Source organism: Phyllostomus discolor, chromosome 4 (genome assembly GCF_004126475.2).
Source record: "Phyllostomus discolor isolate MPI-MPIP mPhyDis1 chromosome 4, mPhyDis1.pri.v3, whole genome shotgun sequence".
Lineage (NCBI taxonomy): Eukaryota > Metazoa > Chordata > Mammalia > Chiroptera > Phyllostomidae > Phyllostomus > Phyllostomus discolor.
Window position 1 is genome coordinate 36,325,224 of NC_040906.2, and position 288,358 is coordinate 36,613,581.

At 37.5% G+C, this 288,358-nt stretch overlaps 3 protein-coding genes, 1 long non-coding RNA gene and 1 pseudogene across 8 annotated transcripts; 3 read left to right on the forward strand and 2 right to left on the reverse strand.

Moving 5' to 3' along the window:
- The first annotated feature begins 743 nt into the window (after positions 1-743).
- STAT4 (signal transducer and activator of transcription 4) lies at positions 744-96,640 on the forward strand. Its single transcript, XM_028509522.2, has 24 exons — positions 744-820; positions 3,324-3,452; positions 4,786-4,930; positions 58,591-58,689; positions 60,975-61,067; positions 61,987-62,065; positions 65,079-65,164; positions 66,625-66,776; positions 68,380-68,538; positions 69,464-69,556; positions 72,515-72,574; positions 72,881-72,898; positions 72,986-73,079; positions 75,165-75,209; positions 85,584-85,667; positions 87,144-87,242; positions 88,778-88,913; positions 90,838-90,887; positions 91,519-91,613; positions 91,923-92,059; positions 92,337-92,528; positions 94,897-94,963; positions 95,333-95,441; positions 96,374-96,640. Exons 2-24 carry the CDS (start codon positions 3,325-3,327, stop codon positions 96,398-96,400), a joined length of 2,247 nt encoding a protein of 748 aa, XP_028365323.1. The 5' UTR covers positions 744-820; position 3,324; the 3' UTR covers positions 96,401-96,640.
- Positions 96,641-102,608: 5,968 nt separating this feature from the next.
- On the reverse strand, positions 102,609-108,202 carry LOC118500040. The gene is made up of 3 exons (XR_004902566.1): positions 108,016-108,202; positions 107,638-107,734; positions 102,609-104,536 (listed from the first exon to the last, which is right to left on the reverse strand). It is a non-coding gene; the product is annotated as an uncharacterized LOC118500040 (long non-coding RNA).
- A 156-nt stretch (positions 108,203-108,358) lies between these two features.
- On the forward strand, positions 108,359-148,055 carry STAT1 (signal transducer and activator of transcription 1). 2 transcript variants are annotated; one of them, XM_028508999.2, is made up of 24 exons: positions 108,359-108,538; positions 111,797-111,925; positions 113,098-113,242; positions 114,627-114,725; positions 121,304-121,393; positions 122,436-122,514; positions 123,668-123,759; positions 123,972-124,123; positions 126,429-126,587; positions 128,195-128,287; positions 129,728-129,787; positions 131,845-131,874; positions 131,967-132,060; positions 133,277-133,318; positions 134,518-134,601; positions 135,040-135,138; positions 136,288-136,423; positions 137,818-137,867; positions 138,562-138,656; positions 139,393-139,538; positions 141,061-141,246; positions 142,224-142,299; positions 143,193-143,295; positions 146,718-148,055. In XM_028508999.2, the coding sequence occupies exons 2-24, from the start codon at positions 111,798-111,800 to the stop codon at positions 146,730-146,732; spliced, it is 2,253 nt and encodes a 750-aa protein (XP_028364800.1). In that variant the 5' UTR covers positions 108,359-108,538; position 111,797; the 3' UTR covers positions 146,733-148,055. The 2 variants fall into 2 exon arrangements, with proteins under 2 accessions (XP_028364800.1, XP_028364801.1); XM_028509000.2 differs by having other exon boundaries at positions 108,365-108,538; positions 142,227-142,299.
- Positions 148,056-152,087: 4,032 nt separating this feature from the next.
- GLS (glutaminase) lies at positions 152,088-233,834 on the reverse strand. 4 transcript variants are annotated; one of them, XM_036023162.1, is made up of 18 exons: positions 232,573-232,990; positions 219,967-220,063; positions 219,490-219,611; positions 214,448-214,577; positions 213,444-213,523; positions 210,661-210,824; positions 202,187-202,245; positions 194,172-194,204; positions 194,030-194,088; positions 190,505-190,571; positions 189,897-189,947; positions 187,367-187,543; positions 185,204-185,335; positions 183,608-183,700; positions 158,927-158,988; positions 157,731-157,807; positions 157,580-157,643; positions 152,088-154,638 (listed from the first exon to the last, which is right to left on the reverse strand). In XM_036023162.1, the coding sequence occupies exons 1-18, from the start codon at positions 232,584-232,586 to the stop codon at positions 154,482-154,484; spliced, it is 1,638 nt and encodes a 545-aa protein (XP_035879055.1). In that variant the 5' UTR covers positions 232,587-232,990; the 3' UTR covers positions 152,088-154,481. The 4 variants fall into 4 exon arrangements, with proteins under 4 accessions (XP_035879055.1, XP_028365854.1, XP_028365856.1 ...); XM_028510053.2 differs by lacking the exon at positions 232,573-232,990 and adding an exon at positions 233,237-233,834 and having other exon boundaries at positions 152,287-154,638; XM_028510055.2 differs by lacking the exons at positions 152,088-154,638; positions 157,580-157,643; positions 157,731-157,807; positions 158,927-158,988; positions 232,573-232,990 and adding exons at positions 179,012-182,567; positions 233,237-233,649.
- Positions 233,835-279,574: 45,740 nt separating this feature from the next.
- Positions 279,575-280,249, forward strand: LOC114495551 (annotated as a pseudogene).
- Positions 280,250-288,358: the final 8,109 nt, after the last annotated feature.

Consider the following 288,358-nt stretch of genomic DNA (forward strand, 5'->3'; position numbering starts at 1 on the left):
GGACTCTTATCCAGGCTCAGCAGCCAACTCGTTGAGAAACTCTGGTCACCTCCCTGGGCCTCAGTCTCTTGAGATACAGAGGAGGAGTGAGAACCAGGTGACACCAGGCTCTCTTGCTCTGGGATTCCAGAACAGGCATGTATCACAGAGGGAAACGAGCATATACCAGAGTAACCAGGTTCAGGACTACTGGGGTGGGAAGGAGGATGTGGGGCCAGTGGGGCAGGTTTCAGTAGCCTGTACAGGAGCTGGCCCACGACTTTGGGTAAGGCTGTCCTCTTCCCAGGGAATGGACCCCGCTGAACTGGAACAAGGTGGAGTTGATGAATGAGTTTGGTATCTTGATCATGGCTACCCATCCCCTTCCATCCCAGGAGCTGGCTCCAGGGTGAGTTGAGCCTGAAAGGAAGAAACCAGGACACCAGGAATTTAGCTCTAAGTAAGTAATCCTGCAGGGTGTCTTAGATCATCTGGGGAAACCACTGAAGAAAATTAGAGTGTGTAGCCCCCACACACCCTCCCACCTCCTAACCAGACACCTGCAGTGGCAGGTGACTGATGGGGAGGAGAGGAGAGGGGTGTCCTGTAAAAGGGCTTCACCACGACTCTTTCTGCTTTTTAGCATTTCTAGAACAGAGAGTGGGTGGGAACTGACCCAAGTAAAGTCCCATAGACGCTAACACTGACGCACAGGAAAGCCTCAAGTGGGAGGAGAAATGCAAATCCCCTACTGAGGATAGTGTCAGCGTCTTTGCCCCAGTGACAGTGAAGGGTGATTCAGGCTTTGGACTTGAGCTGGGACCTGGGCTGAGAGAGCCAGGTAAGTGAGCAGACCACAACTTCATGTTTCTTCTTCAGAGAAGCACAGGCCAGGAAATGCTCACTCGGTGCTGCTGAGGCTTTGCTGTTTACTTGGTGTTTTGGCAGTTACTTCATTTAAACTTGTTTGAGGATGAGTGGTTTTAAAACGAGGTGTCCGACTCCATGATTTAAAGATGTGCCGCTGTGGAGGTCTCTCGGGCGGAGACTCAGGCAGGTCTCTGCAGAATCTGAACAGTGGGTGGGACAGTTGTGGCTGATACGGAGGTGTGTCCTCGCCAGGTGCTGAGAGTGAGACCCTCTTCACTTTCTTAGCCAGCTTCTGTGAGTTATAATGTCTGACATTAGATTGCATATCTGGGTTTCAGAAAGAAAAAAAAAGCCCACAGCTGAGATAACCAGTGATTGTGGCTTTGATGAGAGCAAGTGATATTTTAGGGCAGATCATCTGCTTTGCAAGCTCTGGGTCACAGAGTCAACAAAGCATAGTTAGCTCCCTGATAATGGAATAAAATGCCCCTTTATATAGATCTTCTAAGGTCAGGCATTCAAACAGAATAGACAGACACTCGGTTTTCAAAAGAAGTGTTCCATAGTTTTTTGGGGGGGATAGAGAACCAGCTCTTTGGAGAGTGAAAGCGAAGAAAGGTACTGAAGAATGTCTGAAGGTGTTCCTGGAGGTGGCAGCAGAGAAGGCTGCCCTGGGAATATGTGCCTTATCTTTTCTTCTTCCAGCGTTGAGTTCAGCCCTCTGGAAGGTGGACTGAGGTTCTAAGAGTGATCTAACTTTAGGATAAATTCAGTTCAGTTAATTCTTTGTTAGAAAACATATTTCCATCCAAATCATAGCAGATTTAACAATAGTACCAATTATGGTTGTAATGTTTTCAGCTCCTGTTCTCTCTTGTCATTAACTAGACTAAATTGATGGGGTGTAGCAGGGCGATGTCAATAGTAGCACGAGAACAAAAGTTCCAGCTTTGTGTGGGGTACATACACACCCGGTGTCTGGAAGGAGAGATGTGTCTGGTGTCAGGAGACCTCGGGTCAATTCATAAAGCTGTGCACCTTGGGCAGCAGTCATGTCTCACCCTCGGATTTTTTTCATTTTTAAAGTCGGTGTGAGACCTGCCCTACTCACATTAGGAGGGCCACTCATTCATTTAACAAGCACCATAGCTGGGTACTTACAGTATGCCTAGGCTTGTCATGTGTAAAAGTCTTCATAAATATAAAGTTATATGCAAATGAAATATTGTTTTTTTCCCCAGTTGCTTTTTTTTAGCAAAACATTGGCAATAATTTTCTTCTATACATTTAAATCAGGAAAAGGTGCCACAAAATGGTTTAATTTGAAACCTGAAAAATATATATATATGAAATACATTAAATTAATTATAAATTAATTATGAATAATACATTAAGTTAAGCAAAAGTAAACTTTAGCTTACCTACAAGATAGATTGAAATACTGTGGTGATTAATCCTATAAAACTTTTTCCTTTAATCTGGAATTGCTGACAAAACAATAAAAATTTGGCTTTTGAAACAGTAAAATACTGTAACTTGAAGGAGACATCATATTAATTTCCCTGGGTTAAGAAATACGTGTAAAGCTTCTAAACTGGCCAGAGTGGGGTTATGTGGGGGAAACACACACCTTTTGTTTTAGGACAGGTTGTCAAATATGTATCAAGTGTGGTTTCTTCTTCAAGTAACTTGAGGGTTTAACCAGTGTCAGAGCATACCAGACCAGAGACTGATTAAAAGTAAATGTTAAAAGCTTTACGCGCAGCCACAGTGGATCATCACAGAGATAAATGAAAATATCCATTGGTTCATAGATATTTTGAACTGAAAGAATTACAAAAATGCACGCATGAAACTCTTCATAAAGCCAAGATGGAATGAGACTAGGAGTCTAGAAACATAAGGCTGAATCTAGAAGTCAGACAAATCTGAAATGAAGACAAAAGGATTGGGCAATTTCATATAAAAGAAGATTTATTGGGTATTCTTCATATAAAAAGCCTTAAGAGGGTCTTAGAAGGTATAGTTGAATATGCTATTTGCCTTTAAGTTGCTTCAAGTCTACTAATGTAGAGGGGGCAAGGGATAGGGAAGGAACTTGTTGAGAAGACAAACTGGTGTAGGCAGGTGGGGGTGGGGCGGGGAGCTGGGTGTTGAGGGGGAGTGGAAGCTTCCTGGAGAAGGCTGAACAGGAGTTCCTGTGAGAGCAAAGAAGGAGGTGGTTTGGGGCCAGAAGGAGAATCCTGTTTCCTTCGTTAGGGATGACTTACAGAAAAGTTTATAATTGCTTTATCTTTGAATTGAAAGCATTTTCTCTTTTACTTGACTGACTATAAAAGATAAATACTTTGTCTTCAGTTAGTTAACTAATGAACAACACTGTTTTTAGTGAAATCTAAGAATAGAATAGTATGTACCATAGTCATTAGCATTATTTTTACACTCCAATTTCACCCCACCCCCTTTTTTTATAGCATGTCTCAGTGGAATCAAGTCCAACAGTTAGAAATCAAATTTTTGGAGCAAGTAGATCAATTCTATGATGACAACTTTCCTATGGAAATCCGACATCTGCTGGCCCAATGGATTGAAAATCAGGACTGGTAAGATCAAACATTACTGCATTTCTTCTAGAGGTTGATTCACAAATGCTTTATATTCCATCTGTGTGGATTTATTCTATGGTTCATGTAAACATGCATGAACATTGAGAATGCACTCAATAGGTGCATTCTTTTCAGATAAACAAACTTTTTCAAAGTTTTGGAATACTTTTTCAGAGGAGAAAAATCACTGTTCTTTCTGGTCTCATCCACTGTAGATGAAAACTTAGTGGTACTAGTGCTTTGTTTTTCTGAGTGAAAACTCCAATAATTTTCTAAATATTAAAAAGCCATGAAGTAAATCTATTGTTGACATCAATTCTCTATCACAAAATCAATGTAAATAAATATTTTTTCCTTAGCATATTTTACAAACATTTTTTAAAGCTCTATTTACTTTGTGCCACTTAATTTTTTATTTTTGCCTTAAACTGTTGTCTGATTTTTATTATGGTAACATATACATAATATAAAAGGTATCGTTTTCACTATTTCTGGTATACACTTTAATGGCATCAAGTATATTCATGTTGTGTACATGCATCGCCACCATCCATCTCCAGAACGTTTCCATCCTTTCAAACTGAACTTTGTACTCATTACACAATAAATCCTTGTTCTCCTCACCCCAGTCCCTGGCAACCACCATTTTGTTTAATGTCTCTGTAAATGTCACTACTTTAGGTACCTCATGTAAGCACACAATATGTGTCCTTTTGTGACCAACTGATTTCCTTTAGCATATTTTTCCATGATTTATTCATGTACCATGTATACAAATGACCTGCATCTTTAAGGTTGAATAATTTTCTATATCACATGTTGTTTATCCATCTGTCAATAGACATTTGAGTTATCTCCACCTTTGGGCTATTATGAATTAAGCTGCTATGAACATTGGTCTGCAAATATCTGTTTAAGTCACTGCTTTCAGTTCCTTTGGGTATCCACCCAGAAGAAGAATTGCTGTGTGTGATCCTATATTTATCTTTTGAGGACTTTTCATCTTGTTTTCCATAGTGGCTGCGCCGTTTTTACATTCCCCCCAGCCATGCACAAGGGACCCATTTTCTGCACGTACTCACCAATGCTTATTTTGTGTTTTCCATAATTGCATCCTGTTATACGTGAGGTAGTAGCTCCTTGTGTTTTGATTTGCATTTCCCTAATGATTGGTGATGTTGAGTGTTTTTTCATGTATATAATTTAATTTTTAAAAATCTTTAAGTACTTATCACTGTGGAATAAATTTATCACTTTAAAATTAGTGTGGTAGAAAAGTAGACATTGTACTTCGTTGTTTCCTGCTGTGTAATAACACTTTTGTTTTTAGGGAGGCGGCTTCTAACCATGAAACCATGGCAACAATCCTCCTTCAGAACTTGTTAGGACAACTGGATGACCAGTTAGGTCGAGTCTCCAAAGAGAAAAACTTGCTCTTGATTCACAATCTGAAAAGAATTAGGAAAGTCCTTCAGGTGAGAGTGCATCCTACTTTTTCCAAGTATTTGGGTTTTTAAGTCCTAAATTCATTTTTAAAAATCAAATATGTACTTTTATATTATTTTCAAACCAGATTTAATAGGATAAAATCTAAATTCTTTTACCATTTTAAATTGTATTCAATTTTATTTTAGTACCCAATGTTTGTTTTTAATGAAATTTTGAATCTAAAATGCACTGTCAGTGGGAAGGGCATGTGCAATTTACATGTGACTATCTGATCGTTATGACCAAATTAGATGATGCTGGAACAGGGATTTGAAAGATACGGCTATCCCCCGGTCCTCCCTTGTCTTTGTCTCTTATGTAATAATTTTGAGTTACTGTTATTTTCATGCATAACTGGCGGCGTCATGGTTGCATGTGATTTCCAGATTTGGTGCAAATCTCTAGCCCCCTATTTCCACGGTTCACACATGCAAAACCATTGCTGTGCTCCTGAGGCACCTGAACAGGTTACACCATGCATTTAATATATTGTACATTAGTGTTATTTTTGTGTTTGTCTTCTCCCTCAAACTGTGAGTTCCTTGAAGCAAAGCCTTTAATATTCAGCTTGGAATTCCCAGCACCCATCACAAAGCTGAACTGTGGAATAAATTTATCACTTTAAAATTAGTGTGGTAGAAAAGTAGACATTGTACTTCATTGTTTCCTGCTGTGTAGTAGATGTGTAGTGCTCATTGATTAAGGGATGAATGAATGAATGAATTGGATCAGGGATCTAAATAATTAAGGGGGCCAATAGTAAGCTAAACCCAGAGGTGCTAACACAACAAACTCTGAACATGGACAGCTATAATATTTACTGAGTGCCTATACAATGTATTGGATAACATGAAAAGTACATGTGCCATTTCTCAGTGAGGCATTCTTAGTATCCCAAACTACACTGAATATGTTTTTAGAAAAATTTGCCTAGACTATAAAAGAAATGTGTTTGAAGTTTCTAACATTTGTGAAAGGGACATATAGATTGTTTTTTCTTATTGTGCCTTGAATTGCACTGAGCCAACTTTGCCCTTGTAATTCCGTACGCATTTATGAGATACTTTAGCACGGGCTAGAAAAATAGCTTGTCGCCAACAAAACAGGATCTTTCACAGCATGGAGCAAACTATCTGCTATGGAGATGAGACATTTAACCTTGGCCTTGTTAGCTTAATGCTCTAATCAATAAACCTGAAGGGCTTCCTACGAGACAGAGGTGGCCCCTGCCTGCTTTTGTGTGGCCCGTGACTAAGAATGGCTTTCACATTTTTAAGTGATTGAAAAAATAAAAATAAATCAGTAAACAAAAACGATAAAACACATTTGTGACATGAGAAAAATGTGAAGTTGAACTGTCTGTGCTTTGGTGGAACACAGCCATTCTCCTGTCGTGACACACCGACCAGCGCTGCTGCTGCTGCGCTGCAGCCACGGAGCTGAGTAGTTGTCACAGAAACTGTATGGCCCCAAAGCCTAAAGTAAAAACGTGTGTGTGTGTGTGTGTGTGTGTGTGTGTGTGTGTGAGAGAGAGAGAAACCGATCTCACCCTTCATAGGGAACTCTGCTGACTTCTGGCCAGAGGCATACTTTGCTAGAGGGGCAAAGATGGGGAAAATGGGTGATGCATGGTCTTTGAAAACTCTGACTCTCAAAATGTGTCCTTGGGCAAATCACTTAAACTTTCTGAATTCCCATATCTTTTTATGTCAATGAGAATGATTGTTACTTATGTTCTGAAATTATAAGGAAGATGGGGTCTTTTATTATGGCAAGAAAAATTGGCTTTCAATAAGTGATTTGTGCTGTAAGGGAAAATAGCAGGACCTTCTTAGTATAGATCAGGGGTAAGTGTGTAGCCCATCCTTTTTTCTGGGTGAGTATCAGATGACAAGGGAGCTTGGGAACCTGCAGTAACTCCCAGTCATGTTTCAGCTCAGGGACAAACTCTTCTGCATATGTCACTGGCCTTTGGCACCTTGCCTTTGTAGACCCTTCCTAACAAACTACCTGAATCTGCTCAACATCCCTGCCCCAGAAAAATAGATATACAAATAGATCTGCTCCTTGTTCCCAAAGCTCACTCTTGAATGACTCTGACATTGTCCATGATGATCCCATGGCCAGGAATGCTCTGCCATCCCTCTTCCTCCATTCCAGTTCCCATGCATCCCTACTGTGGAGGTCCCTGTGCAATAAGGACACCTTCAGCTGCATGTAGGCCTTATTCTCAGCCTTCCCGGAGTGCTGGTTGCAAAATAAGCAGCACCTCATCTGTGCTGGCTGTATCTAAGCAGGTCACAGGCTTTTTGATGGTAAAAGCCTGACCTCCTTTTGCAACCTTCCTCCTCCCTCTCATACTCGGGACGGTTCTACTACAAACTGGGCACTCAAAACATAGTGTGGTTAGTTAAGATCTTCTGAGTGGACAGAAACACTTATTTCTTGTGCTTCTACATATTTCATTTTATTTATGTTAGTAAATATAAATAAAATTTAGTTATTTATCTTAATTCCAAACACAGTAGAAAATAGTAATAAAGAACATCATCACCTATGGTCTTACAACTAAACAAACCTGCATTTTATGTTTCCTTTTAATCTATCATATTCCTGTGGGTTTTGTTTTCTTTCTGATAAGATGAATCTTTTTAATAAAATACCATACCATGTCCCCCACCCCCCAAAAGGGGAGGAAAAAAATCTATCAAAAGATTATTGATACTGTGTTTATCTGGTCTAAGCATTTTCACCCTCTGGAATTTAAAATACAATTTATTTTCATTATTGTAGCAAAAAAAAAAAAAGAGTAAACAGCGCGGTACCAGGGGAACTAAGCAGGTATAAGGTATATTTATTTTAGTTCTTTATAGAGCAACTGAAGTCTCCAATTTCAATATTTAAATTTACTGTTTTATACCACATCTTCTTCTGGTAAGAATTGAGAATGGCTTTTATAGAAGACAAACAAAACCACTGAACCAAGAGTAGAAGCCACCTCCAAGATGGAAAGCTGTGAGCACTGATGTCCAGGTAGCCTCAGCCCCTTAAGGGGAGGCAGCCTGAGGTCAAGGCCATGGGCAACGACCACAGGTTGAACCCTGGCTCTGTGACTTACTTTCTGTGTGTCACAGGGCAAGATATTTATACTCTCTGGCCTAAAGGGTGTGGTTAAGGACTGTGTTAGGATTTTCTAAAAATAAATGATCTGCTCCAGATATTTCACAAATACTTTGACCTGTTCTTGAACATTTTAGAAATACCAATAGACATTATTTTTTTAAAGCAGTTTTAGTTTTGTAGAAAAAAATTGAGTAGGAAATACAGAAAGTTATCATATAATTCCTCTCCACACCCCTCTCCACAGTTTCCCCTATTATTACCGTGTTTCATTGGTGTAACACATGTGTTACAATTGACAAACTTATTGGGATACATGGCAGTAGTCCTCAGTTTCACTTTCTGTGGTTTCAGTTAGCTGAAGTCAACTGAAAATATCCCATAGAAAATTCCAGAAATTATTTATTCCAGAAAATAAAAAATTCATAAGTTTTAAATTGTGTGCCTGTTATACTGAGTAGATGGTGAAACCTCACACGTGCAACTCCAACCTGCTCTGGATGTGAATCGTCCTTTGTCCAGTGTCCCTATGCTGAGTGTACTGTCCACCCTTCAGCCAGCTTGGTTACAAGATCTGGCTCTACTGTCACCATATCACAGTGCTTGTGTTCTCGTAGGCATTCTTTTACTCAGCAATGGCCCCAACCCACAGGAGTAGTGATGGCGGCAATTCAATTATGACAAAGAGAAGCCATAAAGTGCTTCCTTCGAGTAAAAAGTTGAGTACAGCACTGTAAGGTATTTTGGGTGTGAAAGGGAAATCACCTAACTTATTACAGTATATTGTTATCATTGTTCTATGTTATTATTAGTTATTGCTGTTCATCTCTTCCTGTGCCTTATTTATTCATTAAGTGTTATCATAGGTTCATATGTAAAGAAAGAAAAACATAGTACAAACATTACCAAGTTATGGTGATTCGACTTAGGATTTTTTGACTGAGGATATGCACTCTCTAGAAACGATACTTCACATTTTGTAGTTTGATCTTTTCCTTGGAAAGTACAAGACTCTCTCATGAGTCTGGGCAGGGGCAGTGAGCCATAGCTCCCAGTCAGCTACGAGATCATGAAGGTAAACCACCGATGCTCTGCAGTGTGTTCACCGTGTTACGTGATTTTTGCCAAATGTAGGCCAATGTAAGTGTTCTGAGCACATTTAAGGTAAGCTAGACTAAGTTATGATGTTCAGTAAGTTAGGTATATAAATGCATTCTTGACTTATTTTCATCTGACAATTGTATATGTAAGATGCAGTCCTGTCTGCGAATTCAGGCATCCACCAGGGGTCTTGGAACATACCACTCACAGATAAATGGGGGCTACTGTATGACAATTTGTTTATGCCTTTTTGGCATTTATGGCTAAACATGCTATTAACACTTGTGTGCAGATCCTTCTGTGGGCATGAGTTTATAACCCATTTGTATAAGTGCCTAAGACCTTGATTGCTAGATCTTTGTTCTTGGACTTCCTATCGCAAACCTCTTTTTTTCGTGTTCACCTTCCTCCCTGTCTCTCCTTCTGTTTGAGCTGCTATAACAAAAATATAATTTATGAGTGGATTTTAAACAACAAACACTTATTTCTCACAGTTCTGGATGCTGGGAAATCCAAGATTTGATGTCTGAGTTAGTTTTCTGGTTCATAGATGGCAATCTTTTCACTGTAACCTCACGTGGTGGAAGGGTGGGGCCGAGAAGCTCCCTGGGGCACCATTATAAAGATATGGCCCCCATCCATGAGGCCTCTGCCCTCGTGGCCCTTATGACCCCATCACTTCCCAGAAGCTCTACCTTCTACTACCATTAACATTAGCATTTGGGAGCCCTGGCTGGCGTAGCTCAGTGGATTGAGCGCGGGCTGGGAACCAAAGTGTCCCAGGTTCGATTCCCAGCCAGGGTACATTCCTGGGTTGCAGGCCATAACCCCCAGCAACCGCACACTGATGTTTCTCTCTCTCTCTCTCTCTCTCTCTCTCTCTCTCCCCCCTTCCCTTCCCTCTCTAAAAATAAATAAATAAAATCTTTATAAAAAAAACATTAGCATTTGGGGAGACACAAATGTATAGTCTCTCTCTGCATTTCTCTGCATAACAACATTTCTCTCTGCCTTTCTCCCTCTGATAAAAAGACTTTTTAAAAAATGGGTGCATATTCACAACAAAAGTTGAAGCAATACAGAAAAATGCAAAGAAAATGTGAAATAATCCAAAACCTGTCGAGATAAAATCACCTATACGTGTATCATATGCAGCTAGGAGGTTGGAGTGGAGCTGCTGTTCACATCATACCCAGTAGCTACCAGTATCTCTGAAGCCTCTGCATTCCCCACTATCTCCACCCAGAGTCACCGCTAATCTAAAGTTTGCTTTTATCAGTCTCTCCCTTTTTGTTACAGTTTTACCACATATATTGGGATCCCTAGAAAATATAGGTTTGCAAGTTACCAAACCTCACATAAATGGAATCACACTATGTTTATTCTTCATAGCTTTCTTTCTTCATGCAACATAGTTCTTGAGATTCACCCATGTCGATATGTGTAGCAGCCGTTTATTTGTTTTCATTGCTACAGAGTACATTCTGTTGTGTGAATATATAAGTTTATCTATGTTACAGTTGATGGGCACTTGGATTGTGCCCAGTATTTCTTTGGTGTTTCAAACACTGTTGGTCTGAACAGTCTTGTGTGTGCTCCCTGGTGTACATGTGCACGAAATTCTCTAAGATCTATACCTAGGGCTGTAATTGCTGAATCATGGAGTCTGTGCATCTTGAATTGTGCTAGATGATGCCCAAACTGTTTCCCAAAACGGTTATGCTGATTTGCACTCTCCCAATACAGTTAGCATTCTGGTTCCACACCCTTTTCCCACAGGTACTGTGATCCTGTATCATGTACCTATCAGGGGTGCATCTTATTTCTTCAGTTTAATTCTTTAGGTTTTCCTAATTTCTTTAGTTAAGTGCTTACTTCATTTTCTTTCAGCTTTTTTCTTACAAGTGAATGTAACTGCATTTTTGAGAGGTGCTTTATATATTTTAATATGTAGTGCTCTCATTGTTCATATCTAAATAGTCCACATTTCAAGTTTTGACTTCTATTTCTAGCTAGGTGAACTTAAAAACAGTTCTACTAAAAATACAGATAAATTCTAGCCATGACCAGTGTGGCTCAGTTGGTTGGGTGTTGTCCCGCAAAGTGAAAGGTTGCTGGCTTGATCCCTGGTCAGGGCACATGCCTGAGTTGTGGGTTCCATCTTTCAGTTAGGGGTGCCTATGAGAAGCAACTGATTGATGTTTCTCTCACATCAATGTTTCTCTCCCTCTCTTTCTCCCCCCCTTCCCCTCTCTCTAAAAATAAATAAATAAAATCTTAAAAAATAAAAATACAGAGAAATTCTAAAGAAAATATAATAGATGTTTAAATGCACAAATAAGCTTAGCACAAATTAAGAGGAATTTTTACAGTCAAAATAATTTTTTAAAAGATTTTATTTATTTTTAGACAGAGGGGAAGAAGGGAAGGAGAAAGAGAGGGAGAGGAACATCAGTGTGTGGTTGCCTTTTGTGCACCCCACACCGGGGAACCTGGTCTGCAACCGAGGCATGTGCCCTGACTGGGAATCGAACCAGTGACCCTCTGCTTTGTAGTCCGGTGCTCAATCCACTGAGCCACACCAGCCAGGGCCAGTCAAAAAATTTTTAACTATAAAACAGAACTGTAAGTAAGAGCTGGCATGGAGACTATCATACATTCTTAGATTCTAGAAATATAGGTCCCAAGCATGATAAATAAAAAGAAACTACAAAGAGAAAGAAAATATCCTAAAAGAAGCACAAGAGAATAAATATATTTCCTACACAAAAATGAGAAATAAACTGAAAGCCAAATTTAAAACAGTAAAAGCTAGGGAAGACTAGAATAATTACTTCACAGAACTGGAATACAACACCCAACAACTTATAATTCTTTGCACGGCTAAACTGTTAGACAAAGGTGAAGGCTCCCCATAAAGACACCCTCATGGAAGGAATTACTACAGGAAATTAAACACATCTTAAATATGCATGGTGAACTTTCAGAAGAACTAATACATCAAGTGACAATTGAGTGCATAAAAAATTAAAAGCATTGAGGGAGGATGGGGGTGTGAGGGTATTGAGCAAAAAAGGAAAAATAAAAGAGAAAAAACTCATGAACATGGGCAATGGTGTGGTCATTGCCAGGGTGAGGGAGGTGGGGTGGAGGGATGTGGAGGAGGGTATGGGGGGGATATGTGGTGATGGGCAGAGACTTGCCTTGGGGTGGTGTGCACACAATACAGTGTACAGATGATGTGAGGTAGAACTGTGCACATGAAACCTGTACAGTTTTGTTAAAGTGTCATCCCAATAAATTCAATAAAAGGGAAAAAATTAGAAACTAAAAATAAAAACAAATCAAGACAGGCTAAAAAAATTGAAAGCACAAAATAAGATAGAAAAATTCAAATAATATCTATTACATGGACAAATCAGCAGTTATAAGACAAATTGTGGTTTTTACAAGGATGTACTTAAAACATGAAATAAAAAGGTGAGGAGATTAAAGAGGTGAGTGAGCTCGAGCTGTCTTGTAAAGAAGCTTGTGAGCCTTGCTAAGGAATCGGAGTGAGATGGGAAGCCATTGAGAAATATGAGCCAGGGTATGAACTGACTTGTTTTAAAAAGCTCACTTTGACTGACAAATGAACGTTTGTTGGCCAAGAAGGAATCAGGGAGATGTGTTAGAAAGTTTCATTGACTTTTGAGAGCAGCACATGGGAGTCTTTTTCTATTACTGTAGATTTATTACCTCTCCTAAACTTCCAGAAATTTTCGCTTTATGTAGTTGTTCCTATGTTGTGAGGAGCATAGATACAAGATAATACTGGTGACTTAAGCTTTTAAAAGATCAATATAAAACATCCTTCTTTAACCCGTTTACTATTTTTTCCCTCTTAAAATTTTATTGTATGGCTTTTTTGTTGTTACCATTTACTAACTGGCAAATGAATCCATCTCTATTTTCATGCTTTCTGTGTCACTTTGTATTATGTCTTTTATAAATAAATATAGCAAATCTTCTTATTTAGTGAACAAATAATTAACGAGTCCTTGCTATGTTATCAAATTTGAAACACTAGGAATAAAATTGTAGAAGTCATGAGCTTATGGTCTAAAGAATTCACATCTCCTATGTTTTTGTTTTTTTATTTACAGAAACTTCCATGGCTTTTATTAAAAAAATAGTGTTGGGGAAGTAAGGAGAAATAGGCATCAGCAAACTTGGCTGATAACAGAGAAAAAAATCTCCATTACTTAGAAGGCTGTGTTCAGGGTTTTGGTGTTAACCGACCAGGGTAATGACTCTTTTAGTGAGAGTTTTAAAATCGGTGAATGAGGGGGCGTGTGCAAGTGTAACTCGCCCACGCCTCGTATGTCCTGTCCTCTGCACCACGGTGGCCTGTTTCTCAGAGGTCTTTAGGGTTTGCCTGAACCAAAATACATGATGAAGCTGGAAGATTCTCAAAAGGTGAACAAGTGGTGGGTTCCTTCTTGCCTAGTCTGTAAAAAATCCTATTGTTGGTTCTGCTTATTGGGTGAAGTGAGATTTTTAACATAATTTGCAGGATTCAAAACCCATTTTTGCAATACCAAATGGGAGGGGGAGTTGCTTTAACCACGGAGCTGCTCTGAATCTGCCCTTGTCCTCTCACCGTGCTATGTTCTCAGTTCACTCTCCTTTCCCACCTCTGTGCACCACACACAATGAGCGAAGAAGGGACCTCAGCCTGGGACCCTGTGTTGGGTAACTCTGAAAGAGCTGAATGGAGGGTTCAATCCGTCAGGTCCTCTTGCTGTGCACAGGTGGCAGCCAGTTTGTCACTCACTCCAGTTATTTCCACAAGTCCCCCCACACACCCCCAGAACCTCTTTTCCTATGAGATAATTACCTGATGCCAGTATCACAATGCTCATATTTCATAGGCTCAGAGACCTGCAGACTGTCATTTAACATGAAATGGGAGTTAGTTGTCACAATTTTGTTTGCTGCACAATTTGGGATAGCCAACAGAAAGCAGGTGGGGTACGGTGCAGTTCCTTGTCCACGGCACGTGACACAAAACTGGAAGTCCAGCATGATCAGCTCAGGACCCCACCCACCTGAAACTGCTTTCATGAACCATTTTGTGCATATTCCTCTAAGCATTTATTGTATCCAACCCTGCCTCCCTCCATGTTAAGTCTTCTCTAACAGTTTATTACTTGAGCCTATGATGATTCATCCATTCCCTGAATTCTGATTCTAATTGAAGCATATGGCAGAGTCTAGTAGACTTCCAGAACTCTGTTACTAGAATCGTCTATTTTTTTTTTGGTAAAAGAAAAAATAGTGTTCTCTCTCCCAGCTGCTGAGTGGGCTTCGAGGTGCACATGCGATACTAAAGCGGTGCAAGAACTATGCTGGTGCCTAAAACGTGACAAGACTCGCTGAGTCTCTGCGGACTCAAGAGCTTGCCCATTTTCGATCACTTAATCTGTGATCTTCATCTCAGTACAAAAATACAGGAATAACAAAATAAACAAAGTATCATATTCAACTTTTTTAAAAAGCCAGGTGCTTTTCGTACTTTCCAGTTTTTCATAGCCTACCTCATCTGTGTCAGGATTTGTTTTGGAATAAGATGAATATCTCATTGGTTCTCTGTAGCTCGGTATTCTTCAATTCACGCCTCCTCCTTTAGATTCTACATTTCTTTCTCTGGACAACAAAATGCCTTACCAGAGAAAGAAGTAGCGATAGAGAGAGACAGAGATAGAGTCTTCGTGGCAGCGATGTGGAGGGTAGCGTGGCAGAGGTGAGAACAGAGGCATGGAGGCCTGTCTGAACATTATTGCAACAGTTTAAGGGAAAGAAAATAGGATACGGAACTAAGCAACGGCAGTAGGGATGAACAAAGGCCTGGGCTGAGAGATAATTTTGTCAAAGAATTGACATGTATATGAATGAGTAGATAATGAAATGTGTGAGAGAGCAAGAAATGAGAGATGATGGTTTTAGTTTGGATTATTGCATGGATATTAATGCATAATGAAGATTTGGCCTGTAGAGGAAAGTGAGATAACAAGATGAGTTTGATAAATTCTAAATAGAGTGCAGAAGAAAGTTAATGGGAAGTTACTGGAACTAATATACTAGCCTGTCTCCTCCACAAGGCTGTGAGTTCCTTGGGCACATTCATCTTTGCAACCCCAGCATGTACTGGGGGCTCAGCATCTTGTTTAGTAAGTGGAGAGTTGAGCTGACATTGAAATGCGGATACTGCCTTATTGCAATAAGTACCACTCACAAAACTGAGCAAATGTCAAGTCATTATTGCAAATGCAGTTTAGAATACAGAAATACAATTTAGATGATAAAATTTTCTTGCTGAAATCAGCAGTTTCTAAGGATGAAGGGAACTGGCTTTGGGAAGAAGTGTTTTTAGAACGTATGTCACTTGTGAGAGAAGGTCAGGCTGGATGGGACCCGAAGCAGAAAGAACTGGGAAAGTTGTTCAGAGGGAGGAAGGAGACACTAACCAGGAATCCTGGAGAAAAATGTGTTGACTTGGGAGAGGAGCAAGGACTGAAGCAAAAGGGAGCCAGACACAAATGTTCTAGAACTAGTCACCACCTGGGAAGGGGGAGGTGGTGTTTCTGAACCAATACCAGCTTCTCAGGAGCTAAGTCAAGGGCTCTGACTCTTTGAACTCCAGGAGGACAAACGATGTTGAAGTTCCTCACACAATGAAACGCAGCACCAGGACAAAGTGATTGTTACAGATTCACTGAAGCATTAAGAGGGTGTCTGCTGAGCCTATGCAAATACAGTCAAACTAAAAGAGATGTAGATGGGGGTCTGATATTGTGTCAGATATTTTACTACAATGCACTTAGAGCAAAGTGCATCACATTTTGAAAAGCTCTTATATACATAATATGCATATAGTACACAATCGTAATTGTACAGCCCAATAAATTATTTTTATGTAATCCCTATAACTACCACCAGATCAAGATGTAGAATGTTCACTGCACCCCAAAAAATGCTCCCATACTTCTCCCAGCCAACACCACTGGCAAAGATAGCTATTGTATGTCAGTAGATTTGTTTTGGCTGTTTTGAAGTTCACACAAATGAATTTTTACAGAATTGTATGTTGGGGTTAGACTTTTTTTTACTGTACATGATAACAACTATTCATTTTGTTGTTTGTTGCTATAGTTTTTATGTTTTAATTACAGCTTAATATTTTACTGTATGAATGCACCGTAGTTTATTTGTTCATTCTTCTGAGGATGGAAATACTAATTCCAGTTTTGCTCGTTAAGAATATTGCTGTTATTCTTCTTTGCATCTTTTAGTAGATATATGTACTCATTTGTTTTGAGCATATTTTCTGAGGTATAATTGGATAATAGATATTATGTATCTAATAGATACTGGATTTAGGAGATGCTGCTCACCGCTTTCCACAGTGGTTGTACTAGTGTGCACCGCCACGGCAGTGTGTGCGAGTTAAGTGGCCCCGTTTCCTCACCAACTCAGGCTGTTGTCAATCTTTTTTTATTCTGGTGTGTGTGTAGTGGTATCTCATTGCAATTTTAACTGCATTCTCCTAATGATGAACGGTGTTGAGAATTTGTGCTTGATGGCCATTTTGATATCCCCTTTTAAAATGACTGTTGTTTTGTTTATTTTAAAATTGTTCTGTCTTTGCTTTATTGGTTTGTAGATCTTTATATATTATGAATGTGTCTTTTGTCACACACATTATTAAAGTATCTCCTCCCACACTGTGGCTTGGCTTTTCAGTCTCTTCTAAATAATGTCTTTTGATAAACAAAGTTCTTAATCTTAATAAGGCCCAATTTTTCAATCATTTAAAAAACTGTTACTGCTCTTCATGTTCCGTTTAAGAAATCTTTGCCTGTCCGAGATCATACAGCTCATTCTTCTGGGTTTCTTCTAAGATCTTTATTGTTTTAACCTTTCGCACTTAGGAATATGATTCATGTGGAACTGACTTTTGTGTCTGGTGTGAGGTAGGGGCCAAGGTAGACTTCTTCCGTATGGACATCCAGCTGACTCAGGACCATCTATTTACATGGGTATCTCTTTTTCATTGCAATGTAGTGATGTTTTGACTTGGTTTATATGAGTCTCTAGTATTTGACTCTCCTCATGCCAGTACTACATTCAGGCACTTACCGTGCCATTTGCAGTAAGTCCTGGGATCTATGGTAGTCAGTGCCCACAAACTTTGTTTTTCAGAATTGTCTTGATTTTTTTTTTGATCCTTTGAATTTGCATGTAAATGTAAATACTAGCTTGTCAATTCACACAAATAAATCTTCTGGGATTTTCATTGGCATTGCATTGAAAAGATAGATCGTTTGGGGAAAAATTGAGTCTTCAAATCCATGAACATGAAACTTCCATTTAAAAAAATTAATAGCTTTGACTGTGCTTTCCTACCTGTGATATATTGTCATTTTCTCCCTCCTCTTTCCTCCCCCTTCCACTCCCCTTTCCTTTTGTTTATTGCCCACTAAGTTGATCTTATTATCTGTTAATGGTTGATAACCTGCACTTTTTAAAAGACTGCTCTAGGTTATGCCTAGAAGGGGAGTTCCTGGTGTAGCATTGTCTACTTTAGAAGATATGAACACATGGCTCACCAAAGCAGTTTAATCAGTTTATTTTCTTGCCAGCAGTGCATAAGTGTTCTAGTTTTAGTATCTCTTTATCAGTACTTGTCATTTTCAGACTTAATTTTTACCAAGTTATAGTTGAAATGGATATATTATTGTTGAATTTATCTGATTACTATTCAAATTGAGCAACTCTTCATGTTTATGGGGCTTATTAAGGTATTTTTGTGTAGATTAGAAATATGATTTTTAAAATTTTCTGTACAAATAGCCAATGATTCCAGCACTATATATTGAGTAACCCAGATAATCCCACTAATTTTTAATGTGTCAATTTTGCCTATATGCACAGGTCTGCTTTTAGGTCTTGCTAGTCAGTTTCATTGATCTACTTGTCTATGTATCTGCACCTATATCATACTCTTAAACCACTGTAGCTATATGATAAGTCATATGTGAGAGGGCCATACCACCTATTTTGTTCTTCAAAATTATCTGGGTGGCTTTTGTCCTTTTTTCTGCCATGTAAATTTTAGGATCAATGTTATATGTTCATAAAAATTTCTGTTGGGATTTTTATTGGAATTAAATTTTTAATTTAATTTAAGAAGACTTGATATCTTTATGATATTGAATTTTCCATGAGTGAGTATGGTACATCACTACATTTATTCAGGTCTTCTTCTATGTCCTTCAGTGCTATTATTAAGCTTCCCCCATAAAATTATAGCATATATTTTCTTTGATTCCTTCCTAGGTTTTGGTTACACATTATTGACATCTTTTTTTCCTATTATATTTTTGGTATAAATATTGCTAGTCCATCAAAATACTGATGATGTTGGAATGCAAATCTTCCTGAACACTCTTATAGATTCTAACTTTGTGAAGATTTTCTTTTATTTTCTCTAGACAATCATGTCATCTGCAAATAAGGAGAAGTTTGGTTTTTCATTTCCAAGTTTTAGGCTTCTTATTTCTTTTTTCTCTTATCAGTGAGGAACTTTATTATAATTTGAAGTGGAACAGTCATAGTAGGTGAAATGTGTTACTAAGATAATGCTTGCTATAGGTTTATGGTGTTCAGGAAATTCCCTTATAACTCGTTTACAGAGATTTTTAGAAATCTTGATGAATATAATATTTTGTTAAATGATTTTTTGCATGTGTTAAGATAATTTCATATTTACCTCCCTTAGTTCATACTTAAGATCTGTGACACAGGTTTTCTTATATTGAACAATTGTTATGCTCCTGAGATAAGCTGTTTGATTTTTACACACTGCCAAGTCATTTGCTCTCCTTTTTTTAAAAAAATATTTTATTTATATATTTTTTAGAGAGGGAAGGGAGGGAGATAGAGAGAGAGAGAGAGAAACATTAGTGTGTGGTTGCTGGGGGTTATGGCCTGCAACCCAGGCATGTACCCTGGCTGGGAATCGAACCTGGGACACTTTGGTTCCCAGCCCACGCTCAATCCACTGAGCTACGCCAGCCAGGGCTATTTGCTCTCCTTTTATAGTCCTTGTCTGGTTTAATATCAATGTTATACTCACCTTATAATTTATCTCTTTCACTCTCTAAAGCAGAGATTACCAAATAAGATACAAAGACACAATCTAGGTATTTTATTTTATATATTATATGTATTTAAATTGTATATATAGTTAAGGTGTACAACAGAATGATTTGCCATACATGTGCATAATGAAGTAATTACTACAGCCTCGCTTATTAACATATCATCCCCTCATTAGTTATCCTTTTCTGTGTGTGATAAGCCACGTGAAATCTACTTTCACCAGATCTCCAGTATTCAATGCAGCATTATTAACTATAGTTATCACGCTGTACATCTTACAAAGCTGCAACTTTGTACCCTTGACCGATATCTCCCCACTTTCCCTCCTCCCCCAGCTGCTGGCAACCACAAGAAACAGTCATTTATTTAGGTCTTTAATATGTCTCAGTGATGTTTGACAGTGTTTTTATGTCAATCTTTCACAATGATAGATGTGTCATCATTTAACCAGTTCTCTGGGTATGGACACTTTCCAATTTTTACTCCACCACATCTTTTATGCACAATGAAATTTAAAACCTTGGACCCAACTTTTGTTGTCATTTTTAAGTGCTGTGATGATCATTTTCAACTTCTATCATTGGTATCTCATACTCCTCATTCTCAGCTACAGGCGAGAAGTCAAAGGGCAAAGAAAGGTGCCCCACAATGTCCCCCTTTGGTTTTTAAAACCACAGCTGAACCACCTTGATCTGTTTCCTGTTATTTAAAATCTCTAGGGAAGGTACTGCAAGCACAGAGTGGGTAGCCTTTCCAAAGTCTTACCAGCATGGTCACCAGGAAATGCCTTTTTGTGTTACTCTGCTGTAAATTAAACCCATTTTCTCTTTGTTTGGTTAACAGTGAACAAATGAACTTTTCAGTGAATGGAAGAACCTCCATTTCTTACTTTTAAAAAATGGTCTCCATGCATTGCAAGACAGAAACAATTTTGAGGACTATTCATTTCCCATGTCTATAACCCCTTTCAGCTCTACCTATAGGTTCTAATCCCCAACCTTGCAAGTCAATTAAACGTGTCCTTGTTGGTAAACTGCTCTGTAGAAGGTCTTTTTACAAGATGTGAACCACTTTGGTTTCAGGGCTCCTCTCGGAGGTAGCCAACTTTCATAAATTAAGCCTCAAACCACACGAATCAAGAGCCATTGTGGGTGGTTTATCTCTGAGTTACTGTAGGGTATGTCTTCTTGCTAATGTAGTTTAATGTCACACCTAATGATTTTCTAAGAACTTTCTCTTTTTTTAAATGTCTTTTTTTAAAATCTTCACCCAAGGGTATGTTTATTGATTTTAGAGAGAGAGGAAGGTGGGGGGGGGGGAGGCGGGGTCGGAGATAGAGAAATACCGTCAAGGGCAGGACGTTCTTATCACAAAGGTGATGTGTATCTGATAAGAAAATTTAGATAACAGATAAATAAAGAGGAAAAAATCATCTGTAATTATGTCTTTAACTGATAACCATGGTTACCATTATAGTATATTTCTTGCCAATATTTCTACTCATATATATTTTTAACTTATTAAAAATTGTTATTGTCTTATAACTTCCTTCTAAGCTTAATACATTCACTTAAACAATCAACTAACCATAAAATACATTCCATGATATTAAGTATTTTTTAGCTATTAAATATTTAACAGGTAATCACCTGTTAATTGGACATTTATAAGTTTTTCTAACTTTTCACCAATATAAACAAATGAAGTAAACATACTGATTTTTAAAACTTTATTTATATTTGCAATTATTCTGTTAGGACACTGGGTCCGAACTTCATGCATCAATATTGCTTGCAGAGTTGTTGCTTTTAATGTAAATACCACTGTGACATGCATGTAAACTGACATATTAATGAGGTTTACACTAGTTACCATATTAAACTATTAGACAATAGGATTTTATTTATTATGAACATAACAATTCAATATTGGTTATTCTGTAGATCAGTGAGTGATTTTCCTTTTCATTATGACTCAGGAATCCAAGTTCCTTCCATAATGTGGCTAGACTTTTCCAAAGGGGCCTGGATGTCTTTGGACACTGATAGGAGATGGAGAAGGAGAAAGAGCATGAATTCATAGCTACATTTGAGATTTGTTGGCCTAGAAATGACATACTATATCTGCTTAGCAAGAACTAGTTACATGCCTTCTACAGCATGCAAGGGATGCTGGGAAGCATACTCTCTGGATGGGCTACCACCTCCACTTCCACTTCCACTTCCAAGGACATCCTATCAGAGAGGAAGCAGGAGTTCTGGTAGGCAGTAAGGTATGTCTTTCATATTTGGTAAAACCATTTTGGAAAGCAGTTCGTCAATATCAAAGTTTAATGTGACTTAGCAATGCCATATCTCAATCCTTATTGTATAGAAATTTTCATTCGGGTAAGAGAAGGCTATCCATTTAAGAATGGTCATTGTTTTTGTTAATAACAAAAATGTGAAAATAATCTTCAAATGTCCATCTTTACATGTCAACAATGGTTAAATAAATTGAATTATTTACTTGTATTCTATACAACTTTTAAAATATTAGATCTGAATGTACAGAAGTGGAAGGATGATTATAATATATGCTACTTAATGAAAAAATACAAAACAACACGTTCAGTGTGATTACCCACAAGGAGTGAGAGGAGAAAGTGGAGGTTGATGTTCTCACCAATTTTTAACTTTTCTATTACTTCAAATTAAAAAAAAATAAGCCTTCTCTTAGACCCACAAAGGAGTTCCCATAAGACTGTCAGCTGATTTCTCAAAAGAAACTTTGCAGGCAAGAAGTATTCAAAGCGATGAAAGGCAAAGACGTACATCCAAGATTGCTCTATCCAGCAAAGCTATCATTTAGATGGAAGGACAGATAAAGTGCTTCCCAGATAAGGTCAAGTTAAAGGAGATCATCCTCACCAAGGCCTTATTGTATGAAATGTTAAAGAGACTTTTTTAGGGAAAAGAATATCAAAACTATGAACATTAAAATGACAACAAACTCGTAACTTTCAACAACTGAATCTAAAAAACAAAAATAAACTAAGCAGACAATTAGAAAAGGAATGGAATCATAGATATGGAGACCACTGGGAAGGTTATCACCAGGGAGGGAGAAGGGGGACAATGGGGGAAAAGGTACAGGGAATAAGAAACATAAATGGTAGGTACATAATAGACGGGGAAAGTGAAGAATAGTATAGGAAATGGAGAAGCCAAAGAACTTATATGTATGACACATGGACATGAACTAGGGGGGGCATTGTTGGGGGGAAGGGGGGAACCGGTTGGAGGGGGAAAAGGGGGAAATTGGGACAACTGTAATAGCATAATTAATAAAATATACTTAAAAAATAAGCCCAAATTACATGAGCATTTTCAAAACTCAAATTGCCAGACCTCACCCCAAATCTATGGAATCTCCAGGGAGTGGGGCCCAGAAATCTCTAGTTCATAAAAGCTCCACAAATGACTCTGATAAATTGTCAAGGTTGCAACCACAGCCTTAGGATAAATTTCTAAAAGTGTAATTACTATGTCAAAGGGTACAAAAAATATTAAGACTTTCGATAAGAATTGCCAAATTGTCATTTAGTAATGTACCAATTCACATTCCCACCAGCAGTGTATAAAAGCTCATTTCATCATCAACCCTGAGTGGTACAAAGAGTTTTAATCTTTGGCAGTTTGATGAATGCAAAATGGTGTGTCTGATTTATGTTGACAGAAGTTCTAGTTTGTTGCGTTTGGTTCTCTTTCTGGGACATTTTTTCCCATGTATCTTCCCCTTGAACTGTGTTGATAGATTCATTCCCATCAATTAATGTTTCATTATTAAAATCACTCGGGGAACTTGTTTAAAATATAGATTTCTAGTCCCCCACTTGCGATCTTGATCAAGCAGGTTGAGGATGAAATTTGGGAATATCAATAGGAAGAGTAAGATTCAGAACTTACCAAGGAGAGATATATCCCAGATGGAAGCATGAGAAGAAAAATATGCAATGGAGAACTTATGATATGGGTATTTTGCATCTCTAGAATAGACCTTTTTCTCATGATTTGCCATGCCCTCCACCCAGGATGCAGTTCCCCTTTCCTCCCATCATCCATTAAGTTCCAGCCCAGTCCTTTCTATGTGCCATTAAAATCCGCATTGATTTCTCCCTCCTCTGCACTCCCACAGCTCTTAGTGTCCAAACAACTCATCCTGACACTTAATCACACACTGCAATTACTTTAGATAGGTGAGAATTGATTTACAGTAATAAAGATGTAGTCTAAGGAAAGTTGTAGAAGTATTATTTCAAGACAAGAAAAAATGCCCTAGGATAGCCTGGAAAATAACCTTTCAGTAAATTACCTTTGTGTTGACAGTAAATTAGAAGCAATGGCAACACTATAGAAGGTGAAATTTGGAGTAGGGCTGCCTTAAAGAATTAGAAATGAGTGCTTCTCTGTCAAAACAAACTAGCACTTTTAATCTTCCAAATCAGAAAAAAATTTTTAAAAATCCTCAGTACCACTCAGGGCTGTTGGTGGACTGGTGATTTTATGATCAAATTTGGGAAAGAGCACCCCTCTGTGTATTTAACATTGTTTACTTACTAGAGTCATCAGAGATATATTTAAAAATCAGCCAGGCTCAGTCGCACCCAAGACTCTGCTTCAACTGGGATTTTTATTTACTTTTTTTACAGCTCCTCAGGTGATTGGAACATATAGCCAAATTAAGACTCATTAACCAAAGTAATGAAAAAAAATCATGTGTAGATCTCACATATATATTTCATTGTTCTTTGCCACTTTGAAAGGAGGGGATAATTTGATTTGCTTTTCTAGTAGAAGTGATGGATGTCCAAAGAATCATATACTATCTCCCTCGCCTCCCTTGACGTTTGTGAGAAATCTGTCCAAGTAGATTTACTTTCTTTCATTCATTCATTCATTCATTCATTCAACAAATATGCATTGATGAGGTTCTCTGTTGGGAGTACTGCTGATGTTGAGGATAATGTCCTCATGATGTGCATAATCTACCAAAGTGGGTGGAAATTAAACAAGTAAATGTAACTAGTTGTACTGGAGCCAAGTCTTTGAGAAGGCATCAGTGGTGTCCTGCTTCAACCAAGAAGGTGAACTTTTTCTTTTAAAGATTTTATTTATTTTTAGAGAAGGGAAGGGAAGGAGAAAGAGAGGGAGAGAAACATCAATGTGTGGTTGCCTCTCAAGAGCCCCATATTGGGGACCTGGCCTGCAGCCCAGCAAACCGGTGACCCTTTTGTTCTCAGACTGGCACTTTTCCGCTGAGCCATACCAGCCAGGGCAGAAAGTGAACTTTTATGGGCCATTCCCAAAATGGGCCACCATGTCTAAATTAAATGCCATGTGCTTTTTAAAAGCTTTTCTATTTCCATGAGGTGATTCCTTCTAATTTATTGCAAATCTGCACTTATTTTATTAAAAGATACTTTTCTTGGCTACACATGGGTATTTCTTTCTAACCTGAAATAATATTTCTCAACTTTCATTAGGTCTAAGCTGATTCCTCTTTGTGTAAACTTTGGATTGCAAAGGAATTGTACAGAAACAAGACCAGCTGCCAGGGCACAGTCCAGGTCAGAACTGTAGTGGGTAGTATGATACTAGAGATCATAAGTCTAAAAGCTTTGCTGTATCAGACCATTCCCCCTTTTTTTAATAAGATTTTATTTATTTATTTTTAGAAAGGGAAAGGAGGGAGATAGAGAGAGAGACAGAGAAACTTCAATGTGCGGTTGCTGGGGGTTATGGCCTGCAACCCAGGCATGTACCCTGGCTGGGAATCGAACCTGGGACACTTTGGTTCCCAGCCCGCGCTCAATCCACTGAGCTACGCCAGCCAGGGCAGACCATTCCCCCTTGTCAGCACTAGTGGACGAAGGATATCTGTGGCCTTTGCTTCACGTTAGAAATGGAAACAGTGGAAAGGAGTCTTCAAGATTCCTACCCTGTCAGACACGGCCCTTTCCAAAGTATTTCACTCTATGAGCAGAGTGTATTTCAAGGAAATGCAGTTTTTCTAACAATCCAAAGTTTTTTCCACGACCATAAAGTTTACTTCAAAGTTCTCATTTGACTAATCCTTTGCTCCTGTAAGAGCTGAGCAATACTGTATAACAAACACAGTCTTATCTGACCTTTTCACATATCTCTACTTGAGTAGGCACCAAAGCAGCTAGTATTTAAAAACAGAATACAATTTTTGGACCCTTGAGAATTGACATACTATGTTGATTACTATATTCCTGGTGTAACATATATAAGGAGATACATAATTTATTAGGGACTTCTTCACTGTCTGTGCATTGGTAGGAAGTCAATATTTCTGAGGACTGAGGTCATATACCAGCCCAGACCCCCAAAATACTAAAAGCAGTCTAAGATCATCATTGTAAATATGGAGCTGTAAGCTATGGCACTGTCATGATAGTGGAAGCAGCATTCTGTTCAGCTGTGCTCAGGTAAACAAGGACTTAATGAGACACAACAGAAATGGCTCCTAGGCTTTTGGGGAGTCTGATGAAGTGTCATCGAGCACAAAACCAATGCAGATGGTTTTTTTAAGATTCTATTTACTTATTTTGGGGGGGAAGGAAGGGAGAAAGAGAGGGAGAGAAACATCGATATGAGAGAGAAACCAATCACCCCAACTGGGACCAAACCTGCAGGCTAGGCATGTGCCCTGCCCTTCGAAATGGAACCAGCGACATTTTGCTTTGCCTGACGATGCCCAGCCCATAGGCAGGGCCCAATGCAGATGTTTTTAAACTGGTAAAGGTTTCAAGGTCTTGAAGCATGGCACAAGTTAATACCCTACGCAAATGCACCACGTGGAGGGACAAGTGGGGACTCTTCTTATGAAGCTGTGTGTCCTGGTGCAGGACTTCCCAGATTGCTTTACTGTAAGTTATGTTAAGTCCTTATACAGACTAACCGCTGCCATGGTTTTCCTTACCTTCCTATCAGCCTGTGAGCCCTGGCTCTTCCTCAGCTGAGAAACATCCAGTTTCTTGACCACTTGAGTTGGTATTGTTATGAATTTGACTGACATCATGGGAGAAGGCATGACCATCAGCTAGGCAGGTGCTGCTTAAAAGAAGGAAGAGTCCAGTGTCCAAACAGCTATGCCACAAGCAGCTGAAGTGCATCACTAAGGTCTGAACTTGTGAGCCCATCCAATACAGGCCTTTCTATGCATACCTAGGGGATGGCTTTGCCAAAAGGTAATGTACTTCTATGCTTGCTGTAAAAAAATCTAAATGCAGAATATAAAGGGGATATTAACAAATTTACCCTTTTAAGCACACAAACTAATACATCAGTACATCAATTTTGAGAATAAAAAATAGCAATAGCATTGACAACAACAGAGAAACAAAGGCATATGAAATTTTGCCATTGGTGATGGGAACATTCCGTCCAACTGTCCCATCAACACACCCTGTGGCTGCTAAACTGAATTGGAAACAGAATTTCATCTGCTTCCATTTCCATCTTTGCTGTCTCAGCACTCCAGAAGAAACACTTAATCCCTGCAGCCCTATGGGGCACCTATGGCGGGTAAAACATTTCGGTAGGAGAGCCCCGTGCTTTGATTGAAGATGGAAGTGATGTCACGTGTGATAAAACATGTGTTCTCACCAGAAGTGGCTTCATATTTCTAATGAATTCTCAGCTGAAAAATATGCAGAGAATGGAAAACACGAATTATGCAACTGAGAGTTGTGACTTCCTGTTAAACTTTATGGAGGAGGTGAGAATAGAGCAGTGAGAGGGAAACTATTCTTAAATGCTTCTTTTTTATGTATTGCTTCTTCTGTTTTCCCCACTATTCTATGTTGTACACAGAGTATACTAAGTTATTGGTTTATTTCCTATATGTGTAAGCATTTTAGAAAAATAACATTCTAGATATAGAAAAGACCTTAAACATAATGAATATGTATGTAACCAATAACCAGCAAACATTTTTTAGGGAAAGCAGCAATCACTTGATATGTAGTTACATTACCATGACTTTGATAAACCTTCAAACTCTAAATTTTCTTAGGTTTTTTGTCTTGTTCTGCTTCTAAAAATATATCAGCAACTTACTATTAAATACAATAACACTTAAGATTGGACTTTTTCATTATTTTTATTGATAATTATTCCCCTGCCTTTATTGCAATTCAGTTGGATAAATTAAGTCTAAAAAGCTATCTAAGATGTAAAGCAGTTGTGGCCCAGACTCAATTATAACAGCAACTTCCTGTAGATCACACCTTTGCTCAGACCACAGCTTTCTTAAGAAACAATGTATTTTAAACATCAGATTTGATCAGCTAGAAACTCTAGGGGAACCTCCTGTCTGTGGTAGTTTTGAGAAAAAGGGAGAGGCGTGTCAAAAATAATATGTGTGGAAACATTTTCTCTATATAAATCACTTTATTACAAAAACCTATAACATTTTATAGCAGTCTCTTCTGCTCTTTGCAGAACTTACTCTGTGAAAAAGAGTAAGTTACTTTTAAAATAAAAAATTTCCACAGATTTGTATTATACTGCTTTCTGTAATTATTTTTCCTCTGTACTACTTCCTTGGCCCTTTTCCCGAAATTCCAACTTGAAGACTTTTTAAGTTTTATCTTTAACCTATATAATCCCTCCCCCTGATGACAATGAAAGGCAAAAGTTGGCACTGGTGGCACCTAGTTGTCTACTTACATCTCCCTATGAGGCGAAATTTTCCTAGAGTTTCTTACACCAAGGCAGCCTTACTCAAGTTTGGCTACCTTGTGTGAGTTTCTGAGCATTGTTTACATCAAATACTTTTCATTGTGCCAAATTCAACACTTTCCCTTCTCTTACATTAATACATTTTGAATAAGAGTTTTTCTCCCATGTCTAGCCCTGTACCATAGCTCTCAAGGGTAGAGGAACAATGACACCATCGATACTAAGAAAGAAGGTTAGATTCAAAGAGGGAAAGATGGAGGAGGTGATGCTTGTTTGGTGTGGTTTTCTCAGCAACTAGATCAGTGCCTGGTAACAACTGTTGTTAGAAACAACAATTTATGGGATGAATGAATGAATGAACGATGTCACTAATGTTTGCCAGCACTGGCAGGATCTTCACAGAATTGTGGGCAGGCGTTACAGGCAGACGAAACCATGCATGCAAGGGCACAGAGGCAGGAAAGCAATGGAGGAGAAATAGGAGCCCGTACCAGGGGTTGTGGGCATCTTTGCGCACACACTGGAGTCATGGGAAGACAAGCCAGAGCAACCGAGAACTATGGGAATGCCCTTATGGGAGGAGGCATGGTGAACTGGCAGTGGGGCGCAAGGCAGGAAGATTCTCTTCCCTAGTATTGCTCCACTTTATGACTAGAAATTCTGTATTTAATCTGAGTCACTGAATAACTATGAACTAGTTTTGAGAAAGGAGCTTGAATTTTCCTCCTATGGTTTGTCCTGAAGCTGGCGTGTCTGTTCTACTCCCAGCTCTACCACTCATAGCTGGTTGACTTCCCATCCCCTCTGCTTCATTTTTTTCTTTTTTTAGCTGTAGGATGAGAGTAATAATAAAACTTACATAATTGTTAAAAATTAGGTGATGTTTGGGAAGTAATAATAGTAACACAAGTTTCATTTTTCACTGATTGACTCATTGCTTTTTCTGGGTTCATCACTATCCTGTACTCTACATCGATTGAGCCACATTTTTGGCTTATGTAAAAAGTATATGTGCATATATATATGCATATGCATATATACATCTTAGAATAATGGTGAGTGCTTGGTGTATGTTGGGGACACTGTGCTCATTACTTTCATTAGTTCATTTAATCCTCACAACAATCCTGTCAGGAGGCTACTGTTATTTCCCCATTTTACACGTGAGGGAATTGAGGCTTAGAAAGGTCACATAGCTGAGAGGTGAGAGAGTTAAGACACAATCTCAGTTTTTCTGAATCTAGAGCCTGTGCCCCACATATTGTACACATGTAGGTAATTTCTTCAAATTTTGTCTTAATATTTCTCTAAAATATATATAGTTTATGATAATGTTAACAACTTTATTGAGGTGTAATGACATACAATAAACACATATTTGAAATACAACTGTTGACAGGTTTTGACAGAAGGTACCCACCCATGAAACCATTACCACAGCAAGATAATAAACACATCCACCACCCTAAAAGTGTCCTTGGGTCTCTCTTTAATCTTTCCTTTCCACCTCTCCCCCCCCCTGCATCCCATCCCCAAGCAACCACTGATCTGCCTTTTATTAACAATTGGTTTGCATTTTTAATGTAAAAAGAATCATACATTATACACCCCTTTTATAACTGGCTTCCTTCCCTCAGCATAATTATTTTGAGATTTCTTATTTTTGCATGTATCAACAGTTCACTCCTTTTTATTGCCAGTAGTATTGCATTGTATGATGTACTATAACATGTTTATGATTCTTTTTAATACTTTATATTCTGGAATATGCAAGAAGTAAAAAAGAAAAAAGTAGTATTCTATTCCTTAATTTATATTTATAAGACAACATCATGTTTCTCTAAAATATTAAGTAGATGTCAAAACTGAAAGAGAATGAGATAGGGAGTTACTATGGAAGAGAAGAGAGGATGGATGAGAATTCGTCTCCCAGATGTAATATCACTCTAGTCTTTCAAAACCATAAGTTAATTTTGAAATTTCATGCACACATACATATAAAGCCTATATTTTATTGTCTCCACATAAAGTTCTACATTTGAAATATTATGTTTAAAATTAAATTAACCCAGTGTGGTGCTATAAACTATAGAACCTTAATTATATAGTGCTTCAATTGTATCAGTTGAAATTTATACATCTTTTTTTTGGAGCTATAGTTCTAAGTTGCCAATAAAGTCTTCCACTTTAGATATATACATACCATGAGAGAACACTTTAAAGAAAGACAAATGACACCCGGCTTCAGATGGTGTGTCAGAGAGGCTAGGATCTGACTTCCCCAAGGCTCAGCATTTCCCCGTATGTAAAACAAAAACAATTACTGTCTTCAAGGGCTGCACTGGGCTTTACATAAAAAGGCGTCTGAGAGCACATTGCATGTAGAAGATCTTTATAACTGGCATTTTGCACTCCCTGACCTTCCCAAATCCTCCCTGAAGACTTCTTTAGGCTCCCAGGAAACACAAGGACTTCTTTTACCCATTCTTGTTTTAGCACTTTTCATATACTTTCTTTTCAACATTGACCACAGAGTGAGGCACATAGCTGGCCCTGGAACATTTGTTGAATAAAGACTAGGAGACATTCCTTCCCAGCATTGGCAGCAAACCAAATCCATGGCTGTGCAGACTAGGAGTGGGAGGGATTGTTTTGGCCTTGTTCTCATGACAGCCATGAAGAAGCATCTTTCTGGGGGGTGAGGTAGTTGTGTGGCTGGCATTTGCTACATACAGGACCTTGCTTGATGGTGTGGTGGTTGTGGTTGGACCTTGGGTGGGAGGTGATGACAGCTCATATTGGAAACCGGGGCTTTGCTTATTGTGGTCTTTCTTTGTGAATGGACCCCTCTGGGAAATGAAATAGCTTGTTAAAGGCTGTTTTGAATAGATGGTGTTGGCACACCCTGTGGTGATTAGCAAATCAGTAAAGTACCCTGCCAATTGTGAGAAACCTAAACGAGTTTCCAGGGAGTTCATCAAGAGACCCTTGTGAGACTTTAAATGCTTATAAACTTGACCGTGTTGAGTTACAAAGAGAAAATGGCAAAGTTGTTTTCAGCATCAATGGGTTTTGCTAGACAACATTTCCACCAATGGTTTTTTCTGTGAGAAGCTGAGATTCGCTGCATTCGCCAGGCCCTCACAGAGATGGGAGGCCAAGGAAGAAAGGCAGAATCCTGACTCTAAACAGCCACCTACAACCAAGGGTAAGGCCGTTTTTGAGAGATGGACTGGAACACAGGAAATAACAGATTTGAGAAATAAAATGTTTTCAGAAACATTTTAAGAAGCACTGAAATGAGAGGAATTCAATGCAACCTACAAATTAAAGGCTAGTTAATGTGTTTAAGCGTCTCCCTCCACTATTTTAGACAGACTTCTGGAGGGGCACTGAATCTTGGTTTGAGTTCCAGGTCAGCCTCTAGCAAGGTACATGAGTGAGGGAAGCCACTTCACTTGGAGAATGCTCAGTTCCCCTGTCTGTGAGCTGGTGGTTCATAGTATTGATCTTATCTAGCTATTTGGAAAAGGACTAAATGAGATCAGAGTGAGGATAAACAAACTGGACACAGGACTTAGCACATAGTAGGTGTACAGTAGGTTGAATGAATGCCTGAAGAGGCCTATTCTTCTTAGCTATACAAATGGAAAACATCATTTTGGCTTTTCTGCTTCTCTTCAAAAATATTTGATCATATTTTATAAGTTTCTACAAAAAGCTAAACAAATTTTCATCAAAACTAATAGAATTTCCTTTTAGCCTCTGTTCTTTATGTGTAAATATGGGATAATCCTACCTGCCTTCCCAAGATGCCACGAGAGCCACATGAAATCAGGGAAAGTGCTCAGGGCCCATCATTGTTCAGCAAACACCTAAAAACGCTCCTTTTCTCTGTACCAGAAACACACTGTTAGATTGCTAAAATTTGTCAGTGTGTGAACAACTCAGATAGGTGGAGAGTATCTTTGATAAACAGGAAAGTAAATAAAGCTAATATTTTGTGATTTTCCATTAGAAACCAAAAGGTTTCTGTTTTTGCCAAATGGAAAAACATTTGTCACACATGTAGTTTTATTTTTCAGGTAGTTTAGTAGATGTGGAAAATTTAATTAAGAAAAATGATTTTGTTAGTGAATCTTTATCAAATTTTTAAGGGCATGTACCCAATGTTTTAGAATTTTAGGGGAGTTTCCATTAGTGAATTGTGCTTATTTTGGCTGTGACCTTTGGCTGGTTTTAAAGCTGTGAGGCCTGACCACAAAATCGTGGTCCCAGGGGCCAGACTTGTTGAACCTCTTCATTTACTCCTGTTGTACTGATGCTGACCAAGGGGTTTCCTCTCTCCCTCCCTTCCTTCCTTCTCTCTTTCTCTTTTTCATTCCTTCTTCCTTCAGTTCTTTCTCTCAAGTTCTTATTTTTTTTCACCTTTTGATTTTTAGAGAGAGAGAGGTGGGAATGGAGAGAAAGAGAGAAAGACATGGATTTGTTGTTCCACTTATTTATGCATTCACTGGCTGGCTGACTCCGGTATGTGTCCTGACTTGGGATAGAACCCACAAATTTGACATATTGGGCTGATGCTCCAACCAACTGAACTATCCAGCCAGGACAAAAGGTTTTCTTTTTTAAGAAAAATGCACCTGCTTAGCTCTGTATAACTGGTGTGCATGAATGGAAATGAAATAAGCAACATTTCACATGCCCCTTCTCTTCTTTCCCACCACCTCCTCCTCTTCATTTCATATTTGACTTATTTGTTCTGATCTCTCCAAAGTCAGTTTCTGAATCTGTTCTGAAAGCATCACTATGTGTAAGTAAAAAAGAATCTGTTTCCAAAAGTATATGCATCTATAAAGAACAGTACTGTGACTATCATCACGTGTATAGTTGTGTTCTACTTTTTTCTAAATAAATTTTCTTATTTTGTTACCTCTCTGTAAGTTAGACAATGGATTTCCATCTTTCGTATGTTTTACAAATTATAATAATAGTTTTAAGACATCATGGAAATACCCTTTTTTTGTAAAAATATGGGCATTGATCAAGAAAGAAATATTCTATAAAACTTGGGGCCCTTCAACCTATAGAAAATTTCGGACTTCCCCACATTTACTTTCAGCAAGTAAATACTTGCTAAAAAACTAGAGCTGTCACGGAGATTCTCTTCCTGTGACCATACATTAGAAGCGCAGAAAGGGATGGAAATAATCCGAATTGGAAAAACAAAGAACTCATGCCTTGAATATTTCTACTTAGCCTGGGTAAACTGATGCTACACTCACTGACTTAAAAAAAAAAAAAATCAAACTCCAGAAGAAGAAACAGAATTTAAAAGTAACAGCATAATATTTAAGTGCATATGTGTTCCTGGATCAGACTCCCTGGGTAGAATCCTAGCTCTGATTTTCTACCTACGTAACTTCAGTAAGTTACCTAATCCCTCTGCACCTCCCTATCCATATCTTCCCTATCAAACGGGGACAGCAGTGGTGCTGTGCTCGTTACCACAGGGCTATCATGAGGACTAGATGATGTTAATTCATCTAGAATTACGAGAGCTTATTAGCACAATGTCTAACACTCAGAAAGCCCTAAATACACATTTTTTATAAATATTATCATATCTACAGCTGAATGTAAATGAAATGTTTCTTTAAGATTGGTAACCAGCAGAAAAATTATAAAGAATAAATGAAGATCATTTGGCAAACAAGAAGGCTATTCTCTAACACTTTTAAACATTTTTCCTCACTGGATACTGCATAAGAAACAAACACCTATTTTATTTTGTGCAATCACAAGTTTCTATTCACGGTGTTAAAGCTTTAGAAATACTTGTGTTTTCTTTTTTTTTTGCTTTTTAAAATAAAATGTTTTAAAATATTTTATTGATCATGCTATTACAGTTGTCCTATTTTTTTCTCCCTTTTATTCCCCTCCTACCTGCATGCCCCCCTCCCACCCACATTCCCCCAACTTAGTTCATGTCCATGGGTGGTACATATAAGTTCTCTGGCTTCTCCATTTCCTATATGATTCTTAACCCCCAACCCCGGCTAGTTGTGCCTATCAATTATGCTTCTTATTCCCTGTACCTTTTTCCCCATTCTTCCCTATTCCCCTCCCCACTGACAATCCTCCATATGATTGCCATTTCTGTGATTCTGTTCCTGTTCTAGTTGTTTGCTTAGCTTGTTTTTGTTTTTGTATATTTTTAGGTTCAGTTGTTGAAAGTTGTGAGTTTGTTGTCATTTTACTGTTCATATTTTTGATCACCCTTTTCTTAGATAAGTCCCTTTAATATTTCATAAGGGCTTAGTGATGATGAACTGCTTTAACTTGACCTTATCTGGGAAGCACTTTATCTGCCCTTCAATTCTAAATGATAGCTTTGCTGGATAGAGTAATCTTGGATGGAGGTCCTTGCCTTTCATGATTTGAATACTCCTTTTCAGCCCTTTCTTGCCAGCAAGGATTCTTTTGAGAAATCAGCTGATAGTCTAAAATGGGAACTTCTTTGTAGGTAACTCTCTCCTTTTCTTTTGCTGCTTTTAAGATTCTCTCCTTATCTTTAATCTTCAGTAATGTAATTATGATGTGCCTTGGTGTGTGCTTCCTTGGGTCCAGGTTCTTTGGGACTCTCTGAGCTACCTGGACTTTCCGGAAGTCTATTTCCTTTGCCAGATTGGGGAAGTTCTCCTTCATTATTTGTTTCAATAAACTTTCCATTTCTTGCTCTTCCTCTTCTCCTCCTGGCACCTCTATGATTTGGATGTTGGAAAGTTTAAAGTTGTCCCAGAGGTTCCTAAGCCTCTCCTCATTTTTTTCAATTCTTGTTTCTTCATTCTGTTCTGGTTGGATGTTTATTTCTTCCTTCTAGTCAAAATAGTTGATTGGGTCCTGGTTTCCTTCCTGTTACTGTTGGTTCCCTGTACATTTTCCTTTATTTCACTTTGCATAACCTTTACTTCTTCCTCTACTTTGCAGTCATACTCAACCACTTCTGTGAGCATCCGGATTACCAGTGTTTGAACCCTGCATCTGATAGGTTGGCTATCTCTTCATTGCTTAGTTCTGTTTTTGGAGCTTTAATCTGTTCTTTCATTTGGGCCATATTTTTTGTCTCCGCAAGCCTGTTACATAGTGAGGGGAGGTGCCTTAAGTATTTGCCAGGATGGGGAAACCCACAGTACTATGTTGTGTTGCTGTATATTGGGGAGGGGTCTGAGAGGGAACAATGCCACTTGCTCGATTCTCAGCTGGATTTCACTCATTTTCTCTGCTACTCACAAGCAAATTGGGCCCTTCTGGTGCTGATTCCTGGGTGGGTGGGCTTGTGTACATTCTAGAACCCCATGGGTCTCTCCAGTGAACTCTCCTGTGAGGCCAAGAGTTTCTCCACCATGCAACCCTCACATTTTTACATACAGAGGTTTTGAGCCTTGATTTCCCTGGGCTGGAACCCTGCATTATGTTGTCTGTCTTGTTCCCCTGTTGCTCCTCCTGGTATATCTGAATGCAAATATGGGACAGTCCAGTCTGCCATATACCATGTTGCCTAGTCCACCCGCCAGCTGCTGCCTTGTTGCAAGTCCTCTTCTCTCAGCTGCCCATCTCCACCCCTTCTGCTGGTCTGGATGAATGTTTCTTCTTTAACTCCTTGTTTAAACTCCTTGTTTGTTGGACTTCCATACAGTTCAATTTTGTGGTAGTTCTGGTTATTTTTGTATTTAAATTTGTTGTTCTTCTTTTGGTTGTGCGAGGAGGCAAAGTGCATCTACCTACACCTCCATCTTGGCCAGAAGTCCCAGGTACAGAAATACTTGAATTTAATAGATACACCTATCAATAGGAAGTACAATATCATTTGACTGATGTATTAGTTATACCACCAAGCACTGAATATGTCATCTCTTCAGATACCAACATTCTTGCATAGTTTGCTTTATAAATTATCTTTCTTGCCTAGGGGATTCCAGGAATGTTTGCTCATAAAAATTAGGTTTCTCAACAAACTGTGATATTCCTAATGGATCTGGCCTTATTCTAATGCTGGGCACAGGCACTCTGTAATAGGGATGCAGTCTTATTCTACACCTGAAAGATGTATGTCTGCTTTTCCTAAAATGATTTGTTGACTCACACATTTTTTTAGAACTATTGAGTCAGACACATTTTATTTTTTTTTCTAAGCAGCCACTACACTGTGAAATTTAAACAGAATTAGGCATGTGTTTTGATTCATCTCCTGGTCTGCCAAATTGGAAAAGTTCCCAGTACCAAATGATTTATTTGCCAACAAAGCCAAAAAAGCACAAATGAGACCCCAAGGGTTACAAGTTCTTTTGTAATATCTGTGTTCTGTTGGATGGATAATTATTTTTGGCTTGAGACAGATAGCAAAATAAAAATTAGGAGAGCTGGAATTCTAACAGTATTTAATCCAACTCTTAATGTTACTAATGATTCAACTGAGACCATAAAGCCACAATAACAGAGAAGCTGTTTCTTGTTCTTTCTCCTGCAGTCCTCATAGCAAATCCCAGCGATGTACTCACTGTCTCAGACCACTGCAAGCCCCCTATGCTGATGCCAACACTATCTCTATCCAGAAGTTAGGGGTTATTTATTTTCAGTTTATGTCTATTAGCAAGGATAATTAAACACTGTATTTAGAAATCAACAACAACCTAAATGCACACAACAGGGAACTATTCCCACAGATTGTGGCCTTGCCAAATAATTTGGTAACATATATTTATTCAATATTATGTTTTTAAAGACTATTTAATGACACAGAAAATAATCCTGATTTGTTATTTACTAAGTGAACACTATTGAATATACATGTGCAACTCAGTTTTATATCATACTACATATATGAGGAAAAATAATTTTTAAATATATGAAAATGCTATTTATCTTTAATTGGTAAAATTGGGGATAATTTTAATTTTTGTGTATGCTTTTCCTGTGTTATATATATTTTATACAGTGGATATAGACTATAATTATAACCTAAAAGACAAAAGATGTATTTCATACAATTCAATGTTATAATCAACTGGAAGAGAAAAGTTGGTAGCTATAAAGACCATCCCCTTTTTCCAAAGAACATGTCCGTCAGCATGAATATAACGCATAACGTGTGTGCCATCCATTCACAACTTTGGCTTGAGTAGGACAATGTAAAAACTTTGACTTTTATTTTGAAATGAGAAAACGCTTTTGGTAAAGGAGTGACATAAACCAACTTAGCTTTTAACAAGACTGCTCTAGCTCCCATGGTTGGCCAGGCTACACAAGGATGCTCATGGTAGAGGTGATGAGAAGGGATAGATTCCAACTAGAACTTGTGATAAAACTGAAAAACATTGGGTGAAGCAGGTCTTCTCCCTGAAAATAATACAAGTTCAATTTTACCAAGAGTTATTCTGTTTCTCTGGAGCCACATAAGATAGACCTTTGGGACTTCCCTCTACCCAATCACCAGGAGAACCAAGTCTTAGTGCAGGGGTTCCAAGCACCAGCCAGAGCCCATCAGTCAGCAGCAAAAGAAGAAAATTGGCAGAGTCAAATCACTCCTCTTAAAGAGTTTTATCTTCTATGACAATATATATCCTTTCCAATCATTTGGGATAGGAATGTTTTGTCTTTTACGAAATGATGATGATGTATAATACATGGTGGTGATTATGGAGCTTTCTTAAATATATACTATATTTAGCAAAATGAAAAGTTGACAACTTTTTCTTAATCTCCAAAACTTCTACTATTTTGTGGCCCATGAAACCCTCAAGTCTAGAAAATACAGTGTTGGTCCATAGGGCAAAATCTTCACATACACCTATGATTGTGAATCTTCTTTTTTGTAACTAAAGAAGAAATGACCTCTAATTCTAAAACTTTGTATCTACAATGCACTCTCATCCTTTCCCAGAAAACAAATGTTCATTTGAACTGAAAATGGTAAGGCATAATTCATTAGTTTAATTTCTTTGTCATTAAAGCATTGTTCAGTTAAAACAGAGGGGTTTTTTCTATGAATATACAAGTAATGCCTATTAATTATAGAAAATTTGGAATTCAAAAGAACAAAATAATTATTCATAATTCTACCATTCAGATTTCAGTCACTATTGATACCTTTACTATATTTCTTCCTATCTTTTGAATTGCATTATAGGTAGATGGATGCATTTTTTCACAAATTGGAGATTATATGATTATTTCTTTAGAATATTACATCAAAAAGTTATCATAAAGGCTCTGATACCTATAAAACTTAGCAACCCATTATTTATGGTCTCAAACCTTGGTTTCTCACCAGATGTGCAAATGAAACTACATATATTTTCAAGGCTGGGGTGATGAGAAATTTAGACAAACTAAGGAAAAACTAGACTTCATAATGTCTGATAAATTTCTTTCAAGTTAAAATACACATTACTAGACATTAGAGACACATTAGCATCTTAGTAAGACTAATATGGTAAAGATGTTGACAACCATTTGTTTAAAATCAAATTATGCTCTAACTTGAAAGAGGACTGACCCTATGAGTAAGAGAATTAGATCATTCTATTTCTCCCATCAGGGACTCTGATAAGAGATTTAAATTTTCACACTTCCTTAAATACATGCCTTTTCAGTCTTCCATAATGCCTGGAAATCATGCCTTTGACTTTGGTTACAAAATCTTCAGATTTACAATTATATATAAAAATCTCTCCAAACTTCTGGATAAAATGCATAAAGGAAAAAAAGATAAACATACAAGATTAAAATGTAAAATGATGATTGAACAGTTAAATGCCAGATCATGAGTAAAATCTATATCAGTATCAACAACTAAAATGATAAGAAAAATCAACTCCTCATTCATCTAATGAAATATTGCCTAAGGATACATGCCTGAGACTGAGGAAGAATATTCATAATAAGAGACTGGCAGCCTTGGTTGCTGTGGCTCAGCTGACTGGAACATCATCCCATAATACAATGGTTGTGGATTAGATTCCCAGTCAGGGCACATACCTAGGTTGCAGGTTCCATCCTGGGTTCAGGCACATGCAGGAGGAAGTCAGTCAAAGTTTTTCGCACTCACGTTTCTCTCTCACCCTCTCTCCCTTCCTTTCTCTCTCTCTAAAAGCCAAAAACAAGTCCTCTGATGAGAATTTTTTTAAAAAAAGAGCGAGAAAGAGCTTGGCAAGGTCACCTTGATGTATTAGAAGACAGTATACTTTTGAAAATTATCTATTCCACAGTACAAAGGATTTCTCAGGAAATCATGTGTATGAAATAGGAGCAAAAGTCTGAAAGAGGCAAATAGGTTAAAATGAAAAGTTCAATGGGATAATATAAAAAGAGGGAAATGATAACTAAGATAAGGAAGAATTTTAAAAAGAGAAAAAGAAACAAGAATATAATTAAATCTGTGTTGGACACAGAGAAGGATAGAATTGATACCATGGAGAATAAACAGATGACGTGGGAGGCAAACTTAAAGCACACAATGGTGTGAATGAGGGAACAGAGCACATGGAAATCAGAGACAGAAGGGCCAACACACATACAAGTGGTGAAGAGACCAAAGCCAATGGAACAAAAATGACAATCTAAAATACATTCTAGAAGCATAAAATACATTCATGGTTGACAAAGAAACCATGTGGATATATGAGAGGGGACACAAAATAACCCAAAATTTATTTATAAAAATTTTTCTATTTATTCTTACATGTTTAAAATTAAGTCACCTTCAAAGTACTCTCCACTTGATGCAATATACCTATTGAGACATTTTTTTCCACTGATCAAAATAGTTTTTGAATTCGTCAAGTTTGATGCCTTTCAGTGCTCCTGACATTTTTTTAAACTTTAAAATAGTCTTTGTTTTATTTACTTTTTTAACATTTTTTATTGTTGTTCATGTACAGTTTTCTGTCTTTTCCTACCACCCCTCCCTTCCACCTCAGCCCTCCTGACCTTCCTTCCCTGTTTCCACTCCCCCTTGTTATTATCCATGTGTCCTTTATAGTTGTTTCTGCAAATCCTTTGCCCTTTTCCCTCCATTATCCCCTCCCCTCTCCCCTCTGGTCACTGTCAGTCTGTTCTCAATTTCAATGTTTTTGGCTATATTTTCCTTGCTTGTTCATTTTGTTGATTAGATTCCTATTAATGATGAGATCATATAGTATTTGTCTTTCACTGCCTAGCTTATTTCACTTAGCATAATGCTCTCCAGTTCCATTCATGTGATTGCAAAGGGTAGGAGCTCCTTCTTTCTTTCTGCTGCGTAGAATGCCATTTGTAAATGTACCATAGTTTTTTGATCCACTCATTTACTGATGGGCACTTTGGTTACTTCCAGCATTTGGCTATTGTAAATTGTGCTGCTATGAACATTGGGGTGCATAGGTTCTTCTGGATCGTTGTTTCATTTTTTAATTGGGTTTAATTGTTTGTCTTCTTAGACTGGAGTCATGTGAGTTTTTTATATTTTGGAGATCAAACCTTGTCTGAGGTATCATTGGCAAATATGTTTTCCCATACAGTTAATTCTCTTTTCATTTTAATGCTATTTTCTTTAGCCGTGCAGAAGCTTTTTATTTTGATGAAATCCCATTTGTTTATTCTTTCCTTTATGTCCCTTGGTCTAGGGGACATATCAGTGAAAATATTGTTGCATGGAATAGCTGAGATTTCCCTGACTATGTTCTCCTCTAGGACTTTAATGGTATCAACTTATATTTAAATCTTTTATCCACCTTGAATTTATTTTTGTGTATGGTGTAAGTCGGTGCTTGAGTTTCATTTTTTTGCATGTAGCCATCCAACTCTCCCAAGACCATTTGTTGAAGAGGCTATTTTTTCTCCATGCTTCTGCCATTTTTTGTCTCACCTCTTCAACATTGGCAAAATGTTTCCCTTTGAGGACTGTTTTCATCCAGGGAAATAAAAAAAGTTGCTTGGGGCAAGACTGGGTGAACAGAGACTGTACGATATGGAGGTCATTCCATTTTTTCTTGTCAAAAATTGCTGAACACTCAGCATGGGGTACATAGGCATCCTCATAAATCACCCATCATGAAATGGGCAAGTGTGTTGAAAATGTCTTAAAAAAAATTCACTGAAGCCAAATGCAGCCTCTCACAACAACACCAGTTGATACACTGATACAGATGAGTTCCTAGAACACTCACCTAGCAGAAAAAGCCTATACTACAAGGGGCCTTCCCTCCAGAAGATAATTCCATTTTGGGGGGTTCCTCCCTCATAGACTTAACAGATTTAATGAAATTATGGTAAACTCCTTTTTTTAAAATATATTTTAAAAGATCTTATTTATTTATTTTTAGAGAGGGAAGGGAGAAAGAGAGAGAAACATCAATGTGTGGTTGCTGGGGGCCATGGCCTGCAACCTAGGCATGTGCCCTGACTGGGAATCGAACCTGCGATGCCTGGTTCACAGCCTGCATTCAATCCACTGAGCTACACCAGCCAGGATAAACTCTTCATTTTGACATGGACATTTTTAAAACTTAGCTTTTGCTATGGACACTAAAAAGGATGTTTCAATGTCATGGTCATGCAACCACGAATTCTTGTGATTGGTGCAAGTGAAAACGGTCAAACAAGAAACGGTGTAACTGGTAACTGGGCATGAATCACAGCCCATTCTGTCAGTGCTGCAGTATAGACCACGGTGAGAGGAGTTGATTGTGGTGAAAATAAATAGTTGTGAACCATTGGGCATGCAAAACTACTTTTGACAAATTGAGTGGTAATTGCTATATGCATGTACAACTAGGTATATCTTCTAAAACAGTGGAGAAGATAAAAGAAAAGAAGTATGAACTAAATAGCAAAAGACAGACAAAAGAAAGAGAAAACCAGGTGCCAAAAGTAAAACCAAATATATTAAATATAGTAATTAATGTAAGTGGGTTAAATTCTTCTGTTAAAAATGAGAAGATTCTCACTTGAAATCATAACAGAAAATTTAATAACATAATGTTTCAAACTACCCCTTAAATGAGGTATTAATAGAGTTAAAACTAAAAGGTTGGGCAAGGATAAAGGTCGGGCACACACAGACAAAAAAGAAGGTATGGTCGATACATATTATATTCTAATAACATAATAGTAAACTAGAAATGAAGTATAATAGCTAACATTTATTTAGCACTAAGGACATGTAACATCTCATTTAATCCTCATGATGGTTACGAGTTGGTTAGGTAATGTCAAATTCCAGTCCAAAAGCAATAATCAGGACAAATATTGTATTAAAAAAGAAACAATTTTAAGTGAACAAATAACATTCATGGATCAGTATGCATCAAATAATATTAAATAAAAATATAAGGGAAATTGTAAATACAAGGAGAAATGAGAGAAATCAAGTAGTGGTGGGTCACTTTAATACACTTAAAATACACTGAGAAGTTTCTGGCATATCAAGTAGGCAAAAACATAAATAAATAAGATCTAATTATTATAATTTAATGAGGTTGATTTAACCAAGAATATATCACAGCCTATTTTTAAAAATACTTTATTTATGTATTTTTAGAGAGGGGGAAAGGAGAGAGAAAGAAAAGGAGAGAAACATCAGTGTGTGGTTGCCTGTCATGCACCCCCTACTGGGGACCTGGTCTGCAACCCAGGCATGTGCCCTAAATGGGAATCAAACTGGTGACCCTTTGGTTCACAGGCCAGTACTCAATCCACTGAGCCACACTAATCAGGGCTATCTCACAGCCCATTAATAGTGAAAATTTGTAAATCTAAATATCAACAGTGGAGAATTTATTAAATAAATCAGATGGGCTAAAATAACCATTAAATAGCTATTAAAATATCATATGTAAATATATACATATTACATGTATATACATATATACATGAGAAAAAACTAAATGGGCACATCAAAATGTTAACATCAGTTAACTCCAGATCTTGTGATTATGGGTGATTTTTATTTTCTTAATGATGTTCACATTCAAAATTTTTTCAAAGGATATTTTTGCCTCTACAATCAGAGAAAAACATAATTGACCTTTGTTTAATGATTGTGATCTTATGAACATCCCACTTGATTCTCACAACCTAGGAGAAAAAGGCAGGGTACAGATTTTATTGGGGAGGAAATCAAAGCTCAGAGAGATATACTGGCTTTATTTTTTAATGTTATAGTTAATGACAGAGCTAGGTAAAACCCTGACTTCTGACCTCAAATCCTGAGGACTTTCCAGTGCATTTTTTTTGTAAACCATGCCTCCACATAGGTTTTGTTTAAGTGCAGCTTGTTCAGCATGTCAGGTGATCAAGGCCCTGAGGTAATAAAATATATAATACAGTTTAATAAAGTTTTTCATCTAAGGCAATAGAAGTGAGAGGTGACTACACCTGATTAATTAGCTCTAAATGAGCTAAGAACTGAGGGAATGAGGTAAATACATTCTGATGGAAGCTGAAATTAGAAATAGTCATAGAAGCCAGAACTGGTCAATTTTAAAGGCTCTGGCACCTGAGAGTCAAATTTTACCTAGTTAGCGTCTTTTCTAGAGTGACCCTGAGAGAAGAAATCACATTAAATACAAGCATGTTAGTGTGCCTTACAGTTTAGGCTGGTTTGGGGACCACTTGAAAGTGTCACTCTGGGTGTCTGTAAACTAATATCAGGATTCACAGTTTTAGAATTGTCTCAGGACCTGGCTTGATGTTCACAGTTGACTAAGAATGTCATTTGGGCACTCACCTTCCATTACTTATGAATTATTATATTAGCAGTCCTTCAGTTTCCATTTCCCTCAATACTATCTGATATTAATACTTCCGCTACAGTTCAAATAGATTTCAGATTTTTGTTCAATGGAAAGTGTACAGGGACACTTTGAGGGTTGCTTTGTAAATGTCAACAGTCTTCAGAGACTGGTTTTATGTCTTTACATTGGAATGATTTTTCCACTTCTTGCTTTAGGAGCTGTAATTTTCTAATTTCTGCACAATATGTAAAGTAATAAAAGAGTTTTTACCAATGGAATTTTTGTTATGATGAAAATAGCTTTTTGATTTTTTCCGATTCCTTAATAAGGCATATCTTTGTAAAAATTCAAACAATAACACTAAGTCTAAGAAGAAACTAAAAAATCCCCTGAAATTCCACCAAAATAAGCTAACCACCATTAACATTTTGGTCACCACTATCTTTTCACACTTTTACCCCGTAAACAGTCATATATAATCTACCATAAATTAGATATTCATACATACTGCTTTTTATTCCAAGCTCCTTTTTTTCCCCTTCTTTTTTTCCTACCTCCATCTATGTTATCACCTCCAAAGACATCAGTGTTAACAACCAATGTAGTCTCTTAATTAAATAAAATGGGAAAGTGGATGATTTATCTCCATGTGTATTGTGTTTTTGGAATTTTATAAATGGGGAAGTCAGGATTTTTTCATTTAAAAATGAAGTTTTATTACTCATTTCCCTGCTTTCCAAATTTTACATTGCAGAAATCTCTTGATTTTAACAGTAGCAAATGGTCCATGGAGTGGATGTGTCACAGGTTATTGAGCCATTCCCCTTGGGTGAGCAACAGAAAGACCTCCAGTTTCTCTTTACCTCTATTAAGAACATGATAACAGACCACTTTGTACATGCATTCCTAGGTTGGATTCCTAGAAATGGACTTACTAGTCAAAGATATAAATATTTTAAATTTTAATAGATATCCTCAGATCATTTTCCAAATAGGCTTTAAAATTCTCATTTCATCAACAGTGTGTACAAGGACCCTCTTCCCCATATCTCCATTAAGAGTAGGTATTTTCATTCTTTCCTACCTGATTGTTGGAAATTAATCTCTCTCTCTCCCCCCCCCCCCCCCCTCTCTTTCTCTCTCTGCCTCCTTCCCTCCCTCCCACTTTTCTCTGCATTCATTCTCTCATTTATCAGTTATTTGGATGTGGCTTTTTGACAATTTCCAATTCACTTTCTTCTATGGGCCTTCTCATCAATTTCAAATAGTTCTATATACAGGAGGTCTGTCTAGAAGGTATCCAGACATGTAACATGAAAAATAGAGACATTTATTGAAGAAGATACAAGACACAAGAAACACTGTACACAGGACAATGACACCTCAGTCCCCTTCAAAGTCATCGCCTTGGGACCTCCCAGAGTTCTCCCAATTGCCATCAGCTGCCAGATCATATTTTCCTGAATCTTATAGATGGTCTAAAATCTCTTCCTTTTCAAAAGTGACTTTAGTTTGGGGAAAGCAAGAAGTCACAGAGTGCCAAATATGGCTGTAGGTGGGCTGAGTCGCCTGGGTGATTTACTGTTTTGCAAAAAAACTCTGCATGAGATGTGATGTCATGAGCAGGCACATAATTGTGATGAAGCCGCCAATCACCAGTTGCCCATAGCTGCAGCGTTCTGAATCATCCCAACAGTTTTTTAGGAGGAATGTTCAAGCTTAATGGAAAATTTGATGCAGTTTCATTACTCTACTTGCTCATTTTGAATGCGATGGTCACACAGTACACATGCTCACTAAACAGCATCTACCTCCCCTGCAACTAGTACAGTAAAGTCATCGCTGTTCACACATGTGCATTCCAGTCCATTCTCCTTGGCTGCCAGGTTACATCGCTGTCATGCCAGCTTTTCTTGTTATATTAACAATGAATGGACTTTTTCTGGACAGATCTCAAATTAAAAATATTACTTTAAAAATGTCTTTCATGGTAAATAATTATTTCATATGCATTACTAATGTTTTCCTCAATCTAAGATTTCATTTGGCTTTATGACATCTTTTTCCATACAAAAGTACTTAAATATAGTAAAAATCCATCTTTTTGTATAGTTTCTGGGAATCCTGCCTTGGTTTAAAGTTTCCCATTAGACACATGTTCTCCAGAATTTATTCTAACCTTCAAAAAAATTTTAGTCTTTAATCCACATAAAATTCTTTGTATAGAAATCCAACTTTTTCTTCTGGATTGATAGACATTTATACCAGCAAGATTTTTTAAATAATCATTTTTCCCCACCAAACTGAAATACTATCTTTTTTTATGTTATTAAATAAAATAATTTTCTTATATGATAATTTCCCACCACTCTCTGTTATGCTCTACTATCTGGTTACATGTCAATACTATAGATTATAATGTGGACTTTGTATTATATTTATGCTTTATAAAAATACTACACTTTACCGTATATTTCAAGATCTTGTATGACAAGTCCTTCTTTCCCCACTTAGAGACAATAGCCCAGTGGTTAACTGGTTGAAAACACAGTCTGGAGTCAAACTGAATCCTGGCTTCAAGTTACTTAACATCTCTCTACATCAGTTTATCCGTAAAATCAGGGTGATAAGTATTTATCTCAAACAGTTGTTGTGAATTTAAGCAAAGCAAAACAGAACACTTTAGAAAATTTTATGACATCAAACACTAAAAAATTAATGGGCCTTTTTAATTTTCTTAACTATTGTGCAACACTTCTTCCATGGGAATGTTATCAACTCTTTCTTTTAACCCGAACCCTCCAAAGGCAACTCTTGAGAACCTAACTTCAATTTAATTAAATATATGTGTTTATTTTGGGAAAATTTATATTTTTATGATATTAAATCCCATACCCTAGAAGTCTATATTATGTTTATTCTATGTTATTTTTTTAAGTTTTCTCCCTCAAATTTTGTTTAAAGTCTTTATACAATCTTAGCTTAATTCTTGTAAGTCTTTTACCTCTTTTGTTAAATTTATTCCCAAGTTTAAAAATTCTTTTCCCTATTATTTTAAATGCAACATTTCCCCCATTTCCAGTTCTAGATGGCTTTTGCCAGTGTAGACAAAAAGCATGTTATCTTGTTTAATTATTCCAGAATTATTTTATTAGAATCTCTTCTTTTTTTCTAGATACACAATTATATCATCAAGAGATATGTGTATACCTTCTTTACCAATATTTACAATTTGCATTTCATTTTCTTGTCTTGTCTAAACACTCTTTAATTATGAGGGTGTGTCCTTATTCTCAGGAGAATAAGGGTACCCAAAGGACCTTACCAGACATAAGCAAAGGACACCAAATCACTCATCATTAGTAGAAAATGTGTCAAACTATACAGGAAGCAGGAGACTCAGAGTATCATCACCATTGGAGAGACAATCCTCACAGTTCAAGTCTCCCCAAGGTGGCCTCACTACCAATGATGCTGGTCAACCAGGGCCTTTGAGAAACAAGGTTGCCATCTCCAGGATTATTTCAAACCTTTCTGTCTTCTTTTAACTAATCTCAAGAGTCTAGTTTCTTATCCCCTGGTACTAGGGACAAGTGACTAATAAAACCTCTAGAAGGATTTAATGATAGAGGTCTTTGCCACCACAGAGATTGAGTAATATGTTTTTTCTATTTTTCTCTCAGTTACAAGAGGATTATTTCAGTTTATTCATCCTCTTATTTGATCATCCTTCAGAAATTAGTGATGTTCCTATCAGGTGACAGCTACTTCAAAATTAGGCTTGAAGAAGACCAATCTCTGCTTATGAAGGACAGAGAGTCTAGACAGGAAATCAGACATAGAAATAAATTATGGAAATGCTATGTGAAAAATTTTACAGCACAAGAGGGTATGAAGAAGTGTTCAGGTTCTGGGATTTTACTCTGCTTTCAAGTTAACAAGTGAACTTGTTATCGTTTTGTGCATGCTAGGAACTGACATGAGGCTCCTAGACCAGAGACAAAGACTTTATTATTCACAGCAAAAGCAGTAGTCAAAGCTTCATGCTCATTGGCATTTGTTCCTCATTTCTCTGAAGTCCTAAAGGGGTGACACAGTGGGTCCATCATGGTTGTCTGCACACTCAGTGGGTTGTGTGACAGAAGATGAACACTGAACTTGAGGAATTCACTACTTTTATAGCTGGGGGAAGCAAGCCTGCTCTTGGCTGAGGGGAGGCATTGTCTTGTCACTTAAGGTTGCTTGCTACAAATACAACCCTGAACAATGGTCAGGAACTTGCATTCTTGGCATGCCCAGCAAGATCATGAGGGACACCCAGGGTCCATGGGAAATCGCCTCTACCAACAGCAAATATAACTACCAGAGGTACTAAAACCTAAGTGGTCCTAAGAAAAGTGATTTAATAATTTTGTAATTAAACACAGTCATTTCTGTTTGGTTTAACTGCTGCAGCTATCTTGAGGTTCCACAAAGAATGGTTTGTCCTTGAACAGACTTATCATTTCCAGGTAAAATAAAGTTAAATGCAATTGTGGCTCAAGTGGTCTGGTTAGATAGAGAAAGAATGCATTAAAAAAAAAACAGTAACATTTGGAAAGGTCATAGCTTGTAGAATGAGACACCTGGACTTGAAGAGTTCCTTCGTAACTTCCCCATTCTATGATTTTTTCACCAATGACCCTACCACTGGGCTTCCTAATATGTACCTTTCGGGCTCTTGTCAGTGTTAAGAACAAAGCTTATAAAGCACCCTGCACATCATAGATGTTCCATAAATGGCAGGTTCTGTTATTGTTTTGTTCAAACACATAAATGATAAGTAGAGTTTGTTAGAATCTACTTTGTTCTCTTCCTGTCACTTTGAATTAAGCAATTCATTTATCTCTTAATTACAAGGCTGTGAATTCCCCAAAAGCATTGAATTTTCATCATCATAATTATCTAACGAGGCTCCAGCACTGTTTTTTTCTCTTTTCACCTGAACTACAACTGTTTAAAACCAACATCTTTTACAAAAACCCCTACTTGAATCAAGCAAAGAGAAAGTCCTAATATAGAGTATTTATGTTTAATTTATCACAGCTTGTTTAGTTTTAACCATAAAAGTAACACATCTTTAGTGATTTTTAAAATGCTAACAATACCGAAGAATGGAGGTAAAAGTGTAAATCCCCATCCCACCAATCCCATTTCCCCAAGGATGATCATTTATGAGATTTTGACACATCACCTCCCAGGTTTTTTCTCTATGCATACAAAGTACAGTGTTGATTATTTCCCCCCCAAAGGTTATATGAATTATGCTCAGGTGAAAGCACTGTATTATTATTTCTAATTACTAGCTTCTGTGTGTTAATTTTTTATTCAAAGCAGCTTTTAGTGTATGTGGGTGCACCTATGAGAGTTAGTCCTAAAGAAATGCCAGGAAAGTCCCTATTGTCTAATGTTTTGAAAACCCTAATGCACAGTCTTCTTTCTTCTGGAGTTTCTTTTCTATTCACATAAATATATTTCCTGGAACACAACTCAGTCTTCATTGGCTTTATAATTAGTTCTGGTCATTTCTGTGAAACTAATAGGAAGCTTCTTATCTCCTGTTATTATTGATTTACCATTTCTAAGATTTAAATTCTAACATCCCCATGAGGCAACATAGAAAACTCCTTATATTTATATACAGGGCTTTACAAGTTACAAAGCTCTTTCTCAATTGTGTGGCATGCCCCTCATAATAACTCTATGATGAATGACAAGTATTATTTTTCCAAGTAACTGACAGGGCAATAAAGTAATGAAGGTGAAGAAGTGACTTGCCTAAGATCATGCAGGGACAGCCTCAGGCCCAAGTCCCTTGACTTTACATAACAAGTGATTCGCAGAGCGATTGTCCAAGATGAGTTAAATGTTCACAGACAGAGAACATGCGTGGCTCAGGAAACGTTCTCAGAATTTGTAGAAGACATACTTGATGCTTTTAAGAACTACTTTCTTTTAATTTAAAAAATTACTTAAGAGAAGCTATATATACCTGTAGCTAATTTTTTAGCTAGTTTGTTTTAAGGAACTATTAGGAACTATATTAGGAACATAAATAGGGCATTAATCATTTTTATCAAGAAAACCTTTGTGGTGATGAGAGAATTTAATGCTAAGTGAACAAGAAAGGCATGTAATTCTATTCATTTGAGTTTGTTCGTTCCTGGCAAAAGGAATAGCATGAGGATGTGTCAGAACTGTGACTTCAGTAAGACAATTTTTATTTATTTATTTATTTATTAAATATTTTATTTATTTATTTTTAGAGAGGCAAGGGAGGGAGATAGAGAGAGAGAAATATCAATGTGTGGTTGCTGGGGGTCATGGCCTGAAACCCAGGCATGTGCCCTGACTGGGAATCAAACCTGCGACACTTTGGTTCGCAGCCTGCACTCAATCCACTGAGCTACACCAGCCAGGGCTAGTAAGACAATTTTTAAAAATAGGCTTGATTTTTCACTTCTGGCCAAGATGGAGGCATAGGTAGATATACTTTGCTTCCTCAGACAACGATAAGAAGGACAGCAACAAATTTAAAAACAAAACAACCATAACTGACAGAAAATCAAACTGTATGTAAGTCTGACAACCAAGGAGTTGAAGAAGAAACATTCATCCAGACTGATAAGAGGGGCAGAGAGGACACATGGCAAGGCGGTGGACCAGGCAGTCCCACATTTGTGTGCAACTAAGTGGGGAGGAACAACTGAGGAGCGAGACAGACCACCTTACAGGCAATAAGAGGCTGGAAAAGAAGTGTTCCAAGTCATGAAAGGCAAGGATCTACATCAAAGATTACTGTCCAGCAAAGCTATCATTTAGAAGGGAAGGGCAGATAAAATGCTTCTCAAACAAGGTAAAGTTGAAGGATTCATCATCACCACACCCTTATTATATGAAATGTTAAAGGGACTTATCTAAGAAAAAGAAGATCAAAACTATGAACAGTAAAATTACAACAAACTCACAGCTTTCAACAACTGAATCTAAAAAAATTAAAGCAAACTAAGCAAACAACTGGAAAGGAAAAGAATCACAGAAGTGGAGATCACATGGGGGTTATCAGTGGGGAGGAGGAAAGGCGATGACAGGGGAAAAGGTACAGGGAACAAGAAGCATAATTAGTAGGTACAAAATAGACAAGGGGAGGTTAAGAATGGTATGGGAAGTGGAGAAGCCAAAGACCTATATGTACAACCCACAGATGTGAACTAGAGGGGTGGGGGATGATGGTGAGAGGGGGCATGTAGTGCAGAGAAGGATAGGGGTGAAAAAAAAGTGGGACAGCTGAAATAGCATAATCAATAAAATATACTTAAAGAATAAAAATAAGCTTGATTTTTTTAGAGCATTCTCAGGTTTACAGAAAAATTGAGTGGAAAGTACAGAGAGTTCTTACATACTCCCTTAGCCTCTCCCCTCCCCTGCCAGAGTTTCCCCTACTATTAACATCTTACATTAGGGTGTAAGTGAACTGATGAGCCAAAAATACATTATTAAATAAAATTGGTAGTTTACATTAAAGTTCACTCTTTGTGTTAATGCAGTTCTGTGGGTTTTAGCCAATGTGTACTGTCATATACCCACCATTACAGTATCATACAGAGTATTTTCATTGCCCTAAAAATCCCCTGTGCTCCACTATTTATCTCTCCATCTCCCTGCAAACCCCTGGCAACTACTGTTTTTTTTACTGTCTCCATAGTCTTGTCTTACAATATGTAGCCTTTGCAAATTGGCTTCTTTCACTTAGCAATATCCTTTGTATTTTTCTCCATGTCTTCGTGTAGCTCGATAACTTATTTCTTTTTATCACTATTCCATCCTGTAGATAGTCCATCCTGTAAATATTCCATCTTGTTTATGTATTCACCTATTGAAGGACATCTTGGTGGCTTCCAAGTTTTAATAATTATGAATAAAGCTTCTATAAACTTTTGTGAGCTGGTTTTTGTGTGGACACAAGTTTTTAATTTATTTGGTTAAGTTCCTAGGAAAGTGGCTGCTGGATTGTATGATGAGAATAGTTTTAGCTTTCTAAGAAACTGCTAAACTATCTTCCACAGTGCGTGTACCATGAAAGTTCCTATTGCTTTGCATCCTTGTCAGCATTGGGAGCTGTCAATGTTTCAGATTTTAGCCTTTCTAATGAATATGTAGTGGTATCTCATTGTTGATTTAATTATTATGAAAGATAATTGCTCTTTACATCTATTAGGCTGACCATTCTATACCTAAATCTGCCTAAGACAACTAGATACACTTGCTGATGTAATGTGTTTTTTTTTTATTTCACTTATGATTCTAGTGAGGAAACATTGGGTAGAAAAAAGAACCATTAAGAAAAAATTGTGTGTTCAGAACAAAGAGAAGGAAATAATAAGAGGCTGAAACTGAGACTATGTTGTCATGTAGAAACTGGCCAGTACATCTGACACTGGTAAGGGGAAAGGATACAAATAATGTAAAGGATACATTATTTAATGGCAGTGTTTGGGGTAATAAAAGGGGAGAGAGCTAGTAGCTGGCAAACAGAACTGTGCAGGAGATTATAGATTACCAGTAAAAACATGAAACATTTTACTATGTAATTGGAGACAACTGCTTCATATTCCAGAGACACTGTAAAAGAAGAAATATCAACATTTGAGTGCAGTATGGCTGCAGGTTATTTTAAAATGAAAAATCCAAAATGTCTAAAACAGAGGTTAGGAAAGAGCTGGTATATAGCAGGGGCAGGGAGTGCACTGACCACATCCCCTTGGGCCTCATCGTTTTAATCAGGTGGACTTATAACTGCCAGCATCTGCATCTTTTTTGCTTCAGGGCTAATGATGACAAGAGCTGTAAAAATACTCCACTTCCCAAAGCCCTTGGATAGCTAAATCTAAATCACATGTCTACACTGGTTACCAGAGTGGCTTGGTAATACACCCTTTACTGCCTGCCTTCTCTTCCTTGACTCACTTACCCACTCCCGTAACTGTGTCTTTTTGGAGGTCAACTCCCAGTCATACTTCTTCACTAGAATCCTTGTCTCAGGGTTAGCTCCTGGAGGAACCCATGCTCAGAATAGTTGTTGGTTACATGTTTCTTCGGACTCCCACAGCCTCCTTTGTTACATTTGCTGCTCTCTTTCAAGGCCCTGCTGAAACCTCTTCATTTGTTTGTCCTGGGACCCATTACTCTCCTCTTACAGTTGCTAAGTCATTGCAGCCAGAGAACAACATCTGGTAAATCTTTCACAATGCAGAAGAAATTAATTAAATGTAGTGTTAAGTCTCCCTCATGTGTTTGCATTTTAGAGGATCCTTGGAAAAAGAACTCAAAAGAGTAACTGTCTAGTTGTGAAAATTCAGATTCTGTGCCACCTGAATGGAGATTATTTTAAGCAAGCTTTCTCATGTCCTTTACCTCTGACTGGTACTCCTACGATCACTTGGGAGGACAAAAGCATCACTCAGGAGAAAAAAAGCAGATGAACTAGTCACTCTTTAGTGACAAGTCAAATTTAGAATTTAGTTGAAAGGGGAATTTAAATTAGAAAAGGAATTTTAAGGAAAGCCAAGGAATTTAGCATAAAGCAGCAAAAAGATTAAAACAGTATATTCTTTGATTCTAAGACTTTTCCCCCCACATTTTAACGTCTCTGAAATCAAATTGCATCTTATACTCAATAGCATCTCTTTGCATCATATACTCAATAGCATTCCATTGTCAGATGGCAAACACAATGTTACTGTCATTGCCTGTGATGTGAAATTGGGTCATAGCTATTCATGTTGTTGTCACTTCACTTGAATTATGCACACTGTCGGTACTGCACTTGTCGAGTCTAATTGCTGTTTAAAGTGTCATCAATATAACACTATGATTGAAAGAAATAGTTATCATGTGTGCAGAATGGAATGGAAACAAATCAGCAGGGTATAAATTTGATATTAAGAAAATTATTTGTCACTAAATGGATAATCTTAAATTCCCTATTATCTTCTAAAGCAACAATAAAGTGCTTTACAGGATGTAAGAAGGAAGAAAGATGCCGACCAGAAGTTATATTACCTTTCATTACTGAGATTCATGCAAAAGGAATGCCTATCATACACAAAGCAACAGTGGCAAGAGAAATTGCCAAATTCCTCACAATAGATGAATGAAATCTCAGAACAATGGAAAGCTGGAGTAAACAAATTTTGTACTGTGCAGGATTATCATTAAGATGAACAATATCCATTTACCAGAAACTTCCTGCTGATTTTGAACAGACTGCACTTAACTTCCAACGTGATACCATTGAAAATTACTAAAATATGTATTTAATCAAACAAGCATTACAGGGGGCAGGGGGGTGAGGTTGGTTTTCTCTGACAAGATTTAAGATTATACTGTCAATGCAAAAGGATCTTTAAAGGGATCACAGGTATGCGTTTGGGTAATCTTATGCCTAACTGCCAATTTCTGGTTACCACCCCATTGAATTTAAAGTGTAAACAATGTCTAAGAATAAGAACTTCTTGGTTATTGGGAATGAACCAAAATATTATGAATGATGGTTAGGCTGACAGAGGACTGGTTAGAAGTGTCCTGGAATAGATATCTGAGAATCTATGATATAATCTAGTTCTCAGTGATTTTTATAGACATGTATCTGAATAGTTAAATAACAATTTCACCTGAAAGTGTAGTGGGGTGACTGTTAATCATTATGGCATGATTAGGTTACTACAACCCCTCAATGCTTTAGACAACAAACCATTAAGGACAATTTGCAGAAAGAATGTGAGTCTGGTTTTTGTCTAAAAACTTTCTATTGAGAACTTTTGGTAAGATCAAGAAAGTAGGCAGGGGAGAGCAATGGGGGGGAAATGGGGACAACTGTAATTGAACAATAATTAAAAAAAGAAAACAGGAAAAAAGGGAAGAAAATCCTATCATCAAAACTTACAAAACGGAGACAGTAGTTGTGTACACTTTAAATAAATGTTACCTCATCAACATTCTTGATAACTCAGAAGACGTTATTTTATTTAAAAAGTATAGATGCTAATAATTTAAATTTAGAGAAGTTGAATTCTAACATGTATGTGAAGAAGTTTTAGGGATACATTAACCAATTTATTTCATGTATATTCACCCTCTTATATGCACAATATTGATAAGTGATTTTAAATGTCTATATGTTTAGATAAACCAAAATAATTCTTCAACCTTTCAGTTATGGGATGATACTCGAACCAACTGAGCCACACTGGCCAGGGCAAAAATAATTCCTTCAATAAGCATAAAATAAAATTCTAAGTGATAAAAAATAATGTCATAGTTTACATTTTCTCCCCAAGGCAAAAAGAGATATAGGTCAGTTCATAGCAATGAAAGATTTGACTCATTAGTAATATATAACAAGTCTGAATGTTTTTGACAGAACTACAAAGAGAAAATTCACAAAATAAATTTTAACATAGCTCTTTCAATAATTGATACAATTAATATGGCAAAAATTATTAAGGATTGAGAACTTTAAACAACAGAATTAACAAACTTGAGTTAATGAACCTGTATAAGACATTTGACCTAACAACTGCCAAATTCACATTCTTTACAAGTTCATGTGAAACATCTATTTATAAAAGGCCCATATGCTGGGCCATAAAGCAAATCTCAATAAATTTTAAGTGACTGAAGTCATTTGGAATACCAATTCTGATTAGAATTTTTAAATCTATAAAAAAATCAGTTTAAGAAAAAGATTAATAGAAAATCCCTATGTTTGGGGATTAACCAATACATTTCTTTTTTATGCAATAATCCATTAAAAGTTTTTATTTTTTCTATTACTATTTATCCCCCCATACCCTCTTCTACTGCCACCCACTCCCTCCCCACCTGAATCACCATATTGTTGTCTGTATTCATGAGTTCTTTCTCTCTTTTTTCTTTTTTTGCTTGATCCCTCTGTCCCCACAGCCCAAACCACCAATACATTTTTAAATAAGTCTTTAGGACTAGGGTGGAATACTGATGGAAACTAGATGATTGAAAAGGAAGAAAAATTTATCAGTATTTATAAAATCATATATATATATAATGATTTCTAGATGCAAAAAATCCAAAAGAATCTACAAATAAATTTTAGAATTATAAAATATATTATAAATACATTATTGAATTAATAAGAGCTTAGAAAAGTTGCTAAATACAAAATCAGTATGTAAAAGTCAAATATATCTCTACACACCAGCAAAAACAAGAAAGATGCCATTTACTTCATTATTAAAACTACAAACTACACAGAAATAAACCTGTCAAAATGTGTAAGATCTCTGTTGAAAATTACAATGCTTCATAGAGAAACATTAAAGAAAACATAAAAATGAATTAGAACACAGTTATAAAGATGCCAACTCCCCTAAATGTATCTAAAAATTTATTACCATTCAAATTTTCAACATAATTGTGAGTGTGTATATATAGCTTGACAAGCTGATTCTAAAATTCATATGCAAATGCAAACAAAACTTATTCTACTTGACATCAAACCTATTATAAAGAACTAGTAAGTAAGACAGTTTGCTAATAGAGAAGAGATAGCCAGAACCATAAGATGAAATGGGTTTCAGTGCAAACCCATCCATATGTAGACACTTGATTTATAACAGAGTTGGTCTAGCAGAGTGGTGGTGAAAGAACAGAATGTTCAACAAGTATTGTTGGAACTGAGTATCCATCTAGAAAAAAGTGAAGGGGACCTCTCATTATTAACAATCTCCCAGGGAATTAAAATTAAAGGCAAATCTATAAAGGCTTAAAAAGATAATGTAGGGGAAAAAAACCTCCATGACTGCAGGTTAGAGGAAGATTCCTTAAATCATGAAAAGCACTATCCATAAAGGGATGAATTTGACTTCATTAAAATTAAAAAGTTCTATTCATTGACCCTGTGAGACAGTGAAAAGATAAGCTACAGAGTAGAAGATATGTGTAATACACTATCATAACAGAAAACGGTAATTTCTCTTCCTTCCCTCCTTCTACCAACACTTACTTAGGAATGTTTTTTGGTTTTGACTTTTGTTATGTTGTTGCTCTTTTCTTTGTGAGGTGTATATATTAACTAGTGAAAGGTGACCATAAGTACATCTTTGATTCTTATAAAAGTAAAAAAGTGCTAATTTGGTTTTGAATCCATAGTGATCAACTTTTTCTAAGATGTTTTTGTCTCAAATCATTTAAGTGAGGGACTAAGTTAGGAAAAATGCAAGTGAAAAGATAGCCTGGATGAAAACCATGGTGATTCTTTGTTTAACCTTACAAGACACGGGGAGCAACTGAATCTGAAAGGAAAGGTAGAAGTTTAAGTAGGGAAGAAAAATGACAAAGTGTACACAATAGAGCTGAGAAATGTTGAAAGATAGGATCTAAATGATTAACAAAAAAAACTGTTAACAGAAAAACAAAGACCAGATGGTGATTCTTGGAAGGTATATGGAAAAAAATTAGTGAATGTGAAAATTAACTACAGGAACCAATTCTAACTAGAATGAATCTGAAATTCTCAGCATACAGAAATAAGAAATTTGGTGTCCTTGCTTACAAGTAGGATTATTTTAATTTATTTACCTAATGAGCTTCTGTCAATTCATGTTTCCCCCTCTTTGGGAGTTTTCTGATTTAAGGGGGATGTGGAGAAGAGTTTTGAAGGTCATAGAATATGGAAGAGCAGAAACTCAGCTACTTGTTGTTTACTATAGTTTCACAAATGGAAGTGCTAATTAGCATGCATCCTCTAGTAAAATTGTGACAGCAGCCAAAGCCACAAAAATGTTCACAACCAATAACCTCTTTTCTTTTCTAGGAAAACTTTTTGGTTTACTAGTCTGTATAATCTACTTTTGATTAACTGCTAATTTTTTACTTTATAGATTGTTTTTTTCTTTTCTGCAATTGATTGACCTTTTTGCCATTTCATGGATAATGAGCATCCTCTTCATAGAGGAAAGCAGAGGGAAACTAAATAAATGCATTTGTCTACATTTACTCTGCTTCCTGTTAATCCTGCCTTGGAAAAGTTCTGACAACAAAGAAGGTTAATGCTATGACTAAAATGATGGTGTTGTTCAAATTAGTCTTGTAAACCCAGAAAACACAGACACCTATAGGGGCCTGGCAGGTAAGGTGAGTGAGCGCTCGAGACACTCAGTGGTGGCCACTCAGTGGTGACACTCAGTTACCTTAGGGTAACTGTGGGTAACACATCCTCCCCTTAAAGGGATTAGAATATTTCAATTTACACAACTCCCCTGAGCTAGTCAACATGAACACCACCAAACAGGGACTGAAAGAAATGCTTTAAGTACACCATGAAGCACATAGTTAACCAGGGAATAGGTGGGACCAACATGGTCCATAGTAAGTAGTTTTTTTTTACCTAAACCTGATCCTAAGCCTAAAATAAAATGAGTTTGAAGACAGAGCAATATGCCCCACAGGAGCCTACGTTCAAAAGATAAGTTTCTGTGGTTTTATAAAATGTTATTGGAACAAATCCCAAATAATTTCCCATATTTATTGGGAGATCATTTTTGATTTGCAAAGAGTAATGTTTCCTTATAGTGTATATATTTAGGCTTTTATGTTGTTTCTACTCACTTTCTTCAGGGAAAATTTCATGGAAATCCAATGCATGTAGCTGTGGTTATCTCAAACTGTTTAAGGGAAGAGAGGAGAATATTGGCTGCAGCCAACATGCCCATTCAGGTAATATGTTCTAAACTTGTAATCTTGTTATCACCTGGAGCTCAACTTTTTTTCAAATAGAAATTCTTTTCTTGCAAACCAGCTTCTTCTACCTGTGTTACTGGTGCCACCATCCTTCCATTCACTTGTAATCAAGGTCTATGCGTCTTTGAGTAAGATCCCTTTCTCTGCTCCTTTTTTTTCCTTAAAAAAAGATTTTACTTATTAATTTTTAGAGGGAAGGGAAGGGAGGGAGAAAGAGAGAGAGAGAGAGAAACATCACTTTCCTCCTGCCCACCCACAACAAGGATGTGGCCGACAACCCAGGGGTGTGCCCTACTGGGAATTGAACCAGCAACTCTTCAGTTTTCGGAAGAATGCCCAACCCACTGAGCCACACCAGTCAGGGTTTCTCTGCTTCTTTATTGAGATAATCATCAAGTTTTTCCAGAGTTTGTTTCTAGAATCTTATCTCTACATTTATTTTTCTGTTTCCACTGGTCACACTCTGGCCCATGGTCTTACAACATTGGTTCAATAATATAGCAACTACCTCCTAGATGAATTCCTACCATTTGGAACCCTGCTTCCCTCAGCATATTTACCCTCAGGTATTGATCTTGCTCAAAACCCTTCAGTAGATCCTGATTTCCTACCCCACCAGTCCAAACTTCTCCACGAGTAGTAATTTGGTATTACAAAAACTCCACAAATACTTGCTTGTTAATTGCTTGAATATAATTTGCTCTTCCATATTTTAGATATTTTACCCCACTATTCTGAATGAATTCAGAACTTCCATTAAAGACTCCTCTTCATTAGAGGAGTCAATGAAATCTTTAATGAATAATCCTTATTAAAAGAGTCTATCAATAATCAATTTTCCAAGTGATATCTTCCATAATGTAGTAAATCACACCACAATATTTATTTTTGAAGGTCCAAGAATAATTTTTAAGTATTTAAAAATTCTTAGGTTTAGTTGTTGTCAGGTTATGGTTATTTTGAGAAAAGTATGAAGTTTTAAAAATCTACTATTCTTATTTTTAGATGAAAAAAGAGGATGGTGTTATTTTTATTTAATTTAAAATCTAAAGTATAGTAAGTCTATAAAGTAAATATAGTTTGATCAGTGCTTCAGGATAAAATTAAGATGCATCACTAATATATTATATTCTCATATTTATATTCTGAACTATCTTTTTTGTATCCCTCTTATCTCTCATCATTTTAGTGTGTGTCTGTGTATGTGTGTTCCCTCCAAATGTTGGATATCAATTAAACTAGTGACATTAGCTTATTTAAATAGATGCTAGTCAAAGTCATTCTGCAAATAACCTACCAGAACCACATGCTGCCACAAAAGAACTGGTTCGTAAATTTCAAAGAAGTGGACAGTAACAGAGGCTACATGAGAGTGAGCAAATTTTATAAAGGCTTTACAATCTGAAGACAGTAGTGTAGTTGAAAGAACACTTGATCAATAGTCAAGAACATGGGTTCCACGTGAGGTGCCACCACTGATTCGCTGTGGATTTTAGCCATGTCATCAACCTTTCCAATCATGGTTCCCCACCCAACTGTAATGTGAAGAGGATGCTGATATCTCTAACTTGTATTCTGAATACGAGTATCAATTCTAGATGTAACTTCATATCAAAGGAACACATTCAATGCCAGGTTATTAGAGTGGCCACGAAATGGTGCTTGGAGAAGCTGGTTAGCCTTTCTATTTAATGAGGCTAACATTTTTACATATTCTTTAGTAAACTCCCTTTGTTCTAGTGTAGAAATAATTCTCATGCTGTCAGATTCATCTGAATTTAATTCCAATTCTACATTTAATTCTAACAATGTAGTTTCACTATACTAATTTTTAAATTACATATATTAGTTCTATAGAATTTATAAAGTAATATAGGTCTATTATAGCAAATTAAGAAAAATAACTATAAAATCATCTATACTCTCACTATTCATAGATAACATACTTATAACATTTTGGTGTGTATTCTCCCAATCACATATACTTGAATATATATGTCTATACATATATGCATATATTTATAAATATATGTATAAGCCATGGAGATCATAAATATATTGTATTTTTATAATTGTCTCTATTTTTTAAAATTTGACACTAAATGGCATTAAATGTTTTTCTACAGCATGATTTTTAATGGCTATAGAGTATTTCATATCACACTGATCCAAACCTCAGTTCAAAGTATACTACATATACTACATTCATCATAAATCTGTTTTTTCAACATGATTGAAATTTCAAGACATTCTTTTTCCAGGGACCTCTGGAGAAATCCTTACAAAGTTCTTCAGTTTCAGAAAGACAGAGGAATGTGGAGCACAAAGTGGCTGCCATTAAAAATAGTGTTCAGGTGAGTGATCTTACAGATGCCTAGAAAGCCTAGCTGTTGTGCCCATACAAGTACCTTCCTCCTATGTGCCCAAAGTTAGTGCCTACAGAGACAATGGAGCAATTAGTTAATAAGATAAATGCCTTTCATACACTATGCTCATATTAGAAAAGATTTCTTATGGGGAAGCATTTTAACTTCAACTACCGGAGACTGAGCCTACCCACCACCACACTCCACCACTGGGGAGCCATGCGGCCTCAGGCAAGTAAGTTACTTCACTCTCTAAACCTCTGTGTCTTCATCTGTACAAGTGAGGATAACCACCTTCATAGGGTTGTTGTGTGGACTGCAGGAGATAATACATGAAAAGCCTTTAGCCCAGATCTCAACACTAAATACCTGTTATGTATGAGCAAAAACCATCAGCAGGTTTGGAGAAGAGTAAAAATCTCAGAGATAAAAACAAGAGACAGAGGAAGCACAGATTTTTTTTTCCTAAGAAGTAGAGAAGGAACAAAAATTATACTGAATTGTCATAAACTGCAGCAGATTAAAAAGGAGACTTGAAGCAAAATGATAATTGGTACACTAACACAGAATTATATGGAACTGAAAGGAAAAAGTATTCATATTCTCAGGTAAAAAAAATGACATTAGTAGCATCATTTGGAACTAATTGACAAACAAGAGGTAAGATGCTAAAAGATTTCCAGTTAAGTAGAGAAAATGGAAAAGTAAATTCAGTCTGGTTCTCCAAGTTTTATTCAACTTTTATAGGAATTAGCTGTTTATAAATGTAGGTTCTACATGAGTATAGTTAGTTTAGGGTATTACTGGAAACTAGAAGTATAAAACAGTATATTTTGAAATATTGATGATGTTCCACTGACATGCTTAATTATAACAACTGAGAGAGTATGTTTTCTTTTGTAAAAAGATAACAGAACAAGACACCAAATATTTAGAAGACCTGCAAGATGAATTTGACTACAGGTATAAAACAATTCAGACGATGGGTAAGTTTTTGTTTCATCTGTAATTCTACATTGGGACACAAAAGCAACATGACTAGGGTTTCTTCTTTACTGACAGACTTGATGAATTGATCTACTTCTCTGAGGTTTTTTTTTTGAAGGAAGGGTTCAGGAGAAGAGCATTTATTTTGCTTCCTCTTTTTCTGTGTGTGTGTATAAATATATATATAAAATTTATATATATGTATATATATATATATGTATATATATAAACAAACCAATTCTAAGTAAATGATTAAGCTGTTGAGAAAGCACTTCTACTTTGGCATGCAGCTCCAAAAACTAAGTACATTCTCCTATAGAAGCAAAATATCATTATCACAATTCAAAAGAGTAATAATACTTGCTAATATGATCAAGAAATTAAAAATGTCATCCCTAGGTGAGTTTTTAAATATAACTTTTTAAAATTATAAAGTAGAAATGTGACCCACTGTAGGAAATTTGTAAAATAAATGAAAACAGTGAAATATTAAAAACCACACAAAATTTCACTGTCTACAGATAAACACCGTCAAAATGGTAGAATATTTCCTTCCAATTTTTTCTAAATGTTTAAATACATACCTATTTATCTGCAAAATATTGAGATCATTTGTATACAGTTTTGTAATTGCATTTTAAAGTTTAAGTATTCCCCTATATCATAAAAAATCTTCAAAAGATCATTTCAATAATTATATAAATGTCAACATGTAGAGACACTGATTTATTTGACTGTCTTTTATGGTTAAACTTTCAGTTGTTTACAGTTAGGTGTTTGTTTGTTTTTTAAGAAATGTAAGGAATTTAATTTTTGCATGTAGTGGAACCTAATCTACAAAACAAATAAGCATGCAAAATATAACCAGAAACACTGAAATAAAGAACAAACTGACAGTAACCAGAGGGGAGGGGGGAAGGGTTAACAGGGGAAAATAGGGGATGGTCCATCAAGGAACATGTATAAAGGACACATGAACAAAGCCAAAGAGGGTAGGTTCAAGGCAGAGAGGTGGGGATGGGTGAGGCAGGGGGTTGTGGTGAGGTGAAAATGGAGACAACTGTACTTGAGCAACAATAATAAAATTTTTTTTAAAAAAAGAAATGGAAGGAAAGAATGAGACTTTGATAGGTTCAAGATTGAAAAGTAATAATGGATCTTTTAAAGTGTGTTACAATTAGTGGGACAATTGGAGAAATTCTAATTAGGTCTAGATTAATTAATAGGGATTGTATCAGTGTTGATTTACTGGGGTTTTTTTGTTTGTTTGTTTGTTTGTTTGTTTGTTTTTAATCATTGTTCAAGTACAGTTTTCGATTTACTGGTTTTGATAATTGTACTATGCTTATGTAAGACAGAGGAAGCTGGATGAAGGATATATGGCAACTCCATTATTTTTGCAACTTTTTAAAATTCTAAAATTATTTTTAAATAATTTAAAAACAAGTTGGATATAAACCTTCAATTTAAAGAATCATCTTTAACTACCCAAAGATTAATTTAAAATATATCTGGAAGGCAGTATGGATGACTATGTTCAAGTGCTTACCTTTTTGTCTAAGATTTAAAAGACAGGATATTAGGAAACTTGTTTTTCCTGGCATAGGTGAGGAGTGACATGTTCTTCTGGCATCTTCAGATGTCTTGATTCCCATAAACATTTAAAACATTTTAAATGTTTATAATTGTTTGTGTATTATATAATTTTTTTCTTGGAAGAAATGACACAAATGTAGTTTCATCAGATTATCAAAGGGGTCTACAATGCTAAAACGATTTAGAACAACTGCAAATTTAATCAAGCATTACAGTTCATTGAAAACAGACTTGTGCCAAATTTCATATGCAAACTATCAATTTTGAGAATTAGAATATAACAAAATACATAAACAATAAAATTACTTTGAACTTAATATATTGCAGTTAGAGCTAATTTAATATCTTTCAGTGCTCCATGAACATTATGAAGCATAAAAATAATCATTTTATCACTTAAATCAAGTATTTATTTTGTTGGCTATAAGTGAAATAAAATGAAAGATACATAGAAAACAAGTTATATCCTTGCTAGTAACATTGAGAAGTATTTGCTAAGGAAGTTTTGAGTTGATAAAATGCTATATAAGCAAGGTTCTGCTCCATGTGGGGATTTAGGAGCTAGTGAATTTGTAAATTAAAGCAACCCAGAATTACTTCCTGAAGATCAGTGCCAATTTATAGAGAAATTTGGCACAATGTTATTCTGGTGCCTCTTTTTCAGTTACACAAGTCAAATCAGCATTCCCAGCATTTACTTTTCATAGACATGAGTGGTTATAGAAACCGTCACTTGCTATATACCAATAACGCTTAATGCTTAAATTAAATAATGCAATTTTTATTGTACATCTCCCATTAAAGAGGATAAATCATTTTGTTTTTCTTCAGCCAGAGATTCTTTCTTAAGATTTGCAACTCTTTCCCACTTTTAGTTTTACTTTGAGGGTAGTCTATTTTGCAAAGAAAAAGGAAAAGCAAAGGCTTTAGTCTTTGTTATTAGTTCACAAGAGCAAGTAGATAAAACCCTAACTCCACCTGGCATTTTCCTGTAATTACTGGGTATAAGGTAGAGCATCAGGAGGAGTTAAACATGATTCAATCAGGGGAACAAAGACAGTTCCCTTTCTTTCCTACTTCAGCCAGGCAATCTGGATTATTATCCAATGTAGAGGTATCTCATTGTAATAAGGAAGCCATTGTAAAAACTTTTTTTGTCGTCTCCCTCCCTACCCCAAAAAGAAACATGGTATGAGGAATAGTCTTCTCTCAGGGTCTTTAAAATAGAGAGATCCTCTCTGGAATGCTTGGATATAACCTTTCTGGCAAAATGAACAGACCTACTAACAAGCTCATCTCTCATGACACTATTTGGGCTCTTGCATTTTAGGAGAATGGATTGCAGCCAGCTTGGTTTTCAGGACAGAGGGCTTTGTCTTGGAGCAAACTCTAAATCTGATCTCTTTTCCTTGGTAGACCAGGGTGACAAGAACAATGCCCTAATGAGTCAGGAAGTTTTGACTCTACAAGAAATGCTCAACAGTCTTGACTTCAAGAGAAAGGTTAGTGAAGAACTTTAATTTGGCCTTCCGCCTATTTTCCTACAGCTAATCCTACTGAAAAGAATCAAGCTCTTGGGTTTTATTTGTTCCGCTTAGGTTGAATGAATAAATGGTCACGTTTCTAGGAAGAGTCCATATTGTTCGTCATGCTTCTGAATTTACAAAGCTAGTACTCTCTAGAGTCTATTTATCTTCCTTATGTGGTACATTTATTGTAGCTACCATTAATGTCAAGGTAAACATTTCACACAATTTTTATTTGCCAGTATTTCAGACATAACTCTTTTAGTTGCTGTACTTAATATGCTAAGATGGGTTCTACTACATATGTTTAATTAAAATATTACTTGAAGACTGCCAAAATTTTTTTGGAAAAATAAGTGTTCTAGTTTCTATGCTGAAAAAATGACATTTTGTTAAGTAATCTCCTAGATTTCAGGATAGTTTATTGATGACTGAATTTTTCAATCTAATCTCCTCCCGAGGAAAGGAAGAACTTTTTTCTGTCTCAGTGAAATATTTTAAAAGAGGGCAAATGTCTCTATTTTATTTTCTACCTCTCCTTGAAATTCAATGTGATTGAAATTTAACCAGTAACTGAAAAATCAATACTTTATTTCTAAATGTTCAGTTCCATTTTTATGCAGCGATTTGTGTGTGCACAAACAAATATGAAATTTATTTTACCCTGTTATAAACTTAAACAGTTATATATCAGATTTTAAACAAGCAGATCATTAATCCAAGAAAAAATTAATGTTTTATGCATAATAAATATATACTGTATGTTTTATGCATGCTATCTTATTCAACTTTAGGAATAAGATTTTAAGGAGAGAAGAACCTTGGAAATAATTTAGCCTATTCATCTGATTGCATGGATCATAAGCCCAAGTTCCAGCAAAGTTAAATGGTTTATCCAAATTCACATAGCTTGTGGCAAAACCAGGGTAGGAATTCACATATTCTAATTCCTGGACCTTTAACAATTATGTGTCTCCACTATGCCTCCCCAAACCCAGATAAAGTACTAATAAAAACTAATACAAAAAGACTCAAATTTTAGTCAGTACATTTTAAAATAAATGCATAAACATATTTATAAGAATATAAATTCAACTTATAAGTATCTTTTTAAAAGCAGATATATGACTTTATGACTACAAGATTCAATATTGTCACAGGTGTTACAAATTCAATGATAGTATGAGAATATTTTGGGATATTAAGAGGATATTAACTGTGACCATGCTTTTCTCTTCATCATTTTATTATAATAACTTAATTGTTTGAAAAGGCAGTAGTATGGCAAATGGAACATGGTATTTGGTAAAATATTTGGACAAAATTTTAAGCAAGCCTTTATCTCTTAGGTCAGACAAATTGTTTTATAGGTTCAGTTATAAGTGACTTAGATTGTGTCTCCTAAAAATCTTTTCAGTAGTCATCTCTGTTTTTAGGAAGCCCTCAGTAAGATGACACAAATAGTAAATGAAACAGACTTGTTAATGAATAGTATGCTAATAGAAGAGCTCCAAGACTGGAAGAGGCGGCAGCAAGTTGCCTGCATCGGTGGTCCACTCCATAATGGGCTCGACCAGCTCCAAAACTGGTAAAACCATTGACTTCAGTTTCTAGTGAAAACCACAGGAAGTACCAAACTTCAGTGTCATGAAGCCAGACAATGCAGAGTTAGACCAGAATGTTAATTCATTAAGCTCATTAACCGTTTATTAGCAGAAGGGAACTCTATAGTTGAAAACAAACAGATATAATTGTATACATGTTCTTAACTTTTATTCTTTTGGAGAGAAAAAGAAAACATCTATAGAAATCTATAAAATGCATAAGAATTGCTTAATTTTCTTATATACCAATCTTAAAAGACTCATGAATTTTTTGAAACCAGCAATAAATATGCTTACTTTAAAAAACATAAGAAACACTAGCTTTGAAATCTTGAAAAGATATCTCAGTTTTTAAAGGTGTATATTAAGATGTCAGAATTAAACATTGGTCTGTGTTTTCAACAAAGCAATTTATTTTTGTATTTAAATGAAAAATCTCAAAGGGCTAATGCAACATGGTATCTGCTATCTATGTATGCACATACACAATCATATTTAGATTCAATCCTTTGTACTAGAAGAAAAAAATTTTGATGGGTTTTCCCCTTCATTAGTGCAAAAATAAAACTATGTGATTGAAAGAAAAATTAGAGAATATAATTTAAACAAGGAACGTGTTCAACAGAAATGTAAAATTGTTTTCAAAGAGTACAGCTCAATACAGTTAAAATATGTAGTAACTGGGCCACTTGCACGAAAAGCTCATGCTTCTCAAAAGAAGTAAGGAATTGGGTTCTTTTTGGAACATACTGATTTTCCGTGGGGAGAAACATTGTTTCTCTAACCTTACTGTACTCTGTTGTTATGAAAACAAGATAAAGAATAAAGGGAGTGATAAAATGATGCCCATACCAAATTCAGTGTGGGGGGGGGTGGAGGGGGGCATTGACAGTTCTTTCCACAGTGTTATGTGGGGAATAAACTTTTTAGTTGGAAGAGCTGCTATCATGACCAAATGGACTTACCAAGTCTGTCGAGACATTCTGCCTCCTCTGTAGCTGGAGGCCCTTGCAGTGTCCAACATTTACAGCGTCCCTTCCTTAGACTTTTGGTCCAAACTCCCACTTCCATTTCTGAGGTGAGATCACCACATAGTGAGGAAAACTCCTAGCAGATACCTTTTTCCAGCGATCTCCATTGATAAGTCCTAGGCTAATATCTAGGGTTATAAAAAACATATGTTTGTTTTATATTGTTTTTCTTCTTTAGCATTGTTACACATAACATTCTTCATACTATGTATTTTCAAAGTTTTAATTTTTCTCTTTCTTTGTTCTTTAGCGAGTGCCAAATTCTCAACATCTATATGTTTGACAGACTTGTATATGTTAAACAAAGGATATTTAACAGGGATTTCTTTTCTGTAACTAAAGGTATAAATTAGAAAGCACTCAAAACATTTAACATTGTGTCATGCATCTTAGAGGAAAATGGGTTAAGGAAAAATATAGGGAACGGTCACTAATCTTTAATGGAATTCAGTGATTAACTTAGTTTAATATTTTAATATTGGCTAAATATAGTGAATAGTTAAAATGGTAGATTAAGTGAAAAAACTATATGTGATTTTCATTTGCTGTTTAATAGCTTCACACTATTGGCAGAAAGTCTGTTTCAACTCAAAAGACAATTGGAGAAATTAGAGGAGCAATCTACCAAAATGACGTATGAAGGTGATCCCATCCCCGTGCAAAGACCACACCTGCTAGAAAGAGTCACCTTCTTGATCTACAACCTTTTTAAGAAGTAAGTTTTATCACCCTGGCTGTTGTGGCTCAGTGAATTGAGTGCCAGCCTGCAAACCAAAGGGTCACTGGTTCGATTCCCAGCCAGGGCACATGCCTGGGTTACAGGCCAGGTCCCCAGTTGGGGGCATGAAAAAGGCACCCACACATTGATGTTTCTCTCCCTCTCTTTCTCCCTGCCTTCTCCTCTCTCTAAAAATAAATAAATAAAATCTTTTAAAAAAGAAGCGTTATCCATTTAAATGTCTCATGGCAGCTTCAGTCCTGTGGGGCTGTAAGGACACCCTGACTGGAGTTTGGGTGTTAAGGTGAAGGAGTGGTAGGGAACTAAACAACGAGCCTCAGGGTAAACGGAATTAAAGCTCCAGAGAGTTCCAGAAACATTTCGACTCCTTACTATTCATCCATATTTCCCCCATCAACTGACTCAGCTTTCCATGAGCCAAGCACACCACCCACCTAAAGTTCATTTTTCAACATTTAGAAAAGATTTCAAGGATTTTTTAAGTACATATACAAGAAATGGAACATAGAGAATATATTTATGTTTATATGCTCATCTAAAGAAAAAATGCTGGTATGTACCGGAAATCCTAAAATCTAGTTCAAAACTGTCATGAAATTAACTTTCTATTTTATGTTTAGTATGATAAAAATAGATAGGAGCTTTTATTCTTGACTCAATTATAACAATTAAATTAATTACTATTGTTACTCAAAGGCAATCTTTAAACATTTTCCCATCCCCTGGCAGTTATTAATAAGAAATCTTTGGAAATATCTGAGTTTTAATGGAGGTTTGAATGTCTTCTAAATGTAGGGAGTTTGGTCCTTGTAAGGGGACAGCATCCTGTTCCTCTGTGGTTTTCAGCCTGCCGATACTTTCAGTGTTTGCAAACGACATGCTTTATTTCCTTTTACTCTAGCTCATTTGTGGTTGAACGACAGCCATGCATGCCAACACACCCTCAGAGGCCGATGGTACTTAAGACTCTCATTCAGTTCACAGTAAAGCTAAGGTAGGCAGAATGTTTTCTACCATTTCATATGTTTGTGGAGCCAAAGCCACTATGTAATTTAGATTAATTTCTCTTATTGTGCCTTTCCTTCAGTTATTCTTTATTGAGTGCCTCCTGGTTGCCCAGCACTAAGCTGTGGAAAGTAACAGAAATCTTAAGATGAGGTTCTCTGTTGGTAAAGAGTATGACAATAAAGACGAGTGCATGAAGGATTTAGGATGAAAGCATGAATCACACAACATTGAGCATCATGGAATTAACTGCTGAAAAGATTAACTTGAGAGAAGGCTGCAGAGACTAGAGGATGCCTTGTGGTCGCTGTGAGGAAGGACCTTGAGGGAAGAGCAGAGGCAAAGGAGAGCAGGATGGCAAGAGAGGAAGACTAAGGAGATAATGACTTCCTGGGTCTGTTTCACAAGCTTGTGGAGCAAGGCAGTGGTAGAATTAAGAAGATATACTGGAGACAGATCGGGAAGGCTGCAAATATCCTAACCAGGAAATACAGTGGCATATTCTTCCCCTGTGATTACCCAGCAACTAGCTTATTAGATTTTCTGAGAAAACACTCAGCACTACATTTTTAGTACATATTTACTATATACCTGATCTAAAAACATAGGACTTTTGTGTTATTGTTGCTTTGTCTATGTATTTGATCCTTTCCATTAGCATCAGCAACCAAAATGTATAGTTTTCCATAATGACACTTAAAATAATGAGTTTGAGTTTGAACTTTCAAAGATTTTCATCATGCTTCAATTTCCAGGGCCCCAAAGTTTTAAATTACGAATCATTAGTTCACCTCAGGAAAGTTGATGGTGATTTAAGGGTTCCCTGATAGGGCCCCTGATCACATACCACTATTAGAATTCTGTTTTTATTTTATTTTTTCAGTTTTATTGAGTTTTAATCTTTATTTTTTAAAATATATTTTATTGAGTGTGCTATTAAAGTTGTCCTAATTTCACCCCCACTTTGCCTTTCACCTGGTACCCCCATTCCCTCTAGCAATCCTCCCTGCCTTAGTTCATGTTCATGGGCCATGAATATAAGTTCTTTGACTACTCCATTACCTATACTGTCCTTAACATCCCCCTGTCTATTTTGTACCTATAAATTTGTGTTTCTTAATCCCTGTACCTATCCCCCCATACTCCCTTTTCCTCCTCCCAACTGATAACCCTCCAAATGATCTCCATATCTATGATTCTGTTCCTGTTCTGCTTAGTTTGTTGTTTGGAGTCAATTATTGATAGTTGTGAATTTATTGCCACTTTAATGTTCATTGTTTTGATCTTCTTCTTTTTCTAGGAATGGTATAATTCCTTTTACCATTTTATGAAATAATGGCTTGGTGACAATGAACTCCTTTAGTTGTATCTTGTCTGGGAACACTTTATCCATCCTTCAATTCTAAATTATAGCTTTGCTGGGTAGAGTAATCCAGGTCCTTGAAGTGATTGAAGGTCCTTGCTTTTCATCACTTTGAATACTTCTTGCCAGTCCCTTCTTGCCTGCAGAGCGTCTTTTGAGAAATCAGCTCACAGTCTTATGGGAACTCCATTGTAGGTAACTATCAGCTTTTCTCTTGCAGCTTTGAAGATTCTCTCTTTATCTTTAACCTTTGGCATTTTAATTATGATGTGTCTTGCTATGACCCTCTTTGGATCCATCTTGTTTGGGACTCTCTGTGCTTCCTGCACTTGTATGTCTATTTCCTCCACCAAATTAGGGAAGTTTTCTTTCATTATTTTTTCAAATAAGTTTTCAACTTCTTGCTCTTTCTCTTCTCCTCTGGCACCCCTATGATTTGGATGTTGGTACCTTTAAAGATGTCCCAGAGGTTCCTAAGCCTAATCTTGTTTTTTTTTATTCCTTTTTCTTTCTGCTATTCTGATTGAATGATTTTTCCTTCCTTGTATTCCAAATTGTTGATTTGATTCTTGGCTTCATCCTCTCCACTGTTGGTTCCCTGTAGATTTTTATCTCACTTAATGTAACCTTCATTTCTACCTGCAACTTTTTTATGCTGCTGAAGTATCCAATGAGTTCCTGACACATCCTGATAAACAGTGTTTTGAACTGTGCAACTGATAGGTTGCTTATCTCCATTTCATTTCGTTCTTTTTCTGGAATTTTGTTCTGTTCTTTCCTTTGGACCACATTTCTTTGTCTCCTCATTTTGACAGCCTCCTTGTCTTTGTTTCTGTGTATTAGGTAGAGCTGCTTTGATTCCCTGTCTTAGTAGTGTGGCCTATTATAGAAAAGCTCACCTGTTAAGTTGTATGGAATAGAGCATTAAGTAACCACTAGGGTGGGGCAACCCATGTCACTGCTCTATTGCTCTGTGTGAGAGAGGGCTGGGCAAGGGGAAAATGCTGCTGCCTGGCCTTTGCAGTTCTTCCAGGAAAGAAGCTGCCTCCCAGTACTTGCACTTCACTTTCTCCCTGTATACCATGGTGCCCTTCCAGCTGTTGCCTTGGTGCTGAATCCCAGATCAGGTGGGTCTGTAGGAGTCCTAAGTCCATTGTGGGCCCTTCAAGAGTTGTCTCTTGAAAATCCCACAGTTTCTTCTGCTGTTCCAATCCCCACTGGTTTTTATAACCAGAAGTTATGGGGACTTATCTTCCTGGTGCTGGAACCCTGGGCTGGGAGGTCTGATCTGAGGCTGGGGTCCTTTTTGCCTAAGGTATCCTTCCCAATTTTTATCCTCCACATGTGGATGTGGGCCCTCTGGTTCCTATTTCTGCATCTCTGCCCCTCCTACCAGTTTGGATGAATGTGGCTTCTTTAAATCCTTGGTTGTCAGATTTTCACATAGCTCAATTTTCTGACAATTCTGCATGATATTTGTTTTGTAGTCCAGTTGTATTTTTTGCTATAGTTGTGCGAGAAGGTAAGGCATATTTACCTACACATCCATCTTAACCAGAAGTCTGATTCTTTATGTCTTTCCAGACTACTGATAAAATTGCCAGAATTAAACTATCAGGTAAAGGTGAAAGCATCAATTGACAAGTAAGTATCTAATTTCATTTTGAAACATGAAAATGTAAGACTTTTAAAAAAGAATTGTCCTTATTTTATTGAATCATTTCAAACTTTTAAATTTACTTCTCTAACATTACCTATCAATGTGCTTCAGATATTTGACTTTGAAGTTCAAACATTCAACCAAACTTCAAGGAAGCCTTATTTTTAATATTTTACTATAAAGTCTTGAAATGAAGGTTTATATACTATCCTCTGAGTCTAAAGTATCACAGAAAGTTTTTACTAGGTCTATTAAATAGCTTATTTTAAAGAATCTTCTTGGTTTTACAGGAATGTTTCAACTCTAAGGTAAGACATTTACTTTAGAACTTTTTTGCTGTTCTCATAAATATATTTTACCTGTGATCATGTAAATAGCTAAGATTTCCTCTCTAGTAATCGAAGATTTGTCCTTTGTGGAACTCATGTCAAAGCCATGTCCATCGAAGAATCTTCCAATGGGAGTCTCTCAGTAGAATTTCGACATTTGGTGAGTAAATTTACACAGTAAAATTATACAAGCTTTCTTTTTTCAGATCAGACAGATTTTTACCATCAGGCCTTGTAACTCAATATATGTTGTTTCCTAGTGTTCCTTGTGTGAGGGTAAGGGACATATTGGGAAATAAAACATGCCATTATTGAAGAATTTAATATGGTAGAAGGAACACTGAAGCTAAACTCAGAAGGTCTGAGGTCTTAACAAAGGTGAAGTAGCACCTAAATATATATAGAAATTGGTCCATAGATTTTGGTGGTAATGACAGAAGTAATTCATCTTATAATGGATGGACATTCCTGGGCTCACTTTTTTTAAGTCCTCTTAAGAAATGATATCCAGGAACAAGTCTAGACATTTTCATTTTAGGAGAATTAGCTTGGAGGGAAATAGGATGTTCCTTGTATGACAATTGCACAGTGTGGCTTGGCATGTCTAGAAAGCTTCTGACCCAGCCTCATCCTGTTGCTTCTTGTTTTTACCACTTCCTCTTAACCTAGAGTTCTCTTCTTGCTTTCGCTCTAATTCTTTGCATAGTTCTTAGATTCCCAAAGACCCTATTGCTTTTCTCACCAGAAACATGTCACTTATCTGGTTTGTTAACATTTAGGAAGTATCTCACCTGAATATTGGAACACCCCTGAATCAGCCTCAGAGGTCTGTTTTTAAAAGATAAAAAAAAATGTGTTAACAGAAAGGTATCTGCATACATGAATTTATGCTGGGTTTGTTTGTTTGGGTTTTTTTTTTTTTTGAGTTTTGTTTTTGTTTGGTTTTCAGTATTGAAAAGTAGATTTCTTTTTAACTGAACCCTACCATGTGAGATTGTCAAATAAAATGTAATAAGGAGTCATATGTTATACATCCTTATAACTAGTACTTTTTTTACTTAGGTTTAATTTCTATCCTCAAGGAATTTTTAATAATATGCAATGTTTGCTAATAAATTAGTAAAGCAGTAAGAGGCCCTTAACTTAGAGATGTCTGACTCCCTCAAAAAAGCCATGTGAAAAAGGAAGGACAAGGAACATACCAAAAAGTAGTTAGGTTATTATTCTACCACATATAATATATAAAATAAAAAAATCTTACTTTTTACACTGTTCTAGTTTCAAAACATTTTCATATGTATTATTTTTTGTATAACTTTAATCATTCTTAATACAAAAGTAAATGTAGAAAATCAGAGAAGCAAAATTCTTTTTAATTTTATTTTTTTATTTTTAGAAAGAGGGGAAGGGAGAGGGAAAAAGAGGGGGAGAAACATCTATGTGAGAGAGAAACATCGATCTATTGCCTCTTGTACATGTCCTAACTGGGGACTGAACCTCTACCCAGGCATGTACCCTGACCAGGAATTGACCCAGTGACCTTTCACTTTATGTGCCAAGGCCCAGCAAACTGAGTGGCCCCTGTCAGGGCAGAGAAGCAAATTTTTTTTAAATTAAAAATCACTTGTAATCCCACCACCTTGAGGTAACACTATTAACATCCTTATTTTCATTCTATTCTTTTTTCATATCAGATGAGATTTTTTTAAGTCAGATGAGATTGTGCACACTATATAATTTGTCTTTTTTTAATTAAGTTCCTGTCATGAACATTTTTGTGTCAGCAAATCTCCTTCTCCTCTGATGTTATTCACTGTACCAGGTGGCACCCTGCCCCATCTTTTATTTCCCAGTCCTCTGTGTTAAACTGGCTGTCACAGGAACTGGGAATCTTCACAGCTTAGCTCAGATGGTACTTTCCAGGTTCAAAGGAGTGTTGAAGAAATTTAAAAACATTCCAACCTGATTTCCTCTTTCTAAAATATCGGCTGAAAAAACACAGTCTTAATGTTATTCCGCCTTCTCACTTATCTCAGTGGAAGTGTCTGAACTGGCATCCTATGAGGTGAAACAAGAAGCTTCTATCTGTTGGCTGTGGGCACCTCTGTCAGGTTTCCATGAGGTAGAAGACATCTGGGCTACTGTCGAAAGTGTGACCAAGAAAATTGCTGCAATAGGTACAACCAACTTGGTATTTAGCTGATAATGCTTCTCCATGTAAACACTGTTGTTTTCTTTTACAAAGCAACCAAAAGAAATAAAGTCCAGTGCTGGAAGCAAAGGAAATGAGGTAGGAAATGTTTTCTCCTTAAGAGTTTTTCTAGAAAATAATTATATAACATCTTATTTTTACAAAGCTCTTAAACTGCCCTTTATACTTTTATGTAAAGTCAAATTCATGTTTCTCTGATTACAAATGTAAAGCTTGGTAATTGCAGGCAGTATAAGAAATTTTGTTTTAAAAAGGAGGAAATAGCATATAATAGCACCCTTCTAAGGAAATGACTATGAACAATTTGGTTCACATCAGTCTAAACTTCATGCATATATTACTTTAAAATAAATATGTGTACACTGTTTCATAACCTGCTTTTTTTTCACATAGTAATTTAAGGTGAACAGCTTTCCATGACCTTTAATACTCTTGGAGAACATGATTTAAAGTAGTTGTATTATGTTACATTTTACAGGTATGCCATACTTTCTTTAGTCACTCCTCTATTGTTGTAAAATATCTTAAAATCACCCATTTTCTGCAAATAAGAGGTAAGTCTCAAACATCATAACATATCATGTGAAAACTACCGGTGAAAAAGTCCTATTATTCCATGGTATCAATTGCCTTGCTTTTATGTTTAAGGTTTGCTTTCTACTGAATTAATTGACCAAAAGAACAAATGGGTGCAGTCCAAGCATTCACATTTGAGTCAGTAAATGATAGAGGGGTCCAGTCTTGGCTTGGGGGTGGTCTTGGAGATCATCCGTTTGGTTTGCCTAGAAACTAGGGCATATGTCTGTGTCCTACATATTTAGAATTAGAAAACCTGGGTTCGACTCTATTCTGACAGTGACTGAAAATGTGACTCTCAGCAAATGATCTGTTGGAGAAATAATGCATTTTTTTCCCCTCTAAGAGATCAGGCTAGTACTGCCCAGTACTCTCTGCTCAGAGACGCTGCATGGGTAAGAGCATCTACACAATGCAGTTAGAAAGCAGCGAGGTTTATTTCTGGTGTGGTTGGTGTGTGGACCCTATCTGCCGGCTTTATACTTCCCAGCTCCTATGAGAAATCTCTTTGAATTATTTGGAAGAAAAAAGCACTTTATAAATCCAACATTCCACTATAATCAATCTAACCCACCCCACGAAATCACAAAGATCCATCACAACAAGTCCAATGCTCCACATTTTTCCTTCCAAGAATTCTTCAGTCTCTAAAGATCATTTGGCAAATAACACAGCCCCACCCAAGATGAGCTAAGCCTTCCTCCCAGCCAGGGCAGCACCTTGGCCAGGGGCAGAGCTGCAAACAGGTCTCCACTGCCCAGGTATCACCTGAGCACAGCTTTTGAGTTTAAGAATATTCCAGTAACCCAAGGAAGTGGGAGTTATTCTCCCTACCTTATAGAAATCCATAAAGGTTTTCCAAACTTCCTGATTGAAACACTAGCACATTATAAATAAAAGCCCATTTCACCCCCTCACTGGAATTTTGGCCAGAGTTATAAATGGCATTTCATGCTGCGTGACATACCTGAAGAGTATCGACTGAGTCTGAATAGATTAAACACAATGCTTCTGAATTCTTCTTAAGTAAAAAAGAAATCAAATGGTCATAATCTGAATAGCTCTTTAGTATATTTTCATCATTATGAATATAAAATCAGAATCTTGGATTTCCCCAGAGACAGAAGTCTACGTAGATCATTTTCTACTATAGAAAAACCAACCAGTCTTATTAACACTGTCTGCTCATATTAATTTGAACTTATTTCCTCTTAGTTTCTAATTAATAGCAAAATTGTACAGTAGATATCAGAGTGCTTTTATTTCTTCCCTTTTTTATCCTGTTTGTCAAATCAGGATAATTTAATCTTAAGGTATTCTTTGAGCTCCCCCTGCTGACAGAATTTTAATATGACTCCTAAGTACACTTAAAAGCCACGCAAACTTGAACATCATTTTACATGCTACGCAAACAATTGAAAAGTCACAGTGTATCAAAGTGGGCTCAGAAAAATGAACTAATGAATCAGGGGCTTAGCCAGGCAGTGGAGGCAACCAAAGGAAAGCCAGGAAAGAGATGGGGAAGATCTGATGGTGTAATGGGGTTCATGAAGTCGTGATACCAGGAAATGAAGTAACCAAAATTTCAGGAAAACAGGAAACTAAGAGATTATAACCTCATTATTTTAAACTCCAGATAGTATCTGTTTCTCTGTAAGTGTTGTTTACCTGTATCAAGAATTCACATCCTGATAAAAATTTATTTTTAAAAATCCTCCTGTGACTTTTACTATACACTGGGCACTAACTGCAAGCTTCGCCACCGTTGATTTGTGTAACTCTTGGAACACTGCCATGAAGCAATGCTATTTGCATGGTACTTATTTCAGTTAGGCAAACTGGGACAGAGTGGTCGGGTGAAGAATCAAATCTTGGCTCCCATGTCTGTGCTCTTGGCCATGAAACCGTGCAACCTCTGGGATCGTGAAACCGTGCAACCTCTGGGATCGTAAAACCTTCCCTGGAGGAAGCTGTGCTGGTTGGCACTCCCCTTTGATCACCCCCCACCCCTTCACTTCATCATGCCCCCTCCGTTTGCTGGGATTCCTATGAGGGAGATCTTTGCCTGTTTGCAGGTAGCATCTCTCATCCTTTCCTCTCTGCTTCAACTGCAGCTGCTGTGGCATCCACCCACTCAGAAATCACGCAGCTACCTTGCACCAGAATCCTTACAAGGTTTTAGAAGGAAGTTAATATAATGTTTCCTCAGAAAATGTTGTTTACCTCTCCCTTACCTCCTGCAGACATCAGTGGGCTCGTAGAAGTAGATCCTGTTGGCCTCTGCCTCGGAAAGGCAGTTGACCTTGCACACGCCTGTAACCTCACTAACTCCCAGGTTCCTTATCTGTAAAAATGGGGGTTGAGTTAACCTGCTCTTCATGGCTTTGTTGGGAGAATGAAAAGAGATGGTGTATGTGAGAGTCAACTGTGATAAGCTGTGCAGACATCTGATCTAGATGCTCCTCATCAGCCCTCCAGGCTGGCCCCTCTGTAAACAGTAGGTAGTGTATTTACTTTGGTGGGGAAATGCTCAAAAGGAGATATATCTGACCCAGGACAAATTGCTGATCCCCAGCCTTCTTTGCCCATGTGCCAAAGGGCTTGGCTGGAGACATTCCCTTTCAAGGGCCCCTGAGCACAATCCCTCTTATGGTTCCAGGTCCCTGAAACCTCGGAGCACCATGATCATCTGGTCTTCATCAACCTCTACATTATCAGCCTCTGGATTAGTGTTTGGTGAAAGGTGGAGCTCTGTTTTACGTGTTCTACAGATTGGAACCCAGGAAGGAAATTTCCTTTTAAGAATATGTTCCAACGTTAAAAGAACACTTGAAAACTATTGGACTGGACAATCCCTGAAGCTCCTTTCTCTAAGAGTCCATAACCCACAAAACTGCAACACAGAGTGGGGTCTTTAGATTTTCTTTTAAATAAATTTAAGTCTAAGAATTTGCTTTGGAATTTTATAACACCCCTTGAGGAATCTGTAGACATGTCGTCACAAAAGCAAAGTTAGGAATACTGCCTCTGTCTCCCACCTTTGTTCTTTTCTTGTAAGGGTCACCATAAAGAAACAATTGCATTGCCTAGCAGTGGTCAGACTTTGAGGGCATTAGTCTGTCCCTATAAAGTAAACATTCCCAGAGCAACATTTCCTGAAGGTCCTCAGAAAGGCAGCTAAAGAGTGACTGTTGGGATGTCAAAACTGTTTGAACAGGGAAGCTGGAATTGCAGTCGCTCAGTTTGTTCTTTGTCAGCAGGCTTTAACTAATAAATGACAGTTTTAGCCACAGACCGAGGTGTTAGGTAATGTTGTTTATGTGGTGGAAAGGCACAAGGCACAAGAGGCTATTAGTAAAGCCTGGATGAGTTTCACTTAACAAAATAGCCAAAACAGGTGTTCCTGCAAGGCTCAGTGTTCTCAAACACAAGCACACGACTCACGCTCCAACTAGCCCAGGCATTTTCACTGGCAGTGGATTTCCTCCTGAACTAATTTAAGTAGTTGCAATGCTTTTTTAAAATAGAGATGTCAGTACAAGAAAAATACTAACAACGTAGATTCTTTCATACAATACCCTCCATACAGTCCCCTTATTTTATGGGCTGAGAGTTCATTGTCAATTTACATTCATTTGTTACGATCCTGTGACAAAGGTACAATTCATTTGATTGTACCATTATTTCCCCTCTTATAATTGTTTCCAGCTTCTAACTCAGTGACTAGCCCATGATAGGTACTTAATGAATATTCATAAATTTAGTGGAGTACTGTAATTTTGGTCTATTGCACATAGTTCTCCTTGTGCAACATTATCATAGATTATGGCTTGTTAAGACATGAGCAAGAAACAGATGAAAATCATCCTTATCACAGTCATATTTACTTAGAGGTTTCCTTTCCAATCAAAAGCCACAACCATTTGTTAACACTCTAAGATTTCAGGGCATAGTGTCAGGCACAGAGCAGGAGAAACAAAAAAGGATGTGTTGGCATCCATCACTGCTTTTCATGAGGCTGTGTATTTTTCCAGGTGGAGTCCTGCTCAAGTTGTTCAGCCAGTTTTCCAGTTTCTTAGCAGATTAAGTACAATTCTTTTCTTTAGAAGTACAATACAGTCGATTCAGTTATAATATTCAATGTCATGTAAGTATCATAAGTATGGATATTTTAAATCCATAATCATCTCAGATGACTAGAACGCCTTTAATACAGACATCAGTGGTGCATCTTACCTATGATACTTTCTTAATCTGAATGGCATGAATCCTGGGAATGCAAAATGGAATAGTGTCCCTGGCTCAGGCTGCACTTACAGAGTAATGGAGCCCGTGAGTGGTAGCCGTGCAAGCTTTGAAAATCAGTGATGCTCCCTTTTGTCACAGCTGCTTTTCTCCACTCATGTGTGTTGTAAGTCAGCTTCCTTGATGGATTTTGTTCTAAATGTGCCTGCCTCACAATTGCATTAGGGATTTTAAGTAAACCTTAGAAATTAGTTTGAATCACTAAGGAAACCTCTCACCATCCACATTCCACATTCTTGTTCAGTAAAGTAATACCTAAAACACAAAGTTAACAGACAACTTTGCTCCATCCATTGCTCTGTTTGTGGAGTCTCAATCTTTCACACTTTGGAAGGGTGCCATAACTCAAAAATCTGAGGAAATTATCCATAATTAATGATCATATCATATATACAGTTAACCATATAAATTAAAGTATAGAAGCTAGAATCAGGGAGGGGTGCGACCTCCTATTCAAAAAGGCTCCCTTTGGCTATCTTCCAGCCCACACCTCTCTATAGAGGAAGATGTCTCTGGGTTCAAGGCAACGTGCTCACCCGAAATCCAAGACCAGAATTCCCAGCCTGAAAGTCCCCAAGCCTACTTCCAGGGCCTGCAAGGGCCTCTTCTCCAGGCGCACTTGCCCAAGCACAGGTGTCACCATCAATGCAAACACTCCTAGGCACAAGCACCTAGGCCTTGAGGCCACAGTAGTCACACGAGGCCCCTCACAGGGGTGGATGACCACACTCTCCCAAGCCACCATGTTCCAGTGAGACTTGGAGAAGTTAAAACCTGGCCAGTTCAGTCATGTGAAAGCTTAGATGTCAAAGCAGGAGGCTAGGCTATATTTTAGCAGTTTGTTAACTTGTGATGGTTAAATATTTAGACATATGCTCTGTGGGTCTCCATCTGTGCGCTTGCCTCAGGCCTCTCCACTGCTCTGCACAGGCTTGTATCATCCTGCCATTGAATTCAGTGAGAATGTGAAAGCCACCAGTTAGTGAACGTGGAATTGTGGATTTCACAGGGCGATGAGATTTTCTACTGTTTAAAAAACATGGTTTTTTTTTCAATTTTATGCCTAAACACAAGCCAACTACTTCCTCTCATGCTCAACCAAAGAAACAGCTAGGGATTTAAATGAGGGGGTGGAAGGGATGGCAGTGAGGGTCTGTCTGTTTGGTGTGTTGAATATACTGGGATTTTTGTGCAAATTTTTCATTTAACATAACTTTCTACTAACCCAGTAAGAAACAAACCCATTCTATTGAAGGCAACTACCTACAGGCAATGTAAGGTACCACATCCATCTACCAGGGGTGTCCAACCTGCGACCCGTGGGCTTCATGCAGCCCAGGATGGCTGTGAACGTGGCCCAACACAAAACTGTAAATTTACTTAAAACATTATGAGATTTTTTTGTGATTAGGTGTTGCAATGTATTTAATGTGTGGCACAGAGATGCCAAAAGGTTGGACACTCCCGAAAGAGAGGAAGTTTTTCTCTACTTCCTTCTCAGTAACAAATCCTAAATTTAACATTCCCTGTCAACAAAGTCTTCTTCATGTAATTATTATTCATGTCTTCGTATCAGAGCTATTTTTAATATTTGAAATTTAATCAAACTGATTCTGCCTTTTCATGACCACATATTCAGTATTAGATCTCCCTTCCTCCCAGGGCTGACTCTACCATCGCCAACCCCACCCTGACTTTTCTAGCCAAATAATTCCACTTCTGCTTACATTTTCACGCAGGGCTGATTTATAAAAATTGTTTAAGTTTTCTACACCACCTCCACATTTCTCACATCTCTTTTGAGACTAAACACCGTGTGGATATACCACATTGAGAATAATTTTCTCATGAATTCTGCCTGGGGTTCTTGTTGAACATCTGACTCAGTAGGACTGGGATGAGGCCAGAGATCCTGTTTCTCTACCAAGCTCTCAATGATGCCAGTGCTGATGGTCCTGGGCACACAGCAAGGAGCTGTGACATTTCATCGGGGAAGAACAGCAGTTTCTGTCCCACTCCTTCCCACGCCTAGTGCACTCTCCAGAGGTGACCATTTTGGGGGCTGTAAATATCATGCTAATATCATACTGCCATTTCTTAATTCTTTTGTTTTGTACATTTAATTCCTGCACTCTTTCTATAAAAGAGTTAGCTGTGGTTCTCATACTAGCACTCCATACTTATAAATTTCTCCCAATCTTCATAGTATCATTATATGACATATTCTAGTTTAGTCAAAACATTCAATGTTTACATATCTATGATCATAAAAAATTATTAACAGCTGAGCCATGTAGTGTAGTATTATTGTATCCCTGTTCTTGTATTGCTTTTAGTTTTCTCTGTATTCATTATTGCCTCAATTTTTTTGATCAATTTATTTTATTTATTTGTCACTCATATAGCCTCAAGCTTTGCTTCAGAATTTGAAAATTTGGTCAAACAGGTCAATCTGAATTTCTATCTTTTTCTTTTTTCTTGACATCATCCCACCAAGAACCCTCCATTTGTTGCTCCAGTCTGGACAGATGGTATCCTGATCCTTTTGCGCAATTGTTTTTTGTTTTATTTCCTTTCACCATCATCTTTGGGAGTGCATCTTCTCCTTTACTAGATATTGAGAAAGTATTTTCCAAAGTGATTGTACAAACTCCCGCCAGCAGGGTGTGAGAAGTTACCACTGGGTTCTGTCTTTGATATGTCCTCTATTCCATTTTCTCTGTTCTCTTTCTAGAACTTCTGTTGATTTGTTGTTGGAGTTTTTATACTAATTCTCTGTTATCTTTTCTATCCTGCCTTTTATTTCTTCATTTTTTGTTTTATTTTCTGGAACATTTCTTTCACCCTACTTCCATTCCTTCTACTAACTTGTCTATTTCTCTTATTATATATTTTTAAAAGATTTTATTTATTTTTAGAGAGAGGGGAAGAGAGGAAGAAAGAAAGGGAGAGAAACAACCATGTTGCATTGATTTCATTGACATACGTTGATTGGTTGGCTCTCACACACCTCCCAAGTGGGGACCTGGCCCAAAACCCAGGCATATGCCCTGATTGGGAATTGAACAGGCAACCTTTTAGTTCATAGGCCAGCACTCAATCTACTGAGCTACACCAGCCAGAGCATATTTATCTTATTGTATTTTTCATTGTTTATTATTACTTTCTAAATATTTATTTCAAAAGCATCCTATTCTTGTTTCACTACTGTAATATATTGTTACATCTATAAGGATACTAATAAAGGTTTAAAAAACATCTTTCAGAATTATTTAATAAATTGTATAAGGAAGGACCCAAAAAACCCAGAATTTATAAAAAATTGTGTATTTATTCTTACATGTTTAAACAACAGTCACCTTCAAAGTACTCTCCATTCAATGCAATACACCTACTGAGACTTTTTTCTACTGCTCAAAACAATTTTTGAATGCAATGATTTTGATTCCTTTTAGTGTTTCTGCCATTTGTGGGTTTTTTTTGTTTGTTTGTTTCTTTCACTTCTTCCACATCAGCAAAACATTTCCCTTTAAGGGCCTTTTTCATCCAAGGAAACAAACAAACAAAAGCCTCATGGGGAAAGATGGGGTGAACAGGGAGGGTGGGGTATGAAGGTCATGCCATTTTTGATCAAAAACTGCTGAACACTCAGTGCGGTGTTGGCAGGTGGGCTAGTAATTCACCCATCATGAAATGGACAAACATGTTGAAAGAGTCTTCAAAAAAATTCACTGAAGCCAAACACAGCCTCTCACAACAATGCCAGCTGGTACACTGATAGAGATGGGTTCCTAGAACACTCACCTAACAGGGAGAGCCTGTACTACAAGGGGCCTGCCCTCCAGAAGATAATTCTGGTTTTTTGGGTGTCCATCTTCTATGTATCTACATTACTTCCAGTACATCCAACACAAATATATACAAAAGTATAGAAAGAAATATAATGAACCTTCATTTATATATCACCCAAATTCAACAGTGATTAACATTTTGCTTATTTTATTTCATCCATTTCCCCCTATACACACACATTTTTTTCTGGAGAACTTAAAATTCTAGATAGTATAGGATCTTAATAATTGATACTTTGGTAGGTATCTGTTATCTAGAAGATACGAAGTTCTAAAAACCTAATTTCAATAGCTTGTCACAAAACCAAAAATAATAAATTTGTTAAAATCTTTTTTAAATAAAATGTCATTACTTGCTTAAATTTCTCCACTGTCTCAAAAAGATCTCTTCATGGTTGGTATCCAAGCAGTTCCCACTCGTCACAGTTGGTTGATTTGCCCCTTTCCCATACCATTTATTTGTTAAACTGATGTATGAAACTGAGCTTGATTTTGATTTTTATTATATTTTTTCTTAAACTCTTTGCTTTTTTGTATTTTTCTCTTCTGAGTTCTTTGTTGTTGATTTTTGTATTTCTATTTCATGTGGGAGGCTTTGTCAAATGTTTGATGATCGTTGGCTTGCTGTTTATGTTTAAGAGAAGCACACTAAGAACTGCAAGCTCTGTGTGCATGGTGGGAACTGCAGATGTAAGGGTGGTTATTAGGACCTGGCTTTCTCACTCAGGGACCCCCAAAGGCAGTGTCTGTAGTTGTCTCCCTAGGTCTAGTCTGCTTCCCGAATCTTTCCTGGAGATGTCAAACAGAGGAAGGGGCATGAGTTCTCCACACACTTTTATAGGCTCTTCCTCTCTTCAGTAAAACATCTCGCCTCTGCCTTTGGCTTGATCTTATATCCAAAATGCAGAGACCCTCTTTAGTTCCTTTGCTTCATGAGCTCCAGAGAGTAAACCTCCTGCTCCCAACCAGGGTTGGAGAGGTATGGGACCTCATTGCATGGACTGGGGCTCATAACCAATCCTCCTGTTCAGCCCTCTTCATTCTCCAGCCTCAGGAGCTCAATGCTTCAGCCCCCTGGTTCTAGGGCACATGGAGCTTTATTGCCACCCTCACTCCACACTCCCCTGCCTCTCACTATGGGATCTGGATTAGAGTTTTATTTTATTTTAAAGTAAACAAAACTCCAGCTATTATGCTATTGATGTTTCTAGAGGGAGCAGAGAAAATGTTTTCTGCCTACCATGTTTAACCAGAAGAAAATTTTGCTTTCTAAACAAATTCATTATGACACTGATTTATTTCTGTTATATCTATATATCTATATCTATATCCATATGTGTACACAGATATAGATATAGACATAGATATAGATATGGCTTTCTTTATTAATAGTTGGTAAGTCAAAGGGACTAATTTCCAAAAATTAAAAAAAGAACTATTTGTCTGAATTTCAACAGATGAAAATATGCTAGAATTTTAAAAGTCAGAAATTATATTGTCTTGGGGACTTAAAATTATTGTGTTTTTGGAAATGAAGATTACTCAAACTCTATATTAATATGTTCTAAATAACTTGTAAAATAATAAGAGAAAATGTTCCCTCCCGGGGAATGTTTGGGGGCATCTACTCTAAGACTTTGTTGATTCTTCTAGAAACAGACTTAATAATAGGTAGCAAGTTCATATTTGTAAGATAAAAACTTATTTCTTTCTCCTTTAGGGCTGCCACATGGTGACCGAAGAGCTTCATTCCATAACGTTCGAAACACAGATCTGCCTCTATGGCCTGACTATAGATTTGGAGGTACGTATTTCAAGAAACATCTACTGTTTACTAATAACATGTTCGGGAATTGGTCAGCATTTGTAGATAAAACCTCAGTCTTTCTAGGTTTCAGTACATCCCTGTTCATTATTTTTGTCTTAATTTAGAAAATCAATATGTCAAATATTTACTGATTAGTCAACATAATACTATTCTGGTTAAATATGAATGTTAAAATCTCATGGGCATTATCAAGTCAATATACATATATTGAATAATTTGTTGGCCACATTGCATGTTTGTTTTGCTCTCTGGGATTTTCTGAGTCATGGATGCTCAGTGGAAAGCCTAAAGAGAAGTAAGTATTCTTAAGCCATGTCACATAGTAATATATTTTCAAAAATTTAAATTGTACATAAAAATCCCTCAGAAAAGTTTTTCTAATGTAATCAGTAAGGATAAATGATAGGAACATAAAAGTACATTGTTTAGATCCTTTTATAACATTCACTACTGAACTCAAAGAAGGAATACAGAAACTTTGGGAAACTGAACATGACCAACTATGAGCTCCTTGAAGGCAGGACATCATTCTGCATTTGTCATTCTGTCACCAGTGCCTAGCACCATGCCTGCCACATAGCAGTTGCTCAACATTTGTTGAATAAATTCATGAATAAGAACAATTTCACACACCCTGAATATGACCCTGTTTGCATGAGATGTATTATTTTAGAGTTCTACCTTTGCTTTTTATCTTAACAAATGTGAACATATTCATAAAATCTCCCATGGATTCCTTGCTCATCTCTTTTCCCTAAACATGTTTCCATGAGCTATAGTTCCTCATCTGGTTATTTCACTGTCTACAGCTGTCTACCCTCTGTTGCTGGGGAGGGACTAGTGAAAGTTGCTTGGTTTTCCAGACTAGTCTGAGAAAGTCTGTTTATTCCAGAGGTTAAAAGGTACAGTACCAAAACTATTCAGCTGAGTTCTACACCAACAGATCAGGCAGCACTGTCTCCCATAATGCTTTGTATCCCAATATTGCTTACCTCACCATCTTCTACAATTAAAACTCCCATGTCTAGTAATTAGATGTCAGATCATAATTTGAACATATTGATCCATTCCAGAGATAAATTTAAAGCTGGACTCTTTAATGTAACTTATTAAAAGAATAGCTGCAAATTAATACAAGCTCTAATTACTTGCATTTTAGGCAGTATGTCATATAAGAAAGTATAAATATTTACATGGTAACAGGGAAGATATTAGAGAAGCCGACTGGCCAAGCACTTTCAAAGGGATTCCTGTTTGTATAGTTTCTTCTTCTCTGTACCTCAACTCATACATGCTCAGAAAGTTCCAGTGTCTTCACAAGTCATTTTAGTGATCAGGGCGGTGTAGACACCAGGACTGGAGGAATGGGATTGGCTTGAGATGGCCCTTTAGGGGAAAGGGTCAAGTTTAAAATCAATGTAAGATAACTGTGCCCTTTTTGTTTTTAACCAGACCAGCTCATTACCTGTGGTGATGATTTCCAATGTCAGTCAGCTACCCAATGCTTGGGCATCCATCATTTGGTATAATGTGTCCACCAATGATTCCCAGGTAGAGTCTCTATTCTTATTCTCCTCCTTTAATTCTATTTGATTTGTTTTGTCAACAAAATCCATCTGCATCAAAAGATTTTAATATATAATATTTTATATATAATCTTTTATAAAATATATGTGTAAATAAAATTTTGGCATGTCTTTTTCAGTTGTTTTATTTCAGAGCTTCAATATATCTAGTTGTACAGTTCCTCTCTCATGTCATATTCAAAGTTTTATGTTCACATGTACTTGGACCCTGAGAGAGTTCTGGTTAGCATAGTGACAGAGGGTCTGGTCAGCTCCCAAATATGTCCATCAGAGAGGGTTCTATGGTCATCCTGTGGCTCTGCTAACTGGGCTGCAGGGAGACACCTTGCTCCAGAATTTGATATCTGATTGGTACATTTGCCTCCTCAACTACTTTTGGCCATGCCTCTACACAGGCTCTTTACAGAGGAAGTAAGTGGTTCCCAAACAACTATACATCAATTTTGCCCAACTACACTCTGATTGTACAAATTTTTGAGTTGATTGTAAATTTGATCCCTTGAAGTTAGTTACAGATTTAATCCATTGTAGGCTCTAGGTGGGCTTTAATGCCATCCTGTGGTTATATGAGACATTGACCAAAAATTGGCCTCAAGTAACAAAGCAAGCAGAGAATACATGCCTTTCTTAAAAGCCAACCAGGGAAGGGTGTGGCAAAAAAAGATGAGTAAGCGCTTCCCCCTGGTCCCTCTTACAAAACCTCATTGTGTTGTCCTGGAAACCACCAGGGCTGGAGAAAATAGGTCAGATGTAAATAACAAATTTCTTTTTAACTCAAAGCAAATATTGCTTCCAAAGGGAAGACTTCTTTTACTTGGTCCCAGCAATAAGAACAGAGATAATGAGTCAGCTCTAAGTGTTCTTTCCCTTTAATTGAATGTGCCTAATAAGGAAACAATGGGGAAGGCATATGACTCAGCCATATGCCTTCTCACCTTCCTGTGCCTTGACATCCGACATATTTAACTGCAGAGGAAGGCTGTGCTGAAATGTCTCGCTCCCTCTCAGCCTGCATGAGAAGAACAGAGCTCACTAGAGAAGTCACCTGGTCTTTAAAGCCAAAAACAGCCCTCACCCCTCAAATTAAATGTCATTCCCTATTAGGAGGTACATGCATTCAGAGCTTTCCATTCAACTCCAGGATGTAGGAAGGAGATAGGATACATCTCTGTTCTCCAGCCTAAAAGTGGTTTTGCTGCGCTTAGCTTTCTTCATCATCCTTCTTCTATCAGAAAGCCACCAAATCTGTTACACTAACCATCCCAGATTCTGCTCTATTCCCAGATGAGGAATTTGGGAATGCAAATTACATATGGTTCCTAAAACGTCAGTGCACAGCCTTCCTCCAGAATCCGGCATCAACACTAACCCTAGTTTCTCTTCTTTATTCTGTATTGTTAGCTTAGGTTGGCCTAAAGAGTTTAAATCAGGAATCCTATATATTGAATTACAGTGTGTTTGATGTGATTAATAAATATAATCATTACAACTCTATTTCAGAACTTGGTTTTCTTTAATAATCCTCCATCTGTCACTTTAAGTCAACTCCTGGAAGTGATGAGCTGGCAGTTTTCATCATATGTTGGTCGTGGCCTTAACACAGATCAACTCAATATGCTGGCAGAGAAGCTTACAGGTGAGAGCTGGTAGATACGGGGACTTACCCCTGTTTTTGGTACTCAAGCCTTTAAGGAACCAGGGTGATATTACTACTATCAATAGTAACAATGATCATCACAATTTATTGAGTGCCAAGCACAGGGCTAAATACTACATACTTTTTGAAAAAAAGTTTTTTTTAAGACAGAGTAATGATTATTAAGGCAGAATAATCTATTTTATAAATGAGGATAGTCAAGTAACTTGCCACAGCTGCATGGCTAGTTTGTAGCAGTTGGGGCACAGGCTAGGGCTATCCAGTTCTACAGCTCTTTCCATTTCATCCCACACTTGAGTCTCTGGGGTATTCTTATGCCATTTCCACTGAGTATAATGTAAAGTCTTAATGGTGCCTTGATCTTTCATACTAATATCATTATAGTCATTAACCAATGAGAAAATAGGTAATTCTAGGACCACAGAATTTAATAGAAATTAAAAACCACCAGGTAGCACTTTATATTACTGATATAATTCTTTATATCAAGAAAATTTCAGCTTTGCCCTGACTGGTGTGGCTCAGTGGATTGAGTGCTGGCTTCTGAACCAAAGAGTCACTGGTTTGATTCCCAGTCAGGGCACATGCCTGGGTTGTGGGCCAAGTACCCATTTGGGGGCATGTAAGAGCCAACCAATCAATGTATCTCTCATACATGGATGTTTCTCTCCCTCTCATTCTCCTTCCCTTCACCTCTCTCTAAAAACAAGTAAAATCTTTTTCAAAAAAAAAAAAAGAAAGAGAAAATTCCAGTGTTGACATTTCTGAAATTTACAAAACAGATTTATTATTACTCAGTGTAGTAACTATGGTGTTAAGCTTTCTCTAAAAGAATTTGAAAAGATATCTATATATTGACGAGTTTGGTATAAACACATTTAGCACCAAAAACAAGTTAGACTTGGATTTATATATATTTCTAATTAAAGTAGGGTCAAGGATGCATTCAAATGGAGAAGCCAAAGAACTTATTTGCACAACCCATGGACATGAGCTAAGGCAGGGAGAATTGGAGGGAATGGGATACTGGCCAGAGGTGGACAATGAGGGAAAAATTAGGACAACTGTAATACCATAATCAACAAAATATACTTTAAAAAACAGAAAATGTGTGTGATTTGGTTACATTTGACTTACTGGTGATGCTAGATTGCCACTTGTGACTATGATCAATAGGTATTTAAATAAATTAGGGGTTTAAGAGTATTACAAAATTTACTAATGTAAATATCCTTTTTGATCCTTATTTAATTCATAAATCACAGTAGTGGGAAATCAATAAATATTTTAGAATGGGTGAATAAATCTTTTAAATATGTAGCATAGATAGCCACCATATACTTTCAGATCATTATCAATGTAGTCCTATTAGTATACTTTTCTTAGAAATTTAGATAGAAACTCTTGTATCCTTCCACCTCCCTGGATCAAAACAGTCAATGGCTCCTTATTGCTTAATACACCTCTGGTCCATTCTTTGCATGGTACGTCAAGACTCTTGGTAATCTAGTTTAGTCTTATACAAATTGATTTTATGTTTATTCACCAACATTGGGCTGCTCCTACTGCCTTCTATATAAGCCATACTCATGTCCACTATGTTTCATCCTGTATTATTCTTGTTCCTCCTTCTCCACTGACAATTTATTTCCTACCCATTCATGGAGACTTGGTCCTAGACACCTACCCCCTTCCTAAAGTTATCTTTAGCTCCTCCATGGAAAAGAATTCTCTCCTAGATAATAAATTTCATAAACTATTTTTCACTGTTCCTAGTATTAAATACATTGTAAACACATAGCAGGTGTGTAAGAGATGCTTGAAAGAAGGGGGGTCTACATTGAGCACCAAATTGAAGAATCTAATTGTTTAATAAAATTTTCATTCTTTTCTTTCATTTTAGTCCAATCTAGCTACAGTGATGGTCATCTCACCTGGTCTAAGTTCTGTAAGGTACAAACAAGGGAAGGGGGGATATCATTTATATGTTTTTAAAAAAATAGTGCTTCCTTTTTTCCCTACCTGACAATTATAGATAGTGTTTTATATTAATTGCAGCATGCATTTAATTTGGAAAGATATGGGGAATACATTATAAACAACCAGTTGGATATCAACATTTACAATTTGGGTCACTTTTTTAATGTTACAATTAGGATCTGGTATATACCTTTTGCTACTTGTCTAAATATTTCTTTCAGATAAAAATCCTAAAAGATTGTTGAGTAAAGAGTTAAAAGGCTACTTAAAGCTTTCAATATATGTTGCCTGATAGCCTCATAGAAAAATTTGTCTGAATTTACAGTCCTGACCAGAGATCAGAGTTCATATTCCCTTGTGTCCTTGCCAAAATTGGTTTTATCATTTTTTATAGTGTAGAGCTGATGGGGAAAAATATAACAATGGCCCTCTTTAAGTTGCCATATCCCAATCTGGATTTTGAGGATTTTCTGAATAAGAGTATTTTAAAAAGAAACTCTAAAGTGTCTCAAAGAAAATCTTTCACTTTAAAAAAGGAACTTGAATTATTATATCAACATCACTATTGAAATAATTATTATGCTGTATTTGTTTGCTCTAACAGGAACACTTACCTGGTAAATCATTTACCTTTTGGACATGGCTTGAAGCAATATTAGATTTAATTAAGAAACACATTCTCCCCCTTTGGATTGATGGGTGAGTCCCAGGCTACATTTTCCATACAAGTTCATTAGGTTTTTATTTTTATGCTGTTGTTTTTTTCCCCCTTTTTTTTTAAACATGTTCAGTGTCATGGGCAGGGTCGGGGGAGGAATAGTTGCAATTTCTTACATTCTTCATAGAATGTTGATATCTGCTTTAATCTGTATAAGAGTATTTCAGACATCATTAACTTTTGGCTATACCAAAAATAAATTTAGGCCTGTTCTCTGAAAATGAAACAAATGCAAATGCAGTAAACTAAAGCGTTTGATAAGATAAAACTATCCATCGTTCCCTTTTCAGGTATGTCATGGGCTTTGTTAGCAAAGAGAAGGAAAGACTCTTGCTAAAGGATAAAATGCCTGGAACCTTTTTGTTAAGATTCAGTGAAAGCCACCTTGGAGGAATAACTTTCACCTGGGTGGACCACTCTGAAAACGGTACATGTTCATTATTGTTTATTCCTGTGAAATTAGTATTGAGCTCGGTTACCAGTATTTCAGTTTTCAAAAGTGTATAGAGTGCACCATGAATTTCTCACAGCCTGTGTGGGTGTCCTCTATCATGTGGCAATTGCTCCTGTCCAGTCAGCTGAGGAGGGCTGGCATCATTTTTATAACCAGAGATGTGAAGATCACGTGGGCAGGAAGAAAGGCCACGAAGAATGCCATCTAAAGTACAGAAACCCAATAATTCTCTCGCTTTCTGTTTTTCCAGGAGAAGTCAGGTTCCACTCTGTAGAACCCTATAATAAAGGCCGGTTGTCAGCTCTGCCATTCGCTGACATCCTTCGAGACTACAAGGTTATTATGGCTGAAAACATTCCTGAAAACCCTCTGAAGTACCTATATCCTGACATTCCCAAAGACAAAGCCTTCGGTAAACACTACAGCTCCCAGCCATACGAAGGTTAGGCTCTCTCCGCTTACTTTTCTTCTTAATATTTTGGAAACTAACCTTGTATTGGATAAAAGTAAATGAAGTTCCTTTTTTTAAGTTTACTTTGATCATTACCAGATATAAGGGTTATGTGGAGGTCAAAACCATAACAAAAAAGAGGTATGTCAGCAGTTACTGAAAAGGGACTGTTAGAGCTCATCAGCAGCTGTAACTGTTACCTAACCAAAATGAGGGTTCATCACATAGGCAAATTCTGGTGAGGAAGGAAGGAGGTTTTTATTCAAATGCAGCACAATCTGGGAGAAAGGCAGACTCTTGCGTCAAAGCCCATCCCCTCTGGGACCTGGAGGAAAACCTAGCCAACCTCAGCCAGACCAAAGCCAAAGGCAGTGTCCAGAGTTCCTTCTCCCATCTAAAGTGCAGTCCTTTGGGAACTGCTGAGTAGTCATCCAAGGAGCTCAGCTTTTCTCCTGGCCAGTGTCAGCCCTCAGACTCCTTCCTGGAACCTGCACACGGGGCTGGTGCTGCCATCAGCCATGTGGCTTCCAGAGTCAGAAGGTCCCACAAAGGCACTGGCTAGTATGGGTCCAATCCTATCCCTTTCCTGCCTTGGGATTATATTACCTTTCAGTGTGGAAGGGACCAGGTGCTTTCTCAGAAATCCTCAATTAAGTTCCCAATCTTCTGAGTACTTTGGGAGGGCCCATCCTCCCTCCACCCACCCACCCCCACCCCACCCCACCAACTCCTTCTTTCCCTGGCTAGACTGACAGGTTTCTCTAGTCCTGCACCTCCCCCTGCTGCCATTCTGACTTCTATGATGTGTGTGCCTGCTTTCCCCTGGTCCCACCCCCAATCAGGAATCATGTACCAGAGCGAGTAAGAGGGGCTTTCCCCTTACCCAGTTATCTTGCTAGCCTTGCCTGGGCTTACTGCAATACGGCCTCCTGCTGCCATCTTGCCCTGGGGTGAGAGATCTGTTACCAAGAGGAGGATGCTCTGACCAAAGGTGGAGCTTCTCAAGGAACCAGCTTGGTTGAAGGGACACCGCAGACCCACCTGCTGCCTCAGGCAGTTCTGCAATTTCCTCCAGAGGCCCCATCTGTTTCCCAGCCTCCACGTGTTCCCCACAGTCTGGCCAGGTTATTAGTCTCACAACCAGACTTCCCCGTGGCCATGGGAGCCTCTCACAGCCACTTGTAGAGTTTAGGTTTTCTCCTTCCTTGTATGGAACCACAGACCTCACTTCTGTGACTGGGGAGAGGAAAAAAAAGAGAAGGTAATGATTAGAAAGCTGTTAAAAGTTAAGCAAGTCTGTGTTTTGCAAACGAAGCCAAGAGTTTATAAGCTTTACATATACACATTTGTTACCTCACAGTAGTCTCACAACTCAGTATTGTTCATCTGCCCGGGAGGCAACAACGGTGCTGTGGAGCATCTCTCGCCCTCTGGCCCAGCACCAACAAGTGCTGACCTGCCTGCCTTTCCTGGTTGTATGCTCACGGCCTAAAGTAACACTTGGCAAAAAAAAACAACAATGGCATTTGATAAATATTGGCCGACTACATGAAAGAACATTCATGAAATTATCTACATCGTTGTAATATAAGTTCACCATTCAGTTTCTTTAACGGAAGTATAAACAAGCCATTGGAATGTTCATCTATTGCAACCAAATCTATGAGCACTGTCTTGTGGAGTACACCACAGCTGTCACTCACAGAGGGTGACTGTCGCCGTGCTGGGACTTCATCCCCTTTGAAACAAACAGAAAACAACATAAAGCAACAATGATAAAGTCTAAGTGTCTTTACATCCGATCATATGAAACAACAAATGTCAATGAAACAAATGACAGTTGGAAAACTTTGGTCCACATTACAGTTGGATCAAGCCCAAGTTCAATATAGTACAGAGAAATATGGGAGTATTTCCAAGGTGAAACTTGCACATTACTGTGATTTTGGAAGCACTGATGTCTGTGCTTCAAAACTTGTCTACTTATATGATTATGATTGGTATCAGTTTTAATGAAAAGTTCTGAATCACTATAAACCCCTTCATACATAAATTAATCAGTCTTCACAATCAGACTTAAATATAACATAGAAGCCAGATATATAGCTGATTCCCAATTTTTCTCATGCATTTCAGAGACATTAATATGTAAAGTCAGACTGGGCCCACTAACAGATGTGTTTTTCTCTTCTTGCACATTTTATGCTCATCCAAAATACTGAACTAAAATATTTTGTGAATCACTAAGCTATTGTATTATCTCCCTTCTTTTTAACATGGCATATCTTTCTAGCCTTTTTTCTAATTTTATCGATAACATTGATATCACTGTTCCCAACATTGTGCTTTTCCTTTCCAGTTTCAAGACCAACAGAAAGGGGAGACAAAGGTTATGTTCCTTCTGTTTTTATCCCCATCTCGACAATGTAAGTAATCTCAGTCACATGTAAAACATATATGATTGAATTCATCCAAAAAGAAATACTTTTCTATAGGAAACATAAGGGTACAGCAGAATATATACCACTGAGAATAAAGTATTTTAATTCTCAATATCCCATCTTCTTTAATACATAGAGCTAGTTTTCAAGACACACCACAGTCTGTCATGACTGGAATTACAAAGCTGCCCTCATATATGCCATATATTTCATAGTAGGCTGAATGCTGTGATACCAAATGATGAGTTAGGCATCTCAGTGTGACAAATAGATAAAGTTCCAGAACTGAGTTCCTGACAGCATGAGCTATGGTTTTCTAACCCTGTTCAATATTTACCCTGTTATTTCTTTAAGCCGAAATGATTCAGCTGAGCCACAGTCTCCATCAGACCTTCTTCCCATGTCTCCAAGTGTATATGCGGTGCTGAGAGAAAACCTGAGCCCCACAACAATTGAAACTGCAGTATGTTCCCTTTCCTTTCCATGGCTAGTACAGGGCATCGCTAAATGAGCAAGGGTGGTATGCGAACCAAAGGGACTGAAGTTCCATAAGCTCCTGTGTGTTGCTGACACTACCCACATTGAAAGCAGACACCTTCACTTACTTGAACTGCTTTACATTCTTTCCATCACAAGCTCCCACAGGGCAAAATATTCCTGTACCCCACTCAAATACACTTCATCCCTTGCCCACCACTCTCTTCACATATTAGCAGACGACATGTATTAGTCAATATTTATAAGCTTAGTTTAATATTTATTTTAGCAGTTTAAGCACAACACATTTCAATTGTTTTTTTATTAATTGTTGCTTGCATTGTTCCTCCCAGGAGTCTCTTCAAGTAGTGTATGAGTAACAATCAAGAGCAGTATAATAATACTCTTCTGAGCACAGAGTCATAATTGTAAATGCAATAATGAGATTTAGGATGCATCTATCCACTCATACCCAATACTGTCAAGCAGTTCAAACCACCAATTTACACAAGGGTGAACATACATTAGAATTCAGAATAACAGAATCTTGGAGCTACTCTGTGCCCCAAGAGATTTCTGACTATAAATCAAGTGGGTTTCAGTCCTTTTCTTCTAGGGGTGGAGACTTCTAGGGGTGCAAAATTCATACTCTCCATGGGCAGCTTATTCCAAATCATTTAGTGATGAGAGAACCTGTGCTACATTTTGCACCTGTTCCCTCTCACATTTTTGGTGGGATGAGTAGGCCTTCTTAAAACAGTTTTCATCTACTGAAAAAGTACCTTTTGAACACTTAGTAGTTAATTGGTAGAATGATTATGGAATATTTAGTAGACACAAGGATGGTTACATAAGAAATGGTAATTTATTTGCAAAACAGTAGTTTCCTCAAAGGTCATTTTTGTTTTTCACTTTTAGATGAAGTCTCCATATTCTGCTGAATAACAGGATAAAATCTTGACACTCAAAAGAAGGAAGCCAACGAAAAAGCACCAAGACGGATCTTTGCCAACAAACACATCCTATTCCTTTGTAAATACTGAAGCGACTGACGTCTGAAGCTCTCCTGGCTCTGGCACAATGCCCCCAGTGGGGAGCGTTGTGCCTGAAATGCTGACAACCAAGGTTTCAGTTAAACTTGCCAGATAAGACACTTTTAAAAACCAAGTATTAATATAGTATGAACTAAAGACTCATTTGTATTTGTTTCATTTCTGACTTTGTTTACGACTTTGGCTGTAAAAGGTTTAAGTGTTAAGATTTCAGAATAGATCAAGAATAACAAAGTCACACTACATTACTCAAAAACCAATAGGAAGGCCTGAGGGAAAAGCCAAATAAGCCAGTGGCCCGAGTTCCAGCAGGTAAGCCATCACACTAGACACACATGGAGTTAATAATGGGGCATTGACAGCAAAAGTGCCTGGGGCATCCAGGGGTGAATTATGAAGCTTCTTGATTGCTGTGCCAACATTATTCCAACGTTGGGGTTCACAGCTGCTGATATTGCTGCCAGGGATACCTCCTACGAGAGGAAGGGACCCAAAGTCCTTCCTGGTGGTTATCTAGGGAACCGATACTATGGGCCAGACTGGATGCTTAGTGGTAACATTGCCCAATTAGCGCCCTGAGGAATAGTGTGGGATCCCCAAGTGCCAGGATTTGGGGTGCTCCTGATGTCTGCCAGGCCCCTGGGAAAAGGCTGAGCCAGACAACACTAAGGCATCTGCAGTGACTTACTGCAGGAAAGTGCTGAGGCTGGTACCCAAGGGGAGCCCTGACCGCAGTCAGAGGCGACAGTCCCCTCTGGAGGGCTCCTCTCTAACTTCTTCCACCCACTTCTGGTCCCCCAGGCAAGACAAACAGGAAGAGGCTAATGTTTGATTAAAAAAGAGTTCCAAAAGAAAAGATTTAACATAATCTACCTTCCTAATAGGAGATTCTGTCACACCAATCTTTTCCTCTATACCCCAGAATATTTTTTTTCTGCCTACAAGGAGCAAATAAGCAGCATTTGATAAAACATAAGGTATATTTTCAATCATATTATTAATCATATTAATCATACTTTCACTTTTCCTGTCACCCATCCTATACTAATCACAGATGTCCATTTTGCTAATCCCTTTTCAAATTCTTTTTAATGTAAAGAATTGCTTTGGCCAATTTTACTGGATATTGGTGCCTCCATCTGGAATAAATGCTGAAGAAAGACAGCTGCCAGTAGATTTCTTCAAAGTCTTAAGGTAGCAAGGAACCCCCTGCTCCCAGCCAAAACCCATAAAGAAGAATTTAAGTCCATGACCCCAAGGGACTTTTCTTTACCTCACATGGTTCGGGAGGCCCCTGCACTCCCTGTGGTGGGAGGAGTGGATTTAGGAGTCAGACCATCCTACCGCTGTGCTCTACCAGCAGGTAACAGTGGTCCAGACTAAGTACACTGGTCTCTGTGCACACACTCCAATTTCCAACACAGTGTGCTTTCAAACTGACCCTGAGCATTGATTGATTTGACTGACTGCATTTTATAACGTCTGGCTTACTGAAGTATAGCTTAGAGAGCAAAATGCACCCTTTTCTGACAAACCCATAGTTGTTTATCCACCACTGTGAGCCCTAGAACCTGTCAACCAGGGTCCTCACAAAGAGGACACTATAAAAACTCGACGAGAAGGATGTTCTCTGCAACACTCTTCCAGTAAATACAATAAACAATTCCCTGTGGCTTCTTATGTAGACAGAGAGTTCTTAATAAGTGAATTGGGTCATTTCACCCCCTACTAAAATCTTCAAATGGCTCACGATGCTCTGGTTTAGCAGTTATTACTTGGAGAGTATGGACAGAATCGTGGAGGTTCATGAATTTAGATGGCAATAGTTAGAATTTTACTTCTACAAACTTTTTCTGAAACAGAATTTTCTTTAATTAGGTATACAGGCAACAAGCCATAACCTACACCGTATTTTTTATCATACTACACATTTAGGTCAAAATATTGCTTTTGCTAAGCACAACTTGAAAATCGCATTCATCAGACACATTGCTAGATTTTATTTAATGCCATTAATAAAGAAGCACTTATATTGCTATATTATATAGTTGCTTTTTAATATTTTGGAATCTCCATTTCAGTGTATTTGGTTTCCTTTTCAATCTTATGTATTTTATTTGACCAAAACATTATTCTTTGAAGGAATTCATAGGTTTCATTGGACCGCCAAAGGGGTCCATGGCACAAAAAAGAGTTAAGAATCCCAGTTCCAATCGAAGACCATACTTTTTTTTTAAAGATTTTATTTATTTATTTTTAGAAAGGGAAGGGAGGGAGGGAGGGAGAGAGAGAGAGAAAGAGAGAGAGAGAGAGACACACACACATCAATGTGTGGTTGCTGGGGGTTATGGCCTGCAACCCAGGAATGTACCCTGACTGGGAATCGAACCTGGGACACTTTGGTTTCCAGTCCACGCTCAATCCACTGAGCTATGCCAGCCAGGGCTGAAGACCATACTTCTTAATAAATCTTTCCAAAGTCATTTTTTAGTCTCTTTTTATGCTGCAACTCAATTCTCATCTCATCTCTCATCACTTCTGCCCCCAAAAAGCTTCTCTTCCTCCAAAACATACACACACAAGACTGACTGAACTACTTTCGTTTTCTTTGATGGTCATGCTCGCACTCACCCCCCTCTACTGTAGCCTTTTAACTCACCAGCGCCATCTCACCTACTCCAGAGAAGGGTCATTCATCCTTCAGGCTCTGAAAAGCCTTCCTCTGAAACACACACACATAGATGGCTCAGGTCACATAACACCTGCTTCCTATCCTTTAGATCCCCCAGCGAGTTTCTTATCACCTTTCTTGTAAATGCATATCATCTGTCTTCTTCATGAGACATTACGCAAGCTCTGTATGTCCAGAGACTAAGAAGGCTGTGTCCTAGTTCTATCCCTCGAGTCTAGCACAGCCAGCCCTGTAATAAATATCTGTTAATGATTTCGGTTTGCACACACAGATGACAATAATTGGTACCTTTCTTTCGCTTGTTTTTTGGTCAGCCTGTGAGACTAAGCTAGAATTCCCTTTACAATTCCTCCAAATTCTAAAATCATGGAATGACCCCCAGTATTATACTTCAAACCGAATAACCAAAACCTGATTGCTACTGCCCAAACAACATAGGACTTCCCCTCTACTTTACCTCACTCCTAACTTCCAAACTCTGTAGAAGTGCTCTGGGATGATAATGTTTGATTATTATCTGACTTTAGCTTTCCTTTAATTTAGGTATCTCATGAGTGCCAGACATCCAGACATCTGCCCAGTCAAGTGTTCCTGAAATTTTCCCTTAACTCCTTCTCATTAAATGACAATCTTTACTACTCCTGCCCCTGATAAAAATGCTACACAACACTCTCTTACATTAGGTTTGTCAGTCAGCCACTTAGACGTCTCACCAACTGCCTCTGATGGGAAGACTCTTAAAGGACATCCAGGCAGGACAGAGAGAGGGAGAGGTTAAAGGGGGTGGAAGAATGGTGCTCTCATTAAAATCCTTTAGGGGAGTTTTTCAGAATACAAATGCTCTTTATTCTCCTCCCCCTCCATTCTAGCTCCATAGGCCTAGTGCCAGTGCTAAGGTCCGAATGGTTGAATTAACCTGTGATTCCTGATTCCAGTGGGTCAATGATGTTATCCACTCATCGAAAAACTGTTGAGAACTGCTCTGTATCAGGCATTGCCTTTCTCAACGAGGGTCTCCCATCTGAACCACAGACACAGATTAGCAATTTGCTTAACTGTTTTCTCAGTTTCCCGAGGAAGGTACATAATGTCATTCTAGATGTACAGGAAAGAAGATAATTCACACAGAGATACCTCAGGGCATTGGGCTTAATATCCTCTGCAAACCAAGGTGAGACAGGCTGTAACAGCACAAAGTCCCTCTTTCTGTAGGGGAAGAGAAAAACAGACAAGCACATAATAAAGGACAGATTTAATAAGTGCTAAAAAGAACAGAAATGTGATATCAAGTAACTGGGAAAAGGGGTAAACGAAGGTCTCTCTGAGGAGATAATCTTTGAGCTGAGTATCTAAAGAATGAGGAGCCAATCCATGAACACAGCCAGGAAAACAACATCCCCAAAGCATGATACACACAGGACCTAGGCAGGTAAAAGCCTGGGTTACCTGAGGAGCAGGAAGAGGCCCTGGAGAGGACAGCACAGTGAAGCATGAAGAGAGCGGAACAAGATGGGTAAGAAGGGAGGCAAGGCCTGATCATGTAGGGAAGCTGAACACTCTAGATGTCATCATTCCAAGTGCTACAGGAAGAAGTGGCATTATAACCTGTTTCCTCGTTGTATCTAAGTTTTCATCTGTTTTCAGTAAACATGTAACAATGTTTCTACAGGAGAAATCTTCCTCCCCAGATTCCCACACTAGGGACTTCATGGGTGTGCAACCTAAGCAGTAGCACAGGGTCAAGCACTCAGAAGGGCCCATGCTTGGTTTAAGGCTTTGCTGTTGGTTTCTTGGAATTCTTTTCATTTTTTTTAAGATTTTACTAATTTATTTTTAGCGAGGGGGAAGGGAGAGAGGAAGAAAGGAAGAGAAACATTGAGGTGAGAGAGAAACAATGATCAATTGCCTCACGTGTGCCCAGTGCCAGCCCAGACCAACCTTCAACCAGGCAAGTGCCCTAACTGGGAATCGAAGTGGGGACCTTTCGCTTTGTGCAACAAGGCCCAACCAACTGAGCCACACCGGCCAGGGCCTTCTTGAAAGTCTTAATAAATTTTGAAAAAAGGGGCCCCACATTTTCATTGTGTGCCTAAAATTATTTAGCTCATCCTGTCCTCTCCTTGTAACTGGGGAAGATACACATCTATCTGCCTTGTGGGAATTATGGGAAGCGCCCTCGCCAGCATGTCCGTGTGCAGCCGTGGGAACTGGTGCTCACTCCCAGCAGAGGAGAGCAGCTGTGGTTCAGCAGGGTGGGTCTCCTCACACTCTGGAGGTCCTAGATTGGTCCCTAGGTCACCGAAACTAAGTAGGGCCCTTGAAGAGTGGTTGAACGAAGCCTGAAGAAACTAGGTCAGTGCCTTCTGGAACGATTCAATAAGTAATACAGATTGTAAGCAGGGCCAAAACTACTTTTTCCTGGGTCTGCCAAACTTTTGAAAGCATGATCTAGTGATGAAATTATTCTTCTCCATTATACTTCTCCCCCACCGGTTCTGGTTTAATCACCATAAGGGACAAGGCGAGGGGCAGGGGACGGAAAGACCCCAGGAAAAAGACCAAAGCCCCCTTCTCAGATCTAACAAAAGGGCAGCTGGAAAAAACAGCCAGCCGCCACCTTCATAGGGGTTTAAGGTCAGGGATCCCAGGTGGATGAGGGTCAGAGCTTGAAAGACAGTAAGATCTGAGTTAGCACGAATGCAAATTGTGTACCCAGAGAAGTGAGGTTAGGAAAAGGGGACGACTCCAGGCCAAGGGAAGGAAGAAAAGGTGGAAGTGGGATTGGTGAGTTTCCTAGCACCTTAAGCAATTTAGGGGCACCTCCACCCCCTAAAGTTAAGGGCGCCCACCCCGCCTCGGCCTTTCATTTTGCCCAAGGATCACTACTCTCAGATTCGACCCAGCAGAGAGGACGCTGGCCGCATCGGGCCGCAGCGGGAGTCAGAGTGCGTTTCCTGCCCGCGGGAGGCTGCGGGAGGGAACCGCAGGCCAGCCAGCCCCCAGCCGGAAATTCCCGCGCCCGCTCGCGCGCCTGCGTACTGCTGGCTCAGTCTCGGACTTTCGCTTTTCGATTTCCTCTCAACCCAGCTCCTTCTTGCTCCTGGGCGGTTTCCCAGAAAGCACGTGGGGGCGGCTCTTCTGAGCATCTAGGTGCCTCCCGCCGCGCCAGCACTGCTGTTTTGGGAAGTTTTCCAAGAGCCCGACACTGCCACCTGCCCCAGGGCACCTGGTTCCGGGGCGGGCATTGGCTGCTTTCCAGAAAACACAGGACTTAAAGTGTTTGTGAAGGTGTTTGTACTACAAATGTAATAGTGCTCATAGACTTTATTTTTATAAAAAGGAAAATTACAAAGAAATAATCTATCACCAGAAACACATTTTAAAATATTTGTCTTTCTTGTACTCTTTTTCTGTCTGTGGTTTCATGTATTTACATTTCTGTATATTTTTGCAGTGCTGGAATAATACTGTTTTCTATCCTGCATTTTAATTTAATTTTATACTTGGGTGTTTTCCAACGTAACTAAATAGTCTTTAAAAGCATAACTTTGATATTTTATCATGAGAATCAGAAATCCAGAGAACTGCAGGGAATTTTAGAAATCCTTTGTTTCAACTCCATTATATTACAGATTAACAAATATGGCTTACACTGATGAAGTGTAATTCCTACTATTAGATATGTAGGTTACCAGCATTACTATCAGCATTAGGAAGAAAAAAAAGTATGTCTAAAATGTAATTTTAGGTTTCTGGGAGGAGAGGGGAAATTTTAAAATATATATTGCTATAGGGTTTTTCAATCAGATTTGTAGCTGCTGTTTTGAAGTAGACCATGGCCATGAAGACAGAAGGCAGAGCTAGTGTCTGTCATAGGTGTGTGGTAAGGACACACAGGATAGCACACTACTGGGGGATGAGAGACCCCTACAGAAAATATTTGTGGTGGGTTAATGGCAGTGGGCCTGCACCACTTGAGCAATTTTGTTTTAGAATTCAACAGTAGGATGCTTTGCTTCCCCAATAAGATCTTATTAATCATCTACTTCTACATAACAACCAAACTACCCCTATAACCCAGAGGGGTAAAACAACAAGCATTTATCACTAATTAGGAGTCTTGGGTAGGCTAGACAGTTCTGCTTATTGTGGTCAGGCCACCTGATCTTGCTGAGGCTCTTTCACATCCCTTAGGCCTAAACCCTGACAGCTTCGGGGCTCAATTATGGTCAGTATGCTATCTCGTCCTGCAGCGGGTAGGTCTGATATGCCATGGAGACAGCACGGGGTTCTGGGAGTGGAGTACATGAGGCCCCTTGAGACCTGGACTCAGAATGACTAAGTCACAACTGTTGTATAATATTGGTTAAAGCATCTCACAAGCCAGCCCAGATTCAAGGAGTGGAGAAATAGCCCTAGCCCCCACTTCTTGCTGGAAGGAACTGCAAAGTCACATTGCAAATGGGTGTGGATACAGGAAAAGGAATAATGGGGTCATTATTGAAAACAATCTGCCAGGAGATCCTTTCTCATTTCTTTTCATGAGAATATGTGACTGATAATATCGCTCTTTTTTGCCTTGGCTTGTAGGCGGCATTGTATTCTTTATACTTATGTTTCTAGTGATTGTAAATATAATTACATAGATACAATTGGGTAATTGGGAATAAAAGAAGAGATAAATGAAGAATAAGAATGACACTGTCTTCTTTTCTTCAAACAAAAATAAATTTGCTCCAAATGGGAGGGCTGGCATGGTTTCTGATTGTCTTTCCACTGTAACATCATGAGAATTTATGAGTTACTCCACTGCCTTCAATTATTCATCATAAAATGTGGCTTCTAGACTCCTCATGATCCTTGACTCTCCTTTGTATACCAGTTGAGACATGGCAAATGGAAAGTTTCATCTTACCTGCCATTTCCTATTGATTGTTAGTGATCAACTAGATGCAGTGCTGAGAACTATTCAGAAGGTGGGCACTGGCATCAAAGAGCATTGTGTCATTTGCTACTTTTTTTTTATCCAAATACAGGGTTTTGCAGCCATAAGTTGTATCCAGTTGGTTTCATCCCAGAGGGATTCTAGCCTGTTAAGGTAATTTAGAATTTAGAAATTCTGTTGTCTATTAAATTGATTGGTCAGCTATTTCAGTATCAAAATAAAAAGGTCACAGAGATTTACAACAATGACAAGCAAACACATCTCACCATCTCACTTAGGTCTGCACAGATGGGCTGCAGCAGTTTTGCTCCAAGCGGCAGTTTCAGTGGGGCTCCACTCATCTCTCCAGGACTCCGGCTGGAGGAGCAGCAGATGCCTGAGCCTGCCATATCCTAGTGCAGGGAATAAGCACACAAAAACAAGTTGGTCACTCAGTACAAAGTCTCAGGCTGGAGGGTGTATCGCATTGGCTCACATTTGTTTAGTCAGAGCAAGTCATACAGCCAGTCACACATATCCATTCAGTGCAAAGGGAGGCACACTCCACTCTTAGTAAATCATGGAAGGAGTGAGAGGGAAAGAAAAAATCTGAAAAATAAAATGGTCTACAAGACATGGTATAAGCTATGAGGTGGGGGGCCAAAAATGGAATTTATTAAATTGTGTGTTTATTCTTACATTTTTAAACTTCAGTCGCCCTCAAAGCACTCTCCATTTGATGCAATATATTTATCAAGATTTTTTTCCCCACTGTTCAAAACAGTTTTTGAATTTGTTGACTTCGATGCTTTCTAGCACGTCTGCCATTTCTTGTTTTACCTCTTCCATGTTGGCAAAATGCCTTTGAAGACGTTTTTTTAAATCTGGGGAAACAAAAAAAAAGTTTCTTGGGGTGAGATCAGGTGAATAGGCAGGGTGGGAAATTGGGGTCATGAAACTTTTGGTCAAAAACTTCAGAACACTCAGAGTGGGGTAGACAGGTACACTGGCAAATCACCCATCATGAAATGGGCAAATGCATTGAAAGAGTCTTCAAAAGAATACCTTGAAGTTGAACACAGCCTCTCACAACAAATGCCAGCTGGTGCACTGATACAGATGGATTCCTCGAACACTCACCTCCTGGAGGAAGCCCGTACTACAAGGGGCCCACCTCCGAAAGATAATTCCAGTATTTTGGGGATCCTCCTCATATTTTTTCTTGATCTGTGTGTGCCTTTGCAAGGTTGACACATTTGGTATAGAGATATGGCTTCCCAAGCTAACTCTTTGAAGGGGGCCATATTTGGGTCTGTCATTTCTGGATCTCTAGTTTTTTGGTTTAATTTTTTAATTTGTTTTTTTATTTGATTACTTTGTAAGCAGTCAATATGTTAAAGAATTAACTTAATAAAATACATATAGTTTACCCTCCAGGTACTTAGAATCTTGGAGATATACAACTTAGATGCTTTAGAAACCACAATATAAAGGAGTATGTAATGGCTGTCAGCACAGAGACACTTATGTGTCATATTATTTCAGAGACCAGGTTGATCACTACAAGTTGAGGTGGTACCAGAGGAGAATCTAGGATTTAGGCTTAGTTTTTAGAATTGGGTAGGGATTTAATAAGCGAGGAGAATAAGGACTCGTCATTTAGTATGTGTGATACTTGCCAGTAGTATGGGCAAAGGGGCAGGAATGGGAAAATTAAAAGCATGAGGGGAGAGCAGGGGATAGAGTTTAGTTGGGTAATGGGACAATGGGAGACAAGGCTGGAAATAAAGATAGGGACATTCTATGGAGGATCCAGACTAGCAGACAAAATTTGTATTTATCATAAGTGCAATGAAAGTTGTCAAGGCTTTTGAGCAGGAAATGACTGTAAATGTGGTGTTTTAGAGAATTTAATTTGGAAAATATAATGGAGGGGAAAGGGACAGGAAGTAGGTCGTCCATCTGGTGTCTATTGCAGCGTTCCAGTTCTCAGATGATGAAGGCCTATACTAGGGTATTGTCAGCGATGGTAGAACTAAGGAGAATAAAGGCATAGGAAAGCAAGCATCCATAGAAGTTGATAACAATCAGAATGTGGAAAGCTAAAGAGAGACAACCTGTTTGTGGATGTTAATATTACTTAGTTCACGCATCAATATTGCAGCTAATCTCTGTGCAGGTTTTACAGTACCAGAAAAAAATATTTTGAACATATTATCTACCCTTCCTGGAGTCAGCTTTTCTCAAATATTGTCTGGGCCTTTAGTACAGGTGAGTAGGAGGGGAAGGGCTCTTTTTGATAGCCTAGCATCTCTTTTTCACAGAAGTCTGCTACTTTGGTACCAAGGGTCATTGCTATCACCAGCTCAGTACTGGCTTCGTGAGGTAAAATATGTGACAAGAAGGAGTATGCAGATGTGAGAAGATGGGAAAAAACCTATAATAGATACACATATAAGCAGATCACTGGGAAATTATTTGATACTTTACCTACCCAAGGTGCCTTATTATTCAAGGCCTGATTTAAATTCCATCTACCTGAAGGAAACAATTGATTTGATGGGCATATACTCCAAGAAGATCTAATTGAAGCTGGCCTCAAGGGATACCTATCAGGAGAAGTGGCATTTAAGCTGAGACTTTAGCTGAGAATAAAAGATAAGCTAGCCAGCCAAGAAGATGGGGGAGGGGAACTCTGACTCAAGGGGCTTTCCAAATGGAGAACTGCTGGTGAGAGGGCCCTGAGTTTGGGGAAAGAGCTTGGCGTATTCGAAGAACAAAAATGCTGAAGTAAGGAAAGGAAAGAGTGGCACAAGATAGGGTTAGAGAAAATGATAGGGGAACCAGGACTTTGCTATGTAAGGTATATTAAGAAATTTGGATTTTATGAGAAAAATCATCAGAGGATTTTAGGTTGACAAACACAGGATGTACTTGCAATTACAAAATTTAAAAAATCATTCCAGCCCTGGCCAGGTGGCTCAGTTAATTGAGTATCGTCCCATACATGAAAAGGCTGTGGATTCAGTCTCCAGTTAGGCACATACTTTAGCCTGCAGATTCTATGCCTGGTCTGGGAGCATATGGGAGGCCACCTATTGATGTTTCTATCACATCGATGTCTGTCTGTCTGTCTCTTTCCCCCTCTGACCCCTTTCCTCTCTCTCTAAAGTCAATAAACATCCTCGGGCCAGGATTTTAAAAAATCACTCCAACTGCTGTAGGAAGTATGGATTAAAAGAAAGTTAAAAGGTGAATTGAGGCAGCTGTTTGGAAACCTATCACAGTCGTTCAAATGAGAGAAAAGGGAAGATGGCATAAGTGATAGAAGTGGTAAAACTTGAGGAATATTTAGAAGAAAGAATCAAATAGGACAGAGTGTGCCACTTGAGGGAGAAGGCAATGCCAAAAAATGACCCGTAGCTATCCAGCATGTGCCATTTGTATAAAAAGGGCAGATATGAAGAGAAAGATGTCAAGTTAGTTCTAAACACAGCTAGTTTGCAGACCTTACCAGAAGTCCAAGTAGAGTCAAGTTGGGGGTTGTATATGTGGGTGTGGAGCTCGGGGAGAAATGTGAACAGGATACACATATAGAAAGCCTTCCACACCTAGAAGAAAATTGGGAAGCTGTGGGTGAGGTCCTCGGGATAGCATGAGGAGAAGTGTTGGTAAAGCTAACCAAGATCTGGAACCTGACGGGTTCGATAGTACAGGTGGAGCAGAGATAGTAGAGATGGAGAAAGAATGCCTGAGAGGTAGGAGGAAGCAAAGATGATGTGTCGTCATTGTGGCCAAGAAACAAGTGTTAAATAATGGAGGCGTCAACTGTGCAGGTTTCTGAACGTTCAAGTAGGTGAGGACAAGAAAAGCATTCACTGGGTGTAGCTACCCGGAGGCCGGCTGCTAAGCTGAGCTTCTCGAATTATGTCCTCAGCCTCAGGTTCTCAGATATGCAGTACTAATGCAGAGATCGAGTTTGGGCCTCTGCAAACACAGAACTTCCTTTTCAGTTGCTCTCTAGAATGTGTAAACACAACTGTCAGTCGGCCAGTTGCAACTAAGAGCTGAGCAACGCGTCACTCTGGCGGGGTTCCTGCCCAAAGGCTCAGGAAGGACCCAGAGGATTGGCCAATCAGTGGCTCCGGAGGGGGAGGCACAGTACCTGCGGAACAGCCGCCTTCGATTGGCTCAGTGCTGGAGCAGTGATTGGTGGAGGCGGAGGAGGCGGAGCTGCCGGCAAACTTTTTCTTCCTGCTGGTGGTTTCGTTTTCCTGCGTTGAGTCTGCGGAGAGGTGCAGCTGCACCCGGAACAACATCCATCAGACCCCAGACCTAACACAGGCAACCTGGTGCGCCCGGGATAGGCAGCACCACCGCGCCTTCGCCCTTCCCTGCTCCACCCAGCGCGCAGAGTGAGTGACCCTGAGGTTCCGGGTGCCAGGGTGGGATGGGCCTGATCAGCGCCACTAGAGCTGGGCCGCGGTACACCGGGGAACGCGGGCTTTGTAGTACTGTCGGGTTAATCTGTCATCCCGCAATGTTCCTAGAGTATCCCAGTATCCCGGGTGCCTTTCTCGGTGATGGCAGGGTTGCTCCTGCTAGTCGTGCTCCGGGTGTAAAGATATCTTGTGAAATACAATTATCCTCCAGAAAACACTGCATTTCCCTATTAATATCACTATTTCCTCCTTCCCGCCCCTTTCCACTATAATTACGTTTTCTAGTTTTGGCAGAAAGTTTTTATTTTCCGTGTTACACCCCTGGAAAACTTTGTAGGTTAGATGTTCGGATCCTGTGCATTTACACCCACTAGTCTTGACACCTGAGGTGCTGTGTGTAGCTGTTGTTTAGGTTGAATCCCCAGCCCCTTGCTGGGGCATAAGGTCAGTAAATGTTCATGGAAATGAATGAATGATTACATGACTTTGGAACTATATTATGTATCTGCGTTTAAAGATGGAGGAGCTTAATGGTTTTCTAGAATATAAAAGTGGTATTTCCTTTCTGCAACCTCCCCCCCCCCCCCCCCCCCCCCCGGTCCAGTGATACAGTTAGTCTTAATAAAGCTTTTCCGACTAGTACCGAAGAGTTTGGGGAGATGCATAGGCTGTTAATTGCTCTTTGAATGTTGTTTGTATAGGTTGGATACGTTGTTTTTATGGGATAGAAATTAGACTTGAGCGTCCAGCATAAGCCAGTATGCAGCCATTGTTTAATGAGGATGCAGGACCCAAACTTGTTGGACCATATCGTGGTCTGACCTTTACTTTCTATTGCAATCTGAAATACACTAGATTTTCTTTTTAAAAAAAGATTTTATTTATTTATTTTTAGAGAGAAGGGAAGGGACAGAGAAAGAGAGGGAAAGAAAAATCATTGTGTGAAAGAATCAGCGATCGGTTGCCTCTTGCCAGTCCCCAACCTCAGACCTAGCCGGCAACCCAGGTGTGTGCCCAGACCAGGAATCCAGTCCAGGACCAATTGGTTTGTGGGACGACGACCAACACATTGAGCCACACCAGTCAGGGATGACATATACTAGATTTTCAATTCAACAAACTATTATTTAGTGCATTATATGTGCAGGACATTGTCCAAGGAGCAGAGGATTTTTTTTTTAAAGGCATAGTCCCTGTAACTCTGGAGCCTATAGCATTCAGGGGAGACATCACAGAGCTTTATAAGGAAGACAGGGACTGATGTTCTTATAGAGGTACAAAATTCAATGAGGTACAAGTCAAGGAAAGCTCATTTGTCTCCGGTAAGGGGCAGGCAGCTTTATGGAAAAAGGGGCATTTGAATCTCCTTTTGAGTATTGGTAAGATTTAGAGAGGCAGAAATTGTGGGGAGACTATTTTTAAGGGTGATGACAGCTGGAGCAAAGCAGAAATGTTGGGTTTAGCCAAAACCCCAGAGATAATTTGGTGGTGGGGTTGCTTTGTTAACAAATCAAAATAGGTCAGCCTGGAAACCAGCATTAGAAGGGCAAACTAGCAATTTTGAGCAAAAGAGTGATGTGATCCAACCTGTGTGCAGCAGAAGGCTGGATTGGGTGATAGTATCGGAGACAGGGAGGTAGGAAATCTTGGGACTAGAGAGAAAGGAGGCACCCTGAAAGTTGGGATTTAAGCCAAGTAACTGGGGGACAGTCATCTCAATCCCTGTGTTAGTAACACGTTTTGTAAGAAATTAAGATTGATTCTAGTTTTGTTAGCGTGAATTTATTTCTTGTCTGCTCTGTGCCAGGTGCCTTGCTAGAACTATTTTATTTAGTCTTAACCTGTCGATTGGGAAAGTGAGTCACCTGAGGTCACTTGCCTAACAGAGCTATTGTAGCCTTATCTGGCAGACACCCCAGCCAGTCCGTTTGCTCTAGGCACATCTTTATTAGACATCACAGATGTAGAGTCTTCCGCTCACATGCAATAGATTTGAGGTGAAAATCAAATTGCTACAGAAAGTGCCAAAACAGTGGGCTTGGTTTCATTTCTACTGGAATTCGTGATGGTAACTTGCTTTGTATTCCCACCACATCCTTATCTTCCTTTGGAAGGAAATTTGTAGAGATGTGACTTCATCATGCACGTATGTGCTCACCAGCAAGTGTTCATGCATTCTTACAAGCCCTGCTTGAAACTCTAGACCCCTTCCTCAGAGGCCTTGATAGGACAACGTTCACTTATCTTCACTCTGAATATTGTCAGACGTGCCTGATGTAAATCGTAAATTACACCCGGTGAGGGGAGGCTCTTAGTTTTCCTAATGGATGTTAGGACCTCCTTAAATTAGGTTTTTGTTTTAATTTTTAAACTTTAGAATTGCTATGTAAAAATTGACTTACAATTATCCTAAGAGATAGTATTACTTTATCCTTTCAAATTACATTTAACCATGTTGTTTCAATCTTTAAAAGTTATTACTGAAATTTAAGACTTTTTGTGCCAGATTTGTTTGCAGTTGGCAAATAAGAAATTATATCTCTTTTAAAAGGTATATAACAAAAATAATTCATTTTACCCTATGAATCATCATAAAATACTAGTTTAAAAATTTTGGAGTTAAATTACAAATTACTATAATTTGTAAGAGCAGTTTGGGAGAATTCTTACTTTTTATCCTAAAGTAAATTAATTAAATAGTGTTTTCCATTTATTTGTTTGATGAAAGTGCAGATTTATTTCAAAGACATGTTTATTGAACGCTGTTCTGGAGATATAGCAGTGAACAACACCCCTGCCCTCGAAAATCCTTTTTTTTTCATGTGAAGAAAACAGACAGTATAAAACAAAAATATGAAACAAATTATAAAACAAAATATGTGGTAGGCTAGATAGTGATAAATACTATGGAGAAAAATGCAGCAGGAAGAGGTTAGCATTTTCCAGGTGAGAGGTGGTGTCTGTTTAAATAAGATAGCCAGAAAAGGCTTCCATGATGAGCTCATTTTAGGCAAAGACCTGAAGATGTTTTTCCTGGGAAAGAAAAAAATACTGAATCTAAAACTCAATAAAAAAAACAGGTGTTAGACTGTAGACACTATTTAAACATTACAGTTCAGAAACAAATTATATTTTGGATTAAGCAAGGTATTTAAAAGTAGTACAGTGCTAAATATGCCTTCTTTGAGGCTGTGGATTTCCATTTGTGATCTCTGTTCTGTTTTCCTGCAGGATGTCCCAGTGGTACGAACTTCAGCAGCTTGACCCCAAATTCCTGGAGCAGGTTCACCAGCTCTATGATGACTGTTTTCCCATGGAAATCAGACAGTACCTGGCACAGTGGCTAGAAAAGCAAGACTGGTAAGAAAAACTCACTTGACAGAGGCTGAAGTTTCTCTGTGCTTTTAAAATAACTTGTTGATTAAGTGACTTGGAGCCACATTGACTAGATGAATCTCATCAATGGCCATTGGGATTATCTGTTACAGAAAAGAGTGTTGATTTAAAAAATGGCATGTGTCGCCCTGGCTGGCGTAGCTCAGTGGATGGAGTGCGGGCTGGGAACCAAAGTGTCCCAGGTTCGATTCCCAGTCAGGGTACATGCCTGGGTTGCAGGCCATAACCCCCAGCAACCGCACATTGATGTTTCTCTCTCTCTTCCCTTCTCTCTCTCTCTCTCTCTCTCTCTCTCTCTCTCTCTCTCTCTCTCTCTCTCTCTCTCTCCCTTCCCTCTCTAAAAATAATTAAATAAAATCTTTTAAAAAAATGGCATGTGTCTCTACAAAGCCAAATACATTAGTCATTAAGCCCTTTTATGTAGTTTTGTTGATTTAATTGTGATACATACTCTTTGGATAAGTTAGATAATGCTAACGCCAATTATTTTTCCAGTTAGGATCCAGGCAAGAGAAAGAAATAAGTTAAAAGAAATAATTAAAGCTAAGTTATGGTAAAATATTGATTACAAAGATGAAGAGGTAATAATATACGGGAACTAGCTCTTAAAACTGATATATGTGCTATTAAGTTAATTGTTTGCTAATTGCAATATTTTTAATGTTCCGAAAGTATTTGACATAAAACACGAAGTCCCCTATTGACCTTTCCCTTCCAGAGATAATCACTATTAACAGTTTTGTGCACAGTGTTGGCATTCTAGAATTTTTCACGCAAGTATATGTAATAGAAATACTGTGCGAACTGCTGCTAAAAGCAATGTCAATTTCAAAAGAAGGAAAAAATCTACAAAAACACTTGAAATTTCTTTTAATAATTTCAGCATGGAAAACAATGATTATTTTGTCTGTTTAAAATAGTACCTAAGAAGGTGAAGGGATTAGCCAAGGAACATGTATGCATAATCCCCAGACACAGATCACCATGTGGCAGTGGCCAGAGGGAAGGGGGCTATGGAGATTGGGTGGAGGTGGGCAAAGGTGGAGAAATGGGGACGTCTGTAACAGTGACAACATAAAAATAAAGTTAAAAAAATAAAATAGTAGCTACATGAAATGTGTCGATTTTAAATCTAGGGAACATGCTGCCAATGACGTTTCATTTGCTACCATCCGTTTCCATGACCTCCTGTCACAGCTGGATGATCAATACAGCCGCTTTTCTTTGGAAAATAACTTTCTGTTACAGCATAACATAAGGAAAAGCAAGCGTAATCTTCAGGTATGACCTGCTTCTTTGTGTTTTAGTTGGAATGTTCCCATGTTTGCGTAAGAGTTTTTTATTCAACAAATAGTATTGAGCACACTCTCACTGATATTTAGAAAAGTTGGAGACTATAAACACACTCCCTTTATGTGGCGAATATTTTATAACATAAATAAAATGTCATTTCATATTGTGAACACATAAGGGATTTTTAGGTTCAAGTGTATCACTTCTTAGGCATCAGTAATCCTGAGGAAAATGTGATGTTATAAACTTGTTTTACTAAAAGTTGTCAATATTTAAAACAAAGAAAACAGGTTATATTTTCAGAGCATTGAGCTGTAGTAACATGTCAAAGCTCAAAGAAACTTGAGTGATGAGTCCAGCTTAAGTCTTTGGTGTACAGATGGAGAATACGTCCAGAAAGCTTTGACATCCCTAAAGCCCAATAGTGCATTGGTGAAGTGGAATGGGAACCTGCCCCCGCAACCAGTCCCCAACTCCTTGCCTTGCTTCTGGTAGAGTTGCCATGCAAGAGAAGGTCAAAGGGAGTTCCAGGCAGGAAAGAATGTGCTGCAAAGTTTTGGGATTACTTCAAAAGTACTCCCAGTGTTCTTTAAGTCTGGCTACCATATTTATTCTGGTATTAATGGAACTTTCTTATTTTAATGGAGGTGAACACTGTTGTTTTGTTTCATACAACACAACCAAACTGTTCGACTTAGGAATTAGAAGCTTGTTTTTTCTCTGTGAAGGTATATAGGATTTTATAATACCAATGAATGGGGAAGTCAGATTAACTTGACAAAAATTTGTTCTCCTATAGACTTTGCTTGAATATACCTGTTATAAAAAGCCATGATTGCCAGTGTTTTGCAAACTAGGTTTTCCAAGAACACTGAAAAACTGAGAATATCTTTGGTCTAATCCAAAACAGGCTAGAAGTTAAGTTAATTGAGAAATATCATGAATAATTTTTGTATCATTTGTATGGACTCAGTATCCTAACAAAAGATAATTAGTATTTCGTTCTCTGAAAATATATTATAAAAAACACTTAAAATAAATTATCTGTTGATTACCAAAAAAAAAAAAGATAATTGGACTCAAGAACAATAGGAATTAAAGAAAAATATTATAGAAACCACATATAAAAATACTTGGTTTTAAAATCAAAAAGTAATTGAAGTACCTGAACTTAATTGGGCAGTTAGAGCAGTTTTGATCATAATTTGTGAAAAGAATATTTTGATTTTACTAAAAATAATGTAGGTAGAATTTAATAAATGCGAGGCAGAGTTTCTCAGTAAATATGAACAAGTTCATTTCAATTTATAATATATAATGGTTTAAACTTTCTGATAGTTAATCTAGTTTTGTTCTAACAACCCATATATAGGATAATTTTCAAGAAGACCCCATACTGATGTCTATGATCATCTATAAATGTCTGAAGGAGGAAAGAAAAATTCTGGAAAATGCCAGGAGATTCAGTCAGGTATTTTTGTTTTCTAATTGAACACTGAAGATAAAAATAAAATGTGTTTATTTATCCAACAAATGTTATTGAGGTCCTGTTCAAGGCAATGGTGAGGAGTCCTCTGATTTTATAGTCCCAAGAAGTGGAGAAAATCAGAAATAGAGATTTTATAGACCCAGGTTTCATGAAAGGACGCTAATATAATGGAAATCAATCTAATGGAGACAATGAATAAACACGATTTTTTCCAATAGTAATAATTGCTATGAAGCAGAATACTGTGTGGAGAGTCACGGAGCATCTGGGGGGTGGGGTTCTTTCTTTATATCAGGGTCAGAAACTTCTATGAGGTGTTGGAGCAGGAAAGGAGGCAGGCAGGCAGGCAGGCAGGCAGTGGGCCCTCGCCGCAGACCAAGGGCTGGGAGGTGGGAGTGCGCACCGTGGAGGTAGGCAGAAGTGGACGGATTCAGGTTATGTTTTGGACATGCTGCCAGTAGGGCTTATTCTGAAGGATCAGACGTGAGAGTGAGGGGAACTATAAGATCAAGGATGGCTCTAATTTGTGACATGGGTTACTTGGAGATATTGTTTACTGGGCTGCAGAAGACAATGGGAAAGAGGCAGCGTTTTTGCAGGGTACAGCAGGTTTTTGGAGGAGAACAGGTTGATGGGAAAATCAAGAGCTTGTTTTAAATAGGATTGTAGTACTTGCTAAATTTCGAAGACATCCAAACAGTGAATGAGGCAGTTGTACTGACACAAGATTTTTTATCATGATTTGCTAAATCTAATACAGATCTTCCTGGTGATCAGGTTCTAGCAGTTTTTTGAAGTTGGCATAGTACTTACTCATTCCCTTCTTGAGTGCTGGGGTGGCGGGAACAATCTAGCAGTCAGACAGTTGTGAAACCACTGTATGGGTCGTTCTGGCCGAGATACTTCCAGTAAGCAGCGGAGCATGCTGGAGTACACAGTGGAGTCTGTCCTGTGTGCAGTTCACTAACAAATGACTAACAAAGGGGACTGTGAGGTGGGAGGGAGAGAGAGTAAGAGAGAGAATTTAAGCAATAGTGAATGCCATTCTACCTGCACTTCCTGAGCATGTGCCTAGTCTTTGTGAATCTGCCTGCTCGCCAGGCATTTTGTTCCTGTCTCTCTGTCACATAGAACACACCTTGCTGCACAAAGCGTTTAAAGATAAGTGTTATTTTCTCTAAACTCAAGCTGACTTATCTGACTGGTACCTAGCCTAGTGAACAAAAGTGTGTGTCAGTGTTGGAGGAAAAACTGACCCTATTGCCTTCTTTGAGAGAGACGGTATGCCTGCCTTTGCAGGCACCTGAGAGATTTACAGCAAGAGATTTTCTTTTTTAAACAGATTTTTAAAAAATTTATTTTACTTTTCAAAAGATTTTATTTATTTATTTTTAGAGAGGTGAAGGGAGGGAGAAAGAGAGTGAGAGAAACATCAATGTGTGGTTGCCTCTTGCACACCCCCTAATGAGGACCTGGCCGGCAACCCAGGCATATGCTGACTGGCAATCGAACTGGTGACCCTTTGATTCACTCAATCCCCTGAGCCACACCAACCAGGGCAGGAAATTTTTATTATGTGGGATTTTCATCTTAATAGCACTGTGTGATGAATCAACTGTCCACCTTGGCACCCAGGTGTTTCTCTCCTCATGTTTGGTCCTGAGGCCCAGAGTTGGCATCGAGAGGCAGAGGAGATGACTCCTCTCGCAGATCAGCCCCATCTGCCGGATGTGCTTTGGGTCTTGAATGCTTGTCAGCTTTGGAGAGGTTCATTTTAAGCCTCTCAGAGGACACCTGAATTATCCGTGAATACCTTTGAGGAAGTTTAGTTGACTTCCCAGCTGAGAACAAGAGAAGCAAGGCCATCTTGAGGTTTGAGGGAAGGTTCTGGATGTCTAGGGGTGTCTGGGAAGTGGGAAAAGCACAGTAGGTGCCTTCTTTCCAAAGTACTCAACTGACTACTGTCTGAGAAATTTAGAATTATTTCTTTGCCATTTCCCCTCTTGTTGAACTGATTGCATTTTAATAATATATCTTCTATGCATACTGATTATATGTATATAGTGAATGATGTGATGTATTTTCTTCCAAATCTAGTTTAGGGACCAGAGGAGTAATGAGACTATAGATGAAACAAGAGTGTCCATAAATTGATAATTATTAAAACCATGTGTATAATACATAGGGATTCAAGAAATTCAATATATAGGAATTCAATAAATTCAAGTGAAAACATGAAAAATTCATAGCCAGTTTAGAGCACTTAAAGAGCATAGAATTGTATAGAAATGTTGGGATAGGAAGTACTATTTCCATTATTTTGATTTTAATAGAAGAACTCTTGGAAAATACATTTAAGAGAATACAAGTGTGGGCAAAAGTAGGTCTATAGTTGTGAACAGTTTATTCTTGTATTATTATTTATTATTGTATTTTTTACTCTTTTTTTTTTAAGATTTTTATTTATTTATTTTTACAGAGGGAAGGGAGGGAGAAAGAGAGAGAGAGAGAAGCATCAATGTGCGGTTGCTGGGGGCCATGGCCTGTAACCCAGGCATGTACCCTGACTGGGAATCGAACCTGTGACTTTGGTTACCAGACCACGCTCAATCCACTGAGCTATGCCAGGCAGGGCATGTATTTTTATTCTTATTATTAATCTACCTTTGCCCAGCCCCATATTACATTATATACAGGTGCTTCTTATCAGGGAATAAATGCTTTGTCTGCTGTCATTATTACACACTAAGCATTCTTTTTTCCCCTCTTTCTTGTGGTGAAAGAGCTAGTTATATGTATAAATAAAATCTAGGTCCATAGGGTTTACCAAAAGGGATTGTGATCTTTTCTTTCAGGTAAAGTGGATCTAGGCTTCCCTTCACCATTCCATCTTTGTGGCCGTGGGTAACAATAGAATTATCGTATGCTGAGTGCTTATGTTTTAGGCCCTCTGCTAGTTCTTTATATACATTTCATTTGAATAAATGTTTTCAAAACTATTGTTGAAGGTAGATATTCTTATTCCTATTTTACAGATGAGAAAACCAAGGTTTAGAGGTCAGATACTTTGCTCAAGGCCACAGAATTAATGTGGTTTGGAATTTAAACCTGGAATTGTCTGACTCTAAAGGCCATTCATTGGAGAGGTCACTAAAACCTCTTTCCAGTTTTCTGATCTATGAGATGGGACAGGAGGGCATTCTGACTGGGACTTCCAACAGCATTAGGTGCCCGTCTCATATCCCCTGACCTGGAGAGCTGCTCGTTCAGTTGAAAAGCACAGCCTCCCTGAGTAGAAGAGTTTTCTTTTGCCAGGGGTGTGTAAGTAACCAAGTTCTAATCAAAACCCTCCAGACAAGGTCTCTGAAGGTGTAAGTGTGAAATGAGAAAATAAGAGTAGAGGATGGCTAAGGTCCCTTCCAACTTTAACGTTTGATGTTACTGTGGTTTCCTGATGTTTCCTGGTTTGTCAGTGAGTTGAAAAGTTAAAGACTCGGCCTGGAAGTAGTATCAGAGTCAAAAGTATAGAGTAGTCGTAGTGATACTATTGTTATTTTTTAAGTGCATAATGGTAAGCAGCCACTTAACAGGTGGGAGTGGGGTGGAGGGATGGAGGGGGTAGTGACAGGAAGGAGTAAGAATACTGAAGGGTTTTAGTAACTTGGATGGACTATTGCTTAAATTTGAAGCAGGAAGATTTTTATACCTCTGCTTCAATCGCCAGATTTTTCCACTAAACATCTCCTCTTGTGACAGCAGGAAGGGAATGCAGTTGATGAAATACAGCTGCATTCTTATAGCCATGATTGTTTATACCCCTGTTTACTGAACTAACCTTTGATAGTTTAGGGAGGAGTGCAAGGAAGTCGGGATCCTATAACGGGTGAAGTGTCCCAGCTGTTAGCAGGGACCGCAGGACACAGTGTCCACGTCCAGCCAGCTTAGAAATGGACAACTTCCAAGATTTCCCTGCAGAGGCAGGAAGCCTTATTGGAGCTGCTAAGGTGATGGCTCATTCTGAAGCCCCAGAGCAGCCACATTTGTCACTGAGTGACACATGGCACCCGGGGATACCAGTCCTTTTCATTACTTCTAGTATACACTTTACGTTGTATTATAGATTTGAGTTTGTGCTATTGCAGAGTGTATAAAATGAAGGAAAACTATAAATGTTTTCTATAAACAAAGAATAACTTTGATTTACTTAAACCTAATAAAGATAGAACAAAAAAAGAAAATTATAGACCAATTTTACTTATAAATATCAATGTAAAAATAAGAATCATAATTAAATACCATATTTAAAAAATAATATATCATGACCAAGTATAATTTGATCTTGAGACTACAAGGATAGATTGTAATTGGGTAATTCGTTAATGTATTTCATTATTTAAAAAGATATAGAGAGAAAAAGCATAAAAGCATATATTCATCTCCATCGATGCTGAAAAGGTTTGACAAAATCCAGTACCCATCCCTGATTAAAAAAAAAACAACATTCAGTAAAATAGGAACTGATGGATAGCTTTTTAACCCATTAAAATATATATATATGTCTCAGTTTTAGATATAGTACCTTACTTAATTGGGAAAACATCATAGAACCACCACAAGGATGTCCACTATTGCCACTGCTATTTAGCACTATATTGGTGGTATTGGCCAATGCAGTTAGACAAAAGAAAAGAAGCAGAAGAATTAAAAACATCAGCCCTGGCCAGGTGGCTCTGTTGGGTCCCATATACCAACAGGTTGTGGGTTCAATCCCTGTCAGGGCATGTATAGAGGCAACTGATGAACATTTTTCTCTCACATAAACGTTTGTCTCTCTCTCAAATCAATAAACATATCCTTTGGTGAGGATTAAAAACAAATACACAAACAAAAATCTCAACATCATAAACATTGGTTCTACCTGAGTTAATTCATATTTTAATGTGATCCCAATAAAAATAACAAATTGTCTTCTGGAGTTATACAAATTGATTGAGATTCATATGAGAAATAAACATGTAAGAATAGCAAGGAAACTCGTGAAAAGGCAGAGTGATGAGATGGGACTACCCCCACTAGATATACTATCAACACTCCATAATTAGACATTGTTTACGGGGTTCAAGCTTATAGAAAGACCAGGAGAAAAAGAGAAAACCTAGGTACATGTGGAAATTGATTTGATAAAGGTAGAAACTCAAAGCACTGGGGAAAATAGGAACTTTTCATTAAATATTAATACAAATGGATAGCCAATTGGAAAAAAGTTGAAACTGGACCCATACTTCACATTAAACGTAAAAATAAATTTTAGGCCTTGGCTGGTGTAGCTCAGTGGATTGAGTGCGGGCTGCAAACCAAAGCATCACAGGTTCAATTCCCAGTCAGGGCACATGCCTGGGTTGCAGGCCACGGCCTCCAGCAACCACACATTGATATTTCTCTCTCTCTCTCTTTCTTCCTCCCTTCCCTCTAAAAATAAATAAATAAAATCTTTAAAATAAATAAATAAATAAATAAATAAATAAATTTTAGCTGTTAAGATTGCTAAATGTAAAAATAATGAAACCATGCAAGTGCTTGGGAGAAAATGGGTGAACTTTTTAATAATCTGTCAGTAGAGAAAGGCTTTCTAATATGGAGGAAAATCCAGGTATAAAAAGAGAAAAGACTGATAAATCTGAATGTATAAAAATACCTACCCACATAGAATCTGTGCTGGGAATCAGGTAAGATAGGTTGATGGGCACAGTTTTTGGCATGGGAGGCTTCAACTGTAAACAAAATTAAAATTTTCTGGAGTCTAATCTCTAGGAGAACAGGGCCTGTCTTGTCTTCCACTCTGCCACTTGGGCCTAGGACATTGCCTGACCTTGACTTAGTACCTATAAGTGTATGCTACATGAATAAATTAAGGAACACCATATGTAATAAACAAATAGGTACTGCTGTGTTTAAGTCTTCTGATTAACAAGAATTGAGGACTAAATACTTCTAGTGAGTCTGGGCTGATATTCATTACAGCAGATATTCATCAAAGCCCTTTACATCAGGGCTGTTAGCTTCTGAACCACCTGGGACCTTGTCAAAATGGGGTTTCTGATTTAGTCATCAGATTAGGGCCCAGGCTTCTGCATTTCCAACAAGCTCTCAGGTGACAAAATGTTGCTACTCTGGGGACCACACTGAACCGCAAGGCTTTAGACAAATAAGTACGCGGTTAATAAGAATCTTGTCTACAGAATTTGAGGAACCCTGAGATAAATTCCTATGTGGTGCCAAGCAGCTGTGTGAATTAATGGAAAATTTCAGAAGTACTGTTTGTTTATTTTAGACATGAACTGAGCCTAGTCTTTCTGTAGTGTTAACAGTTTGCCAGCATTTTCCAAGGCCTTGAGAACACAGTTGTTTCTTACACTCATGTGGGAAGCCTGTGTAGGGAGGTTTTGGGAGGGCTCAGAGGTAGTGGGGGACACAGGGTACAGGCTTGACTTTGGAGTGTTACCAGCAGGTAAATACGTCAGAGGAAAAGATGACTGTTAACCATTCACCTCCCCTGACAGGCTGAGTCGGGGAATATTCAGAGCACTGTGATGTTAGACAAACAGAAGGAACTTGACAGCAGAGTCAGAAATGTGAAGGACAAAGTTATGGTGAGTACTGAGTGAATGTATACATTTATTCTGTGATTTTTTATAGAAGAAAAATAGTTTCAGGTGATCCAGTGTAAATGTAGTAACTGATTTCAGTTCTCTAAATAGATGAGAAGAAACATTAACTGAAGTCCCAGACCTTAAGGAAACAAATTGGTAAAACCAATGAGTAGACAGACTTTTGTAACTTCCGGTTGTAACTTCCAAACATTGAGCATAAGCTCAGCGTTCATTGCTCAGTTGAGCAATGTTTGTTTCCTCCGTGTGGTATCGTGTTGTAACTGTTGACTTTGTCCCATCACTCAGTAAACTAGATGTTACTCCTTTAAGTAGCCCTTTATGTCTCCGCCTCTCAAACTGCAGTGTTCCTGGGGATTACACAGAGCCGTAGGAAAAACGTGGTGCATCCTCCTCAAGCACCTGTTTTTTTTCTAAGACTTGGAGGGGGAATAAAATCATTTCATTGAAAGAAACTTGGGTACAGTTCCAATTAGAATAAAACATCCACAATAATTTTAAGATAAATTTGCAAGACAGTTTATGGAAGCAGAGGGCTGCTTTAGTGCCTTTGGTGGAATTCGTTCACTCCCCTCCACTGGTAGAGCTATTTGGGGGCAAAAGATAAGGAAATTTGCTTTATACCAGGCCAGTGTTTGTGGAAAAGGCCTAGGAGAGGGCTGCGACCTCCCATGGGTCTCTGGGTCACACCAGCATGGCCTTGACTTGATGCTTCAGGCAGCCTCTTTCCAGACTCCAGATTCTTTGGAGCAGCTTTATCTTGCAGCTTCCGAGGGAACCACTTCATTAAAGTAGAAATCAGTGGGCCCGGTCCAGAAATAGCCATATAGATTTCTTTTCTAAATAAAGTTGTTACATATTTATTAGTGAAATAGAAATTATTTAATGAATATGACTAGGATTATGCAAGTCTAGTCCATCTTTGAAGGAACGGGATTATTACCATGGTTTTCTTACAGTAATTTTTTCTCTTAAAGTTTTGAAAGCTGATCAGTTGCAAACCTTTTTGTGTCTTTATTTGTAGTGTATAGAGCATGAAATCAAGACCCTAGAAGATTTACAAGATGAATATGACTTTAAATGCAAAACCTCGCAGAACAGAGGTAAGTTAATATTTAATGCAGTGCTCATTGGCTATAATTTTTTCTGTCTACATTAGAAAACAAAGACCAATATGCTTTCATACTTGGCAGATATTTTGACATTGAATTGTTAGTCTTGGCTTCTTGCAGACCCAGGGTTTCTTAACTTCAGTACTATTAACATTTTGGGCCAGGTAATTTGCTACGCACTATGGGATGTTTAACAGCATCTCTGACTTCTGCCCACCAGATGGCAGTAGAACTATCCCCTTATCCTCAGTGGTGCCCTGGGTGGCTTGTTTTCTGTTACTCACTTTACCTATTGTGTTTAGCCCATGGCTTGACAGAGACTGATAGGAATGTGGATTTCCTATGCCCTAGTGCTTAAAGCTCCTTCAAACATTCCAGCTCCGTGTGTACACTTTGAAAGTAACATTCAACATTTTTCTCACGTTTTAAATCAGTTTAGCTCTAGTCTGGTGTTGCTTGTTCTTAATGATTATAGCAACTGAAAATAACCTACAGGTGCACATTGTTTAGAACATGTAGGGTGCTGCTGTAGCCCTAGCAGTCATTGGGATGATAGTATGGTTAATATTGGAGAATAAAGGGGAGATAGATGGTGATGGAAGGAGACTCGACTTGGGGTAGTGAACATACAGTACAGCATACAGATAATGTGTTATTGAATTGTACCCCTGAAACCCTTATAATTTTATTAACCAATGTCACCCCAATAAATTCAATAAGAGTATTGGGGAGATTATTGGTATGACTTGGGTTAAAACTATGAGAGAAAGGAACCTCAATTACTGTTATTTTTTAATTGCCTACTTCTCTTTCAAAGCTGCGGATTTGCTTTGCTTTTCTATCTGACATTTTGAATTTGCCACTTAGATTCATTGAGATCATATTTTGACAATGACTTTAGAACCACACAGTACTGTTTCTAGTTTACATGGGTCGTGAAAACAGGTGCTTTGTTTTAGTGTGTCCAGTTTTTATACTTAGGATTTTTTTTCTTGCTTTGTTCAAGAAAGGCTGAAGAAGACCCAACTTTGAGCTATCACCAGATAATGTCTGGATCATATGTCTCCTAAATGCATGTGAATCTTGGCCTTCGTTCACCTTGTCTTCTTTCACTTTTATGTTTATCCATCGTCTCTCCCAACAGAACATGAAACCAATGGTGTGGCAAAGAATGATCAGAAACAAGAACAGATGTTACTCCAGAAGATGTATTTAATGCTTGACAATAAGAGAAAGGTAGTGATTCACTTTCCAGAAGAACATACTTGCTTTTGTCACAGACTGTAAATAATGGACTTGAAGTTTAGAATAGGGGAAAAATTATCACAACCACTTGACTTTGAGCTTCAGTTGAGTTGAAAGGATATTTGTCTTACTTTAAAATAATCCTTTAAAATTCACTGATTCAATGTCAATTTATTTTACTTTGTTTCTGCCTCTCCCTGTAGGAAGTAGTTCACAAAATAATAGACTTGTTGAATGCCTCTGAACTCACCCAGAAAGCCCTGATTAATGATGAACTGGTAGAATGGAAGCGGAGGCAGCAGAGCGCCTGTATTGGGGGGCCACCCAACGCTTGCCTCGATCAGCTGCAGAACTGGTAAGGCTCTCCAAAGTGGAAAATCGGCAGTTGACTGGATGACCATATAAAAGTGCACATTTAAGCTACATTAGTTGAATGGATCTGTCAGAACGTTAGCTTGGAATTTGACTCAGTCCAGCTTCTTCTTGCCCTGGAAACACTCATTTGGAAAGCCCAGCGTTATTCATGGCTGTGGTTGTGTTCAGCCATGTTCTACTTGATTAAGAGCATTCCTCTCCCTGCTATACCTGTACCAAGGGATGTGTCATTTGTGCCAAAACACCAGTGTCATGGTTGTCACGTAACACATTTAGCAACTTGAATCCTAATGTTTTATTAAAAACAAAATAGCTGGAAGCATTTTCCAGGATTACATGAAATAACATTTTGTCATGAGTCATTCATTCAGTCATCCATTCAGAAAATACTTATGAAATGCTGTGTGCCAGGCGCCGGGCTAGGACATGGGGACACAAGGATGAGCGCTTCTTGGGCCTTGCCAGTAAGGAGCTCTCAGTGTGGAGACAGGAGATAGACATGCTAATAATTCTGTGCAGCAAAATGTTGCCAGCACTCTAAAAAACATCTGTCCAGAGTTTTGTCTGAGGAGGACAAAGGAAGGGGTCACTGGGAAAGGTTTCCAAGAGGAAACGGACTGGTACAGGGCTCTTGAGAACAGATAGGAGTTCATGTCGACCGGAGAGGAGAACAGCGTTGACAGAGGCACAGAGCGAGGAGCCGCAGGGCATGAGCGGGGCCTGCAGCACTGCACATTGGGTGGCTGGAGAATAGGGTACCTGGGGGGCAGAAGGAACTCAGAGCTGGCAAGAGGCTGGAGCCTGATTGTGGAGGTTCTCACACCATACCAGGAACGGGCTTTATTCAGTGGGCACCGGTGGGCCAGGCACGCTTCTTAATTAAGTAGAGGCTCATTTCTCTGATTTTTGATTTAGAGAGGTCGTTCTGGCATTAGGAAGGCTAGAATAGAGACAAAGAGGCCAGCGGGGCTACTGTAAGTACATTCATGTGGCCCAGGGGAGGGCGGCCAGAGCACGTGGGACAGAAGAGGGAGAATCCTAGTGGATTTGAGGGGATGGTGGCCTGGAACAGTTCCCAGGGGCCCAAGGACCGACCAGAGATCTCATAAGGTGATTTTCTGCATTGCTGTTTTTTAAATCACAATTCATATTCAGTCATTTATTTTTATTCTGTGAATTGCCTGTCCATATCATTAAACTTGCTGTGGGTCAGAACAGAGCTGCCCAACTGAGCGCACCCTGTGTGCCTTGAGCTGCTCCCTCCAGAGCCCAGGGAGGCCCGGGGCTGGTTGAAACCCACTAGTGATCGCTTTAGGACATAAGGAGCCTCTCCCAGAGACACAACTGCCCTCCAGAAGGCCCCACTGCACTGTACAAGGATTGTCGTTTTCTGATGTGCCAATACAAAGTAAAATCAGGAAGCACTGGGTTTGAACCCCTCTGGAACTCGCCTACCCGACACCATCCCGCCTTCTCATTTCGTGGCTAAGGCTGCACTCTCCATGCTTGGAACTGGACTCAGGGAATGAGTCCAGAAAGCGAAGATGTTTTCCATGGGGAGCTTTTCTTCTGTCATTACTCCAGGCAACTAAAACGAGACTTTCACATCCTGACTTGGCTCAGAGGCTACATCACCTTTGGCAGTTAGTTCACTGTGAGGAAGGAGGAAACTGGAAGCAATTGCTGTTTCCTCCTTGGTTTGTATTTTGAGTGTTTAGATGGAGCATATTGCCTTCTTCCAGTTCAGTGAAATGAGAACCTTTGTTTCCTCCTCTCCTACTAACCTGGGCTTAACAGCCCTTGTGCGTGGCTTCCATGGCCTCCAGGCTGCCCTGTCCTCGCTGTCCTGAAGTAAAATCTACAGCAGCCTCCTTACTGTCTCCTGCATCACCTCTGATGGCATCTACCTTGTTGCATCCCCTACCTCTCTCCCCTCCTCTTGGTCCTCTGTTTTTAAATCCCAATTATCCTATAGGTCAGTTGAAGTCACAGATCCCCCTAGAAGCCCCCACCCCAACCCATCTTGTTATTTAAGTCCTTCTTAAGCAGATGTTTGTGATCTGGGCTGTGTAATTGCAGTTCTAATTGGACAGCACATGTTAATTTTTTCTCCCCAAATAACAACTTCTTAATACCAAGGCAAACCTCGTTGTCCATCTCTGCCCGCAGTATGGAGTGCACCTACGTAGATAACGGAGCGTGTTGCTGGCTTCTGTGATTCCCTTTAATCCAGGCTGCTTTGGGACTGTTTCTGTTTGAGACCCCTGTGTCTTGTACCTTCCCAGGTTCACCATAGTTGCGGAGAGTCTGCAGCAGGTTCGCCAGCAGCTTAAAAAGCTTGAAGAATTGGAACAGAAGTATACCTATGACCACGACCCCATCACAAAAAACAAGCAAGCATTATGGGACCGCACCTTCAACCTTTTCCAACAGCTCATTCAGAGGTAACTAAAGGGAAATTTATTTGCACCTTCTGCAACTATTGTACCCAAAGGAAAATTGTGTGGTAATTCTGATAGTTAAGAAGGGTTTAATGGGTTATATAAACTTTTTTGTGGCCAATCAGCTCTTCCTGAATTCTTCATTTATGCTGAGGGCCCTTCATTTTGTGGCACCTAGAGTGGGAGCTAGGAAATTTTACTCCTTTTCTGTCCCTTCATAGCTGGTCTATGCTGAGACAGTGACATCTAATCTCATATTTGTCCTGTCCCTCCATGGCCTCTCCTTTTTTCAGGCTCTCAAATCTTGTCTCCCGAACTCTTACATAGTAGCCTCCCCCATGGTCCCCTTCTCAGCCCTCCCTCCCTAGTCCCTATGCCCTGGTGCTGCATTCAGCCTGGTTTTTTGTCACCTGCTAATCCAAGTGGAGTCCCTCAGCTGGACACTATGCCACACTCCCAATGCTTGGTCCTCAGAGGCCACTGCAGCGGTGGCTTCCACACCCCATGTCCAGGCAGTCTTGACCTCCTGCCCACCCTGTGCGTTCACTTCTCCACGCCTCTCCTAACAATACATCCTCCGCCCGAGAGCCTTCTTCTCTTGTCCTTGTTTTCAAAATTGTATCATCCTGAAAGTTTCTGCTTTTATTTCATTATGAAATCTTCCCACAGTTCCCAGACAGATGTTATCCCCTCCCCAGACCTGCACAGTTCATTCTTTATTCCTGTCCCGTTCTGGGTTCTGTTATGTAGTTGTCTACCTATTTCTATGTATTATAAATCAGAAAGTCCTGGAAGACAGTGGCATGCCTTTGTTATCCATTCTCCCCTGCCAGGGCCTTGCCAACGGTAGGTGTCCCAAATGTGTGGAGTTGAGAGATGGCACCGAGTAGAAGAGGGGAGTTCATATTGCAGCAGTTATTATTTTTTATGCTAACTTGATATAATAAAAATGTCTCTAATTCCCTGAAGCTGATATACATCCAGAATGCCTAGGTGTTGGATTTTGAAATAATCAAGGACATTTACTTAGGTTTTAGAATGCAAATTTGACTTTTTTAATGAAAATTAATGTCTGGAAATGATTATTAGATAATAAATATTACTGAACAATTTCACTAGAAAAAATTTTCCAAAGGATATTAAAATTTTAGTTCCAAATTATGGTAGAAAGCATGGCTTATTTTCAACTTTAATAACATTTTTTGTTTTATTTTTAAATTGAGATAGAATGAGTATGTAGCATCGTATTAGTTTAGAGGTACAACACAATGACTCGATGCTTGTGTACATTGGGAGATGACAATGACAGTAAGTCTTGTCACCAAATTTGGCTCTTAACATAGATTTGTGAATGAACACAAAGCAACGACAGGTTTTCACTGTGGGAGAGTTTCATAGGCCACTGTAATTACTCTGATTTTGTTGGGTACAAATTTAGTGAGGTTTTCTTTACTGATTGGAAAACCTCACTTTATCCAACTTGTTAGAATCTTTCAAAACTATTTTTTTAGCTTGTGCCCTATGACCCCCTTTCCTGTTTAGTGGGAATAATTTTTTGCTGCCTCAACCTTATTGGAAATGCTTATTTACACTTTGCTGGGAATTTATAGCTCATTTGTGGTGGAGAGACAGCCTTGCATGCCAACTCATCCTCAGAGGCCATTGGTCTTGAAGACTGGGGTCCAGTTCACCGTGAAGTTGAGGTAAGAAAGAAAAGCCGTTAACCCCTATGCCTCCTATCACGGAGTTTGCACCCCGAACTTCTTTCACAGCACTGTTATGTAGGGCACATAGAGGAAGGAATTTTGTAGTAGGCATTTTATTATGAATTCTTATTTAGAATATCTAAAAGTCAGTCTTTTCACACTAGAACTCTATTAGATACATGCGTACACACATGCACCTGCTTTTTTTTCCAGTTGTAAATGTGATGCATGTTCATTATAAAATGAATTCATATTGCAGAGCTGCATATAATAGTGAGTAAAAGTTCCCAGCAGCTTCATTTCCTTTTGAGCATAAATTTGTGGCCTGAGCTTTCTATGCCCCCAAAACTATAGGCAGTGTGTGTGCATGTAGGCCTACGACACATACATTTTTCTGATGAGTGGGTTCATAGCTTTCATCAGATTTTCAAAGTTATCTGTGACCTAAACAGACATCTGCGGACCACTGTGGTAAACAACCTGTGTCAGTTCTCCCAGAGTTTTATCCATGTCTATATAAATATATGAATGAATATATTTGTGTGTGTTTATATATACACACAAATATATATGACATGCAATATTTTATTTTTAAGAACTAGGATTCTGCTAGTTATATTGTTTTGCAGCCTGTTTTTCTCCTTGGTAATAAACTGTAGAAATGTTTCCACGTGAGAACATGTGGCCACATTCCTCTCACTGTTCCTTCACAGATGAGCAGCTGGACTTTGAAGGGTGTCACCTGCCTTCCGAGTTGGCCCTGGTCCCATATTCGGGGTGCTGCTCAGTTAGGTCCATGGGTGCTGCTTCCTGGCTACTGGTGTTAGAGTGCCACACTCCAGCAGCTCGAGGTCCAGCACTCACAGCCACAGCTGGAAGGGGCACCAGAAATCTAATCCCATGGGTCCCATACACCAAATGGGGTGGACCGAGACCAGAGCTCCTTCCCAAGGCCTCTAGCTCAGCAGAGCAGACACACCTTCAGTCCCAGCCCAGCATGATTATAGATGAGACCCGCATTTTCCTGATTATAGGTGATAGCTTTCATTTTCTCCCAACAAGACAAAACATTAATACAAGTTTTAGTAGAAGTAATGTTTGCTATATTTTACCCAGTTACCCATATAACTGGCCCAAAATAGAAATTTTGGTACAGCCCAATGTAGGGAGGTGGGAATGTAAATTCAGTGCTGTTCTCTACGAGAATTTCAAGCTATAGTTTTGCCTTGGTAATTACACAGCTAAGAATTTACCCTACAAATACACTTCTAAAACATCCACGTAGTAATGTAAGGAGGTCAAGTCCATTGTTTGTAATAACCCAAAACTAGAGAAGATGGGGGTTATTGAAATGTTTATTGACAGGAAATTGGCATAATAAATAAATTGTAATACATAGTTTTTAAAAGTAATGATGATTTTTGTTTTTCTTTCCAGACTGTTGGTGAAACTGCAAGAGCTGAATTATAATTTGAAAGTCAAAGTTTTATTTGATAAGTAAGTTACCTTTAATATTATCTAAGATACACGTGCTGTTCAAATGCTGGTTTTGTTAACCAATCACAGACTGAAGCACCAGGCCTATTTGCAAGGGATCCCAGCAGGTTTTAATTGGTAGCTCCTGTTCTAAATCTTGGGCACTTCCTCTAGAACTGGTAATAACAATCCCTGCCTTTTTAGGCTATATAGGAACAAAAGAATGAGTGTGTTTTATGCATATGAGCTTGTAGTGATCAAGTCTCAAAGCACCGCCCTGCCTCCTAGGCCAGCCCCAGAGGGGGCGCCCTTCCCTGATCCCATGGGAAGCTGCAATTCTGCAGCCACGTGTGATGTTGTTTTTGGAATGAAGTTGACAGCATTTTGAGGGGCCTGTGTGGAGTCCGCTGGATTCACCCTTGTCTCTTCTGGGCAGCAGGGACCCAGAAAAGGGCAGGCAGGATCTCTCACGGGGTCTAAGTGGCGCAGCCATCCCATTGTGCCCTTAGACCCTGGAATAGCACTGACCTGGCCACTTACGTTAGGAACAAGATGGCTTCCCCCTTCCTTGATATATTTAATGCTTTTGTTGGTGTGTATAGCACACTGGATTTTCAAAACCATTCACAATAATCCAAATAATTTTCCTCTGGCTTTTTCCTGTTCTCACCCCTGTAACAATAGTCTTCCTCATAGCACAGTTTGTGCCTTTGTCTTTTCCTGCCATCATCTTTGGTTCCTCTATAAACTTTTGCTGCATAAAAAATTGCCCCCAAATTTAGTGACTTAAAACTCAAAAACTTATTTTTCTTATGATCTGTGGGCTGTAGGTGGTCTTGCTCTGGGCTAGCTTGGTTGTTGCCCAGGTTGTCTAGTGTGGTCTCATGACATATCTGAGGTCTCAGCTGGGATAACTGGGATCTCCAGGGGCCTCTCAAAGGCTGGGCATTTCCACATAGTGACACGTTCCAGGTGGGTAAGAGCAGCTGCGTGCTAATCCTGCTGGGCTAGACTTGGAACTTGTACAGCACCACTCCCATCTATTCTTTTGGTGAAAGCAAGTCGAAGTCACCTGAGGTTCAAGGATCAGGGCAGTACACCTGTCTCTTTAAGGGAGGAGCTGCAAAGACTCTGGGGCCCCTGCAGTTTACTGCACTCTGCTCTAGCTCAGTGTCTATTTCAGTTTGGCTGTGCTCTTTGTCTTTTTTGGTTCTTCCAGCCCTGACTTTTCTTCTTAGTTTTGACAAGGCAGCTTTGCATCATACTGTTCCTTTGATTTTAAATTCTTTTTTTTTTTTCACCCAGGGGAAAATGAGTCACTCTCCTAGCTAATGGTGACTGTCATTCACAAAAATGTTGAATTTCTAGTTTAGACAGGAAAGAAAGCTGTGAGCACTAATTTCACTCATTTCACTGTGAGCGCTGATGATTTCTAATCTGTGCCTACACCTAACAGATACTTCATCTGCTTGGAATGTGACATAGTAGTCACTGAATTTATATAGGATGCCCGGTCTCTCAAGATTTTAACCTCAGATTTAAAATTTTAACTTGGCAGTTTTCCCAAATAATTGACTATTCTGTTACTTTCATGAAAGCATCAAAAAAAAAAAAAGGAATAAAAATAAGGGTTAAGCTGTCACATTGGAAGTTCCTGTCAGTTTTATAAGAGCCGAGCAGGGCTTCTGCTGAATCCTCAGTACTTGGCACAGTGCTTCGTGCAAAGTGAGCGCACCATAAGTAGTGATAATGGAAGCTTACATTTTTTGAGGGTGTGCCAGGTACTCTTTTTACGCATTCGCTAGTTTACTGCTCACAATATCTTGTGTGTCTGGTGCTGTTTGCACGTTGTGCAAATGAGAAATGTGAGGCCCAGATAATTTATTATCCAGCAGCACTTGGCAGAGCGGGTGTTGGGAATGAATGAATAAATGAAAGGGCAGAAAACCCACAGCTACAGATTTATTTTTTTATTGACCTTGATTTATACTTGTACTTTTATACTGTTATTAAAAGGCTCATTTCAAAATTTAAATGCATGTATATGATTTTATATATGCATATTTTTTTTTTTGCAGAGATGTGAATGAAAGAAATACAGTAAAAGGGTATGTAGAGTATTTTGTACTATATTTTACTGTCATCTTTGTTTGTTTAATAGTTTCAAACCTTTTAAGTGTTTCTGCCCCTTTTTGCCTAGGTTCAGAAAATTCAACATTTTGGGCACACACACGAAAGTGATGAACATGGAAGAGTCCACCAATGGAAGTCTGGCGGCAGAATTTCGACACTTGGTAGGGAGACCAGTTTCCCCCTTTAAGCTGTGTCTCGTTCATTAGGACCTTTGACGATAGAGCGGCACTCTGTGCGCTGTGGGATGTGGAGGGTGTCCCGGGAGAAGACTGTCACCGTCTATGTGTGTGGCTGGTGACTTCACCAGCACTTGGGGAACCTCTCAGTCCCTTATCCCGGGACTGTTCACTCCATTTTCTTCTGTTTCTCTCCCAAAGATACTCTTCCGGGGCGCAGTGATCTCAGCATAGTATTCACATAGGATCTCAGTATTTGTATCCACAAATCAGTGCACATGTAAATTATCTGCACTTGATGCCTCCATGACCTCAATGATCACTCGCTCTAGGCGCTTGCAATTTCCTCAAAGGTTGTTATTGCTCCCGTGTCCTGGTTGTTCCTTCTCCCCAGTCCATGGATGGCAGAGCCCAGGGTCTCTCCTCAACCCCTTCCTCACATTCATCTTCCTGGTGGTCTCCACAACTACTGCTGCTACCACTTTGTCTCCATGGGAATAGGGCCCACCCCACTGGGCGGTAGACACCGAGCAGGGGAGTTGCCTGCCTCTGTGAAAAGCCTGGATGCCAGTTCTGAGGATGTGTTGGTGCTAAGCCCTGTGTGTTCTCAGGGCTGGAGCCCACAGGGAGATTCAAGGCACCCTTTATAGTGGCAGCCATCCTGTGAACTAGCAAGCTCAGCCAGGAAGCTAGACCTTGTATGAGAGCCTCAGTCCAAACTCGAGTCTGAGGCTGTCCAGAGCTGCTCTCAGGACTCTTAAGTTGTTCCCTTGAAAACTCAAGGATTGATGTCACCGAGGTCCTTTTGAGGGTAGTCTTAGCTGGCCTGGATTTGCTGGGCCTATCCTGGAAGACTGCCAGTGGAAGGTGGGGGCACAGGAGAAGCTGTGCCCTGAGCTTGGGGAGCATAAAACAGCTAAGGAAGGAGATGGGGGATCATTCAGGAAAAGTTTGCACATGGGAAGGGAGCAAGATGCAATTTGGGGGATCCTTCTAAACTCAGGTGTTCGAGTGATGTCAGGCTGCTGGGGAAAGGTGCTTACGCAGGTGAGCCCACACAAGGGTCGTCTTAACATTTGTTCTGCATTCTGAAAATAATTTCACATTCTTCACGCTAAGTCCTGACTTTTGTTTGATTTGTAAATGAAAATAGCAATTTTGAAGATTGTGTGGTTTACTGAGATGGTTTCTTGTTTTATAGCAACTGAAGGAACAGAAGAATGCTGGCAACAGAACCAATGAGGTGAGAGTCTGTCTCTAATCAGGAGGTGTGTCCAGTGTGGTTGGCTCAGTACCCCGGTGGCTCCAGACTCCTCACACAGGCATTCAGACCCAGCAGCAGAGAGCAGAGAACAGGGGACTTGGTGTGTTTGTAATAGCAGTAAAAACACTCTTCACTCATGCTTTATGGTTTTGCACACAAATTGACTAGAGCCTCACAGACAGCTCAGTGGAGCGGGTAAGGTGTGTGCTTCTGTGAATTACTCACGGCTTACAGGTGAAGACATTGAATCACAGGAGGTCTGCAGGCTTTAGCTAGGGGTGCAGAGGGATTACTGTCAGAGGAACTAGAGGCTAGTTTTTCTGACTGCCATGCAGAAAACCAAGTGTACCAAGAAGGTTGTCCTGCCCTTCCTTGCACTCCCTACCCCGGGACGTGGTCCCTCTGTTCGTTTCTTTTTTAGAGCTAGATCCCTGAGGAGTTATGTCTGAGATGCATTCAAAAATGAACTATGGACAGGGACAGAATAGAGTCTGCAGTTGTTTTGGTTTGGAATGGTATAGTGTACCATCCTTCCTCACCACAACCAGTGGAGGTCGTGGGGAACAGGGGCACAGGCACTGGCCTGGGCCGTGCCGACATGCCGCTGTCTGGCCCTGGTTCGGACATTTACTACTTTTGTGACCTCATTTAGTGTCCTCTCCTGTAAGCAGGGGTAGCGGCTGCACTTCTCTAGTTCTAAGTTGCTGTGATGCTCGCATGAGCTTATGTGTAGGAAGGCTCTTGGAAAACAGTAACAGTTCCACCCTAGTCAAGGTACTTTATGACCCTCCAGGCTAATGCAAATCGAATTTGCACCAGCCGGAGGTGTGCAGCCAACACCTGGGGGGGCCTGGAGGCAGAGCGGAACTGAGGGCCAGGAAGGCTTAGGTCACATAGATAAACCACTTAGGAGTTGCTCTTTCCTTATCGACATTTCTCTCCCTTAATCTGTAATCCTTGTCATAATTTCAGAAATCTTATTTTTGAGAGAACACCAAGATATTTGCAATAATCAAATGAAATTTGGGATAGATGATGAAAAATTGAAGTCTTTTTCTGAACTTCAGCTGGTTGGGCTCAGACTTTCTGTAGCCTGTTGTAGTGCTTATTAGACTCTTGAAAGTTACAGGATTTGTGAATGAACTGTTCTGTTCCTTTCCCCCTTTTTTTCTTTTAAGGGCCCTCTCATTGTTACTGAAGAGCTTCACTCCCTTAGTTTTGAAACCCAGTTATGCCAGCCTGGTTTGGTCATTGACCTTGAGGTAAGACTTACATGATCCAGATGTGGAAAACTTTATTTATTTTTACTTTTAACTGTTACATGTATTTTTATTTCTTAATATTTGCTTTAGAGATATTTACCTAATTGGTAAACAGATGATCTTTCCCAGCTAATACTATCTTAATTTAATGATTCATGAAGCTAGATAATTGAATTAACCTTCAAATCCTATACTCTAAGTGTTTCGGTTGAGCTATCCTATGTTAGTTTTTATATGAAGCATTGAGACATTTCTTAACTGAAAGATGTATCAAAAACAAACAATGAACAAAAGAAGATAACTTTACATTTTTAATTTTCAAGTATAAAATAGATGCGCATTCACAAATAATCCCTTGCCTAGTTTTGAGGCTGCACAGTGATCTCAAGCTGATATATCTGTGATTCAGAGGATTTCAAGGTCTTTGTCATCTTTTAGACTACCTCTCTGCCCGTCGTGGTGATCTCCAACGTCAGCCAGCTCCCGAGTGGTTGGGCCTCTATCTTGTGGTACAACATGCTGATGACAGAGCCCAGGGTATGGACAACACATCTACTTTTGTACTGGGGGGTGGGGGTAACCAATGACCCCATGCTTTTGCATAAGAAATGACTCTAGCTTTTGCATATCCAAGAGAGCCCCTAAGGGCCAGATGTTGAGGGACAAGTGGCATAATTCAAGTGCATTGCCAAGGATCGTGAGTAATTCTGGAAAAGTGAAATGTGGGTATGTGTTTCATATGAGAATTATAATTTTCCTTCTGTGTGAATAAACACAGGCAATAGATGATTTAATATAACTTTTATTGTGATTTAATAAAACTTTATTGTTATTTCTTTAAAATGTATACATTCACTAAACAAACATGCTCATTTTTACAGTGTGCATACACACTGTTGATTAATTACAGTCGATTCTTGTTTTTCATTGTGCTTAAGTTGCTTAGTCACTGTGAACACTGGTTTAGCAAATACTGAACCTTAAATATGGGGGTAGGTTCCTGCAAGCCCCTGGTCGCAACCTTTTGTCAACCAGTTAATACATACCCTTGTGTATGTGAGCAGCTATTTAAAGATGCCCAATCTGACATATGCATTGGTTCATTAACATCAAATTCGTGACCAGCAAGCAGCACTGTAACTTATGCCCGAACACAGCTCATCTAGTTAGTACATGTATTTTCTTCTTAAGGCACATCATGACCTTCTTGTGCTCAGAAACATTGGAGAGCCTTCTGTACTGGGGGTCCATTGTAAGCAACAAAATCAGCAACAAGACAACACAAAAATGCAAAACAATGGCACCATTTAAATAGACCGCAGAAAGGACACTGTTTATCCTATGAGAGATGAAATGAGAAGGCAGAGTGCCACTTTGTTTGACCTCAGCTGGAAACTGTTGGTTGACTCAAATTTTTCACCACTCGTGCACAGGCACAACTGCGGATGAGCACGAAAGTGCCATGAGTGTTGATTTTGGAGTGACAACTAAATTTTAAGGAGTAGATGAATTCATAGGTGTGAATCTGCAAATAATGAGGATCAACTATATTTCTCTTACCTACCGTGAAAACTTCTGTGTGTCACAGAAACTGGAACTGAGCTTTGGGACAGGTCCATGTTTTAGTGCCTCACTTGTGACTCGTGGTTCTCAGGAGCCATTAACTTTTGGGTTTTTTCTCTCTAGAATCTGTCCTTCTTCCTGAACCCGCCTTGTGCACGATGGTCTCAGCTTTCAGAGGTGCTGAGTTGGCAGTTTTCTTCTGTCACTAAAAGAGGTCTCAACGTAGACCAGCTCAACATGCTGGGAGAGAAGCTTCTTGGTATGAGCATATTCACTTTCTATGTATGTAACAATGGAAACTTACGGAAAGATCTTTACTTGCTCCCTTCTCTTTGCTCCCTATTTTGTTCAAAGAAGAAGAATGTTAATCTCTGTTGGCTTTTCTAGCTACTGCTTATTATAGCTGAGTGGGCATTGCGTCTTACCTTGGAAAGAGATATAGACCTCATAAAAGATTGAAATGAATCACTTGCCATTATATCAGTTAATATTTCTGAGCAGGGTTCCTAAGAAAACGATTTTTGCATTGTGTAAAATATATTACTTGTGTCTAAACTAAGTCCCTTGATGAGAAAGGTGAAGTCTTTGTAACCTTGGAGAGAAAAAAGTTAAGTCCCCAGCGTGGGAGGAATAAGGTCCTGGAGCGCCCACGGCACACACCAAAGGCTCTGCCTCAGGTGGCCCGGGTAGGAGACACTGTCCACATCAGGGTGCCCCTTGACCAGCAGTTTTACTTGATTGGGGAGGTCCCGGCCATAGTAGGTAATTCCTTTTCAGTGGCTAATGGCATGGATCGATTAGTCTTCCACCCTAAGCAAATAAAAGACCTGCTAGTCTCAAGGTCATTGATAAATGGGCGTATTTACACTATTTCTTTAAAAATTCACAGGCAGCCTTTTTTCAGATTTGCTCTTTGCACAGCAGAGCTGCTTGTATTGCAAGCGCCAGTAGGCCCTCCCTAACCGATGGCTCACAGCAGTGCCTCCTCTTGAATGGTAGCTTTTACCATGATGTCTTGTACTATTTAATAAAAAGTAGAAATTGCCATATTTTATCTCCTTATTTGGTGAGAATTAAGAAACACATCTTTTCTGTCTGTATCGGCTTATTTGTGGGTCTCTTTATAGAGAGATGGGCTCACCACCTCTGATGGCCTGGGCTGCTTTCATTTGTGTAGCTCATACCCCCTAGGCTTCCTCCCCTCTCTCATTTCCCTCACTCAACTTTTGATTTTCATCGACCTTTCTGGGCCCTTGTCCCGTTTAGAAAAGAAGTGAGGGAAATGCCTAATTAGTATCTAAAACAAGTTTATAAAATCAAATGTTAGTTCAATAGATTACCTAGGGATGATCTTGGTCTTCGTTTGAATTTAAAAAAAAAAGCTGTAGGATCACTGGTGGAGGAGACCCTCTTGAAGGAGAGGGAGGAAGTGAGAGAGGACATTGCACAGGGAGGGACCAAGCTGAGACTTCTCCAGAGGTGTAATTAATTAGCACTAGTGTATCTGAGAATATCAACCATGTACATACAACCTTCCTTTGTTGGGTGCTGGCTCTGTTCTTTGAGAACAAACACAAGAGCTAAGCAATCAGTCCAGCCAAAGCTTCAGAATTGATTTCTGTTTCCTGAAAAATCTTATTTTTATTTGTTTAGGTCCTAATGCTGGCCCCGACGGTCTTATTCCATGGACGAGGTTCTGTAAGGTGGGCACCACCTGAGTTTTATTCTCTCTGAGTCCGTTTTGCCTTTGCTAAGGTTCTCGTATTTCTCAGCATGGCAGTTCCTTAACTACTTGCTTATTTTGGCCTGTTGTCCTCACCCGTGGAACCCCTAGGGCAAGTTGTTTGCTTTCCTTCAGCACAGAAGGTTGGTCTCCAAGTGTGAGTCTGACAGGAAGCGCCTGCCTGGGTGATAACATTCTTTCACATCCGAAATGAGCCTTCTGTTTGCTCACATGGGCCCCCTTTGGCAGCATTTTTGCCCTGTCCATGAGAAATGTGTGTGCTCTGTGCTGGGATAGACGGTTTGGCAGCCAGATGAATTCCCCCAGCCAGTTCAAGCAGAGGAACCAGTTGGAAGGAATCACCAGATGGTGCTGACAGGCTTGCTTGCGCTACTGGATTTTACTAGTCCAAGAGCAGGTTTTGTTCTGAGATTCACCGTGGAGGCCATTTCCCGGCTGCCTTGCTACTGTTTGGAGAGGGAAGTGGCCAAGGAAATGGAGAGCTTGGTGTCTGGGTACCAGTAAGAAGGGAGGGATGCTCAGTACAGGACAGTGCACCGCTTTGGCAGCTAGGCAGTCTTTGCACGTTAAAATCCAATGGTGGGAGGAGGCAGGGTAAGTCACTATTATTTTGGATTTCCTTGTTCCTAATGTGTTTTCATGTTTACTTGCAGGAAAATATAAATGATAAAAATTTTCCTTTCTGGCTTTGGATTGAAAGCATCCTTGAACTCATTAAAAAACACCTGCTCTCTCTCTGGAATGATGGGTAAGGGCCATTGACAGATGGGATTTTGAAACGTACTTTCAGCACACACTCCCCTCGTTGCATGGCTGACACCTGCCTCACCCAGACAGACTTCACTGTTCCCAAGACTTGTGTGCATCTCACAGAAACGATGCTTACAGTCTGTCCTCAGGGCTTCAGATAGTGGAACCCCGTAAGATTGAACTTATACTTTGATAGTATATGTATATGTATTTTCAAAGCTAAATTTGAAAAACTCTGAATGCTTTTATGCATTCATTCATTCCACAAAAATGTCTTGAGCACCTAATCTATTGCCTCAAGGAAGGAAGAAAACACGTTTCTAGCTCAGTAAATTATTTCTATTAAACTTAGTCCCCACGTCAGTTAATATTTCAACAAAAGCTTTAACTGGATCGGAAGTGCTAGAATATGAGTATGTATTGTTTGAGTTGTCTTCTCCAGTGTAAAAGATGCATACATTCAGACATGTTCCTGGCCAAAATAAAAGGCTCATTCATCCAGCAAGTATTTATTGATCGTCCGTAGCATTCTATTGGTACCATATTAATGAGCATATATATGTATAAGTGAAATCCTTCCTGAAGGGTCAATTGGATTTTAAAGCAACTAAAATAGTCTGTCCATTTTTAGCTTTTGTTCTTCTGTCAAGTTCTAATGATCTTGATATGAAAGTTAACATGAAAATGAAAATCGTAACTGAACCTCAAAATACCTCCATCCCTCTCACATCAAGGTGCATTATGGGCTTCATCAGCAAGGAGCGAGAACGTGCTCTCCTGAAGGACCAGCAGCCTGGGACGTTCCTGCTGCGCTTCAGTGAGAGCTGCCGGGAAGGGGCCATCACGTTCACGTGGGTGGAGCGGTCCCAGAACGGAGGCGGTGAGCGAAGGCGCTGCACGCCCCCCCGCAAAGTTCTTCTTTATCTCTGCAAATCAACCTGTACAGATATTGGGCTTTGACATAAAATCACAGATCCTATCCTTATCCCCAGCTGAGCTTCTCAGATAGGGTTAATACATCACCATGAACATTTGTGATTCATTGCCTGGAACATTTTCTGCAGATGATGGTTTTTAAATGACAAGGCCAAATTCTTTTTTTTCTGGTTTGTTACCTGTAGATGAAAGATGCGAGTCAGTACGACTGACTGCCTATTCTTGGGAGGAAACCCATTTTGCACAAGCATAAGCTTCCAGCCTCACTGAGGGCGAGGCCGCCTGAAGGGCACAGATGCAGGCAGGCTCTCCAAGAGAGGTCCTGTGGCCAGGGTGCAGCCATCCACCCTGCTGTCAAACAGAGCAGTCACAAGTTCATCCTTGTTATGTCTTGGGTTTCTATTTAACCAAATGATCCATGACTGAAAAATACCGGTTTGGGGCATAAGCTGAACGGCAGAGACAAGCTGGTTACTTTTCATTGTGGCCTGTAGTTTGCTCTGTTTGAAGGACTGGAGGAAAAGCTGATGTGTTTCCTGAAGTTTATGCTTTCAGTGGGAAGATGGAAAGAGATGCGATACTCTTCTTATTCTATTTGTTTTTTCTTCTGGTTAAAAACAAAGAAAGGAAAGAGAAGAACTGGGCTCAGAGCCCAGTATAGACAGGAGGTGCTAGAGACTGCTCTCTTCATTTTCACTCCTGGTTCTTGCCTGAACTGGCTGAGAGGTGGAGCTGGCAAACCAGGTAACGATGAAGAAAACCACTGGCAACCTGAACATTTAAGCACTGCCAGCTACAAAGCTTTAGGATGCCGGCGTAGTCTGAGGTTCTAGGGCAGAGTTCCCAGGGCCTTACACAGTGGCCTCAGGGATGTCGAGATCCTGGACCACTTAGGGAGCACGATTAGAATTAGCCTGGGAATAAGACAAGGAGTGGCTTAAATTGTGGTTTCTTTCAGTAGGGGTTAGAGAAAAAACTAGCAAATAGGATCTTTTGTTTGTTTTAAAAGTTGTTGTCCATGTATTGTCATTGTTTATTTTAATAAAAAGTTATGCTTTTCAATATGAAAAGACAAACAAAGCGAGCTTATCTTTTAGCAATTTACGGCTTACGTCAAGAAGACCCAGTTAGCAATTAGTTATCTACCTGCCAGTGGGCAGCATGCCATTGAAGATGCATGCTTTTAAAGGTGTTTAGTAGACTTCTTTTGGCTGTATTTATAAATCTAAGCAAATAGTGACAAATGCAATGTTATTGATAGTAATGACTGCCTTTATTTTTCCTGATTTTAAGAAAGGATTATAATTCATTTTGAAATAAAGCAGTACACTATCTGTGTTCCAGCTCCTAGATTATGATTAATTCTTAGCAGTTTCTCTCAAATCCATAAACTCTGCTGTGTTTTGTTCCTCCCGCTATTGTTTTAGGATGTTCCAGGGGACTCACTTCACTTTCCTTTTTTTTAGAACCTTATTTCCATGCGGTTGAACCCTACACAAAGAAAGAACTTTCTGCAGTTACTTTCCCTGATATCATTCGCAATTACAAAGTCATGGCCGCGGAAAATATTCCAGAGAATCCTCTGAAGTATCTTTACCCAAATATTGATAAAGACCATGCCTTTGGAAAATACTACTCCAGGCCAAAGGAAGGTAAGTGGTGATTGCATTCTCATCTTGTCAGTGTCCAAAGATTTGCTGGAGATAGGCTCCAGTGACACACCCTGCTCTTGCCTTCCTGTAGTGAAGGGGGCCAGCACCCACCCCACCCATGCTGTGTTACTGACCCACCACTTTCTTTCGAATTGGTAAAAGCATAAAGACAGTACAGTTGAAACCTAATGTATTATTTGTCCTGAAATATCTAGTAAGAAATGAGCAAATGATTTCTTATTTTAGAGGTGTTGGAAAAGTTCACTTCTGGTTTTGTGTATTTGTTACATTATTACCTTTTCCACAGAGAAAGAAATAAAAGGTAGGACCACTATAGCCAACTGATTTATGGCAGCCTGCTCCTATAAAATTGAGGAAACTGAGGTCCAGAAGAAGTACAGTAGTTCGTTTAGAGTGACCCAATATATTATTAGGTCATATTGTTAATAGCCGTTATTGTTAAAAGCGGACCTAAACTTAGAACACAGGCCTCTTGCTTTTCTGTTGTCACTGAATTGAATTTGAGAAAGTTCAACTTAGACGAATACGGTTTGGAACATGCCAACAAAACTAACTATTTTTTAGAATCAGAAATCTCAACATTAGCACAATCACTTTGGGGGAGAGTCGCCCCAGCTTATCTTGACAACTGTGTATATTACAGCAACCAGGTGAAGACCGTAAAACCAGGTATAACTTCGCAAATTTTGGGATCCAACATCTGGAGGATTTCAGCTGTGGAAAGAGAAACCACTCAGCTTGACTTCTGTTCTAAACTTGCCTCACCTTTTCTTCCAGTTGTTTCCACATTCCATCCAGAATTTCAGGTTACTTAGTCAGGGAGGTCATAACCCCTTCAAGTTATAGGACTCTAACCTGACTGTCAAGAAAAATAGTAAAATTTTGATCAAAGAGGAAGTTGACTGTTTCGTGTGATTTCTGCTAATGGAAAGTGTATATGGTGTGTTTGCTTCTAGCAGCAGAACCAATGGAACTTGATGGCCCTAAAGGAACAGGATACATCAAGACTGAATTGATTTCTGTGTCTGAAGTGTAAGTGAACACAGAAGAATGCATATTTAAAGCCTCAAGCCAGCCCTGCTCCTGGCTGGGGCCTGTTGAAGATGCTGGTACTTTGCTTTTCCATTGCAATTGCTGCCACCGCCATCACAGTTGGACTTGTTGGAAACATACTAATTAGAGATCCTGGTGTCAATGCCTGTCAGCATTTTACTGCCTTTATTAAAAAAAAAAGATAACCAAAAGCCAAAGTTGTATTTAAGGTCTATAAATTCTCCCCAAACTGATACTTTGAAAAAGTGTGAATAAAATGAACAAAACTTGATCAGAGTGGGAAAGTAGTTCTTTCAATCTAGAAAAGGCCAAAGTAATGATTGAGATACATTTTTCCGCTTGCTTTTATTTTGTTGTTTCATTTTATAAAAGGTAGAAAAAATTTTGGAAAAGTCATTGTCAGTAATTTGGCCTGCAGCACTGTCTTGGGGTGAATGGATGTAGCCTTCATGTAAAAACACTCTGGAGCAGCCTTATCTGCATACACACTTCAAGGTAGGGATGAGGGACTCCCCAGACATGTCTCTGGTGCTTCTCGGGCCAGGGTCAGCCCGAGGTGTTGGCATCACAGGGTGACACACCGCACACGGCTCGCACCCAGAGTTCACCAGGCAGAAGCGGCGCAGGTTCCAGTCTGGCTATTTCTCGCTCACATCTCTAGAGTCTGATACGTTCCCGAAGGGGCCGGGCTGGGGACAGGAACCTCCTGTGATCTGTACTTTTTAAAATGCATTTTACAAGAGTACCCATTTACCTGAAATGAAAATATAAGGCGATGATTTAATCACAGGCCAAAGATGAAATGTGTGAGTTGACACCACTGATTCATAGTCTAGATGTTAACATTCCCTTTTCATTTCTCCCCATTTTAGTCACCCTTCTCGACTTCAGACCACAGACAACCTTCTCCCCATGTCTCCCGAGGAGTTTGATGAGGTGTCTCGGTTCGTGGACGCTGTAGGATTCGACACTATGGTGAGTGCAGGCGGGGATGTTCTCTGCTCCTGCGGACGTGTGCTGTCTGAGACTGGGAGGGCGCCGGGTGCCCTTGGGCTCGGTTGCAGGATGTCAAAGGGAGCCTCTGGCAGAGCCAAGAAGGGTGTTTCTTAGATGGGCTATGATGAGTTGGAGCCTGCTGTGCCTAAAAAAGCTGCGCCATCACCAGGGTTTTTATACCTGGCATTCAGCACCTTCCAAAAACCAAGTGAAATTTCATAACATTAAGGAACTAAGATTTCTCTGATAAGAAAATGTTTTCCTTTGGCCTGTTATTTCAGTGCCGTGTCTGAAGGAGTGTTATTTTTAGGAAGGGAGGGACTAATGTTTGGTAATTACAGTAATGATAGAGACTTCAGCTGGCAGTAGTGAAACAATTTCCCCCATTCTGTGTTTGAAAACTAATTTGCACCATTAACGCCTGCAGCCCTGAAGGGCTTGCCAGGAGCGAAAGGTTCCAGGAGTGAAACAGTTAATGAGTGTCAGGGTGAGAGCGAGTCTTCCTTCCAGAGAGAGTTTTCCAGTATATCCAATAGGAGTGTTTGCTTGTCAGCCTAAAATTCATCCTCTTAAAGACTTTTTTGGTTAGCCGGATTTTTGCTGATGCTGTTTAAGCTCTTTTCTACATGAAGGTATTTCAGTTCATTTTGAAAAAATTGTTTCATACTTCTAAAAAATCCTGTTTGTGTCATTCCTGGCCATCCTTCATCTCTGTGCACCTGGTGCCTGGCACAGCCTAGGTGATCAGTAACCAGGGAGGATGGCAGGGAAGGGAAGGAGGGGTGGGGAGAGGGTCCGCTCTTCACACATCAGGGGTCACAGACCATGTGTTCAGGGAGTGTGTTTGTATAACATCGGTAATACCTGCTTCCAGTTAAGTTTCTGGCATGTAACTTTTTTCTTCGTTCTTTTTCCTCACCTGAAGAAGTGCAGGCTGAAATTTTTAGACTATCCTTTTTTATGCCTTTCCTATTGTTGAGGAGGAAAAAAAGTTACTTAGAAAAATGCTTAGAGAGTGTAATAGCAAAATAGTTCCATTCTTACTAACAAGTGTAAATTGAATCTCTTACATGTGAGTAAGAGGTTCATCCTCTGTTAGAATGTCACCCCCAACTCTGCTCTAAAGTGCTTTATAAGCCTGACACAAAAGTGGCGTAAATATAAAGCCTTTTCAGAATATGTAAGACAGAATGATGGAACCAAAAAACAGGCTGCTTTCCTTTTACACCTCCTTTGTTCCTGAGCAAATTACCACATCACCAGGATCCTCACTACCATTAATAGGAGACACTTATTAAGCACTTAGCGTATACCGGGCACCCCCCAGGGAAATAACTTACTCAGTCCTCACAACCACCTTCTGATTTAGGCATTATCATTATTCCCATTTTTATGGGTGTGGAAAAAGAACACCCCCAAAATTAGGTAACTTGACTAAGTTCCAGCAGGAAGTGGTGGAACAAAAAGTGAACCTACCGAGTGTGTCTCTGGAGCGCCTGCCTCAGAAAGCTCATCTTTGCTTCCTTTCCAACATGCTCCCTGGAGGAGCTGTTTGCACAGGACTTAGTGTGTTTTATTCTGGTGTATTATGACAAAGGCTTTGTGGCCTTTGGGTGAGAGGCTGGTGTTGGGATTTGGACATCAGAGTTCTGTCTCTGCCATCACTATTATTTCCTGTGACCTTGAGAAAATACGATGGATTAGTTTCCTCCATCTGTGCCAGCAGTGTGATTGCTTTCTCTGTGCTCTCAGGACGACACTGTGAGAGCAATTTAAATAAATCCCAGGAAATGGGTTTTGGTCTCTGGACGTCCCCTGGAGCCATCTCATTCCATTCCAAATGACCTTATTCATTTCAGTTATAGAATAAAATAAACCTGTTTTATACACACACAGCAACACATGCCCCCAAATCTCCAGATTAAAGCCACAGAAGACTTAAAGAGCTAAAAAGAGGCTATAATGTGGGCCCAGCACTTGTTGGACAAAAGTTGGATTCATCTCCAAATTGAATAGACTCCCCCTTTTCTGTGTGTAGTTGTAACCTCGGCCATGGTTTCCATTCAGCACCCAGTCTTGGAATTAGGGCATATGCTCTGAAATAGAATAACCTCTCACAGAGCTGGCCGCTTTCAGCCACATCTGAAGGTTGCAGCTCTGGACTTGGGTGGCACTGGTGGGGCAGGTGCCTGCACCAGCTCCGGAGCAGGAGGACCACATGCTGCTGGGGAGACTGTCCAAGAGAGACAGAGCACCAGTGTTCTCTACAGTGTGACTTGAGTATTTGTTTAGTCTGGATTTCCTGTACAATGAACATTTCCTCTGCGATGACTTGAAAGCCAGTCACCTCTCCTAGAGGCCTTGGTCAAAGCTAATGATAATAATAAAGGAACATTTATTACTTGTTGAGTGTTTCTCATCTGCGTACTAGGCATTCTATATATGTTATCCAGTTTAATCCTTTGAACAAATCTATCTGCTATTATTATTGTTAGCCTTCTTTGAATATATAAGGACGTTGAGATTTATAGAGGTTAGTTAATATGCCATATTACACAGCTAATAAGAGAGAGCAACAGGATTTGAATTCAGGCTTTCTCTCCCTTTCTCCAAAGCCTCCCATCTTAACTACACATTTTTTTGGTTTCAGTCACGCTGAAACAGGGCCAAAACCTTCATGTGCTTTTAATCCAAACTGATTTTTCTAAGAGCTATGTGCCACCCACAGTTAAGCACTTGAGATTTTTTTTAAAAAGGACTCAGTTCTCAAGAGGCTAGTCTAGTGCTAGTGCTATTTCTTTTGGTATTTTGGGCTGAATAATTCTCTGCTGTGTGCGGCTGTCCTACACATTGTAGAATGTTCAGCGGCGTCCCTGGCCTCCACTCACAGATGCCAGCAGCCCCTCGGGCAGCTGAGCAGGAGGTACTGCTAGGGGAGTTGAAGGGGCTCCTAACAGTTCTACTTCTCTAGCTCCATCTAAAAGACATTCGTTTGTTATTCCTGCTGAGTGGCCTTTCAGGAAGATTCATCACTCCTCCCACATCCCTCTGTCTGGCATACAGCTCAGCATTGCCTCACCCTTGTTTTGCATGAGCACATTTGCCTCTTTGCTCTGTCCCCAGACTTGCATAACAGCAAAAAGCTTTGTGCAGCCTGGGTGGATTAACAGAATTAAGCCAGCAGGCTGCAGAGAATAATCCATCAGCTTAGAGGATATAAAAGGTCTCCTTTAGTCCAGGAAAAAATGATAGCACATGCTAAAAACCCTCTAATCCCATGGCTATGTGCTGTTGGAAGTGTCTTCTTACTACATCGTTGAACAGACAAGCAACGTTAAGTATATGATCTGCATTTTACAAGATCATTATAATAAACTTAATGACATTTTATCTTTTTACAGATGAATACCGTATAGAGCATGAACTTTCTCATCTTCTCTGGCGACATCTTTCCTTCCCACCTGGCATTCCCTCCTGATGATATTCAGTTCCTTCACGTTCCACGTTTCTAGGGAAATGAAAGGAAGTCCTACAAATTTGCTGCAACCTGTTGATAGCAAGTGGATTTTTCCCTAATTCAGAAACATCTGTTACTCTGAAGGGCTTCATGCATCTAATTAAAGGTAAAAGTGAAAGGCCCTCTCACAGAGTGGGTTTTACAAATGAAAAACATGCAGATACACCCAAAATAGTAACTCAGGACAACTGGAATGACAGTGCTTTGGGAAAGATGAGATGTTTATGCTATACATAAAGTCAGTGCCCAGCTGTTGTAGGATAGATCACATGGTTATTTAGAGAACTTCTTAAAGTAGGATTGGCACATTCTGGAGAATTCTTATTTGTTTTCTCTGCTTGACATATGGATGTAAGTTTTCCATTGGTTACATACGATATAGTTCAAAGTTAAGTTTATCTAGACTTACATCTACTCTTAACAAAGGTAGCCGTCCTGTATCTGGGCGGGAGAGAAAAGTTGTATTATGTATTTTATTATATCTTCCACACTAGCCATTGAAAGGTAAAGACAAATTTTCTCGCTTGGGAGAATTAGTTTTCCTGAGTGTACGGCTTTATGGAATTGGCTAATATCAATAGAAGGAAGTACCAGTGATCATCATGAAGGCACCACGATCACTAGTACCCGAAATCTCCTTCACCATTCCATCAAGGCAGCCAGGCTATTACAAACAACTCTCTCAAGGCAAATATTCATATTTTTTTTCAAAAGTTGAAATTAATCCTAGATGAACTCAGAAATGTAATTGATGTTTCTTAAATGGGTTAATTTGTCTTTATTGCTATTAGCTGGTATTTACTATGTCATAAAATTTTCAAATTGGGAAGAAAGAATAGTAAGCAACAAGTCATTAGCAAGAAATAATATGAGGATCAAATAACCTGAAAACTCGTCCTGTATAACTGCATTCTTCTCATGCTTTTCACTCTTACATGTGTGTCTCTGAAAAATACATTTACAAATGGTTCCATTATCTGTCTTGTGCTTTTTCTAAATCTCTGTTTACTGAACAGTATTTGTGAAGTGTGCTATGTTACGTACCTTCTTCCCTCCTCAGTACTGACACAGAAAAGTGGTGCGGGGGGTGGGGGCATCTGGCACGGTTCTTCCAGACTCTGTGCACGGACTGCCTTTGTGGCCGAGTCTCGGGATCCCACTGTCACTCTGTGAATGTGTGTTTTTGTGGTGGGGTAAGGTTTTATTGATGTCTATTCTGAAATTAAAGCTGAAGTACATGTACTGCACTAAATATAATATGCACCAAGGTACTTTTACTGAACACAAATTAAAGCTGCCTCCCAGTTCTTACATAAAATGACATAAACCTGGCTGGGTTTGCATTGACTTATTGAATTGAAGTGATGGAGAAACAAAGACATTAACAAAATAGTTTCTAGTTGCTGGTGTTTAACTATTTGGCATTTTTTTTTGTCCTTTGAGAATGATTTGGCATGGTTTCATTGTACTGCACTAGCCAAGAGACTGTTTCCTTTTCAGAAGTGTTAAAATGCTAGTGTTTGTCTCTTATCAATAGCATTTGGTATAAAGATTTTAAAAGTTACTGGAGTTATATGTAGGTTTGGTGTTTTCTTATTTTTTTAAACTTACGATTAAACACAGAAATATCAGTCCTTTCAAATACGATTGTTAATGCCATTTTTTAAAGTGTTGTTCTTACTTACCTTGCTTGTGATCAGAATCGCTGTGGTGCATGACGATAGTCAGTAGAAGAGATCAGAGAGGAAACAGCATTAGAACAAGCTGCAATGGGTGCCACAGAAAGCAACGGAAAAAAAGTACTTTGGCTTTGGCGACCACAGCTGCCTCCAAATGCACGAATAATCTGGTGCTTATTTTAAAATAAATTTCAGTACTGCTAATATAAGTTTTTAATTTTAAGATATATGTAAAATGGGACTCTGTCTTGTCTCCAAAGCAGCCATCTAAAATCTATACCTCTGTGATTAGATGAGTTATCACTGGGAAGTTATCATACAAAAAGGAGCCATTTTTCTCCAAAGATGTTATAAGCTAGAAAGCCATGACCTTAAAGACAAGACACCATGTGCTGGAAAAAAAAAATAGTGTAAGAAAAGATAATCACCAAGTTAGACATAAATCTGGCAGGTTAGACTTAACTATTGTGTGAAGAGTTATCAGGGAATAGTGGTATTATGAAGCCAGAATGAGCTTGAATTCTGGCATAACAAATATTCTCATCTCCATATCTGCTGTACTTACATCTCGGAAATACAGCGTTTCTTCATAAGGAACATTGAGAGTTATTTTTCTCTAGGGAGTAAGAAAGATAATGCCCTGCTAACTAGTGTAAGGTTGTATTCTGATAATAAGAAGTCGCTAAGTAGATCCTGGCTTAGGGATGTATTAAGACTATTTCTGGTATGGAGTCTGTGGGGTGTTTCATAAGCATAGAGCTTATATGTGTAATAGTTGGGAGAAATTTCTCCTTACTAAGGAAAGAGAGTTTTCTGAGATGGCAGTAAATAGATTTTGCTATTTATCTAGCATTAAATGAGCAAAATCTGTTTATTGACTGTAAGCTAAAGTGGAATATTAAGTCTCAAGGAGCAAAGCACTTCTTTCACATTTTCACATTTTCACATTTGACTGTCCCAGGGAAAACAAGAAAAAACTAGAAATTGTTTTGAAAACTCTGGTTCATTCAAGCTACCGTTTGAACTGAGATGCTATTCCCAAAGTAAGGGGTAATTTACTTGAATGGCTTCTTTTGAATATTATTCATTCATTTATTAGTTATTCAAATATACATCGAGTACCTGCAGTGAGCCAAGCACTATACTAGATGTTTGGGAAATGTTGGTAAACAAAATCAGAGAAAGGTCTTTGATTTTGTGGAATTTTAAGATGTTCTGAGATACTGGATCATATGTTCTAGTACAGTCATCTTACTTATTAAAACTTAAGAGCTCTTGGCCAGAGTGGCTCAGTTGGTTGGAGCATCATCCCGTATCCAAAGGGTTGCGGGTTTGATTCCCGATCAGGGCACCTACCTACATTGTGAGCTTGATCCCTGTTCTGGGTGAGTATGGGATGCAACTGCCTAATTGATAATTCTCTCTCCCTTCCTCACTCCCATTTGCTCTAAAAAGCAATAAAAAATGTTCTCGAGTGAGATTTTAAAAAAGTTTTTTAATTAAGAATGATTTTGTGAAGCAAACATAGTCAAAAGCAACAAAAATTTAGATGTTATATAAAATATACACGATTTCAAAGAAATGGCATTTAAAGCAGTTTTGGGAGGTCTAAAGGTAATATTTTTTAGGACCTTCTAAGATGAGTTTATATAGCTCTTAAATGAAACTGACTTAAGACTCCGCTTCCGAGTTCTGGTGAGTTAACTTCAGGTTGTGTTTCTCATACTGAGCAATTAAACATCTAATATGACCAGTTGAAGAAAAGAACCATACTTCAACAGTTTTAAACTTATGTTTTAAGTTTATATTCAGCATACAAAGAATCTATAAATGTACCTAAAAGGTACCTTTGACAGAAAGCTGTCAAATACCTATTTTGTATTTCTTAATGCTGTTATAACACCCTATTACCCTGGTGTTGGAGTCAGTTTACAGCCTCTCTCCATTTCTTGTACCAGAATGAAGTAGTTCTTGATATTCTTTTGCTATTATGACTGCTTGTTGGACTCACTTCCTAGTAGACTCTTCACTGACTTTTTGGAGAGGCAGCAAGGGGCAAGTCTAGGGCTCACGGAGGCCTGGGGTCAGGTTCAGGATCCAGTGTAGAAACAAAAGACCCAACCTTTGCCCCTTTTTAATAACTGACAATTTCTAATCCTTCTCATCTGAAAACACACATGCCTTCCCTGGTCTTCTAGTAAATCACACCCTTTTCATGTATAACTATAAAACATACCTTTCCTCCAAAGCCTTTGTTTTAAATGCTACCTAACACATTCATGGGGTAATTTCTTGTACCACCTGGTCTATGATTTACGTATTTACTCATTTTACTATGAGAATTAGCAGGTGACATTAGGATGATTACCCCAGCTCCCCAAATCCCACAAAAATAAAACAATCACGTTATATCACAAATATAATTCAGTTTTTCACCATTTGGGATTATTCATCCATGTGGTTGCCCTGCTCTGGTGTCAGGCTTTATCTGAGCGTGTGCATATGCACAGCTCAAGCTGACTACTTGCAAGACTTAACAGTGTAGCATTTATGCTTCACCAGAGACAAGATCTGAGCTAATATGCAGGTAACTGGATATCCGATCCACAGTGTGCACCGTGTGGTAGTTTGGAAGGAAAGGACGTGGGACTAAGTTTGTATTACAGCCCACTCTTGGGTCTCAGCTTCATCTGTGAAAGAACTGGATTAGATTCAAAATTTCTGCTGTCTCTTTCAGTTCTAAAATGTCAGCAATGCAGACAGATTAGCACTGATGGCCTGCTACAACAAAGAAAATTACTTTGTGACAAAGTTTTGGTAGTTGGAACTGGACAGCTGTGGTGTTCGTGTACCTTCTCTGTGGTGAGAAAACCAGACCCTAACCCTAAACTTGGGGACCAGGGGTTTCGCACATTAGAAGCAAATGCCACTCCCACACCCATGAACCAATCTGGGGCTGCAGTGTACCAGCTGGTCCTACTCAGACCCTAATGTGGCAGTAGTAGGTTCAGCTCCCTAAACAAATGTCAAGGCTTTGTAGAAAGGACCTCTCTTTAAAGGAGGTTTTAGAACCACTCCTAGCAAAGGACATGTTTAATGATTCAATTCAACTGATATGTACTGAGTACTTCCTAACTGCAAAGGGATAGTGTCAGCTTGTAGGGGAATACATACCTGCCCATCCTCTCACCTTCAAGGATTCAAGGATTAAGCTCACACAGGATTCTCACCTGAATCACTATGGTAACCACAGCTGACACCATGTGTGATGCCTGGTTCACAGTAGGCATTAGAAGTGGATCTGAACCAACTGAACACGGTCCCCATGTTCAGTGGAGTTCCCAGCCCCATGATGTAAGAGAAAAACTTAGCTGTTTTTCAAAAATTTCACTTTCACAGGTTTTGTTTTTTTGATACATGTATTTATTATGCCGTAAAAAGCAACACTACATGATTTCATTTAAAATAAATATTTCCCGGTTTCAAAATACTTACAACTTAGAGTTTTAAGATTAGATTCACTTTGGGATATTCTGGTGGCAAATACATTCATAGCTGTACAATCCCCAGGAAGAATCTAAATCCAACATCGGGTCATTCGATCCCTGCCAGACATACTACAGCATCAAATGGTCGATAGGGACAGCTCATCCAGCTCTGCAGGCCGAGGGCAGAGGGGCAGCATGAGATACAGCACGTTACACCCAAAGATGAGATCATTGGAACTGAGAGCAGCGAAAACAGCAATGTGTACAAAACTTGAAATAAACATGACCACATACAGCTTTCATGATACAGAAAAAAAGCACTAAAGCCAAAACAAAAAGATCTTTGGAGTATACAGATGGCAGCAGTTAACAGCACAGTCAAAAGCATTTAAACAAATGTGTTCATTATCGTCAGCCAACAGCGAACGGCCAGAGCAGGAACCAGTGTACAATCACAAATAACCTTCTGGGTGAATAAGGGCACATTTAACTAAACCACAAAGATTTTACAAAACAGTCTTAATCTGAGAAAAGATGAAAGCTAGCATAGTTCCAAAATAATAGTCAGAACCTCATTTTATTATAGAAAAGCTTCAAAATCATTGGTAATCATTAAGCCGCACAATTGAACCATCTTAATGTTACATCTTAATCACACAAAGTAAGCTGCTAGTTGAGCCAAGTTATTTCAGTTGATTTCAATTTAAGTGTATCTACCCCATAATACCTTGGGGGATATCTTTGTTCTTCTGCAGTATTTTGCAAATGCTACCTATCTACATGGCTTGGCATAGATTCATGGGGCAGGAGCACAGCAGCTGGGCTGGACGCCCACCCACCTTATTCCCACAGAAGCACACGCGGGAGCGGCTTCGGGCCTGATGCAGCCCAGGTAAGGAACACTGGCCATGGCTCCACTAAAGGAGGTACTGTCTGTGGAATAGGAGGGCGACGGCCGAGCGGCTGACTTAGACTAGAAGCAAAAATCGACACTTGAAGGCTGCTAGAGTGGGAAAGGGGCCGTGAGGCACAATAAAGCTTGGAAGCAGCTGTGTGAGCAAACAGGAAAAAAAAAAAAGCATTTGCTATATTAATGTAACATAACATTCATGGGGTTGAGGTTTCTGCTCATTTCACTAAACACAGCTTCAAAGGAGCTCATTTGTGTGTGTGTGTGTGTGTGTGTGTGTGTACACGCACGTGCACGCACACATGAGGGCTTAACATCAGAAATTCTCATTAACATACCCTTTTACCTCTGAGGTATGACAGATAAAGTGTATGTGCAGTTCCTCCCCAAAACAAACACTGGGTCTCAATTTAAAATAAAATGAATGGCATTTTCTTATTATTAAATGATCGAGTCCACCAAAAATCATACACTAGAGAATCAGGAGAAAACTGGAGTGATCTAGTGGTCCCCAAATACAACAAATATATTGATGCAGTTTAATGACAGGTTTAAAAAGCAAATGTTATTTGTAGCGGTTCCAATACCATTATAATAACTTTGGTAACTTAGAGCACTTCTGAATTGATCCTGGAAGCTGAAAAAGACCTTTTTAAAAAGCTGTAGTAGCACATCCCTTCTCTAGGCTGATAAATTTGACTACTTTGTACTTAGTAATTTGTCTCTGCTTCACCTCCTATAGAGAAATGGCATGGTTACAGCTTAGATGCCAAATACATGAGGAATTTTCTGACTTACTGTGGAAAACATGAAAACTGCATAGATGCCAGCATCCATTTTCCCAGCTAAAGGAAAGAGGCAAACAGCTCAGTGTCTGGGAAGAGAGGCTGGGCAAAGGGGACATAGAAAAAAGAAATTTCTTCAAAAGTATTATAACTACATTCACAAATATATTTTGGTCACCAAATATATCTTAAACAGATTCCCTGATAAAGTCTAATCAGAATTGGTCTATCCTGCTAACAGCTGTTAACTATTATAAGTTTTAAAGTCACATCATGAAGCTAGAGTGATGGGAGGCATTTTAAGTACACAATCATAAGTGCATATAGTTGTTCAAACACTCAAACTAAATCTATATTTGAAGTCATGAAAATCACGCTATATTTTGCTTCTAAAGGCAGCCTTGACCCACTTGGACAGGCTGCGTGACAGAGCTTAATTTACAGAGGTGTATCAGCAGCTCACCACCGTGAACTGAAAACTCACAAAACACAAAAGGAAATCATGAAAACCTCACAGTTCGGCTAGCACTGGTAACTATTTCATTTACATCAAATTATACAATGCACGAGGTAAATATCGCTCACATTATGGAGGGAGATTGTTTTATTTCTATTTTTCCCAAAGAGATCAGATTTGTCCTGTGTGTACAATGAAGCAAAACTCCAGAAACACTGAAATGACAAATGTAAAATATACATCACTACCAGATAGAAATACACACATTCTTCGTAATCATTTTCCACAATTAAATAGGTAAGCGATTTAAATCTGGGGGGTTAAGATCATTACAAGAGTCCATCAAGATTCTTATGGACGGTCTGGTTTTCCTTTCCATCGTCAGAGTCTCCTTGAGGGGTATACTGGACTTGGTATTCCTGGAGGATTTTAAACACGTCGTGGTGTCCAAAGTGCAGCGCTTCATCCATGGGAGTGTTGTTCCACCTGCACAGGTAGCACAGCACGGACGGGGTCATTAGGTAATTTCTGTGCAATCCCTGGGGCAGTAGGTAATTAGGTAAAGGTGTAACCCAGCATTCTTGGGTTCCCAATGCAGGCTGAAGGGCCATTGAAATTTAGCCATTTTATCAGCGATGTAAGTAAAAATTAAATGAAATACAGAAAGGGGTTTATAATTCAGAAAGTGATCTCAGCTGACTGAGATATGAGGAGGAAGAGAAAAATATGTTCTACAGGAGGATCTTGTTCACATGCCTGAGTGCTTATGGAAGGGAAGTTCTAGTGTTGGCAGATAAATAGACTCCTCCAGATTCCTGAATTGTGACTTCATGAAGAGCTCGAAGAACCTGTCTTTAAATAAAACAGCTGAAGAAAATTCAGGTATATACCATTCACCACCTTAGCCTTTGATAGAAAATTTGTGCCCCTATCACAGTAAATCTCAGGGGTCTGGGAATAACCACAACCTCATCAGAGCTCAAATACGCATTGCAGGAGCCAGCTCAAGCCCAGAGGAACGGACACTTGCATCATCTCTGGTAAAGAGGGGAATCCAGGGGCTCAGCTGCCCAAGCAGAAGCACAGCTACCCTTTCCATCCTGTGCTTCTAGGCTATACTCCTTCGGCTGATATAGATGAAGACAGAAGACATGAAGAGTTGCCAGCAGTGGTTAATCGGCTGATTAGCCTCTTGAAAAAGGAGACAAGACTACAAAACCCAACCCAAGTAAATGACAAGAGTATGATAATTAGTTCCCAAATACTTCCCAAACTATTAAGCCTCTCGTCCCATCCTCTACTTCTGTCACTTCTCCTTGGCTACTGGGTGCTCTGACTCTCATGGGCCACTCACCACCTTCTGGTTTTCCTTCTTGATATTTCTTTCCATTTCTGTCGTTACCCTTCTACTTTCTTAAAGAGGCCACAGTATGGATCTAGAAGGTTTTATACACAGTTTAATTTGAAAAATATTTTTGGATAAACTTTGGTAACCTGTTCTTAATTTTTTAAATCAGGTAAGTAACATTTCACATGTATTTTTTTAAAGCCGAATTAAGTTGCTTTTTACTTCTGTGAATTGGCCTTTAATTTAGGGAGTCAGTGGCCTTAAATGGGGAGGTGGGGGGACTTTTCAATCCAGCACACACTTACGTCTTTCTGGAAAAAAAATATTGAATGTTAACTCCAAGTTACCTTCTTTGCAACTCTTTTTTCTGTGAAATAATGCAAATACTAACTTTACAGAATACACTAAATTCACTCAAGCATATTTTACAATTTGAGGTGACACTGATTCGATGCAATAGAGGAAAGAACTGTCTTGGTCTAACTTACGTTCTCGAATAGGTGAATATCTAGTTATTTACTTTGCTAACTTTTTCTATCAGATGGGTACTTCTACTTCCACATTCCAAGTGGCTAGTTAGGGATACCCTAAATATGCAAAATACAGTAAATACTTCCACATCTGTGAAATAATGTTTGAGGCAGGATTATAAACACAGGTGAGGAAAAAAACACTTCAGTTTCTTGCTCTGGAAAGAGCTGGTATGGGCATTACATTTGGGGATACAAGGGTGGAGGGCTGTTACCCTAACACGAGGTTTAGAATACTGCCAATAAAGGTTATGATCTTAGATAACTAAAGTGTCACCACACTTATAAAACTGCTAACAATTCTTAGACACTGACATAACTTGTCTGCATTTCTTGCAATCTGAACTAATAAAAGTCAAACCTCTAGTTAAAAAAAAAACTAAAAAAATAATCAGCATGCTCCAAACTTAACACAGTCCTCAATTATCCAATCCAAACTTATTAACATCAAATTTCTCCAAGTATTTCTTTCCTTCTGTTCTTCCTAAACTTTTATTCTCATTATTCATGCATTCATGGATTAAATGCTCCAATCAGAAGACATACAGTAGCTGAATGGACAAGAAAACGAGACCTATATATATGCTGTCTACAAGGGACCCACCTCAACCCAAAGACACACACCGAAAGTAAAGGGATGGAAAAAGATACTTTATGCAAATGGAAAGGACAGACAAAGCTGGGGAAGCAGTACTTCCATCAGACAAAGTAGACTTTAAAACAAAGGCTAAAATAAAAGACAAAAAGGACACTAAATAATGTGAGAAATTTAACGAGAGAGTATAACCCCTGTAAACACTTATGCACCCAGCACTGGAGCCCATAAATATAGAGATAATCCACCATGTGCAAGTATGAGAGTATAGATTTCTACTACATACATAAGCCTCACTCTTCCCTTGTCCACTGTGTGGACAGCATTTACCGCAGGATGAATGGCAGTTTGCCACCTGGACCAAGAGGGAAAGCAGAGGAGCAAAATATATTCCAGGCCAGCATCTCCCACTAAAGACCGAGAGCCCTTTCTTCCACACCTTCAAACCACGTCTCCTCCCCAAAGCACTGATTAAAATCTAACTTCCGTGAGGCCTTCTAAAAGTGACGCCAACCAAATCCAGGAATTTCAAGAAACTCCAGTATATTCATTCACCTCAGGGTTCTATAACGGTCATATTCATGTACACTTTACATATGTCCTATAACTGTCAATCTTGTCTACCTGTGTAGTTAAAAGTCCCATGAAAACAAAATTCTGCTTCTCTTTCCAAATGCAAATTGTTTTCTTCATACAGTGTACTGACTGACAGTCACACTAACTTGAAGAATTCTGGATAAAACACCATCCTTAGATGAGAAATAGGATATGGGAGACAGTTTCCCTAGCAGAAACAAGGTTTCATTGTTGCCTTTGTGAGGAACCACACCAAACTCAAGAATGTCTCCAATATATACACAGTGGATTTCAATACACCGTCACTTAACTATCACACCCTGAATAATAAAACCCTGGCTTGCCAGTGATATGTTAGAAGGTAACATTGGTGCTCACCTATCCTTGGGGAAAGGATTTACTTTGCAGGCTTCCAGCAAAAATTTAACAACTTCAACATGACCTGTGTCCAAAACAAAACGAGCAGATTTTAGTACTGAGTAGAAATTAAGTCTGAAAAAAGAAATAGATGAGTGGTTCGTGTAATTACCCTCTGCAGCAGCTACGTGGAGTGCTGTTCTAGAATCATAGTCTCGCTGTTCCATGTCCATGGCTGACAAAGCAAATCTGAAAATTTGGAAGCATAGCTATTCACTTTGTATGTACACACACAAAATTTAATTCACATGCATAACATTTAAACCATCAGTTCAGGCTAAGTAAGACAGGTGCCGCCCTTCACAAGGGTCACTGACGGAAACTGCAGCCCCTGTTCAACCAGTACACAGCATCTCGGGCACACACTTCCCTTCTCTTCCTCAGCTTTGCTCTCTTTGGGTAAGAGGGCATGTTCGCCATCTCACAGAATTAAGCTTCATTATATTATTGTTCAAAACTCAAGAATAGTGCTACAACTGTATCAAAGTTTGTGCTTCAGCAGGGCATGTAACTAATACCTATACTGAAGCTGTGTTTTCACTAAGACTCCCATTCTTGAATGTTTTACAGTCTACAGTTTACAAGTACTAATCAGACTTTATTTTTGTAAAATGTCTTTGAAGAGCACATTTTTATTGAGATATAACTGATATATAACATGTAAGTTTAAGGTATATGATGTGTTGATTTGATACATTTATATATTGCAATGTGATTATCGACAAAGTGTTAGCTGACACTTCTATCAACCACATAATTACCACTGGGTTTTCTTTTTGTGGTGAGAACAATTAAGATCTGGTCTCTTAGCAACTTTGAAGTTTGTAACACAGTATTGTTAATACAAGTACTAATCAGACTTTAAAACAAAGGAGGAAATTAAGCACAGACATTTTTTCACATTAAAGTTCAGTTGCAAGTCTTTACAAAAGACTTCATGTTAAATACACAGTACTATTCGATCTTTGTAACTCTGGTGATTTGTAGAACACCAAATGCCCTATTTGCACATCACCCCCCTGCCCCAGAGATGGGGAGGGGAGGGGAGATGGGGGTTGAGAAGGCATCTGAACAGTTATCATTTAGGAAAACGGGGTGGGGGGCGGGCTGGGCTTTGATAGGAAGTAGAAAAGAATAGGACTGCATGGCAAGCCTACCACACTGGAAGTGGAAATTTAATATAAATTTGTCTGAGTCATTCTGTTAGAGGGAAATGTGAGTGAGATTTTAGCTTTAACATGGTCATTTGCCCAGAAGCAATTTCATAAACATCTTTAAACCACATGCTATTCCACCCCGTTAACATACCTTCGAAGTGCAGACACATCTCCAGTATATGCAGCAAACAAAAGGTTTATCACTGACTTTACCTGTAAAGAAAAGAAAGTTCAGGCTTCCATAGTAGAAAATAAATACATAGAATGTAAATCCTCACTGGTAAGCAATTCCACGTGCTTTGAACGTTTCAGCTGGTTACACAGAAGGTTATCACAAGTGCACAAATTGAAGGCATATATGTGTTATTTTTCTTTTTCCAACAGAAGATTATGAAGGGAAATTCAACAATAAAGACACACAAGGGAAGGAATGAAATGATACCAATTTGTCCAAAAGAATGGAAAGTTGTAACCTGTGACACACACAGTTGGGGCAACTAAAGATTGTTTCTCATCCTTTCTCATCCAGTGTGTTTCAGTGCTGTGATGTTATTATTAAAGACTAAATCATGCTACATAAATGTCTGATCCCTATCTGCCATCACCGTCATCCCCAATCTCTGGCCTTGGAAATCTTGAGAGACAACATTCAGTATAAACCACCTCAAACTTGAGAAGAAGGCTGTATTTCACTGGAAAGACAGTCTTCTCTCTAAGCCAGGCAGCGTGAGTTGGGGCATTCTCAGAGCCCAAGGCACTGCCTCTGCTTAGAAGGTGAGTAACCTCCTGAAATACTACGGCATTGCTATTGAGCGCTCCAAGACTTCAACATGTATCTTTTCACAATTATCCACTTTGTTATAACAAGGAAAAAGTGAGTTTATCCTAAAGCCATTGAATTTTGGTCTGTTTTCATAAAGACTTTTTATCCAGTAATTTTGGGGTAACTAAATTGTTGAGCATACACTGTTCGTGAATCCTTCGTAAATTCCCACTTTTATCTTATACTTTGCAACTTCAACAATTGATATTGCACTTAATAGAAGAAAGGGGAACTTTAATTGGAGGGGTGGAAAGTAACCCAGCTAGCCTGGCTGGGTAGTTCAGTTGGTTAATGCCATCCTAATACACCAAGGTTGTGGGTTTGATCCCTGGTCAGGGCACATGCAAGAATCAAGCAATGAATGCATAAATGGAGCAAGGGGTAGATGTTACTCTTCCCCTCCCACTTCCTCTCCCTCTCTCTAATAAACAAACAAAAAAAAACAAACCCAGAACCAGCGATCCACAAACAAAGCCACAGCTCTGGGAGCTGCTTTTGAGATTTTAACCCGGACATTCCTCCTTTTCCACTATGGCTTCCCTCTCCCCCACCTGTGAACTTTTAAACCAACTGAAACTGACCACCGCTGGGCCTTCTCTACTTCAGCATTTTCAAAACGTGTTCTACGGAAAGGAGATCACAAACGCTCCACAAGCAAGAGGGTCCTGGGGGACGGAGGATGGGGAGAGGTGGGCAAAGGAGGGGGGGAATGGGGACATCTGCATTAGTGTCTACAGTAAAAATAAGGGAGGAAACAGGGTCCTGTGGTCAGATATTTTTAAAATACTAAGTCCCCCTTCTTGGGGATTCATGAGCATATGAAAGACTCTGTAAAGTTCTGCAGTTTAGGAACCTAGCTACCTGAGCACACCTCCAATTTTTTAATTTTACTCCTGCTTACTATTATTGTTGATATCACTAAAAACAAACAAACAAAAAACCCTTTTTATTCCTTCAGTCCATTAACTTTCCTTCTGGCTACCCAGTACTACATCTCTGTAGCCAGTCAATCTCCTGCAAACCCTGACAGTTTTCTCAGGGTGGGGTGGGATGGAGGGGAGCTTAATGGAATGAACCAGAATGTTCTGAAAGTATACATACGCATCTCCCCTCCCATTTCTACATTTACAAGAAACCAGTTTTTTGAAAAGTCTCCAGGTGATTTTGAAATGCACTCTGCTGGGTTACGGACCACTGGTCCAGGTGCCCTTAACTTTTTTTTTTAAATGGGGTCAATTTGGAATTCTCAATTCCCTTTATATTCTTACACCCCCCTTAAAAAAAAAACAACAGCTGATGGGCCATTACACATTATTCTCCTATTCAAGTGCTTGACAATTTTTTCTTGGTTCCCTTTCACACTTTTCTCAGACGTTAATACCCAGGCTGACACCTAGAACAGGTGACCCTGCCCACAGTTTTACTGATACAAACTGTTCTCACCTCTCCCTCCTGTTATGCTAAATACCTGCTTCTTAGACCTACTTTCCCTTCCTTCCCTGCAACCTCAAAGCAAAAAGTATCTATCTTTCCTCCCATCTGAGACATACTTCTTTCCTATTTCTTCAGACTTGTGTCCCCCAGACCCCCGAAATCTGCTCCTTCATTTACCCCTTGTTTCTAGTACCTTCGACTTTCCCTCCTCCACTGGTCCCCTCATCTCTGCCTTGACGTCACAACTTCATCCTATTTTGAAAAACCAACGCACAACCCCTGTTGTTACCACTTCAGTACCTGTTTTCCGAAAGTAGTTTGTATTTTTAATTCCCTGAAAATTAACTTCATACCCACTACCACCTCTAAATAGTACCTTCAAAGCTCTGGCAGCTGTCCTAAAGCCTGATTATTTCTGACCTCTCACTCCTAGTCTTCCACGATGCTGGTCAACTGGATCCTCTCCTGTCCGTTGGCTTTACCGTCATTTCCCACTTTCCACTGCCTGGTAATACTCCGAAGGTAGTCTCCATCCTTCGTGTTTTCCAACATAATTCCCTCCATGATTTATACATTCCCTTGTGCAGAATGACTGCACTCTACATCTTTTAATCTTTGTTTGTAAATTTTAACCCTACATCTCCACTTGCTTTGTCATGCTGTCATTTCAAACTTAAAAATAGCAAACTTCTCTGCAGCCCTGATGGCTCCCCACTGGGTTCCAAAAATCCTAATCAGTCTGCCTACTTCACGTTGCCTCTGGGAGGTTTAACAGGCATCTCAAACTTATGCCCAAATGAGGACTCGATTCCACCAATTTCCCTCCACTCCCCACCCGACCTTAGCTCCTCTCCCTGTCCCCCTCACTTTGGAATGACACTACAATTCACCCAGTAGCCCGGGGCAATAACTGAGTTACCATCCAGGGCTGCTGCACTCGACTGCACAGGCTGAGCCCTGCACAAGTGGACGTGCAGGCTGCTGGTTCCCTGCTGTGTCGTCCGGAACCCAGGTCCCTCTGATGGGAGAAAGGGAGCCTCCACACAAATGTGCTGAGAGGGTCTGCTTATGCGGGGTGGGGGTGGGGGGCAGAATTCTTTTTTCTTAGTCACAAACCCACCACACAGACCCTGGAGGTATTCCTCAATTCTATTTCTCACAACCCACACCTAGCTCATCAACAAATATGTTCCACCTCCCAAAGACATTTAGAATCCCACCACTTCTCACCCTCTCCAATACTGCTGCCCTAGGCTCAGAGCTACCGATTTATGTCACCTCAGGGATGGCAACAGCCTCCTAACTACAGTCATGCACTGCCTGATGTTTTGGTTAACCAACAGACTTCATATATATACCACGGTGGTGTATCACAGAGCCGAGGTGTGTAGTAGACCATACCACCTAGGGCTATGTAAGTGCACTTGATGATACTTGTGCAACAATGAAATCACCTAATGACACATATCTCAGAACATATCCCATCATTCAGTGGCATGTGACTATATTCCTCTTGTTTAACTCTGCTCCGTAGTGATCTTTTGAAAATACAGATCTTGGCACTCCCAGTGACTTTCCAACATACCTAGAATAAAACTCGAACTCTCTACCACAGCTTTCGGGACACTACATACTCTCCTCCCTGGTTACACTGTCTCTCTCATTTCCTACCACTGTGCCCCTTGCTCTACCCCAGCCAGGCAGCCACTGGGCATTTGAGGCTGCACCTGCTGCGCTGCTGCTGGGGATGCTTTCCCGGGTAGTGAAGAGCCTCCCTTGCTCACTTCATTCAGGTCTTTACTCAGATGTTATCTCACAAGACTCTGAAACACGGCCCTCCTTTTCATCACTCCTGGTCGCCTACCTTGCTTTTTCTCTTTAGAGCCCTTATCATTGCCTATTTGTTTCTTGTCTCTTTCCCCATGAAATGTAAGCTTCATTTGGGCAGAGATTCTGCCTTTTTCCTCCCAACAATAAGCCCCGTGCCCCCCACACATAATAGATGCTCATTAAATGTGTTGACTCAAAATGATACAAAAAATGTGTTGACTCAAATGAACACACTGTAGCCCTTAGTTATGTTGATTACATCTCAATTTTTTAAGTGTTCACTAAATGAGTATTTTCTCCCAAAGCATCAAATATTCAAATTGTTACCACCATTTGGGGATTAAATTATAATAATTATTTATTCTTCTATTTCCCTTCATTTTACTTCTTCAAATAGTGTTACAAATTTATTCAATTCTCCTAACTGGTGCCCTGCTTCTAGCCTTCCTTCCACCTTCACAAAACATTGCTCTGATCACTAAAGGTTTCCTCAGCAAGGAGTATCAAAAAAAAAAAAACACCCAAATAATTCCTGATAAAATTTAAATTCTTTAGCCTGGTACTCAAGGCTCTTGAGTCTGCCAACTCACTGTTTTCTCTCTCAACCTCGACAGAGGAAAACTGGTCTTACCACTACCCTTATTTTTATCTTAGTGTCTACGCTCCTATCTCTCCTGGGTAGACACCAATTCCTAATCAACTCTCTCCATTCCCTCAATGGCTAGCGTGCGTGCCTCAGAAAGCCCTTCTTGGCGGCCACGCTTCCTCATGCATCTCCTCCAGCAGCAGCATCCACGTAGCTTGCTGCCAGCTGCCCATGTGGTGCTCTGTGACAGCACGTGGTGAGGAGTCCTCAGTTACACACCTTCTTTCCCACCACAACCCTAAACATACCTGCTGCTCCTCCCAAGCCACAGCACATACTATTTATTCCCTGAAAACATCTTTTCTGTACCCATTGTCACTGCAATGTCATTCTCAACCCTTCCTCTGTGAACTCTAATCTCAAATCGGAAGTCATCTCTTCCTCCGGCACTGGCTTCACCAGCACACGCGATACATTGACTTGTGTCCCTTATCTCCCCGACTACTCAAGAGAAATCCAGACTTCTGATATGCACAGCATTGATGTCAACTACCTATAGTTCTTATTCTTTACAGTATACTAGCAGTGAGTCCTTGATTCCTTGTGACTGTAAGCATGAACTACACCTTTAACAAGTTCTGAATTTAGACCAAGCTAGTTTGAAGAGCTATACAGTGTGGGTGTATCAATCATTCAATGTTTCTGAAGTTCTAAGGGTAAATTTCTTATTAATAAGGCTCATGAAAGACTGATTTTAGAATATAACCAGTTTATTGAGAGTATACTAATATTTTTTCATAAGCATGTTTCAGTTCAAAGAGATAGATGTAAAATAAGTCAGAAAACTTTAATGTACTTAAAGGCTTTGTGACGAACTTGGTGGGGGGCATTAGTTTGCCTTAAAAAATTATTAAAAGGTTAACATTGGGGCTTAGTATTCTTTCCATGAAAACAAAAAGCTAGCTGCAGGGGCTGAATTTAGCCCAAATCAGAAGACAGAAGCTTCACTGCAAAACGAGGGTCATCCACTCCAACACAGAAAAACACTAGGAGGCAGCACGTGCACAGCACCATTTAAAATTGAAGTCCCAGCCCTGGCTGGTGTGGCTCAGTGGACTGAGCTCCGGACTGAGAACCAAAGGGTCACAGTATGATTCCCAGTCAGGGCACATGCCTGGGTTGTGAGCTAGGTCCCGGGGGGTGGGGGGAGGCAGTGAGAGGCAATCACATATTGATGTTTCTGTCCCTCTTTCTCCCTCCCTTCCTCTCTGTCTAAAAATAAAGAAATAAAATCTTAAAAATATATAAAGCCCCAAATGCCTCTTTATACCAGCAATAGCCACATACATTTTTAAGGTTTGCATAAATCAAGAAATGAGCTATAAGTAGAATGCCAAGAAAGAAAATGGAGCAGTTCAACAGCTTTGAGATGGCAAATGAATTGTTATCTCATTTGGGGCAGTCCAGTCCCTGCTCGGTTATAAGGGTTCCACAAATATTCCCAGCGCCACTGGTACACCCTCTGGAAGGACCACCAAAGCAAACCAGACTGAAGGAGGAGGACCCCTAAAAGATGACTCATCCAAATTCAAGCCAACTCTTGCAAAGAATGTGGGTGTGTTAATCATTGATCAAGGCCCTTTGCCCTAATTTCCCAGTGGATCCTTGAGTTACATTAATTTTAAAATACCTGTCAGGAAGGCTGGGGTCTGGAAAACAGTGAGTTAACAGTAACTGCCAGGGGCATGGAACCTGTGTTTAGGTGAATCGTTCCTCAGTACAAAGCAGCAGGGCCTACCTGGCAGAACAGTGCCCTGTATGAATTAAGTGCCCTTATGTTTAACCTGTGCCTCCCCATAGCAAAGACAAACTTCATTTGGGCAAGTGGCCACTAAATATTTATAAATTAAACATTAACAGTTTTCCTTTCATATTGCAGGTTTTCCAGTACTACCGCATTTTCTGTTATCAGGCCTTTTTATCAGAACCTGCCAGAACCAACTAACCTTATCTTAGTTTATTTGTACAAAGTCATATAACAGGAGGACAAAAATGTTCCAGTTCACAAGTTCATTTAACACTGGCATGTTTGGAGTATCAAAACCAGACTTTTTTCCAGTTTGACGTAAGCTGCTCTCTTGTTTCCAGCTCATGACAGTATCTGTTGCTGTGGAATAGATACTCTTTGTGATCTGTTAAATAAACCATCATCACTCCAGATCCAATTTTGTTTTAAAAGCTTCACTACAGCTTGGCTTTTACAGCCTTCTTTCATAAAGAGTTTTCATAAGGCCAGGTTAAAAATACACACTTATTACAGTATAACTAAAGAAAAATTTAGAGTTGTCAGTAAATGTCAATTAATTGCTTTATGACAAGGGTATAAATATAAACCTGTATAATGTGTATGTGATCAAGGATATTTTCTCTTTCCCTTATTACTGAGCTGATTTAACATCCATATGGATGTGTAAAACAAAGCACCAGTATTTTCATGATTAGACAGTTCAAGATCAGTATGGGGCCACATTTACTAAGCTTTCTAGTGATTTGTTCAGACACAATTAACATTCTATATATAGACAAAACTAATCCAAACTGACAGGATCAGAGGATTAGAGAAAGCCCTTTATGAATAACAGTTTAGCAATTTCATGACCACATTTCAATTTTTTTACTCAAATACAGAAGGTTCTCATATGGTAATTTTAATAGAGTGGGTAAGTCAAACAGTAAATTTTACTCTAAGTGAAATTATAGAAATTTCATTTACAAAATATATTTCATTAAAAATGTCAGCTCCACACACCACTCTGCTCATGATTAGTGAATAAATCTCTTGTGCATACCATTTTCAAAACTTCTCAGTGAAGTAGTATTTCTTAAACTAAGTCATAATTATATCAAAGGAATCTGACAACCCATGTAGACAAAAAGTTCGGATTGTATTTTGTTTCCAACAAAATGGCTAACGTGAAACACCTACTCTGTCTGAACTAAGCTGAGTGCTGTAAGTGTAATAATCCCTATTACTATTATTCAAAGGACAGGAAACTGAAGGCTAGCATGTTTAAAACCTGAGCAAGATGACAATGTCAGGTGGCCAAGGGCGGGCTTCTGCACAGCCTGCCTGACGCCAGTATTCAGTATCTACTAGGCCAAGAGATTTCCTAAGAAAACCTGAGACGAGATTTCCTCACCAATACAATACCAAGACTAAAATAGGTTGTGATGGGAAATCAGAAAATAACAACTAAGAAACAATTTATAGGGATATTGGATACTATTTTTCTATTGAGATGCTAACCAGTCTTTTTTTTTTTAATTGAAGAAAAAAAAATAAAAGGAACAAAACAAATTACTCAATTTGGTATATTGATGCCACAATGGAGAAATGTTAGTATCTTCATTCTTTGTGTTGCAGTTTCTAAGATGGAACGTGTGTTTTGGGTTAATGTGAACAGAGCTCTGCTAAAGCACTGGCAGCAAGTGAACGACTTCTTATCTCAGTGGCTCACATGATTCTGGCAAACGCCAATGAAAAGTCTAAAAAGAAACCAGTGGGTTCATAAGCAACTCTCCTTTTATATCTGAGTATAAAAGTAGCTAACAATTATATCTTTGTGTGGTCTGACAAACAGTAGTCCTAATTAAGATGTAAGCAGCCAATAGGAGACAAAAACGAGCAAGGGCAAAGGCAGCTAGCTATTCCTCTGAATCCAAGGAGATTTCCTATGTGCAGGCCGGAGTGTCTGTACTCCACTGACAACTATCCAAGTTTCTTATTATCTTCCTGGTTTTCTCCTCTCTTATACAAATATTTGTAAAACTCCATGAAGATTAGTTATTATATTAGTGTTCAGATAGAGGACAAGGTGCCACACTTCTGTCATGATGAAGTGTCATGTGTGTTTACAATTATTAACTAATAAAAACCAAGTACATGAAACCCCAAAGAGTCAAAGAAACTAAAAGCAAAGAAAAATAAGAGAAGAAATTCAGCAAAAGCCTACATGTATTGCTTCAGGAGCAGGGCCACAGGAACCAAAAGATTCTGAGTCTGGTAAAAACTTAAATAAATACAAAGAGGTTCCTGAAAGATGGGGTTCTCCTTCTCCTGGGAAACAAAACAAGGTTTTGGCAGTGGCAGAGGCAGAATCATGGTTTCAACTTAAAGGGCCTCTCTCCCCTCTGCACACCCTCTTAGGGATGTCCAACCTTTTGGCATCTCTGAGCCACACTGGAAGAAGAGTTGTCTTGGGCCACACATTAAATACATTGTGATACATAATCATAAAAAATCTCGTATGTTTTAAGTAAATTTACGATTTTGTGTTGGGCCGAATTCACAGTCAACCTGGGCTGCGAGCCAGCTGGGACACACCTGCACAGTACAACAAAGGCACACGGACACGAGTATCCCATAGTTATTCCAAGCACAATACATCCTGGCTGCTTTGATTTTGGAAATAAATCCCTCATTTTCATTGGTCTTCAGAGAGCCATACTTAATTCTCTACATTCCTTAATGTTTATTCACAATTGTATTGTGGAAAGTCCAACGTGTGTGCTTTATGCACAAGACACACAGAACAGACACAGTGACGTTTCTCCAGTGCTATGTACTTTACAAAGTGCTTACAGACATTTGATTACTTTTCAAGTTTTAATGACATGTTCCACCAGCATATAATATAAAAAGCTGTGGGAGAATAGGATATTTTTAAGACCCTTAAAAATAAAGCAATGTAATGTTTGAGGGTGATACATGAATGTGTGTGTGTGTGTGTGTGTGTGTGTGTATGCACACACCCAAAAAAATCACTCAGCATTATTCTCTGGGTCTTATCATGCCTAGCACTCATCTTTAACCTTTATAATTCTTATCAATACTATTTTATTCAGTGAATCAAAAAGAATGGATGTGGCAAAATCATACACAAGACTCTCTTGTCAGTGTAATCTCTATTAACAGAGATGAACATTATTTAAGTAAAACCAAATTCTAAAAGGAAAAAACCCTAATAGGATGTCTTCTATGTAGGCTGGCTCTGAAGTAGATCCCAAAGCCTATTGTTAAAATGTTACTGGTTAATGCTCTAAAATCCCTTGCCTGATTTTCTGCAGTTTCTAAACTCAAATTCAGGATGCAGCCATTGGATTGGGCAGGGGAGGGTTTGGAAGCAACAAAGATTGCCAACCCTGTAAGTCCACAATAACTAACTTCAACAGTATTCTGACGACATTGCCACATTGCCCTCAGCACCCTCTCCCCTTCTCTAAGATCAAACATTTCCTACATTTCCTATCTTCTCTATGCCCTGAAACCTAGCAGCATCCCTCCAACCTCATAGCTCCTTCTCACCAGAAAGTCTCCTTTCACACTCTGCAGGAAAATGGAAGCCAGTGGACAGAAACTTCCTCAGCCTCCCCCCGCCCATGTCTGCAAACCTACCTACTTGCCTTCCAAAGTCCTACTTTATTGAAGATGCTCTTCCACCAAACCCAGTCCTCTACTTGTGCTGAGAGCTCCATCTCTTGCCAGAGACTCATGTTATTGGCCATTTCCTCTCTCTTATCTACATCAAGCAGCAAGTGAACGACTTCTTTACTCCATCGTTTCCATTCAGCAGCCAAACCTACCCTCCTCCAGTTGTTCTTTGAATGACATTTGAATCTCAAAGCCAATATAATTTATTTAAAACTGGGGGTGGAGGGTACCAATATGGGCTATCAATTTTTTATTTTCCAAAGACAAACAATAAAAACCACTTTACCATGTACTATTATCAGTTACTAAATTAAAGGACATTTTAACACCAAAACAAAGAAAATTAAGAACATCATGTAAACGGACACCCCTCATCTTACTTTTAATACTTATCCTACTTCTTGAGATACTTTTTTCCTGACTTCTGATACTACACTATGCAGGGTTTTTTCTTCTGGCCAACAGTGTTCCCTAGTGGGGGCCCTACTACTCTATCCTACTTTGAAAATGGGAGTTCATTCAAGTTTCTTCTCATTCTACATGGTCTCCTTGAGCAATCACACACACTTCCAACAGCTTTGAAGCTACTCTCTCCATGCTGACCACCCACAAAACTCTATCTCCAGCTTTGACCACTCTAGATTTGAGGCCTGGATCTGACTACTTGGATACCTCACATAGATACGTCAAACAGAAGTTAGCTTTCACACACTGCTAACTGCCTACCATTTTCCATCTGCTACCCCATCCATACTAACAGAATCTCTTATTTGTTAGGGGGTAGCAATGTGTTCAACTAAAAATACTTCCCTAAATTCCCTTGCAGCCAGTCTGGCCAGTGTCAAGATGGGTTTTTGTAAAACTTCTTTTATCTGATTTAGGAGTCATTCTCTCCTTTCTCCCTCCACTGTGACCATACAAGTGAGGCCAACGGTGGGAGAGCTGCCTTGTGCCTATAAGGTGACAGGTATGAGGTCTCATGCCGACATACCAAGTTTGGTCAGAGCAGAAGTACTCTTCACTGGTAACACTAGTCCTGGATTATCTACCCCCAGACTTCTTGTTACGTTAAAAAGAATAACTCCATTTGTCTAAACCACTGTTAATTCATCTCCTGATACGTCTAGTCAAACACACTCTTGTTACAATCACCAAAACTAATTTTTTCTGTACCCCAAGGTTTGCTCCTCCAGTATTTGCCATCTTAGTAAATACAGCAATGGCTGTCCTACTGTCATATTAAAAAACCACCCCTAACTACCTCCCTCATCTCTTGCTTCCCTATTCTAAGCCACCGTCACATCACACATCTCAGGCTCAGAACTTCTACTTCTGTCTTCCTCTAATCCACTCTCCATAAGTGTTTAAAAACCAATCACGTCATTCCCCTTCTTAAAAAGGGGAATGCCCTTTAAGTTCCTTTAAGTTCCCCACTGCACTTTGATTAGTCCAAAAGTCTTAATATGGGATGTAAAACCCTATACAAATGTTTCCCAAACTGTGTTCAGAGGACTACCTATAGCAGAAACACCTATAGTGATGATTAAAAATGAAAGTTTTAAAATCAACCTCTAGGGCTGGGCCTTAGGAATCTGCATTTTAAAATTAGGACACACAGACAATTCGAATGCACATTAAAGTGAGGCCTACCCTATGTGGTCTTCTCTCTTAAGATTCATTCAGGGCAATTCTAACTTACCTTGCCTCCCTTTCTCATCACATTTGCTTTCTTCCACCTTCTCCAAATGTCCTAAACTCCTTCCTGTCCTGGGGCCTTCAAGACAGACTATTCTATTAATCCTACTCCATCCTCCTTTAACTCACTCAAAACTTAACCATCACCTTTCAGGGAAAACCAACCACACCTACTCCTCCAGATAAAATGAGGTTTTCTTTTTTCTTTTTTAAGATTTTATTCATTTATCTCTAGAGAGGGAAGGGAGGGAGAAAGAGAGAGAGAAACATCAATGTGCAGTTGCTGGGGGTCATGGCCTGCAACCCAGGCATGTACCCTGATTGGGAATCGAACCTGCGACACTTTGGTTCGCAGCCCACACTCATTCCACTGAGTTACACCATCCAGGGCTAGGTTTTCTTGCTATACTCTCTCCTAGCACTCTACACTTCTTTTATCACCATCATATTTGCTTAAGTATTTTTAAAATAAAATGTTAAAGATACAGCTAACTAACCTCGCCTCCTCAACTGTTCCCCTTCCTCCCAGAAGTAAGCTTTATTGAAAATGGGTGTGCACATTCTTATAGTTGAACTACATTGAACAGTGTCTCATAAAGTGTACTTTGGTGCATAAAAATGGTGTCATATGGTATATACCATTTTGCTTCCTTTACAAATTAAAATAAACTAGATCTGTATCAATGTTAATAAATCATTTACCACCATTTAAATTATTTTAGTAATTATTTATTCACTGTCTGCATCCCCTTCTGCATTGCAAACACCAAGAGATGGATCATAATTGTCTCATTAACTACTGAATATCCTAAGCACATCACAAGTTCTGGCACATTAAAGGCAAGAAATAAATATTGGGGGAATGAAGAACTAATTAGTGGACAAATAATGAACAGGGTAATGCTAAAGTTAATTTATATAAAATCTGAACTACTCCATCACATTAAATGGGCTAAGTATTTTGAACTAATTCTGGTTGTATGCTGTTTAAACAAAAACTAATGAAATAGTGAGTGTAACTGGTTTTTAGTAGATAGGAAAAAAGTAATTTTAAAGGTTATAAATTTTAGTTTATGTAGAGGGATCTAATCTTAGGCACTGGTGGGAGATCTACACTATAGTACCAGAAATGAAGAAAAAACACACACCAAAGAACACAAAATTCCTGGTAGATTGAGACGAAAAATTGTTTGGTAAGTTAAGTAAAACAAGGACTGACAATATTAACCTAGAAACCAGAAGAGTCCTGGCCACTTGCTTACAGCAACATAAATGGGAAAGCAACTTCGTAAAAAGAATGAGGTATTTGATTACTCTAGTACCATTGCACTTTGCTGCAAAAGTAATACTTGAAGGAGAACAATTTAATTGGAAATGGGTACATTTGCCCCCAACTTGCCAGAGTAAGGGCCCTGGGATAGGTAGAAGTAGCTTTAGATACAGTTTAATTGCAGTTGTGTTTCTTCACTGTCTAGTATGCATGGCATATTTTTTGTGATTTTGTTTATACTGTATTTAAGTCATTAAACTTGAACTCAAGCATATATACAAGGATGACTGTAAATGGCTCTAAATGATAAAAAAATGTCATCTTTTCATCACTGAATCATTCTAGTTTTGATTTTCAAGGAGAAATTTTATACTAAAAACAAGTGCAGATCTGAAAAAAATGCAATCATTTTTGGACATTCTAATCCATAAAACTGTCATATATAAGTAGGGCTTATAAAAGCCCCTTTGAGCTCTAGGAAAAGTTCTAAAAAGGGAGGGTTTATAAATATTTTAATGAATTTGAGTTTAGCTGATACACATTTAGAGAAAGTAAACAAAAGGATTTTTAAAAATGCATCTTCTAAAATCTTAAGAACTACAATAAAATAAACACGTCTTCAGTACTAACATACTAATTTATACTTAATGCTGTAGGAACATACAAGGAAGATATTTTAAGCAATAAAAAGCATTTATATCTACAATAGAGCTAAGGAATAACTTTAACAGTAAGAGTTAGGGTTTACTGTGTATCTTATTGTTAAGTACTACTAGATGTTTCCACTTCACTCGCAGTTAAGTAATATTGGCCTTTCCTGATTGGATCAACACTTCAGAAAATAAATGTGATTATGTCAGATCATGTCAATTAAGTCCCTCAATAGTTTCCCATCACACCTAATTTGTGAAAAGATCTCTGGAGATATGAATCTCTTTTCTATGAGTGAAATACATATATGCATATATTAAAATCATAGAATATTGGTAATACGGGATGAAGGCACTACCTGCATCATACATATAGTGAAAAATGAAATTATCACAGAATAACCTTTTTAATATAAAAATTCCAAATTCTTAGTCTATCAAGGCACTCTGAAGTTGTGTCATTGTATCTTTATGGAGTATCTCACTTTTATTAGCAAGAACATATTGGTTATAGTTGCATGTGGTCAAGAGGATGGGCTCTGGAACCAGACTACCTGGGTGCAAATCCTAGTTCTATACACCTAAAAGCTAAATGACCTTAGGGAACTTTGAAGACCTACATAAATCTATACAGGTAATAATTATAGTATATACTTCATAGATTTTTTGAAGATTAAAAAATCTTCAAAACATGCTTTGCACTTATGGCTAACCCACAATAAGTGCTAGTCATTATCAAAAAGCCTAAAAGCCATACTATTCAAATTTTGATATTACTAAGTTTCTCCTGATGGTGTACAGGGCATGCCTTGTTGCTAGTTGACTGAAATTCTTGACATTGGAAGTAAAAGTGGAAATATACAAAAAACTACATGATTTTCTGTTAGCAAACTGGACTGCCTGGGCAAACCCACCTTACCTGGGTTTAAGTCCACGCTTTTGAGGACTAATCACTGTTCATTCAGTTCTAGTCTGCACCCTGCTAAGCTTCCTGTGTTAAGGGACTGACAAAGGAAGTTCTAGATTTCCAAGGCTTTTGGGTACAGGCAACAGGCATGGATGGGACATCCTTTTCCATTTTACATCATTGCCAATTTAGATATGTATGGTAACTTCAAACCTATTATTTAAGGTTTTTAAGGGATCAACTTTTATGGTACATCTTCCTGAAGCCAATTTTATTTACTCCACCTCTGAAGGAAAAGTTACTCATAGAACTGATACATACTATATTTTAAAAACATTAAAATAGATGTTATGAAATAAAAAAATTACACGGATTTTTGAGGTAGAAAACAAACCTCAAAATTTCCTGTCTATGGTCTATCACATTGGGCTATCTATACAGATATTATGCCTGAACACCCAGCATTCATTAATGCTATTTATATCCAAAAAGCACTAGGTAAATCAGTTTCAAACTATGAAGAACTTTTGCAAAATACCCCAAATTCTGAACACAAAGTTCTAAGCGTCATAATAGTACTGAATAATAAGTTTTGAAAAGTAAAAACTTCAAAACTCAATACACAAACATAGCAGCAGGCCTCCATCCAGAGTTCCTAAATACAAGGTAATGAACTAACACATGAGTAAGCAGACCATTACATGACAAAGCCCAACGCATAAGGGACGCCAATAAACAACAGTGCTGATTTCATGGCAGATATATATGGTGGATGTAAAGTAAAATTGCACGACAGCGACAAAATAAAAATTAGTTTCTCAAGTTTTTATTTCTTGACCCAAAACATAGCAAGTTAGTTTTGTTTCTCCTTTAGGTGAAAAAGAAATGTCATACATTCTCTAAGTTCTGTCGTAATAGTATATTTTAGTTGAAACATTTCACAAACAAGTAAATAGAAAGTTAAGTAAGCTCTTCTTCCCCTCCTTCTCAAAACCAGTCATTCTCTAAAGTTCTCTTTCAGGTAAAAAAAAAAAAAAAAAAAGAGAGACATATTAAGGCAGGAATATTTTATTGGCATGATTAAGAGGGTTAATATTAGTCACCAAAGAACTTTAACAAAATCACTTGTTCTGTCATTTTATCGAGAGATGTCAATAAAGTTTCACTGTGCAGAGAATGTTAAGATTTATCTCGATCCAAAGTAGAAACAATATTATTTAGGTCATTTCTTCTTTTAAATCATAAATCTTGTGCACATAACTGGACCCACAGATGGATGTATCTGAAGTTGAATGTTGAAATAATAAACTATCAACAATAAGCTATATTATATTGAAAAAGGTTGGACTTTAACATTTTTTTTTAACCCTTGAAAGAAAACTAGAATGGCAAATGTCAGTATTAAAAGATTTGGTAATGAACATATCAGCAATATAAAGATTTGAAAATAAGAACCCATTTTATGGCCCTGGCTGGCATAGCTCAGTTGATTGACCACGGGCTGTGAACCAGTGTCGCAGGTTCGATTCCCAGCCAGGGTACATGCCTGGGTTCCAGGCCATGACCCCCAGCAACCACACATTGATGTTTCTCTCTCTCTCTCTTTCTCTCTCCCTTCCCTCTCTAAAAAATAAATAAATAAAATCTTTAAAAAAAAAAAAGACTTGGAAATTTTTTTAAAAAAGGAAACAAACAAAAAAACCCCATTTTATGAGCAACTTTTGATATAATTTTTAAGTACCTGATTTTTAGCCAAAAATGATTTATGATAGAAAAGGATGAAAAAGAATACTTGAAATTAATATATTTTGAGTTTTTCAATTAGGATCTTTAATTTTGAATGCTGTCAGAAAAAACAACAGATCTTGAATGAAGTTCAATTAATAATTTATACCATGGTTTCATACAACATCATTAATCTCATTTAATTGAAGAAAACCAAGATTTAAGTTTTATGCTATCCCCTCAAGGGATAATCTGTAATTGCCCCTAAGTGATGAGCCCTGAAAAGCACACACAAAAGAATGAAAACTACTAATTTTAACCTAAAGAAAAGTTTAATAAGAGGCTAAAGATCATGATTTTAATTTTGATTTTACAATGGAATTGTTCAAATAAGAGTAGTTATACTTTCATAATTGATGCTAATATTTCAACATCATTCTAATTTTCATAGGTGCAATGTGAAATAAGAGGGTGAATAAGAGCCAGCCTCTTAAAAGTTTAGTTTCTTACCTACATAAACTTGCAAGAGCTAACTAGCCAGTATAAATTTTGAAAATTAGGAAGCCAGTGTTGTTTTTAGATTAACAATATTTAAATTTTAACATTTATAAGTCAACAAAGGTTTTAAAAAATGCATTTTAAAAATAGCAATATACATTTCCTTCACAAGTAAAAAACAAAAATCCCAGAATTATGAAATAGATCAGTATTGAGGACAACACAGTAGAGTAATAAACAGACAAATTAGGACTCTTGCTCTGAGGACACAGATCCAAATATCTAAAATAAAAACAAGGGTAGTAGCTATATATTTTGCATAGCATATGCTGGGAAAGCTAACTTGCAAAAAAAAATAAGTTTTCTTAGAAAATACTTGTTTACAACTTATAACCTTTAGCTTGTTTAAAATCTTTTTACATATATATTTAACCTAACACCAATGGAATTTATTTTTAAAAGCCAATATTGCGACATTTATTTTTAGAGTCACATTTCTGCTATACTTTCTTTCAAAGGTTTCCAGGGTAATGTTTATTTTTAGAACTACTGTATAATTGTAATATTCACTTCTAACTTCACTGGTCTTTATAGACTGTTGACATATGACTGCTTACTAGAAAAATACAATTAAGTAGTTCAAATAAACATTGATGGGACAGTCTCCCAAATAACTTATATTACCTACTGCAAATTACACGTCTTGTTAAAAACGAACAACAAACAAAAGCCTGACCCAACAAAACACAAAACAGACCAACCCATCAAAAGAGAGGAAAAAAAATTATAAAGATATTAATTGAGAAAGCAAGGTGTTAAGAAACTTGGAAAAGGAGTGTGGGTCGAGTGGGAGTTTACACCAGATAACCTTTAAGATTACTTTCAAGCTCCATTATGTGATTCTAATAAATTACAAGATTATGGTAAATCAAAGAACATCAAAGATCTAGAGAGGTTGAACTGTATTTTAGAAATAAGACAACAGTGGGTAGGACTTAATGTGGAAGGTGGAAGGGTGGGTAGCGCTAGTCAATGGGGAAAAATGGGGACAACTGTAACTAAACAACAATAAAAAAAGAAGAAAGTTATAAACTGCAAAAATAAAACAAGCGCTTCAGATGTTTACAGAATATGAATTAAAATTATATCTCAGGGTTCCAAGTCAAACTGCTGGTCAGAGAAGGTTTTCATTCTATATACAAAAATCAGACTAAATGGTAATGGAAAACTATATTTAAAATATATAATAAAATACATAAAAATAAAAAATATAATAAAGGTGATATAGTTTAAAAAATAAACAAGAATGTTACATGAAAACATATATTTGAAACTACTTCAGGTAAGAATTTTGCCCTTCAAAAGCTGAGCTTTCCAAGATAATCTTAATCACCTGAGGTACTAGGGTTGAAAGTATTTCAGCAGGTATATACTTAATGAAAAAATAATTGTTTTTAATTATACAGTGCCCAGAAAAATCATGTCCCCAGATGTTACAATTTGGCTTAAAAATAAGTACACAAAATTGTTACCATTGAGATTTTAGCTAAAATATTTCCAAACTGCTAAATGAGATTTAAAGTTAAAAATCTAGCATTTTTAAAGTTAAAAACAGCATTCTAAGATCAATTGCCAGAATTTGTCATTTTGTTAGTTTTTCCCATGAGCCTACATCTTGAACTGCTTAGAGAGTTCATCACAGCAATCGGCACCAAGGATCATGATTTGTTCATTTTTAAATTTAACCAATACATAACAGTTCTCAGTAAGTATTTTGTAATTTATGCCAAATACCACAAACACTACCAAAAAAGCAATGCAACTAAAGTTAATGGATTAGGAAGCCATCAACTTTAATCAACATAAAAGTTTTAATCACCACAGGCTTTACACATTTTGTATATTTTGAAAACCTCTATAGCTACGAGATGGAAAAATTACTAAAGTGTACCTACAATCTACAAAACAAATGATAAACTAAGTCAACCTTAAAATATTCCTTCCATATACTCAGAAAATATAAACCAAAAAGCACATTTTAAGATCATAGTTAACACAATCACCTTATTAAATAAATAAAAAGATGTGTGATCAGTCTACTTAACATCTTCTGTTTAAAATGTATCTTTTTCTATTACTATTTAAGTAGTTGAGGACTTTAAGAAACACCAAATCTTACCAGCTGTTTTTTTGTGGATAAATTTTGCCCTCAATGCCCTATAGTTTTAAAAAAGGAAGTCCAGACTAAGACTGTATAATTTCTAAATTTCTTCAAGTCATGTGCAATTTACGGTACTCACATTAATAAACTACTTGCAGTAGCAGTGGGAAAGAACCTCTCCCTGTTCAATTAAATTTCTTCCGTTTCTAAGCAGTGTAAGAAACAAATATTTTAACTGTGTTACAATTTGAAATAAAAGTGGTTGGACTTCATATACCTGGATGTATGTTCAGGTATAATTTTGTCCTTGCACTCCATGAAAATGGTTTACAGTAAAGTCTATTCTGAATAAACCTCAGTGAGAATCTGAGGGATGTGCCATGATACATCATAACAAGTTGCATGTACCTCCAACAGCTAGCTGGTCTTTATTACACAATATAAATATTAAATTTAATATAAAATACTAACAAAGAAATTAAGCAGAAATCACATTACTTTTTATAAATTTGCATTCTAGCATTTTCAAGACCTTTTCTTGAAAATGGAGAAAAACCAAAATTTTTATACAATAGTAGACTTTTTAAAAATTGTGCACAATTTTTAGAATAAACTATTCCATTAACTGTTCTGAGTACATTATTTTAGGTTGAATACAATCTTTCTACATAATAAATTCTGAAAGCTGTTTTTACAGTCAAATTCCAAATGAACTCTGATGTACTTGCTTTCCCTTTTATGGATACTGTTTGTAATACTGTTACTGTCTTACCCTGATAGTGCTAGTAGTGAACAGGAGCAACAACAGAAACCACGTATCATTAAAGTTAAATTAAACAAATAAATGTTTTATAAATTCTGGGGCAGCAAAAATGTTAGAAGTTCTTTTACTACAAAATGTAGAATAGAAATAGATTGATGAATCACTTATATATACTGTATGGAAAGAACTGCTGATTCTCAGAATATGGAAGGATGGGTGGATGGATGGAAAAACAGACACACATATACAGATATACACATAAACATATGGACATATAACATGTACATTATATATGGATTTTCATGATATAGACTGACATATCAGTACATATGAGTGGTTCTTTCCCCACATATACATGATTATGAGACTCTACAGTGAGTCCAAGATAATTCAGCTCTTTGGGTCACCTCTCCCTTTGCATTAAATGGTTAAAAACCACCACCACCACCATATGACAAAACCCAATGTATCTTTTAAAGCAAATCATCATAAACTATTACACACTGAATATACCATGACACAGTCTTTATTTACTAGCCCCCAAAAAACTTTATGAAAAAAAAAATCCTACAGATAAATACAATTCCTGCAAACAACAGTATTTCCCTTTCAAACAGTTTTAAAACATCTACAGTATATTTGGGATGTCTTTTCTGGATGTGACTGGCAGATTTCATCAAACAGAAAAATTTTAAGTACTATATTTGATCTACAGTTCATGAAGACTAGGTATAATTTGGACCATGCTGTGGAAATATACCAAAATTTAATTTAAATTAATTTTAGTTTCTTCCAAAACTTAAATCCCTTAAAAATAACTAAGGTAAATTTCTGTATTGTAATTACCCCACTCAACATAAATTCTACTGAGATTATGATACTCTTCATTTGATTTAGCAATATGTTTTTCCTACTCTAGGTAACAGATTACATATCCATAACATCAATGATACTCTTCCTCAGAAAGCAGAAAGAACCTGCAAATAGTGTTTTGTGTTTTAGGTTGTCAAATAGAAAAAAAAAATTAGTAAGAAAGGCTTTATTCAAATACTCTTACTACAACCAATAGGAAAACTCCCACTCACCCACCCTAACCAAATCCCACCAACGGTACACTGCATTAAAAAAAAAAAAATCAAAGGATGAAGCCCTTTTGAGTATTTCTAGTTTTCTCTTCACCACAGCCTCAGAAGTAATTAAAAACATAAAGCACTTTAACAGTATCTTCATAAAGGATAACTTTTTAAAAGTTAAAATTCCAACTGTCGTACTTAGGAATGCTGTAGATGCTTTCATAAAAAAAAACAATAAAATCAGCTTAAAATAAATTTATTGTACAATACAAAAAATATGCATACTAGAAAATAAAAGATACATTATTAAATATACAAAGCAAATGAAAGAAAGCTAAATAACACAAATGTTTTAATCCAAACACGAAGATTAAAATGCACAACATTTATGCTAAAAATAAAGTATTTCAAGAAGGATATGCATTTCAAATGAAATGTTAATGATGAATAAAAAGAAAAACAAATATGCTAACTTCTAAATGCTTGAATATCAAGAATCAGTAATGGCATGAAACATTAAATCCTACAATAACTGGGTACTTTTCAAGAACTGTATTTGAAAATGTGTTAAAAAACACTGAAGGAATTAAAATAATGTCGTTGATCTGGCAAAGACTTTTCTTTCTTTTTTACTGTAAAGTTTAAGGACCTATTCACAATTATCTTCCGTCATCTTCCATTTATACTGTCCTACAAAATTTTGGGATGCTCGTCCTTAATAAGATTTTATAAACATAATAAGTTAGATAACCCTCCTTTACTGGTGAGTGTACATTTAAGCTTTACCAACATAATAAAAGTGCCACAAATTAACAACAATTTTGAAATCTGTGGATACAGTGTTAAACATTAAATTTTTATTTTATAAAGTAAAACTAATTTACAAATAAAATAGTAAAATGTAACAATTTATAGCATATGGGGAGGGAGGTGGGGGAGGGACAGTGACTAAAGCCTTTTTGGCAAGCTATCAGTGAAGGTGTTCAGTTCCCCAAACCACAAATGGCCCTGGTGAAACTTATAGTGTCCAAAGGTATAGCAGAGATGAGGTATAAACAGCACAACCAGAAGCATCCAGTTAGGATATGCATCTGTACATTAGAGGACCATTCAAACAACCATAAAATCCTTGGTAAAATCCTCTAAAACTTAACATACAATTATTTAACTATTCTAAGTTTTAATACTTATGTTAGCTCCAAAGGCTTTTGAACAACACCTTTTGAGAGGAAATTTTTTCCTAATATCCTAGTTCCCAAACTCAAGATATCATATGACCAAGATTTTCTATATCTATATTTGCACTAGTATCTAAATGATCCAATGAAATCTTTTTTTGCTATATTGTATTTACGTTTACAGATTTTGCCTTAGCACATATATGCTGTGATACTAAGAAACTATCAATTTCTCATTCTAGACCTCACCCTGCCCCTCCAAAATCTACAAGTTTAAAAATGAATTAACAAAAAAAAAATAAAACAAAAAACACCTTCAAGCTTTGGGAAACTGTGAGGAGAAGTCGAGAGGTATATGGAGTACGGAAGAAGTGTGAATAGGTCCTGTAGAATTTTATAATCTCTTTGCCAAACAGACTTCAAATATTGTGAATTATTTGAAATCAGGTTGTATAGAATCTACAGTCCTTTTACAAATAAGTTTTGATTCTCAATATTCTATTTTTATAACCAAATGAAAGGATTCAGACCTAATAGATACTTTAGTAGAATTATTACTACCTTCAGACTTAATTCATTTCCTAAGTAATTTATAAGAGTTCAAACAGAACAGTTTATGAAATGTTACTATATTTTATCATGAAAGATTCATTAACATTTTTGAAATTATTAGAATAAAATCATTAAAAGCTAAAAACCAAGATTCACCATTTATATTTAAATATAACAGGAAAAGTTAAGTGAATAATATGAAGATAAAATTGCTCAGGTAAACATTTCACTTGAAGATACTCAATACTGCTCCTGAGTAATCAAAGCTTTTTGACAGTGAAACATGTCATTACCTTATATCTGCAATTCTTTGGCTGGAATGTTTTAGTAACATAAGACACTCCTGTACATGACAATTCTGACAGAACATAGGAGTTGCAAAGTAAAAAAGCAAAGACATGACTTACAAAGTGGCATAAGACATGACTTAATAAAAATGGCATAAAATGTAAACGAGCTAATTTTATAATCTACTGTTATATTAAATAATTTAGGATTCATTATTTTACCTTTTTAAAAGTTTTGTTATTTAGCATAAAAATACTTTCTATTGCCACTACAGACATCATATCAGTTTTAAAATAGGAAGAGAAAAAACAAAATGTAATGAAACTTACAAATTCAATGTGAGTTTTAGAACCAAGAAATTACACATTTCTGTTCTATTTTAAATTTTTGTTACTATTTTAAATTTCTGTTACTATTTTAACTCTAGAGTTAAATTTTTAACTATACCAAGAAAAAATTTTTTAAATTTTTTCTTTTGCATTTTTTAAAATAAAGCAAATTTGCTTTATTTATTTATAAATACTTTTTAAAAATTGACAAATCCACTTTTAATCTATTGGTTTTACACAAAGATAAAAAAAAAAAAAAAAAGACAGCTTTCTGGCTCCAGCACTCAAAGTTGAGAACACAAAAACCTCAAATAAATATTTATAGTATGCAAAAAAACTGAAGATTATTGAAAGGTTAAATGGAGAACATTGTGAAACTAAACCCCATTTCTTTAGCTTTTCTCTCCCAGACTTTCCATCCTATATACTACAGTTGTAGAGATGTCCTCATTTGACTCAGGTGACACTTTTTTCCACACTGTCTCTTTTAAAGCAAGTTCTTGTTGGAGACTTTCATAGTCCAATGGTCCAAAGGAATGCTAGTTGTTCAAGCAACATACATAATTTATTAGTGCACTTGAGTGAAGAAAGGTCCAAGCTACAAAACCATATTTTTCAATGAATGTTATTAGAATTGGTTAACATTTTCACCCACCACCATTTGATGTTTGCTCCATGTTACTCCTGTTGACTCCCATATAATTTTCTACTGTTGGCTTTGCATAATTCTCATATATTATTAGAAGTTACTTTGATTGGAGCTAATGACAGAAAAATTTACTTAGTTTAATTTCACTTTTTTTGTACTAAGATATTTTCTTTCTACCTATAAGTGCTTTATATGAGCTTCAGGTCTAATTAGGTAACTTTATTATACACATTTTCCATATGGGATGTAAAGGAATTTAATTAAAACTTAAAACAAGTCCCTTGATCCAGTGAATAATAAAGACAAAAAAAAAACCTCTTGTTCCTGAAATTTAAGTCCTGACTCTTGATGCTAGCTTTAAAAAAATAGTATATATGTGTAACAATATGAAGCCAAGCACACTGATAAGAAAAATACTATGTTAAGAGCATCAGAAATACTTCATTCAACACTTTATAGAAAAATATTTCATCAACACTGGTTTATACAATTTATTATGATGCTTTGTAAGGTCTCTCCTAGCACTATAATCACTTTCCTATTTACATATCCATCCATGCCAAAATAATCTTCAAGCCTATAACTGACAGATATTAAGATTAAAAACAGGCTTTCTTTTTATACCATGTAGCACTTTCTAATGTGTCTTAATAAAATCAATTCTTTAAAATATTGCTTAAAATAGCAAAAAAATGGGAGGAGGGGAAACCCTGCTGCTAGACTAACAAGTTTCAATTTAAATAAAACATCAATATTTAGCATCTATAAATTACTGGTCCAGGATGAAAATGTCAACCACTTGTTTACACTCATTTGTTATTGGCAAGGATATGAAGCCATTACCAATTAAATTAAATTTTACTTAAACAGGTGAATCTCGTTTTCTCTCTCTTAAAAAATATTTCATAATAATCTAAGAATTTTGCTTACCCTTTGATCACCACCTTCTCTTCGAGGATCAAGTTTTTTTGCAAAGTGTCTCAAATTATCATAGTTATGGAAATTACACAGAGAAACTAGATCCTGTAAATAAACATAACAGGTATAAGAAGTTAACTACTCATTGTCTATTGTTTTTTCATAATTTAACAAATTATGCTAATACTACCCAACTTAAACTATTATTTCATGCAAAGCACTACTGCATGTTAATATAGCAGCATGGTACATCTAGAAGAAGAATGAAATCAGAGTAAGATATGAGTGCAAATTATAAGATCACTGCTTACGAGCATGATCATAGGACTCGGCAAGTCAAATTGTATAACTTTCATTTCCAATAAAATGGGCATTATAATAACAGGTCAAATGAAAGAATTTTTCCAAACAACCATAAAATACCACATAAATATTTATATATAAACATTCTAGTTATAATCTATTATAATCTATAAGCAATCTAATCTTATTCTTTAGGTGTTACAGAATATAAGAAAACTGAAAAACAAATCAGAATTTTAATTAAGAAACTCTGCAGAAGATCCTGTTAAGTAATAATTGTAAATAAACCAGAAACAAATATTAGCAAGAGCTGGGTCACAACATAAAATACTGAACTAGTCAAGTATAATAACAATTTTTAAAAAATATTTTATTTATTTATTTTTAGAGAGGGAAGGGAAGGAGATAGATAGATAGATAGATAGAGAGAGAGAAAGAAAGAAAGAAACATCAATGTGCAGTTGCTGGGGGCCGTGGCCTGCAACCCAGGCATGTACCCTGATTGGGAATCGAACCTGTGACACTTTGGTTCGCAGCCTGTGCTCAATCGACTGAGCTACGCCAGCCAGGGCTTGTATAATAACAATTTTAAACTACACTGCTGCCCTGGCTGGTGTAGCTCAGTGGATTGAGCATGGGTCTGTGAAACCAAGGGTCGCTGGTTCAATTCCCAGTCAGGGCACATGCCTGGGTTGCAGGCCAAGTCCCAGTTGTGAATGCACAAGAGGCAACCACACATTGATGTTTCTCTCCCCATCCCTAAAAATAAATAAATAAAATCTTTAAAAATAAAAAATAAGAAAATATTGCAGTGCTTATTTCCAAATAAACAAAACAAATGAAATACACATACACCCCCACCCCCTCAAAAACAAAAAAAAAAACCCACAACCCCGGAGTTTTAAAGGTAGCTTACAGAGAAAGATATTCCACCATGCAAGTTTAAAGATGATACAGTAAACTATAATAATCTATAATTTATGTTGCATTTCAAGTTACACCTCCAAGTTAGTATCTTTTGCTGAACTTTTAGAAACTGACAAGTAATTATAATCATAAATATTTAAATATAAGCTTTGAACAAATGTAACTTTCTGTGAGAATGATTATATGAGAGTTGTCTTGGTAGAGGTACTTTGAAGTCCTCTGTGAGCACTTCCATGGCTCCCAGTAACTGGCAGGCAAGAGTGCCAACAATTAACAAGCTATGAAAATGAGTAAAATATATAAATAAATAAATAAAAATAGAATCATTGGATGGCTCAATTTATATGATCATTATTTTCATTAAGAAAACATGCTTACATGACAAAAATGAATTCCCTTAACACTGTTGCCCATTTTGTCCAGAGGTGGGGACCAGCACATCATGCCCATGACATTCGGGACAACTAAAAGAATGCCCCCAGCAACTCCAGATTTTGCAGGAAGACCAACCTGAAAATAATTTGAAGGAAAAAAAAAAAAGGACATTTATGTTAACATTTTAAAATGAGAAAAGTTATGACCAACAATAAAGTAACTGGTTAAAAAATTATGGTATATACCTATACAGTAGAATTCCAACTTTAAAAATGTCATAGGTAAGTATTTACCAACATGTTCATAATACAGTAAATGAAAAACAGTTATAAAACAGTTGGACCCAGCTGGCATAGCTCAGTGGATTGAGCACGGGCTATGAACCAAAGCGTCGCAGGTTCGATTCCCAGTCAGGGCACATAGCTGGGTTGCAGGCCACGGCCCCCAGCAACTGCACATTGATGTTTCTCTCTCTCTTTCTCCCTCCCTTCCCTCTCTAAAAATAAATAAATAAAATCTAAAAAACAAAACAAAACAAAACAAAAAACAAAACAAAAAAACCAGTTGGGATATATTTAAATACAGAAAAACTTTGAAAGATATATTTTAAGGAATTAAGTAGACTGCATCTAATTCATGAGACTATATTCTTATTTTATTCTTTTTCACTATATTTTCTAATTGTTTTATAATACACATACGTTGCTTTTAAGTAGAAACATTTTCAACAATATTTTATGGCTAAAATACAATGAGAAATTTTATCTTCTTAAAAGATTCTCTGAGATATATGTCACAGAGAAATTCTGAGGAACAGAGATAAGATAGTAACTCAAATTAAACCTCTTCAAAACATTTACCTTTATATTATACAAAATTTGACAATAATTATGATAAAATATGAAATTATTATTATGGGAATGTTCTTTAATGACTTAATGAACATTCAGACATTGAGTTTCTCTTGCTAGAAGTGACTACGCACAAAACTAAGCAAAACAAAAAAACTCACCTGAATGGGACCTACCAATCTATAGGGAATACAAGGGACAGTGGAATGTATAAGCAAAATCTAGACTATGAGAAACTATATACAATAAACAGCCCAGTTTTTTTCAATTAAAAGTAAGAAAAAGAGGTCAAGGGGGAAAGACCATAGATTAAAGAAGTAAAATAAAGGAAGATACAACCAATCATAATGTAAGACACTATTTGTAGCCAAGTCAAAGTGTAAATAATAATTTGTAAGACAATCCAGATGATCTGAACATTAGCTAAATAGTATGATGATATTAAAAGTAAATTTTTTTTTAAATGTAAGAATGGCACTGTGGGTTCAAGAGCCCTTATCACTTAGAATTATAGACTTAACTATGGCAGGGGTGGGGGAAGTAGTGTATATACAGATGAAACAAAACTAGTTATGTACTGATAATTATTAAAGTTGAATGATACATAACATTAAATCTGTTTTCTGTTTTAAAATTTTCAAAACAAAAATATTAGGGCATTTGCTTATTGACATAAGCAGAATAAAATAAGTCTATACATTGTACAAGTGGCAAATGCACAACAGAACTTAAAGCAATATATTTTTAACTTTAATATACTTTAAGTCCTTTAAAACATCTATGGCAGGGGTGTCACATGCATTTTCACCAGGGGCCACAACAGCCTTGGGGCTGCCCTCAAATGGCCGAATGTAATTGCAACTCCTTAACACTTAAGGAGTAGTTACATTTATATAGTCCTAAAATTACTTTGGTCCTTTGAAAGTAACCAGAAGGGTGATGCGGCCCCAGGTGAAATTCAGTTTGACACCTGACCTATGGCTTTAACCAAAAATGTTAAACATTACAATTATGCGCTCTTTCTAAACTTAAGGAATTCTTGAGGTACACTGCATAATACTAAGCATTAACAAGTAAAAGTAAAGTCTATACTAACCTTGTACATTGGAATGCCTTAAAAGTGATGAGGTTCTATAAACAAAACTTCAAGTTGTTAAGAACATCTGCTGGTAACAAATTAAATTTGAAAACAAGCCTCTCTCTCAAAAATTAGTGTACAATTTTAAAAGCAAAGTTCAAATTGCATTAAAAAAAAATAAAAACTAGTCCAGACTAGTTTCTTGCCAGAGAAAATTAAGATTAAACAATAACTTACATGGAAAGCAAACTGCCCTGAGAAATCATACATGCCACAGGAATGCATCAAACTCAATGTATTTCGAACTGCTTCAGGGCTGAGTACTCTTTCACCAGTAATGGGGCAGAAACCACCATTTGCCAGTGTTGCAGCCATCACACTAGCTGATTCACAAGTTACTTCAATGGAACACAGCTAAAAGGAAGCAAAAACCAATTCTGAAAATTTAGCCTCACATTATTTTTAGTATCACTAAATTTTAAGATAATCAAGATTTTTTATGTGAACAAAGTTCTAGCCCCTTTAAGGTTTATCCTGATTTGCCCAGTTATTCAGTCTTTTAGTGGCAGAACTAGGATAGGAAAAGCCAGGCCCTAAGCACTAATATTTGTAAATGTCCCATGTGATACTCAAAGTTGCTTAATATTTAATGCTTTCTGTAAGATACACAAATGTAATTATTAATTCAACAAGGAAAAAGGAACCATCATATATTTTTTAGATAAGGCAACATTAACATCAGTACAATAAATAGCATCAATGTGAGAAATTGCCACTTCAGAAAAAAAAATTTAATTGCCTGACATTTCACCTATAACAAAGCTCAGCATCCCCATATTGGCAAAGAACTAGGTGAAAGAAAATCAAAGACAGCTCAAGCTCGGATATTCTGTGGGCCTAAAGCAAAATGTTCCCTTCTAAACCATCTATTAACATTCAAATATTTATTTGATATAGACTATGGGTGCTTGATATACTATAATGAATGAAAAAAAAGCAAAGTTCAATTACAATGTAGAATGAAATTTTTATATTTAAATATAATCAAAATGATGGAAATAGTTTACTACTCCAAACCCAAATTTTCCCATAAAACTAAAATAATAATTATGGTCTATTTTATTATTCATTAACAGCAACCAAAATGGGGGAAAAGTAGAGGAGAAAGAGAATGTGGGAACGGGGAAGAGAGAGAAAAGACTGAGGTCTCAACTTACAAACTTTCCTCATCCACAATTCAAGGTCTACATACAAGAGGCACAAAGGGGTTTGAAGTCAGCAAGGAGAAAAACTAATCAACCACAGTGAACTAGAAAAATGATTGGATGCCACTTTTTTACTGACTTTCACTTTTGTCTATTTATTTTAAAACCTCTTCCCAATTTCCCCAAAACTACAGAATCTACTTACTATATTGACCCATACAACAAAGACTTAAAGTTGATTTAATCATAAAAAGCTTTGTAAAAGAAATGAGATTTAAATTCCAACAATCATTTCTTAATTTATACTTAAGAAATGGGATTTTGTTTGTCATAAGGCAATACACTCCTAGTTTGAAAAATCCCAGTTTGAGTACTTTCCTGAAACTTTGATGAACGTTCAATTAGATGCAAACCCTCTACAAAAAAGTAAAGCTTCTATGGCTGTTTCTTGATTTATGCATTGAAGTGTAGAAATTTCGCAGATTTAGTAGCAAGTAAGCTGTAATAGCCCAAGTTAAATATATATGTATATCAAAGCAAAAGAACTTTAACATATTGAAGAAATTCATATGGGTTAGGAGAAATAATAAGGACTACTGGATAGAAGTAAATATGATACTATACAGTTTCAAAGAAATTTCACACAAACTATTTTATGTTCTTTTCAGTGCAGGAAGTTAGGTCAAGAATATGCCACAGAAAATGAAACTGGAGCTCAGTAACTGAAATTAGGTCAGATAGCTCAAAAATGGCCAGGTTAGATTTTTACATTGATAATCCAGATTCACAATTTATAGCTCTTCACATTGGACAGGTGACAAACTGAGACCTGGACTTCTATCAAATCTACTTCATAACAACCGCTGTTACATATTCTTTAAGATTACAAAAAGGGTGAAATTAAAACACCTTCAAAAATAAAGATAGGCAAATATAAACTAAACTAGAAATTAACAATTTGTTACTATGTAGCTTCACATTACAGACCCATCAGAGGCACTAATGACTCTCAAGCTGTAAAAATGAACTGAACTGAAAAGTATGGAGTAAGAGGGGAGGGAAGTTCAGGAAGACTATCTTAAACTGAATTCTATACCACAGCAGATTATAAGTGGTCCCCTCCTCCAGAAATATGTAGAGAGTATAGCTTGCAACTCTAACTTCAAAGAGAACCACTATGTGATGCTGCAGAAACTGAGAAACTGCAGCTTTAAAATACTATGAACCCTCTGATAAATAACTCCTCCAAACAAAATGTAAAAGCTACGAAAAGAGTTCATTTTATAGTAAGAAGAAGCCAATTTCTGGAACTGTACATTATTTTTGACACTTTTTACATATAATATGTTTACAGAAATAAAAATTCTCCCTATTATATTGAGTCATAACTTTTTAGGAGATACAGACACGAGATTCTCTTTCTTAAGTACGTTTTTTTGGAAGTCAATGGGTAATGCATATTCTCTTTGCCTAGGGCTAAGATTTCTGAGATACCTATATTCTGCAAAATAAGATACACATATTTATTTATACACATATTTCATACATTTAAAGTAAATTACCTGGAAATAGAAGTCTAATATACCAACCATGTCTGTGCCTTCTGGAAAACACTGAAAAAATAGAAAGGCAATTATAAACAGAAACACAGGAAAAAATATATACACACAAGTAAAAGATACAAGATTAAATTTAAAATGCACATAAATGTGTTTTATTTTAATCAAGAGCAAAATAGCACATAACCTATAAAAGGGTATAAGCATGAAATAATAAAGAACAATAAAGCAAAATTACATCATATATAGATTTCTAGACACTAGTTTAATTGATAAAAATAAACTGATTCAAATTCATAAACCAAGTTACTGGACCAGCCACTGAAATTTTCAAAACAATCAAATATAATCAACAGTCAGGCATTACACTTTTGAGTAAATGGGTGGGTCCTTCTGCAAAATCTGTATTAATATAACTAGCCAAATATTTGAATACTGCCAGATACAAATCAGTTTAATATTATTGACATTTTGATAGCATTAACTCAAGGTTGTTTGGCAAAAACTTGTGAACCTTAAATAGTAATAGGTAGTTGCTTAAAATCTATTGTTGAGTTCTTAGCATATACGTCCACGTATTTTTTTAAGAAATAGAAACAACATTTAAAAACCTTTTTTTCTTTTAAGTAATATCCTATTGCAAAATTTCGATCTCCACTTTCTCTTTCAGACTGAAACCTAGAAGAAAAGAAAATTTGTTTTATTTTCTATAAAAGTATGGTTCTACAGTTTAATTTGTATATTAAAGTGCAGTATAAGGAACACTGAGTTAATAGTCAAAAATATTGTTCATTCCAGTCCCAGTTCTGTCAGTAGGCTTGCTGGCTATGTGGCCTTGGACAAGTAATTTAAGTGATAATTCTTTCCATCTTAATTTTCTCAGCATTAAAGGGTTAAAATGAACCAGGACCTTTACTAATCTTCATATTTTGTAATTAAAGAAAATAATAATAAATCACCAAACATTCCACTATTAAAATATACTAAAAAATGTAGAATCTTCTGGCTACCTCAAAAGTACAATAAACAGTCAATTCCAACTAACGATTCCATGGAAATTTCACCGAGAAAGGGATACATGAAATGGGGCTTACAGTATTCATTGGATTAACAGATTTCAGGTGGAAGCTTACACAGCATCATGAACAAAGTTATAAAAGTATAAAATATAGGATTTCACTCAAGATTAGCAAGTATTCTAACATGCCTGGAAAATGGGATTCATGGAGAAGAGTGGAGAATCATCAAACTAACAAAGGAGACTACAACCAAATTATCAAGACAGATAAATGCTAAAAAACGTAATAGCTCCAAATTACCAACAAAATGAAAGCTTAAAGGCTTTCAAACAAATTACCTTTTCAGCTCTACATTTTAGAAGGTTAGCTCTGACATTAGCTTGGGAAAGGGGGAAAAGATAGGAAGAATGATGTTATTAGGTGACTACTGTAATAAGAATTACAGAAAGCCTGAACTTAGGTACTAGTGATAGAAATGGAAGGAGAAGTATTATCAAACATGAGAGCAGCTGGGCAAGTCTTCAGACAAGAGGGGAAAAAAGAGAAAACAGTGTGAACTCTGTTATAAAGCCTAGGTATCTAACAAAGTCTACAGAAAGAATGGTGTTATCAACTGACAAGAAGATCCCTAGAACAAAGAACAGTTTTGGAAGAAAGAGAGTGAGTTTTGACTTAGATTTAATTCCATAAATTTGAATATTATTTGAGAGCTCAACCTACAAGTGTCCAGAAGGCTATTGAAAAAAGGAACTGTATAAATAAAGGACTAACCATTGAACAATTATCAGTCCCTAACACATAGTTCTGTTTACTAAACACTCTATCAACTGCCTAATATCTGCCAAGTAACAGGATTACAGAAATGAATTGGAAGATACTCTGGCCAGGCCTTAAGAAGGTCAGAGTCTTCGATGGTGATGATGGGGCAAAGACAGATATCAAGTAAGTTCAATAAAATATGGTAAGATGAGAGCACAGAAGAGGGGCAAGATGAGATTATTGAAAACCTTTCTGGGAAAGATATTTAGGCTGACGAATAAAAGTCGATAAGGTAGACAACCTAAAAATTTTTGCTCTCTGAAACATACAAAGCATCATCTAATTAGTATTCATTCCAAAAGTGTTTAAGCTTTATCTAATCAAAAGGAAACAACTAGACCTATTAAAAATAGGAATATCCATTATAGCTCCTGGGCCAGATCCAACCTGCTGCCTGGTTTTATAAATAAGGTTTTTGGAACACAGCCTCATATTGTCTATGGCTACTTTCCTACTAAAACAGAACTGAGTAGTTGTAACAGAGAATACAAGACCAAAATATTTACTCTCCGGTCCTTTACAGAAAAAGTTAATTAATTCCTACTCTAGAAAACAACTAGTTGGCATACTTCACAAGAAGTCATTTAATAAACATTCTTAAAAGCAAGAGATTAAGGCAGGGGGACTGTTGTACTTTGAAAGACAAAAGAAACCTTGATTAGTCCCTAGAGGGAAAAAAAGGCCATAATACATATTTAGAGGTAATTTAGGGATATTTGTGTATTGATTAACATCATATTTTTAAATTAATGTTCTTAAGAGTGTTGCTGGAACTGGAAAAGCTGGTCTTCCATTTCCCATAGAGAAGAAAGTAAAACGGATGACCAGCTTTTCTAGTTCTATTTTTTGAATAGTCCCTCCTCCAACTAATGATGTATCATCTCACCTCTGTCACTCATCAATTAGTCATTCAACTGTGGTTTGATTTCTGGGTTCTTTAAGCTATTCCACAGAGATTAACATTAGTTAATAAAATTATAGGTTTCAGGGGTACAAAATTCTGTAAAACATCACCTGTATATTGAACTGTGTTCACCACCCAAGTCAAGTCTCCTGCCATCATCACACAGTCTTAATTACTACAGATCATGATAAGACTGGACACCTGCAGGCAAATCTTCCTCTGCCTTGTCTTTAGAATATTCACAGATATTCTCAGTTCTTTGATTTTTCTCTATGTATGTTAGAATTCAGGTTCATGAAAACCCTGCTGTAATTCTGAAGGGAATTACATTAAACCCAGAAATCTATTTGGAAAGGATTTATACTTTCATGCGATTAAGTTTCCCTATTTATGAACATCAGATATCCATTCATGTATTTTGTCTTTCTTCAAGGTCTTTGTGTGAGCACGACTTCTGTGAATGGTTTTACAAATAATTTCTTAGATATGTTCCAAAGTAACTTATGGATTTTTTCTAGTATATATTTTTAAATATTAACTTTTTATGTCAATTTTATATCCAGCCACCTTCTTAAACTCCTATTTTTTCAAATGACTATAGACTTTTGTGTTATCTCTGTAGATAATCACATAATGTTCAAATAAAGACAAATTTCCCTCAAAAAAAAAAAAAGCATTGCTGGTATTATACTAATAGTTATGTAGGAGCATGCCCTTATTCTTAGGATACCTGTGCTGAGCTATTTACGAGTGAAGTGCCATGATTTCTATAACTTAATTTCAAACAGTTCAGGAAAAAAACCCACACATATACATGTATATATGTGCATGCAGAGATACATATACTTTTAACTGTCTATCTAGACAGGTGGATAAAAGGCAAATGAGACAAAATATTAATCAGAAAAATAAGTGAAAGATATCCAGATATTTGTTTATTCTTGTAACTTTCCTGTAGACTTCAAAATTTCAAAGTAAAAAATTGGTGTACAAGTCAAGTTAGCCAGGCATAGAGAGATTAAGATGAGAGGCAAGACAGGTATTATAGAAAGACATAAAATTAAGTGCTAATAACTTGAAGTAAACCTGGGGGCCCCCTCTAATTCTATGATTACCCACAAGAAGTTTATCAAAAATACATAAAGCATTTTAAGTGTGCCCACCTCCCACCCCAGGTAATTTAGAAATCATTTTCTTCTAATGACCAAATTTTAAGTAAGAATTTATGCACTGAAGTAAGACCTAGAACTAACAAGGGAGAATAAGTTAATTCTAAATACAATATGTGCATATAAATGGAGTAACAAAGCAATGTTTAAAATAAAATTCTACAATCTAAATTTTTCAAAGAGAAATGACCCATTATAAAAACCTAAGTCATAAAGCAGACTCACGTTGCATTACTGAATCCAACATATTCATTACCAGCCATCTTATTCAAAAACTGCATCACCTATAAAACAAAATCAAAAAGTATCAGTATCAAATAACAAAAACATAATGTAGCATGAAAACTGAATTCTAAATTGTACTTACATAGTCAAATTTTTCAGCATTATTCACTCCTTGCTGTAAAGAAATGAGACATAAAAACATTAATAAAGGCACCATCACAGTTAAGTTTTAAAGGAACATCAAAATTTCAAACTATCATTACAATTAATATACTGTACATTAGTACTTTAAAATCTAGGAAATACTTCTAAAGTAACAATATTTACATAAACTATATACATATTTTTCATTAATACCCATATGTTGAGAATGGATCTGAACTATAAAGGGAATGCTTTATTTTAAGTATAACTTTACCCAATCCAAAGTTACAGAATTTTAAATACAAGTTACTCCAAATCCCCTTATCTTTCATGACAACAGATAATCTGCTAGAAAATGTTATTTAATTTCATAGTTTAAAAAAAAACTTAAAATAAAGTTTTACCCTTAGAAAAAATTAATATATATATTATGGTTTAAATTAAAAACAATTTACTTGTATTTTTAAAATAACCTTAAACCAATATTAGAGTTAGAAAAATGAGTTATGTTATAAAATTAATTTTTTATAATTCTAGTATATGCAAATATTCTTGGATAGATATCTCTAGTATAGAGAAGGCTCTAGTTTTAATATATCACTTGTTATATAACACAACTTAAACTAAAAAAAACCCAAAAAACCCTACATTTCATAGTCTCTAAAAATAGCTACATTTGTATTTAGCATTATTCCAATTCAGAATATGGAAGATGTATTGCTTCATCACTTCTATTTCTGACATGTTAGCTACTGCAAATGTCAGTAGGCAAAACCTATGTAATGTAGATCAGTTCAAGTAGCCAAATGGTTTCATTTTACCTCAGCGAAGTTTACAAAGCAGTAAGGTGTAGATCTGAAATCAAACGTATTAATTGGTGATATGCACCCAAGAGAAACAATACATCTCTAATTTTTAAAACAGGTTTAAAATAACTTCAAAATTATAGTTTTAAAAATGAAAAATTTCAACTTTATCCTCAAAAAATCAAAAACATTACATTTAAAATTTTATTATGAGGCAAAACCTCTATCAGAATATTATTTGACTGAATAAAGCCAGGTTCATTCTCCACTTTGTAAGTGAATTAGAATGTGGCTGATAATCGGTGAAACCTTACAAATCAACTTATTTAAGGAAAGGATGTGCAATCACACAATCAGTTGCTGGAAAGAATACCACACTGTTTCATCAAAATTAGGTATTAACAAAGCTTAAACAAGGTAAGGACAATTTAGCTACAGCCATATTATAATCATTATATATTTTCTCTAAAGCATCCTTGGACATATTTTATGTTTTCTTTCCTTATAATACACCAGAAATCAAAATGTAGAAATGTAACTCCAAAGCTGTTCAATGAAAAATAATTAAAAGAAGAAATTACCAACTTCATTGAACTGTTGCAGTTGTCAAAATATTCCATAGATCCTAATGCTGTAAAATATGTAACAACATTTAAACCACAAAAACCTTTTCAACCTTTGAAAAAGCACAAAAGAAAAAAAAAAAACAACTCTTTTGGAAAAGGATGTCAGCATTTGCATTGTGATGTCACATGAATAATTACTGGTTATACAATTAATCAATGTAAAACAAGTTATACTGAACTTTCATTCTCTGACCTAAACTGTGCCCTAAAATTAATACAAGCTTTCTCTATTTAGCTGTCCAGTATGATAAAAAACAAAAAACTGTTTCAATTCTAGACTATGGTCACATTCATGTTTTTTGTAGCTTACTAAATTCCAGTATGAGTAAGTTTTGCTTTTGCTTCTATGCTATTTTTAAAGAAACCATTGATATTTACCAATGCCTATCATACAAATTTGGGTAAGCTACTTGAAATGTTCTAGGCAAAACAAAATTATTTGAATGATTGTGTTGACTCAAGTCTCTCCAAAACTTCCCCATTTAAATGTAAAAGCACTTGATTAATGTCTGTTGTTCTTATTACCTATCCTGGAAACAGCATTTAACTTAAGTCTATAAATACATTTGCTCCGGTATTTCTTGGAAAGATTTCATGTACCTCAGGGATACATGGAATCTAACAATCGTTATAATAAGTCATGTTATTTTAATTTTGAAAAAGTTACTGTATAAAGTTTATTTGCAAAGATGTTAGAGAAAAAATACACATACAAAATAAACTAGAATAAATACCCTCCAAACAAAAACAAAAACAAAAACAGCAAAAATATGAACCGTTAAAAAAAAATCCATCATCATTATCAAGTAGCAAGTTGCAGCAGTGTGAAGAAACAAATGTCAGCCCTGGCTGGCGTAGCTCAGTGGATTGAGCGCGGGCTGCGAACCAAAGTGTCGCAGATTCAATTCCCAGTCAGGGTACATACCTGGGTTGCAGGCCATGACCCCCAGCAACCGCACATTGATGTTTCTCTCTCTCTCTCCCTCCCTTCCCTCTCTAAAAATAAATAAATAAAATCTTTAAAATACAAAAAAACAAAGAAAGAAAGAAATGTCAAAATTAAAGATGGGATTAGGTACATGGGGGCTGGTTATACTACTCTGTTTATTTTGTGTACATTCGAAAATTTTCATGAAACATTAAAGTAAAAAAGTTTACTTGCTAATGATTTCTCAGGCTAATTCACAAAATTGTTCCTTAAGAATATTTTTTTCCTTCTTAAAACAGTAATTGATTTTTAATTAGTTCATGTATCAAGAGGTATTTTCTATCACTAGAATGAGTATAGTTCTCTCACTACATTAAATTTTTACAGATGTAAAAGTTGAGAAATACTGCTGACAGTTGATGAGTAAATGGGAATAGAAAAGGTCTTATCAGCAGTCACTCAGTATTTTCCACATCTACCTCATACAAAAGTCACAGTAATCCTCAAAAATTATGCTTAAGGCTGCCACTAAAAGTAGCAACTTGATTAAATCCTCTTTCCATTTTGCTGAAACCAGAGAACTAGAAACAACCTGGTATACAGGAGGACCTGTTCCCAGTCATTACAATGACTCACACCCTCATTATCACTGACTCCACTATTTCAAAATTTTCTCTTTTGATGGTGCCCAAGAGGTTTTTAGAACCCAAAACAGTGTACTACAGTAAAATTTGGGACATGTGAGAAGTATAGCTTTTTTTCTGGAAAATGGGAGGAAGTCTGGACCAAAGGGAGATTAGCTTTAAAAAAAAAATATGCATATATGAAAACTGAGATTTGGAAACTGATAGTCTAAAACTATCAATGCCACTTTTTCTCCTGGAAAAAAAAAATTCTACATCTCTGGATATATGTTTATCCCAGCTTTAAATCACTGTGCAGCATTAATAGCTATATATAGTGTTATTTTAATCTTGAAAAAGTTACAGTAGATATAGCAGAAAAACTTTTAAAAAATAAAAGATCTTTACCAAATTTCTAATGACTTTTAAAAAGCAAAGCATGTCATGTGGCTTGTTTGAAAAGAGTAGCAATCAGACACTGAGATTAGAAAATTATATATATTTATTTTCTATAAATGTACCTACCAAGTTAAAAAACTTGCATTCTTTTAAAGAAAATTTTATGAATGAAATTTGATAAAGAAGCAGAGAGTTTCAACATTGGCTAATAAAAATATTTATATTATTGGAGTGTTTTTAACAACCTGCTTTTACAACACACTCATAAATTGAACCATGTATTACACATTTTAACAGGTGAAAATATCACTGTTAACAGGGATAAATTTAATATAAAAAAAACTTAAAGTCACCATATTAATCAGTTTTTGTATGCAAATCACTCGACTCCACTCATATAGTATGGAGATGTAAAAGCCAATTGACAATTAGAGATGGTAGAGAAAAGAGGCATAAGAGGCAAAAAGAACTAACTGAAAATTTGATAAAATACTCTCAGTTTAATCTTGACATACAAAATGCTTTAAAACTAAAAGTAAATACTTGGAGGATAACAATAAATATAACAGGTGATTAGCCATAAAAATAAAGCAACAGAAAAGTAAATTCTGTTGCCAAGAAATTATCTAATTTCATTTAAAAGAAACCTCAAATACACCAACTGATACAAACATGAAGTGAATAAACCAATGTAATCCTTTCTTAGGAATACCAACAAGTCCAAGGCATCATCCATTGCTCCCCAGAGCCACAAACTACCTTAAAAATGTGGCTTACAAGCAAGTCCAACAGGTTATTGCTAACATAACCAAACTGAGCATTACATACATATTAAATTTGTCTTGATTTTCATGGAGCATGATTAAACTGTTTTAAGAGACAGAAGGAAAAAAACTATGGCTTTTCTAAATTAAAAAATACTTTTGATTTTAAAAAACTGAACTTCTTCAGGTGACAAAAACTGGAAACTACCACTAGAATAGATACACATAAATGAGGACAATGTAACTTTTTTACTTTTAAAATAAAAAAGCAGAAGCCCTGGCTAGTGTGGCTCCATGGATTGAGCACAGGCCTGTGAACCAAAGGGTAGCTAGCTGGTTTGATTCCCAGTCAGAGCACATGCCTAGTATAGGATCTCCAGTAGGGGTTGTGTGAGAGGCAACCATACATTGATGTTTCTCTCCTCCCTTCCCCTCTGTCTATAAAAAATAAAATAAAATCTTAAAAATAAAATAAAATAAAATAGCAGAAGTATGGCAACAATCTTGTAATATGTTGTCCTCATTTTCATATCCTAACACTTGAGTTATCACCAGACCTAACTTTTAAACTTAAACTAGTGGAATTTTTACTATTAGAAAGAAAAAAATTACACAAGGATACTGCTATTTTATCCAGAATTAACTGTGCTCCTTTCAAATGTACTTTTCCTCTTTCCTTTAAATCAAACAACCACATTATCATCATCAAATAAAACAAGCTGCATCGAAAAGTATTCCCTTAAATTTAGTAGCTACCATAGAAAAAAAGTATAGTACCTTCATTTTTTTAATTATGTGCATTTTATGTACAAAATGACATTTCTTTTATTAATGTATTTACCTATGTAGCTTTGTTTAAATTTTTAAATATTGGTGGTTTCCTATAAGATTAGTAGTTAAGAATTTATGCAACAGGTTCCTTCTGTTCAAATCCTCCTTTTTTCCACAATCTGCTAATCCTTTTGAACACTTGCTCTGCCTCTTCCCCCATTTCCTGAGGATCACCACCAATCCTACAAGGAGAAAATATCAATACTACAAAATTATAATATAAAGAGTCTTACTAAAGACTCTACTTAATTTTTGTGTGTGTGGGAGGGGAAGTAACATGGAGAGAATATTTTAAAAGCACCATAATAAAGTCTTGAATTTTGAAAGAAAAGTATAGCTTTAAGGTCATTAACTAAAAGAGCTAAAAAAAAGAATTCATATCCAGTAGCCATGGTAAAATACCAAAACTCTGGGTACTCAATGCAAGCTCCTTGAGAAAAGGCTTGTGTCTTATGGATACTAAGTACTGACTAAGTCTCAAGAATATCTATATGCACCACCAAAAATTAGATGTGACTTTTATGTCAATAAATTTGTATGTTTTGTATACATTAAAATTCAGAAAATAAAATTTCTGCTTCTTGGACAATATAACCATGCCAGGTAAAGTTAAAGATGTAATTAAGAGAAACAGCAAACAGAAAAATCAGGCGATTTACCTCAAGCCCAATTCTGTTGCAGTTAGAACCTATTCAGTCTTAGTTTCCTCACTGCATCTATATAAAGTGAGAGGGCTGGGCTTGAAGACCCTTTCAGCTACCGATTACCTCAATTTAAATTACCAATTCATAAATATGAGATCATATAACTTCTAAATATCACATATAATTAATTATAAAAGTTGTGAATTCTTTTTTAAATGTGTAAGAACAGTACTGTATTGATACACTGGGGCAGTCAGTTCTACAGAGGTATATATCAGGCTTACCCCTCTAAGATTTAGATAAAAACACACACACATACACAGAAACCCTATGAAACACCTTCTAAAAACAAATCAAAATAAAAATGCAAAGAAAGTGACATTAAATATGAACCATACCCCAAAGACTCATTTCCAGTAAATTTAAAATCACTGATCAAATTTGTAAATACAAAGATGACTCAGTTAAATTTTTGCACTGTTGGATACTGAACCATACTTGTGTATGTGTTTTTTTTTAAGTTTCTAAGTACTCACATTAATATGACTCAATGTAGTGTTATAGACTGTGAATGAAGATGGTAAGTAAAACCAATGAAGTGACAGTATGATATGACCAGACATGCATTTCCCACATGCAGTATTTCAGTGTGGTATATTACACCCATAAATCATTAAACAGAAGATGATTTTAACTGCATGTAGTTGAAGAAGGCTTCTATTAATCATTTACATATGCCCTTTCTTGAAAATACTATTGTGCCATGTAAATCTTTCTCCAGTGTAAGAGTTCTTAAACTAGTATCCATGGATTGACTTCAAAGGGTCTGGGAACTCCCAAAAATTTATATAAAATCATGGTATGTGAACATTTTTTTCTGGGAAAATCTAAAAATAGTTCAGAAACATTCTTGCTGTTTTCTCATCAAGCATTATTAACACATACATTGTATTAGTATAGCTTTGCTTATCTCTATTTTAAGTTACTTGTTCAAATCTAACAATTATTCATAAAAATTTTTTTATTGCAGTATTTATTGCATTTCATTGTAAGGGCCCGTTTACTTGGTATATACTCCATACTATCATGTAAGCCACTTGAAGGCAGGACTGTGCCTAGCACATACTCATATTCCAATTTTCTACAATAAACAATTAGTTTATTTTCACCTCAAATGATGACTTTTCTCTTATGTAACAGTCATAAAAACTAGATAGTATAATGGAAAAAATGAAAATTTCTATAGCTTATTAAAATCAGTTACATTAAAAAATAATACTTGGCTATAATATAATATCTACCTTACCAGAGTTACAAGGATTAAGTGGGCTAATAGCTTTGAAGCATTTTCCCTAAAATAACAGCTAGACATATATATTCTTAAGACAGTAGTCTTCTACTTTAAAGGCAGTTTCTTATGAACATACAAATTTCATGAAAATTAGCAGATTTATAGTATTTAAAGCAAATGAATTTTTATTAATTGGGCCAAGGGCATAATTTATATTCAAACATTCTTTGTCTAATCAGGATATCCCATTCTCAGTAATGCATCTACAAAGCCATGGATTTTTTTCCCCAAGCTTGGAATAAACAGGCACAGATTTACTAAGGAAAGTAAATAAATGTTCCAAATGCAAATAAAATTTACTTGAATATAACTAAAATTAATAATTAGAAATTAAAACCTAAATAGCACCATACAACAAAACCATTTTCAAATACTTATTTCAAACATTAGAGCTTCCAATTATTAAGGCAAACCAAGCACTTAAAAAAAATCCAAAACATACAATGCAAACCAAAGCATAAGAAAAATAATATAACTTAATAATTGGAGTAAGTCCTTCTTATTTTAGTTATTATATGACTGAAGTAAAGCAAATAAAACAAATTCAAGTGAAAATTATAATTAAAGTTTATGAAAATATAAAAAAAGGCTTGAAATATTCAAGGGTAAATGTACTTTGTCTTAACACAAAGTACCAAACAACTTGTTCCTATATATGTTGATGACAAACATTAAACAGTAAATGTTTTTAACTCTGTTTACATTCATTCTAAGAGAGCCAAAAGGAAGAGAAACAAAAATAAAAACTTTAAAAAGAAAAACTTCTGTGCCTATTGTTTAGTAGAGACTTCTTTTTGAATTTTTACCAGATCTTCAGGCCAAGAGTTAACTGTTGAAATTTACAATGAGTCATCTGTTTTTAATTTTGCCCTTGAAATTACATCATTTATTTTTATATAAATAAATCTTAATCTTATACCATAAGATTAATTTTTTAACACCAAAAGAAAACTTTTTATAGTTCTACATAATTCAAAATCCACCTTTATGCCTTAGTTATTAAAAAATTTACTAGGTTAAAGAGAAATGTCAACATTTTACCTTTATTAATGAAGTCACAACAATTGCTCCAGCATTTACCATAGGATTATGTGGCTTATCTGTAACATATAAAAGCAATAGCATTATTTCAAATACCTGATAGCATTTTCTGTGACACATAGGTTCTTTCCATGAAGATATATTTATTTCTTTATGTAAGCCATTGTTACAGTTCCTTTGGGAGTGCGGGAAGGAGTGTGGAAGAAAACATTTAAACTCACTTGCATATCAAACCAGTAATACACCTCTAGGAAGCTGCTATAATAATTATACAGGCAAACGAAGATTCGTGTACAGAAAGGCAGTAATTAGTAGTGTAAGAACATATCCAAATTTTCTAATTCTGCTTTCTTTTTAGCTATTTGACTATGGACAATCTTCACCGAGCCTCAATTTCCCATCTGTAAACTAGGAGTAATAATAGCACCAACACCTTAAGTCAGTCATAATCCTTAAATAGAGGATTCAGTAAGATGGCAGAGTAGGTAAACAGTACTGGCATCCTCCAATGATCAAATCAAAATTAAAACTTAACTACAGCACAACCATTACTGAGAACCGCCTGAAATCTAGCTGAACAGAAGTCCTGTAACTCAGGGTACACAGTTCAAGAAGCCAAATCAAGACTGCTAGGAGGGGTGGAGACTTGAACTGGCTGGTCCCCACACCCACGTGTAGAGGTTAAAAATCAGGAGGGCTATTTCAGCTTCAGAGGTGGCTCCAAAAATCGAAGGGTCCCAGCCCCAGGAAGAGAAATCCCTGTAACTTCTGGCTGTGAAACCAGTGGAGATTATAGCTAAAATGGAGGGCTGCTGGAATGCCAGGCAGTTCTTCTTAAAGAACCTGCACTCGGGCTTACTTAGACTCACTCACTCGGAGCTCCAGCACTGGGGCAGCAGCTCAAAATACAGGGAAGAACTGAATTGTCTGGCTTTGGGGCAAGGGCTAGAAGGGCACCTTTTTCACGAACAGAAGTGCTAGAAGAAGCCACTATTCCTTTGCTGAGCCCTCCACTACAGGTACTAGCAGGCACCATGTCCGAGTCTCAGTCAACTTGATTATCACCGTTCAACCCCATGTTGGTGATTCTCTGAGACTCAGTCCCACCCAACTTGTAGGCCCACCCAAGTCAATTCCAGGTCGCTACTGCTTTTCCATACAAATGGCCTCTTGACTCATATTGTGGATTTTCCTAAATTCTCTCAAAGGTTCACAAACCCCAAAGAAGCAGTATCTGGCTTCAGCATGCCACATACCTCTAACTAAGTAGCCCGGGTGCACCACTAGTGGTACATTCACTGCTTGGCTACTCATGGACACCTCCAAATGCAGCACAAGTAGCAGCCCATCACTTTGTAGCTCGTGACAGATGGCCCCAGGCAAGGCATAGGCATGACGCAAGGCAAGGCAAAGCTAGAGGCCTCATTCCATGAGGCCTCAAAACTAGAACACCCAGTAGCCAGCTTCAGACAATGCCAGAGAACCAACCAACCACCTCCACAAGCGACACACTCAAGGAGCAGACCAGGCCAGTGTCAGGAGACCGAAATGAAGCAAGTTCTGCTCTGTGGGGCTGGCTCCTGCACAGCAGCAAGTTCACTATAACTGGTCATCCCCTTAGCCAATTGGCCTGGGGGTCAATCCTTCCCATTGACATGCCAACTGCAATCAAGACTCAATTACAACAGGAGGGTGCACACAGACCACATTAAGGTGGGGGAGGGGGGTGAGTCTGGATTGCCTGGCTTGAGTGGCCAGGGAGGATGAGCCACTGGGCCCTACAGAACACCTACCACATAAAGACACCCTAACAAGACTGAGACATAAAATATGCTCCAAATGAAACAATAGGAGAAATTTTTGAAAACAGAACTGAATGAAATGAAGGCAAACAAACTACCAGATAATACAGAGTTCAAAAACAATGGCTTTAAGAATGCCCAAGGAACTTGATGAGAACTCCAACAGCATTAAAAAAGTACACAGAAACCACAGAAAAGCAGTAAGAAATGACTATAAGAACTGAAATGAAGAATATACTAGAAGGAATCAACAGATTAGATGAATCAGAGAATCAAATCAGAGATTTGGAAGAGAAGATAGAACACACCAAGTAAGAGCAGCAAAAAGAAAAAAAATTTAAATAAGGATAGTTTAAGGGACCCTTAGGACAACATGAAATGTAATAACTATAACAAGTGTGAAGAGTACCAGAAGAAGAGACACAGCAAGAGATTGAGAACCTATTTGAAGTAATAATGACTGAAAACTTTCCTAACCTGGTGATGATGAACCCAAAATGACCTCTAACAAGACATATCTTAATTAAAATACAAAGGTTAAAGACAGAGAATCTTAAAAGCACCAAGAGAAAAACAGTTACCTACAAGTGAGCCTCTATAAGCCTGTCAGCTGATTTCTCAACAGAAACTTTGAAGGCCAAAAGTGAGTGGAAAGAAATATTCAAAGTGGGGTCCTGACTGTCGTAGCTCAGTGGATTGAGCACGGGCTTCGAACCACAGCATCGCAGGTTCAATTCCCAGTCAGGGCACATGCCTGGGTTGTGGGCCAGGTCCCCAGTGGGGGTGACATGAGAGGCAACCACACATTGATGTTTCTCTCTCTTTCTCCCTCCCTTCCTGTCTCTAAAATAAATAAATAAAATATAAAATAAAAAATAAATAAAATAAAATAAAAAATATTCAAAGTGATGAAATAAAGAACCTACAACAAAGATTACTCTACCCATCAAAGCTATCATTTAAAATCTAAAAACACATAAAAAGCTTCCCAGATAAAAAGTAAAGGTGTTCATCACCACCAAATGAGCATTACAAGAAATGGTAAAGGGTCTTCTTTAAAAAGAAAAAAAATATGAATAATAAAATGGCAATAAATATATATCTATTAACAACTATTTTAAATGCAAATGGATTAAATACTCCAATGAAAAAACAGGGTGGCTAAAAGGGTAACAAAACAAGACCCTTATACATACTATCTACAAGAGACTCATTTCAGTCAAAGGACTCACAATGACTGAAAGGATGAAAAAGATTATTTTGTGAGAAAGGAAATGAAAGGAAAAAAAGCCTGAATAGCATAGCAATACTTTCACTACACAAAACAGACTTTAAAACAAAGACTTTTTGAAGTTGATAGTGATCAAATCGAGACATTAATTGAGAACAAAGTTCTACCATGGCTGAAGATAGCCAACATATTCAAAATATCCAATTCAATAAAGTTATTGGTGAAAATGAAAAATGTGTTTTTTATTTTATGGAAAAAACCATATGAACTTTTTGGCTCAATTGATTACATTTTTACTCATGATGTGGCACAAATGCTAAACAAAAAAACTGAGGGTACCAAAAACATTTATTTGAACATAATTCCTAATTTATCTGTTTAATTTCTTTGGGGGAAAAGAAAGCCTTACCTAACTTGACAAATCCAGCAGACTTAAGTCATTGCTACATTAGTCTTCTCTTTGAGTTTTAAGCAAGTAACCTTCTGAGATATGAGCTTATGGCTAAACAACTCTGAGCTCCGGAAAACAGCCTGGCAGATTTTCCAACTGTTAAATAGTTACCATATGGCCCACCAATCCCTCTGCCAGGTATATAATTAAGAGAAATAAAAATATATAGGCACACAAACACTTGTACACAAATGTTTACAAGAGCATTATTGGTAATAGCCAAAAAGTGAAAAATCCAAACATGCTGATAAAATGGATAAACAAAATGATTTATTATCCATACAATGGAATACTCGTCAACAATTGAAAAAAATGAAGGACTGATACATGCTATAATTTGAAAGCACCTTAAAAACATGCTAAGTAAAACAGACTAGCCATAAAAGACAAATTATATGATTCCATTTATACAAGATGTCTAGACTAGGTAAATCTATACAGACAAAAACTAGATTATTAGTTGCTAGGAGTAGAAGAGAAATGGGTATTGATTGCTGATTGGTGCAGGGTATCTTTTCAGGGTAATAAAAATGTCCCCCAATTGATTGTGGTGATGGTTGCCCAACTCTATGAATATAATAAAAGCTACTGAATTTAACACTTTAAATGGTTAAATTATATGCTATGGGACTATCCCAAAATATGTATCTCAAAAAAGCTGTTAAAATTTTTAATTAAAAAAAAAAAAAAAAAATCAAGCCCTGGCTGGCCTAGCTCAGTGGATTGAGTATGGGCTGCAAACCAAAGTGTTGCAGGTTCGATTCCCAGTCAGGGTACATGCCTGGGTTGCAGGCCATGACCCCCAGCAACCACACACTGATGTTTCTCTCTCTCTCTCCCTCCCTTCCTTCTCTAAAAATAAATAAATAAAATCTTTTAAAAAAATCAGTCCTGGATGGTGTGGCATAGCAGATTGAGTGCCAGGCAGCAAACCAAAGGGATGCCGGTTTGATTCCCAGTCAGGGCACTTGCCTGGATTGCAGGCCAGGTCCCCCGTGGGGGGCACACAAGAAGCAACCACACATTGATGTTTCTCTCTTTCTCTTTTTCCCTCCCCTACCCTCTCTCTAAAAAAAATAAAACAAAAAAATCTTTAATAAAAAAAATCAATCAAGACAAAAAATTGGGTTACTGACAGTCTAACAGTTTCCCTCAATAGCTATGCTTTGAACCCTGTACATTTTGGGTTACCCATTATAATAACTAGTTACAAAAGTTAAAATAAACTTAGTATAATATCTGAGTGTTGCAATCAAGATTTCTCCCATTCCAAATTATACTAAGAAAAGTTTGCTTTCTCTGGGATTACATGCAATGAGAGCAATTACTGTCACATAAAAATAGTACATGGCAAGAGTAAGCCAAGAAACAAACATTTTCTAAAAAAAATCTTACCCACTGAAAAGAAAAACCACATGTAGACAGAGAGTAGGATATGGAAATCCAGCTGTGCTAAATTAGTTTATATTTGTTATTGTGTAGATATTCATGTATCTGTCCTTTCTTTCTTTTTTTTTTTTGACATTATCAGGTTTATACTCTAGTGCAGTGATTTTCAATGTGTGTGCCACAAGGATTTTTAGAACATGCAATACCTGACTATTTAGTCAGGGGCACTGATCTCTTTTCCCCTTAGATTGTCAAATAAAAAAAAATGCCAACAGCCAACACAACAACAGCCGCCCAATAGAAATGAATCAAAATTATACCTATTTTTAGTCACAGAATTTTACTAATTAGTTTACATGTGCCATAAGATGAAAAGGTTGAAAATCACTGCTCTATGGGCCTAGGAGGCAGCTAATATGTATATTCCAAATGGTATCACATAAATGTGGACATTTAATATTTTCTAAATCATAAATATTCAGTAATTACTACAGAAGCTACATTCAAGATCTTTCAAAGAACACTAAAACATTTCATGGCATGACAGATCAATTTCAGACCTAAGAGACTGGTCACTCTACCTTTGGCTCAAAAGCCAGACAGCTGAATGCCTAGAAATATACCAGAGATATTATAACACAACACCAGCATTTAATGAAGTATAAAACCTCATACTAGAACTTATGACTGTAAAATCTACCTTTTTTCCTGCTCTGCCATAAGGAAGGGAAAAATGAAGAGTTTGATTTAGAATTTTTAATTAAAAATATTTGTGGCACCTGGCTGGTGCAGCTCAGTGGATTGAGCACAGGCTGCGAACCAAAGTGTTGCAGGTTCGATTCCCAGACAGGGCACATGCCTGAGTTGCAGGCCATGGCCCCCAGTAACCGCACATTGATGTTTCTCTCTCTCTCTCTCTTTTTCCCTCCCTTCCCTCTCTAAAAATAAATAAATAAAATCTTAAAAAAATATTTTTGACAGCAGCAGTAACACTTAATCTAAATAATAAAGGCTATTATTTAATGACAAATATTAGCTTAGAATAATGACAAAATGGACATGGGCAACATTTAAATTTTATGGGCATATTTTAAACTAGAATACACAAAACTAATGTTACACATTTATTCTTGCTCCAAGGTAGTAACATGCACAAAGTTCTTCCATGTTATATTTTCAAACTGCTAAGAATATGAACTTTAAAAAGACGTGGTTCATATTCAGGCTATGCCAAAGCTAATACATACACTAAATATTAAAAAGCATTAATGTTCAGTTTAATATGGATGTTTATGTTTTTGGTATTATACTGGAATTTTATACGACCATATAAAAATTAAAATACAATTCTCTACTTGGTTTAATCCTGCAATGCCCACTTACAACCACCCAAACTTCATTATTTCTATAAAATTCAGTCCTATCATCCTCGTGTATATTAACTTAGCTCCTCTTCATTTTCTAACCTGCCACACTTATAAAATAACACATATATCTTGGTTTCTGTCAATTGCACACTTATAATTTAGCAGTATGCAATGCTTGAGTTTGTCTCTTTTTCCATGTATCATTGTATTAGCAAGGTAAGTTACTCCAAGAATCAAGGCCCATATTTACCCTCCATACCTGTTAACAATGCAGGGGAAGAAGGTTATAAAAACGTGTTAACCTAATTTCCATTACAAGGTAGAAAAAGACTTCACTAGGAGATGGTGGCTTCCAAACTGCACCTCCATCAAGTAAGTTATTTCTTCATTTTTAACAGAAAAATATCAGCCAACTATCTGCCACAGGATTAAAATTTTATATGCTATAAAGTATTTTAAAACTACTGATATTAAGAGTAGCTACTATAATTTCTTTATCTAGTCATTATATTGATATTAATCTTATAATTTTATAAAGCTAGGACAATACACGTTTTTAAAAATTTTATAGTGCTAGATACACAGGCACACAAGCACATACACAAAGTGTACAGTTTCATGATAAATCTACCCTTGATATTTTAAATATGAAAAAAAAAAACCCCTATAAACTGTTTTTTTTTTGCTGGAGCATGTCTAAAACCAGACTCTAGAGCACAGAACCTAAGCAGAACTCAGGAATGGTATAGTGAGGCCTCCAATTTTTTAATTACCTCAAAATTCCTGGCTCAGGACTGAAAAGGCCAAAGAATAAAGCCAAAATCTCATGTTATATTTTCTATTTCAGATATTATAAACCAGTGCTAAGTTCCTTGACTTCTTATCATGATTTTTTTCTTATAGATACTGTGTCAGTAAACTATAATTTCTAAAATCATAAATGCCCATGGTAAAAAATGTATTACAATGGTTAAGTTTATTTACCCCAAGCCTAATTTGTTTCTAAAATACTTCTTCATATTCAAAGTCTTACATTTCTTAATTTTTATTCTTAAAATATCATTCTCAAAATCAATCAATTCACCAAAACCACCCAGATTATTCTATTTTACCTTATGCAGGCAAATGCTAATTTTCTTATACAATGTTTAATTTTGTTAGAACAAAAATATTTATTCTTTCCATATTAAAACTTGATATCAGTAAATTAAAAAAATAAAGTACTTCTGCATGTAATATGCTTACTGAAGTTGCTACTTTATGGTAATCTTCATAAAGACAAATGTAGCATTAGTAGCATCAGGACAGAGATATTAAGATAAAAGAATAAAATATAATTGCTTTCAAATAAATAGGAAAAGAAACGTAAGAAAATGCCTTATAACTTCACTAACAAATGACTGTAAATCAATTTCATTTTTTATCCAGCAGTAAGAAAAAACAAAAGTATATTTCTTAAAACCATTACTGCAACTACTGAATTCCTTCTCTTGCTTTCTTCAATTCTATCTTAACTTATCACAAAATGAGGAACCTAGCATATGCCTGAAAGATTAAAAAATAAAAACAAATCCATAGGTTGGCATGTAGATTCAAAACACCAACTATCAAATTAAAAGTACTAACTGTCTTTGCCCTCCCCCTTTCTTATAGATCACTATAAAGTAATAAGGCTTATTAGCTGTCCAACCATTTAATGCAAGATGTTTCTTTCAAATATTAAGTGTTATGAAACAGAAAGAGCAAACCACTATCTCAACCAGGGCCACCATGAAAAACTTGTTATGGAAGTTTTCAAATATGTGCAATACACAAAAGCAGAAAGAATAGCATATAAACACTCATGTATCTATCCTTTAGCTTCAAAAATTACCAACATATAGTAATAATCACATCTAGCACTTCTAGCAACACTCCACTGAATTATCTTAAAGCAAATATCAGACATTGTGAGGTTTTACTATAAGATACTGCCCCATACAGGTGATCATAAAGTGAAAATCTACTCCCTGACCCCATCTTCTCCTTATCCCACTTTCTAGACATACGGAATGCCTAAAATAACCATTTTAAAAGTGGGTGATTAAACCATTTCTGTAAGTTTCACAGAATCCTGTGAAAAATAAAAGTATGAATGCTTTTAATTTTCTTTAAAAATGCAAAAAATAACCACGCAGGTTTACACAGGAAAGCATGATATTTCTTTTTCTGGCCAACTTTTATGTAATTCTTACCATCTTCATTTAAAAACAGTTTGTTGAATCTTAATCCACTTGGCTCTTTCCCAACATATCGATGTACATATTCTGTTCCAAGATCATTAACAGCAATGGCATATTTCAAAGGTTTTACACAGGACTGAAGACAAAATGGAACTTTGGTATCTCCAATAGAATGCCTATTTAAAAGCAGATTAAAAATTAATTAAGATAAACTGGAAAAAAAGTAACTGAATCACTCACTAGAGTTGTTTTCACGTTAATTCTAATTACAAAGGTTTCCCCACAATTCAACCACAGATTTACTTAGATATTAAAAAATAAATATAAGTATGTTTACTATAAGAGTAAATGAAGGCAAAAGCTTAAAAATACTCAGGTACTAAAATAATTCCAAATTAAATAAGTAATGTGAAAAATTTCCTCAGGGCGAGGGAGTATGGCCTTCCTTACTCCTACCTGTATTCAACCATATAAAATGAATTGGTCCTTTTAGAAATTAGTCACTTTTTTTTTTTTTACTGATAGCCTTAACCATGGCTAAACCATGGTTAATTTTTAAGCGGAACACAATTTAGATTCAATATCATTCTCTGAGACCCTATCTATAAATGTATCATCTTGTCAACCATATCTACTTACAATTCCAGCCCCATTATATTAATTGGCAACCACTATAGCTGGTACTAACAGTAATCATTATCATCATGTAGATGAACAAGACAAAAAGCTTCATGATAGCAAATTGGAATGCACGTGAAGTAGAGCATAGATTTAAAAATAAAAAAAACACCTTTAACATAAGCCTCACAAGGGGAGAGATCTTTGTGTGGCTGAAGTATCCCAGATGCCCACAACAGTACCCCACACATTACTGGCACTCATTTATTCAGAATGAAACTCACAGTGAAACTAAGCACTATTAATAACTACCCCTGGGGAAATAGTGGTTAACAGAGAGAGAGGTGTCAGAGGACAACCTCACTTCTTATTAGGAAGGTAAATACATATGTATATATAGCAAAAGTATATTTTCCCTACAATCTTTATAAAAAATTTCTAATTCATACTATAACTTCAACTTGACAATCATTCTAAAACCAGACAAAAAGCCTGTCTCCCTGCCCTGGCCAGTGTGGCTCAGTTGGTTGAAATGTCATCTCCTAGCCAAAAGGTTAGAGCACATGCCTAGGTAGCAGGTTTGCTCCCTGGTTTGGGTGCATACAGGAGGGAACCAGTCGATGTTTCTCTCTCTCCTTTCCTCTCTAAAAGCAATGAAGGGAAAAAAAAAAAGTCCTTGGATGAGAATTAAAAAAAAAAAAAAAAGAAAAGAAAAGAAAAAGAAAGAAAGCAAGCCTGTCTTCCTACTACCTTTAGATTTAAAAATACATATGCTCCCAGGGGTGTCCAACCTGTAGCCCAACAGGCTGCATGCAGCCCAGGATGGCTGTGAATTCAGCCTAACACAAAATCATAAATTTACTGAAAACAGTGTTTGTGTATGTAATGTATGGCCCAAGATAACCCTTCTTCCAGTGTGGCCCAGAGACGCCAAAAGTTGGACATCCTTAGCTCCAAGTCAACTTTTTAAATTCTCTAGATAAGAAAAATAAAAAGAATTATCTCTATGCACAAAAAAAGTTTAAGAGAAAAGCCATGTGCAAGCATTACATGATAATAATTTTCTCCAAATGTAAAATTTCCCATTACATGATAAACCATTTCCTCCAAATACAAAAACAGGAATATCACTGCCAATTGGAATGCGCTCCATGAAAATAAAGCCACATCTCATGTATTTGTGTCCTTTCATAGCATTCAACATTTAATTCAACACACACACAATGCATGCTTAGCATATTTTACAAGCCCAGAAGAGGATAAAAGCCTATCATCATTACTAGATGTTCATGGATTAGATTAACATTTAGTGAAAATGCACTACAAGGTGTTAATTTAGCCTCTTCCAGTATTATACAACTTCTGGGCCCCAGATTCCTTATCTCAAGAATGAATGGACTAAACTGTGTCTTTTTGTGTTTTTAACTATAAATATGTAAGGGAGATAATTAGAGAAAAAAAACAAAAAACAAAAAGATCAATTAGAATAAAGGCATTTAAAAAAGATCAAATTTTTAACAAATTTTGTTAAAAAGGTATGGGGGAAGGAGAAGGCTTTATTTGGACATTGTCTTGAAAAATAAACCTTAAATTATAAGACTAAATGATCTGTAGTTTAAACAAAATTTAGGGTAAAATTATATCTATGCTTATAAATTCATCAATCTGTATACACTCAAAAGCTGTATATCTTATTTTAAATGTTACATTTTAATTAAAAATTATCTCATTGAAAAACAAAACAAAAAAACAGAAAGATTACACCTCTGAGTTAAGTCCTTGAGTAAAAAAATATTTTTTTTTGACTGAAAAAAACAAATTACAACACAATACTAAATCTTTACATCTAATTCACAGAATAATTAAAAACCATTCTTAAAGAAATATTCTAGAACTTTATACATTTTTCCAAGGACCTCTCCTTAATTCAAATCTTTCTCTTTAAGTACCCTCATCATTTTTTAAGGTTTTTAAAGTCAAATCTTTCTCTTTGAAGTACCCTCATCATTATCCTTTTCATAATTCTGCTAGATCCTCATTTGTCAGTGGCTGTGCCTATTAGTGTAAGCACTTCCCAAAGATGGCTTTCATGGACTTCATGAACTCCTGCATGTTTTGCAACTGACTTCTTACTTCACAAATGACTGATGGTTTTCATAGATTTGAAACAAACTTACCTCTGTCCGTCTACTGTGCAAACAGATACACCCCACAAATCAGGACTAAACTTGGCCAGTTGAGGAATATAATCTGCAACCTTAACAAACATACTGAAAATTAACAGATATAATACAAGAAAATAACTTTCTTTTACCAAAAATTTATCTAACTTTAGCTTCCACCAATGAATAGTTATTTTATAGCACTCAGTGGCTTTATAGTCTTTTATAACAATATTCATAAAAACTAAGGGCACAACAGACTTGAAGATTACAGGTGAGATCTAAGTGATTTCTATCAGTCTCCATCATCACCTGTTTTCCAATGCATTCTCTCTTTCTAGGAAAAGAGTCTAAAAGAAAAACTAAGACTTGAAATTTTTTTATAAGTGAAAGAAATAGAGAATTTCTTTAATCAGGGTCATATTGGTGGGGTTTCACTATCTAAACTCTTTCAATATGAAGAAGAAATAAAATAGCCTTTATTATTACTTAGAGGATTTTTTAAACTGAAAACATTTCATTCAATGTTCAAGGAGAACATATCTACAGAAATTCCCAGTAAAGTTACTATTTTATTAGTTAAAGATTTAAAGGCCATCTCAATCATTTGAAAATCAAAAGGAATTTGTAAACTTAGATTTCTTTTTACCTAAAGGAACCAAGTTGATATTTAAAATATTTTATTGATTGATTGATTTTTTTTTTTTTAGAGAGGGAAGGGAGGGAGATAGAGAGAGAGAGAAACATCAATGTGTGGTTGCTGGGGGTCATGGCCTGCAACCCAGGCATATACCTGACTGGGAATCGAACCTGCGATGCCTGGTTCGCAGCCCGAGCTCAATCCACTGAGCTACACCAGCCATTATTTAAAATATTTTAAAAGCACTTTAATTCAATGGCCTTATTTAACTTAAATTTCTTAATTAGTAAAACACAAGAAAACTACACACTCTCTATACCTCAAGTTGAGATAAATTTAAGTGATTAGTTTAGGAATATATTCACATTAAAAATGTTACCTTTCCGCCAGACTGCTTTTTAGCACTTTCATATAACTCATCGATATGAGAGGTAAAAGACATAAAGTCAGGAATGACAAACTTTCTTCTAAATGCTTGTGTCAACAAAACAATGTTGCTTTGAACACATCTGTAGAATGTGAAAAAAATAAAAAGACTGAATGTCCTTCAAATATGAGTACTTGGAAATAACAATGTTAATTAGGAGAATATTTAAATAATAGAGAAATTCATGATTTTATACAACAAATTAAATCCTATCAATTATATTCTTTCTACATTATTTTTATTTCCTTCAAACAGGCTTTCATGTAGTTGTTTGTAATCTGTTGAACAAGTTAAAGAAATAAATTAGATTGCCTAAGAATTACATCAAAGATTAAAGCAACAGAGCATTCCATCAGGTTAAGTATCAAGACCATCTAAAAACAAGTTTCTTAGCCTATCAGAGTTGACAGGCACTCAGTATTACATATAGTTAACAAAAATCAGACTTGAATATGTCATAGTTGGGATTCTATTTCTTTTTCACATTACGTAACCTCAGACATATATATCCTTTATTTCTATAAAACTATTACTAGTGTTTTACAAAAAGCTACAGTTTGTGTTTTAACATAGTTTTCCTGAATTACATTTCAAAAACTTGCATTTCTAAACTAAAAAATGGATATAAAATCAATGTTTAGTCACATTAATCTGTCTCATAAATAACATACTTGTTAAGATGCTTGTAAAAATAATGAGTAATTCTACATGAGATATATAACATAGAATCCAGTTTATATTATTTGAATCACCAAAAATGTTTAATTACATTATTTTACTGACTGTAAGATATGTAATACATTGCAGAATAAAAGTATTTATTGTTTAAAACTATTTAAAAGATGGTAAATGAAGTGATTGGAGGGGATGAAATCTAAGGATGTGGACTAATATTCTGCTTTGTCCTAAACAAGATTTAAGCCAGAAAATCAATATATTAATGTAACCTTAAAGAAGGTTACAGCCAACCATATACTTGAGGTTCATCTTCTTTAAAGTTTCAATAACTCAGAAATAAAATATTTAATTGCTAAAGGAAAACTTGCTAGACATGTGCATCAGGCTATAATACCAATTTAGGACTAGCCTTTAAGAGACAAAAAACCCCCAAATGTTTATAGATGAAGTATTAGAGTCAAAGCATTAACTATGGGAAGTCATTTATGTAACAGATCTCTCACAGATAAGTGATATGACACTCTATTAGCAGCTTCTTTGGGGGAAAGAAAAAAAAAACACTCCAAATTGGCATCTAAAAAAATATACTTAGTTTCAAGTATTATTCATCCTGTTTAATCCTCAAAACATAAACACTTTGAGAAGGATAATTTCCCCACTTCACAGATGAGAAAACTCTAACTTGAGTAACTTGCACTAATTATAAATGGAGAAATGAAGTAGACACACAGTATTTGCTTTTTTTAGTTCATGGTAAATGAGAAAGTTTTGTATTTCAATACTTTAATTACAGTTGTTCTAATAAAACATCAAATTAAATTTAAAAGACAGATTTCATACTTTTTAACTATTAATGAAAATTCAGAATATATACTCAGTCAACATAAAATTTAAAAAATGATTTAAAATAAAATAGGTTGTTTCCAGTGACAAGAATGTGACCCACCAAACATAAAAAATTATAGTCCTAATTTCATTAACCTATACATGTAGACATAATTGACACCCCAGAGATACCAAGTATTTACTTCAATAAACTTTGATAAACTGTTTTGTGATAGCTTCACAATGTTAATCTAAGAAGTACTAAGTTTTGTTATTCATTTAGTATTTAATATATTTCAAATAGCAATTCAATTTGTACATGAGAGTTTAAAGAAATATATACTGAAAATATACTTCTCAGCAAAAAAAAGTTAAGACAATTCCTGATCTTAAGTCACTGTATCTGTATCAAATCAAATATACATCCTTATTTAAGAAATAACACATGAAAAAAATATGAGGCTGCCAGTCAAATTTAAATTATTAACTTACTACTAACTATTTAACTATTTAAAATTATCAGCACTTTTAAAAGTAGGCTTTATAATTAACGAAGCTGTAGTCAGTGAAAGTCGAGTTTTGCTTTCTTTTTTTTTTTAAATCAGAAGGTGCTGATAAAGCTGTGGTAACAGTCTTAACTGGTGAATTACTGTGGCCAAGAAAAGTAATCTTAAAACTAAGAAAAGTGTTTAATTGGGTAATGATGAGCATTCCAGGTAGTAAATGTTTTTTCTTGGAGTTATTTTAATATGAATCTAGATAGCATGAATCTAGGAAGTCAGAAGTCATACAAAATAAACTCTGAGGAGGAAGTGCTTATTCATTTCAGTACGTCACATCTTTCTCATGCTTTGGTCAGTCTTCTCATCTGCAAACTAGGAATAATCACTTTTTCCCCTTGATTAGTCTATGTTAGAGTTTTCTTTAGATTTTTTTCCCATGTTAGTCTATGATTAACAACTGTAATGTATGTCAATATTTTACAAAATATCTTGCATATAATTTTTCAGTAGTAAAATAACCCTGAATTTTTAAACAAAATCAAACATACAAATGTAAAGACTTCCATTTGATTAGACCAAAAAATTATTATCACATAAAAATAGTTCTAATACTCATATGATTAAAAATGCATGAATAAACATAGTATTCATTTTCTTTTTTTAATTTTTTTTATTTTTTTTTAAGATTTTTATTTTTTTATTTTTAGAGAGGGAAGAGGGGGAGAGAGAGAGAGAGAGAGAGAGAGAGAGAGAGAGAGAGAGAGAGAAACATCAATGTGTGGTTGCTGGGGGCCGTAGCCTGCAACCCAGGCATGTGCCCTGACTGGGAATCGAACCTGCGATGCTTTGGTTCGCAGCCCAAGCTCAATCCACTGAGCTACGCCAGCCAGGGCATTTTCAACACAAATTTTCTACTTCTATTAGTTTTAAGGATAAATTGGCATTAAAAACAATTGACTATCTAGATGGGTACAGGCAGTCTCCAACTTTCAAACAGATTATGCTCCAAACAGTATGCTCAGAACTCATTTTCCCATTAAAAAAAAAAAAAAGTCATACATAATCTGAGAAAGCTCCTCAAATATTAACCAACAATGTATTTTAGGTAAAATATCAATATATTGACTTCAAATCTGTCCACCTTTATAAATTACTTCTCTGGGAAAATGAATTCCACTATAACATCTCCTTCCTGCCTGCATGGAGGTGAAATAGTTTTATTTCTGGCAACACTAGCTAGAAAAATTATTTTGAAAACAGAGGAAGGACTTCTCTGCAGCAATCACCTTTCCAGGTAACCTGAAAAGGTTAATATTCAGAGGTTTTAAATCACCTCATTCTAGGGATGAAAAGAGCAATCCTTACGTCTACAGACTTAGACTTTTCCACTATCTGCTTATGTACACAACAAAGCATTTGTCAAGTTGGGAACTGTCTATATTACAGTCATCAATTTTTTTTTTAAAAAAGATTGGATGGTGTTTAAAATAACGTGGTTGTTTTTTATATAATCATGGGTAGAAAATTTTGTGATTATATTTCCTGGATTCATAATCATATATTTAAATTACTTTTAGTTTCAGATTTAAACATAGAAACATGTTTATAAAGCACAAAAAAATTTAAACAGTACTAAAAAAGTGTATAAAAGTGTGAGATGCTGCTTTCACTTTAAATTCCAAAGCAAGCCCTCATATCTATTACCAATAGATCTACCTACCATCTCTCTGACAATGCACTATCAGATATGCCAAAATAACACCTCAGAAGGCACCATAATGAAAAAGTCCTTTGCACAGAAAGCTCATAAACACTAAAAATAAAATAATCTTTATTGTAAAAAGGTACAGCTAGCTAGAAATTATTTCCTACTCTATACAAATAAAGCAGTTCTGAAGACTCAAAATTCCTAATGCTTATTCCAACATGGAACTAAAATCTACACTTTACAAGGTCAGTTGAGTTAACAGAATTAAGAACCCTTGTGGTGAAAAAATAAACCCACACTGTCAGCAGTGCTGCAGAGCATGCCAAGAAAATTTGAAGGACCTCAGTTAAATACTTATACCTCAAATGACTTAAAATTCCAGGACATTCCCAGGAGATATCTAGAACAAATATCATCCAGCCCCCCAAAGAAAATAAAAGAAAACTAAATAAAATTACATATATACATACAAATAAATTTTCAAGGCTGATGCTGGAATTCTTTGGATATTTCAACCTAAGCCTGTAGTCTGAAAAAGGCCAATGTCTTATACTAGTATTTACAATTTTATACTAGTTTTCACTTTATTAGTAGTTTAAAATACAAGTGACCTCTTTGGGATCCATTACAAACATGCTGTCCATTAAATCATTAATTCAGACTAATAGGAACACATTAATGAACACAATAATAAACAAGCAAATACGAAAATAAAAAATATTCTCAATCAACCAAATCAAGGCATTAATCTCCAAAGTTATCTTTAGTTTTTAAATATTTGAAGAAAACTAAAATAGTCAAAAGCCTATCTGTTAATACATCTAAAGAGAGGAGAGAAGCAAACAATGAAAAATTGTAAATCTAAGAAATACAGGCTGTCTGAAACTCTTTTTTTATAATGTCATCTAAATCACCTTGAAAGAAAGAAACTGAGACCATGGTGAGAAAGCCTGCAAGACATTCAGATGAACTGGTGCTCAATTTCAGCCATTACAGGACAAAGAGTATTCTCTATTTAAACTGAATGCAATCTCTAGGTACTGTACACTGTAAACATCCATAGCTACATTTCCTTAGAGCAGTTTTAAAGTATACAACACCCCAATGTATTACAGAACTTTAATGTGCACCAAGTTCTTCAAACAATTGATGTTTATAAAACCCAGTTTTTGTTTCAGTTGCACAGGAAGCACTGGCCTTAAAAGATGCAATTTTGTTTTAAAATAAAAACCACCATATAGCATAGCAATCACCATTAAATGTTTGTCAGAAATTTTTACTTTTTAAAAAGATCTTTGTCTAGCATGACACCATCTGATGTTGTTTGAAGAGTTAATCTTAACATATCCATACACTCTTTCAACCTGGGATCAGACGTTCGCAATCCTGTAGATTTGAGTGCCTGTTTTTAAAAAAATAAGAGTTTGTAAATACATAGTGCAAATAATGTTTATGCTTATTCCAACTAAAAGTTTTTATTCCTGTACATAAAAACTTCTACCCAAGACCTGAATATGTATATGGCATTTTAGTGTCACTATTACCCACTTTCTGGACAAGTTTCTCAATTCTTTCTTTCATTTTCTTTCACTGATTACCTTGAAATGAGCATAATAAAAATTTGAAAACACAGTAAGGGAAATAGTCAGTCAGAATCTACATGTCAAATGACCTTTAAGACTACATTTCAATATATCTGCATTACTGATTCATTACTACCTTTAAAGAGTTTAAGACAGATAAGTGCAGAAACTTACTGTAATAAATTTATGAACGGGTATTTTCTCTTGTCCTTCTGCAATTGTATAGAACAGCAAATCTTCCAAGCTAGGTAACAGACCCTGTTTTATTTTACTAAAGGGGAGAAAAGAAGACAAAATTAATCCTTGTGTGAAGATTCTAATAGATTTACCTACATTTATTATTAAATATTCACTAAACCAGATTATAACTGAATTGATCTCATTAAGTATACATATTACATAGATTTATCAAAATCAATGCACTGAAACTGCACTGAAAAACAAGAAAATAATGATTCATTAATGAGTACAGGTATTTTTAAATTCCAGGTTTTAAAATCTTGATTACCATTTGTTGCTGTGCTAATGCCTAGCCATCTGATACAGCTATACCTTCCTGCACAGACTAATACAATCACCTAATATTAATTACAGAGCTCAGCAAAAGTTCAGGTAAGAGTCAAAACTTCGCTTTTTTTTTAAATGACTATATTTACGTATTATTCAAATAGTTAACCTGACTGCAAAATCTGAGGGAGACAGCAATTAAGTACTAGGCGGTAAAGATTAGCATACAAGTTCTCGAATCCTGGCTATAATACTTAAACTGAGTCACCTTGTGTAAATTGACCTGCAATTCAGTTTCTTCTTCTGAGAAAGGGAGATAATAGCACCTACCTCACAGGGTTATTGTGAGGAACAGCTCACTTACACATTCAATACCTTAAGAACACTGCCTGGCAGAGAGTAAATACTCAACTGATGGTACCTACAGTTACTATTTCTAAATGTTCTAGGTTTACATATACAGATCAAATGCCACAAATCAGAAAGCCTGTTAAAATAAAAATTTTTGTCATTAAAATCTTAATTAACTAATTAGTAAAATACTATGATTAACCAAACTTTTAAACAAGAAAGGAACTTTTTCCTATACATTGAAAATCTTTCAAGTAAACAAACTACAATAAACATATTAAATGTCTTCTTTTGGAAGGGTTAGAAACTGAAATTAACACATTTCATTATCCTGTCCATCAATACTGTTAATAAGCACTACAGCCATGTTATAAGGACTACCTACAGATCTAAGACAGATTAACTGTTCCCCACCCATATTTATTAAAATGGGGGAGAAATATATACATCTGTGTATATACATATATATATATATCTGTATGTATAAAATATTCTGGAAAGGACTTTACCTGTATTTCAAGGTAGCAAGAGAGAAAATTATGAGAGAAAAGAAGGAGGGAATACTTGTTTTCTTAAATTCAGTCAGACCTTAAGTCAATTCTGGACTAGCCATTAGTATAATGGCAACTTTAAAAGGAAAACACTGTAACTACTCTTGTAAAATAAACTGTTCCACGGCATAAGTCTTTTTAAAATTGTGTTTTTATACTGTTAAAAAAGCTTTTCTAGGTGTCCAAATATGTACTAGATTACCGAAAGATTATTTAATAGTTCCATACTTTAGTTAAGACTGACCACATGTATTTAGTAATTACTTAATATAATTACTTCCTTATTATTAGTGATCTTCTATCTTAAAAAAACAATAGAAAATAGAGTTGGTTCATAGAGCATGTACATTTATACATGCAAATATATAATTTCTCCTAAAATATTAATGTTGACATTAATATAATTTATGTGTGTTCAAAGCTATTATAACTTTCAGTTTTTAAAGTTAACCTTAATATATATGAATTTCAGGCCAAGATTTTAAATAAACTTCACACATAGCATAATTTAGTGATATATCCTGGATATATAATTATTCCCTGAAACAATTTTGGCTCCTAGAAAACTTTTTAAAATGTATTTCTGGCTCTGGCCTGATGGCTCAATTGGTTGAAGTGTTGTCCCATATGATGAAAGGTTGTGGGTTCGGTCCCCAGTTGGGGTGTGTGTGGGAGGCAGCCAATTCACGTTTCTCTCTCACATCGATGTCTGTGTGTCTGTCTGTCTGTTTCTCTCTGAAAATAGCCCCGAGTGAGGATTAAAAAAATGTATTTGCAATATTGTAAAAATAAGAGCTAAAATTAATGAGTAACTTACATTCTAAATACTCATAGAGCATGCATTCTAATGTAATCCCTTCAATGACCTTCTGACACAAGGTATTATTATTACCCAAAATACAGTATGGTTCCTGGTTTACTATTTGTTGAAAAAACGTGTAACTCCATCCCCATTTCACAAATGAGGAAACAGAGGGTCAGACACATGAAACTTCCCAAGACTGTATAAAGGCAGAGATGGATTTCTGTTAATCCAGAGTCCAAGCCATTTATCACTATAGTATACTAGGTTTCAAATTTACTAGCTAGTTATTAATTGTTATTACTGTTATAATATAGTTTTTCTTGGCCTTACCCATATCTAAAACCATTCAAGTGTTCAACAATACTAATAAGTTAGTTATTGAAAGAAAAGCTGAGCCGGGAAATCAGTGAAAAATTCGAACATACCAATTATTAACAGAAAATGGTTTGTCAAATAAACTTCAGACAGTGGTACTTTATCACTTTAAAAAAACTGCAGGATAACATTTCTATGTATTTATTGCACCAGTAAACAGTTTTTGCTTTGCTTAAAAGCTATATAAATAACATAAAATACGTATAGACTTCTTTAGCTTATGGAACATAGTGCAAAAAAAAAAATTAAAGTGACTGAATTATTGCCATGGCTAGCAAAAAAGATGAATATTTATTTGTTTTTGGACGAGACTAATTTTTATCCACAAGAGAGAGATTTAAGCCATCTCTAAAAACTATTCTCACAAAATAAATGGTCAAAATTAACAAAAATAAAATACTACCTATCTTAGCATTCAAAAGCTCAGACTCTGATCTGAGAATGAGTTATCTTCAACAATCTGGTGAACAAATATACAGATTCTCCCCAAATTTCACACAGGTAGAAATTACTCCAAACATCTTTTTTGTCCCCTTTTCCTCCTCAAATTGAGTATGGCTTTTGACAACACTTCATAATAACATATTTTGCTATTAAAATTCAAAAGCTAAAAACTCAGTTTTCAATAACTATACAGTAAGTAGAAAATCCTTGAGAAGTATTTAAGTTTAAAGATTATAGCAAGCTTCCAAACCCTAACATTAATATTTTAATGTTACCAATATCGATATTTATGAATTTATTGATATTAATCCAATTTATAATTCAACAAATACTTATTGTTTATTAATATTAATTCAATATTAATCAACCCAAGTGATCCCTGAAGATACCCTAAAGAAAAACATAAATGGTAATGACACTCAACAACTAAAACAGAACATGCATAGATTAGTAAATCCAAAGAAAAATCCTTGTTTTGTACTTTTTATTTCTTTCCTTTTATTCTCCCTCATTTCCTTTCTAATTTCTGCCTTTAAGATCCATTCACCATCACTTTGTTCCTTCTTTTACCCATTCCTTCCCCTACTTTATCCTCATAAAATATCTGCCTAAAAAAACAAATGATTTCTTTAAAAAAATCCCCATGCATGTAACTGCCATCTATGATATGTACAATGCTGTTAGTTGTTGCTTACAACCTAAAAGGGAAATAGAACAATATATGTAAGGCAGAATTATGGGAAAAGATTTATGGGATCCAATCACTGAAAATTACTTTACTGTGGACTAATAAGGTCAAGGTTTTTTAGAATAGGTAGAATTTGAATTAGACTTGAAAGCTGGGTAGGAGCTGGAAACATGGCAACAAATGGGGATTTCAGGCAAAGGAAATACAACTACCAAAGCAACGAAGTTAAGCATTCACTAGATGTTTGTAAAGAACAGCAAACAACCAGAACTTAGGATATATGAATTAACGTGTCTTTTTCTACCTACAAGCCATTAAAATACCTAATTTTCATGGCTGAAAGAAATCTATGTTAAGTCAACCAATAAATGACGAACTACCACCCCAAAAATGATCTTTAAAAACAATTTTTTTCTTTCTAAATGTTATGTATCGTTTTGAATTTGAGTGATCTTACTGTGTCCACCATCACCAGCAAACAGCAGATTAAACCTGTGAGGTTGAAAGTTGAATTGAAGGTAGCTAACTATCTAGAGCTAACCATTATATGTCTGACAAAGTGACAAATTCTACTTACTCTCTAAGTTACTTCACCCCAAGAGTTATTGTTGGTGGAATATAAAAGAAAGGTCTTACATATTTTGAAGATTTACTGTTAAAAAAAAAAAACACTTTGTTGTTTTATCTCAAAATCCTAGGCAGTAAAGCAAGGTGGGTAAACAGTTCCCAATTTACAGATAAGGACAGTCTCAAAATCAAGCAGCATGTCCAATGTCACACAACTCTTGAGTCACTGGACCAGAATTAGTTTAAGAGAGCTGGTTCTTGGTTTCCACTCCTAGGTACTTCCTGCTGTGTCGATGAAAAAGGGACCACATACTAAACCTGAAAAGCTGAGGGGAGGCCCACATGGTGGGCCTTACAAACCCAGAAATGGAAAGTAACCACATGTGGTGGCCTAACTAAAAGCAGGCTATGGTGGATGGTCACCCTAAACTTACAGCTTTCTTGACAAAGGTCAATTTTTATCCTTGAAAATGTTAGGTGATTAAATTTTTGTTCTGCCTTGTTAAAACTGCATCCTGAAAAAGCAAGGATGAGATTATATTAAATTAGGGCTGCTGTTTTGATTGGACTTTATTGAAATTTATTGAAGATCAAGCCAAAGAAGGAAGCACAAAAGCTAGCTTTATGTGAAGAAATGGCTGGGCTATTCATATCAGCTAATGGTAATTTGTCCACATGTACAGCTTCATAAGTCTAATGGGTGGTGGTGGAGCAGGGGTGGCAATCTGCCTGTCTCTGATGGGGGGATGAGGACATAGCAGATCAAGCCTCCAATGTCCAACTCTGTTAGTCCTTTCAACCAGATATTCCTTTAGTCAAGTATCCTTTAACAAATCATTCTAGTTGTAAAAATACCGGTATTGTGTGAATTCTGTCACTTCAGCCACTTTGATACCACAGCAGAGATGTTTACTTTAAAATAACTAAAATACATGGGTAGATATTAATAAAAGGCAAACTTAAACTACTCATAGTACAAAACAGCTCTGAAAATGGAATGGGCTGCCTGCTAAGGAAGTGAATTCTCTTGTCAGAAAGTACTCAGGCAAAAAATGAGTAACAGCCTACAGGGGAATTTTTATAAAAGAAAAAAGAAGTGTATCAGCTGAGGAGATGGGATGTTAAGGTCTCTTCCAATCCTGAACCTCAAAAAGTAATCAATTCAACACAGTGTTTTATTAATCTGCTAGTACTAGATTTTTTTAAGAAATCCTAATAATGTATGAGCTTGATTAGGTCTTTTAATATCTGTGGCCAGTTTATAAAATATGTAAAATGAGGGGGAATTAAGATGTCTTTATAATCATTTCCAACTTTAATTCTCAGTTTTTGGATTGCTAAAAATAAATCTCCTAAATTCCTACACTAAAAACCATAAATTTTATTGACTCAGGACCTATGTGCACGTAAAGGACTTATGTACACACATTTTATACATAAAGCTCAATTACCTGGGTTCTTTTAAATAAGGGGAGTACTTAATGTCGCTGAATTGTATACTTACAAAATGTTAAACCAATAAATTTTATATTTATTTTACCACATTTCTCTTAAAGCTAAGGGCAATGGGTATAGAAGGTGAGAGTGAAAATAGCTATAGTAGAGACATGAAGGACAGGAACAAGATGTAGCAACTGATAAAAAGACACAAAAATCCACAGAACTCATTCAAAGCAGAACCAATCAGTATGAAAGACTACCTTATATAACTAAACACAGTTTAGTGCAGGGGCCACTAACAGCAAACTATAGCAGGGGACCACCTGTTTTTATAAATAAAGTTTTATTTTAAGACAGCCATGTTTGTTTATTTACCTATTGTCTATGGCTATTTTGCTACAACAGCTGATTTGAAAAGTTTTAACAGGGATTAGATAGCCTGCAAAGCCAAGATTATGTATTATTTTGCCCTTCAGAGAAAGTTTGCCAACACTTGGCTTAGAGCATCACTGTTTTAGCACTGTGTAGTAATGCTCACTTATACTAAAGATAACTTAATGGGAAATGTTCGACCCCATTCATTATAATGTTTTAAAATGGCAGAAAAATATGCAACATTTTCTAAGGGGACTTATACCAAGAATAGTTTAGAAATAAAAAATTGTAGTGACTGTAACTGAATAATATTGATAAATAGCAACAGCACAAACCTATTCATAATCTTTTTTCATGTAAGTGGTGCTTACTATTTTTTACTGTAAATGGTGCTTACTATTATACATAACAGCAACAGGATATTAGAAAAGCAGACCAGAAGAGAATAGCAGAGATTAACAATTTAAAATTTAACAGTGTGGCCCTGGGTGGTGTGGCTCAATGGATTGAGCGCCTGCCTGCGGGCTGAAAATTTGCCAGTTAGATCCTGGCCAGGTCCCCAGTTGGGGGCATGCAAGAGGCAACTGATCTGTTTTTCTCCCTTCTTTCCTCTCTCTATCTCAAAGAAAAAAAAAAAAAAAAGAACCTTTTAAAAAATAAATAAAACTTAATAGTGTCATTCTTTTGATTATTGAGGTTATATATAACCATTATATATACTTATAAAGGGAAGTCTTAAAAGTAACTTCAAGGAGACAAGAAAAATAATGTTCAGTCTCACAAACCACAGCTGGTATTATCATTGCAGCTTATTTCCCTCTATCACTTTTTAAAGCATTTTTTTTCAAAAGCTTAAGATCATTCGAGATATTAAAATATCTGCATTCTAACTTTTGACCCAACTTATATTTTCCTTATATCCATAAAAAGAATCTGTATACATTTTAAATAACCAAATAAGAGACTTTCATGTAGATGTACCATAATTTAACCATTCCACTAATGTTGAACACAAGTTTTTCCCCACTCTTCTCTAATATGCATAATACTGTGCCAAAATATTAGTAAATCTTTTCTATACCTAGATTACTTTGTTACTCTAGAGAATATATTTACAGTTCTTCATACAATTTAAAAATTGTTCTTCAGAAAGTCTGTAATCTTTTAATAACCCCTACCATGAATCTAAGGAAGTACCTATGTCACTCAACATCCTCATCAATATGACAATTTAAAAATCTTCTTTAGAGGCGTGTACCAAAAAAGCAGTATGCAAAAAATGTATTTGTAAATCTTGAAAGCTATCAACTTTTGTTCATCATGCAATATCAGTAGTTCTGTGTTTTAAAATTAGTGTTTTCACCATAAACATTTCTTTAGTAAGCAGTAATGTTACTTACCTACCAGGGATACGTCCCTAAGGAAGCCAAGACACATTAATGTTTCGTTTCTACTACATCGTAGGTGGTCAGCCAGTAATCAGTCATATGTACTGTTTCATAACCAAAGCAATTTCACATCTGAGTAGATTCCAGAATAAAATCATACTAACAGCATCTCTACTTGAAAGCTATTTACCTCACTTAGAGATATCAATGATTACATAGTAACTATTTTTATAAAGTTCACTAGGCTTTCTTAAGCATTCCTCCTTTAAAAAAAGATTATTTCTTTCTTTGTTTGTCTAGGGAGGGAAGAAGAGGGAGAGAATACATCCATGTAAGAAACATTGATTGGTTGCCTCCAGTACATGCCCCAACAGGGGACTGAACCCGCAACAAGTATGTGCCCTGACCAGGAATCAAACCAGCAATCTTTCACTTTGCCAAAGGATGCCCAAGCAACTGAGCCACACCAGTCAGGGCAAGCATTCCTCTTAGTAGCAAATGACTTAAAAAGTGGAAAAGTGCACAGACAAGCAACTCCTTGGTTTATATAGGATTTAAAGATTGAGATCCTTAACGAATACAAATCCTACAATTAGACTTTCAGTTTCTACAGACATAATTTTTCTTTACCTTAGTACTACAAGAAGATGCTAGTATACAGCTTTTTATTGATTTCAAGTAATTTTTTTTAAACTCAAAGAAACCCACAAATATCTTCAACACATTTCTCTTCAAGGTGACATTTTTTCCACACTAAAATAGTGTCCTACACCCTTGCCTCTCTGTCCCCAATAACTTTTCCCTACATACTGTCTCTAAAAAAATGACTAAACTTTATTTGATTGTCATATCCTGAACTAGTTGATTCGGAGGTAGACAGACTTCTTTGTAAAACAGTAAAACCTGAAAACAAGCTAAAACTCAAGGAGACTAAATTTCTGGATCTAACACATGCTCTTTCAGTGACTCTCATCTGAATATTTATTAGTAGCATGCAGTTTGTTAATTACAGATCATATATAGATGTATTGAAGCTAAATAGATGTGTGGTTTAATGTAAACATTAGGCAGCAAAAGTGGTATATGTGTTATGATCCCATTAAAACCTCACTGATAATAAAAACAATTTTAATATTGAGGAAATCACAAATAAAATGACTGAGGAGGTTCACTGAGAAAACACTTATCAAAATTATACTTTCAATTTTGATTTTACCTTAAGTTAACTGAAAATATGCTTTTACAAATTAAAAACAAATGCATTATTAAATGATTGTAACAGAATGTCATCTATTTCAACAGATTGTCTTTTGATTCCAAAATGTATTACCTATACCTGCCAAACACTATCTCAATTTTATTATCAGTACTATTCTATAGGCCTAATTCAATGTTTGCTGAAGTGCATAAGTATTTAATCTTACTTTGAAATTCAATTCTCGACAGAATGTAATGATTCTCTGGCCCTTGCTTTGCATTTCTTAAGAATATAAACTCCTGAAACAAAGTCATAGTATCTGAGGGTAGCTGAAATCACTTTTGTGTGCACTTTCACTTTTAGTATAATAATTATTCTATTTTAATTTAAAAATATTTTTGAAATGCTGTAACTTTGAATAGGTGAGCAAACACACAATTATTGCATGTAAGTATGCCGTTTTCAACAGATACTACCAAACTGCCCCCCCAAACAGCTGAACTAATTTATACTTCTACTAACAACGTAAGAGTTCCACTTCCCATAACCTTTGCATTACTTGCTTTAACTTAACATCTGCCAATCTGATAGAGAAAAAATGATGTTGTTTTAATGGAATACTTTCAATGTTGTAGAAGATAGGCATGATTACCTATTCTCTAAAGAGCATTACAAATACTGCTACTTTCCCAGCCTGGTCCTTCTGTTTGATCACTTTTCCTTTCTAATTAAATAGTAAAATGCCCCCTCGTCCCCACATGCCAATCCTTCGCAAGGACCCTAGAATATACTTCTGGGCTTTACAGAAATGAAGTATGGATGCTTGACAGAGAAAAAGATACTATGATAAAAATGGCTATGTTAAGATAAGCATTGGTATAAAGGTTAATCAAGAATCTTCAATGCTGCTCTGGCTTGTGTGGCTCAGTGGACTGAACACTGGCCTGCAAACCAAAGGGTCGCTGGTTCAATTCCCAGTCAGAGTACATGCCTGGGTTGCAGGCCAGGTCCCCAGTGGGGGACATGTAAGAGGCAACCATACATTGAGGTTTCTCTCCCTCTCTTTCTCCCTCCCCTTCTGTCCAAAAATTAATAAATAAGCAAAAAACAAAACAAAACAAAACCCACTTCAATGCTATAGCATGGTCTGAGACTTTTTTATAATACTTATTCCAGTGATATTTTAAAATTAAAAGTCTATAATTAATCTCAAAACAATATGCAAAATAGATTGAAGAGAGACAAGAGAATGGATATGGGACCCTTGCCAGGTGGTTCAGATGGTTGGGGCCTTGTCCCATACATCAAAGGTTGTGGGTTCAATTCCTGGTCAGTGTGAGTACAGGAGACACCCAAATGATGTTTCTTTCTCACATTGGTGTTTTTGTCTCTCTGTCTCTCCCCATTCCTCCCCCCTTCCTCTCCCCTAAAATCAATTTAAAAAATATTTTTGGGTGAGGATTTAAAAAAAAGAATTGATATGGGGGCACAGATTTTAAATTTGAAGTCATCAGATATATGGAGGTAAATGACAAAACAGAACTTGGAGGGGAGATAATATTACCTACACAAAGACAAGAGTCAAGACTGAGAGAAGGGATATGCTCTTGAGAAGGCAGACAAATGGAAAAGAAGCAAAGGCCTCAGCCTCAGGGTGAACAAACTCAAAAAGAGTCAGGAAAGAAGAGAGACAACTTAAAAACTGAGAAAGCTCAGCAAAGTGGTTTTCAGAATGACAGAATGACAATAACAAAATTAAATAAGAGAACTACATGGAAAACTGGACACAGATCATTACATTTTTCCATAAAATATTAGAGATAGTATTAAAATCTTAACCTAAACCAGAATTGAAGTTGGTTGAAGGAGATGGCAAATACTAGAATGACAATGACTCAAAGTGTCTGACCATCGGAAAAAGATAAGTAGGTAACTTGTTTATATCCCACTGCTTTCCATAATATAATACGATAAGGTTGGTAAAATATAGTTAGACCAAGGTAAGAAGGAAAAGCAAATACCCAGCTATGTGAACTAATAAAATTGCTAAATTTAAATATTAAATTCACTCCGAGCTTACTGGTAAGCAGGGCAAAAGGGTAAACAGTGCAAGTCACATAGTTTCCTATAAGAAACACACTTATAACATAACTTTTTTTTCTGGAAACTAAAAAAGTTTCTCATGTGTGAGCCTAAAATTCAAAGACCAATGTCCTTGTCAGGTTTTACAATAGCAAAGCAATTTTATTCTTATTTATTTAATAAACAGTTATGTTGTACTTAACATATGCCAAATACTGTTCTAAGTAAGCCCTTTACAAAATATTAACTCATTTTTCTCCTGGCTATTTCTTTTAGTAATCCTCTATAAAACCTAGCAGAGTCCTGAGTGAGTGCTGGCATTCCAGGTGGCTTGCTGACTGAGGGATGACGATGCTTTGGAAGCTGAGCATTACAAAGGATAACAGGATCAACTGAAGCTTACCTCCCAGAACAAGAAAAATGTTTATTACATAAAGGCAAAATGAAAGAAGTCAAAGTAGGAAAGCTACAGAAGGGCAGATTATTCAGAAAACAGGATCTTTAACCAGATTAAAAATTTTTTCACAATCTTAAGACCAGTATTCTTCACTTTATACATAAACTGGAGACAGCTGGGGTTCACTCATGAAATCCTTGACTGAAAGCTCTCAGGATTATGGTATATAGGCATGCCTCATTTTGTTGCATTCAGCTTTACTGTACTTCACAGGTATGGCATTTTTGTTTTTTTTTTCCAAACTGAAGGCAAGAGCAGCAAAAAGAGTACGACTTGCTTGTTATTGCAATACTCGCTTTATTACAACAGTGTGTAAGTGAACCCACAAAATATGCAAGGTATGCTTGTTTGAATCAGTCCAGCTATTACTTCAACTTTGGTGGCAAAAAAACAAAAAATCTCTTTTGAACTAAGGTAAACAAAATTATCTTATTAGCCACTCAAACTTCCAGGACATCTGAGCAAATATTCTTGAAGGATTCCCTGGCCTAGACTGATTCTCTGGGGGCTGGGGAGACAGGACAGGACCCTTTTTTAATATAGGATTGTCAATTATGTATAAGTCAGTAAGTAATTATTATTAGCCAAAATAGTGTTTCAAAGTTATTGCTAAAAAGAGATGTTATTTAGAAAGCAATGAAGGTTCAAGCTTCTGGAAAACATGTAAATCACAAAAGGGGCTCAGCTTCCTGACAAGGGAAATAAAAGGGGGACACTAGAGCCCCTGAAGAGAGAGAGACTGGAAGGCATTTTCAATAAAAAGCAGTTCCTACCCTATAACCTTGAAGGACAACTTTTAAATGCCAGCTACTGCATTTTGCAATTCTGTAATTCTGGGCACAGGTATTTAAACTAGTTACATGTCTGATAAAACAGATGATGTTAAAAATGAGTACCATATGAGATTAACCATACACATTATAGTCTCTAAAAAACATTAGAGAGGTAGAAATTTCACAAAAGTCTAGCTTTTTAGGTCTTGAAGAGATCTGAGTTATTTAACTGAAGATGTTAAATACGTGCCTATGGTCATAAGGTTACTTACTCTGTAGCACGTAATCATTATTACATAATACCACAAATTTTGCTCATCAAGCAATTTTTTAAAAAATATTTTTTCAGTCTGGGAAAACAACTTTAGTTTGGAATGTTTTAGGAAGGTACCAACTTCTTACAGGAAATATTAAACAGACCTGATATTGAAAGTATTAAGAATCACTCTTTCGATTTGGCTTAAGGTACTATGGAGCTGGAGGTAGTAACATAAATAAAAAGGAGACGAAACCATGTAATGTTAGCACAGTATCAGAAAACAGTAAAGTATAAAGCAAGCAGGCAGGTAAATTTGTGTTCATTTATAGCACACAAGACAAAATATCCAGGAACTGCTTCACATGCTGTGTAAGAAAAACCCATTTTGTTCTATGACTAAACTGCTGTGTGGTACAAGTGAAATAACATCCTATCAGTTAACTCCAATGTTTCAGTTAGTGTTTTACCCGTCACATTTCATCTTCGGGATTCTGACTTTTATTTTCAAAAAATCGCCCACCTCACGCAGGACATCAGACAGGCCAAAGCCACACCGCACACAGGTGGTCTGTAGTGCGTGCCCCATCTTCTCCGCCACGTGACCTTTTTCCTCCTAATCTTGCTTCGGAAACATTATTTCCGGTGCCCCCGACGGCCCAACACAGGCCTGAAAGAGCCACCCTGTTAATACTAAGAATACTCTCACACTAGGCTTCCAAAGAGATGGTGGCAGAGAGCGCAGCATGGCAGACTGAGAGGAAACTCGAGCCTGGAAGAACGACGAGTCAGGAAAGCACAGGCTTTGCTTAACGCCCGACTCCTAAATGTCACTCTATGTAGATGTTCCTGTGGCATCACCCACGAAGGGCTGGGCGCGTGCCCAGCTACTGCAGCCCGGAGCCAGGGCGCGGCGCACGCACGCGGCGTGGGTCAGGCAGCCACATCTCCCAGGCGGGGGGTGAAGCACCCGGGCGGCCCCGGCAAAGTAGGGCCCAGCGGAGGGGCGCGCGCCGGGAAGGCTCGGGCGCGGCTGGGCCTAATCACTTGGCGTAGACAGCGCAGGCCGCCCGGCATCTCTTTCTTTCTCCTAGAACCTCCGCTCCCACCCCGCCCCACAGCAGGCCCCGCCCGGGCCAGGCCCCACGCGCGTAACGAGGCCTCCGCCGCCGCGCGGGGACACTCACTTTTCTCCTGAGGCCACCAGCTCCTTGCCCTCGCGGTTGCCGAACACTTCCGTCTCCCCGGGGCCGTCCTTGGGGCCGGGCGCTGGCGGGGCCGCAGGCGGTGACGCCCCTGGCTGCGGCGGCGGCTGCTGTTGCTGCTGCTGCTGCTGGGTGCCCCCCTTGCCCAATTCCTGGAGTATCTCTGAGGGGGAGCTGGACAAGCCCCGGGCAAGGAGCCCTGCCGGCCGGCCGCCCCCGCCCCACCACGGGTACAGCCGCGCGGCGGCCGCAGACCCGGCGGCCTCCGGTCCGCCGCCACGGGGGCGCTGGCACAGCGTGACGAGAGGCTGCGCCCGCCTCAGAGCCGCGCTGGGGACAGCGGACGGCCGCAGGAGAAGGTCCCGCAGCTTCGCCGAACCTCGAAGCCGCATCATGCCGCCGGGTCAGTCAGTGTCGGCTGGACAGAGAAGGATGCTAGGGGCGTGGGCGGCCGCTCTCCTACCGGGATGCGTTATCCCGCAGGACGGCGAAAGGGCAAGCGAGGACAAGCAAGGACAGGGGCAGCGACGTGGGTGTGGGTGTGGTTCCGCCTCCCGTTGCCGCCGCCTCTGCCTCTGCTTCTCTCACCGCGAAGGGCACCGCACTAAGGCTGAAGTGCAGGGGAGGGCCGTACACATTCCGCGCTCACCCTCCTAGGTAGGAGGAAAGACTCCGGCGCTCTGCCCACTTCGCCTACTCCTATTGGCTCAGAGTTCCAACCTCCCTTCTGATTGGGGACTGGAGCAGTCAAATGTCTCTTGGAGACAACCTGCGCGACGAGGTTGGCGAGGGATTGGCTGGAGGCGGGGAGAGGAAGCAAACTGACGTGTGAGGCGGCAGAGCCAGGCCGGGCTGCAGAATAGCCCCTTCCTCTCTCTTTACAAAGGCTGAGGCCGCCCTATTTGGGAACCAGGAACTCAGGAGCCTTGTCATTTACGAAGCGGATGAGCTCCTAGACTCTGGGTCCTCAACCTGCTAGGGAGGCTGATGGGCACTAGCCCCTGCTTCTGAGGGGCCGGGGGTCAGCGGGGCTGACGAGAGCTCGGCTGGTCCAGACTTGCAGCTGGACCCCGGCTGTCGGGTAAGGGCGTGTGGCTACGCCTCTGAGGGCCGCGGTCCCGCGAAGGCAGCCCCAGACGAGCCTCGTCCCTCTCCCAAAAGTTACATTTACTTGAAACTTTCCATGGTTGGCGACTACCCAGATGTGAAGTGTTTTGGAAAAAATGAGCAAAATCCTTTCAGCTATGCGACTTAGCTATGTGGAGAGCTGGAGTTTGGAAGAAGGCGAAGAGAGAAGTTCCAGACTACAGTTGCTTTCCTTTTTAAAAATTATTTTATTAACGTACAACAGTATCTCAAAATATTTTTGAACAGCAGTGATTCTCTCAACATCAGTTTGCTTGAAAGAAAAATATATTTTTTCTATTTTAAAAGCTGCTTTATCGTTTAAAAATAGAAGCGTCCTTTAAAATAGAAGCATCCGAATACTGGTTTTCTGAATTGTTTCAGCCTGGTATCATTTTATTTTTCTGTTCTTTTGAACCTATAGAAAAAGAGCCTAGGATCTGATAAAGTCTTCAGTTTTCCTCTGAGCCTATACATACACTCCACGCCACCATTAAAAAAAAAATGTTTTTAGATGATTTCCTAGATCCAGTAGGTTTAAATGCATAGATCCACAAAGGTTAATGGGATGATTTTTATGAAACAGGATGTGTGTCAGGTGCATCGTTAACTAATCAGGTTTAGTCATCTAATGAATCTTAAAATATCGCACTAGATTAATAATTAGGAAATCCGGTTGACTACAGGTTACGTGACCTTTGGCATGTTACAGTCTTGCCATGTTTAAGTTCTTTCTGCCCTTTAACCAGAAGAACATGGAAAATGCTATTGTGTAAAGCACTTAATCATATTTTAAAAATATTAAGAGAAGCTCTGGCTGGCATAGCTCTCAGTGGATTGAGCGTGGGCTGCGAACCAAAGCATCGCAGGTTCGATTCCCAGTCAGGGCACATGCCTGGGTTGCAGGCCAGGGCCCCCAGCAACCACACATTGATGTTTCTCTCTCTCTCTTTCTCCCTCCCTTCCCTCTCTAAAATAAATACATAAATAAAATCTTTAAAAAATATATTAAGAGAATTGTAAATTACTTAGAGGACTTTTATTACTGCTTCATGTTAGCTGTCACTAAAATTTGACAGGAATTAAAGTGATAATGTATTCAGGAAAGGGAACATCAAGTTTTGTAAGAGAACAACTACTACCTGCACCTAATCTCTGCACTCTGACTTATCAATGACATGAACCTGAATATTCTCTCATCTCTTAGATTTAACTAGTTATCAATTTTGATTGCTGCTTTTCCCTCAACCACATTCAAGTTATTGGTAAATCTAGTTATTATTTTCCTTAGTTTCTCTAATTTTTCTATGAAAATTCTTTCCAATGATTAAAGGTTTAAATACTTTATAGTATACTTGAATATAAAAAGCAAACTAAGTAATAGATTATTTTCTACAGTTTCTCCTTTCAGAAATGAGCTGCTAAGAATAGACAGATGTTACTCCTAACATTTAGAAAAACTTAAGAATCTGCTGAAATGTAACCCCTTTATTAAGAAGATCAATGAAAAAGTTATAGACAACACATTGAAACTACCATAAATAGAATAAAAATGTGATTCATCAATGCTTTCATTTGATTCTTTTATTCATTTTATATAATTTTTTAATAATGTTTTTTAATCAAAGACAGCTTTGGAACTATGAATTTTAGTTAATTACTATTCCCTTTAGGTTAGTTTTTCACCTATTCAATCATCATGTAAAACAAAATATATCCCTATAAAGACATTTTATACATATGCAAGAGTCCACCAAAATATCTATAAGTAGAAAAGGGCTTTCCAGATTAACATGTAACTGGAATGTCAAAACTGCTTACCCTTCCTCTTTGGCTACTAGATTAAGTGCAGCTATTCTACAGTGGGTTGTGGTCTCACTACCATTGAAAAAGAAGGTAATCAATCATGAAAGGAGAAATAATAATGTATGCATTTTATTTCTATTCTAACTAGAAGCACAGTTTCCTGAGTTTCTATGTTGTTTTGAAGATTAGAAAAGGCTAATGTTAGAAGATCATAATGTAACCTATGTATGAGTTCCAGATCTTGCCCATCACAAAAACTAAAAGGCTATTTGTTGAACTAAATAGGAAGTAATTCTATTTTTACTAACAATTTATAAGAATTGCCTAAGTTTTTTTTGTTTGTTTGAAATTCTTTTATTTAGAGAATAGATTAGATTTGGGAAGCCTCTAAACAAGCTCTGTTAATACTTCTCTTTCTTCTGTTGGTTTCCTGCTTTAACTGGCCAACTTCCTAGCCTTGCTGATAAACCTGCCAAACTTGACTTATTTTCTCCAAAGCTGAATTTAGATTTATGTTAAAGTATTATAAATCCCTCATCTGTAAAATGGGGATGATATTGTTATCTTACCTCACAGGGTTCTTGTGAAGATTAATCAATACATGTAAAGCACTTAAAGCAATGGCAGTAGCACTCTATGTTATCTATAATAATAATTATTATGAATAGCAATAATAATTACTATTATTTTTCTATGAGTAAATACATTTTGTTGTGTAGTGTGATTAGTTGTCATGTCTATTGTTGAGAAGCCAAACAGGTAATTGTTTTAAACCATCTAATCATAAAATATCATTTAAAAAGAAGCTAGCTTCCAAAAATGAGATTGTTTACTTTATGTTTAGAAAGTAAACCAAGAATTTTCAAAGTATCTTGAAATAGGAAGAGACTGTTGCAAAAAAGAGTCAGTTGCAAAAAAGAGTCAGATTAAGCAAAGCTGGACTCAGTGCCCAAGGTACCAGCTATTGACAAATAACTTTTTAGAAAGCATTAAAGAAAGAATTGCTAGCAAAAAACAAAAATAGCAACAAAAAACTGGCCTGAATGCACATATTATATACAATTAAGTTTTTTAAATCTTTCATTTGTTACCTATATATATTAAATTAAACGTCTGTTCCTTATGACATCACATAAAAATAGAAAATTTTTCATCAAATTTGAAGAAACTATTTGAATAGTCTCATTTAAGATACCAACTGTATGAAATTCTTTTTGAGGGTCCACTCATAGATGAAATAGGAGTAGGATGGAAACCAGTTATTTTTCCTTGATTCAGAATGAAATAGTAAAGATTCCAATTGACTCAGTTTATAAGTTAATATTGTTTATACTTAGAACACAATGATATGCACAGAGCATCCAGATATTTATTGATTTTTCAAAGTGATTTTAATTCTAAGGTTTTTTGTATATTCACAGAAGGCACTAAATTGAATTAACCCCCATCCCAGAGATAAGCAAGTCTTATTTGTATATTAGCAAAACTTAAAACAAATTTGATTTTACAAATAATCCAAAAGTCAGTCAAAACCATATCTATCTGAGAAGGAAAACAACATCTGTGGTGTATTTTATTACTGTTCCCAAATATTGTTGTCCCTCCCAATGATATGACTTTACCTCCTTACCTTGTTGAGTAGCAGGCTTGGCCTTATGTCTTTATTTGTTCAACAAAATGAGAAAGAAAGTGATGTAAACCACTGCCAAACAGAAACTTTAAGAGTGATTGCTTCACCCTGTCATCTCTTTTTTCCTTTTGCAACAAGAACAGCATGTTCCACAAAGGGGATGCTTCTTCATTTGGATCCCAGAATGATGGAACAAAGCTGAAGATGACTGTACCTGACAAATAATGTGAAGAGAAATAAACCTTACTGTAAATAATTTCAGTTTGGGAGCTATTACCATCAAATAGCTTAACTTTGCTTGACCAATATATCATACAACTTAAATGAAGAAAACTTGGCAGCCATGAGACTAGTATGGATTACAAAGAGTATTTGAGAACTCTAAAAGATGGGCAGTAGACTTCCAGAGCATTTGAAACGTAACACCACAGAGAGAACAGTCAGAATAGGCATTCTCTTTTAGGGTCAATTAAAACCAAATTTTAGGTAGGAGATGATTGATATTTCAACATGCCATACCTATTTGGACACTTTAATTGGAGAAAATTAGCTTTGGTTTGAAGTATAGGTTCTAAATCAATTATGTTATGTTGCTTTTATGATATGAAGTCTAATGTTTTAACATCTGAAATTTGTTACATATATAAACCCTGAAAAAGAAAAATGAGCCTGACTTTTGCCTATTTATGCTCATCCAATGGTAAGATCATATTATCAATTCAGAAACCAATTACCAAACTCTACTTAAATTATTATTTATAAAAATAAATTCAGACATCTGAAAAAATCAGAGTCCACAGTAACATATTTTGATGTTGAAAGAATCAATATTCTTCTTGTGTATAGCATGGGTTCACTCAAACTATATCTTTACTTTGAAAGCATCTGACATTTGTAGTTAGCATATGACTCCCTGTGTCCAATTATAAGTCACAATAAGCAGCTCTGCAAAAGAAATATTGGTGCATGGTAGAGCTGCTTCTCATAGTGACAACAGTATGTGGTGTGTTCTAAGGTAGAATTTTATTTATATGCACCACAGGTAATAAGACACTGTGATGTATAAAATATCTCTGTAGAAACATCCTAAATGGTTATTTGTAGGAGAATAGATTAAAATAATGTGATACTTCCATATAATGAGGTAACAAATTATTTAAAATCAATGGTCCCCATTATCATGTATTAAAATGGGTGTCTCAAAAAACAATGTTGAGAAAAAGAAAACAGATAGATATATATATTATGATACCATGGTTATAAAATTATAAAACATGCAAAACAAAATATTATTTATAGATTTTTATATATGTTTAAAAGTTTCAAATGTACATAAAAATGATAAATATCAAATTCAGTGTAGTGGTTATTATTTCTGGGTATATATAGTTGGGAATGGGATTAAAGAGATGTACACAGAAAGCTTCAACTGTATCTGTACTGATTGATTTTTTTAAAAAAATCTGAAGTCAATATGGCACTTGGATAGTTGATGACAGTTATTTGTTATGTTTTCTCTTTTTTCTCTGTGTTTTAAGAAGCTTTATTATGTTGAAAGTCATTATTTTTCTCTAATAATTGTAAGTGTAGAAAATATTACAAATCCACTATTCAATTTTTAATGGTTCTCTTTAAACTTTATTTAATTTTGCCTAATCGATGCTGAGTGATGAAACCAGTAAGCAGTATAGTTACCCTGTAAATATTTTTCAAGAGTTCACCCCCAAAGACAATATCCTTGAACTAAAGACTTTACAAAATGTAAGAATGATGTATTTAAATGAAACTTACAGGAAAAAATTATTTGGTTCTCAGCTATCTCAAACATAAATATGAAAGTAATTCTTTCACTAATTATATATGAATAAAAAATATATCCTTCCTTCCTTTGAAGTTAAAGAAGCTATTTATCTTCATAATATTGCTGTTAGGGACAGATGTCTTTTGCTACATTTTGTGGCTATAGAAATTATAAGTTGTAAGGTCATGCAAATAATTAATAATAAAGTTGGCAAAGACACATCCTCAAGCTAAATGTGACCCTTGCCCTCATTTCTTTTGGGGCATTGGACAAATGCCTACAAGAGACATACTTATGGGTGTAAAAACACCACAAGGCTCAGAAAAATCTTTGGGAGTAATTTCTCTGACTAGAGGCCATATATCCATATTTGTGGATATTTATGTCCATATTAAGGCAACCAGCTTGGCCCGTCTGTTAAACCAGACTTCTATACTTGTGCCAGATTGGTTAGTGTTTGGATTTTAACTTGTTGGTTATCATTCTTGCCCAAATAATAGATTTTCCATTACCTAACCAACTTTCTTCCTGGAGGTCTTTGCTTACACTATTCTTATCACTTTATATGTCCTAAGCCCCTTTCTCTACCCATCAAAATTCCACTGACCTTTCAAGGGCCACATCTTATATCTTCATAGTGCTCTCCAATTTCTTATATAACAGTTCTTTTTTGCCCTCACAACAGCTGTTACCCTCATAACAGCCATTTGAGATGGACAAGTAAGTACAATCTCGTTTTGCAAGCATGAAGATTGACACGGAATGTTAAATAATCTGTCCAACATTTTAGTAGCTTACCTTAAAAGTACTAAATATTTGACTCTATGGCTTTTACCCCTATGATTGCCCCTTACCATTCCCATCTTGATATACTTTCTCTTTCCTAAGAACTCAACTCAAATGTCACTTCTCTGGGAAGCCCTCCCTGACCTCTCCAGGCAGAATTAAGGGGTTCTTTCTCTTTATATCAGTGTTCACTTGGTAAAATCCTCATTTATTGCATTACTCTAATTATTTGTGTGCATCTCTCTTCAAACTAGACAAGAGGAATTTGTTTTTTCCTAAACTTTTAACATATCTGTTGGGAACCGCCCTGCCTGGTATCAGAAGCTGTAACCCCTACCAAGGCTAAGGCTGAGGGAATGACCTTGGACCCTTAGCCAGCAAGGAGACAAAAGCTTATCTCCCTGGCAGGAGAACCGCTTCTGCTCCTTTTACTTCACCCTACCTGGCCCCCAATGCTTGGTCAGTTAGCCAATGATGCGTAAGATTCCCCAAGGGGGGAACGACCTAAAACAGCCACGATCACTTGGGAGGCCCCCAAGGAAAGACTTTGGGGGCTACAGCAAAAGGGGGTGATTAAGCCCTGGCTGGCGTAGCTCAGTGGATTGAGCTCGGGCTGCGAACCAGTGTCGCAGGTTCAATTCCCAGCCAGGGTACATGCCTGGGTTGCAGGCCATAACCCCCAGCAACTGCACATTGATGCTTCTCTCTCTCTATCTCCCTCCCTTCCCTCTCTAAAAATAAATAAAATAAAAAAATGAATATGTTAACCTAGCTAATCTTTAAAAAAAAAACAAAACTATGGTACATTTACACAATGGAATACTACACAGCAGGAAGAAAGAAGGAGCTCCACCCTTTGGGACAGCATGGATGGAACTGGAGAGCATTATGCTAAGTAAAATGAGCCAGGTGGTAAAAGACAAATTCCATATGATCTCATCTGTAAGTGGAACCTAATCAACAAAACAAGTAAGCAAGTGTAATATAACCACAGACATTGAAATAAAGAACAAACTGACAGTAACCAGAGGGGAAGGGGAAGGAGGGTACTGGGGGAAAGAAGGAAAAAGGTCGTCAAGGGACACGGGACCCATGGACAAAGCCCAAGTGGGGAAGGATTGAAGGTGGGAGGTGGGGGGAAGTAGTGGAGGAAAAATGGAGATAACCATACATGAACAACAATAAAAAATTTTAAAAATCTGGTGAAACAAACAAAAATAGTAAAATAAAATGGAAGCTTAGACTAAGTGACCTCAAAGGTACTGCCTGAGTCCCAAATGTGATTCTGAGCACTGGTTTTATGGAGTTGTGGCTTTTATTTGGAGAATATTAAACACTTACTGAAGAATTCTCATGTCTACTTTTTCTTCCAAGAGATGCTATAGGAGTTTCAAGGTGACACACTATAAATATCAAACAAGGTTTAAGAATGTTTTAAATCCAGTGACTAGACAAAAACTATAAATGCCTAACATATGGGAGTTTTCCAAGAGGAATACAGGGTACACACAACTTTAGGTTAATAATCAAAGATACTGTTAAGGGATGGTAGAAGAGACAATGGAACATACATAGCCAAGAGCTTCAGGGCATGGGTGGGAATTTGTCCCAGCGTGGGGAACAGTGTCTCTGCAACCTGGTTGGTACCACTTCAGTCTCAGTGGGGTTTTCCCCCAGTGGTAGACATTATCAGAATATAAAGGCAGCAATATTTGAGGGTAATTCATACACTATGTAGCTGGCTGAATCTGTAGTCACTCAGTATGCACATGTTCACTGTCATTAGAAGCAGCTGTTGGCTCTAAAAAGCCGTAGCAGTTAGACTCCTCCAACAGTCTCCAGGACAGTGTTTTGGTGCAAACCTTAGTGTGTGCTTTTAGAGAGTCATTAGCAAAAGGAGATAACCACAAGTGTAAATAAAAAGCAGCTGGACTAGTGCAAATAGTGTCACGAAAATAATTTTCAAGTCAATTACTATAGGTGGTTGTGTTTTTTTTAATACTTTTTAAGGATATGGGGTACCTAGGCTCCACTTATCTCTAAATAATAAAACTCTTTCACTCCTAGCAACCACTTCCTGGAAAACAATTTGGCAAAAAGATCAAAACAGTGAAAAGAGGTCTTTTGCACATTTAACAATGATAAGAGATGCTTTAAGAGCAAAAATTCTATGATAGCTTCAATCATACATGGCTATATCCACTATCAGATCAGCAGTTAGGGTCAGGAACTTCCTTGCTGCAAAAACACATATTAACCCTCCATGATGGGATATGACAATCAGCCACCTACAAAATTTTACAAGAAAAGAGTCATTAAGTTTTCATTGTGTGTGTGGTTTTCTCCATGCATTAACTGCACAGTAATAAAATAAATTGCAGTGCACTTACCTTGTGTCTCTCTGTGTTGCACTGGACAATTTATAAAACCTCAGAGGGCCTCAGTTTCCTCACTTGTAAAATGAACATAATAGCACACACTTTGGGGGGCTTTGAGAATTAAGTGAACAACGCATGTGTTTAACAAAACTAAACTTTATGTAAAAAGAGAGTTGTGAGAATTAAGTGAGCAATGCGTGTGTATTGTTTAGGGCAGGCCCATGGAGAAACTCAGCAGATGTTAGCTCCTTGTTTTCTATAGTCCATTTCTATCAAAAAGTTGGAATGATCTTTTTTTAATATTATTTTAATCATTCTTCAAGTACAGTTTTCTCCCATTTACTCCCATTCCAGCCCACCCACCCAACCCTCCCCCCTTCCCTCCCATTACGCCCCACCCCTAGTTTTTGTCCATGTGTCCTTTAAATTGGTTCCTGTAAACCCTACCCATTCCCCCCTGAAATTCCCTCTTCTCTCCCCTCTGGTCACTGTCAGTCTGTCCCCTATTTCAGTGTCTTTGGTTATATTTTGCTTATTTCTTTGTTTTGTTGTTTAGGTTCCTGTTAAAGGTGATATCATGTGGTATTTGTCTTTCACTGCCTGGCTTGTTTTGCTTAGCATAATGCTTTCCAGCTCCATCCATGCTGTTGCAAAGGGTAGGAGCTCCTTCTTTCTTTCTGCTGCATAGAATTCCATTGTGTAAATGTACCATAGTTTTTTGATCCACTCATTTACTGATGGGCATCTAGGTTGCTTCCAGCACCTAGCTATTGTAAATTGTGCTGCTATGAACATCAGAGTGCAAAGGTTCTTTTGTATTGGTGTTTCAGTGTTCTTAGGATATAGTCCCAGCAGTGGAATTGCAGGGTCAAAAGGCAGATCCATTTTTCGTTTTCTGAGGAAGTTCCATAGTGCTTTCCATAGTGGTTGTACCAGTCTGCAGTCCCACCAACAGTGCACTAGGGTCCCCTTTTCTCCACAACCTCTCCAACACTTGTTAAACTTGTTAACATTCTGACTGGTGTGAAGTGGTATCTCATTGTGGTTTTAATCTGCATCTCTCTGATAGCTAGCGATATTGAACATCGTTTCATGTGTCTTTGGATTTTCTGTATGTCCTCCTTGGAGAAGTGTCTGTTCAAGTCCCTTGCCCATTTTTTAATTGGGTTACTTGTCTTCTTAGAGTGGTGTCATGTAAGTTCTTTATATATTTTGGAGATTAAACCCTTGTCTGAGGTATCATTGGCAAATATGTTTTCCCATACAGTTGGTTCTCTTTTAATTTTGATACTGTTTTCTTTAGCTGTGCAGAAGCTTTTAATCTTGATGAGGTCCCATTTGTTTATTCTTCCCTTTATGTCCCTTGCTCTAAGAGACATGTCAGTAAAAAACGTTCTGCATGAAATATCTGAGATTTTCCTGCCTACGTTCTCTTCTAGGACTTTAATGGTGTCACGGTTTATATTTAAGTCTTTTATCCACCTTGAATTTATTTTTGTATAAGGTGTAAGTTGGTGCTCGAGTTTCATTTTTTTGCACGTAGTTGTCCAGTTCTCCCAACACCATTTTTTGAAGAGGCTATTTTTATTCCATTTTATGTTGCTGCTTCCTTTGTCAAATATTAATTGACCATAGAGACTTGGGTTTATTTCTGGGCTCTCTGTTCTGTTCCATTGCTTCATGTGCCTGTTTTTATGCCAGTACCAGGCTGTTTTGATTACAGTGGCCTTGTAGTATAGTTTAGTGTCAGGTATTGTGATCCCTCCTACTTTGATCTTCTTTCTCAAAATTGCAGCAGCTATTCGGGGTCGTTTATGGTTCCATATAAATTTTTGAAGTGTTTGTTCTATGTCTGTGAAATAAGCCATTGGTACTTTAATAGGTATTGCATTGAATGTGTAAATTGCTTTTGGTAGTATGGACATTTTGATGATATTAATTCTTCCAATCCATGAACACAGTATATGTTTCCATTTGTTTGTGTCTTCCTTGATTTCTCTCCTCAGTGTTATGTAGTTTTCTGAATACAGGTCTTTTACCTCTTTGGTTAGGTTTATTCCTAGGTATTTTATTTTTCTTTTTGCTGTTTCAAATGGGATTTTTTTCTTGGTTTCTGCTTCTGCTGTTTCATTGTTGGTGTACAGAAATGCCTTTGATTTCTGGATATTGACTTTGTATCCCTCTGTTTTGCCAAATTCATTTATTAGGTCAAGCAGTTTTTTGGTGGAGGGAATGATCTTAAATTGTAAATCAAATCATATTACTCTCCAGCTTAAAACCATAAATGGCTTCCCATTGCAATTAGGATAAAATAAAACAAAATTAACATTCCTTACAAGGCCTCCTTGGCTTTGCCTAAATTGTAGCTACAGCTTCAGCCAGTTTCCTACTGATGTTCATGCTCTGGCCACATGGCCTTCTTTCAGGTCTTCAGATGAACCAGACCTATCTCATGACTCCTGCATGGTAGTAGCACAAGGGGAAATTTGGGGGATTTGCTCCTTATCTTATAATCTACATCAAACCCACTCATTTAATACACACAATTGATATTTTATACATCTTATGTAAAATGCAATGCAAAAACAGCTTTGGAGTTTCCCACTCAAGAGTCAAATTGCTGATTCTAAGACCCTTCTAAATTGTAATTTGGAAACTGTCCCTGCTTCTGCACATGCTGTTCCCTCTGCTGGAAACCAGCTTTCTGGAAACTTTAATGGAAATTCTTTATATGTAATAGAATGAATTTAAGAAATCACTTTCCAGGCACCTACTTTGAAGTTTTATCCTTACAGAGTTTGAGGCTTTGGCACTCAGCCACCCTGTAAAGAAATTGCATACTGAAATGTCTTTATCTCCTCTAAAATCACACCACTGAAAACCTGTCTCCTCCATCCATAAGTGAGCCTTGCTCTGTTCTGATGTCCCAAACCCTCTTCTTCAGGTTCTAAGGCTCATCTTAATTCTCAGGGCACATTACTCCTCTGCTCCTATTTACAGAAACTATTCACTTTAGTCCTAATCTTGTAAAACCAAGCAAACTGTGCCCAGAAGGTGAGAATAGGAACAGACCATAGACTACAGTCTGTGGTTTTATTTATTTAATTAGCAAGGAATAACTACAGAAAAGTACCAAAGCTTCTGTAGACAACATTTTCTGCAGTTTAACATAAGCCTTCACCTTTCAAGATCTGCAGTGAGGGAGAAAAAGATGCCAAGATATCTCTCCATATTGAGCCTAAATTTCATGAATTCCAAAGTATTGTATACAGTCCAAATAAGTTCAGAATAATATATTTATAAAGGTGGGAAGGAAGGTGTTGGGAACCGCCCTGACTGGTATCAGAAGCTGAAACTGTTACAGGGTGCAGCCAAGAGGGAGGCCCCAAATAGGCATTTGAAATGCGGTCCGGAACTTAAGGTGTCCAGGAGATTTTAAGATGTCTCCATCCCCCACCCCAGGGTGTGGGTTGGGGGAAGGGACAAATGGAGCAGGGCCATTGAGAGCTGTTTTGCATAGCAACAGCCTTGCAGCTAAGCTCTGGCGTGGTCGTTTGGCATATCTATAACCTTTGACTGGTTGCATAAATATGTTAGGTAGCTGTGATCAGCTCTAAGCCAGGGGAATGGAAGTAACTTCCCCACCCAGATGTAACGGGGGGGGGGGCAGGTCCGGTCCCCGAGTTACAGCACCTGCGTGGGAGCTTGGAGATGATTGGCTCCAGGACATGGGGCCACGCCTGCCCAGACTCATGATGGCAGCCCAGTAAAGCTGGAAGGATACGAGTTCTGGCAGGTGAAGCCGAGTGTGGGAGGAGTCGGAAATGAGGCTGCAGAGGAAGATTGGCCACGGGGATTTAAAACCCAGATTTGGTGGCCATTGAGAAGGAGAATCATGCTGCTTTAGGAAGGAGAACCATGCGCAGCCCTGAAGAGAACCACGCGTCTTTTGCAGAGTGGAGACTCTTGCATCCCAGAGAGAGGGAACCACGCGGCAGCCCTGGAGAAGAGAACCACTCAGCCTGGCAGAGTGGGGACCCCCACAGCTTTAGAAGGGGGAACCACCACCTGGTTTTAGCAGAGATCCTGGTGACTCAGCCAAGGGTGCCGGGAACCCAGGGAGGTCTCCCAGTCGAGATCGAGTACTAACTGGGAAGAACCAGAGGACTGCCTGAACCATGGACTTCTGTTTCCTTTCCTGAGATATGGTACTCTGGACTGGGCAAAGGGGGAAGGAAGGAAGGACTGTGTCTGTTTATGGGTGTTTTAAGGGACTTTGGGATTTTGGTAAAGACATTAGGTCACTACTTTAAGTTAGTATAGCATTAAATAAACATTTCCTTTCCTTTTCACGAATCTCTGGCATTGAGAGACGTCCTTTCTCTGGCGGCGGACATAACGGACCCGGGGCCTTCTTTCAATAATAGTATATCATCCCAGGCCCCCCTTGTTGTGTTCTGTAACAAAATCCCCGCCTAGGCTAAGGCTAAGGGAATGCCCTTAGAACCGTAAGCCAGCAAGGAGACAAGGGCTTGTCTCCCTGGCAGGAATGCTGCTTCTGCTGCTTTATTCATAACTGAACCCCAAAAAGCTTGGTCGGTTAGCCAAAGACGGGTAAGATTCCCCACGGGGGGAACGACCTAAGCCAGGCACGATCACTTTGGGAGGCCCCCCAAAAGAAGGACTTTGGGGGCTGCAGCAAAAGAGGGTGACGGACCCTTGCTCCTCAGCTTTGACATAGCCTGAGTTCTCATCATCTGGGAGAAAATCTCCTTATTGCCTTAGTTCCCGTGCTAAGCCTGAAACAATGACAGGGTGGTGTAGCTCTGTGCTGAAAAGGGCGGATTCCCCGGGTGATCATGTAAAGAAAGAACATGTAAATTACTGTGAAACCTTCTTTGTTTAGAATGCTCTCAGTTGAATGAGAGGGGTCCAAGGAGGAAGTTAGTTTGTTCCTCAAAGTCTTACAGCTCTTTGACCCTGACTCAATAGACTTGCAGAGTTCCTCGTTTTCTATAGTTCCTTATTTCCCCCTGATAAGCACTGTACTTTACCTGAATTATTATGCAAAATGAGCCCAATAAAAGCAGGTATGGACTGTAAATCAGGGCGCTCCCCACTGGGAGGGTGGCCATTTCGTCCCTACTTCCCCACAGAAACTAGTTTGTCTCTGTGCATGTGTTTGTTCCTCGCGTGTTTTTCGGCGAGCCATCCACAGCGTTCCATGGTCACTGCTGGCCGGTGACCCATGCGCAACAGGAAGGGACTTGAGAAATCTTGCCCAATCTCACAGCTGTTTGTTAATCTCCTTTAGCATTCCTCAAAACTGACCATCCAGCGACAGTTTAAAGAAAATAATCTTTTAAAAATAATGAGCCTAATTCTGAAATTCTAATCAGTATTTCTTAAAGAATGCTCTGTAGATGGCCTGCATCAGAATCATGTGGATACAGCTGAAGGGTCCTTGGGCTTTCCCCACAAAGCCTAGAATACTAGGGCCTGGGGATACATCACAGGAATCTTACTCCCCAGGTATTTCTTATACATACCAAATCTGAGACCCTGCATTCTAACAGGGATCAGCCAAGGTGGATTATCAGGGCTTGAGAAAGCCTTTTTGGCTCTTGGGTGGAGCAATCTGTCTGCAGGCATTTTCATAGGAATGTGGTAAAACAGCTGCTACAAACCTTCCCCCAACATTTTTTTTCCACATCACAGTGAGTGGCTAAGAGAGTTATGAAGCTGGAAGATGCATGAGTTTCTACTTGCTGATGAAGATGAGGTAAGGAACCACTCTCTGGACCAGGGAGAAGGAGACCTAATGGAACATTAATACTGTACTTCATACTGGTAAAATCATGTTCCAGACCTTCTGACAATATACCTACACAACCACACTTAAGAAAAAGGTTTGAATATTAATGACAATCTTGAGAAACTGATTTATTAGGAAGTATAAATAAGTGACTCTAGGCTACATGGAGCATAGCATAATGAATTTATTCAAAACATAAAAATATAAAAGTGGAAAGGTGAACCAGAACACGGGAAGTTGAAAGAAAAAAAAAAACAGTGAAAGGAATTTAGACACAATTCAAGCTATAATAAAATGAGCCTTAATAACAATTTCAACCAAAACAGAGCATATTTTTAGAATGAGGAGGGTTGTGCCCACTCTCCCTTTGGAGGAGGCTCATGTTGAGCTTTCCAGAAAACCACAGAGCTGCTAAGCTCAGTATACAAGAGTCGGCTGTGTTAAAAATGCAGGAGCCAGAAATGACACATACCAAGCAGATGACCAAAAAACTAAGCAAAGGAGAACAGAGAAATTCATTCTTCTTTCTCCTAAACAGGAAAAAATATCAAACTACACCTCTCTTAACCTCCTTCTCCCAAGAAAGAGCATTAGATTGGGATCAGAAAACCTAATTCTAACCCTGGCTCTGCTACTACTTATATGATTTCAACCCCCAAACTGAATTTTTTCAACTCTTGATTTCTTCACTTGTGTGTAAGAGAGTATCTTGGCTGAGACTGAACTTCAAAATTTGTGGGATGTTTTGTTGTTGTTTTTGGTCTCCAAAAGTAAATATTCATTTGTCTTTAAACTCTTCCTTTGTTTTTTAAAAAGATGCCCAGAATTACACATATATAAGGCAAGTACCATTAACCTGAATAGGGTATTAAGCATTCTAGTTTGGTAAGGGAAATGGCCACTGTGTAGCTTTGGGCTAGGTTTCTATCTCCAGGTCTACATATTGACTACATATGTATGTGTCTTTACTTGTATTTCAGTAGTAGTGAAAGAAAACACTTTTCCTGCATGTATATAAGCAGGAGAGGGAACACATAGAGAACTATTGCTGCTTCTGAGAGGGGAACTCAAGAGTTAAAGATTTTAGCTTCAATCATAGTTGACAGGCTTAAGGGATTAATGCATATGGAAAGCTGTTATTCCAGGAACTGGAATACATGACCTGTCACTTCAGAAGTTTGGCAAGGAATCCAGCCTTTGTGTTCCAAGGGGTCTGCAAGTGATGGAGATAGTATCTGAGCCATTGTGTTCCAGGAAGGAAATGTCTGTGACCCAGATAAAGAATTGTTGACTGCCAGATAAAGAAGTACTAGAAAAACCCCACTGGACTGCATCTCTTATCCAATTAACCTCCCACCCCCTGCCGACCCTACCCTTTCTTCTCCTGGTCAGATAGCTGGCTTGAGATGGAATGTGATGACTGTTTTTGAGTGTACATAACCCACCATCTTCTCAGATCGCCAGCATCTGTATATAACACCCATAAAGTTTCAATCCTTGTCTCTACTTACTGGTTCTGGTAGTGACAGGCAGCACAAATGCCAACTTTTACGGTTTCACTTCTTGATGAGACAAGCTTTTGCTTAAAAGTGTAAAGAGGGGCAGAAATTCTATTGTGAAAGACACTGGGTGCTAGCATTGGTTCCCTGGAAGCCAGCTGACTGCAAAGAGGGGCTTCATCCCCTCTTCTGAGGCTCTGCTGGGTAAAGGCAGAATCATGGGCTACTTAACAGTCCTTAGTAGTGGTGGAAGCAGGTGTCTTAAGGAAGTGTTGGTTACAGTGGACACTGGCAAGAGGGTACCCAAGGAGAAGAGGAAGGACTCAGTTTTTCTCTACATGTGCACCCTTTCGTTGACTCTCAGAAATAACAAGAAGATCTTCAAGTTTGTAGGAATGGTGTACAAAGTACAGTTATCATACAGAAATTGTATTGGTAGTGTTTGAGGTAAGCATTGTATAGTCTCAGTAGCACTACTCAATATACATTGTGCAGAGCTGCCTTAAGAAAACTAGGACCTGGGAACAGGATTGTTTGACACCTAGATGCAACAATTTGCTTACCTTCTGCTACTGCTTGCCTCTGGGAATCTGGAGAGTGAGCTTATAAATCCTGTCATTCTCCCATCAGCATAGGATTAGCAATATCTCTGAATTTCAGTAGTTACCCTTTCTCCTTAATTTCTACCCTGCTGCCTTGTTACTTCCTCTATTATAGTTCATTAAATAATGAATGCAATGACTTCTTTTTCTGGCCCTAACTAGAGGGCAGAGATTTGTGGAAGTCTCTAACCCTATCTCCTAGTATAGTACCATGCTCATACCAAGCACTCAAAACAGACCCAGATCTTAAGAGATCTGAGTTTGCATTTCTGTGCCATGTTATCCTAACCAAACTATTGATCTAAGATCCAGCTTTTTTTATCTGAAAATTTTATAACAATGCTTATGCCATCAGGTTGATTTACTAATTAATTGACATACTGGTCACCATGTGCCTGGCACATAATAAATGCATAATGATAAGAATTATTAATAGCAATCAGAGTTGTTGAATTGAATATGGTTCAGAGGAAGAATCATCAAGGGCTGTGACTGTCACAGTAGAATAAAGAAGTGAATGTTTTTTAGCTCGTCCACTAATATGAGGGCCTTCTGTGTTATAGACACTATGCTCTATCTATCACTAGATTTAGAGCAATATCAACATGCCAATAGGGCACAAAATCAGCAGGGTGAGGCCACAGATAGGAGGACAGGGCTAGTCCAGTTTCCATGATGGGGCAGAACTGGTTAGCCATGAGGCTTGGGAGGTGGGGTGGGGAATGACTGTTGTCCTAGGGTTACATAAGTCAGTCTCTCCCTGTGCATTTCTGATACCACCTGTGTCTGTTTAGATCTTCTCAAGAGCCCTCTGAGAAATTCTGCACTGATGGCCCAATCTGGTTGCAGCCAGCAGATTCTTCCACAGGGCACCAGCTTGGAAAGGTGCAGCCACAGGGAGTTGGGAAGGTGAGTCTAGTTTATGGCCCCAGGCTGATGCCAAATGGAGGGGAGTGCTTGACTCAGGAAAGATGGTATCTGTGGGTAGTGTGGAAAAGGGACTCAGCACAGGGACCTTGGCATCTCTCCCTTCACCCTCTGTCTGAAGCCACACAACCCAGCCTCTCCCTCTGTAACTCTGATCCACTCTGAGTTGTTTTCACCTGCCAGAGCCCAAGGTAAGTGGTCATGAACAAGGTTTTATGTGTTGGCCCTTTAAGAGGGCACTTAGTTTTTTAACAGACTCCTGTTTCTCCCTGGTAGATGAAATCCCTACTGATTTTCACAGCCAGATTTCATATGGACTCTTCTTCCCAACACTGGTGCTCTGGGCTGGGGAGCCTAAGATAGGGTTGAGACCCCTCACCTTTAAGGGGAGACCTTTGCAGCTGAGCCATCCTTCCAGATTCTTAACTGTTGCACACCAGTGCAGGGCCAACCCTGTTAGCCGCTCTCCCCTTCCCATAAGTCTTAATGTGGCTTCTTTTGTAAATCCCTGGTTATTAGACTTCTGTTTATCTAGTCTTAGTTGGTTATTCTAGTTGATTGTTCTATAATTTAGCTATACTTCCTGTTTGATCCTGTGATGAGGTGAATGTAGCTTCCACTTACTCTGTTGCCATCTTAGATCCCCCTAAAGTTCTATTTCTTTTTGAACAGCTGAATTTAGTAACTTTTATAGTCTCATTCCTCTGATTATAATATTAGCTCTGAGCAGTACAGTTGTGGGTGCAGGCTCATCTATATATTTTACTTTAAATAAGTTGTTTTAAAATATATTTTCCATATAATTTTCTTGTCAGTCATGCACTTTTAGCATTAATACAACAGCACTTTTGCCATTCATGAGCCTTGTACACATTTAGCTTAATGAAAGGACTTTTCTAAAGGACAATGAAAGGACTTTTCTTTCCCAATGCAGCTCTATATGGCCTCTGAAATTTTTACAAACTCACCATAACTGCAAATGCATATTGCTGTGATCTTATTTTCACCCACATCTTCAAACCATTTAATTATAGGATTGTGGGAAAATTAATGAAATTAATAGAAATTGACTTGTGTCAAGCTAGCAATTTTTAAGACTAATATTTTAGTGTGTTATCATGGCATTTGAGACATTGTACTTCCATTCTCATTTTTCTTTTCTTACTGACTCTAAAAGTGACCTTTTGAAAGAGACCAAATGTGACTCCAACTGTAGTTAGATGAAATTCTGCATTTATGTTACCCCCAAATGAAATAGCTTTTTTTTTTTTTTCAGGGATGCTGTCACAGTATTAGAAAGATCAATGTCAAACTGCTAAACTATTCCTCACTATTCTACCATCTGAAGAGAGCCTTTACTTTCAGAAAAATTTTGAATCCTTTTAGTTTGAATTCCTGGCTCATGGTAAGATAGTTGACTGGAGCTAGTTTGAGGGTGTTGAAGGGGAAAGTGCATGTCTGCCTTTTCCTGTTCATACACTATTCCTGAGTGGACATATAGTCCCTGGAGGTCCAAGGTCACTCAATCCCTTTGATTCTGATGGGGGAATGCTGTGCCTCTATAGAGAAGGTTCTAACTGGCTCTAAAAGGGTTGGCTAGTCATCATCTCCAGAGCTGTTTCATACATTTGGCAATGTGGAAGGCATGTTCGTTGTCACAGTGACTGGTCAGGGAAGATGCTATTGGAATTTATTTGCTTGAGATCAGGGATGTTAATATTCCTGCCATGTATAATACCATTCTACAAAACAAAAATTATCCTGCCCTAAATGACACCCACACCCCTTTTAAAGAAATATATTTTCTTCCAATAGAAATTGTGGAAAACTGGGCTTGTCTTGTCTTACTGAAACAGGATCTTAGAAAGGTATAGATGAAACCACCAGCCCCTCATGGGCTTTGGCAAGGATGCTAATACGAACTCTTCCTTGCAATGCAGTGGCTTATCCATTTTTTTCTCACCAGACCACAGGACAGAGAAACAATGTTAGCAGTCCCTCGAATGATTTATTTGAGGGACACTAAATGTGGACTCATCATGCAGTGGAAATCTCTACCATTAGAATCACTTCTGTGCATTAAGACATGGTCTCTTAAAAAATAGTAACATATAAACATATTGTTTGAAGGAATAAAACTAGAATGTACCTTAGCATAGATTAGTTTCCCAGATTAGCTAGCTGTCACTTTGGCAACTAATCTGTAAGAAAATAAATTATAAGATAGTAATTTTGATATGGGCTTAATAAAAGAAGGAATTGGAATGGGGAGAATTTCCAAAGGTGAACCATGAAGAACTCTGACAGACCAGGAGAGGCTAATGGGTTCCTCAAAGACCAAAACAGAAGAAGGCAGCTATACAATTTTGCCCCCATTCTATCCATTTTGCTGCTGCTATAAGCTTTATTAAAAGGAGCAGTGGGTGGGATGGGTGGAGGAGGGCAAAGGGGGAAAGTTGGGACAACTGTAATAGAATAGTAATAAAAATGATTATTTAAAAAAAGAAATATTTTAATGCCAAAATAACCTATCTTTTAAGGCAGAGATAGTGTTTTTGCTGCCTAATTTTGCAATGGTTTGCACAATACACATTCAATGAATTTTGACACTTAAGGAATGAAAAATACTATGTCTTAAATAGGCATACCAAAAAGCTATAAAATTTTAGGTTTAATAAGATACACACATACACAGCATCTTGTTTTGTGTTTTAGGTTCACAGTACAATTGGTATGAACATGAGTACACAAGCTGTTTTCTTTTAGTGTAAGGAATGCCTCCAGGTATTTTAGAGTAAAATGAAACTAGATAAAAATGAAGTGGACTTTAAACTCCACATCAGCACTCTATTTTGAAAAGATTAGGCCACTTTCTCTTATTTTATGTAGAGCCACAAACTTTAATATTTGAAACAATGTAAATGAAAATAATCTTGTTCAAATAATAAATGACCAAGTTTACACTGGAACCTGGTGATTTTCTCAAGTAATATGATAATAGTAATAATAAGATGATTCTTAAAATATTATAATACAAAGATAAATAAGACATTAGTATTGGTTTATTTAACACATCTCATATACTCTTAAAGTATGCTCTTAAAATAGATGAATAGTTTAAAATATATTTTATTGATTATGCTATTACAGTTGTCCCATTTTTTTCTCTCCTTTATTCCCCTCTGCTCTGTACCCTCCTCATCATTCATCCACCTTAGTTCATGTCCATGGGGCATGCATATAAGTTCTTTGGCTTCTCCATTTCCTATACTATTCTTAACCTCCCCCTGTCTATTTTGTACCTACCAATTATACTTCTTATTCCCTGTACCTTGTTCCCCATTCTCCTCCCTCCCCTCCCCACTGATAACCCTCCATGTGATCTCTATTTCTCTGAATCTGTTCCTGTTCTAGTTGTTTGCTTAGTTCATTTTTGTTTTTGCTTTTGTTTCTTTTAGGTTCAACTATGGATAGTTGTGAGTTGGTTGTCATTTTACTGTTCAGAGTTCTTGATCTCCTTTTTTTTCTTTGATAAGTCCCTTTAACATTTCATATAATAAGGGCTTGGTGATAATGAACTCCTTTAACTTGACCTTATCTGGGAAGCACTTTATCTGCCTTTCCATCCTAAATGATAGCTTTGCTGGATAGAGTAATCTTGGATGTAGGCCCTTGCCTTTCATGACTTTGAATACTTCTTTCTAGCCCTTTCCTGCCTGCAAGGTTTCTTTTGAAAAATCAGCTATCAGTCTTGTGGTACCTGTCTCCTTTTCTCTTGCTGCTTTTAAGATTCTCTCCTTCTCTTTAATCTTGGGTAATGTAATTATGATGTGCCTTGGTGTGTTCCTCCTTGGGTCCAACTTCTTTGGTACTCTCTGGGCTTCCTGGACTTCCTGGAAGTCTATTTCCTTTGCCAGATTAGGGAAGTTCTCCTTCATTATTTGTTCAAGTTATAAGTTTTCAGTTTCTTGCTCTTCCTCTTCTCCTTCTGGCACCCCTATGATTAAGACGTTGAAATGTTTCAAGTTGTCCCAGAGGTTCCTAAGCCTTTCCTCATTTTTTTGAATTCTTCTTTCTTCATTCTGTTCTGGTCGAATGCTTATTTCTTCCTTCTGCTCCAAACCATTACTTTGAGTCCCACTTTCCTTCCCTTCACTGTTAGTTCCCTGTATTTCACTTTTCATAGACTTCACTTTTCCCTCTGTTTTTCAACCATACTCAACCATTTCTGTAAACATCCTGATTACCAGTGTTTGGAACTCTGCATCTGATAGATTGGTTATCTCTTCAGCACTTGGTTGTATTTTTTCTGGATCTTTGATATGTTCTTTCATTTGGGTCATATTCTTTTGTCTTGGCCCACCTGTTACGTAGTAAGGGGCAGAGCCTTAGGAGGTATTCACCAGGGTGGGGCAACTTTCTTAGCTGTGTTGTGGCACTGTATGTGGGGAAGGTGTCTGAGACGGAACAATACCGCTTGCTCAGCTATCCGCTGGCTTTCATTAACTTCCTCTGTTACCCCCAAACAAATTGGGCCCTTCTGGTGCTGATTCTTGGGTGGGTGGTTTTGTGTACCTTCCAGGACCCTGTAGGTCGCTCCAAGGAACTCTCCTGTGAGGCTGGGAGTTTCTCCTGCTGCCTCAACCCCACAGATTTTTTAGTCAGAGGTTTTGAGGTTTTATTTTCCCACACCGGAGCCCTAGGTTGTGTGGTCTGTCTTATTCCCCAATTCTTCCTCCTGGTTTATCTGCACACAAATGTGGGACCACCCGCTCCACCAGCTGCCACTTTGCCACAAGTTGCCCATATCCATGCCTCTTACTGGTTTGGATGAATATTTCTTCTTTAACTCTTTGGTTGTCGAACTTCCATGCAGTTCAGTTTTCTGGCAGGTATTATGGTTACTGGTTATTTTTTGTTTTTAAATTTGTTGTTGTCCTTCTTTTGTTTGTGTGAGGAGGCAGAGTGTATCTACCTATTCCTCTATCTTGGTCCGAAGTCCAGTAGATGAAGACTTAAGCACCACGCTTAAAAATCTGTTATATGTTATTATAAGTTCAGGATATATACCTGAAAGTCTTGAAAATATATTCTAGAATTCTGAGTGTATTCTAGAATTCTGAATATGTGAGAAAATTGTTAAGAAGAACTTTTATTGAGTACAGAGTATTAGCACCATCATTTGTTGCTTTCCTTAATAATTTCAGTTTTAAGGACACACCTTTGGATTCAGGGGCACAGATAGCCTATGCAGTGTCTTTCTGTGAATTAGAAAAAAAGTACCTGTTTTTAGGGGTAAAGTCCCTCCTCTTCCCTGCCCAGGGTGTGAACTTTAACAAGTGAAAATGGGTCTGAATTTCAGTTCCCCAGGGCTGCTTCATCAAGTACAATATCTGCATAATGCTCAGACTAAAAATCTGTGGGTGGCAGCCCTACATCTTAAGACTTTTCACATCTAAGGCCCATCTTCATTATCTGTTACTCCTTTTTTTAAGATTTTTATTTATATATTTTTAGAGAGAGGAGAAGGGAGGGAGAATGAGAGGAAGAGAAACATTGATGTGAGAGAGAAGGAACATCGATCAGTTGCTTCTTGCATGTGCTCCAGCTGGGAACCAAACCTGCAACCCAGGCATGTGCCTTGACCAGGAACTGAAACAGCAACCTTTTGCTTTGTGAAATAAAGCCCAACCAAAAGCCTGAGCCACGCTAGCTAGGGCCTGTTAATCTTTGTATTTGTCTGCATTCTTTGTTATCCCCTTAGCATTCTTTTTCTGCACACTGCCCTTCCCCACCTTAATTCCTCCTTGTATTCTCTTTCACCCTCTCCTGCTTTCTTTACAGAGAGACTTCCAGACAACCAAAGGAGACTGATAGCACTTCATGGCAGGAACCATGGTATTTTACTGGTGGATTCCCAGCACCTGATATATAGGGGAACTCTGCTCATATTTGATAAATGAATGAGTACATTTTAGAATTACATGAGATTGTCTCACTAATTATGCCATCCAAGTTCACATCATTTGATTAGTAGCAAATCCCTCAGCTTTTTTTTTTTTTAAATCAAGGAATGTCTTAATTTCTTCCTCATTTTTCAAGGACAGTTTTACCAGCCATAGGATTCTTGTTTGACAGGTGACCTCCAAAATTTCTGATGAGAAATCTGGCAATCTGATGAGGATCCTTTATATGTCATAAGATGCTTCTTTCTTGCTGCTTTTAAGATTCTATCTTTCTTTGGCTTTTTACAGTTTGATTATAATGTGTCTCAGCGTGTTTCCTTGAGTTCATCCTGATAAGGTTTTATTGAGCTTCTCAGATGTTCATGTTCAAGTGTTTCATCAAATTTGGGAAGTTTTCAGCCATTATGCTTTCAAATATTCTCTCTACCCCTTTCTCTTCTCCTTCTGGGACTCCCACTATCTTAATGGTATCCCATAGGTCCTGTACCCTCTGTTCACTTTTGTTTTCATTCTTTTTACTTTATGTTTTCCTCAGGCTTGATAATTTTCATAGTCCTATCTTCAGTTTTGCTGATTCTTTTTTTTTTTTTAATAATTTTATGTGCCCCAGGCATGAACCAGCTCTGGCCACCAACATAGGTAACAAGCTAGGATGAACTAAGGACTATACAACTGCTTTGCCCAACTCTCTAGTGAATTTTTTATTTTAGTTATTTTACTTTCAAACTCCAAAATTTCTCTATGGTTTCTTTTTATGTTTTCTCTTAATTGATATTTCCATTATTTCATACATTATTTTCTTGACTTTCTCCACATCTTCCATTAGTTCTTTGACCATCTTTAAGACAGCTGTTTTAATGACTTTGTCAAGTAGATTCACCATCTAAACAGTTTCTGTTGTTTGAGTTTTTCCTTTGAATGGACCATACTTTCCTGTTTTTTGCATGCCTTGTAATTTTTTTTTCTGAAAGCTGGATTTTCAAATCTATTAATTTCGTAACTCTGTAAATATGATTGTCACCTTTCCCTAGGGTTTGTTTTGGGGTTTGGTTTTTAGATTGTTGTATGCTGTCTCTGTGCTGAGAATCAGGCTGAGGTGCAAACCTAAGGTCTTCTCAGGACTTTTCTGAGCCTGTGTCTTTGCCTAGGTATGTGTGGTGACTTTCTAATTTCCCCTGTATATGTGGTTGCTTTTGGATGTCTTAGTCTTTAGTATGTGACCCCCAAAAGGGAAAAAGAAAGGGGGCCAAATGTTTAAATATCTGGAAGTCCCTTCAGCCTAAGGGAGAGGGGTTTGCAACAGTGGCAGAAAGTGTACAACAGTGGTAGATGCCTCTTTGCATCTCTGTGGTCATAAATAGCAATCAGAGAATAGATTGTTGACATTTGCAGGACAGCATTCCTTTTTTTTTTTTTTTTCCTGACCCTGGCTCTGGCAAGCTGCATGCAAGCTGCCCCAGGAACATGTGCATAGCTGTCTGCAATGGGTCTAGAAGGTTGAGGAATGGGTAGTTGCTACTATGCTAATAAATTGTTGAAAAGTAACTGCAATTTACCCTTCAAGCCTTCTCTGGGAGTTGCAAGTCTTTAATAGACTCCGGAGTTCCAAATTGTTGTATCAGGCAGATTTGAGTATAATTGTTGCCTAGGTGGGGAGACAGATTCCTGGTGCTTCCTATTCTGCCATCTACCCCCAAGGACTCACTCTAGCCTAAAAGTCTCATTCACTATAAGGATCTTGTTCATCTGCATTCTAATTACTAAACTTTTCAGATAAGAAAAAATAGTCATCTCAGGTCAATTTGCCTCTTAGGCATTTTTCAAATTGTAATACATTCTATTATACTGTGTTTTGTACTTTGTTTTCATTATATTATTTTATTTTATTTTTAACAATAACATGGGAAAATTGTAAGGGCAAATAATATTATCCTTATCTTATAGTCAAGGAAAATGGGCCTAGGATATAATACTAGAAGATACTTAGTAAGTGATAGGTTAACAACTCAAACCAAGCTTTTTTCAAAGCTAGTCCTATACCCAAACTACCTCTGTAGAGCACCAATAATTTCTCTATGCAACCAGAAAGTTTGACCCTAAACAGTGAGGACAATTTAGGAGGCTAGAAATAGAAATATCCTTGACCTTGGAGTCTGCCACTTGCTCTCTCTGCCTATTCTGATGGTGAGTAAATTCACAGAAGAGTGAGGAGAAAGCAAATAGGAAGAGGATGCTGCTTACTTATTCTCTCCAGCAGCTTCTTTCATCTGCCAGAGAGAGAGTGAAATAGGTAAGAAGTTGGAAGACTGTATCTAAGCAAGTTCCCTATAGCAGCTGTCCAATTCTTGCTTTTGACTAAAACTAAGAGAATGACCACATGCCAAACTAGTTTGAAGAAATAAAATGTATAGCCTCTCTAGGATGGTCCTGATTCCTTCAGAATGTGGTTTTAGAATGGCTGTTCAAATTTCTTTTTTTTTTAATATATTTTATTGATTATGCTATTACAGTTGTCCCATTTCCCCCCTTCTCTCCCCTCCACCCTGTACCCCCCTCCCACCCACATTTCCCCCTTTAGTTCATGTCCATGTGTCATACTTATGAGTTCTTTAGTTTCTACATTTCCCGTACTATTCTTGCCCTCCCCCTATCTATTTTCAACCTACATTCTATGCTACTTATTCTCTATACCTTTTCCCCCTCTCTTCTCCTCCCACCCCCCTGCTGCTAACCCTCCATGTGCCCTCCATTTCTGTGGTTCTGTTCCTGTTCTAATTGTTTACTTAGTTTCTTTTGGTTTTGCTTTAGGTGTGGTTGTTAATATTTGTGAGTTTGCTGTCCTTTTACTATACATGTCTTTTCTTTATCTTCTTTTCTTAGATAAGTCCCTTTAGCATTTCATAAAATAAGGGCTTGGTGATGATGAACTCCTTTAACTTGACCTTATCTGAGAAGCACTTTATCTGCCCTTCCATTCTAAATGAGAGCTTTGCTGGATAAAGCAATCTGGGATGTAGGTCCTTGTCTTTCATGACTTGGAATATTTCTTTCCAGCCCCTTCTTGCCTGTAAGGTCTCTTTGGAGAAATCAGCTGACAGTCTGATGGGAACTCCTTTGTAGGTGACTGTCCCCTTACCTCTTGCTGCTTCTAGGATTCTCTCCTTCGTTTTTACCTTGGCTAATGTAATTATGATGTGCCTTGGTGTGTTCCTTCTTGGGTCCAACTTCTTTGGGGCTCTCTGAGCTTCTTGGATTTCTTGGAAGACTGTTCCCTTTGCCAGATTGGGGAAGTTCTCCTTTATTATTTGTTCAAATACATGCTCAATCTGTTGCTTTTCCCCTTCCGATTCTGGTACCCCTATAATTTGGATATTGGAACGTTTAAAGGTGTCTTGGATGCTCTTAATCTTTTCCTCAATTTTTTGAATTCTTATTTCATCATGCTTTCCTGCTTGGTTGATTCTATCTTCCTTCTGGTCCACTGTATTGTTTTGAGACTCATATTCCTTCCTTTCACTATTGGCTCTCCTCCGCGTGTCTTCCTGCATCTGTTTTATGGTAATCTGCATTCTTTCATCTAAATTTCGTCCAAAATCCACCAGTTCCGTGAGCTTTCTGATCACCAGTGTTTTGAACTGCGCATCTGATAGATTGGCTAATTCTTGGTCGCTCAAAAGGATGAGTCCTGGGGGACTGATCTGCTCTGTTGAAAACATTTTTTTTTTTTTCCCCGTCTCTCCTTTTTTTTTTCCGGTCTGGTTGCTCTTGTTACGGTGGGGGGCGGAGCCTTAGGTGCTCACCGGGGCTGGGCACCCCAGTTGCTAGATTGTGACGTTATATGTGGGGGCGGGGCGGGAGAAAACAATGGCGGTAGTTCTGTTCCCCTGGACTCAGACCCTTGTCTGGGCTTCTGGGCCCCGAGTTCTGCCCTGGTCCACAATCGCTGCCCCTCTGGGTCTGCCAGCCGCAGCTTGCGTACTCAGGGATCACCGCTGCCTTCTTGCGCGCCGGATGGCTTTTGCGCCGATTTCGTGCCAAACCTTCCCCCGACCTCCGCGCGCCGCCGACCCGAGCCAGCCCCACGCCACCCGGCTAGTCTTCTCCTACCAGTCTGGATGAACACGTCTACTTCAACTTCTTGGCTGCCCAACTTCCATTCAGATAAATCCTCTGCTGGATCTGGGTGTTATTCTGATAGTAAATTATTGTTGTAAATTATTGGTTTTCTAATCTTGGTTGTACGAGGAGGTACGGTGCGTCCACCTATTCCTCCATCTTGCCGGAAGTCCAAATTTCTTTTCAGTCAGAGATTAAGAACAGAGTTAGAATAAACTAACTTAAAGTAGTTAAACATTGTGAAAAACATATCCAATTATACCTAAAATTTGGTCATTTTTAAACATGTTGATCCCTGCATTAATTTTTAATTATTGTAGTCCTGATAATGCAATGTGATTTTTTAAGAAAACAAAGTTAAAATTTTACTTAAAGAAGCCTAGAAGATTAACAAATATAATCTTTCTTATAACCATACTTCCTGTCTTAGCCTAATTATTTGGATAAGAAGTTCACAAACTCAAATGCCCCAGAGGTCAGATAACTAACCTATAGCAGGCTTGGTATATATATATGGTGAATGATGGAGGGCTAGAGACAGCCAAACTCTACAAATAGGCAGTTGGACTCAGCTAGAAGCAATTGTTACCATGAAGAAACACAGAGCCAGTAACTGCTAGATCTTCTGATTTTTCAAGGAAAACTGAAAATCTGTATTTTTATGTGAATACTCATTATTAAATATTGATTTAAATTTAAAATGAACAAGCCAATAAACCACTTGAGTTTAAAAAAATGGCTGCAGGCCACCAATTTATTGTCTGTTCTGACCATCTGATAAGATATTTATTGCCCCCTGGCGGTAGTTTTCCTCAATTCTAGCTTTAATTTTAGAGGAATGAGGTGACTACAAATTTCAGTGTTTGATTCATTTGTGTGAGGAGCATGGTCCTGCAGGGTGGGCAGATTGCCTACTTCCGTTATCCATGCCAATGCTTCCTTATATTGGCACAAATGGCCAAAATGAAAATTGCACTGAAATGGGGGTTAGTGATTCAAATACTGAAAATATTCACTAACACAGATATTTGTATGATAATCAGTACAATAGGGAGTTATTTTTAAAGCATATATTATCAAATAGTCAGGGGTGTGCTGGGTACAGCTGAAGCAAAGAGCGACAAAAACATTGGGTAATTGTCTTGGGCCTCTGTGGCTGTAGGATTGAGCATCTGGACCATGACTCACTCAGGCATTTGGCTAATTCCCCAACTGGTGCTAAAAATGACTGAAATATAGTTTTCTCATCTGAAAAATATAGGGATAACAATACTACCTGTCTCATAGGTTGATAAAAACTCAATGTCCTCAACATACCTTAGGAGGAAAATTTCTTGCGTGTGAATGCCCGACCTACTACCATAACCTTGGTCAGCAAGGCAAACAGGTAAAACTGGGTTCTCTTCTATGCACACCTTCTGCCCAGACTGGGCGTGGCTCTTCTGGGACTTCCTTATTCTCTGTTTTGAGGTTGATTTCTTTTACCTGATGTTCCCACATTAAAATGTTTAGAGCAGAAAATGAAAGAATTGAATGTGATTTGGGCTGGTTTCCACTTCCACCTCAAGGTCAACCATGTATTTACAACACATGGAAGATGTGTCTGCTTGAAAGAAGCTTGAATATAATTTGTGATGGAAAATTACAGGAGCCTGTTAGAAAAGAATCATTATAAAGTATTACTTTTCACAGGGGAGTTAAATTGCCCTCACACAGACTTTGCTTACTTTTTTTTTTAATTGGGAGATGGAGCTATAGAAAAGTCCCTAAGGTTACAGACACTTTAAAATCATGAATTACTTACTGGGCTCAGGGGTTTTCAAAGAAATAAATACAATACAAGAAATTCCTCTAAAAAATCTCATAGACATTCACTTTTATATCTTTTATTATTAAATGTGAGACTGTATAAAAGAAAAACAGGCACTAATAAAAATTAAAATCTACCCACTTCTGTTATGAGAGATATTAACATAAATACATTAAAACAAGAAAGTGTTTACTACAAATACAAGATACACTATAATATATTAATACCAAATATGAAGTGAGAGCATAAAAGTGTGAATGATTTTGTAAATAAATATTACAGCACATATTTCAAAGGATTTGGCAGAAAAAGTTATAGGCTTGTTTCAATGCTAGGAATTGTGGAGTTCCCCTTTTTGAATTATTTAAATTCTGTTTACTCTGAAAATTACTCACATTGGGTTTTAGTCATGCTTCATATTGAAGTCATTGAAGTCAGGGTTAGGTATTGTGTCTTCATTACATAAAAGTCATAATATTTTGAAGGTGACTTTAATGGGTCAGGAAGCAGGATTAAGTAGGAAGTTATGCAGGGATTGAAATCAGATGGAATTTGAGACAATCTAAAACCAATCAAGGCATTTAAAAAGATACATAAATATTTGTATAGCCAGAGAGATGTCATGAAATCTTTTTTTGTGTCAAAATAGTTTTTCTCCCCTAAAATAATAGATCAAGGTAATAATTTTCAGATAATTGTGGTAGTTTAATAATTTATAAAGGGGGAAATGAGAAAAATATCTGATCTTATGCAGAAACTCCAAAATCCTGATGAAAAAATAATGAACAGAGTAGAGCAAGTTAAATTATTAGAACAGATGGAACCTTCCCCCTGAGAGAATCATGAGCAGAATCCTTAATACCTTCCTGGAAATTTTTGAATCCATTTATCTTCTCTCTCTCTGTTTGGAAGAGGAAAATATTTTTGAAATTAGTTTGTATAAGGCTGGCTACAGTTCAACTTACGCAGAAACAAGGTGCATTTCTAGTTCTGCTCTGAAAGACATTCATTTTTATTAGTAGGAATTGTACCAGCTATCTAATGCCTCGTCTTTTCAATGTGGGGTCAAGGATCTTGAGGATCTCCTGAACACTTTTAATTATACCATAAGTGACTACATATTTTCACTGTTAAATGTATACACACATATGTACAATAGAGAGAAAATACATGAAAAAGATATACACACATCTTTATAGAAACAGAAAATAAAATTTATTAGCACATTCATAATAAAGACCTAAGCAATTCTCTGGGAAGAAGAGTAAATTTAGGTTTAAAAACCTTATCTCAATGATAAATATATATAAAAATATTGACTGAAGTTAAATTTCTGCTATAAAATGCAGTCTGAAATTTGGTTTTGGAATTCAAGCACCCTGTCCTTCACTGAAAAAAAGAATAATGTTAATAAATATAAAGAAACTTAGTTCACAAGCACAGAAGACTCCAATAACATAAGAACTATAAATAGGAACCTTATTTTGTGTACATCATTGTATACAACCTTTCTGAAACCCATCTTTTCAGAGGGTCATTCATGACTGATACCCTGGAGACCATTACCCTGAGAATGGTGTTTAGATTATTTGTCCTGAAAGTGTCTTCTGTCTTATCCTTGAACACTCATCTGCCATTTCTCTGCCCACTCATCCAGCCTGATGCCATCTTCCTGAAGTTTACCCTGCACTTGGCATTTTGCTAACTGAAAGTTTCACTTCATATGCCACTTTGGATATTTCACACACATACTCACCTCTGAATCATTTACCAAACTGTTTCATAAGAATACCTTAGAGCCAATCCCTATCCAAATGGAATGTACTGTTAGAGTGGAAGTTTCTGCTGAGATCCTGAAGTATCAGAGGCCTCAGTAAACTGTGAATTTGTGAATTTTGGGCATCAAGGGCATAAAAGTTGGTTCTGCTGGGCATTCATAAAGTGTCTTTTTTTAAATGAATGAGTTGTAAAATATCACCTCCTACTATAACTCAAGTCAAGAGTAAATCTTAAAATGAACAAGCAAAGTAAACTCTTCTTATTTAAGGACAAGAAGAAGAGCCAAGTTTCTACAGAGAAGCATGGGAGGGACAAGACCCACTGAATAAATGTAAGTGGACAGTGAAAGAGAAAAGACAAAGTTGTTTTTCTGAGTACATTCCACAACTTAGTGCTTATTCAGTGCACTGATTATACATGCACATGCCCATTTACTCTCATTCTTTGTTTAGTGCTTTTACAGCAGTTCTTTCACAGAATATTTTCCATGATGACTTTTTTAGTGTTTTTAGTCTAGAATCATATCAAAGACTTCAGAAAACATTACATTTATTGCTGTGCTCTCTCATTAAGAAAATTAATTTTGCTCTCAAAGAAGTCCAATACATTATTAGATATAATTTCCTCTTAGTGAAATAAAATATATTTTTCTATCAATATGTCAAATTTGTGCAAGTTTTCAATGATCTTACATTCCATGGTAAATTCCATCATTAAAGCATAGCTAGAGATGAGACTGCTGCTTTCCTCACCTTTTTTAAATTAATAAAATAAATAATAGTAAGCTAAGAAACAAAGTCAGAGAGGAAGAAGTCTCCTAGGAGCCAGTGGCAAAGAAAGTTTGAAGGAAAAGATCAATAGAGTCAAATGATGCCGAGACACCGAGAGTAACCTTTTTTGAACACCGTTGAATAGAGTGATGACATGAGCTACAATAGTGAGAAGGCTGAGGAACTAATAGGGGTAAAGAAGTGAGGGTAAAGAATTATAGTGCTTTTTTCAAGAAGTTTGGCATCAAAGCACAAAGTGAAGAGAAAGATTTTATATTTAAGTCAGGACACTTGAACCTACGTGGTGGCTGAGGAAACAAGCTGTAGAAAGCATAGTTTGTAAAGGTGTGAGCATGTAAAGGTTATAACCAGACCCTGGAAAGGGGAGAGTAGGAAATGTTCAGGTGGATGCAGCAAGTCTGAAAAGAGTGTGTTCCCCAGACACCAGGGAACATGCAAACATAGAGTTAAATCTGAACTGGAAAAGACAGAAGTTGAAAAAGTTCAAAACTCTTGGTCTCAATTTTGTGATGTAGCTGGTAAGTTCATCTGCTAAGTAGGTGTGTGAGTAAAGTTGTGTCTGTCACAAGGGACAGTGGAAGCTGAAATTCCCAGGAGGATGCCTTTTTCTAATTCTCTCAAAGACACCATAAAGACTATCTACAGCATTTGGTAAGAGCTTTAATAATAGTGGTGAAATCTTGGAAAAATACCTGTGTCTAAGGCATTATCCTTCAAATGTTTGGATAGTTGTAGAAGACATTAGCAGTCTCACAACTTAATCTAATCATTCTAACTTGGTTGTTGGGAAGAAAATTTGGGTATGTTAATTCGGGTTTTGTTGAGAAACAGACAAGATTATATGGAAAAAATGTATTAAGGGAAAACCTTATAATGAAAATATAGGGAGATGGGAAAGGCCAAGAGAGCCACCAGTCCATGATGCAGGTCTGACTCCAGATAAATGAGAAAGAGAAGGAAGAGAAGTGAGAAGAAGCACCTTAGACTGCAATGAAGTTCTAAGAAAGTTAGGCAAGGCTGTTAGCAGCCCTTAAGCCAAAGTCACTTTCAGAAGACTCCTGTGTCCTTCTAGGAATGGACCTGCCTCACTCAATCATTGCCTGGGCACAGCACATGAGAAGTGTGGCCTCAACACAAATGGAGCAATTTCAGAGCACAGCAGCCAGGACTGTTAGTCAATTATGCTTCCCCAGGGTAGAAATCTGAGAAGCAAATTTTCATGGCTGTTACTGTCCATCTGTTAACCACAAAGATTCATTTTTCCAGAAAAGTTCATGGAGCAGCAACTCCATGGTTACCATGGATCCAACTTACTCAGGGGAAACAAAAAAGAGGGAGGTTAGTGAGATGAACTACAGACCCTATAGTTGTAGTAGATCACAGACTGGCCACTGGTACTCATCCTCTTGCTCTTCTGGATGGTGGTGTTGGCAGAGGCTCTGTGAGTAGAAAAGGCAAACCTCAATCTAGAATAGCTATCTACCCCATGAAGATGAACAATTGGTCCATCCAGACTGAAAGGGGCCCAGTGTAGTCAACATTAACCACCATGTGGCCAACTAGTTTCCTTGAGAAATAAATATTGCCTTCTCAGGGGCTCAGCATTGCTCTCTGTTGCTGAGAGGCTGGACATGCAGAGACACAGGTGAGATCAGCCTTCATATGTGATAGGCCATGCTGTGGTGGCCATATATAGCCTCCATATCGTCCACCATGGTTACTTCGTTCATGTACTCATGTGAAAGTTGTGGGATTATTGATGACAAAGACTGGCCAACATTAACTAGCTAGTAATTTTGTCTATGTAGCTGTTCTGAATTTTTTTCATAGCAGATGCTATTTGATGGACATTAATGTAGAATACAATAAAATCTTCACACTTCATGTCCTCTCCACATGTTCTCCCACATTCCTCTATCTCTACTCCCTTGTCTCTAATCTTCCAAAGCTTTTCTTCCCAGATCTATGACATTGGTTGCTTCTCATTCTACACAAAGTAAATGCCAGGTGAACTGCTCACAGCTCTGCCTATTGGGAAGATTTTTTTTTTCTTCTCCACCGTCTTTCAGGGACACCCGCAATATGGCTGAAATCTATTTTTGGCTTGATCTCATGTATCAAGCCAATCTAGTCTTAAACAGTGTCAGACTTTATCCTTTGAGCTGATCAGACAGAATCTTCCATAATGCTGTCATGCTACGGAAGGGGCATAGTGCAGCTGTGGTAGGTAACAAAGTTTATAAACCACCTGATGATGGCCTTGTTCCATTTTCCAGGGTCTCACTTTGTGAAACTCACATGGAGCTTGTCATAAACATCATCCTGCATCTTCTCCCACCACTGTCACTTCCACCTCATCCTCTCTTTCCCAATCATGATATCATTGATGTAATGAATCAATGCAATGTTCTGTAGGATGTTCAGGTAATTAAGGTCTATTCAAGCAAAATTATGGTAGAGACTCAGAATAACCCTGAGACAAAATTGAAAATTAATGTTATCTATTTCATGTGAATTCAGATTATTTTTTTATTTTTTATTGGATTTATTGGGGTGTCATTGGTTAACAAAATTATATAGGTTTCAGGTGTACAATTCTATAATACATCATCTGTATATTGTATAGTGTGTTCACCACCCCAAGGCAGGTCTCCTTACATCACTATTTATTCCCTCTTCTACTTTCCTCTACCTCTGTCTCTCTGGTAATCACCATACTGTTGTCTGTATGGTTTTTTTTCTTAATCTTTTCACCTTTTTTACCCAGGTCTGTAACCCCCTCCCTTCTGACAGCTGTCAGTCTGTTTTCTATGAATCTGCTTCTATTTTGTTTTTTAGTTTATTTTGTTCTTTAGATTCCACATACAAGTGAAATCATATGGTACTTGTCTTTATCTGACTGGCTTGTTTCACTTAGCATAATACTCTCTAGGTTCATAAGCAGTAAAATCTTAGATATTTCTCATAGCAATATTTTTTTGATATATTGCCTCAGACAAAGGAAATAAAAGAAAAAATAAACAAATGAGTCTACATCAAACTAAGAAGTCTTTGCACAGCAAAGGAAACCAACAAAATGAAAAGACAGCCCACTGAATGGGAGAACATATTTGCCAATGATCCATCTGATAAGGTGTTAATCTCCAGAATTTATAAAGAACTTATAAAAATCAACACCAAAATGTTACAAATCATTTCTGATCTTTTCTAAGTGGATGGAAAAGAATACCTTGTCCAAATTAATGGCTACATACCATATAGCTGAAACCCTACTAATCTTAGCATAATATAATGTCTGGCATAGCAATTACAATCAGGTTTATTATTTGATTAAGTTTGCAATAATCCACAGTCATTTTTTAGGATCTATCATGTTTTCCTGCAGAGGCCACACTGGTGAGTTTAACAGAAATAGAGGAATCACCACTTCTGTATCATTTAGTGATTTAATGGTGACAATAATTTCTACTAAATAGATGGGATATGATGGTTTTTTTAAATTTACTATCTTGGTTGGGGACTAGGGACAGTTTTAGAGGTTTCCACTTAGTTTTTCCCACTGTAATAGCTTTTACTTACAGCCCAAAGGATACAATGTGAGGGTTAATCCAATTGCCAGGCCAATTTCAATAATGTCAGGAGCTGGTTAAATGACTACTGGGTGGATCCCTGGATCCAGTGTACCAACTGTGGGCCACATTTTAGCCCACTCATTTATTACTTGGCCCTTCAGCCCCCACATTAGCCAGGTGGCCATAATGATGCTCTGGGTCTCTGAATATCAGAGTCAACTATGGTTTTGTCTAAGAGTTCTAAATTTGTTTGGTTATTTGTAGGCTTCACTCTTCCCCTACAACCTCCTCCCCCATAAATTTCACATGTCTGCAATATTGTGCTTGCCACAGCATTCCTCTTCACCAGGATATTTTTTCAGGACACCAAGTATGAAATCTTTAGCAATTTTGAGCCACTGTACCACTTTGTGCAAGGGGCTTTCCATGTCCCATCTGTCAACCAAGAGGTTACTCTCCTCATTCCCCAGGTGGTGAGTAAAACAATCCCAAACTCCCACTTGATCACATTTTTTTCAGTCTATTCCCTGAATCACTTGTGTTAATTTGGGTCCTCCATGAGTAATATTCAAAGATGAAATTAGAGGAGCAAGAGATTTATTAAGGGCAATGCCTGTGAGGGGAAAATAAGGCAGGAGGGGTAGAAGAGAATGAACAGCAGAAGAACCATCAGACTGCAATGCAGGTCTGATTGATGCAGACACCGGCCCACAGTGTCCACATCATTATGGGTGAAATGAGACATTCACACAGACTACCGAGTTCGGTGGAGGAAAAGGGACAGCATGGCTTTTCTCTCAAGGGGAGCAAAAGCCATGGCCTCTGCCATGACAGGACTTTATTGAGTTTTTCAGCACATTACATGATGGTCCTCATTTACTATGCACAGGTTCACTTTAGCTGGTTACCTTTTACAGAAAACAAAGGAGCCAATGCCACTAATCACACCACAGAAGAAGGATATTTGCAAATGAAAAGGCAAAAGTGGTTGAACCGGTTACACTCATCCTTGGAAGGGATTGTAGGAAGTTACTTTGCAGTAAATGTCCTCAATTCAGAGTGAGGGAGTTTTTTAGCAATAGCAAGACTCAAAGTGGCCTAGGCACATTGAAGGCCTAATCCCCCATGGGAGGCCCTATCCATGTGCATGGGTCTTGTGCATCTCTGAGTAGGAGAATGGTCTCCTACATCTGATCCTGAGTCAATAAGAAGAAAAGAAGAAAGCTGGGAAGAGTATCTTAGACCTCAATTTAGTTCTAAGGAAGTTTGGTACGGTCATTGGGAAATCCTGGAGTCTAATTTCTCCGTCGGAGGGGTCCTGTGTTTATCAGGAACAGGCCTGCCTTAGTATCCCTACCTTGCTGTCATTGGCTGGAAGCAGCCCCTAGGAGGCAAGATTTTGGCTCTGTTGCAATGAAGGCTTTCAGAGTACATTAGCAAAGGTGCCCACAGCCAGCGATCTGACAGACACATTTTTATGGCCAGTACAGAGTGTAACAATTAGAGAATAGTGAGGAAGAGTGATACTTCTTTGAAAACTATTCTTGAGTGATGTTTTTATATCATCCTAGGCAAGCATTCAGAGAGGATATCAGGAGTGGAGAGCAACTTTGGTAGGAAGGATTTGGAGATATACAGTTACCGTTTTTTCAAAAAGAGACCCTAAGGAGGATTTAGCCTGGTCTTGCAAATTCCCATATTAGACCAAGCTTTTCCTGTGGTGTACTGAAATAACTGAACTCTGGAAATGTAGCCATTATTGAGTCTTGATTACTTCTTAGTTTTTTTAGAAAAATTAAGAATTTTATTTAATCTTCCAATTATTATTGAAGGCCTAGTATGCCAAGGTATTATTTCAGACACTTGGCATATGTTAATGACAAAACACTTTTTAAAAAGGCCCCTGTCCTCTGAAGCTAACACATCTCTCCTGGATGTTCTATTACTAGAAAAGGGAATTTTGGAGTAGGAAATAGGACAGAATAAATAATTGCCTTCTTATTGGCCTTGAGTCTTACAACTTCAGCTCTCAAAATGAACAGTGTACTAAAGAAAACTCTCAGTGGGTTGAGGGCAGGGTTAGCAGGCCCTATAACATGCTACTAGGCTAAGGGACAAAGTGAGAGAGATCCCCCAGAGGATTCCTGTGAAGGGCCCTCAGCTTGTGTACTCTGAGAACTGCTATAAGTAGCATGAGGTTTTAAGCTTTCAAGCAAGTTCTCTTCTATTACTCAGTACACCTCCCAGGCAAGTCTGGTTAAGGATAACAGCCTGGTCTTAAATGCCACTGTGGGGATTTAAATGAAGGGCCTGTTATCTCAATGGTAGTAATGTGGTATAAGAGCACATTTTAGTGGTGACAGTAATGAATTTTGAGCCTCATAAAAACAGAGCAGCAGTCCAGAGTCAGTTGCTCTGCTAGGGTGGCATGTCAGGGTGTATTTGTGTAACAAGAAAGCCCTTCCTAGAAATTTAAAGGGATACTGGAGAAGCAGAAGCTGGTAAAAACCAGTGTTCCTGCAATCAAGCAGGATAGAGGGTTAGACTACTGGCCAATAACCTAAAGAGAAGTGTGACTTCTAGGTTGGAAAGGACTGTCGCCTATGGGTTAGATAGTCCAAGAAGACTTTAGGAAGCATTAAAGAGATAGTGTTTGTATGACAGTTTTAAGGAAAGTCAGAGCCTATACCACAGAATAGGGTGTGGGTCAAAGTTTTCAACATGGCCATGGTGAATAAAGTTTTACATTAAGGCCATTTAAGAATTCCATGTCTAAATATATCTAGACATATTTTAATTAATAACTGATATGTGTAACTCAGTATTTCTATTGATTGTCTTGTGGTAAAAGCAGCCAATAATTCAGATCATCTTATGAGTTTATGTAATTTCCCTGAAGAAACATATTGACCTTAGGAAAAATTACCAGATATGAAAACAGTGAGAAAAACAGTACAATGTACAACCCTCATTCATTCTTTCTTCCCTCTCAGATATTTATGAAAATACTGATATACCCACACACATATTACCACAGAAATAACTACACCAAACATTTAGAGTCACATACACTATGCAAAGTATATATGCCAGGTGATAGGAGTGGGAACCTCATTGAAATACCTAAGTGTACTATAATTTAACATTTTCTGTTTATATCATTAAAGTTTGATGCTTCCACAATGTGAAATGTAAAATGTAGGGAACTACCCTGAGGGCTATATATTATAGATCAATAAGTACATCAATATGCTATAGAAATGCTTCAGACAAAGCTTATAATGTTATAATCTTACTCATTATAAAAGCCTAAATTTTGCAACAGAGGGGTCTGGACCCTAGACCTATGCTCTGTTTCTGTTACTCTTATTATAATACAGACATCTTTTTTTCTGTGTGTAGTTTTATTATTTTTTTTATTTTAATTGTCGTTCAAGTACAGTTTTCTGTCTTTTACTCCCATCTCAGCCCACCCCCCCAGTCCTCCCCACCTCCCTCCCATTTCCACCCCCCTCCCATCCAGATATCTGGTTTCAGATACAAGAGTCTTTTATAAAGGCCACATATAACTCTGAAATTGAATCAGTCCAATTTCACTAAAATCATGAAATTTGACCAAAGTCTGGAAAAAAAGTGAGGAGGGAGTGAATAGGAGCAATATTTTTCTTTCTCCTTCACTCCTTGTGGTTGATTGTAGACATGACTATAATACATTGTGGCTCCTACATTAAAAAGAGGAGTCTATTTCCCTATCCTCAAAATCAGATAGGCAGCTCTTATAACTTAGTTTGGCCAAGAATTGGATGGAAGTGATATTTTGTCAGTTTTGAACATAAGCCTCAGGAGACCTATCAGCTTCTTTTCTGCTCTTGAGACTCCTACCCAGAATAGTCTGAGCATCATGAGAGATCTTGTAGATCAGAAGGCTAATCTAGTTGAACCATCTTAAACCAACCAGCCCCAGGTGACCTGCCAACTGAGCACAGAAACAGGAGCATGCCCAGCACAGTGATTGGCTGAATCTGGTCAAGGCCAGAACAATCAATCTAATCCCTACCCAAATTTCCAAACTGCAATTTGTTTAAGTCACAGAGTTTTGGGGGACTTCATTACATAGCAAAAGCTAACTGAAGAAATGTTATAAAGTGAATACTTTCTTTAGTGTAAGATAAAGTTTTATGGAGTCACAAGCCAGTGCCACTCAAACTGCTGATGCACAGAGAAATAAAGACTTTGCCAAAGAATGTAAATCTGTACACTGCTTCCTGCATCAGGAAGGACTTGCTACAAAAAAATCAGCTGAATTCAATAGTGTGCATAATGACATAGTTGGTTTCTATTTGTAGTTGTAAAAGCTCCTCATATTACTACAAATTGTTAATAAGTAGTGCATAGACCAATTATAGTCTGTAAACCATACTTTTGGTAGCAATGACCTAAGGTTTAGAGGTACAGTTTTTTTTTTCTGTAAAGAACCAGATAATAAAAATTTTAGGGCCACACAGTCTCTGTCAACTTTTTCATTGTAGCAAGGAAACAGCCTTAGACAATATATAAGCAAATGGTTGTAACTGTTTTCCAACAAAACTATTTTTAAAAAAGGCTACAAACATACTGTGGTTTGTGGGCCATAGTATGCTGCCCGCTGAATCCATTTCAAGACTCATCCCCATCAAAGCTCATTATCAGATCTATTTTTTACTAATGTCAAAAGAATGTAAGAAAAGGCAAAAGAATTGGAGATATCCTTCATTAGAAAGAGGAAAAATAAATGCCTGGAATAGTGATTTCAGATGCCCAACACAGAGTCACCCAGAGGGATAAAATTAAACATGAAAATATGTACATAATTATTTTAAAAAATACATGGGAAATACAGTGAGCAGTACTGCCAATTGAGGCCCTTGGCTAAGCCTTAGGGAAAAAAAATAATATTCCAAGAAACTTTCATCTTAAAATGTTGGCCTCTCAAAGATATAGAACTATTTAACAGTAAGAAGATGGGATATTCCTTCCTCATTTTTTCTCCCTCTCTTGCTGTTTGCTTCCCTTTTTCCCTCTTAACACAGAGGAAAGACTTTCCAGATACTATTCAAAGCAACCACTATTACATTCTTAAAGAGAGGTTCATAAGAGCAGATGTTAATAATTTATAGTTGCCTCATTTGATTCTCCTTCAGTGTAATTTGAAGATAACACATTTCTGTGTCATTAAAATATTAGACAACATCTTTCTTTAGATTCTCTCAGAGACTGGGCAGACTTGTGCCCCTGTGAGGGAATGTTAGGAGGCACAAAAAAGAGATGTTAACCATTGCTATCCATTTCTCTAAAAGCATCCTGGGCAGATTCCAGATTCCTGTTACATTCTGTTTTTTTTTTTAATTAGCTGCTTTGACAAATATACTCCTCCCCAGTTAACAACAGCTGCTATCAAAGTTATTAGAGTGAAACAAAAATCTGAACTTGTGTCTTATTTATTTTAGTAAAATGTGAAATATGAAACTGTTTCTTAAGGAGCTTAAGCTCCTTAAAGATGAGACTTCCATTAGCTTTACAAATGGTTTCCTTTACTTAGTATTTAATATTTATTCCACATTTTTATTAAGCCACTGAAAATCTCTAGCAGAAGGCATGTAGGAAAAATAACACATTGGGAACCAAAGCCATAGTCATTCATTAACAATTTAGCTGACACCAGCCAAGCAGTTTTGCCAGAAAGAATGGACATGGTGCTGTGGCCACCAGGGAGGATTAAAAGAGAATAATGCCAGAGAATGGAGGCTGGAATGCCCTGGGCTATCACAATTTGTGAAGAGGCCTGGGCAAACAAGTGAAATTAAGAGGCAATAGGAAATTAGAGAAAAAGAGATAATGGAAGGGGCTGTACAAAGGGATGGATAAATGTTAAATTTTGTCTACTTCTCATATTTACCTCAGGCTAGTGTTACCTAAGAGAGCCAAGAATTACCTCCCATGGAACAGGGATGAAGAGAATCTGTTTATACCAGGAGGGGGAAGAAACCTCCAGTATGTAGTTTGAGCATCCTTCTTCAGCATACATCTTTAGGCTAATCTTTATCTGCTGATCTTTGTAAAAGCCTTTCTGGAAGCAATGCTGTACCCCTTTGTACTCTGTTCTTGACCAGAGATTGAAAACTTCCAGGATCTTCTAAACATCACTTTCTAAAGAGATTGGCATAAAATGGCACTAATATATATATAATCCAAAATTGTGGTCCATTTACTTTTTCCTCTGTTTACATTCTCCCGCTCATATGTGTTCTTAGTGCCCCACTATTCCTCCTGTCAAGAAGATGGTGTCCTTTATATCTCCTGATTTATCTTCTTTCTTATCAATATTAATGAAGTCTTCAGGTGGGATCTTCTCAAAGCCAAATCTCATTGCAATAACTTTTCACTTTCCCTTTACTTTTGTAGTCAACACTTTTAGTCATCTGTAGCAAATACATCCCCTCAGAGGAAAATGTGGGGAACGTAAGAATTTTAAAGCTCAGGAGGGTGGGAGAAGGTGGAAGAGGGTGAAAGAGAGATAAATGTTGACAGAAGGAGGCTTGACTTTGGGAAGTGAACACAATACAATATATGGATGATGTATTATTGAAATGTACACTTGAATCCTACATTATTTTACTAATCAATGTCACCCCATTAAATTCAATAAAATAAATAAATAAAAATTTAAAGCTAAAAGTGCTGCTCTAGATATCAAAATAGTGGTAGCAGTCAGCAAACATCCCAGTCTCATACCCAAAGCTATGGAAAGAACTCTTAATAGAAGTATGAAATCCCAGTGATTCATTCATTGATTTATTTACTCACCAAATATTTGTTGAGCAATTTCTCTAGGAAACACTTTCCTAGGTGCTGATAATGCAAAGAGAAGGCATGATCCTTGCCCTCGTGGAGGTTATCATCTAGTAGGGGAGCAAAATGTGTAAATACAAAATTGGAATACAGAATGATAAATGCATAATGGAAGTATGTACAAAGTATTTTTTGTTCTTCAGTGAAGATAGTCAATAGTCTGGGCTGGGCAAGAAAGGGCTGGACAAGAAAAGACTTTCCTGAGCCTTTGAGCTGAGTCGTGAGAAATAATGGCATTCAGAATGAAGAGAGAGGCAAGAGCAATGACTCTAATTAAGTTTTCCTTGAGTGTGGAATTCATGAAGAGGATTAGTAGGAGATTTTTGGCCTAGCAGCAGCAGAGCTAAAAATGAGAATGGATAATTATGAGAGATGTTGAGGAGGCAGAATGACAGGTAGAGTTCAACAATGTGGAAGAAGAAGGCAAAGATGTCTTCTAGGTCTCTAAGTGTAGAAAGAGCCTTAGATATTATTTAGTCCCACTTTTGACCAAATGCAGGAGTATTGTCCATAGCATTCTCAAATGGTGGCCCAGTAGCCTCTCTTGAGACCCTTTCAGGGTGGGAACTGTCTGCTTCACAAAGCAGCAGGCTGCTTCATCCTGGACAGCCTGGATTTTAGAAAGAGCTTTTTTACATTGACCCAGAATCTGCTTGCCCTTCTATTCCATCCATTGGTCTTCATTCTGCAAGGACTAGCTCCGTTTCCTCAGGTCTAGGTCTGAGCCTTTTAGATTCTTAGATAACAGCAATTAGTGTCTCTAGTCTTCTGCATTCTTCTTTTATCAAAAAATTCCCAAGCCTTCAGGAAACTCCTGACAAAATCTCTCAGTCATAATGCTGACATATGTAAAAAACAGCTTTTCACATTTCTTCAGAGGTTGGACTTGGTGTCACAAATGTTTAGTGCCATGATATTACAATATGAAACTCTCTAACTGAGGCGGTTAGCATATCAGCCTCATGAGTAGCACAATGATTGAAGAGGAGCACAAAACAAATGTTAGAGAACAGATAGTATATCCCATTAAAATATTCACCAACAGGTCCTGGCCCAGCGACTCAGTTGGTTGGAGCATCGTCCTGTATGACAAAAGGTTGCAGGTTGGATTTCCAGTCAGGGCATGTACCTAGGTTGCTGTTTAATCCCCAGTTGGGTGCAATCATTGTTTCTCTCTCATATCAATGTCTCTCTCTCTCTCTCTCTCTCTCTCTCTCTCTCTCTCTGTCTCTCAAGTCAATAAACATATACCCCAGCAAGGGTTAAAAATAAATAAATAAAATTAAAAAATCATTTTATATCTTTGAAAATTGTCCTAAGGGCATATAGAAAATGAAGAGATGTTCATTTAAGAAAATCTACTACATCTCAGTATGAGCAGTGAGAGTCTGGCATTTGAGCCATGACCTGCTCTGTCCTCTGCCTTAGGTCCATGTTATGGAAACTTTACTTCGGGTGATCTTCTCCTGCATGGTGTGAACAAAAGGATGGCAGCTCCTTATCCCCACAGCTCCCAGTCTAGGGCTATAATTTCACCCCAGCAGCGACAAGCTACTAGCTTTCTCATACCCCATACACCATGTTGTAGAAGCTCTATTTTGGACAGGTGAAACTGAAAGTCTTCCTTTTCTCACACAGCCCCTAGTTATAGGGCAGAAGCTTTACTGCAGGCTTGGCAAGGGACCTTGATTGCCCATGCCTGACCTTACTCATAGAGCAGAGGTTCTCCACTGGGAAGTGCAAACTGAAAAGACCAGGGGTTTACCATCCTCCACTCCCAGCATCCACATATATTCCTGGGGTGTCATCCTAGAAGAAACAGGATACTGTCCCTGCCCCTAGCTCCTGTGCAGTAGTAGTTCAGAGATTCTGTTCAGGAAGAGAAACATGCAATAAGGACAAAGAGCTTTACATCTCTGCCTGAGCAGACTGACTTTATTTGGGATAATATGTGGAAATTCCACATTTAAGAGTGTTGTCCAAAACAATGAAGATTGTAGTAGAGAACAATTGAGAGGGTGCTGTTAGCTCCATGACACTGATATCAACAAGCCAGAGGAGCCAGTTATTTAACAGAGATAGCCAGAGAAAGAGATAGCTAGAAGAGATCAAGAAGGCTGTGCAAGCACACTGAGCTGCACCTATTCAGGAACAATCAGAGCAGGATGAGGGACAGAAATAAAAGCATTACACAGCTACACAAAGATCCACCAACAAAGGGCAGAAGCATCATTGGCACAAAGGACTTAATCACAAACTCTGTAGAAACACTGAAAAATAAGCTGCTCTGACTCAGGCAACTCCTATAAAGCCAGAATTAAAATTAAAATGACATCTCTGGCAATCTGAAAGACTGTGTGCCTGTCCAAGGTTACACCATCCCAAGAATGATATGAAAGGGAACTCTTCAGGTACTAGTGCCTGGCTGAATTTGGGTAAAAAACTGTAAACTTCTCAAACTATCTTTGCAACCTACAAGCCACACACACACACCTGATAAATAGTAAGGGGTAAAAATCTAACTTGCTCAGAGTGTTAAAGCACAGCATTTAAACAATAAGTGTTTGTGATGACCCAGGAATAACTGATAGATATACAAGATAAAAAGCAAGGATAAAATAAGGAGATGAGAGTAAAAAATCCAATCAGGGATATCAGAGATAGCACACTACAGGGAAAATAGACTTCACAGAGTTAAGTCATCAAACAAATAAACTAATCACCAAGAAAAAAGAAACTAAACACAAATCCCTAGGCTCCAAGGGAAATAACAATCTAGAGTTGTTAGAACATATTATCTAAAATTTCCATATTAAAAAAAAAAAGATGAGACATGCAAAGAAATAGGAAAAATGTGATCAATACACAGGACAAAAGAAGGCAACATAAACTGCCTCTCAGGGGCCTAGATCTTGAACTTAGCAAACACTTTAAAGCAGTTTTTATGAACATGTTCAGGAACTAAAGGAAACCATGCTTAATCTATTAAAGGAAGCTATGATGGGAGGTCTGCTGCTTCCACTGTCTTTGTGTACACTCCAACCATGCCATCCTACACCATTGTCTACTCCCTTGTTTGAGGGCACTGTGAGGCCATGAACATGGTGCTGGCTGACCGGGCCAGAGCTGGAAGGAGGAGGTGGTGACTAAGGAGATTCAGTGAGTCTTAGTGGTGAGTACAGGCTTACTCAAGTCCTCCTGTCTGTGTGGGCAGCTGCCCAGGTTCAGGATGAAGACCTCACCCTATACCAGTCTAATGTCATCCTGTATCACCTAGGACACTCCCTTGGGCTGTATGGGAAGGACCAGCAAGAGGTAGCCCTGGTAGATATGGTGAATGATGGCATAAAGGACCTCCACTGCAAATACACGACTCTCATCTACACCAACTACGAGGCAGGCAAGGAAGGCTATGTGAAAGAACTGCCTGGGCACCTGAAGACTTTTGAGACCCTGCAGTCCCAGAAGCAGGTGGCCAGACTTTAATTATGAGATACCAGCTATCCTTTGTGAACTAGAAACCTGCTGGACTTGCTGTTGAATCACCAAATCTGGCCACCGCCTACCTGGACTCCTTTTCCCTGCTCTAGGCCTATGTGACATTCCTCAGCACTGGGCCCAAGCTCAAGGCTTTCCCAGCCTCCACTGAACATGTGAACCTCCCCATCAATGGCAATGAGAAACAGTGAGGGCTTTTGGTACCCTCAGGAGGAGGCAGGGGTTGCCTACCTCCCTTTTCCCCTGACCAATAAAACCTCTGAGAGAGAGAGAAAGAAGGAAGCCATGATGACCTTGTCTCATCAAAGAGGTAATATAAAAATGAAAATTATAGGAAAGAAGCAAATGGAAATTCTGTAGTTGAGAAGTATAATATGTGAAAAGTCACTACCAGTTGATGGTAATTTGAATCCACAGGAACAAATCAAGTTTACATAAATACTACAACAAACTCTGTAAATTTATACTTGCTTTCAATTATTCTCACAGCTCCTTTAAAAGACATAAAATTATATAAATTAATAATTATGATAATGTATTATTGAATTTATAACATATATTGATACAATATCTATAACAATAATAGCACATAAAAGGGATAAGGCATGAAGCTATAGGGGAGTAATGACAGCATATATTTCTATACTGCACTAGAATTTAGTTAGTATAAATCTGAAGTCGATTTTAAGCAGTACCTTGTAAGCCCTATACAAAAATATAATTTAAAAAGTAACTCATAAAATAACTCAAAAATATAATTTAAAAAATCTATCCATTTAATACAAAAGAAGATAGTGAGAAGAAATAAAGAAACAGAAAGATATGAGAAATACAGAAAATAAAAAGCAAAATGACAGATGTAAATCTAAACATATCTAACAAACTATAAGCATATAGATGCAAATGTGAATATGTTAAATGCAAATGGATTAAGCAATCCAATTAAAATAAATTGTTAGATTGGCTAAAGAAACAAGATTTAACGATACACTGTCTACACACTGTCTACAGGAGGATACATCTATACATAGATAGATAGAGAAATAGACCATGTAAACTGCAACCATAGAGTGCTGGAGTGGCTATTATAATATCAGAAGAAATAGACTTTAAAACAAGAAATGTTAGTAGACATAAACAGGGACAGTGACCAGAGGGGAGGGAATTTCAAGGGGAAATGGGGAAGGGTTTACAGTAACAAGTATAAAGGACACATGGACAAAAACGAGGAGTGGGGGGTGGCAACAGGAGTGAGGTGGGGAGGGCTGGGAGGGTGAGCTGGGATGGGAGTAATAGGCAGAAAACTATACTTGAACAACAATTAAAAAGAAAAAAGGGAGGGACACCTATAATAATAAAAGAGTCAATCTACCAGGAATATATAACAATTATAAAATATATGTCCCTAGTAGATTCACAAAATACATAATGCAAAATTGACAGAATTGAAGGAAGAAATAAGTAATCAACAATAATAGTTGTAGACTTCAATACTACACTCTCAATAACCTGTGGAACGAATTAGAAGATCAATAAGGAACAGAAGATTTGAACAGCACTACAAACCAGCCAAACCTAACAGATATCTATAGAATGCTCCACCCAACAACAGAACATTTTTTCCCCATGTGCACATGAAACATTTTCCAGGACAGATCATATGTTTGGCCATAAAACAAAGCTCAATAAATTTAAAAGGATTAAAATAATACAAAGTATGTTCTTCAACTAAAATGGAATAAAATTAAAAATCAATAATTATGAGATTTAGAAACTCACAAATATGAAGAAACTAAACAACACACTCCTAAATAACCAATGGATCAAAAAAATAAGCCAACAAGAGCAGTTAGAAAATAATTTCAGAAGAATGAAAATGAAAACTATGAACAAGTATATGCCAACAAATTAGATAATTTAGATGAAATGGACAAATTCCTAGACAGATAAAAACTACTGAAACTCCCTGGCTGGCGTAGCTCAGTGGACTGAGCGCAGGCTGGGAACCAAAGCGTCCCAGGTTCAATTCCCAGCCAGGGTACATTCCTGGGTTGCAGGCCATAACCCCTAGCAACCGCACATTGATGTCTCTCTCTCTCTCTCTCTCTCTCTCTCTCTCTCCCTCCTTTTCCTCTGTAAAAATAAATAAATAAAATCTTAAAAAAAAAAAAAGAAAAAAAACCTACTGAAACTGACTCAAATAGAAATTGAAAATTTGAATAGATCTATAACAAGTAAAGAGATTGCACTAATTATCAAAAAACTTTTTACAGAGTCCAGAACCAGATAGCTTCACTGGTGAATTCTACCAAACATTTACAGAAAAATTAATGTCAATCTCTCATATACTCTTCTAAAAAATAAAAGATGAGGGAACACATACCAAATTATTCTATGAGGTCAGCATTAGTATGATACCAAATCCAAAAGAAGGTGGTACATAAAAAGAAAACTGTATATCAATACCTTATGAATATAAACACAAAATCCTCAACAAAGTACTAGTAAACCAAATCCAGTGACATATAAAAGAGATTACACTCCATGACCAAGTGAGATTTATTTACTTCAGGAATAGTTTATTTAACATCTGAATATCAATTAATGCAATACAATAGAATAAAGGACAAGAATTGCACAATCATCTAGATAGTCACAGATAAAGCAGTTGACAAAATCAAGATCTTTTAATGATAAGAACACTCAACAAACTAGGAATAGAAGGAAAGTTCCTCAACCTAATAAAGGACTTCTACAAAAAACCCACAGCTAACATCATGCTAAGATTAGGAAATAGATAAGAATGTTCACTCTTGCCACTTAATTCAACATTGTACTGGGGGTTCTAGACAAAGCAATTAGGAAAAAATACAAAATAAAAAACATACTGATTGGAAAAGGATAACTAAAACTATCTCTATTTGCAGATCACGAGTGTAGAAAATCATACAGAAGCCATTAAAAGATTATTAGGATTAACAAACAAGTTTACAGCTATTCCCTGACATGAACAGGTGTCTAACAATTCAATTCAATACTGACACTAACTACCCACAGTTAGTGCACACCTACAACTTAACAGAGTTAACAGCTTACTCCCACAAGACTGCCCCCACTTTAGACACCAGCCCCAAGTGGGCTTGCCAGACTACTCACACTTTTCTGCCGCACAGACTACAGATTTGGAGTTACCATCACCACCATTCAGATTCAACAATTTGCTAGAACAATTAATATAACTCAAAAAAGTTCTATACTTACTACTAACTTATTATAAGGGATATAACTCAGGATCAGACATATAGAGAAGATGATTTGGAAAAAGTAGGTGGGTAAGGATACATGCCATCTTTAAGAGCACCACCTGCACAGCACATCGACACGTTCATCAATGCAGAAGCTGTCCAGACCTCATTGTTCAAACATTTTTTTATTGAGGCTTTATTATGCAGGTATGATTGATTGAATCATTGACCATATAATTGAACTCAGTCCCTAAGCCCCTGCCCCTCTTCAGTGGTTGGGGGTGAGGCTGAAAGATCCAATCCTCTAATCATGTGAGAGTCTAGCTCCTTCCTCGAAACTATATTAAGGTCCATCATGAGTCACCTTGTTATCAAAAACTCAGATATGTTTATGAATAGCAAAAGATACTCCTATCACTCAAGAAATTCCAAGTGTTTTTCAGCTCTGTATCAGGAACCAGGGACAAAGATCAGATATATATAAATACTACAGATAAGGCATCCCTTAAAAGACTATTAGCATTAATATACAAGTTTAATAAAGTTATAGGATACAAGATTAATATTAAAAATCAATTACATTTCTATATGGTAATAATTTGAAAATCAAATGATCAAAATGATTTTATTTACAAAAATATTACAAAAATAATAAAAGTTATAAATTTAACAAAATTAATTGCAAGGCTATACACTGAAAACTGCAAAACATTGAGAGAAATTAAATAAGATCAAAATAAATGTAGACATGTCATTTTTGTGGATTGTAAAATTTATTATTGTTAAAATGTCATTACTCTTCAAATTTTCTACAGATTAAATGAAATCCCCATCAAAATCCCAACTAGATTTTATGCAGAAATTGACAAGCTGACTCTAAGATTTATATTGAAATTTAGGAGACCCAAAATAGCCAAAGCAATTTTGAGAAAGAAGAGCAGAGTTAGGGAGCATGCTACAAAGCTGAAGTAATAAAGACAGAAGTATAAGGGAGAATCCAGAAATTAACCCATATTAATGGTCAATTCATTTTTTACAAACATACCAAAACTATTATTCAATGGGGGAAAGAATAGACTTTTCAATAAATGGTGCTGGGGCAGCTGGACATCCATAAACAAAAGAAGTTCAACTCTTACTTCATACCACAAACAAAAATCAATTCAAAATGAACCAGAAAACTAAAAGTAAGTGCTAAAACTATAAAACTCTCAGAAGAAAACATAGAAGTAAACTTTAGATTTGGCAATGATGGCTTAAGTATGACCCCAAAGCACAAGCAATAAAAAATAAAATAGATAAATTGAATTTTATCAAAACTAAAATCTTTCGTGTATGAAAGAATACTATCAACAAAGTAAAATGACAACTCATAGAATGGGAGAAAATCTTTGCAAATCATGTACCTGGTAAGGGTCTTATATCAAGAACATATAAAGAACTCTTAATATTTAACAATAAGAAGGCAAATAATCCAATTTAAAAATTGAACACAGGACTTGAATAGACATTTCTCAAGTGCAGATATATAAATGACCAATAAGCATATGAAAAGATGTTCAATATTATTAGTCACATGGAATTGCAAATTAAAACTAGAACAAAATAACCTTTTAGACCCACTAATATGTTATGGGTTGAAATGTATCCTTCCAAAATTCCTATGTTGAAGTCCTAACCCCAGAATGTGACCTTATTTGAAATAGGGTTGTTGTATATGTAATTAGTTAAGGTGAGATCATAGTAGAATAAGGTGAGTCCCTAATCCAGTATAGCTGATATCCTTATAAAAAGGGGAAATTTGGACACAAACATGCACACAGGGAGAACAGAGTGAAGACTGGAGTTATGCTGCCACAAACCAATGAACTACCAGAAGCTAGAAGAAAGATGTGAAACAGAAAATTCCCTAGGATTTTCAGAGGGAGCATGGTCCTGAAGATACCTTGATCTTGAACTTTTAGCCTTCAGAACTGTCAGACAATAAATTTCTGTTGTTTAAACCACTCAGTTTATGGTCCTTTGTTATAGCAGCCCTGGCAAAACAATACAGATGGGTTTAATAAAAAAGATGGACAATAAGTGAGAGTGAGCATTGGTGAGAATGCAGAGCATGATGGAAATATGAAGTGCAGTCCTTTAAAAAATAGTTCAGCTGTTCCTCAAAATGTTAAACATATTATTGCCATATGACTTGACATTTCCACCCTTGTGTCTATACCTAAGAGAATTGAAAAACAAGTGTTTAAACCAATAATTGTGCTTTGTATTTGTACTTCATAGCAGTATTATTCAAAACAGCTAAAAGATGAAAACAACACAAATATTCATCAAATGATAGGTGAATGAACAAGATATGCTATATCCATATAATGGAATATTATCCAACAGTAGAAGTGATATATTGATACATGCTACAACATAGATAAACCTTGAGAACATTATGCTAAGTGAAAGAAGCCATTTAAAAAAGGCCACATAATGTACAATTTTATTTATATGACATGCCCAGAAAAGGCAATCCATAGAAACAGGAAGTAGGTTTGTGGTTTCCTAGGACATAGTAGTAGCTGGTAAGGGTTGGGAGCATGGGATAAGTTGGGGAGGAATGAGTGTGTCTTAATGGATATGGGATTGCCTTTTGAGATGTTACAAATGTTGTAAACTTATATTGTGATTATTGCACAACTTGGTGGAAACACTATAAATCATTGAACTGTGCACTTTATATGGGTGAATTTTATATGTAAATTATATTTCAGTATAGAAAATTTTTTAAAAGACAGACCCCTAATCCTGACCCACTTACCTAAGTCCTCCCAAAATCCTGATTTTCAGAAACCAAAGAAGTATAAAATGATGTTGATTTTTAAAAAGAAAAAAAAGAGAGAAAGCTAATTAGAAAACTCCCGATATACTAATTACAGATATCTGAATTATGTAGATATGTGTGTGGGAGTAGCAGTCTGTTAGAACATTATTGTCTCGCCTTGATATTTTTTGGAAATTCTGTGTGGTAGCAAAAGAAATAATTTATACTTAAAGCAGGTTTTGTGGGTAAGCAATTCTTTAGATCTGGGACCTCTCAGAAGTAATAATATTATCCAGTCTGAGTGACTCTGGGCCAGTCCTTTGGCTTCTGTGGACCTTCTTGTCCTGTGTATGCAGGGGAGGCGTCCTGGAAAACCTCTAAGGCCTCCTTTCATCCCAAACTTCTGTGACCAGCACTGATGCAGACTTTGGCCAGCAGTGTCTGCAGTGTTGTGGATGAGACAAACAAATTCACACGAATTACTGAAGTCCTGTGGAGAGAAAGGGATGGCATGGCCACTCTCTCAAGAGGAGAGTGCCTCGACCCTTGCCTTGACAGGTTTTTATTGGTTTTCTAATAGTGTACATCAAAGAAAGTTTTCATTCATTATGCTCGTATTTGCTTTAGGTGATTACTTTTTACAGATAACAAAGGAAATGATGTTACTGATTACTTCCTACAGATTAATAAGGAAAAATGTTGCAAATGCAAGGGAACGATAAAAGTGATTGATCTGGTTACACTCCATCTTTGGGAGAATTAGCACAGACTTTTGGAAGTTACTTTAAAGATATGCAGTAAGTGTTTGCTGCTTCAACTCAGGGTGAGGGAGTTTTAGCAAGAGCAAGTTTCAAAGCAGCATAGGTATAATGCAGGCCCGGTTTCCCACGGGAGAGCTGGTCCATGGGTTTGGCGTCCTGTGTGCTGCCATGCTCCTATGGGCCTTCCAGTAGGGCTGGGCTACATTTGCCATTGCCAGGCAGATCAGTTTCCTATATAGTATTTTATGTCCTATTTTTTACTCTGAGAAATGAGGCAGCAGCAAGTGAGCTGGGGGCATTAGAATCACATGGGGGAAACATGTTAGAAAGCAGATGCTAGGTACCATCCCCAGAAATCCTGTTTGTGTGGATAAGCCCTAGGAATCAACATTTTACAGAAGCAGGCCAAGTCATTGAGAAACACTGGCAGGTGTCTCTAGAAACTAGTCTCTACAAATCAGGGGTTCTCTTTCCCTCCCGTGCCTAATAAGCTAAGATAGACACTTTGGTTGCCATATGTTAACTTTCTCCAAATCTTGGACTAAATATCTTTCTCTGTTTAATTGTTTAGTACTTAGTTAATGTCACCATTAATTTGCTTCTCTTTATATGCCAAACACATAGAGTAGATGGTTGAGGTATTAAAAGACCCAGCTGATTACACCTAAACCATATGGATATTACTAACCAAGAAATAGCTACAATTTCACCTTTCACCTTTGAATGGGAAGTATCAGGAGATTGGAGAGGTGATAGGCCACATAGGTTTATGGTCTGTTATTTGAGATTGCAGTTATGTTTCCTCTGGACAGAAATTTGATTGGGGGGAGCACAGCACTTTGAACAAAAGTGTCATAGAAAGAATTAAAAGGAAATAGGGAGATATAGCAGTAATAACTTCCAATGACTGAAATAGCTTTCAGGCCTTTGTTCAGACATCAGAAAAAGGTGTAAGTTTTGCCAAATGCCACGTACCTACCTTAACAATAGCTCACATGGTGTTTACTATCCTCCAGGCACTCTAAGAACTTTGGCTAAATAAACTAAATCTTTAGTGCATGTGACAGGCCATTATTATCTGTATTTTAAACACAAGGAAATTGAGTCAGAGAAATTAACTAGGTTACAAAAGACCGAGGAACAGGATCTGAATCCAGGCAACAGGGCACAAGAGTCCATGAGGCTTAAACACTGAATTTTAGCCTTGTTCACTAGTTAACTATGCAAAAAAATACAATGTGCTTCCCATACCTGGATTAGCAAAATCTTTAACCACAGCAGGATAATACTGTGCAAATTTGTCTTTAATGAAAAGAGCTTAAGGTTTAACTGGTGAAACATAATGCTATTTGACCTATTAACTAAAATACTGTTATCTGAAAAACAGAGGGAGGTGAGACCAAGGGGAAGTACATCTGTTAGGGTTTGCTGGCCAAGCCAGTGTTCTATCATGATATTAGGGGAGGATGGGGCCTAAAGGATCATGACTATGTGAAT

Coding starts and splice junctions, on each gene's coding strand:
- STAT4 (XM_028509522.2), top strand. CDS start 3,325: ATGTCTCAGTGGAATCAAGTCCAACAGTTAGAAATCAAATTTTTGGAG. Junction 61,068..61,986: donor CCATTAAAAATAGTGTTCAG/GTGAGTGATCTT, acceptor TTTTGTAAAAAG/ATAACAGAACAAGACACCAA. Junction 65,165..66,624: donor GTCTTGACTTCAAGAGAAAG/GTTAGTGAAGAA, acceptor CTCTGTTTTTAG/GAAGCCCTCAGTAAGATGAC.
- STAT1 (XM_028508999.2), top strand. CDS start 111,798: ATGTCCCAGTGGTACGAACTTCAGCAGCTTGACCCCAAATTCCTGGAG. Junction 123,760..123,971: donor TGCTTGACAATAAGAGAAAG/GTAGTGATTCAC, acceptor CTCTCCCTGTAG/GAAGTAGTTCACAAAATAAT. Junction 137,868..138,561: donor CATGGACGAGGTTCTGTAAG/GTGGGCACCACC, acceptor GTTTACTTGCAG/GAAAATATAAATGATAAAAA.
- GLS (XM_028510053.2), bottom strand. CDS start 233,649: ATGATGCGGCTTCGAGGTTCGGCGAAGCTGCGGGACCTTCTCCTGCGG. Junction 185,336..187,366: donor CAGGGCAGTTTGCTTTCCAT/GTAAGTTATTGT, acceptor AATTATTTTCAG/GTTGGTCTTCCTGCAAAATC. Junction 157,644..157,730: donor CCACGTAGCTGCTGCAGAGG/GTAATTACACGA, acceptor TTTTGGACACAG/GTCATGTTGAAGTTGTTAAA.